The following is a 288,358-nucleotide window of genomic DNA, read 5'->3' on the forward strand; positions in this document are numbered from 1 at the left end:
GGTCCGGGAGGCGGCGGGAAGGAGGGAGGGTGAAGAAGTTTACATCCAGTTAAGTCCCTGTTACAGTTATTTCCCAGAGGTTGAGGGGAATTACTAAGTGAGTGATCTCTTGGGTCCCAGAGATCACGCTGGTGATGACTCCTGAATCTGCTGTTAGGAGGACCCCATCGCTTGCAAAGTGCATCGCGAGGAAAAAGATCCTACTGCATAGAAAGTTCGCGTCACCGGAGACAAAAAGATTTCCAGACCTGTAAATGTTAGGGGGAAATCGTGTGTGTTCGTTATAATAGAAGAAAAAACGGTATCGCCCAGTCCAGACTTCTCCTGGAGACGTGGGCCATCTCCGCAGAATCCTTTAAAACTTAAAAACAACAACAACAACACACTGCTCCCACAGCCTTGAGTTTCCGGGCCTGTAGGTCAAAACTCTCGCAATAAACTCGCGTTTGGCTTTGTTAAAACGGAACACTGCTCCTCCTCCTACACTTCGCTCAAACGCTGCGCTTTTATGTCTGTGATTCACGTTGTTTCACATCCCCCCCCACCCCCCCGCCCCACCGCTGTCTGACCAAAGGATCCTTTTACTGGACGTATTTATACTAGAAACAGGGTCAGTCAGATTTGCCCAAATGGATTCCGCTTTGTGTGCAAAAATTAGACATGGTCTTTGAATCATCTCTTTTCCTTTTGTGCCCCTACGAAAACATAAGCAAGTTCTGTCTGAAAACAAGCAAATTCTGTCATTTCGTCCCTCAAATTTTAAACCATCTCCCACTCTATTGGTGCCACTCAATCCTGTCCACTCTCTTGCTTGGATTTTGACATAGTCCTTCACTGATTAGGTGGCTTCCACGTTGCTACCTCCACCTCCCACTAGTCACACAGCAGCCAAGGTAATCTATTTGGGAGTTGTTTGTTTTCATTTACTCTTGCTTAAAACTCTCCAATAGCTCTATGCTCAAGAGCTTCTCCTACCCCAGTACCATCACTATTCCCTTTCCATTCTTTTTCAGTAATTCACTTATTCATTCAAAAATATTTGTCGCAAACCTCCTCTCTTCCAGTCACTAACAGCTGCTATCTTCAAGCTTACGTTCTAGTTGAGACAGTGAACAAGTGGATACACTATACGATGAATAGCTATAAAAGTAAAGCAGATTAAAGCAGATGGGAAGTACCAGTAGGATGGATGGTGTTTTATTTTACATATTGATACTTAAGGAAGATCTTGTTAATAAGGTAACATTTGAAAAGAGATCCTAAGTATTATTAAATGAGAGCAGAGGAGAAAGTGGATATATTCTAAGAATTCTGTGGAGTTTTGAATGTGAGTTATGATGATTTGGGGGTTTTCATTCAATGTGTTAGTTGCTCAGTCATGTCCGACTCCTTGCAACCCCATGGGGTGGAGCCCTCCAGGCTCTTCTGTCTGTGGAATTCTCCCGGGAAGAATACTGGAGTGGGTTGCCATTCCTTTCTCCAGGGGGTCTTCCCAACCCAGGGATTGAACGGGGTCTCCTGCTTAGATCTGAGCCACCAGGGAAGCCCCAATAAACAGCCATTTACTGAGATGAGGAAAAGCCCTTGGGCGTTGAGGAGGAGTATTTGTTTTGGGGAGGGACAAGGAGTGGTGGGTAAGAAGATCAGTCATTTCATTGAGGCCTGTTAGGTTTATGTGTGTGTGCTCAGTCAGTCATGTCCAACTTGCGATCTGCATTGCAGGCAGATTCTCTACCACCTGAGCCACTAGGGAAGCCCAGTGAGATTCCTGTTAACTCCAAATGGAGATTCAGACTAGGCAATTGGATGTGAAAGTCACATTCAGGAGAAGCTCTAGCTCACGATATAGATGTGGGAATTGTCAATGTATAAGAAGGCTTCTCTGATGGCTCAGATGGTAAAGAATCTGCCCGCAATGCAGGAGATCCACGTTCAATCCCTGGGTCAGGAACACCCCCTGAAGAAGGGAATGGCAATCCAGTAGATGGTGTTGAAAGCCCTTCGCCTGAAGGACGTCATTCAGTTCAGTTCAGTCGCTCAGTCATGTCCGACTCTTTGCCACCCCATGGACTGAAGTACACCAGGCCTCCCTGTCCATCGCCAACTCCTGGAGTTAACTCAAACACATGTCCATTGCATTGGTGATGCCATCCAACTATCTCATCCTCTGTCGTCCCCTTCTCCTCCCACCTTCAATCTTTCCCAGCATCGGTCTTTTCCAATGAGTCAGCTCTTTGCATCAGGTGGCCAAAGTATTGGAGTTTCAGCTTCTCAATCAGTCCTTCCAATGAACACCCAGGACTGATCTCTTTTAGGATGGACTGGTTGGATCTCCTTGCAGTCCAAGGGACTCTCAAGATTCTTCTCCAACACCACAGTTCAAAAGCATCAGTTCTTTGGTGCTCAGCTTTCCTATAGTCTAGTTCTCACATCCATACATGACTACTGGAAAAACCATAGCTTTGACTACACGGACCTTTGTCAGCAAAGTAATGTCTCTGCTTTTTAGTATGCTGTCTAGGTTGAAGGGCCTCACCAGCAGAGTGAATATAAATAGAGGTGAGGAGAGAGTCAAGACTGTACACTGGATCTCACCAGCGGTTAGAGGTTCAGGAGAGGAAGCAGAAGCAGCAAAGGAGATGAGCCAGTGGGTTTGGCAGATATGTGGGAGCTTTAGAAGTTCTTACTCCTTTGAGATATCAGTGAAATCAGGAGTAGAATCCACAGTGAGTGTGGAAGAGGACAGTTGTCAGTTTCAGAGAGCAGAATGGGAGCTATTCATATGGGAAAATGGGGGATGAATGTGGTAGGGTTGCCAGGCAGAGGCGAGGAGGACCCATTGACATTAGTGGCCATGAAGTCAGAGTGAGACCAGCCAGGATTATATTTTTTCTGCAGCCATATTCAGCTACTAGGAGTAGGTGTAGAGGTGGTGAAGATTTGGATTTAACCAGGTTGGCTTTTTGTCAGACAAGTATAAATAGAGAAGAGAAAGGTGAGTTGAAGATGTGGGTGGGACAATGAACGTAATGATGGAGCAGAGAATCAGAGCTGAGCAGGGAGAAAAGAAACAACAGAGGGGTGAGACGTACTGAAAATGGGCAGGATGAAGAAGGAAGGTCTTTATTTCCTTTGCTGCATTTATCACTGCCTGAAAATTTTAGTTCCTTACTGTCTGTCTTCCCCACTAAAATGTAAGCTCCTTGTGGCTGCAGGGACTTTGTCTTGTTCATCACAGTATTCTTGGCACCTGAAGTAGGCCCTGACACCTAAGTAATCAATAGGGATTTAAAAAAAAAAAAAAAATAGGGATTTGCCAAATGCGTAGACATGGAAACAACCTTTTATTGTGAAGATTCGGAGCTTTTTTTTGTTTATTGTGATGAGATGACATTAGGATAAGATAGGTTCTTTTGGTAAAAGTTTACTCAACAGCAGTTAAACAATTTAAAGTTTAACAATGGAAAGTTTGTTTCTCACTCTATAAAGCTCTTGGTCAGTTCAGGCAATTCCGTGGGGCTTTCTTTCCTGTGGTTTAGTGACTGCTCTAAGCTCCTTTAGGTCTTGAAGTCTCATCATCTCCATATGAGTCCTTAGTGTTCACAGTGTTAGGGGAACAGAACAGGACAAGAACTTGTACCTGTTCTTCCAGGGTTCTGCTCATTGGCTATTGGCCAGATGGGTCATACCACCCCACCTAACTGCAAAGAATCTAGGCAACCTGGGGCCACGTATGAAGTAACTGGTGACATTGCTGTATCCGCAGAAAGAGACTCATAATTACAACCAAATAAGGTCATCCTGGAATTTGAAGTCAAGTGGGCCTTAGAAAGCATCACTACGAACAAAGCTAGTAGAGGTGATGGAATTCCAGTTGAGCTATTTCAAATCCTGAAAGATGATGCTGTGAAAGTGTTCCACTCAATATGCCAGCAAATTGGGAAAATTCAGCAGTGGCCACAGGACTGGAAAAGGTCAGTTTTCATTCCAATCCCAAAGAAAGGCAATGCCAAAGAATGCCCAAACTACCTCACAATTGCACTCATCTCACACGCTAGTAAAGTAATGCTCAAAATTCTCCAAGCCAGGCTTCAGCAATACGTGAACGGTGAACTTCCAGATGTTCAAGCTGGTTTTAAAAAAGGCAGAGGAAACAGAGATCAAATTGCCAATATCCGCTGGATCATCAAAAAAGCAAGAGAGTTCCAGAAAAACATCTATTTCTGCTTTATTGACTATGCCAAAGCCTTTGACTGTGTGGATCACAATAAACTGTGGACAATTCTGAAAGAGATGGGCATACCAGACCACCTGACCTGCCTCTTGAGAAATCTGTATGCAGGTCAGGAAGCAACAGTTAGAACTGGACATGGAACAACAGACTGGTTCCAAATAGGAAAAGGAGTACGTCAAGGCTGTATATTGTCACCCTGCTTATTTAACTTCTATGCAGAGTACATCATGAGAAACGCTGGGCTGGAAGAAGTACAAGCTGGAATCAAGATTGCCAGGAGAAATATCAATAACCTCAGATATGCAGATGACACCACCCTTATGGCAGAAAGTGAAGAGGAACTAAAAAGCCTCTTGATGAAAGTGAAAGTGGAGAGTGAAAAAGTTGGCTTAAAGCTCAACATTCAGAAAACGAAGATCATGGCATCTGGTCCCATCACTTCATGGGAAATAGATGGGGAAACAGTGGAACTGTCAGACTTTATTTTTTTGGGCTCCAAAATCACTGCAGATGGTGACTGCAGCCATGAAATTAAAAGACACTTACTCCTTGGAAGGAAAGCTATGACCAACCTAGATAGCATATTCAAAAGCAGAGACATTACTTTGCCAACAAAGGTTCGTCTAGTCAAGGCTATGGTTTTTCCAGTGGTCATGTATGGATGTGAGAGTTGGACTGTGAAGAAGGCTGAGCGCCGAAGAATTGATGCTTTTGAACTGTGGTGTTGGAGAAGACTCTTGAGAGTCCCCTGGACTGCAAGGAGATCCAACCACTCCATTCTGAAGGACATCAGCCCTGGGATTTCTTTAGAAGGAATGATGCTAAAGCTGAAACTCCAGTACTTTGGCCAGCTCATGCGAAGAGTTGACTCCTTGGAAAAGACTCTGATGCTGGGAGGGATTGAGGGCAGGAAGAGAAGGGGACGACAGAGGATGAGATGGCTGGATGGCATCACTGACTCGATGGACTTGAGTCTGAGTGAACTCCGGGAGTTGGTGATGGACAGGGAGGCCTGGTGTGCTGCGATTCATGGGGTCGCAAAGAGTTGGACACGACTGAGCGACTGAACTGAACTGAACTAAAGGTACCATTGAGATCAGTGGGGGAATGTGCTTGAAGATATTTGTCGGTTTTATTTTAGAAACATTAAAAATCCTGATTCTTAAGTTTTTTGTTTCATTTGTGCCTTGAGGAGTTTTTACATCTACTGCACACAGATATCTTATCTTTCTTCTGCACACATCTAGCTCTTACACACACATATCTCTCTTTCTCAGACTACAGGTTTCAGGGGCAGAGCCCACGTCCATGCTACTTATTATTCTCTTCCAGTATTTGGCACAATGCCTGACACAAAATACTTTTAAGATATGTGTTTAATTGAAATGCATCCCCTTTGGGTTCTAAGACAGTGGCATGAGGCTGTTGTCTGGATGCTATTTAAAGACCTTCCAGCAATATCAGCTCCGTAAATGACCGTGGCTTATTCATGACCGATGACCAGATTCTCATATTAACCCGGTCATAAACATAAATATAGTGACACATTTGGCTCTTCTAAAAACAAGATATCATACTCTATCTTGGTAGAGTTAGCCAAAGTCCACAGGTTAGTAATTTGAGATTAGAAAAATATGTGAATGCAATGATATCCAGTTGGTTGATAGACTGAATATTCTAGCTCTGACAATAGCCAGAGAAGACTATTCATAGTAAATGGTAGGAAATGGGAGAGAAATGGTGAGACAAGAAAAGTTAGAGAACAAAGAATAAGTGGTTACCAAGTTTTGGCCCTAGAATCTAATTTTGCTCTATATTTAGCAAATATCATTTGTAACACATTTATTAATATATCATTATCAATTGTTTCACGGTACGAGACCAAGGAAATAGGGATGATAGAGCTTTGATATTACTTCCTTTGTTTGCTGTAAAATAAAGAGATCATCTCTGTTGAGAGGGGTTTTTCTGCTTATGAACTATCATTCAATGTTTAGATTATATTTAATGACATTGCTGTTGGCAGAATCATAGAGGCAGAAAAATGTTTTCCACTGCAAGTTGGCTAGAAATCCTCAGTATTGTCACAAGATTGTCAAAATGGAGTGTCCTCTTAGAAAATAAATGTGTAACTCTAAAATATTTCTATCTAGTACTCCCTGGCGGTCCAGTGGTTAGGCTCCATGCTCTCAGTGCTGAGGGCTTAGATTCAATCCCAGGTTAGGGAACTAAAATCCTGCAAGCTGCAGGCCCTTCCTTCCCCCCTCCCCTCCCCACAAATTCTATTTTGAATCTATAGACTTTTATAAATAAAACATTTCCTTTTTCAAATTACTCATTTAAAGGAATTAGAGAAGGTTTGAGTGGGTATCTTCCCCATAGGCAGCTTGGGTTTAAAAAATGAAATTTAGAATAAACAGATGTTTGCATATTAGTAAAAGTGTTTTTTTTTTTTTTTTTTAAGATGTTCCTGCTGCTGCTGTTGCTAAGTTGCTTCAGTCGTGTCCGACTCTGTGAGACCCCATAGACAGCAGCCCACCAGGCTCCCCCGTCCCTGGGATTCTCCAGGCAAGAACACTGGAGTGGGTTGCCATTTCCTTCTCCAATGCACGAAAGTAAACTGAAAGTGAAGTCGCTCAGTCGTGTCCGACTCTTCGCGACCCCATGGGCTGCAGCCCACCAGGCTCCTCCGTCCATGTTACCTCCTAATAATATTTTTTTTGGAAAAAATAAACTTGTTTTGTCTCTTTCCCCTTCCCATCTCAATCTAATACAGTGAATCTTAAGTGGGGGACAGGGTATCATACCCTGAGGGGACATTTGGCAATATGGAGACATTTTTTGGTCACACGTAGAGGGGGGATGCTACTGGCATCTAGTGGGTAGAGGCTCCAGTGCTGTTTAAACATCCTTTAATGCACAAGACAGGCCACATAACAAAGGATTATTTGGTTCGAAACATCAGTAGTGCTGAGAGGACTTCCCCGGTGGTCCATTGGCTAACATTCTGGGGCTTCCGGTGCAGGGGGTCCAGGTTCAATCCCTGGTCAGGGAACTAGATCCTACATGCTGTAACTCAAAAAAGAAAAAAAAAATCCCACATTCTGAAACTAAGACCTGATGCAGTCAAAAAACAAAAAGAGTGGTGCTGACATTAAGAAATCCTAACCTAATGCAACGTATAATATTTTGTTATCCTAGCACTCCAGTTAAATTGCTCTCATAAAGACCAATAATGATCTCAGAATAGATAACTGAAAGACTCCTTTAGAAACTCTTATATTTTTATTATACCTTTTTCTTGGAGAAGGAAATGGCAAGCCACTCCTGTATTCTTGGCCTGGGGAATTCCATGCACAGAGGAGCCTGGTGGGCTACAGTCCATGGGGTTGCAGAGTCAGACACGACTGAGTGACTAACACACACACATACTTTTTATTGTTGTTTAATCACTAAGTTGTGTCCGACTCTTTTATGACCCCAGGGACTATAGCCTACCAGGCTCCTCTGTCTATGGGATTTCCCAGGCAAGAATACTGGAGTGGATTGCCATTTCCTTTTCCAGGGGTGTTTCCTGACCCAGGGATCAAAGCCATGTCCCTGCATTGGCAGGCGGTTTGTTGTTGTTGTTGTTTTTTACCAGTGAGTCACCAGGGAGGCCCTACTCCTGTATTTTTACTTTGTTTCTATGCAGCATTTGGTACTGTTTAGCATTCCTTCTTTCAAAAGCTTTTTCTCTTGACTTGCATGACCTTGCTTTCTCTTGAGTCTCCTCCTTTGCTGGCTATCTTGCATCTGTTATCCTCTTGAAAGTTGCTGTTCTTCAGGGATCCCCATAGGCCCCTTGGTTCGTTCCTTACACATGATTTTCCTGGGTAATTTCATCCACACCCATGGTATCAAAGATGTCTAGATTAATAAAGTCCAAATCAACATATTTAATAATTTACTTGCTCTTTGAGCATCATACTCTTATAATCACCTATTAGATTTCTTCACATAATATCTCATTAATATCTGAAATTCAACATAGTAAAGCTAAACCCATTCTCTAGCATACCTCTCCTCTTTTTATTTTTATTTATTTATTTTTGGCCATGCTTTGAAGCTTTTGGGATCGTAGTTCCTGACCAGGGATTGAACCTGGGCCATGGCAGTGAAAGTGCTGAGTCCTAATCACTGGACCACCAGGGAATTTCCTCCCCTCTTTTTATTAGATTTATTTACTTACTTATTTATGAAGTAGAAAAGAACAGCTTTATTACTTTGCCAGGCAAAGAGGACCACAGCAGGCTACGCCCTCAAAACTGTGTCCTGACCTGGAAGGGGCAGAGAGGAGTTTTATCGTCATGGGTTCAAAGGGGAAGATGTGATCAGTTTGTGGGCATTCTTCTGATTGCTTGGTGATGTGGCAGTTGTGAGTCAGCCTCATCAAGCTGGTTCCAGCCAGTCTGGGGTCTGTCTCCCTGCTTGTGGGCAGCAGACAGTTCACTTCTCCCACCTGGGGTAGTTTCAGCATCTGTCAAACCTCAGGGAGAGACAGGAAGACCTTGCAGAAGGGTTTTAGGCCCAGAACTGTAGAGCCTTCCTGTGACATGGTCACATGGGATTTTAGAAATTGCCCCTCCGGGAGATCCAAGGTGTGTGCAGGCAGTCAAGGTCAGGTCTCAGACTTGAAGAAAAAAAAAGAAGGGAAGGAAAGAGATTCCTGATTGTATTCAATTCCCATTTCAGATGGTTGAGGAAGCCTGTCTGTATCTATATGTTTGGCTTCCAGGTGATAGCCCAGTTACCTCTCAAACAATGTCCTCCCCTCTCCCCTACCGAAGTTATGTTGAGTGCATTTCTATTACCTGCAACCATAGACTCCTGAGTCATACAATCCACTGACTATGAATTCAAGGATAAGGCTCTTGCCTTGGACTTCTTTGTAGATTCAGCTCTTACCCCAGTATCAAAGTAGATTGTACCATGTAGATACAAAATAGACACTGGATACAAAAATATCTGTGAGTCAATTAATGAAGCAAAAAGGAAAGGGAGAAAGGAAAAAAGAGAAGTGAAGAGGTGGTTAAAATTAAGAGGAGAGGAGAAATAGAAAAGAAAAAATATGAAGGAAAATTGAGGATGTGCTCAGTCATGCCCGACTCTCAGCGGGCCAGGTTTCTCTGTCTGTGGAATTTTCCAGGCAAGAATACTAGAACGGGTTACCATTTCCTCCTTCATGGGATCTTCCTGACCCTAACCCAGGGATCAAACCTGCATCTCTTGCGTCTCCTGCATTGGAGGCAGATTCTTTACCATCTGAGCCACCAAGGAAGCCTGTATGAGCTAGAGTTGTGTATAAATAAAGTGTTTTGTTAAAAAAAAAAAGCCAAAAACCCAAACATACCATTTTCTCTCTCTCATTTCTATTTACCTCTATTGTGTCTCAGTTGTTGACAATCACCGACTCTCCCGCCTCTGACCCTCCCATCGTCTCTCTATGAGCTTGTTGTGGGGTGGATTTCCGAAAGGCGTGAGGATCCACACTCTGGTTTCTGCCTGGACAATCCCATGGACAGAGGAGCCTGGTGGGCTGCAGGCCACGGGGTCACAAAGAGTCCCACAGGACTGGGAGACTAACTCAACCACACATTTATTGACCAGGTGCCCTTTCTAAAGCTCTTCTCCCTGTTTTCTCTCATTCCTATCTTTCTTGTCCTCTTTATTTTTTTTCCTGCCTGCAGCAAGTAGTCTTTCTTAAGCAAAAATCTAATCTTGTCATTATCTTTCCAATGCCTCGCTATTGTTTGTGGAATAAAGTTCGACTTTCAAGCATGGCCTAGAAGATTCTGCATGATCTGCTAACCTTTCTAGCTGTCTATCCATTCTTCCTCCTAAACACTCCCACTCCTGCCCCTAGGAAACAATCTTCCAGCCAAAATCAATGAGCTTCTTTAAATTCTCTGAATTACTAAATTTTTCTTATTTTGGTTTTCTCTCCACGCTTACCACCATCCCCCTTAACCCCACAAACTCTTTCTCCTCTGCCTCCCCTGGGCTCTCTGAGTGCCATCTCTGAGTGCCTCTCTGAGTGCCATCCTCCATCAGAGGATGGTCTATTTGTTTATTTCTTTATTTGACTGCACCGGATCTTAGTTGTGGCAAGCAAACTCTTTGTTGCGGCATGTGGGAATCTAGTTCCCTGACCGGAGTCCACCCCACCCAGCCCCCGAGTTGGGAGCAGGGAGTCTTAGCCCCTGGGGCACCAGGGAAGTCCCAGAGCATCTACTTTCAAACATGTCTGCTAGGGTATCCCTCTATGCAGCTTGCTGAGATAAAGGATGTTGTCTTTTTTGTTACCTCTTCTATAAACCTCCTCTCCCCCTCTTCCTCTGTTACCTAAGGGGATCCTTTCATTTGCAGCAACCTGTTTAAAGAGTTTATTTTCTGACACTGGCCTCCTGTACCATAGATAACTGACAATGCTAGTAAGTATCCTTTTTTTTTTCTTCAGCCCTTAGATTAGAAAGCTATCTGATAAATTTAGAAAAGACAGGATTCGCTTAGAGTCTATTTAGTAGGTATTTGCATTTTCCAGAGCTCTGCTATGAACTGGTTGCTTCTCAAATTATTGGGTTGGCCCAAAAGTTCATTTGGGTTTTTCTACAAATGTTGCAGAAAATCTTCCTGCAAATGATCTTCCTGACTCAGGGATCGAACCTGTGTTTCCTGCATTGCAGGCAGATTCTTTACCATCTGAGCCACCAGGGTCCTTATAAATGAATCCTACTACCCTTAAATTATGGGCTTCCCTAGTGGCTGACCGGTAAAGAACTCTACATTGCAGGAAACGCAGGTTCTATCCCTGGGTCAGGAAGATCCCCTGGAGAAGGATATGATAACCCACTCCAGTATTCATGCCTGGAAAATCCCATAGACAGAGGAGCCTGTAGGGTTACAGACCATGGGGGCACAAGAATCAGACATAACTTAGGGACTAAACCACCCAGATAACCACGATGGTGTGATCACTCACCTAGAGCCAGACATCCTGGAATGTGAAGTCAAGTGAGCCTTAGAAAGCATCACTATGAACAAAGCTAGTGGAGGTGATGGAATTCCAGTTGAGCTACTTCAAATCCTGAAAGATGATGCTGTGAAAGTGCTCCACTCAATATGCCAGCAAATTTGGAAAACTCAGCAGTGGCCACAGGACTGGAAAAGGTCAGTTTTCATTCCAATCCCAAAGAAAGGCAATGCCAAAGAATGCCCAAACTACCACACAATTGCACTCATCTCACATGCGAGTAAAGTAATGCTCAAAATTCTCCAAGCCAGACTTCAGCAATACGTGAACCGTGAACTTCCAGATGTTCAAGCTGGTTTTAGAAAAAGCAGAGGAACCAGAGATCAAATTGCCAATATCCGCTGGATCATCGAAAAAGCAAGAGAGTTCCAGAAAAAATCTATTTCTGCTTTATTGACTATGCCAAAGCCTTTGACTGTGTGGATCACAATAAACTGTGAAAAATTCTGAAAGAGATGAGCATACCAGACCACCTGACCTGCCTCTTGAGAAACCTATATGCAGGTCAGGAAGCAACAGTTAGAACTGGACATGGAACAACAGACTGGTTCCAAATAGGAAAAAGAGTACGCAAAGGCTGTATATTGTCACCCTGCTTATTTAACTTATATGCAGAGTACATCATGAGAAATGCTGGGCTGGAGGAAGCACAAGCTGGAATCAAGATTGCCGGGAGAAATATCAATAACCTCAGATATGCAGATGACACCACCCTTATGCCAGAAAGTGAAGAAGAACTAACCTCTTGATGAAAGTGAAAGAAGAGAGTGAAAAAGTTGGCTTAAAGCTCAACATTCAGAAAACGAAAATTATGGCATCTGGTCCCATCACTTCATGGCAGATAGATGGGGAAACAGTGAAAACAGTGGCTAACTTTATTTTGGGGGGCTCCAAAATCACTGCAGATGGTGATTGCAGCCATGAAATTAAAAGATGCTTACTCCATGGAAGGAAAGTTATGACCAACCTAGATAGCATATTCAAAAGCAGAGACATTACTATGCCAAGAAAGGTCTGTCTAGTCAAGGCTATGGTTTTTCCAGTAGTCATGTATGGATGTGAGAGTTGGACTATAAAGAAAGCTGAGCGCCGAAGAATTGATGCTTTGAACTGTAGTGTTGGAGAAGACTCTTGCAAGTTCATTGGACTGCAAGGAAATCCAACCAGTCCATCCTAAAGGAGATTAGTCCTGGATGTTCACTGGAAGGACTGATGTTGAGGCTGAAACTCCAATATTTTGGCCACCTCATGCAAAGAGCTGACTCATTGGAAAAGACCCTGATGCTGGGAAAGATTGAGGGCAGGAGGAGAAGGGGACGACAGAGGATGAGATGGTTGGATGGCATCATCGACTCAATGGACATGGGTTTGGGTGGACTCCAGGAGTTGGTGATGGACAGGGAAGCCTGGCGTGCTGCAGTTCATGGGGTCACAAAGAGTCGGACACGACTGAGTGACTGAATTGACTGAAACCACCAATCACCATCACTATTAAATTACAATCTAACTATGAATAATGCTACACTCTAACCTACTCCATATGCATATATTGACACGTAAATGAACAAATAAATGCCATTTAACAACTCACCACTGAGAGGATGAGATAGCTGGTTGGCATCACGGATGCACTTGACATGAACTTGGGCAAACTTGGGGAGATGATGAGAGACAGAGAGCCCTGGCTGCTGCAGTCCATGGGTTCACAGAAAGTCCGACTCAAATGGGCCACTAAACAACAACTCACCTTCTATATTCCCTGTAGGGATATGTCACTCGGAGAGCTTTCCTGTTAGTGATACAGCGATGTTTCACAACCCCTTTCCATCACTCTCATCTTTCATAGTATTGCTCAGTATGCTCTGCTTTTTGCTAGTTCATTTGCCAACTAGATTTCTCTTTGAATACATACAGCTGCTCCTCCCCAGAACTTCAGGACTGCATCACTCATGAGAACGGAGACCCCAGGCACACTCAGTACCCAAAGCCAAGTGAAATTAATTGCCCTTGCCCTGACTTGGGGTCCTGATAGGTGGTTCAGTTCAGTTCAGTTCAGTTCAGTCACTCAGTTGTGTCTGACTCTTTGTGACCCCATGAATTGCAGCACGCCAGGCCTCCCTGTCCATCACCAACTCCCAGAGTTCACTCAAACTCACGTCCATCAAGTCAGTGATGCCATCCAGCCATCTCATCCTCTGGCGTCCCCTTCTCCTCCTGCCCCCAATCCCTCCCAGCATCAGAGTCTTTTCCAATGAGTCAACTCTTCGCATGAGGTGGCCAAAGTACTGGGTTTCAGTTTTAGCATCATTCCTTCCAAAGAACACCCAGGACTGATCTCCGCTAAAATGGAGTGGTTGGATCTCCTTGCAGTCCAAGGGACTCTCAAGAGTCTTCTCCTACACCACGGTTCAAAGGCATCAATTCTTCAGCACACAGCTTTCTTCACAGTCCAACTCTCACATCCATACATGACTACTGGAAAAACCATAGCCTTGACTAGACAGACCTTTGTTGGCAAAGTAATGTCTCTGCTTTTGAATATGCTATCTAGGTTGGTCATAACTTTCCTTCCAAGGAGTAAGCATCTTTTAATTTCATGGCTGCAATCACCATCTGCAGTGATTTTGGAGCCCCCCAAAATAAAGTTAGCCACTGTTTTCACTGTTTCCCCATCTATCTGCCATGAAGTGATGGGACCAGATGCCATGATCTTCGTTTTCTGAATGTTGAGCTTTAAGCCAACTTTTTCACTCTCTTCTTTCACTTTCATCAAGAGGCCTTTTAGTTCCTCTTCACTTTCTGGCATAAGGGTGGTGTCATCTGCATATCTGAGGTTATTGATATTTCTCCCGGCAATCTTGATTCCAGCTTGTGCTTCTTCCAGTCCAGCGTTTCTCATGATGTACTCTGCATATCAGTTTAATAAGCAGGGTGACAATATACAGCCTTGACGTACTCCTTTTCCTATTTGGAACCAGTCTGTTGTTCCATGTCCAGTTCTAACTGTTGCTCCCTGACCTGCATACAAGTTTCTCAAGAGGCAGGTCAGGTGGTCTGGTATGCTCATCTCTTTCAGAATTTTCCACAGTTTATTGTGATCCACACAGTCAAAGGCTTTGGCATAGTCAGTAAAGCAGAAATAGATGTTTTTCTGGAACTCTCTTGCTTTTTCGATGATCCAGCAGATATTGGCAATTTGATCTCTGGTTCCTCTGCCTTTTCTAAAACCAGCTTGAACATCTGGAAGTTCACGGTTCACGTATTGCTGAAGTCTGGCTTGGAGAATTTTGAGCATTACTAGCGTGTGAGATGAGTGCAATTGTGTGGTAGTTTGGGCATTCTTTGGTATTGCCTTTCTTTGGGATTGGAATGAAAACTGACCTTTTCCAGTCCTATGGCCACTGCTGAGTTTTCCAAATTTGCTGGCATATTGAGTGGAGCACTTTCACAGCATCATCTTTCAGGATTTGAAGTAGCTCAACTGGAATTCCATCACCTCCACTAGCTTTGTTCGTAGTGATACTTTCTAAGGCCCACTTGACTTCACATTCCAGGATGTCTGGCTCTAGGTCAGTGATCACACCATCATGGTTATCTTGGTCATGAAGATCTTTTTGGTACAGTTCTTCTGTGTATTCTTGCCACCTCTTCTTAATATCTTCTGCTTCTGTTAGGTCCATACCATTTCTGTCCTTTATCGAGCCAATCTTTGCATGAAATGTTCCCTTGGTGTCTCTAATTTTCTTGAAGAGATCTCTAGTCTTTCCCATTTTGTTGTTTTCCTCTATTTCTTTGCATTGATCGCTGAGGAAGGCTTTCTTATCTCTTCTTGCTATTCTTTGGAACACTGCATTCAGATGTTTTTATCTTTCCTTTTCTCGTTTGCTTTTCGCTTCTCTTCTTTTCACAGCTATTTGTAAGGCCTCCTCAGACAGCCATTTTGCTTTTTTGCATTTCTTTTCCAGGGGGATGGTCTTGATCCGTGTGTCCTGTACAATGTCACAAACCTCTGTCCATAGTTCATCAGGCACTCTATCTATCAGATTTAGTCCCTTAAATCTATTTCTCACTTCCACTGTATAATCATAAGGGATTTGATTTAGGTCATACCTGAATGGTCTAGTGGTTTTCCCCACTTTCTTCAATTTAAATCTGAATTTGGCAATAAGGAGTTAATGACCTGAGCCACAGTCAGCTCCCGGTCTTGTTTTTTCTGGCTGTATAGGGCTTCTCCATCTTTGGCTGCAAAGAATATAATCAATCTGATTTCGGTGTTGACCATCTGGTGATGTCCATGTGTAGAGTCTTCTCTTGTGTTGTTGGAAGAGGGTGTTTGCTATGACCAGTGTGTTCTCTTGGCAAAACTCTATTAGCCTTTGCCCTGCTTCATTCCATATTCCAAGGCCAAATTTGCCTGTTACTCCAGGTGTTTCTTGACTTCCTACTTTTTCATTCCAGTCCCCTATAATGAAAAGGACATCTCTTTTGGGTGTTCTAAAAGGTCTTGTAGGTCTTCATAGAACCGTTCGACTTCAGCTTCTTCAGCGTTACTGGTTGGGGCACATACTTGGATTACTGTGATACTGAATGGTTTGCCTTGGAAATGAACGGAGATCATTCTGTTGTTTTTGAGACTGCATCCAAGTACTGCATTTCGGACTCTTTTGTTGACCATTTTGGCTACTCCATTTCTTCTAAGGGATTCCTGCCCGCAGTAGTAGATATAACGCTCATCTGAGTTAAATTCACCCATTCCAGTCCATTTTAGTTCACTGCCTAGAATGTAGATGTTCACTCTTGCCATTTCCTGTTTGACCACTTTCAATTTGCCTTGATTCATGGATCTGACACTCCAGGTTCCTATGCAATATTGCTCTTTACAGCATTGGACCTTGCTTCTATCACCAGTCACATCCACAGCTGGGTATTGTTTTTGCTTTGGCTCCATCCCTTCATTCTTTCTGGAGTTATTTCTCCACTGATCTCCAGTAGCGTATTGGGCACCTACGGACCTGGGGAGTTTCTCTTTCAGTATCCTATCATTTTGCCTTTTCATACTGTTCATGGGGTTCTCAAGGCAAGAATACTGAAGTGGTTTGCCATTCCCTTCTCCAGTGGACCACATTCTGTCAGACCTCTCCACCAAGACCACCGGTCTTGGGTGGCCCCACAGGGCATGGCTTAGTTTCATTGAGTTAGACAAGGCTGTGGTCCTAGTGTGATTAGATTGTCTAGTTTTCTGTGAGTATGGTTTCAGTGTGTCTGCCCTCTGATGCCCTCTCGCAACACCTACCGTCTTACTTGGGTTTCTCTTACCTTGGACAATAGGTGGTAGGTATTGACAATACTAGCAAAAGAACTCTGTCCCGATTTGCACAGCTGAACGTATCCTTCTCGGGGCCAATCGAAAGTCCTGGCAACCTAAGTGTAACTAGTGGGGACGTCTACATTTTTAAAACAATGAAATGGAAAGAGCTATTGTGGAAAAATTTGACTGGCAGGAGATTCTCAGAGCACAATCAACATCAACTGTCGAGAGATGCCGAACAAATGACGACGGAGGCAGGGGATGAATGGAAGTGATTCCTGCTTTGAACCTCAGAGGGTAGCTCAAAGATTTTAAAAGGTTTTTTTTTTTCTGAAATCGCCCAGCCTCAGAATTTCAAGGATCGCGTTCGCTGCCTGCTTCCTAAAGAGAGCTCGTTTCTCGGGGAGGTGTGTGCGTGCACGCGCGGGGGAGGCAAGGCTCGGGAGAGGGGCCCCAGCTCTCCGGAATAAACAGCAGGGGGAGAAGGGGAGCGCGCCGAGGCGGGCGGGAGGGGTTGGGGAGGCAGCTTCGGGGGCAAGGGCCGGGGGAGGGGCCTCGAGCCGCGCGCAGGGGCTGGTAGCCTGGAGATCCGAGCGCCTCCGGTACCTGGAGCTACTGCCTGGGGAAGCTGACAGCGGACCTCCGCGGGCCTGCGCCCGCGCCCTGCCCCTCCTAGTCTCCGCGCCCGGGGCGCCGACCTCACGCGCACGGTAAGGAGGGGCGCGGGGTGCTGCCCTCGCCCCGGGCCAGGTGCCTCCTCGGCCTCCCCAGGCTGTCACCCGCTACTGCCTCCCTCGCCCCCTCCCCGGCCCCGTAGGCGCTGGGCTGAGCCTCGGGCGGTCGGCCCGCTGGGACTCGGACCCTCGCGGACCCCCGCCTCCTCTCCGCCCTCACCCCTCTCTTTTCCGCCCTTTCTCCCCAGGCAGCTCAGAAACACCGCGCCCCCGGCCCCGGGAGAGAGGGGCGGCGGGGGAGGGGGGTGTCGTCCACCCTGCCCAGGTGTGCGTCGCAAGCAGCGGCGCACCGATTTTCCCCGGAGTCTAGTCATTGCCAGGCTGAGATCACAACTCTTCTCCTTCCAACACATACCCTCCCCCACTTTTGTTACTGTCCTGACTTTGGGAGGATATAACCCCTGGTCAAGGTAGCTGTCTTATCTTTTGTATCTGCACCAGACAGGGATAGAGATGCCTTGGTTTTATTTTTGTTTTTCCTGAAAATGAAACACTGTGATAAGTTTACAGGGTGTTCTTGGTGATTGCGGCGCTAGAACTTCATCATAGTTTAAAGTAATAGCTCCTACTTGGATGCTGAGAGCCTGATTAAGAAATGGCAAGGTGTGTGCGTGTGCGAGCAGTCTTCCGTGTATTGAAAAAAAAGAACTCCAGGTGATTGCGATGCGCGGTCTCTCGTAATTACCTGAAAATATCTATCAGGTCCTTATGAGAAGGAGAGTGGGCACCCAGCTGTTGGTAGACAGCTGAAAATCGTAGAGTGAACAGGGAGTTTAAACGGAGTGAAAGCTGGTTCCCTTCAAACTGATGAGTTTGGTGCGTGTCATTGGTTTTAAGACGGCAATTTTGGGAAGAGAGCGTAAACAGTTCTTCTGAAATCCAGATATAGGTTGGAGAGAAATACTGCACTTCTAAGAGCCCTTGTTAAAGAGTTAGCTTTTACACATCAACTTTTAAAATGTAAGAACTGCTTCACAAGTACTCTGGCTGTTAAAGAGGACTGAGGCCTATTCTCCTGGCAATCAGAAACGCTTCCTTCATTGTGCTTGCCCTGGCTGACTTTTAGTTACCACTGGCATTTTTCCTTGTTGGTTGTTTTAAGGCTAAAGACCCAAATGAACTGTTATCTCTAGGAACTAAAAGAGGAATTATCATATAAATTGCTTTAGGTCTTGTTTACATTCCTCAGTATTTGAACCAAGCTCTTCTACCCTGACTTGGTTAAGAGTGTAAATTGTATTTGAGTTTGCATAAGTACTGTTTATCCATCTCAAACTGTGTCATTGATGTTCACCTGCTGCTTTTCATGTATATGTATACCTGAACCATTCCAAGTACCTAACAAGTACCTCTGAGTGTAACTGCTAGGGAAAATAAAGATTTGCATTTGTCTTTTGGAAATTTGAGGTGAAGGACTAATTTTTTTCAAACACCACAAAGTAGGTATAATGGTAAATCATACAACATTTTATGAAATAAGATGCTTGTTATGAAACAGGAATAGTATCTGATACTTGCTTTCAAGGATATTAAGGACAAGTAGGCGACTGTCTGTAAAGCATTTTGAACTTTCAGAGTCACTGTCTAGGTATTGAGCCAATGGGATTGCTTTCCTGGCAAACTTTTTCTCCTTTCTAAAATTAACTTTCCCCTAGGAAAAATAGTGCAGATACACACAATTTAGCCAACCGAGTCCAGAAAATACTGTGTTTGAGTTTTAACAGTGACCTTAATTCCTTCCTGCATATCTCGTGTTTGCAGCTTATGACACAAAATATGCAGAAATATTCATTACCCACTGACATTCTCAAAGCATTGGCTTCATGAGGGGAGTTGTGGACAGAGTACAACATTGTGTTATAAAATCTGTTGGCTTGGGGAAAGCTATTATTATTTTCCTAAGGTTTTTGTGTATTTGTGTGTACACTGGGTCTGGGACTTACATAATTATGTATATATATGTAACACATGTTTTTAATAGGAATGAAAACCCACAATATTTTTCTTTGTGGCAGAGCACTGTAAGCATTAGGTTTTGATTACTTTTTCATGCCAATTTTAATATGACAGAACTAAAAACTTCAAGGAAATAATTCCAGAAAGAGCTATTTGGAACTGAAGGCTTTTTAATGAAAGATGTTTGAAGCCCTTAGTCTATGCGCTTAGCATCCGCTGAGCAATTCTTTGTGAGCAAGTAAGGGTGGTAGATCCAATTCTGGCAACCTCAGACACCGGATGATTAGACCCTGTCACTCTTCTCCAGGCCTTTAATTTAGTCTGTAACTTGATGCTTCACTGACCCCACACTCTCCCTGCCACGCTAGCTCATAGAGGAATTGTTGGCACTCTGGGTTGAATTTTTTCCCCTCCCATCAATTACAACGTTTGCATTGGTTGCAGAATGCAGTTACATTTTTAGCTCAGTATTCTAAGAAATACCTTTAGCCACAGAGAGAGTAGGCTTAGGGCAGCCTTGCTCACAAATTGCCTTATTTAATCATGCTATGTTAATTTAATTTCTATGATTCACCTACATAGAAATAATTGAGTCATACAGCATTAAAATTGGAAGACACTTTCGAAGCCATCTAGATTCTAATAATGTCTTCCTACAAATGAATATTGATGCCGTTGTAGCCATAATCCAAACTTGGAGGATAGACTTTACGTTTCATATTCTTTTCATAGGCATTCAATTTTATATTCTTTCCAGTTCTTGTAGTACTGAGGACTTTGCTCATTTGAAATGAATTTCTTTACAAGTTCAATGATACAGGAATAGCAGTAAATAAGTTGCAAATCTCTGATTTTCAACGAAACTCAAAATGTGACCTTAAGGGCAATGTAGGTTGTTTACAAAGCCAATGAATTATTGTAAACTAGCATCCTGTGTTTTGCATTGCTTTGGATGTGGTCTATTTCAACTGACTGACAGAAGAAAAGGAGTATCCTAAGCAAGATGAGGGTAAAGAAAGAAAAGTAAAGTGGTGAGGTATGTGAAGAACATAAATTACTAAGTCAGCAAATCATTCAGAAATGATTGGCCTTCAGACCCCTCCTCGAGATTTTATTCTGAAATAGTAGAGACAATCACTGGAGTTTCCAGTCCTCAAAATCCTACTTAAGTAAGACTTGGTTTTTGGAAGTTCTACTTCTTGATGTTTCTGCCTTTCAGGATCTTCTGTCTTAAAAGATCTATCTTCCCAAGTTCCTATGGTTGAAGATTTCCAAAAGAATTTATCCTGATACATAGGCACTGAAAGGACTGGATCCAATGTTAAGAAACCGTATAGATTCTAGGGGAGTACTCTTGCTAGTGTTACAACTCTCTACCATTTATTTATTGAGGTATTTTATATACATTAAAAAGTATCTTTATAGCCCTAATGGATAGACGTTATCATCCGTTTTATATAGATCTGTGACTCAGAAGTTAAGCCTCTTGGGCATACTCATATACCCCTTCCAACACCCCACACTGCTTCTCTATGAGTACAAGCTGTTGATTGAATCTGTAGATGATAGCATGCTAATTTGGGGATATCTGGCAAATTTCCTAATTCTGCAAAGACCTTATAAAGGCTTCTCTTGTCCTTATATTTCAGGGTAAGTGTGTTCAATGTGTGGAACTCAACATTCTTAGATAGATTTAATGACTAAAGACAATTACTACATTGAAAATATGTGTTCCAAAGTAGCATTAATCCTTAACAATCAGGGTGCTTTTAAAAATATACTTTATAATTTCATGACATTTGGTGATTTACATCTATAGTGTGACTATTTGCTACATTCTCCATTGCTCCCTATAAGTGATTCTCTGTTACATTGAATCATTCATTTCCTTCAAAGTTTTTAGAAATTCTGTCTCCTTGTGTTGTCCTGCCAGAGCAATTATAAATTAAAATGTGTATTCCTTTATTAAACTGTCTTTTATTATAAATTAAAATTATAAATTAAAATGTGTATTCCTTTATTAAACTGTCTTTTAAGTCTCCTTTATACTATAGTTGTTGTTGTTCAGTCGCCAAGTCATGTCCATCTCTGTGACTCCATGAGCATGCCAGGCTTTTCTGTCCTTCTCTGTCTCCCAGAGTTTGCTCAAACTCACGTCCATTGAGTTGGTGATGCCTTATTTAGCAGTAAGTTTTAACGTTCAGTTCAGTTCAGTTGCTCAGTCGTGTCCGACTCTTTGCGACCCTATGAAATGCAGCATGCCAGGCCTCCCTGTCCATCACCAACTCCCGGAGTCCACCCAAACCCATGTCCATTGTGTCAGTGATGCCATCCAACCATCTCATCCTCCGTCGTCCCCTTCTCCTGCCCTCAATCTTTCCCAGCATCAGGGTCTTTTCAAATCAGTCAGCTCTCCCCATCAGGTGGCCAAAGTATTGGAGTTTCAGCTTCAACATCAGTCCCTCCAATGAACACCCAGGACTGATTTCCTTTAGGATGGACTGGTTGGATTACCTTGCAGTCCAAGGGACTCTCAAGTTTTAACGTTGGTCTCACAAGTTTGTTTTAGTCAACTTCTTTTGACTTTGTTGTTTATTCTGTCTGATCAACAGTAAACCGTACGTAAAGAGGGGACGAGTTATCTCAAAGTTTAATCTTTAAGGGTAAAAGCTGCTAGTCCAGGAGAGACTCTTTATACCTGTGGAATTCATCCTTTTCTTCAGTGTCCCCAAAGGCAGACATTATTCTCTGCATTTAGCTGGTTCTTAAAAACATCTTTGTACACAGAACTTTGTAAACAGAGGCTCCACTGCTACGCCTGGTACGTATTCAGTTCAGTTCAGTTGCTCTGTCGTGTCCAACTCTTTGTGACCCCATGGACTGCAGCATGCCAGGCTTCCCTGTCCTTCACCAACTCCTGGAGCTTGCTCTGACTCATGTCCAGCAGTCAGTGATGCCATCCAACCATCTCGTCCTGTCATCCCCTTCTTTTCCTGCTTTTAATCTTTCCCAACATCAGGGTCTTTTCCAATGAATCAGTTCTTCACATCAGGTGGCCAAAGTATTGGAGTTTCAGCTTCAGCATCAGTCTTTCCAATGAATATTCAGGACTGATTTCCTTTAAGGGGCTTTGATTGACTGGTTTGATCTCATTGTTGTCAAAGGGACTCTTAAGAATCTTCTCCAACACCACAGTTCAAAAGCATCAATTCTTTGGCGCTCAGCTTTCTCTATGGTCCAACTCTCACATCCATACGTGACTACTGGAAAAACCATGGTTTTGACCAGACGGATCTTTGTTGGTATGGTAATGTCTCTACTTTTTAATCTCCTGTCTAGCTTTGTCATAGTTTTTCTTCCAGGGAGCAAGCGTCTTTTAATTTCATGGCCACAGTCACCATCTGCAGTGATTTTGGAGGCCAAGAAAATAAAGTCTCTCACTGTTTCCATTGTTACCCATCTATTGGCCTTGAAGTGATGGGACCAGATGCCATGATCTTAGTTTTTTGAATGTTGAGTTTTAAGCCAGCTTTTCCTAGTATATACAGCGACTGTCTTGTTCATACAGCTCAGGTTCTAGATCTGCAAATTGGGACTGTTGCTGCCAGAAACTCATGTAGCCCTGGTTCTCATTTCTGCCCCCTCTTGGAAAGTGCAGAAGTACCTCAGGAAATTTTGCTTTAAATCTTTCAGCGAGGTCCTGTAACTTCATGCTTCTTTCCCATAGTATTTAGTGAGTCCAGACTTTTTCCCTTTTTAAAATAGTACTCTCCATTAGCATACTCGAGCAACTTATCACTATTGAAATGTTTCTTGGGAAACCACGTGAGCAGAAAAAGGTAAGAGTATTTGGAATAGCGTATGTGAATTTGTATATAAATATATTTCAGTTTATAAGTAGGCTTATAAAAGAGGTAATCCTTAGTTTCCTTAGTGTTGTCCAAGACCAAGATGTAAAATTAGTCAACAGTCTGATGTGTTCCTGAAACCTGTCTATTTTCAGTTGTATACCTTATTTTATCCTTTGGAATCAGAGGACCATGGCCTTTGGATTCGGAAGGTTGTGGCTTATTAGTATTCCTTAATACGAATCATGCAGCTTTTGCAAATTAGTTTTCTTAGCCTCATCTCCCTCATCTGGAAAAGGTGATAGTCACACCCAAGAGTGGTACGGATCACACAAGGTGATTATAGAGGAGTTGTCAGAACACATGTCATGGTAGAAGGTGTGGGTGAGGTAAACCAAGAGAGTGGAGCAAAGAGAACCTTCAGCAGCGAAACTCAGAGAACATAGGAAGCCAGTCAACAAGAGGAGCCTGAGGAAAGGTGGACAGAACAGAGGACAAAGATCAGGACAGCGTGAAATCAGAGAATCAAAGGGAACGGTGAAATTCAAGATGGACTCTCATTAGCATCACGAAGACAAAGAAGGTACCATTGGGTTTGGCAGTTGGGTCAGCGTGACCTCAGCCGTGGGCAGCTTCCCGTTGTGAGATACAGACAAAAGGAAGTGGAATGATGAATGAGCATCGGGAAGACAGGAAAGTACAAACAGCCAATAGAAAAATGTTTCTCCCTTAGGTGGAAGGAGAGAGAGAGAGGTCAGTCGTCAAGCAGATACTCAAGATTTGGGTACTGGGTTTGGACTTGAGGGAGTAGCAAAAATCCTACCCCAGAATTTTAGGGACTGAATGTTTGCCAATTTTAAATCTTTTTCTAGTAAGGACATTAAAAACACTACCATCTCATCTTATTTCAGAAAAGAAAATATCAACATTAGGGAGTTAAGTAAATTTAGCTTTATGAACAAGTCAGCTTCTTAAATAGTAGTTTTTCTTCTCTTGTTCAAGATTTATCAGTACTTTCAAGTTTCCATCTCTTCTTTAGAGATCTGGCCTCACTAATTGCCTTTTCTCTCAAATATTTTCAATCTCTTCTTCTCGACTGATTCTTTTTCGTTAACATATACACATATTCCACTCTCTTATCTTAAAAAAAAAAAGGTCCCTATTAACTCTTATGAAAATTAAACAGTGTCAGGAAAGAAGGGATGCTTTATATGTGGCAGTAATAAAACTTGATTACTGATTGGACTTGGCAGATGAGAGAAAGGGAAGAATCTAAGATAGCTCCCCGATGACTATGCCACTTGGTATCATGGATGAGGAGCCAGGCTGGGAGAATAGAAGATCCTGGGTTCAGTCCGGCTACATAGATTGCGAACTCTGACTGTATCTTTGACTCTTTCTCCAGTGTGCTTCTAACTAGGGCCCCACCTCACCTGTCTCAGTCATTGTCATTTCATCCTTCATGGTTGGTGCTTAAACCTCGGTTTCTAGAATTATTTAACTCTTGAAAGTTCAAACCCTGCTTGTAGGTGTTGGTGAGCCAACAGCATACATGTTTTCTACTTGGGGAAAAAAAAATAGAAACGGAGCACTTGAGAGAAATATGAGTACACGTGGAACCTGTTGATAGTTCTCAGTTTTAGCTGTGTGTGGCTCAAGACAAGAGAGGCCTCATTCCAAAGTTAGATGTAAGACCACAGTGCCCATGTGGGAAAGGAAGTACAGGAGAACCAGTTCAAATTGTTCATGATTAGCTTGTTGGCCACTTCCAGGTAATAAAACATGGTTCGAGAGGCCAAGGAAATAATTATTAGAAGGTTTTTAGAGAGCTGGTGGTGTAGTCGAGTCCCCCATCCTGGCCACCAACAGAACGGTGTGAGGTACCTACCCCTCAGCTCACATCTAGTGAAAGGGTTTTCTACAGATCATTTGGAGTGTTTAATGTGTATCCCTTCAGAAGGAGAGGTGTAGAGATTCAGGCCTGAGAAATCTGAAGGATGAGGGACTGGCTAGTTAGCTCCTCTGATGATGGAGTGAAAGAGATGTCACTTCATCACTCCTTAGTTTGATCAGGCACAGAGCGCATGGGTTGTTACCTAAAGAACAGAGGTAGGTCATCACTCTAGAGCGTGAGCTAGCTGGAGTCCTCAGGTCATGTGGAAGAGGGCCCTTGGACCCCAGCTGGGTAAACTGAGGAGGGGGTTGTAAGTAACCATCTGCAAAAACGGATCCGTAGGTGAGAGATCCCCGGTGATGAGGAGATTCAAGGTTTTCAGTCGCTCTAACTGCCATTATTTTCATCAGCATCCCACTCGTGGCTCAACAGAAAAAGTAAGCTTTTTAAGTGTCCATCAGGAGATGAATGGATAAAGAAATTGTGAAATATATAATGGAATATTCCCCAGCCATAAAAAAGAATGAAATAATGCCATTTGCACCAACATAGATGGACCTAGAGATGACTATTACCGAGTGAAGTAAGTCAGGCAGAGAGAAAGCCAAATATCATGTGATATCACTTATACATGGAATATAAAAAATAGTATAAATGAGCTTATTTACAAAACAGAAACAGACTCTAGACATAGAAAAACTTATGGTTATCGAAGGAAAAGTGAGGTGGGAGATAAATGAGCAGTATAAGGATTAACAGATACATACTACTAAATAAAGAGATAACAAGGATTTACTGTATAACATAGGGAACTATATTCAATATCATGTAATAGCCTACAATGGAAAACAATTGAAAAAAAATATATATATATTTGTATATTTGAATCACTTTGCTATACACCTGGACCTAAAGCAATATTGAAAATCAGCTGTACTTCAATTGAAAAAAAAGTAAGCTTTAAACACCCACTACGCTCACAGATCACCAGCATCAGATCTAATGATCTAATTAGTCTGTATTAGTCAAGGAAGAATTTTCTGTCTCATTTTCCCCCTACCTCATCCCACTTTTGTATCAGAAAGTGGGGCAACCTCAATTAGCAATCTGGCCAGAGAGAGAAAGAGTCTTTGTCTTCCTTTCCCAGTACACCTGGGAAGTCTTCAGTGGGTCATACCTAGTTGCAGGAGGGAGCCTTGTCACTTCACGTGAAGCTGGAAGAGTTTGAAGTGCTGTATTCCATTAGAAACATTACAGAACTGTGATTTTCTTGGATCTAGAGTGAATTGAAAAGACTTCATTATTTGAGTGATTAGAAGTCATGACAACTGGCTTCAAATTTCATCCAAGGACAAAAGAAAAACCCTACATAATAAAATTAAAGAGGCAGTGGAGGAAACAGTCATTTTCTGATTCTATCCCACGAGTCTTGCTGGTTCATTTTAGGAGTCACACATACAAAACTATTTATAGTTTTTCAATGATACATAATTGGCAAAACGATAGGAGGGAAAGGCAGATACAGTTATCATAGGAATCAAATTTATCAGGGAAATGTCACAATAACTGTTTTCATTTCTTAAAATGATGCTACGAGAATTTTAATTGATCAATTAAGGTACACATTTGGTAATTTTAAGATGAGGTTTGCAATCTGTTCCACAGCTGGGGAAATGATCTGAGATAGGGCTTTTGTGTAATAAGCAACATGAGACATTTCCCACCTTCTGTTTCTAGAGAATCATAGAAGCAATAAACAGCTAAGATGAATTGTTCACCATTTGTATTCTGCCACTGATCAATTTTTTAAAAGTGTATGTGTTCCTGTAAAACGATAAAGAGGATATTCACAAGCCAATAAACTCTAAAATAAACAAGAATGCTAATGGATGCCTCTTTTCAGCTTTTGGGAATTTTAAACTGTTAGCTTCCATATAAATCTTTGCAGCATTTGCAGTGTTATTCAAAGACTTTTATGGTAAAGGAGTGACAAGGGGACAATCTAAATAATATTTTTATTAATGCGTTCCTAGAGTTGAAAAGTGAAAGTGAAGTCACTCAGTCATGTCTGACTCTTTGCGAGTTGAAAAGACAACTTGAAAAATACATTTGAGTCACAGAGAGTATTTACATTGACAGCAAGTGTGGTTTATACCCTAGAAATGGTATCCAGCGGTAGTATATTAGACGGACTAATATATTAGGAAGAGAGGTGATTACTTCGTATGGGGGCGTGAGTCAGTCTTCAGTAGAGGAAGTCCTGTACACTTAAGACCCTGACGACAATGCCGTGCTGTTCTAGTACAGTTCCCTTAGCGCAGTGGTTAAAAGCAAAAGTGCTAAAAGGGATGTGCCCTGGGGCGTATCGTGAAATATTGCTTTTTCCCTGTAGAAGGCAAAGTTCCAAGATGTCTCCGAAGATTCTCCCCCCTGGTGTTCAGTTCTGTTCAGTCGCTCAGTCGTGTCCAACTCTTTGCGACCCCGTGAATCGCAGCACGCCAGGCCTCCCTGGCCATCACCAACTCCCGGAGTTCAATCAGACTCACGTCCATCGAGTCAGTGATGCTATGCAGCCGTCTCATCCTCTGTCGTCCCCTTCTCCTCTTGCCCCCAATCCCTCCCAGCATAAGGGTCTTTTCCAATGAGTCAACTCTTCGCATGAGGTGGCCAAAGTACTGGAGTTTCAGCTTTAGCATCATTCCTTCCAAAGAAATCCCAGGGCTGATCTCCTTCAGAATGGACTGGCTGGAACTCCTTGCAGTCCAAGGAACTCTCAAGAGTGTTCTCCAACACCACAGTTTAAAAGCATCAATTCTTCGGCGCTCAGCCTTCTTCACAGTCCAACTCTCACATCCATACATGACCACAGGAAAAACCATAGCCTTGACTAGATGGACCTTTGTTGGCAAAGTAATGTCTCTGCTTTTGAATATGCTATCTAGGTTGGTCATAACTTTTCTTCCAAGGAGTAAGCGTCTTTTAATTTAATGGCTGCAGTCACCATCTGCTGTGATTTTGGAGCCCCCAAAAATAAAGTCTGACACTGTTTCCACTGTTTCCCCATCTATTTCCCATGAACTGATGGGACCAGGTGCCATAATCTTCATTTTCTGAATGTTGAGCTTTAAGCCAACTTTTTCACTCTCCACTTTCACCTTCATCAAGAGGCTTTTTAGTTCCTCTTCACTTTCTGCCATGAGGGTGGTGTCATCTGCATATCTGAGGTTATTAATATATCTCCCAGCAATCTTGATTCCAGCTTGTGCTTCTTCCAGCCCAGCTAAGTGTGGCTCTGTTAAAATGGTCTACTTTTTTTCTTTTTCCATTCAAGATATTTTCAATTCTAGATCTCTGTGTGGTTCTTCTTGAAATTTTGTTTTGTACTACTGTCCTTTTGAGCATGCTAAGCCATTTTCAGTCATGCCTGACTCTTTGTGACCCCGTGGACTGTAGCCTGTCCGGCTCCTCTGTCCATGGGATTCTCCAGGCAAGAATACTGAACTGGGTTGCCATGCCCTCCTCTAGGGGATCTTCCTGACCCAGGGAGAGGATGGAATTTTTCTTGTCCTTCTACCCTCCTGACTTTATATAAGCCTCACCTGGTAGGTAAATTCTACACTCAAAGGTAAATATCCTATTCTCATATTCCTACTAGGTCTTTGATTTCTAATCACTGTTGTGGGTTTTGAGTTTCTTTTTTGTTTCTGGGAGACTTCCTCTTCTTGCTTTCTGCCCAGCTATGCACTTAAAATAGTTCATTATATTTATCCAGAGCTTCTGTGTGTTAGCAGAGAAGGTGATGGGATAGGGTGACAGGGGTGTGAGGGAGTGGACTTTCCAAGTCGGCTCAGCATGCCTTATTGACTAGAAGTCTTTCACTTCATTTTGTGATCTATCCCCCTCCACATTCCATTTTACTTTTTATTGGAATTATATTGAATTATATAAAAATTAATGTGGAGAGAATTTATATATTTACAACATTGAGTCCTTCCACCTGTGAATCTGGTATATATCCCACCCTTCATTTGAAATTTCTCCTTAATGTCCTACTGAAACTGCAATTAAAAATCAGTACTGGGGACTCCCCTGGTGGGATCCAGACTCCAAGCACCCAATGCTGGGGGCCCGTGTTTGATCCCTGGTCAGCTAACTAGATCCCACATGTGGCAGCTAAGACCCAGTGCAGCCAAAACTAAAACTAAATACTAAAAAAACTTAAAAAAAAATCGGTACCGTATTCTTCTTGCGAAATTTAGCTCTAGGTTTTATGCTTTATTCTTAGGTATTATTCCTGGCTTGTTGAATAACCATGAGCAAATTATCTAATCATAATAGTGTTAATTTGGTGGAACTAATTACTATTATTTAACTCAATTGCTTAGTGAATATAAAGTGACAAACTTACTGGAATAATTCAGGTTAACATTTTCATTTATGAGTTTACTCTTACTATAGTTCAGAAGTCTAAAATACGCATTTATCAAAATGACTCAAATGCATAAAGTATGCAAAAGCATAGAGCTTTTTGAAACATGGGTAAAAATAGAAACTACTAACAGTAGTAAATAAATTGATATGTATATTTTTTTTTCTTGTTTAATATTATCTTTTTTTTTTTACTTGATGCATGTCAGAATCAGGATTTGAAATGATAACTTGAAAGAGGGGAATTGTGGAATCTGTGGCTAGACTGGGGAGCTCAGATTTAGGCAACAGGCATTGAGTGAGCTCCGTCTTCATTGCTAGGATATGGCAGAAGTCAGCCCAGACACAACAGAAATGTTACGTTCCTAAAGGGGCCTTCAGTGGAAACTCTGAAACCACACCCTCTCTTGGCAGTGAAAAAAACTGTCTACCCTGGTTTCATGTACCCACAGTTTTGAAGGATTTTGCAAAATTTATCATTTCTTTTAATTAAAAAAATAGATGTCTGCCACCATATGTCAGGGGATACAGGAATCTAGTGGAACATCCCCAAGTCAACCAAGTGTAAATGGGCAAATCTTATAATATGTTAGGAATTTCTGGGCTGCAATATTCTCCATGCTGCAATATTCTCTTTAGTTATTCTGTTATGCTTAGATAGCACCCTATATTAAAATTTGCTCATTTTAGAAAATTGTACCTTTGCTGTTCATTTTCATTATTTTTTCATGTTATTGGAAAAATAAAAATATAAAGCCTAATCCATGCTTTTTAAACTATGATTCCACCCAGAACTGTTCTGAGAACACATTAGGGAGGTTATGGGAAATAAAAAGCCTCATTATATGATTTACTAAAGTGAAATCCATATATGAAAACAAATGGGATATGCATTATTAACATTGGAATCTGTATATGGTGTTATGGTTACAAATCAATTTATTTGTCAAGTATGTATACCTTCTTCACATGCAGCTGGTTGGTTTTGTTTTTACCATCTCCCTTAAAATATGGAGATGAAAGAAAATGAGAGTGAAAACAAGTCAAATTTGTTGTATCTGAGAAGTCTAGTGAAAGGCTGATCAGAGTTGCTATATAACAACCTCCCTTGTGGCTCAGCTGGTAAAGAATCCGCCCACAATGCGGGAAACCTGGGTTCAATCCCTGGGTTGGAAAGATCCCCTGGAGAAGAAAATGGCCACCCACTCCAGTATTCTTGCCTGGAAAACCCATGGACAGAGGAGCCTGGAGGGCTACGAACCATAGGGTCACAGGAATCAGACAGAACTTAGTGACTAAACCACCAGTACTTTATCTTTAAGTAAAAATGTGAGTAAAAAATCTTTAAGTAATGAAAGTGAAAGTGAGGTCGCTCAGTCATGTCCGACTCTTTGTGACCCCATAGACTGTAGCCTACCAGGCTCCTCCATCCATGGGATTTTCCAGGCAAGAATACTGGAGTGGGTTGCCATTTCCTTCTCCAGGAGATCTTCCCAACCCATGGATTGAACCTGGGTCTCCCACATTGTAGGCAGATGCTTTACCGTCTGAGCCACCAGGCAGATCTCTGTTTTATAATGAGAGAAGCCTTAATAGAGATAAGGAAAAGGCTTATCTTGATAAACAAGGAGGCAGAAGCAGAAGGGAATATGATCTGTTTGGAAGTAATATTTACCCAGCACCTATGCCCTGTGGGCTTCTCTGGTGGCTCAGATGATTAAAGAATCCGCCTGCAATGCAGGAGACCTGGGTTCAGTCCCTGAGTTGGGAGGATCCCCTGGAGAAGGGAGCAGCTACCCACTCCAGTATTCTGGCCTGGAGAATTCCATGGACAGAGGAGCTTGGCAGGCTATATAGTCCATGGAGTCGCAAAGAGTTGTACATGACTGATCCACTTTCACACACACACACACACACACACACAGCTCTGTATGAGGCACTGTGCAGTGACAAAGTGAAGTCGCTCAGTCGTGTCCAACTCTTTGCGATCCTGTGGACTGTAGCCCTCCAGGCTCCTCTGTCCATGGGATTCTCCAGGCAAGAATACTGGAGTGGGTTGCCATTTCCTTCTCCAGGGGATCTTTCCAGCCCAGGGATCGAACCCAGGTCTCCCGCATTGCAGGCAGACGCTTTAACCTCTGAGCCACAAAACTGAGACTCAAAAAAGGCTTAAGAGCAGTAACTAGTGCACGTTTACTTACTTGGCTACTAACAAAGGAGTGAAAATTTGAACTTGGGCCAAAGCCCACGCCCTTTCTCTATCCAAGACTATGTGTGAATTGAAAATCTAACAGTGAAACCTTTTCAACAACTGAACCACGAGTGGAAGCCAGGTGCCTCCCTTCTTTCACTACAATCTCACTGTGTAATCAACAAATCATTATTGCCTGCAGAGCCTTATTGATTCAACTCTGTAGAACTCCTTTCTCATTGGCTCCATTGATTGATGTAGCACCTAGGGCTGGAAAGAACTTCAGGGATTTAGAATTTACAGACTTAAGATGTAGATCAGAATCCTTTTCTGCAAGGTTTTCAAAAACAGACACGTCACCTTCTGATTAAGTAGGTCTGAGGTGTGGATGGATGTGTGCGTGTTTGGAACTGTTTCAGAGGTAATCTCATGCACTCCTCTGGTGAAGAATCATTTCTCTTGTCTAACTCCTTAATTGTGTGGATGAAAGAGTTTCCTTGGAAGGAAGAAAAATGCTTCTAATTTAAGATTGCCTTGGTTAACATTGGCAGTTTGAAAGTTAAGCCTTAATGAGTCTGTTTCTCCAGTTTTGGGCTCACATTTCACTACCATCAACTTGCAATTTAGTTTCTGACTTAATGACTTGGGGCTTTAGGTAGATCTTTATTTTCAAAACAAATCTCTGTTTTTCTGTAATGTAGTTGAATGAACAATGCTCTGTACTGTTATTTTGGGTTCAGAAATTGGGAGAAGCTTTTTAATGATAATAATTCAAGTTAGTTGCAAACAGCTGCAGCAGAGGGGGAGCGGACAGAGCTGCCGGGTCCAGTGTGCTGGCAGCCACACTGAAGTTTGAACAGTGCAAATGGGACCAAGGTTTAATTCTAGGCAGGAAAATAGTTTTTTAAACTTCTAAGTTGATTTTACATGTGTTGCGTATATATCTGAAGCGATGAACAACAGCGTGTATAGTTTATGACTTAACTTCACCTCCCAATATGATTGTCTTTAATGACTTTAAAGCATGAGTTCACAAATTCTGAGGTTTATGCAAATATAAGTTACCTTTTTTCAGATGAGTAAAGCAGGCTCCTGGAGACAACTGGAAAGCAAGAGGGTCTTTTTCTTCCCATGGAGGATTGTATTATCTGTGGAAGAGAATAGTGCACTGCTTTCGAATTGCAGTGCTGAAGAAGACTCTTGAGAGTCCCTTGGACTGCCAGGAGTTCAAACCAGTCAATCCTAAAAGAAATCAATCCTGAATATTCATTGGAAGGACTGATGCTGAAGCTCCGGTACTTTGGCCATCTGATGTGAAGAGCCAACTCATTGGAAAAGCCCCTGATGCTGGGAAAGATTGAGGGCAAAAGGAGAAGGGGGTGGCAGATAATGAGATGGTTAGATAGCATCACCAACTCAATGGACATGAATTTAAGCAAACCCTGGGAGATACTGGAGGATAGGGAGAGTTGAATACAACTTAGCTACTGAACAATAACAACAAATAGTGAACAGTTAATTTTAAGCTTAGTTGAGATCATCCACTGTAGTTGATGAAAAGCTAACTAAGCTTCTTTTTTTCATTCACTAGGCCCCAAACTTAACTTCTGTAACAACACTGATCGAGATATTTAATAACAAAGTATTTTGGGTTTAAGTGACTTGCTTTATAACCTACCTTTTATTAAAACAGATGCACTTTTTTTCATTTAAAAAATTTTATTGAAGTATAGTTGATTTACACTGTATTTAATTTCCGCTGTACAGCAAAGTGACTCAGTTATACATGCATTCTTTTTTCATATTCTTTCCATTATGATTTATCATAGGATATTGAATATAATTCCCTCTTATACAGTAGAACCTTGCTGTTTATCCACCCTATATGTAATAGTTTGCAAAAACAGATTCAGTTTTTAAAGGGAGTTCTATGTCTAAATTCACATTTTCCTTTCTCTAAGAGGAACCTCTACTGTTCTTTCCATAATATGTAAGGTAAATTTTTTTCCTGTTAAGAGTATTCTTAATGATCAGAAGTAAATATGAGTGTCCATATTTCTTCAGCTGCTTGAAGAGAATGACCTTGATTCAAGTGAAATGTCCTGAACTGACCCCTGTAAGAAAAAGTATAATGCTACATAATACCTTGTAGAACTTAGAATTCTTTCAACACTGTAAGAAAAGGGACACATAGCAGCAGAGAGAAATACAGAACAAAAAGATTGTATACCTAAACGTAGCAGTGAAGTGTAGTCATGTACAGAATGAACAGAAAACTTTTGCTTTGGTTAGAGCAAATTTTCCTAGCTGTGGCATAGGATTCTTTGGAGCAAGCCCTTTGCAAGCTGCATGCCGTAATTCCTTGAGCAAACAGAATTTCCTCTTACGTGGCTACTTGGAAAAAGCAAAACAAAGCAAACAACACAACAAAAGAACCCCCAAACCAATAGTCAAGTATTCACCATTTGTGTATGAAGTAACGGAGAAGGCAATGGCACCCCACTCCAGCACTCTTGCCTGGAGAATCCATGGACAGAGGAGCCTGGTGGGCTGCAGTCCATGGGGTCTCGAAGAGTCGGACACAACTGAGTGACTTCACTTTCACTTTTCTCTTTCATGCATTGGAGAAGGAAATGGCAACCCACTCCAGTATTCTTGCCTGGAGAATCCCAGGGATGGCGGAGCCCGGTGGGCTGCCGTCTATGGGGTCGCAGAGTTGGACACGACTGAAACAACTTAGCATTAGCATATGAAGTAAAGGCTTCTATATTTGAATATTACATTTTCAAAAGAATATATCTTGATTTTAGCATGGCCAATGCAACTCGTGACCATTAGTTATCTAGTGATTGAATAAAGGTTTTTGCTGAAGGTGCTTGATTCTTGGTGGCATTCTTTTTAGCTAGCTTCTGCTTGTGATGAAAAAACCAACAACTAGGTACTTAATAAACGTGAGTATTCAATCAGAGAAGGTCAATATCCAGTTATTCATGTTTCAGAAGTAACGGTGTGTTGTGGTAATGCTGTTCTTCAAATATTTCTGGTTTTCTGCCTTCAGTATTGCATTTTCTGACTCCTGTGTGGTTGGATGGGATCATGTGACCAGTTTGATGATGTGTTAGTGGAATTGTGTGTCACTTTTGAGGGGTGATGCTTAACCCACAGTAAGAGACCCCTTGGAATCTAGCTACTCCATTGGCCTGAAAGAGAATGATGGACAGCGCCCCCTGCTGAGCCTGAGTGAGAAAACCCTGTTTAGGTCACTAAGGAAGAAAATGCTTTCAATTTAGTCTGTGGGTTTAAAGGGAAATAATGTAGGCAACACATTTGACAATTTAGAGCAAAAAGAATAATAAGATTTTCTTTTCTTTTTTTTTGCTTTTTTTTTTCTTTTTGCTTTTTTTTTTTCTTTTTCTTTTGCTTTTTTTTTGCCTTTTTTTTTGGATGGGAGGAAGTGGACATGTTTCTGCATCATTATCTTTCTCCTTATTTATTTCTGGCTGTACTGGGTCTTCGTGGCTGCATGAGCTTTTCTCTCGTTGGGCTGTGCGGGCTTCTCGGTGTGGTGATTTCTCTTGTTGCGGGGCACACGCTCCAGGGCGTGTGGGCTTGCCGTGGTTGTGGCTCCCCAGCTCTAGAGCGCAGGCCGAGTAGTTGTGGTGCGCAGGCTCAGTTGTTCTGCAGCATGTGGGATCTTTCCAGATCAGGGTTCCAACTCCGCTCTCCAGCCTTGGCAGGTGGGCTCTTTACCACTGAGCCACAGGGAAGCCCCCCTGTATCATTATTTTGATCTTCCCCTTTGGTTATTTTTTATCACCTATGGTAGCAAACTAGGTCCCCTGGTGGCTCAGACGGTAAAGCGTCTGTCTATCAATGTGGGAGACCTGGGTTCGATTCCTGGGTCAGGAAGATTCCCTGGAGAAGGAAATGGCAACCCGTTCCAGTATTCTTGCCCTAGAAAATCCTATGGACGGAGGAGCCTGGTGCAGGCTACTACTGTCCATGGGGTCGCAAGGAGTCAGACACGACTGAGCGATTTCACTTCAGGTTCACTTCAGCAAACTATATCTGGAGTGACTGCTGCAGCCAATCTCAAAATTTTTTGAACTACTATTTTAAATCACTAGTAAGACCCAGTCAACTAAGAGTCGAGGGCTCTGGGTCCTACTTTTCATGTTGCCACTGCATGACTTCCATCCTATCTGGGTCTTACAACCATATCTATAAATAGGTGTTGAAACAAATTGTCTTGAATATCTTTCTAGCACTGTTGATCTGTAATTCCAGGAAATCAGAGTAACATGCCGCTAGCTATTTTGGGTTAGGGATCTTAGACACAACTTTAAAATATAAGAACCAAGTTTAAGTATATCTTGGTCTAACAATTCAAGGAATAAATGATCCTTAAATCATCCTAGACTTTTTCCCAGAACATGATATACTATGCTTTCAGAGTTCTTTTGTAAGTGCTATCCATGATTTTAAAAGTATTTATTTGACCAGGTTTTTCTGATGAGTAAATATATCTTGCATTTACTTAAGAACTTTTTCTTTGGCATTCACAAAATTTCCCAAGGATGTGGTGGAATTATGTCTCTTTTGTTCAACTTGTTTCCTTTTTACTCTTTGGCTCAGCTGGTAAACAATCTGCCTGCAATGCGGGATTCTTGGGTTCGATCCCTGGGTTGGGAAGATCCCCTGGAGAAGGGAAAGGCTACCCACTCCAGTATTCTGGCCTGGAGAATTCCATGGACTGTATAGGCCATGGGATCACAAAGAGTTGGACACGACTGAGCGACTTTCCCTTCACTTTCTATTTTTAAAAAGAGATGTGGATGCCAAAATCTTTCACTTTTACTCAAGATTGTGTGCTTAGTTGCTCAGTCGTGTACAACTCTTTGTGACTCCATGAACTGTAGCCCACCAGGCTCCTCTGTCTATGGGGATTCTTCAGGCAAGAATACTAGAGTTTGTTGCCATGCCCTCCTCCACGGGTCTTCCCAATCCAGGGATCGAACCCAGGTCTCCCACATTGCAGGTGGATTCTTTACTATCTGAGCTACCAGGGAAGGCCAAGATTCAGTTCAGTTCAGTTCAGTTGCTCAGTCGTGTCCAACTTTTTTGCAACCCCATGAATCGCAGCATGCCAGGCCTCCCTGTCCATCACCAACTCCAGGAGTTCACCCAGACTCACGTCCATCGAGTCAGTGATGCCATGCAGCCATCTCATCCTCTGTCGTCCCCTTCTCCTCCTGCCCCCAATCCCTCCCAGCATCAGAGTCTTTTCCAATGAGTCAACTCTTCGCATGAGCTGGCCAAAGTACTGGAAGTTTCAGCTTTAGCATCATTCCTTCCAAAGAAATCCCAGGGCTGATCTCCTTCAGAATGGACTGGTTGGATCTCCTTGCAGTCCAAGGGACTCTCAAGAGTCTTCTCCAACACCACAGTTCAAAAGCATCAATTCTTCGGCGCTCAGCCTTCTTCACAGTCCAACTCTCACATCCATACATGACCACAGGAAAAACCATAGCCTTGACTAGACAGATCTTTGTTGGCAAAGTAATGTCTCTGCTTTTGAATATGCTATCTAGGTTGGTCATAACTTTTCTTCCAAGGAGTAAGCGTCTTTTAATTTCATGGCTACAGTCACCATCTGCCGTGATTTTGGAGCCCCCAAAAATAAAGTCTGATACAGTTTCCACTGTTTCCCCATCTATTTCCCATGAAGTGATGGGACCGGATGCCATGATCTTCGTTTTCTGAATGTTGAGCTTTAAGCCAACTTTTTCACTCTCCACTTTCACTTTCATCAAGAGGCTTTTGAGTTCCACTTCACTTTCTGCCATAAGGGTGGTGTCATCTGCATATCTGAGGTTATTGGTATTTCTTCCGGCAATCTTGATTCCAGCTGTGTTTCTTCCAGTCCAGTGTTTCTCATGATGTACTCTGCATATCAGTTAAATAAGCGGGGTGACAATATACAGCCTTGACGTACTCCTTTTCCTATTTGGAACCAGTCTGTTGTTCCATGTCCAGTTCTAACTGTTGCTTCCTGACCTGCATACAGATTTCTCAAGAGGCAGGTCAGGTGCTCTGGTATGCCTATCTCTTGAAGAATTGTCCACAGTTTATTGTGATCCACACAGTCAAAGGCTTTGGCGTAGTCAATAAAGCAGAAATAGATATTTTTCTGGAACTCTCTTGCTTTTCCCATGATTAGGCCAAGATTAGTCAACTTTAAATTTACTTTATTCCTCTTGAGTTCTAGTGTTAGTCACTCAGTCGTGTCTGGCTCTTTGTGACCCCATGGACTGTAGCCCACCAGGCTCCTCTATCCATAGAATTCTCCAGGCAAGAATACTGGAGTGAGTAGCCATTCCCTTCTCCAGGAGATCTTCCTGGGATTGTACCTGGTCTCCCACTTTGCAGGCAGATTCTTTACTGACTGAGTCATGACCCTGGGAATTGGCAGGCTCCCTTTTGATGAAGGTATCAATACAACAGTAGCAACATTTAAAGTTCAACTATCAGATCTTCAAAATACTTTGCCATCAGTTTGGCTGAAAGGATCAAGTGACAAAGCTTTTAGGATCAATTGTCATGTGCCTTAATGGTCGAGTCAATGTCACAGGTTTCTTGCTCTGGCTATTGACTGACTTTTCTCAGAGCCCAGAGTAAGCACACTACAGAACCATGAAGCCACAGACCCTGGCCGAAGGCACACCTAAGTTATATTAATATCATTGGCATCCTCGTTGGTAAGGGGACTAAGTGATCTATGAAACCATAATTCAGTTGTGTGCTTTTATGTAAACAATCCAGTTTTCTTGCTTGGGAAACCCATGGACAGAGGAGCCTGGTGGGCTTCGGCACATAGGGGTACAAAGAGTCAGACACGACAGCAACTAAGCCACAGAGAACAGACGGTGTTCTGGATCGTTCAGTTTGTACTCTTCTTTCTTTTTTTTTAATATTGCGGTTTCATATAATTGGTATTACAGCATAATATTTTTTATTAGGGAGCTATTAATGGTGGAGAAAGTTACTCATAATGATTGTCACTCTTGTTGTTTGTAAAATACACTTCTGAGAATCAAAAACTGCCTGAAAATATAAGCCTACTGAATTGCACAGATTCAAAGGCAAATAAAATGCTCTTTATGTAATAACACTAAATTTTTGGGAAAGCAGAGTGTGACATTTGGACAACTGTTACTTATTTTGTATTCCTAAAACATTATTTTCATTATCTGCTTTCAACCGAATCTTAAATACAAAGACAGTTTCAGTGCATTTACCCAAAGAAAGAAAAATAACTAAACATGATACAGACATTACTCAGTCACAGGAATTCTTATTGAGCTTAAAGTCCCTTGTACAAAAGCACCATTCAGTGCTTTAAAGAGCTTGAAAAGAGTGATCTTAGTGGTACAGTCTTATCACCTCCAACTCTTCATCTTACCTGGTCTTAAACATTGGCTGCTTACAATGGAGAGCAGTGTTAGAAAAAGGGATTCAGTGCCTACAGATTCACTTACCCCTGAGGAATGCTGAAGCCCCCAAGGCCGAGGTAATGCACTGGAAGCTTTCTGTGTATGTGTGAGCCACAGTCATGGGGTCTCTCCATAGGTATGAGAGGTATGTGGAGTGAGGTATTTACTGACTCCTTTCTGCCCCCAGCACTTAACTGAGCTAAGCCAGAATCCACATGTCACAACTTGGGTGGCTTAATTGGTGAGGACTGCAAACGGGATGGAATGCAGTTGACACTGAGGCCATCCTGAATGTGTTCAGATTTGATGGTGTGAGAGAGATGTGCATTTTGGCATTTCGTGTGATTATTTTCAGTGGAACACTTGTTATTTTAGACATTCTCTCTTAGCCTTCTACAAACAAGTAGTGTTGTTTGCTTGATTATAGCCGTTTCTCCAAGTTCAATGGGTGTTATTAAGCAAACCCTAATAAATATATGACTCTGGACCTTCAGTTAATAGACCCATAAGATTTCTGGGCTTCCCAGCTAGTGCAGTGGTAAAGAATCTGCCTGCCAATGCAGGAGATGCAAGAGACGCAGGTTCGATCCCTGGTTGGGAAGATTCCCTGGAGGAGGAAATGGCAATCCACTCCAGTCTTCTTGCCTGGAAAATTCCATCGGCAGAGGAGCCTGGCAGGCTACAGTCCATGGTGCTGCAAAGAGTCATACTCAACTGAGCGACTGAGCACGCACAAGATTTCTCTTATCTTAGCAACTGTTCACAGAGGGGATGAGCTGTATTGTTAGGGTACTTAGTATCTGAGGTAAGTATAGATTTTTTTGCATTCACACTTGAGAGCTTTTGCAACATACTTAAATAACTGTACCTACATGCCCTAAGGGATTATTGACAATAGTGGGTTTGATATTTGGGGGGAAAAAAAAGTTGGAACTCATCAAAGTAAAAGCAAATTGAAGAGCAGGCAAGCCATAATTCTTGCATAAATGTTCTGTTTACCAATCTCTGTTGGACTCTGAGAGCAAGAGTGAGCCATGTCTCCTGGGTGAGCATTGGGTCCACAGTTTGCATCAGCTGCTGTTGCTAAGTGTCAGCTATGCGGGGCCCCTGACCCCTTTCCACTTTCAGAACAAGAATAGAACTAGTTGAAGCATGAGGATGCAGTACATTCCAAAATATATTTACTCCAGAGCAGTAATCTCTTCCACATCCTGCAAAGCAACCAAGGATTCTTTTTTTTTAATCATTTAGAAGCTTTTTGATATTGGGTTTGAAACTCTAAGCCTTAAATGTGCCCCCCCCAAATATAATACAGATAATCCAGTTTGTATATAGCTCAGATCTTTTCATAATGAACTCATGAAACCATGCATGTGCTTTCACTCTGTTGGAATTGTGCTGTGTTCATTTTTACCCCAAACAACCAGCTTTAGAGAAGGTCTTCTGACAGTGGTTATTTGTGTTGATTGAATCTGCGTCCATATCCAGCTTTAGGTCAAATCATAAGCTTGGTAAAGTTTGCATATTTATCTTCGTTTTCTTTAAGTTTTCTCTCCTGCTCAGAAGCCCTCACCCTCATTCCAGTAAAATCCCAGTATTGGACAAAGTCCCTCTCTAAGTACAGTTTAAAAAAAAAAATCTGATCTTCAGAAGGAATGTAAAACCAAAACACAAAGGTACAATTAATCAAAAATAATGACCAGAAATAGGAAACCTCTAACTTTAATGCCTCCAAACTAGCTTCATCTAAAACAATAGGGACATTTTCATAGTTCATGCTGTACAGGGAGCCAGAAGTCCTGGGTCCAAGCCTGGCTTAGTCCTGCTCTTAGCAATTCATCATTCTCAGCTTCAGTTTATATCTTGTACCTGGGGGCTGCAGTGATTCTGCAAGGTGGTCTGTGCAGAACTGTTTGTAAAACGTGAAGCACTTTGCAAGTGTTCTTTTTTTAAAAAAAATTGCTTTAAAGTCCTGCAAGGAACTATCAAAGTAGGAAGTCAGAAGTCTTAATCTTTGGGACTTGGAAAAGTCTTCTAATCAGGCTGGGCCTGTTTCCTCACTACGAAACCCTAGAGGTTGAACCAGAATATCTGTAAAGTGCTTTTCAACCCCAGGGCATTTTAGAATTCCATGAAATAAGATGCTGCCAGCTAGTACCGGGATCACAGAGATGGCATGAGTTTGAACAAAACTCATGGAGTTGGAGGAATAAAGGAGATGACGCTTATGGGGGAATTGGCCTTCATCCTCCCTGAGGTGTGCAGAGGCTACAGATGGGGGCTGTATGGCAGGAGCCGTAGGAAGTGGGGGCATTAATTTGGATGGCCTCACAGGTTTGGGGTGAAGATTACAGGGAGCAGACACTTAGGGAGCTGAGCGATTAGAATGATTAGACTTTTGCGGGTAGTGTTGCCAGGTGGGTAGGGTCTAAGGCTGCAGGAATTTTGGTATCGGCAAGGGCCAGGGTGGAAGTGGCAGGATGCGTCACTACACCCACTGTCTTCCTAACAACCTGTCTCCCCTGTACCATCCCCTGGGTAGTGGGAAAGATCAACTCAGAGGACCTCTCTTTCCTGCTTAAGATCCTTTAATGGCTTTCATTATGTTGAGATTAAAATGTGAATTCCTTAAGTGGCCTTTCAGATGCCTGAATGAATCCACCTCCAGTCCACTCTGCCTCTTTTTGAATTCCAGCCACGCTGGCTAGTTTGCAGTCATCAGGGTTTTCCTGCATCAGAGTATTATCATGTGCTGTCTCCCCACCATTCTTCTCGGGTTAGCTTTGATTTTTTGGGAGCTTAGCTAAAGTATTTCTTCAGACAGACTTCCTCTGACCACTCTACGCATATAGCAATCTCTGCCCCTGTCTGAGCCCTGTACTGGTTTCCTTACCCACCACAGCCTGTAGTTATTATACCCTTGCAAGATGTCCAACTAAAGAATTCTTTGTCGAATGAATGAATGAATGAGAAGCTCAGATTCTTTTCTTCCCTTTTCTCTCTTCTCTTCCTGTATCTTTATTTATTTTGTCTTTCCCTCATTTTTTTTCAAGGGCTTCCCAGGTAGCGCTAGTGGTAAAGAACCCACCTGCTAATGCAGGAGACCTAAGAGACGTGGGTTCGATCCCTGGGTTGGGAAGATCTCTTGGAGAAGGAAATGGCAACCCACTCCAGTATTCTTGCCTGGCAAATTCCATGGACAGAGGGGTCTGGCAGGCTACAGTCCTGCCAGGGGTCGCAAAAAGTCAGACATGACTGAAGTGACTGAGCACAGCACAAAATCTACTTTTCAGTTTTAAATAGCAGTTGAGATCAATATTTTTCTTTTCACAATTTAAAAACCAAGTTCCTTTCCTCTTCAAAGGCCTTCAGTTAATTGGGTCTATGCATCCTTCCCAGGAGCCTTTGCCTCCCATTGACCTTGGTGCTGTTCTTTTCTGTTTCAAGGAGTCAGGCTGATCCTGCCTTTTTCAGGCGTAATCCGGTGGCATTTATCTTTGGTTAAAAAAAAAGAAACTGTTATTCTTGTCTTTAGCTGCCAGCATTGCAGACTGGGCATTTCAGTGCCTTGGATGGTGTATTTGGAGAAGCTAACAGCTGCCTGTGCTATTTCCAATACTTTTAAAGCTCCACCCAGAATGTGACAAAGGGAATGTTTGTCATTTTTCAGAGTTGGGGTATAGTTGTAAAATTGGTGAGTGATAAGCAGAGGTGAAAACTAGGTGCGAAATTCTTCAACAGATTGTAGGCTTGCCATCTGATATCTGGAGAAAACTGCATTCCTTTGAGCAGCTCTCAGAACCTCATCTGCTAGAACTTGGGGGCAGCCATAGATGTGGAGGGCTTTGGAGACTCAAGGAGCATCAGTCTGTTTCCAAAACAGAGCAAATTCCCCTCTCTCTGCCATGTACATGTGGCGAAACCAGTGCCACGTGTTCTGTGTAGCACTCCTGTTCTCTTAATATCCAGTGTTCATGTATACATAGGGCTTCCCTGGTGGTTCAGTGATAAAGAATCCACCTGCAATCAAGAGATGGGGGTTCTCTTAATATCCAGTGTTCATGTATACATAGGGCTTCCCTGGTGGTTCAGTGATAAAGAATCCACCTCTAATCAAGAGATGGGTGTTCTCTTAATATCCAGTGTTCATGTATACATAGGGCTTCCCTGGTGGTTCAGTGATAAAGAATCCACCTGCAATCAAGAGATGGGGGTTCGATCCATGGCTCAGGAAGATCCTCTGGAGAAGGAAATGGCAACCCACTCCAGTATTCTTGCTGGGAAATTGCCTGGACAGAGGAGCGTGGTGAGCTACAGTCCACAGAGTCAGGAAGAGTCAGTTAGGACTTAGTGACTAAACAAGAACAGTGTGTATACAAAGTACTGTTGCAACATAACATGTTGGAGAACAGCACTGTTGCATAGTCTGTAAATTACCACAAATGAAAACACAAATGAAAACCTTGATTTTCCTCTTTAAAAAGGAGAATATTTGTATCGATTAGGGGGCTTGGAATTCACAGTTGAGTCCTGTTTCTGTTCACCTCCAGCTCAATCCATGAATGATTCACTGACATTGTTTTGGGATCTGATTGAACTCAGAAATCCTCGTTATATTTTGGTAGGGCCAATTTCATGGATTTTCTCAAAATATTTTGCAACCCAAAGCCCAATCGAAGTATAAATCCTTGTTTCTGTTCTTTCTGTACAATATTAAATCGTTTGATACTCTAGACATTTTTTGTTTGTTGTTTAAATTTAGAACTATTTTCCTTGGCTATAATTACTTAAGAAAACTATCACCGCTAGGTTTTGACTGTTTGTTTTGGGAGCGGGCAGGCAGTTAGCATTTTAGTATTTGCATAATTACTTGATGTAAGAATGTATATTACCCCTGGAAGTGTGTAGCAGGTACTGTGGGTGACCTGCCCATATCCTTTGTCATCTCATTGGCTTCAGAGTTCCAACCGTGAATTAACACCAACCCCCAGAAGGCTCTTAATCTGTGGTTGATGGGAGTTAGGGTGTAATTACTCCATCTCCTTTACCAAGGCTTGTTTGTCTCAAAGTTTCCTGGTGGATTTAAGTCCTAGTGATGGCTTAACAACACAGCCTTCATTAGTTATCCTTCCTTTCCTGCTATTCCCCCCTTAATAAACTGTTTGCAATCAAATCTTTGTCTCAAATCAAATCAAATCCTAGATTTGGAGGATAAGTAAGTGTTAGTCGCTCACTCGTGCCCGACTCTTTGCGACCCCATGGACTGCAGCCCACCAGGCTCCTCTGTCCATGAGATTTTTCCAGGCAAGGATACTGGAGTGGATTGCCACTTCCTTCTCCAGGGGATCTTCCCAACCCAGGGATCGAACCCGGGTCTCCTGCACTGCAGGCAGATTCTATACAGACTGAGCTACAGTACCTAATCTAAAACCTCTTACCTTCAGGCAACATTTTCATCTGTTATCCCAGGGATATAAAAACACTCCTGGCTTAATCCATTTTAACAGGTACTTGATATATTTTCATTAGCATGTATTGTTAATCGTCTACTCAGTACTGTCTTTTTTATTTTTCTTTTTTTTTAAAAAGGGAAAGCTTTTCAGCATCTAAAACATGATTGAAACAAGGAAAATATAATACAATAAGAGCATCGGAAAACTAAGTACCTAGGTTAAGCACCATCATATGTTAAAGAGTTCACAGTCTCAATGGTGACATTTTTTTTTTTTTTAGTTCTTCCCTCCAATCTTAAGACCTTTTGAATTTTTAATTATTATTATTTTTTTGGCTGTGCCATGCAGCATGTGGGATTCCAGTTCCCTGATCAAGGATGGAACTTTTGCCCTCTGCATTGAGTGTACAGTCTTAACCTCTGGACCCCCAGGGAAGTCCTGAATGGTGATACTTTAAGACAGAACAGAATATGCATCAAGTGTTAAATTTAGTGACTAAACTTATCAGTATACTTTTATTGTTGCTTTTCATAGCATCTTCTATCTTGTAGAATAGCCAGAGACTTATAAAGAATTTGTAATTTTTTGTAAAGGTAAGGTTAGAGGTCAAAAGCATGTAATTCCCATCAGTGTAAGAGCTCTTCATTATGGGCTGCCCCTTAAGTGGTGTGAACTCTTCATGATGGTCTGCCCCTTAAGCTTCTAGGATGCCACTGAATGCAAAAATAAAAGATTTTGCAGAACTGGCAATGATACATGCAAAAGGCACCTGCTCCTTGAAAGACAGGAGGTAAGTGTAACTAGAGGCAGTCAGTCGCTTAGCTTCACAGCTATAGTTTAGCTTCCTAATTGTGCCGGCTGTCCTGAAAGTGTGTATAGCCCTGGCCACGTGGGTAATGGGGTCAGAGGTCATGATGGAACCAGATTCAAGATTACTAACTGCAGGGTTCAGTCTGTGTTGCGTTGATGTGTATCCTGAGATGTAAGGAGAGGGGCAGCAGAATGTGGTGATCAGGGAGTCCAGGCCAAGATGGGGGAAATCTTGGGTGCAGAGTCTCACTGCTACTTCCTGTCCCCAGTAAAACAAAGATAATTTTGACCCTTCACGGTGTTTGTAGAGATTAAATTGATAAAGTGATTCAAGCACAATGCCTGATAAGTAGTAAGATCTTGATAAATGTTGTTGTTTTGTTGCTAAGTCATGTCCAACTCTTTGTGATCCCCATGGACTGCAGCGTGCCAGGCTTCTCTGTCCTTCACCATCTCCCAGAGTTTGCTCAAACTCATGTCCATTGAATTGGTGATGCTTTCTAACCATCTCATCTTCTGTTGCCTTCTTCTCCTCTTGCCCTCAATCTTTCCCATCCTCAGGGTCTTTTCCAATGAGTGAGCTCTTCGCATCAGGTGGCCAAAGTATTGGAGCTTCAGCTTCAGTATCAGTCCTTCCAATGAGTATTCAGGGTTGACTGGTAGCTTCTACTAGGGTGGTTTATTGTCCAAACCAGCACACTTTCAAAAAGGAAAAAGGGTACTAAGATGAGATATATTATATATATATTTTACATAATTGTATATTGATTGAAAAACTGGTTTTATTTTAAGGATAGGCCCACAGAATAGTTCTATTTAAACATGTTAGAAGATGAAATTCTTTCCAAAAAATAAAAATTTGTGTACATTAATGCAAAAAAACCCACAAAGCTTATAATATCTTATTTGAACAGTATGTATCTTTTTGAAATATTTTTTTCATTTTCTTCAGATATATGCTCAGGAGTGGGATAGCTGGAACATATAGTAGTTCTATTTTTAGTTTTTTGAGTAACTTCTGTGCTGTTTTCCATAGTGGCTGCATCAGTTTTACACTCCCATCAACTCCCACCAATGTGCAAGGGTTCCCCTTTCTCCACGTCTTTGGCAGCATTTGTTATTTGTGGTCTTTTGATGATGGCCGTTTTGAAGTGATACTCTGTGAAGTGATACTGCACTGCGGTTTTTATTTGCGCTTATCTGATGATTCGTGATGTTGAGCATCTTTTCACGTACTTATTAGCCATCTATGTCGTCTTTGGAAAAACGTCTGTTCAGGTCTTCTGCTCATTTTCATATCAAGGTTTTTTGTTTTTTTTTTGATATTGAGTTGTATGAGCTTTTTATATATTTTGGATGTTAACGCCTTATCAGTCATTTGCAAATATTTTCTCCCATTTAGTAGACTGTATTTTTGTTTTGTTGATGATTTCCTTGGCTGTGCCAAAGCTTTTAAGTTTAATTAGGTGCCATTTGTTTCCCTTTTGCAAGTTTTGTTTTCAAAAATTGTAATTCTCCAAAAGCCTAAAAAGCTGAAGGTTTTTGGTGTTCCCTGAATTCTTGATTAAAACTTTAATCGATATTGAACAAAATGCTCCCCAAATCGAGAGGACTCATTTACAGAAAAGTTCAATATAACACGTAGGACACAGATTGACTTCTAAGTAGTTTCAGTTGATGACGGGAAGCAAAGAGAAAAGTCTGGTACTGCCGTGCTGAAGTGTTTCTTTTTTTTTAATTCAACATCAGCTTTATTACAAAAGTTTTGTAATTTAATTACTTGACATATTCAAATTTTGTAAATTTGACATGTTAGTTTCCATTTCAATTGGTAAAATAATGCAACTTCTTTGGATGAAATTATTACTTTTTTAAAAAATTATTACTTTTATACATACACTCTAGCTAATTCCAGTTATTTTTCTGCTCCATATCTTTATTTTATTTTAATTTTTTTGATTTCCAAATCTTTTTAAAATTTTTATTTATTTATTATTATTATTATTATTTTTTACTTTATAATATTGTATTGGTTTTGCCATACATCAACATGCATCCGCCATGGGTATACACGTGTTCCCCATCCTGAACCCCCTCCCCACTTCCCTCCCCATACCATCCCTCTGGGTCATCCCAGTGCACCAGCCCCAAGCTTCCTGTATCCTGCATCGAACCTGGACTGGTGATTCGTTTCTTATATGATATTATACAATATCTTAATTTTAAATTAGATATCTTAATTTAGTGAAATGTTTTTGCTATGGACACCATAGTCCACCAAAATTATATTATCAAAGTATAATATGTTTTGATTAAAAAACAAGTACTTTTAATGTTGAATTTTTTTATATTTTAATTTTTATTTATCTATTTATTTATAGACCTGAAAGCATGACCAGCTATATTTAGCCAATGAAGTTTAGTGTAAAATAAGAGTATATTTTTGCTGACATGTATTATTTACAAATCTCTAATGTTCTTCTAGGTTTTGTTTACAAACCTGAGTTGTTGAGTTTTTAAACTAAATTTACAAGAAGATTCTCAGTAATGTCAGATGTTTCATCTTAAACAGGCTAAGTTTCCAAAAGCTTTGATTCCATGAATTAGATTAAAAAAAAAATTAAATGCTTGTTGGAATTAACCCATCTTTCTAAATGAAGCCTTGATGATACCGAGATAAAATTAGCAAAATTGAACTGTTTATAAAATTCTTCTGCTTTCATTTATCAACACATTATGGCTTTTGCTTTCCTTTTTGTGCATGAATACAAAAATTTGAAATAAAAAATTGGCAAAGTCAATTCGAAAAGCAATCACTGGATCTAAAAGTTATGTAAGCACCTTCTACAGCTGCATGTGATAAATCAAACTACAAGTACAGGGTTCTCAAAACAGCTACTAATTTTTGATGTCTGTTATAATGCTTCTTCAGCAGGTTTGTGTTTTGGGGTTTTCACTCGATTATTGTTATCGCTTTCTCCTTCATGGCTCTGGGATGTGGCAAATGATGACATTTTGTGCAATTTCACACTCATTGTTCACTTACTTGAGAGTTGAACATTCAGCACTTTTACTGTTTTACTAAATATAAACTTCTATTTTTTGAGCTCATGGCTGTTAAAGGGCTTTTTCACAAAATAAAAAGGCAATGCCAAACAGAAACATAAGTAATAGTTGTAGAGATATATCATACAAGAAACGAGTACAGGGAACTCTATCTAATCTCCTGGGATAAACCATAATGGAAAAGAATATGAAAAGAGAATGTATCTGTGTGTATAACTGAGTCACTTTGTGTAGCAGCAATTAACACAGCATTGCAAACCGCTATACTTCAATAAAAAAACTTAAAAAAAAAAGACCAATTCCATGTTGGTTACATGCTCTAACGCAGCTTGTTCAGTCTCTTTTCCGCTGCAAATATTTCACATACCCCTTCCCCATAATTTCCCACCTTCCCATTGACCCCACCAGCTGTGCTTTGGCAGTTTTGTGGGTCCCAGCATGGGCCTGGCACACCTAACTTGTACACCCACAGGGCACAGCATGGCAGTTATCAGTGTTCTCCCACCACCACCAGAGGCTGGAGGGTCTAGCTGACCCTGGCAGCTCCTGTTTGAGTACATTTTCTTTTGTGAGCAAATAAATGCCCTGGTGCCCTGAAAGGGAGATGTTAGTTCCATAGTGTTTGGCAAGGGTTCGGGAGGTTTGGGTCATCTCTGAGCACCTTGGAGATTTAAGCAGCTCTGTTCGCTGCTTGTCTTAGCTCGAGTTGCTACTAAGTAGCATAAATTGGGTGGCTTAAACAACAGAAATGTATTTCTCACAATTGTGGAGGCTGGGAAGTCCATCAAGGTGCCAGCAGAGTGTCTGGTGGGTGCCTGCTTCTTGGTTTGCTGATGGTCATCTTGTTAGTTCCTCAATGTTTGCAATGAGAGACACACAGAGACAGATAGACTGGCGCTTTTCTCATGAAGGCACGGTTTCCATTATGAGGGCCCCACCCCTGTGACCCCATCTAAACCTAATTACCTCCCACTGGGAACTGGGGCTTCAGCCTGTGGACGTTTGGAGGTGCGCACCGTTCAGTTCACGGCGTGCTTGGCATGCCTTGTGCTCTGCTCCTGGACAGGCCCATGGAAGGAGCAAAGAAACACAAAGTGGAGGGCTACTAAATCAATTACGTTTGATTTTAATGCGATTATTAATGTAATTCTATTACTAGTAGTAATTCATTAAAGTGAAATTGACCAGGCAAATGTTAAGCCTAATAAGATGGCAGGGTAGTAAGACTAAAGCAAGACTGTCCAGGGCAAAAAGTCCTAGCCATTTATCACTAGGAAGGATGGAGCCTTATCTTAAAAGAAGTTTTTACATAGGAACACTAGAGGGCGCCCTAGACTGTAATTAAGAATCATGCTTCTCTACACAAGGAAATACTGTACCAGCTTGATGATACAAAGTTTAATAGTGAATGTTTATAAAAATGTGGGTGAATCCGTATCAGTTGATTTTCAGTGTTCTAAGGGCATGATCAAATTCAACACAAATGTTTTGGAGTGTGTGTGTGTATGTCCATGCTGGAGGATATAATAATCCTATTTTATTTCATTATTTTTTTTATTGAAGTATAATTATTTTATAAGGATAATCTTATTTTTATTTTACTTCAGAATGTTTTTTTTTTTTTTTTTTCTAAATCTTCAGGAGTGCCTGCCTTAAGGTGAGATAAAGATTGGGGTGTAACCTGTCCTCAGTACCTGGGGTTTTGTTTTTTCTTGGTGGAGGGATAGGGTGAGGGAGGGCTGTAGAGCCCATTAAAACAACTATAGCGTTGTCCTTCTTTAGCGATAAACCTAATGATATTGTTATTTATTTATTTTTGGCTGCGCCCCGCGGCATGTGGGATCTTAGTTCCCCGGCTAGGGAATCAAACCAGTGCCCTGCAGTGGAAGTCCTAACCACCAGACCTCCAGGAAAGTCCTCGATGATATTGTTTTAAATACATGTGGCACCACTGTTCTTATATGTGTTAAGACTTCCCTGATGACTCAGATGGTAAAGCATCTGCCCGCAATGCAGGAGACCTGGGTTTGATCCCTGGGTCAGGAAGATCCTCTGGAGAAGGAAATGGCAATCCACTCCAGTACTCTTGCCTGGAAAATTCCATGAATGGAGGAGCCTGGTGGGCTACTGTCCATGGGGTCACAAAGAGTCAGACACGACTGAGCGACTTCACTTTTATGGGTGGATTATTAGGCAAGGACTCCAGTCTTCAGGGCAGCGGTATCAGCAGTGGGGAAAACATCGATTCTTCATCTAGTCTGGAGGCCCTGCTCTGTCTCTGGCTCTGTGACTGTGGAAGATCTTATCTTTCTGAGCCTCTCTCTCAGTAAAGGGGTGGCTTGAACTAAATGACTCAGTTGTCTTTTTCAAGTCTAAAATTCTCTCACTCTGACTTTCACGCCCAACATTGGCTAGTCTTAAATTTACGTTCACAAATCCGTGCCCTGTTTAGAAATTAGTTTCAGCTCACATCATAAAATTCCATGACACTGGGAAAACTTGATTCAGGAGAAAGTGGAGAGGTGGTGGTTCCCTGTTTTGGGGCCCTGATCAAGTTCTTTACAATGGCTTATTTTACCCTAGAAACAGATAGGTCTTTGTCACCTGCTAGAAAATACTCACATAAGCACTGCTCCCCAACCTCAGACTTCCCTGGAAGCAATAATGATGGTCAGATGTTTATATTCATTGAGTTTGCTGCTAGGATTCAGTCTAGATAAACAGTAAGAGCCCAAAAAACTCACTGGAGATTTTCATTTAAGTCCAATTAGTTTATTTCTGAGGTTATGAAAACACCTGGAATGAGTGTTTGCCAGACAGATACAAGCCCTCTCTGCCTTCAGATATTTGAGACAAGACAATTTAGGGATCTGGCGTTTGACTAAATATTGTTGCTGCACAGTTTTGATCTCCAAGAATTCTCTGACATTCCTAACTGAGTTCTGCTTCTAAAATAAACACGTTGAATGGGGTACCCTTGACATGGAAAAATGAAATGTTTGCAACATTCATCTCTGTTGGAAGGAGAATGATTTGGTTGGTGGAGTTATATGACTCCTGTCCTATAGAGACATAAAAAGTGACGCTTCGCACATTTCTCATTGGTAACATTTTCAGTAATCTTGTGTGTGTGTGTGTGCATGTCTGTGTGTGTGTGTGTTTGCGTGCCTTGTGTCAGCAGTGTCTCTGTGAGATCATGCTTCATGTTGACAGTCACATACATGCAGTAACTCCTGCCTGCTAACTCTTTTCAGATCTTGGAAGTTTTTGACACTTTGTAGTTCTCCATCTGTGATGGTGAAATCAAAATGAAGGTGATCCCAAGGGCAACTTTGATCTCTTGGCAGTTTCTTCGTGACTCCTAACGTCTGAGCTGCGCCTTGGGAGCAGCAGGCAGAGTAGGAGAGGGGGGGCCCTGAGGCTGAACTGGAGAGGAGGGGACCCTGAGGCTGAACTGGAGAGGAGGGAAGGCAGGGGTTGGGATGCGTCTCACGCTGGTGTTTTGGCCACTATAGAACAAGTGATGAAAAACGGTCGAGAAAATTAGAAAATGTAAATTCATCCTCTCGTACCCCATTCCTCTACTTTTGTGGGGCAAAAGTGTCGAACACTGGGAATAAAAAATGTCCCAGGTCAGCAATGAGCAAGGAATTGATGATGATGAACTGACTCAGATAAAATGAGAACAGCAACTTACCTTTATGCTTGGCTGTTTCCTTGCCATTTCCAGCGGCCTGTGAGGGGTGTGATTTATCACTGTTCACCCCATCTGTCCCTCAATTCCTTGTCTCCAAAACACAGGGACTAAGAGAGTAACTTGATTTCACAGTGAAAGAGTTGGGGGTGAGTGTTGAGGTAGGGAGACACGTGTTACTTATTCGCACTTGAATGTTAATTCATGTCACCCTCTGGTTCTCCAGCACCCTCAACAGAATTAAGCAAATAGGACTTACGGAATTGGAGTCAAGGGTGGGGTAAGTTCTGGAGTACAGGTACGGCAGCCTTATTCAGACACCCACAAGGCCCCAGGCATGTGCGGCGAAGGGAGGAGAGAAGAGGGAGCTGGGGTTATGAGGAGGTGGTGGGATGAGCCAGCCCTGCTCTCGGTGGTCTTCACCAGCACCAGTCAGGACACCTCCTTGCTCACTGTCATTTAAAGCATCTCAGGTGGCTAGCCTACCTGGAGTCTTGCAATGGTGTGGGGAGAACTGCATTAAAAAAAATAATAATTTGTACTTATTTCTGGCTGTGTTGAGTCTTCGTTGCTGCATGAGCTTTTATCTAGTTGCAATGAGTAGGGGACACTCTTGTGTTGCATGGGCTTCTCATTGCGGTGGCTTCTCTTGTTGCAGAGCACAGGCTCTAGAACGTTCGGGCTTCAGAAGTTGTGGCGAGTGTGCTCAGGAGTTGTGGCTCCCGGGCTCTAGAGCCACAGGATCAATAGTTGTGGCACACGGGCTCAATTACTCTGTGGCCTGTGGGAGCCTCCCGGACCAGGGATCGAACCCATGTCTCCTGCGTTGGCAGGCAGGTTCTTAACCACGGAACCACCAGGGAAGCCCTAGGAGAGCTGGATTTTGCAGCCTCCTTCCTTCCTTCTTTGCAGATTCTCTGGGGATAGAGACGTGGAAGAAGTTTCCAAGGCTGCCTCTGGGTCAAGCCGTGCAAAACAGAAGCTCTTTGTGGACATGGTTTCTGTTCTGCTCAGCCGTCCTCACACGTTCACTTCGAGCTCTGAGCTTCTCTGGCCGTGATTCTGAAGAACCTTCCACGTAGGTTTCCATACTCACAGCCCCTGTCAAAGCAGGGGGGGGGCTCTTTCCACCTCACTGCTCTGCTCTCTTGGCTTTTTCACACTGGACTGGTGGTGAAAAGGCAGTCAGCCTTGGCTGTAGTTTGCGTGGGGTGGGGACAGGAAGGAGGTTTCTGGGTCTGTGTTGCTGACCTAATTCCACATTATGTTTTCATTGAATGAGTTGATTATTTTTATATCACTTACTGGTAAGTGAATGACCTGCACTCCTTTCAATTTTTCCATGTCCCAACTTCCAGTTCCTGACCACATTTTATACGCACTTGAAAATCCCCTTCTTAGGCTCTTTTCTTGTAAGCCCGTAGGCACGATGTTGCCTGCTTATTGTTGAAACAGCACCTTTGCTGCCAGTATTATAAAACCTTCATCTTACACGTAATTTGTACGAGGAATAAGTTAATATTTATTGTCAAGGCTTTAAAGCAGCTGTGTTCATTATGCTGCATTTTAATATTTAATGGACCAATGGAATCTTTTCACTTTAATCACCTTCCTTGAAGTGATTAATATGCATCACTTAATCCGGCTTTCTTTCACCAACTCTGAAAACTGGTTCCTTGTTAAACAAGTTAGTTATTTCTTCCCTAAAGTTATATTCACTGTGTACTTTTTGTGTTTGACATAGCTTTTTATGTTTTAAGTTCAATGAAAAACATGAAAAAAAAAGTCGTTTTAAGAGTGTATGTTCTCTTTGTATTTTGAAACTGGGATGCTTCTGTTAATTTTCTCTTTGTATTTTGAAACTGGGATGCTTCTGTTAATTTGATGTTAGGCTGAGCATCAGAGAGACTTTCCAAGTTCAAGTTCAAACTCACAAGCATCATGGCTTTCTTTTTTTAAAACTTGCTCACTTATACCCCATTTCTGCTGGTATGACATAATAAAAAGGCTCATTTTTTGAGTGTAAATTTGATTTTTGTATCCCTTCCCTGCTTTTCAGTAAACTTTGAGATTCTTTTCGGTCCTAAACTTTAAGTGAGAATAATAATTCCATGAAGTGTGGCTTTTAAAAATGTTTAATAGACAAGACATTATTGTTTAAAAGTTAATTGTAAAAATTAAAAACATTAAAAAATTATTATTATGGCAGCATTAATTTCCTCCTGTTACATGTATTGTTAGTGTGATTGATTTACCTGTGTGAGACCTAGGTTAAAAATAAATAAGTGCATTTAGTAAAACTTTGAAAACAATTCCCCATCACCCACAGAAATAATCCATTTGTTTTACAAGAAGTGATAAAATGTATATTTTGTAAGAAATAGAATTTTAAGTTTAATTTAATATCAGGTATTTTTTTGTGTGTACTAAATATGCAATATAGTATTTGTGTTTCCTGTTGCACAAAGTAAAAAAAAGTAGTGGAGAAAGCAGAAAAAAAGCTTCTGGGTCTCTGCCCTTTGTTCTGAATGTATATTCCTTTATTGTAGATGTATTAACTGAGTAGATTACTCTAATTACATAGTTCATGTTTGTGGCAGCCTCGACTAATTCAGTTTAAAATCAGATTAAAACAAAACTTTCTTCTTCTTGTGTGTCCAAACCCATAATTTAGACTGTTCTGAACTTTTAAAAGAATGCTTAGCCAGTTTTTTCCTCCAACCACAATTTGAGATAATTTCCTTAAAAAGCAAGAAAATTGTGCCGCATTCAAAGATCCTAGATTTAGCTGTTTAGGGATTGTTTCTGTTGATGGGGAGAGATTAAGTAGACCACCAAAGCGCTATAAGTAATAGCAAGCCCAGGACTGGGAAGCCCGGGGGTGAGTCTTGATTAACTCAGAGGAAGTACTGGCAAAGTCAAATTCTCCATCTTTGACCTTAGCAATTCAGTGGGTCTTTGTTTTTTATGGACTTTGTCCCCTCCCCCATTTCTTTCTCATTTTTAATTCATACAAGCATTTAACAGTTTTGATAGTATTTGGATGCCCTCTGAGCTTAGAAAGACATTTTCTTTGGGTTCAGTCCATTGAGTCCATTTAGGTCTGTTGTGTTTTCGTACTGTGTTCATCAGAAAAACCTTAAGTGGAAGGAAGCACACAGAGATGTTAAATTATCTCAAGTTCCTTCTTGAGTCATGTCAGCTGCAGGGGTTTCTCTTCCTTTTGCTACTTAGAGAATTGGGACTTTGGAAGTAGGGATCCCCCTGGCCACAAAACCTCCACTGTTCCTCCAGTCCTGCAAAATATCTTCTCACTTCCCCATGTAACTTCGCCACTTGCTTTGTGATTTGGTCAATGCTGAAAGGAGGGCTTTGCCTTACGCAGTTGTTTCCTGGGTTAAAGGTACTCATGGATAAGGTAATTTGACAAAACATTCACTGGTACTGATGTTATATATCGGAGGGACTCTCCCTGCCTCCTGCCTGATAAAGCACTGTCTGTCTTTTCAGTTCAGCTCTGTAACCATGTTGTATTTTAGCCTACACATGACGTGTTTTCTTGAATTTGAGTAACATTTTTAAAATTAACATTTATTTTAAAAGTTGTTTTAAAATTAAAGAAGGAAAAAAAAAGAATCAATATCACATCAATGATTTAGTAGTTTCCCCAAACTCTAACTTCTTTAGACATTTCATTTTTGTTAAAATTTCTTATTCAATTATGGTAATATTATTCATCATGTATATAGATAATTCACATCCATTGATCATATATATAGAGAGACCGGTGTGTAGATCTGTTTTTCCCCTTTTATTCTAAAAAATATATTAAAGTAATGAAGGGGGTATTTGATTCATTACTTTTCCTCCTTTTTTGAATGAAAATTTCTTTTTTCTATTCTTTATTTTTTATTGACATAGTTATATGTATGTATTGAGTTCAATAAAATAAAAGTCCCTGCCAAAGCCCCTTTTCTGGCCACTGTTTTCTAATTATGACTAAAAAGATAACTTGATTGTATAGAGAAGGGTGATGTTAGATTTATTTCAGGTCATATTTGTTAGGCATGACATTATTTCTTGGATAATTACCACGTTATTATTATTTTTTAACCTTTTCTGATAACTTTCCTTGTATTTCATGTTTAGTAAAACAAACAAACATATCTTGCTCACTTTTATATAATTACGTGTCCCTGAAAAACCTATATATAATCAGAATCTTTGGAAAACAGATAATTAAAAGATATTCTTTGGAACATAAAAGTTGTCCACTTTCTTTTCAGAATGCTTAAATCCCATTTATCTTTTTATTCTATTAAAAGAAAACGTAGAAAGCACCCCTAAAGAAATATTCTGTGTCCTGAGCAGAGACGATAGATGCTCTTCCAACTCACTCTACTCCTTGCTCTGATTAAGGGGGGCATAGCTTCTTTCAGCCCTGTAATGATTTTGTTCCATCCTCACAGATCCTCCTTGGACCTTAAAACTCTTATTTCTTACAACTCTGAAGTTGCAGGTCAACTTCTTTACCAGCTAGAACCAAAACAGCAAAAGGCTCCCTGCCAAAGACAGTTCCTGAACTCCTCAGGCCAAAGATGAAGACATTTCTGGTTTTCCTGCTGTAGCCTTAGGACACAGTAGATGGAAATCGTGCCTGGGAAGAGGCACGTAGTATGTGCTTGATTATATTGGCTGCATAGATGGACTCTGCAGCCTCAGTACTAATCCTGAATGTTCCTGAATGTTCTTTAACTCATCCTGTGGAACAGCATCGTCAAGTTCTTGAGTTTCTTCCTGTCCACAGGCTTCTGTATATTTACTTGTGAATTTTCCCAAATGTGTTTTCCAAAAGAGCTCTATTAACAGAGTGGCTGGGACAGAACTTCTTTGTAACTTAATCTGTTAGTTCAAAATACGAAAAATGTATACGGTGGGGTCGGGGTGGCTCGCTGCCTGGATAGCACTGTCATGCTATCAGAGGTCAGTGAGCTCCCCGCCCCATCCTTTTATTTTTTCTGCTTTGTTGGGCACAGATGAATGCTCCCTATTCTTTGGTCTCTCCCTGCAGAGTCAACTTTATTTTGTTTCGTAAAAAAATTATTTCTGGCTGTGCTGGGTCTTCACTGCTGCACTCAGGCTTTCTCTCGTTGCGGCAAGAGGGGTACTCTGCAGTGGTGGTGCGTGGGCTTCTCACTGTGGTGGTCTCTCTTGTTGCGGAGCACAGGCGCTGGGGTGTGCAGGCTTCATAGCTGTGGCCCGTGGGCTCAGTAGTTTTAGATCCTGGGCTCTGGAGAGCCTGGAACTTAGTTGCCTCGTGGTACGTGGGATCTTCTCGGACCACGAGTTTAACCTGTGTCCCCTGCATCAGCAGGCAGATTGTTAACCACTGGACCACCAGGGAAGCCCTCTGCGTTCTTTTAGATGACAGTAACTGTTAATCTGGGATGCTCATCTGAGTGAATATGTTAGCTAAAGAGTGTGTCATTCTCTCGGATAAGCAAGACATTTCTTGAAGATGTTTAAGGAGACCAAACACTGGTCCAAATTTAAGGCTAGCAGGGGGAGAAGTCACATGGAGAAGGAATTCTGGCCTCAGCATTAGACAGACCAGGGTATAAATCTTGGTTCCTTGACCTCTTAGCTTGGTGCATGTGTGCTAACTTGCTTCAGTTGTGTCCGACTCTTTGTGACCTTACGGACCATAGCCCGCCAGGCTCCTTTGTCCATTGGATTCTCTAGGCAAGAATACTGGAACGGGTTGCCATCCCCTACTTCAGGGGATCTTCCCAACCCAGGGATTGAACCTGAGCCGTAATCTTGTATCTCCTGCATTGACAGGCAGATTCTTTACCACTAGCACCATCTACTACTACTACTACTAAGTCGCTTCAGTCGTGTCCGACTCTGTGTGACCCCATAGACGACAGCCCACCAGGTTCGCCCATCCCTAGGATTCTCCAGGCAAGAGTACTGGAGTGGGTTGCCATTTCCTTCTCCAATGCATGAAAGTGAAAAGTGAAAGGAAGTCGTTCAGTTGTGTCTGACTCTTAGCAACCCCATGGACTGCAGCCCACCAGGCTCCTCCGTCCATGGGATTTTCCAGGCAAGGGTACTGGAGTGGGGTGCCATTGCCTTCTCCAAGCACCATCTGGGAAGCCCCAAAACCTGCCTTCTATGAGGCTCAAACTCAGGACCTTCAGATTATAAGAAGCACTGCCCACTGTGCTAAGAAGGTTTAGTGATCTGGAGCAAATGACTGACCTCTCTGAATCTTAGTTTTCTCATCTCCAAAATGAGGATGATATTTCCAATTGGCAGGGTTGTTGTTTGAATTAGGTAGGATAACAGATGGTAGAATACTTAGCACCTAGTAAGCTGTATTAATTAGCAGGTGTAACTGTAATATTTAGGGCCATCTTAAGGCTTCTCTGAAGCCTTCTCCTATGTCTGAGCTTCTGCCTGGGTAGCTGATATAAAGCTCTGGTTTCCCTTGGCATTACTAGGTAAACTCTTTTTAATAGTAAATGGTACCCAAACACTTGGAAACTATGAGTCTGGATGTTAGCTTATTATTTGCTTCGTGTAGGTTGTTTTATTATTCTTAAATCATCTCCCTTTGAATTTATTGGCGTCTCTTCCAGCATACATGATGCTGATGACTGAATAATTTGAAGGTTATAAGAATGATGCTGTCGGGTGGAGGCAAAAACGTCTCTCCAAAAAAAGGTCAACGTTTGCCTCTTAAAGTTGAGGGTGGTTTTACATATAATTGCAATAAAGTTAAGAAAATATTTCTCAGGTGAATATCTTATATTTATTTATACGGGGTCTTGGGACTACCTCGAGAGAGGCGCACAGTAGCGACCTGAATCTGTGCTACAATGATCAGCTTCAGGATTTTCAATGTGAAAGGGAGAAAAAGGCTGTAACTCTCTCTTATATGAAAAACCCCTATTGAACTAATAAGGAGCTTTAGAAGGCTCTGATAAAAGATCCTGAGAAGGTGATCAAGCTGTTTATTTAACCCATTCATCCAGTGTGTTGAAATCCTTTGGGCTAGGGAGGAAAATTATTTTTTTTTCCCTAAAAAAAGTAATTTCCACATTACATGAAACACTTACACCCTGGTGTCTATTTTTAACGCATGACTATGAGAACTGGGAAAGCCATTTAATTTGCCAATGTGTCAGTTTCTTTCTCTATAAAATGAGAGTTGGACTGGCTGCTCAGACCTCTTCTGTTCTCACAGGCTCTGATTTGTAATGCAAATTATAAGGATTGAAGGACTGTTGAACATCTGTCAGACATTCCCAACCCTTTCATTGAAAGTTGACTGGCCTCCAGAAGATTGTATACTTTCAATATTCCAAGGAAAGAAGTCATTGTAACTTTTATAAAAGACAAAAAGAGGCGGCAAGAGAATTTTGACTTTGCAGTGTTTTTTTTCCCGTCTCTTATCAACCAGCTAGTCACTGCTGCTTCTTTGATGTTAAATAGATGCTTGTTTCCATTGAATTTTCTGGGTGACTTGTCAGGTTGGTTGTGCTTTACTCTGATGGAACATGTGATGTTAAAAACTTTTCTCCCCCTCTCTGGAAATTCTTAAACTGGCAGCCATACCACAGTTTTTTCTGTAGATTTTGTTACAGATTTGCTTCATAAAGCTTAAAAATGCAAAGTTTAAGAAACATGGTATTAATTTAAGTGATATTTTAAGTTCATACTTTCTATTAAATTTGATTTTCTATTCTGTTTTTTAAATTTCACTTAATTTTCACTAGCTATTTTGGTGAGAACTTTGAGAGAAACATCTGTTACGTTGCTCCTTCTTAGAGTTTACATTTTGTTAGGATATACTCTGCATTTACTGAGTGCTTTGCTTGTAAACTCATTTGATCTTCTTCAACCAATGTAAGTCTTATGAGACGTTAATAAAGTTAACCAACCAATTATCAACTTTTTTTGTGTGTGTAAATTAGGAAATTTAGGGAGATTAAATATCTTGCTGGCCATGCTGGCATGGAAATCTGTAGTCTGAACTCAATCTCCATGGCTTTTCCACTTCACCAGCTCAGCTGAAATGAGCAAGCTTGATGTAACACATGTTTGAAAGGTTTTCAGAAGACCCCTGAAGAATGAATTTGCAAAGGCAGACTTTTACTTGCTGTGACACTTTGGACTAAAGAATTTTCTCTCTCTTAAAATATGCTATGTTGGTCACTCCTCATCCTTTCCTGAAGCTGGCCCTGTAAAATAGATGCGTTTTTCAATTTAAGAGTTTCAGAGTGTTCACCTTAGGAGGATTCCATAGGCCAGAGTCCATTCGTTCATTCAATAATTCAATGAGGGTCCGCTCTTCCAGGGCCTGAGGAAGCAGCAGTGATTTGCAGAGTCAGAAATTCCATGACGCTGTCATTCTAGGAGCCTGCAGTGGGGAGACAGACAGTAAAACAAATAAGTAAAAACATTGTGTGTCATTGCGTGGGGGTATGTGCTATGAAGAAAAATAAAGGAATTGTTGTTGTTTAGAAGAGGATGATTGAGAAGATGATGTTTAAGTGTGGACGGGAAGGAGGCAGGCGAGGGTGGAGCCTCTGGATAAATGGGAGATGAAGCCTCCTGGTGGGGAAGCAGCAAGTGCAGAAGCCCTAAGGTGAACACGCTCCTGCATGGTCAACGAAACCTTGCAAGTGGAGAAAAAGAACCAATACAATGATTATTTTAGGAACTTCACCATGTAGTAAACAGGTACATGAATGGCCCTTTGTGTGATTATAAGATTTTATCAGGCTTTTAGTGTTAAATAAGGAAAATGACATGCTTCCCAGGTGGCTCAATGGTTAAGAATCCACCTGCCAATGCAGGAGATGTGGGTTCCATCCATTGGTCGGGAAGATCCCTTGGAGAAGGAAATGGCAGCCCACTCCAGTATTCTTTCCTGGAAAACTCCATGGAGAGAAGAGCCTGGTGGGCTGCAGTCCATGCAGTCTTGAAGAGTTGGACATGGCTTAGTGACTAAACAACAATGAAAATGACAGCCACCCCTCACCTCTTTACATAAAGGGTGGCATCATTGCTGAGTTTCTCGATTCTTATAGCAATTTCAGCTTTCACAAAACCTTTTGGGAGTATATTATTTTTCTGAATAGGATGTATGTATATTCCTAAAGCATAAAGTCCCAGAGATACATAAGGGTGTGTAAGCTAAAATGATCCCTTCTGTATCACAGATACCCAGTTCTTCTCCTGGGAGGCGGGACCGTCACAGTTTTCTGGGCCTAGAGACAATCTAGGCCCATAGTTGCAAGCATAGCCGAGGTTGGGGGCACCAGCTCTGGAGCCAGACTGCATCAATTTTAGCCCTGGTATTGGTCCTCACTGGCCAGTGTGACTTGGGCCCGTAGCTAAGTGTCCAGCTGCCTCCACTCCCTCATCTGTAGAGTGGAGAGAATAGTCATAGGGTTGTTGTGAGAATTAAATGAGATTCTGTGTTTACATAACAAATATAGAAAATATTATGTACCTATAAAGAATTAAGCACGGTTTCTAGCAAAGAGTAAATACTCAATAAATGTTAGCTATCATCAGATAATCTTATAGCAATCCTGTCCTATTATGCAGATGAGGAAAATATGAATCATAGAAAGGTCAAGAAGTTTCCTGGGAAGCCTGGCCAGTAGGTGAAGGCACAGTGATACTCAGTCAGAATTCTAATACTATGGTCCAGGGTTTCCCAGATGAGAGTCATTGAGATGGCTCTTTTACGGGTCTTCTTTTCCACCAAATGATGTGTTAAATGCCAGACAAACGTCAGTGTAGAAAGACTTGTAGGTGTTGGCTGAGAGCCTAATCAAATCCATTTCTTTAATTTTTAAAAATAGTTTGCACCGAGGATATTTCACAAATGCATAATGTTTTGGTTTTTTATGTTGAGCGACTTCTGTTCTTCCAACCAGTGTTTACTGAGTGTGTATTATGTTCTGTGCAGTGTATTAGGCCCAGCGAGTGAAAAAACTAGACGAAGGCTCTGCCTTGTAATGGTTACAACTGAATGCGCAACAGACAGGGGGCTCTGTAAAATACAGGGTCATTTGCTCTCAAGGGGATTTGTCCAGTTTGGGGAAAGGTTGATTTCCTTAAGCCAACAGGTGTTTCCAAAACTTTTTTTTTTTTTTTTGAGAATTCATCAGGTTTGCTGTTTATGGATGTACGTCAAATACTTCTTACTTGTTTTTTATTTGTCATGCCTAGGACGTAATAAATATTCAGTAAGGCTGCTTGCTTTGAAGGTTCAGTGAGCTGCAGGAGGTATTGTATTGTTTGCCAATGGAGAAATCATTAACAATGTAGCACATAAAGGAAATGATGACTTTATAATGTACAAAGGAAAGACAATAGGTATGGATTTGAACAGAATGTGTTAAAGGTGGGACATGGGAGTGCTGGCTGCCTTGAAACAATGGTCAATTCTAAACGCTGTCAGCTATTATTTCTTGGATGGAAGAAGTGAAAGAAGCTTCAAGCATGAATTCTAGTTTGCCTGATTTATATGGTCCACTCAGTCCTACATGCCCAGGAGGAATAAAACACATAGAGGAAGGTTTGAAAATAATAAACTCTTAAATCAGCCTTTTTTTTTTTTTTTCCTTTTGCCCTCCTCCCTTCTCCCCTTTGTGGGGTAATGCTTGTTTTGCAAATTTGCTAATAAATTGTGGTAGGAGCTCAATAAAGAAAGGAATGAAATATAGAATGATTTGAAATATTTGCTTAATATTTATTGCCTTCAGTGAAAAATGATTGCATCTGTTTCCTCTTGATGACTGGCCCTTCTTTTAGACTTGATTGTACTTTGCTTCCTTATATATTTGCCTCACTCCTCAGATTCTGTCCCTCTCGTGCAACTAACTTACCTGCTCTTGGTCTTGGATGGGACCACAACTCTCAAGGAAATCTTAGCATTTCCGCCCCTGCTTCAGGTCAGGATGAGGTTCACCTGCAAACTGCCTACCTTTCAGTTCCAGCTAATGCCTCTGGTGCAGAGTGGCCCACAGCCCATGTGAAAAGACCATAGTCTAGGATCAGAGCTGTTACTTTTATAAAAAATTAATGAATTAACAAATGTTTGGCTGTTCTGGTCTTTGTTGCTCTGCGTGGGCTTCCTTTAGTTGTGGTGAGAGAGGGTTAGAGAATTGTTACATTTTTTTGAGTCTATTTGTTTTTAAGGATAATTACAATATTGTGTTGGTTTCTGCCACACATCAACATGGCTGAGCCATAGGTATCCGAATGTCCCCCTTCTTGAGCCTCCCTCCCCCCGCCCACCCCATCCCAACCCCTCTAGGTTGTCACAGAGCCTGGCTTGGGTTCCCTGATTCATGACAGCTGTTACTCTTGAGTGATTATCCTGAAATAAGAAATTTTTCTTTCCTTTAGCCAGCTAGCCTAGACCTTCCCTTTCCAAACTGTCCAGAACTCATCTGTGTATCTAGTCCCTGCTTTCTTTTCAACCTTTAGTGGTTAGCTGTTCAGTGGAGAGCCCCAGTTCTGCTAGGGCCTCCTTGTGTGCGCCTGCTGCTGCTACTGCTGCTAAGTCGCTTCAGTCGTGTCCAACTCTGTGCGACCCCATAGACGGCAGCCCACCAGGCTCCCCCGTCCCTGCGATTCTCCAGGCAAGAACACTGGAGTGGGTTGCCATTTCCTTCTCCAATGCATGAAAGTGAAAAGTGAAAGTGAAGTCGCTCAGTCATGTCCGACTCCTAGCGACCCCATGGACTGCAGCCCACCAGGCTCCTCCGTCCATGGGATTTTCCAGACAAGAGTACTGGAGTGGGTTGCCATTGCCTTCTCCATTGTGTGCGCCAGGACCTAGCAAATAGCACTGACCTCCGGAACCCTGGGGCCCCACAGATTTCCATGTGGCTCTTCTTAAACAGGTGTGTTCCTTGGGATTGGCAGGGTGGGGTGTCCCTAAACAGAGGTAGGAAAAAGGTGGCTTTTAGCAGTCACTCATCACTGTTTCCATAAAGACACAGGCAGTCTCTCGGCCTCTTGCTGAAAGTTGAGATGCCTTGGCATTGGGTTTGCAGCTCCTTTCTCCCTCCCACTACTCAGGGAGAAACAGGAAGCAGGACAAAAGGAATTCCTCTTGTGTTGCCCTGCAGGAAGTGGAGACATCAGTTTATCTTTCAAGGTAGCTTGTGTCATGTCATCCCTCAAGGGGATGTGTGCATGGGCACTCAGTCGTGTCTGACTCTGTGTGAGCCCACAGGCTGTAGCCTGCCAGGCTCCTTGTCCATGGGATTTCCCAGCCAAGAACACTGGAGCAGGTTACCATTTCCTTCTCCAGGGGATCTCCCCAAACCAGGGGTTGAACCCGTAAACTGTTGCGTCTCCTGCATTGGCGGGGGGGTTCTACATGGTGGACCTCTGCCATTTATCCTGACTTGTTAAGATTCATTATGAGAAGCATTGCGTCTGCATGAAACTCCTGTCCCTTCCCGAGATCTCAGGAAGCCCCATCCTCTCTCCGAGTCAGAGATCTCCACGGCTCCGCCTCGTTGAAGAATCTGTCCACAGTCAACCCCAGTGCCTCTCCATGCAGCCTCCTCTTGCCCCAACACGCTAAACCCACAACTGGCTAATTCTTCAGTATCCCGCCTGCCAAGTCTACTTGGAAGGTTTCTTTGACTGCTTTGTTTTATTATTATTATTATTTTTGCATAATGCTCTACAACTGTTAACCCTTCCCATCACTGATTAAGGCAGGAGAGTGTGTCCGTGACAATAGGGACTCTATCTGACTCTTGGATTAGATGAAATAATATACATAAACTTCTAGCCCAGTACTTGGGACACATAAACATTAGCTTCGTTGAGCCTTTCTGTGTTCTCTCTGGCAGCAAGCGGTTACGCAGGCAGGCTCTTCAGCTTTTGTTTGGTGAGCCCTGTTACAGGCTGATGTTGGTCCGTCCCCCTAGGTTTGGGTTCAGAGTCATCCTCTACCTGTGACTGTGGGTAACAGGCAATTTGTTCAGCCTCTCTGCCTCAGTTTCCTTATTGGTAGAGGTAGCACTAAGAAGGTTCCTATTGGTAACGTAGTTGTGAAGATTAAACTAGTGAATATACTAATTACTAATATACTAAGGTTAATATACTAAGGTGCAGATAAGACCTTGCGCACAGTGCTCAGTGAGTGGGAGAGATGATTTGTTCTATCAGAAACAGAAGTGAGTCTTCAGCAGTCACGGCCACACAAAGCAGTGATTCTCGTTGCTAGGTAGCATAAAGTAAGGTGCGTTCCCTCTCTCTCTGGGAAAACACAGGCTAGATTGGAGTTGATTGTACGGAATGGGGTTCCAAAACTGAAGTCAAAAGTCCTATTGGACCAGCCTTGCTGGGAAGGGGAGTTTGTGATTCACCTAAGCAAGATAGGCACATTTCTCAAATCCCATTGTAAGAATCCCCTGGGGCACCTGTGTGACTGGTAGATTCTAGGGCTGTGCCCCAGACAGACCTAGTGAATCAGAATCTTCAGGGAGGGCCTTGGAATCTGATGTCTAACAACCCAGACAAATAGTACCACCTGGAAACACCAAACATTCAATTCCCTGGGAGCCTTGAAAGAACACTGATGCCTGGGTCTCATGCACTGGGCATTCCGATTTGATTGCTTTGGGGTCTTGGTGGACTGTGTGCAGGCATTGAGAACTTTTTTTTTTTTTTAAAGCTGATTACAGAAATCAAATGTGTGCCAGAGTTGAAAACCACTAAAATAGAGAGTGAAAATTCAGACTTAAGTCAGTATTTCTCGGAATCAACTGGGGAGGGGGGAGTGGTATTTAAAATATAGATTTCTAAGCTCCAGCCTGCTGTATCTGACTTTCTGGTAGCAGGGGATGGGCTGGGCTGAGGGTGGATTAGAGAGAGTGAGACCCTGGGAACAGACGTTCCAGATGATTCTTCTGCATGCTGGATTTTGAGAACTACCCACCACGTGGTGTTTTCCCTTAGTAGGCATGAGTGGAAACAGCTGAATGACTGAAATGGAATCATTATTTCCTCTTCTGCTAAACCAGTCTGTTAGAAAAATATACTTCTTCATGTCCTGTTCGTAAATTCATTATTTGCTCTCTCTTGATTGGTACTGAGTTTCCAGAGAGTTGTCTCCTTTTTAATATGCTTTGATTTGACCTGGCAGAACTTTGTGGAGTTATTCTTGGGTTTTTGCAGGTCCACATGTACAGAAATGGGCAGACAATAAGACTGGGGGAAAGTGCTGTAGGATGCATTCAATCCAGCTGAGCAGGTTGTGGTTCAGCGTGGGTGTCTGTGTCCCCAGGGCTGTTAAACCCAAGGTCTGAGAAAGCTGGAGCTGACAAGGAGAAAGTAGAAGCTCACAAGATGAGAAGTTTTGCGGAGCTGTTCTGAAGACTACTGCTCTCAGATGGCGACCTTGCCCTCAGGGCTGGAGTCTTGTGTGCTTTTTGCTCAGCTCTACATTCCCTCCGCTGACGTGTGTCGCACTCAACGGGGCTCCATAAATAGTTTAGAAATGAGAATCTTTTCTACTGTGGCAACAGTGTAAGAGCAGTGTTTCATCTTCTCCATTAAGACATAGGGAGGGACTTCCCTGGCGGTCAGGTGGTTAAGAGTCCACCTTCTAATGCAGGGGATGTGAGTTCGATCCCTGATTGGGGGACTAAGATCCCACACGCCTCAGAGCAACTTAAGAGCCCGCACACTGCAACGAAGAGTGCAGCCAAAAAAAAAAAAAAAAAACTAAGGGAAACAACAATTTATTTAGAGAGCCCATCTAGGAAATTTATATGCACTAGGTCAGTGCAGAGATTTACCAGGTCCCCTTGGAGTGAATGAGTCCTCAGTCTGCAAAACCAGGTCATAAACTAACTGAAGGTGTTTTATTTGCACACGAAGAATCTGTTCCTCCCACTGGAGGTGGGAGGAGATTAAGTGTGGAAGCATAGGTAGGAAGAATCTCTGCCGGTTGGCAATCCCATATGAGCCTCATCCAGAGCAAAGGATACCACAATCGCTGAGAGCTCGTAGTAGTGGGTTTCTGTCTCTGCTCTGGAGATGGCTACATCAGGAAACCAAAGCCTGCTGGCATTAACAGTTAAGTGGTCAACCTCTCTCATGATCTACTTGATATTCAGCTCATCAATAAACTTGACACTTTGGTTTCTCTTGTAGCTTGCTCAGACCCTTGCTGTTCAAAGTGTGGTCCATGGACCAGCTGCATGGGCATCACCTGGGAGCTTGTTAGAAATGCAGACTCTCAGGCCCCACCCTGCCCAGCCCTGTGCGTTGGGTTTGCCTGACAGTGTGGCATTCTTTTTCCTCTGTATTATTCTCATGGATATTTAGTTAGTATGAGTCATTATCCGTGGATTTGATTAATCTCAAGATACCAGCGAGTAGTTTGCTGAGCCCGTCAGGCTGAGGGCTGACCCTGGGCAGAGATGAATTCACCAAGGGAATGTCACTGAATGGGTGGCCAGTTGGCTTTCTTCAGGTGACTCCCTTTGTGTTATGGGCTGCCTTTGAATTTCAGCACTGACACCTGTTACCCGTTGCCTTAGATAACTGTATGGTGTGTATACTACAATGAGCTTGCCTCCTTTCCCGCTCATAAGCATATTTCTCCCATCCACTTGGACTGCAGCAGTTTCTGAGATTCTTTGCAGGAGTGAAGAAGGGAGCCTTACCTGTAGGGCACATTTGTCAGTAGATTATCATCATCATTTTAAAATGAATCAAAGTTCATACTTTATTCTGACTTCCTTAGTTTCTATCCTATGCCCTCTTTGTCTGCTCCAAGGTCTCATGGACGATCAGATCAGATCAGTTGCTCAGTCGTGTCCGACTCTTTGCGACCCCATGAATCGCAGCACACCAGGCCTCCCTGTCCATCACCAACTCCCGGAGTTCACTGAGACTCACGTCCATCAAGTCAGTGATGCCATCCAGCCATCTCATCCTCTGTCGTCCCCTTCTCCTCCTGCCCCCAATCCCTCCCAGCATCAGAGTCTTTTCCAATGAGTCAACTCTTTGCATGAGGTGGCCAAAGTACTGGAGTTTCAGCTTTAGCATCATTCCTTCCAAAGAAATCCCAGGACGGATCTCCTTCAGAATGGACTGGTTGGATCTCCTTGCAGTCCAAGGAACTCTCAAGAGTCTTCTCCAACACCACAGTTCAAAAGCATCAATTCTTTGGCAGTCAGCCTTCTTCACAGTCCAACTCTCACATCCATACATGACCACAGGAAAAACCATAGCCTTGACTAGATGACCTTTGTTGGCAAAGTAATGTCTCTGCTTTTGAATATGCTATCTAGGTTGGTCATAACTTTCCTTCCAAGGAGTAAGTGTCTTTTAATTTCATGGCTGCAGTCACCATCTGTAGTGATTTTGGAGCCCAGAAAAATAAAGTCTGATACTGTTTCCGCTGTTTCCCCATCTATTTCCCATGAAGTGATGGGACCGGATGCCATGATCTTCGTTTTCTGAATGTTGAGCTTTAAGCCAACTTTTTCACTCTCCACTTTCACTTTCATCAAGAGGCCTTTTAGTTCCTCTTCACTTTCTGGCATAAGGGTGGTGTCATCTGCATATCTGAGGTTATTGATATTTCTCCCAGCAATCTTGATTCCAGTTTGTGTTTCTTCCAGTCCAGCATTTCTCATGATGTACTCTGCATAGAAGTTAAATAAACAGGGTGACAATATACAGCCTTGACAAACTCCTTTTCCTATTTGAAACCAGTCTGTTGTTCCATGTCCAGTTCTAACTGTTGCTTCCTGACCTGCATACAAATTTCTCAAGAGGCAGATCAGGTGGTCTGGTATTCCCATCTCTTTCAGAATTTTCCACAGTTTATTGTGATCCACTCAGTCAAAGGCTTTGGCATAGTCAATAAAGCAGAAATAGATGTTTTTCTGGAACTCTCTCGCTTTTTTGATGATCCAGCGGATGTTGGCAATTTGATCTCTGTTTCCTCTGCCTTATCTAAAACCAGCTTGAACATCAGGAAGTTCACGGTTCACATATTGCTGAAGCCTGGCTTGGAGAATTTTGAGCATTACTTTACTAGCGTGTGAGATGAGTGCAGTCGTGCGGTAGTTTGAGCATTCTTTGGCATTGCCTTTCTCTGGGATTGGAATGAAAACTGACCTTTTCCAGTCCTGTGGCCACTGCTGAGTTTTCCAAATTTGCTGGCATATTGAGTGGAGCACTTTCACAGCATCATCTTTCAGGATTTGAAGTAGCTCAACTGGAATTCCATCACCTCCACTAGCTTTGTTCGTAGTGATGCTTTCTAAGGCTCACTTGACTTCACATTCCAGAATGTCTGGCTCTAGGTCAGTGATCCCACATACAATTTAGTCGTCATCTCTTCTCAGGCTCCTCTTGGCTATGTTTCTGAGACTTTCCTTGTTTTTGAGGAGTATTGCCAGACATAGGCTAAACATATCTGGTCATACACACTTAATCCCTCAACTGGGATTTAGGATTTCTCTGATGCTCTTCTTAGCGATTAGGCTGGGGTTATCCGTCTAGTCAAGGCTATGGTTTTTCCAGTGGTCATGTATGGATGTGAGAGTTAGACTGTGAAGAAAGCTGAGCGCTGAAGAATTGATGCTTTTGAACTGTGGTGTTGGAGAAGACTCTTGAGAGTTCCTTGGATTGCAAGGAGATCCAACCAGTCCATGCTGAAGGAGATCTGTCCTGGGATTTCTTTGGAAGGAATGATGCTAAAGCTGAAACTCCAATACTTTGGCCACCTCATGCGAAGAGTTGACTCATTGGAAAGGACTGATGCTGGGAGGGATTGGGGCCAGGAGGAGAAGGGGACGACAGAGGATGAGATGGCTGGATGGAATCACTGACTCGATGGACGTGAGTCTGAGTGAATTCCGGGAGTTGGTAACGGACAGGGAGGCCTGGCATGCTGCAATTCATGGGGTCTCAAAGAGTCAGACACAACTGAGCTACTGAACTGAACTGAACTGAACTGATGGGTTTTCAGGAGGATGACCACAGAAATAAAGTGTCCTTGTGTCAAGGGTATATACTGTCAATACGACTTGCCACCACTGTTGATGTTGGCTTTGATCACCTGACTGAGTTGGTGTTTGTCAGGATTATTCACTTCATTTTGGCCAGCGCACCGTAAGGCATGTTGAATCTAAGTTCTCTCACCAGGGATTGGACCTGTGCCCCCTGCACTGGAAGCTTAGAGTCAACCTCTGGATCACCAGGGAAGTCCCAACAGTGATTTCTTGACATCCTACATGTCTAACGTCCTACTAATCCTCCAGTCCTGCCAATTCTGTGTCTTACATAATGTAAGAAATGCTTACTTTTCTCCAGGCCCCTTGCTATCACCAGCATCATTTCTCACCTGGACTACTGAAACATATTCTTACTGAGAGGCACCTGCATTAAATTTTGCTTCTGTTCAGTCTATTTCTATGCCGCAGCCAGGGTGATACAAAAAAAAAAAAAAAAATTTCTGCTAATGTCAAGTTGCTTTAAAAAGCTTCCCATGGTCTTTTAGTTAAACTTTTAAACTTACAGATTTCTTCTCCATTGTCTGGTCTACCTCTTCAACCTAATCTCAGAGCAATCTTCTTCACCTTCTTTATAATCCAGCCGTATTGAATTCTGTAAGTCCTTCAAATACACCATGCTTTCCCTTCACCATGAAGGAACCTGTGGTAGATGATAGATTAAAAATAATTTTAAATTTAAACCATTTTTAGATTCTCTTCATATGCGCTCAGTAGCTTCAGCCTTGTCTGACTTTTTATGACCCCATGGAGCATAGCCTGTCAGGCTCCTCTGTCCATGGGATTTTTCAGGCAAGAATACTGGAGTGGGTTGCCATGTCCTCCTGCAGGGGAATCTTTCCTACCCAGGGATCGAACTCACATCTCCTGCATTGAAGGTGGATTCTTTACCTGCTGAGCAATCAGGGAAGCTCTACTTTTTGGGCTTCCTAGATGATGCGGTGGTAAAGAATCCACCTGCCAATGCAGGAGATGCAAGAGATGTGGGTTCAATCCCTGGGTTAGGAAGATCTCCTGGAGAAGGAAATGGCAACCCACTCCAGTATTTTTGCCTGGAAATTCCCATGGACAGAGGAGCCTGGTGGACTACAGTCCATGAGGTCACAAAGAGTTGGATATGACCGAGCAACTGAGCACACAGACCGTACTCGGCGTATACTAGAGAAGCTCAGTAAAGAAACTTGAGTTGACAGGAATTCCTGGTGGTCCAGTGTTTAGGACAGGACAGAGGTCTCAGGTTTGCTCCCTGGTTGGGGAACTAAGATCCACAAGCTGCTTGGTGGGCCAAAAAAAGAAAAGAAACTTGGGTTGGATTGAGTTGTTTTGTCAAGCAAAGAATTTAAGAAAAGTATCTTTCTGTGTCTGTAATTCTGGTTTTTTATATAACCCTCCTATCTCCATATCCATGGCCATACCACTACTGCCGTCATGACTGCTGCTCCAGTGCATTCTCCTGGAAGTTATCATTTAGTCTGTGCTGTCCACAGGCTCTGTGTATGATTTTCTGATTTTCACAGAAACTGTGCATGACAGTTATCTGAGACCAAGCCTCAGAGAGGCTAGGAAACTTCCTCTAGATGAGATACCTAATATTCAGTGGAGCTAAGATTTGGATTCAGCATTGACAGGTTCAAAAGTCTATTTTTTTTTCATGGTATGTTGATTTACTTTATGGTAATGTGGTTTAACCGAGGTGTTTCTGATTTCAAATAACTGAAATAAATTTGGGCTAGCTTTAACAGGAAAGAATTATTATAAGGACAAGGCATGTCTTAAGAAACAAAGATAGGAATGCAGCCGGCTTCTGGAAGAAACTGGAACTGAGAACTGGAGAATCACCATTTTCTTTCCCTGGCTCTTTTCTTACCTCCTCTCTTGCACCCTGCTTTATTGCTTCCTCTCTAGTTTGTTCTGTTGTTTGTATACATGATGGAATATGGCTACCATACAGTTTCAGCCAAACAGAGAGATGTCTGTCCCTAAATCCAAATTCCACATTCCTGATAGAGAAAATCTGGTTGGCTCTGCTTCAGACATCCATCCATCTGGGTCCAATCAGCTTTTAGCTAAAGGAGGCAGAATTACATCAACCACACCTGGCTGCCATGGGGTTTGGAGACACCATCCTTTGCTGGTAGGAATGTCTGACTCTGGTCTTTTTCTCACTCACATTGTTTGACTACAACTGATTCTGGGTACTCTAATTGTTACATGGGAAAGTCTAAAGGTTCCCCTTCAGCTTCGACCCATGATTATAGCTCTTTGAAGAGAAATTAGGACTAGAGTAGGCTTGGCCAGTATGTTGTCATATCAGTGATCATCATGTTTTGAGGTACATCATCATTGTCCCCTAATCTTGTTCTTTCCAGCTCAATTGGCTCTACACAGACAGACGCACATGCGCACAGACACACACACGCACACACACTCTTACATTGGAGTATGTTTACAGTTTCTGCTCAGAAGAAACGACATGCCTCCTTGGAACTCAACTTCTGCCTTAAGCTGCAGTGGCAACAATTCCACTGACTCTTTGCCAGTGTAAAACGAGTAAAACTATCTTCCAACCTATTGTCTTTACTGTCTCTTTATGATAATGCTGAGTGTCCTTTCCCCTGTAGTCACTAATTATCAGGAAGTGAGTTCCACTTCTCTCACTGAGCACAGTGTAAATTCACCTGGGATTCTTAGGGCACCAATGGTCACCGACTCTTTTCTCACTTGGAGCAGCTCCTAAGGAAAGAGGTCAAATCTCAGCACCCAGTTATGCATGTGTATACCTTCTATATATTCTTCTGTAGCTGTAAAGAACAACTCAGGGGGAAACATTGATTGTTACATTTTTTTGGTAGGTGGCCCAAACTTAATGAATATTAAGTGTTCCAAAAATTTCTTTGCAGATCAGTGGTTTAGAATTTGGAACTCACTTTACTATGGAAACAATAATACACTTGCTAGTTTCGCTCTCTAGCCAAAATATAAATGATCATTTGGTCTACAACACAGCTGAAATGGTTTCCTTGCCCTTCAAGTGAGAGTCTGGACTCTTCTGTGTCTAAAGCTCTGAAATCACTAGCTTCCTGAATACCAATTCCCCTGCATTTCTCTAGTTTGATTCTCTGTGGACCTCCCTTTTTTTTCTCAGTCTAAAGAAGAAGGGAGAAACCGAGGAGGGGTACAGGTGAATGATAGGTGTGGGCTCTAGGTATTGAAGGATGCCAGGGGTACTAGATGGCACAAAAGGAAGGGGAGGGTGGAAATGAGTGACTTTGATGTCCTTTGTGACTCTCATAAGAAAGATCGGAAAGTAGGGGGTGGGGTGGTGGAGGAGTAGAAGGAGAAGGATAACTGCACCATTTGATAAATAGGTGTTGTCATTAGTCAATGCCTGTGTGTAAAATATTTATTAGCTATTTCTTGTCATATGCAGTTGTTCTTTGCCTTCAATTAGCCTGCAGTAAATTAAGAATGAATTTTACAGTATCCCCCACTGGTTTAGCTGAATTCCTGAACCCTCCTCCAGCCAGGTAGCGAAAGGTATGCACTGGCCTCTAATGGCATGGCCATGTTAGGTCAGCACTGTGTCTTCATGGCGCTCCTGCATAGGTGGCTTTAACAGATGATTTCATTCTCTTTTTTGGCTTGGACCTAGACAGCTTTACATTCTCAGCAAAACAGATGGACAACAAGGGTGAAACAGGATCTCGTACTAAAATAGTCTTTTGAGTCATCCTCTTTTGACTGTTCACTCTTCCAGGAAACTTGCCCCTTCCTTCTTGCAGAAGGCTACTGCTGAGAAGTAATGCACTCCGTTTCTGAACTTTCTTTTCAGTGTAACGTTTTCTATTTTTTTTCTTGGTCGAGATGGAGCTTTTGCTAAGCTAGAAGTATTGTCTAATTTGTTTTGGCATAACACCTGGATTTTTGCCCGAGGTAAAGATTTAAAAATAGAATTAAACATTTTATGTCAACCTTCCATTTTTGTCCTCTTTCCAAAAAAGATTCCAATTTGAGAACAAGGGGAGCTTGATTTCACATACAAGTTTATTTTGGGAAGCAAGGGTTAGATCACTTGACGAGGTTATTAGGTTCTAGTTCTTGTTGTGACAGTAACTGCCTCTTGGACCCCAGGAGAGTCTGCTCATTTTTCAGTGCTCAGTTTTTTCATCTGTAAAAGGGGAATGATACTATTTCACCTGAAAGGTGGTTGTGTGTATTCAATGAGAGGATATTTGTGAAGGCACTCAGATGAAGTCACATTGCTGTAGTAACCTAGGTTTTGATTAGTTCTTAGAGGTTAGAACTATCTTCCTCTATAATGAAATAGTTTATAATATATTGTAGCAAGGATTCATTTGTTTAAAGATTTATTTGTTCTTAAACTAGGATATTGTGCTCAATGCCTTTCATTCAGTCCTTGCAGAAAAGAGGAAGTAATGTACACGCCATTGTCATTTCATCTTTTGTTTGGTTTTCTGTTCATTCATTCATTCATTTATCCTGAGGTATAATTGACATATCACATTATATTGGTTCCAGGCATACAACATAATAATTAAATTTTTTTTTTTATTGTTGACCATTTGATCTTTCTTGAATGCAGTGTGAAATCAAGGATAGCATGATTCAGGGCATGATGTGGCTCACATTGACTCTGCTTCTTTGGGGCATTTATTGCTACCATGTTTTCTTATAATAAGCAGGCATAAGCTGATGTCAGAGGAACATCTGGAGCCATCTAAATTGTTAAACTGAAACAGTCAGCATGAACAGGCAGGCGGCCACCCAAGTCTACCATGTTCTTTTGAGGATGATGGTATCTGATTTCTGTTTCCTCATTTCCATTTTGGTAGCTAGAGGTAAGTACTGCAGATGCTATATTGTCCAAGATCCTCTAGGAGTATGTATAAAAACTGCAGGTTAAAAAGTTTGGAAGTTTTTTTTTAGAACTTAAGTAACAATGTCATTACACTGGTCACTCTGAAAAGTTTTGCCTCTGTTGATCAAAGAGCATACAGTTTTTTAGATTGATGATTCTCCAAACCGAGGGGTGTGTGTGTGCATTAGGTCATGGAAAGGAAACCGATTCTTGACCAGGGCCCCCTAATCCCAATAGAATGGTCTAGGAGCCTTGCACCCACGCTTGCACCATTTGTCTTGTTTCATTCTCATCCTGACAAGGAAAGGTGAGTGAGTCTCCCCTGCTTACCCCATTTCTCAGTTTGCTGTGTTAACGTCTCACACGATGGAACGGTTTCTTTATTCACTAATGCCTATCAGAGCAGTTATATACACCCTTTTATTGACATATAAACACTACTATGTCTAAAACAGGAAACTAATGAGAACTACTGTATAGCACAGGGAACGCTACTCAATGATCTGTGATCTGTGATGACCTGAATGAGAAGGAAATCTAAGAAAGAGTGGATATATGTTTATATACTAGGGGATGTAGCTCAGTGCTAGAGCGCATGCTTTGCATGCATGAGGTCCCAGGTTCGATCCTTGGCATCTCCACATGGTTCCGTTTTGGCTTCCCTGGTGCCTCAGAGAGTAAAAAATCTGCCTGCAGTGCAAGAGACCTGGGTTTGATCCCTGGGTTGGAAAGATCCCCTGGAGAAGGGAATGGCTACCCACTCCAGTATTCTTGCCTGGAGAAGCCCATGGACAGAGGAGACTGGTGGGCTACAGTTCATGGAGTCGCAAAGAGTTGGGTACAACTGAAGTGACTTAGCACACACACATGTAACTGATTCACTTTGCTGTACAATTGAAACTCACACAGCATCGTAAAGCAACTGTACTCTAAATACTTTTATTTTTAGATAAAATTTGAAAGTTTTAACATATCACTAAAAAGCCTTTTTGAGTTTAAGAAAGCCCTGGACATTAACAACAATTAGGAGTAAAATTAGGGTTGACTTTCTGTGATTATCTTTTGCTTTTATAATAGCTTGAACAAGTTTTGTAAGTGAGTCATTTTCGGTTTATTAATCAAATGCCTCTGCTGGAGCAATTTTCTGCCATCAACAAAGCTTATCTGTTGTCCATCTTTCTACACGTACTCACGCAATTTCTTTTCCCCAACCTCCTCCCTGTTGGATTCTCACACTTCTATCCACTCGGTTCCTCCTCTGCTACAGGGTGGGGCTCACACAGCTGCCTTCCTGGATCCGGCTGGCACTGCTCTCACCTGCATAGATGTCTGTCTTTTCTTACACCACCTGAAGGCTTATTTACCTTTGTAGTCCCCGCACTTAATAAATAACCTGGTCAATAATAGCAGCTTAATAAATATTTACTGAATAAAAGAATGAGTGTTATAATAGAGCAAGATCCTCGTACTAAGGGAGGAAGACCAGAGGAGGCCATCTATCAAGATGCGGGAGAAGGTAGATAGAGGGAGGGAGTCCCAGAAAAGGGACACCTTGGGTGACATTTTGGTAAATGAGGAGTTCTTCATCAGGTGAAAGAGGCGGGGAAGAATTGCCTGGGCTTGGGAAATTCCGTGTGCCTGAAAATAGCTTAGCATGGCTGGAATTTAGATGCAAAGTGAAGTGGGCAGAAGATGAGTCTAAAAGGGTAGATAGGTTGCATGTTACTTTGAACTTTGTGCCAATTTCAATTGTTTAGGTTATTAACCAGAATTACCTCTGTGATCCGCTGGGTCATTCGGTTAATACCAGCTGGGATTAGATCTCATGAGGTCATTTGATTAGATGACTTATTATTTAATTAATTTTTGCACAACAATTCTCTGAAGGTAAATGGATGGGCATATCTGTCCGTGTTTAAGACAAAAGTTTGCTGAAATCACAAACTGAAATCTTAGAAGTATTAGGGGACTCTTCTCAACTTAGAGGTAAAAATATTGGAGTCTTTAAATGGACTATGTCATGAGAGAACTTTGTAGCTGAATTTATATTTTAATGAGTCTTTCCTGTATATCCATTACCAATCATTTAAAAATGCAGGTACATAAGATTATTTTCTGAAATAAGATTATTTTCTATAGTGATGACTTTTGTGAAGGTTCAAAGAGATAAAGTATACAAAATGCTTAGTACCAAGTACCTTGCCTGGTACACAGTAGATGCTCAATACTATAATCTATTCCTTCCTCAAACACACCAGGCCTGAGGGAGTTTTCACTTTACCTTTATGAACTTTCAGGAGAAACTTTTAATACAACAGCCTGCCTGCAAGTGTATCTTTGCTGAAATATCAGCTGGTTCTTTTGTAAAAGTTTGGAATTTCTTTGGTGTTTTTAAACAAGATTTCCTCTCTTAAATGTGCTCATTGTTTGTGTCTTAGATTGCCAAGATTTGATTTGAGTACAGAGTCTTCAAAGCGTTGGTGGGACTAAATATTTTAGCAGATGCTTGCATTTGAAATACTTCTAACCCCTTTCATGTCCAGGTTTCAGTGAATCACGCCGAGGCACTCTTGACGTGCAAGACAAATGTGTTTCTCTTGGATTTGAAGCACAGAGGGTTTGCCTGATGCTTATGAATGTTTACTAATGCAGAGGAGAAATTGAGATGCCAGGTTGGAAAAATAAAAACTTGAATGAGGTGCTTGCTGGGCACCATTCAGGAGTATTGTATGTCTTTGGTTTTTTTTTTTTTTTTTTTGATTAAATTCCAAGCTGGCACAATCCATCTGTCTGTTAAAAATAATTAGTTGCCTTGTTTTCTACTTAGAGATGTAACAGTTCCAGATTTGCAAGTGAGAATTCTTTTGCAACATGAGCCATTGTCTGGGGGTTAGATTTTAGGTGAGCAGTGCAGGTTACCCAGTCACATCACCAAGTAAGTCCTCTTTCAGGGAGCATTTCTTTGGAGACGTGCAATTTTCCAAACGCCAATGACTAGAAATAGAATTATTAAATTGGCCTAAAGCAAAGTAAAACTAGAAAAATATCAAAAGTAGAGTTTTTTTAGATCACATTCCTTAATCATAAGCCAATTAAATTAGAAATTAATAATAAAAATATGATGCCCTCCCACCCCCAAACCGCTGGGAAACTAAGAAACTCTTCCAAATAAACCTTTGATAAAAGAATAAAGAGAAAGCAATAAAAAATTGCACTTATCCAAATTTTTAGGGCATAGCATATACCCAAAACTTTACTCAAAGGAGAACTTATTAAAGAACTGATAAAGTTTTAAAAGTTGGAATTAATGTAATGAAGAAAAAACAGAGAAAAAGGCTAAATAAGATTTTAAAAGCTGGAAAAAATATACACAGTTAGGAATGAGGAAACAGACACAACCACATAAAGCAGGGACTTTGGAGAAATTATAAGAATTATACATGAAGACTATGCACAAAACTATAGAAACAAATCAAAAATATTGAAGAAATGGACACTTTTATAAGTAAAACATAAAAGATCAATATTGACTCATGTAGAAATTTTAAACAGATAATTAGTATAGAATTTCCAGTTTGTGCTGGTGGTTGTTTTCCATTTGGCATTGGTTCTGGACTTTAAGGAAATATTATTTTTAAATACACTAAAATAAGATGAGAGGATGAGATGGTTCGATAGCATCACTGACTCAGATGAGAGGATGAGATGGTTCGATAGCATCACCGACTCAATGGACATGAATTTGAACAAACTCCAGGAGATAGAGGAGGACAGAGAAGTCTGATGTTTTTCAGTCCGTGGAGTTTCAAAGAGTTGGACATGACTTAGTGACTGAACAACAACAAAATAAAACGAGGTAGAAGTCTTCCTCCTTATAACTTGAGGATTTACTATGGTCTCCTCGCATAGTATGTGAGAGGTATGTGTTGAAAAGAGTGTTTGCACTTTAACACATGTTTAAATGTGAAAGATGGTGCATATAACCCTGTCTTCCCCACCAATTCTCTCCAAATCCAAGTTAACTTATGCCTCTCTCTGGAGAACAGTGTTCAGAGCTCTCACTGAGAAAATGAAATACATTCCAGCATTGGTGGCTGAGGACAACGAACTCAGTCCAGTCTTCAGGGAGTGGGAGAACTTGGTGCTGCTCACCCTGTCAGCTCCTTAGTGGACTACTTGTGCCAAGACCCCCACTGTGGCCTATGAAAAGCATGAAGCTGCCAGGCTGACTGCTGGTGAGGCGGGTGGCAAGTGTAGCAAGCTTGACTGCTCCTGATACGGTAGTTTTGTCACTTGCAGGGTGCAAATCTATAGCTATTTATTTTATTGTTGACAACTTTAACATTTATTGTGGGACAATCCCCTTTGGCAGAAAATGAGCTAAAGGAATGCAAAGTTTAATGAAAACTTAAGTAGCAAATTTGTTTCTTTTATTTTTTTCAATTTATTATTACTTATAAACTTTAAATTTTATATTGGAGTATGCTGCTGCTGCTGCTGAGTCGCTTCAGTCGTGTCCGACTCTGTGCGACCCCATAGACGGCAGCCCACCCGTCCCTGGGATTTTCCAGGCAAGAACACTGGAGTGGGTTGCCATTTCCTTCTCCAATGCATGAAAGTGAAAAGTGAAAGTGAAGTCGCTCAGTCGTGTCCGACCCTCAGCGACCCCATGGACTGCAGCCCACCAGGCTTCTCCGTCCATGGGATTTTCTAGGCAAGAGTACTAGAGTAGGGTGCCATTGCCTTCTCTGATATTGGAGTATAGCCGATTAATAATGTTATGATAGTTTAAGTGTACAGCATAGCAACTCAGCCATACATATACATGTATCCACTCTGCCCCAAACTCCCCTCTCATCCAGGCTGCCATATAACTTAGAGCAGCGTTCCCTGTGCTATACAGTAGGTTTTTGTTGGTTATCCATTTAAAATATAGCAGTGTGTACATATCTGTCCCAAAGTCCCTAATATCCTTTCCCCGTTCCTTTGCCCCAGTAACCATAAGTTTGTTCTCTAAATCTGTGAGTCTGTTTCTCCTTTGTAAATAGGAGATTCATATCATATAAAATTCATTTGTATGACATTTTTAGATCCCACCACATATAAATGGTCATCATACGATATTTATCTTTCTCGGTCTGACTGACTTTAGTGTGATCATCTCTAGATCCATCCATGCTGCTGCAAATGGCATGATTTCATTCTTCTTTATGGTTGAGTACTATTCCACTGTATATGCATACCACATCCTCTTTATCCATTCATCTGTCCATGAACATTTAGGCTGCTTCTGTGTCCTCACTATTGTAAATAGTGTTGCAGTGAACACTGGGGTATATCTATCTTTTTGAATTGTGATTATCTCTGGATATATGCCTAGGAGTGGCATTGCTGGATGATTTGGTAGTTCTGTTTTTAGTTTTTAAGCTGCTTCCATATTATTCTCCATAGTGGTTGTACCAGTTTACATTCCTACAAACACTGTAGGAGGGTTCCCTTTTCTCCACACCCTCTCTACCGGTTACTATTTGTATACTTTTTGATGATGGTCTAGTCAGGTTTTTCTTATTGCAGCCCAGCTGATTTTGAGATGCTCTTGTATGTATGAAACCGAACCAAGATGACATGTCTCCAACTTTTTGAAAACTTTTGTTATCAAGGCAGACATAACTGGGTAATCATTTCTGGGTCATATTTTGACTTTCCATTTATCAATAGTTTGACCACCATGTCACCCTGAATGAATCTCTGGCATAGTTTTTTTTTTTTTTTTAATATTTTGTAATGTTCTTAGCCTTATTTCATATTGTGTCTTATTCTTAGTTCTTATATTCAGTACTGTCAATAAATGTTGAAAGATGAGCCCTGTTAGATCCAGCAGAAAAATGTGAATGAAATGGTAGGTCTTTGGAAATGACAAGTAACCAAACTCTCAGTGGCAGAATACCATGACCTTTGCATTAAATTTTTCTCATGGAGAGAGAATGACACCTCTTGCAGTAGTTGGTTTCCCAATACTTGTGTTCTTTCATCTGATTTATTAAAACTGAACAAATCATTAACAAAATTTTTAAAAAAGTTTTAATCTAGGCATATACCCTGAGGAAACCAAAATTGAAAAAGACATGTATCCCATTGTTCATTGCAGAACTGTTAACAACAGCTAGAACATGGAAGCAACCTAGATGTCTATCACAGAGAATGAATAAAGAAGTAGTGATACATATCCACAATGGAATATTACTCAGCCATAAAAGGAACACCTTTGAGTCAGTTCTGATGAGGTGGATGAACCTAGAACCTATCATACAGAGTGAAGTGAGTCAGAGAAAGATAAATATAGTATTTTAATGCATATATACAGAATCTAGAAAAATGGTACTGAAGAATCTATTTACAGCAGCAGTGGAGAAACAGACATAGAGGATAGACTTATGGACATGGGGAGAGGGAGCAGAGGGTGAGATGGATGGAGAGAGAAACGTGAAAACTTATATTACTGTACGTAAAATAGGTAGCCGACGGGAATTTGCTGCATAGTTCAGGAAACTCCAATGGGGCACTTTATCAATCTAGAGGGTGGGATGGGGTGGGAGATGGGAGGGAGGTTCAAAAGGGAGGGGATATATGAATACCTATAGCTGATTCATGTTGAGGTTTGACAGGAAACAACAAAATTCTGCAAAACAATTATCCTTCAATAAAAAAACAGAAAAAAAGTTTAAATGCAGCATGTAATCAGGATGTCAAGACTAATGGCTGTTACTAACAGAGTAAAGCAGGTGAAAAGAGTAATTTCAATAGCATCAGAATGAATCTAATTTTTCTTTAATTTTCTAAAAAGAAAATCCATTTGTTGATTTCCTTATTATATAGGACTACAGTGTATGTTTTATGTGTGTATATATATATAGTGTTACATATTATATAATATGTTTTATATTATATAAGTATCTTATATATATCTAGTAATCTAATATGTATATTTCTCTCTCTATATATATTCTTTTGGCTAAGTATGCTTTAGATTTATTTTGGTCTTGCTTGTACATGACTTTAGGTATGTTACAAGTTAATACAATGCCTACAGTTTGGATTACTTACCATTAATGTCAAGATTTTGTTTGCCTGGGGTCACAAAGAGTCAGACATGACCTAGCAACTGGAGAACAATAACAAAGGAAAGTCTGTAATTCAGATTAGGAAATTCTCTCTTGTGGCGAAGGTCAACATGACTGCAAACTCTGGTGAACAATTTATAGTATTATGTTTATCATTGTTCAGAAAGATAAAAAGTATTTTTGTAGATTGCAGTGACTGGATTTTACTTCTCAGTCTGAGATCTCACATGTTACATCTACTTTTTGTAGTCTAAAATAAGCAGTTCCTTCTTAGGTTTATATGAGGACTCTTCTTTTACCTACCTTATAAATACTAGTGTTTCTATGGGTTCTCTTATTTGAATTTTTTCTTTTTTTCTCTCCTTTCTCCCTGCTTCTAAGATTAATAACACTTAACAACACTGAGCGCGTTCCTGTTGTGTATCAGGGCAGGGCCATGCTGTACAGCTGAGCAGGTTGTGTACTGCACAGATCCAGGAAGTGACATTCACTGCCCCACCTTCAAGACTCATGTAATGCCATCAGACACTGTGCTAGCTACTTTACAAACCTCTCACTGAGCCTCACCACAACCTGTGGGATGAGTATCATCATTCCTCTCTTATGCATGAATGAACTGAGTTTTGAATATGTTAAATAACTTGTTTGAGGGCTTCCCTGATAGCTCAGTGGGTAAAGAATCCACCTGTAATGCAGGAGACCCCGGTTCGATTCCTGGGTCGGGAAGATCTGCTGGAGAAGGGATAGGCTATGCATTCCAGTATTCTTGGGCTTCCCTTGTGTGGCTCAGCTGGTAAAGAATCTGCCTGCAATGTGAAAACCTGGGTTGGGAAGATCCCCTGGAGAAGAGAAAGGCTATTCACTCCAGCATTCTGGCCTGGAGAATTCCATGGACTGTATAGTCCATGGGGTTGCAAAGAGTCGGACATGACAGAGTTTTGAATATGTTTAAACAGTTTGTTTAAGGTTATGTAATAACGAGTGGGTGATAGTTTGTGTATGTGTGGAAAGTCCCTTTGTCGCTCTACAGCATGCTACCTTTTGTGGGTGATCTCAGCTCTTGTTAATCTCATCCGTGGTCACCACCTAAATGATGGTAATTCCTAAAAGACACTCCACTCTGGATCTCTGTTGATGGCTTACTGGACAAGTCTTCCATATGTCCTAGAGACACCTCAGATTCTACAGGTTTTAAATCATTTTCCTTAATGATGGCTTAAGGAAAGCCATCCTTTATGGCTGCTTTATTCTTACTCTCAGTTAGTGGTACTGGCAACCTGGGCTCTTCTTTCTCCCTCATCCCCTACATCCAATCAGGGATCAGGTCCCATTCAGTTCTGTTTCTGAGATCTCCCTCCATTTGTTCCTTTCTTTACCCTGCCATTTGCCGCTACATTAGTTCAAACCCTCACTCTAATTCTGCCCTCATCTGCTGTCTGAATTATGAAAAGCATCACCCGAAGTCTGACAACTGTAAGCATTTACACTGGCTCATGCCTCTGACTGGTTCATCTTTTCCCACCTTCTCCACTTGGCTACTTGAAGTGTCAGCTTTAATTCATGTTCTCAGGGAAATCTCCCTCGATTCTTTTCACCAGCCCCTTTCCTTTAGTTCATGTCTTCACTGTGCTTCCAAAGCACATCATGTTTAAGTCTCTCATATCATGTACACACACACCATAGTACCCTGATAATTGATTTGCTTGTCTGACTCCTTCCCTGGATTGAAAGCTCTTTGAGGACAGGGCCCATGTCCAACTTGTGTCTGTCCTCCTAGCATCTAGCAGCTTGTCTGGGAGGAGATCAATACATGCTTGAGAGGCTGGGGCACACTGTGGATTCATGAGGCGTTCTGAAAGAGTTTTGATTACTGTAACTTTGTCATATGGTTTGGAATCAGGAGATGTGATTTCCCCAGCTTTGTTCTTTCACAAAATTGCTTTGGCTATCTGGGATCTTTTGTAGTCCCATGCAAATTTTGGGATTGTTTGTCCTATTTCTATGAAAAAATGCCATTGAAATTTTGATAGGATTGCATTGAATTTGTAGACTGCTTTGGGTAGGATGGACATCCTAACAATATTAATTCTTCTAGTCCATGAGCATGGAATGTCTTTCTACTTATTTTTGTCTTCTTCAATTTCTTTTATCAGTGTCTTGTGGTTTCAGTATATAGATCTTTCACCTCCTTGGTTACATTTGTTCTTAGATATTTTATTCCAGATCTGAAAGAGTTGTTCACATAATACTATAGTGTTCTACATGTTCATTTAGTCCTATTAAAAGTTGAATGCAGATTTTATAAACTTGAAAATAATCAATGCTGATATTATTTAATTACACAATATATTTTTTCTTTCCATCTGCCACTTGCAGCAGCAGATAGCATGATTATTGCTTAACCCATGTTTTCATTCATATTAGCAGCAGCTTCATCCCTTATTCTGTTGACAAGAGATTACAGCTTAATTGCCTGGTAACTGAAAAAGTGGATTCTGTATTGAACTTTGGTTTAAGGCACCAAAGTTTTGTACTGGCATTGATGAATAAAGTAACCTCTTAAAAGGTTCTTTGTTTATCTTTCCTGATTCCTGTCCATCAGTAATGTTCACTACACCAAGAAAATACCTTGAGATTGATTATCTCAGAACCTATGATAGGCAAATCTGAGTTTTGATTACTATAACTTTGTAATATAGTTTGAAATCAGGAGATGTGATTTCCTCCAGCTTAGCTCTTTCACAAAATTGCTTTGGCTATCTGGGGTCTGCTAAAGCATTTACACTGGTAAATGCAAAATTTGAAGTTAGACACCTGTGGGGCAGTTTTCATTAACAAATACCTTTTTCATCTAACACAGATTTAGGTCTCATTCCAGCTTTGCCCATACCTGGTTGAAGTTGACCCCTTAAATCTCCCTGGACATTAGTTTCCTCATCTTTAAAGCTAAATGCCTGGGCTAAACTAGCTAGAAGGACTTTTCAAGCTCAAATATCCTTCAGTTCTATTTTTTGGGACTCTGTTGTATGTTCTCTTACTGTAATCTTATCTCCCTTGTCCTCCTTCCCTTCCTCCCCCACTAGAAGATTGGTCCTCCTCCCAACTGAGCGACTGAGCACACACACACACACCCCTACAAGTACTTGAAAATCATTTCCAAAAATACTGGTCATAACCTGTCATTTAGAACTCTGATAATGGCTTAAGTGGAAGTCCATGAAAAGAGATGTTTATCAACCTTGAAAACCTGTTTTTATTAAAAAAAAATCTGCTTTTGTGAAACTAGCTTTTTCAAATGAATTATCCTTTAAATCAAGAGTTTTCTATTACATACCGTACTGTACTGGGTTGAATAGTATCCTCTAAAATTCTTTTCATTACCTAAGAATGTGACTTTGTTTAAAAATAGGGTCGTCATTTGTAATCAAATGAAGATGAGGTCATACTGGATTATGACAGGCCCTAGATCCCATGACTAGTGTCTTTATAAGAAAAAATATAAGAGAGATGTGGACAAAGAGACATGCAAGGGAAAAAGCCATGTGATGATGGAGGCATCAGTGAACCGATGCAGCCACAAGCTTAAGACCAAAGACCGCTAGCAACTGTCAGAGGCTAGGAGAAAGACACAGAGGTTTTTCCTCACAGCCACCAGAAGCAACCAACCCTGCTGACACCCTGATTTTGGACTTCTGGGCTCAAGAACTGTAGGAGAATGATTTTCCGTCGTTTTCAGTCACTCAAACAAAAACAAAACTAGTCCTCCTGTCTGTCCTGCCATCATACACAGAGATACACTGTGTTCTTCCGCACTTGGCTTTGACCTCAAGGTTTTCTTCAACATGAGAGCCCAGAGGCAGTTTGCTTGTGTCCTTTGGCACCGTGCCGACTGCTGATCCTTCACTGGCAGGCTCAGTATTCCTTCCACAAAGGGCTGCGAGTCCCTTCCTTTTAGGAAGCACATTCCTGACTGTGGTTGCAAAAGTCGAGTGAGGGTGCCGAGTGAGCACAGAAAGGTTCCCCTGTCTGGGCAGGGACATTTCTAAACTGCGACGTTCGACAAAGTTGGGACTGTGATGGTGACCCGTGGGGGTGTGGGGAGTGAGTCGGTAGGTAACCTGTTAAAGACGTCGCACAAACTAAGTGTCTGAGGTTTTGGAGTGAAGAAGACCTCATAAGACCTCCCCCTGCCCCCCCCCCCCCCGCCCGCAACACACACCACCCCCGCAGCTTCTGGATTACTCTGTTACACTGTCTTTAGCTGGAGTACTACCTGTTAGGTTACTAAGCAGTCCCTACGTAATTTGTTGGCAAAGCACTTCCGGCAAAATCAGTTTTTTTCCTAAAAGTGTGCCTGTGTTACAGGAGGTCCATGAAGACTGTCCTGATTTGATTTGCCTACGTTCTAATTTTATCATTAGATGCTAAAGGACAAATCAGGTACGCGATGTTTTTAGATGAGACGTGCGTGGGGACTGGCTCTACAGAAGCAAGTGTTCTGGCAGGGTGGGAAGGCAGGTCTGGGTCGTTAGAAACAAGAGACTGGGAGGGCTGGGAGGGAAGGGAAAGACAGGTGTCCCTGGAGGACGCGTGCAGAGGAGAAGCAGCAAGTTCTGAAAGCCAGTTAGGTGAAGAAGTGTCCTGGTCTGGGAGGAAGGAAGGATACCAGGGGCTGATGATGCTGATCGTCCTGCCCTGGCTGTCTGCAGCAGGCATCCCAGGAGGACAAGAGAGAGGTCTTGCTAAGCGGAGCGAGCGCAGGAGGGCCGGACTGCTGGGGCGCGCGGGCCGCCGGGTTCGGACAGGGTTAAGACCATCACCTGCAGCTGAAGTGCGACCCAGATGGGAAGTAGGAAGTGCGCGCCTGAGCTTCCTGTATAAATAAACGCACGGCTCTCGTCCCTGCTGCTGCTGCTGCTGCGCCGGTGCTGCGCCCCGCGCTCTGAGAGGTTCCCCGGGCAGCGCAGCTGCACCCCGAGGCAGGAGGCGGTTCGAGGGACTCCTCCTCCCTCTCCGGCCGGATCGGTCTGGAAGCCCGAGCCCTGTTGCAATCCTGCAGAGCGCAAAGCTGTCAGCCGCAGAGCAGGGCGGAAGACGGAGGGCATGGAACAGCCGTTCCTCCCGGGGTGCGAGCGGCCCCGGCTGGCGGTGCGCGCGAGGGAGGCTGCTGAGAAGCCCGGCGTCGGCCGGGAGGAACGGAGCTCTCCGGCCAGGTAGGTTTAGGCAGCTTTTAAAGTGCTGCGGGCATTGCAAGACAGCGGTGGGTTGGACTAAGAAAAGAAAAAGGGACGGGAGACTCACTCTGATATCTGGGTTGTTTAGCTTTATTTTCTGCCTCTCGTACTGAAACTATGCAGAATCGGATTCATTCTGAATGCCTGAAACACCTGTGAACTTTACAATAATAGCTCTCCGTTTACAGGCAAAAAGGAACGAGCTTAATTTATTGTAAAACTAGTCTCTGCAGAATGTATTGTAAAATTCAAGATCAGAGCAGACCTCCCAGTGTCTACAGCTGGAGACCAGAGTAGGCAGAATCTCAAATACTTACCTTCTGCTGTTTGGGAATGCATGCCAGTAGGTTGATATACCTACATATGGATAAGATGTTATCCGTGGGATCTTGGTCCTACGTTCTGCTGGTTATTTTGTTGTGTAATTGCTGATAAAACAGGGTGAAACTTTGATCTTCCACTGCTGTTCTCAAGTTGAAGTTAAAATGAAACTGATCCCTCTATCAGTGCAGAAAAGATATCTTTAGCTGACCCCTTCCAGGGTACCTTTTGTTTTTCTTACAAGGAGTTTCAGAGATTCTGTTGTCAGTCCACTCTTGAATGTACTTCTCACATTTAGATTTCTCAGAAATGATTTCCCCTTTCTGGCAATATGTTCTCTCTTCATGCTTGCACAACAGTCTCACTTTTTTCTTACTTTCTGTTGCATGTATCATATCGAAATATTAGCTAAGGCTGGCAGTAAGGCTGGCAGTGTTCTTCTGATTTGGCATTTCTGGAGGTTTATTTGAATGTTGCCAGATGTGAATTAAAGAACAATGTATCTAACATTTCTGAAGCAGCCAATTGAGGGTGTCTAGGCCCAAAGCAAAATAAATGAACCTTGCCATGACTCAGTTTTTAGGGCGCGGATAAAGAGGCAAAAGGAACCCCAGCCAGTCTTCAGTGAGTTGCTGGCTAAAGTATCGGAGTACTGCAGCTTTCACTGAGATGAGCCTCTTGGCCCCCAGTCCCTTTTACATCTAATCCCTCGGTTGGTCCCTCCTTTTCCTTCCTCTGTCCTCCCTTTTCAGCCCTAGTCCTTTTCATGGGTAGCAGTCCCTTGGGTATTTCTAAAGGTATCTTGAGGAGGAGAGAGAAGGAGAAGAAAAAATATCTATAACCATCCACAAGGCCACGTGGAGAGAATTGTATTAGGAACTCCAAGGCCACATTTTCATAAAACTCCTGCCTTCCTTTTGCATGCCTGTGACTGGGATTTTATTCTTTGTGATGGGCATAAAGTTAGAAAAGTGGGAAAGAAAATAAATTGTTCCAAAAGGAGCCTCTAATTGGAACTGTCTTGATGAGTAAACAAATTCAAGGTATAGAAAATGTAAAAAGATGTCCTGTAGCAAAATTGAATTGCTTGGCTTTTTAAAATTATAAACAAATAGACAAAAAAAGTCCCTCAACCAACCCCCTCCCCACCCCCCAAACCAATCACCCCAGATAACTTGCTTCTACAGTACTGTGCTGGACATGAGGTTTGAGTGTGGTCAAACACTGTCCATTTACCCAGAGTTTTACAAATATTTACAGTCATCTATGCCAAATATCTTTGTGCTGAGCCCCAAAGAACATTCTCAGCATTCAAAAGCCCCATTCTCATGAATGGTTTCAGTTCATTGGCAATTTAAAGGCATCCAGGCTTCCAAACTAGGTCAGCTTAAGAGATGTCTTTTTTTAAACATAATAATTAGTTTTTGGGTCTCCCAGATTATGATCCAGGTTTTCAGAGCCAAACCCTGCAGCAGAGAGGAAAGTATGCTCTATCAGGAAGAAAAGAAGCTTATTTTAGCTGTATAGTAAGACCACCGAGGTTTCTGGAAGCTGTCTTTTGTCTTCCATAATACAAATACTTTTAATCTGATAAATTTATATTTATATTTAAATTTTCCCTTTTGAAAAGTTGTTTCAGAGTGGCTCAGATGGTAAAGAATCTACGTGCAATGCAGGAGACCCACGTTCGATCCCTGGGTCAGGAAGATCCCCTGGAGAAGGGAATGGCAACTCATTCCAGTATACTTGCCTGGAGAATCCCATGGACAGAGAAGCCTGGTGGGCTACAGTCTATGGGGTTGCAAAGAGTCAGACCCGACTGAGCCACTAACACACTTCCAGGAACATTGTTAAGGACACCAGACTCATTCCTCTGTACTGTCTGCACTAGTCTTGGCTTCTGCGTTTCTCCTGGATTGACTTATGATTCTACTTTCTTGTTGAGTGAAGTTCTTAGTGTTTGAAATCTCTAGTTTGAGGTAGAGGTCAGGAGTCATGCGGAACCCAGATGTTGCTGGAGGAACAAAGTCCATACGGTTTGGGGACTAAACCTATTTTGTGCAGCTGATTGCTTTGGAGATGGGAACTAGGCCAAGCTGAGCTTGGGGAGTCGGTATTGGTAGCCGCTGCTCCTGAGTACTGAGACTCTTTTTCAGGGATGCCTGTCTTGACTTACTGAAGCACCTTTGGTACAACAGATTATCAGTATTTTTTAGCTTTTGAATTGCTGGAAGTGACTACAGAGGAGAATCAGGCCCTGAATATGTTCTCTCCTCCATGTACAGTAGAGAAGTTATCTTCTGTGGTATTGAGGAACTGGAGGCTGAGGCCAATAAAGATGCATATGACGTAGCCTCTGTCCTGAAGGAATTTGCGTAGGCTTGGGAGTGACTTTGGACCAGAATGGTAATTTTTAATTCATGTTGTTTTACCTGAGAGTGAAAAATACTTTGAAGTTTGTCATCTCAATGATGTCTTGTCTTTTTGACGTTTCCCTGATGTCACCTGAGTGTTAAGTAATTGGAAGAGGCATAGGCCCACCTAAGTTAATTTATTTAATTATTTCAAGTTTTAATTTGTTTTGTCACCTTTAGGTCTATGTGGGAGGTCTTGTACTAATGTTTTGTTTCTGTTATCATTGGGATTTATTATTTACTTGGTCTATGAGTACTTCTAAGCCTAATGCATTGTGCTAGAGTAGTTATTAAAACATGGGAAGCTGTAAAAGAGAGTGAAAGTGGTCAATACTTTTGCAGCATGGAGTGAGAAAGTTCTCATCTGTGACTGAATCCCTTCCTGAGATGGAAAGCACAACGATCTAAGTAAAATATACTTCTCTTATTCACAGCCGGGCATATTTCTGGTTGTATGGCTTGTGGTATCAAAGAACATGCTTTGAAAGCTGTGTCTCATTGGTTTCTCATTCCTCTGCAGTCACGAGTTTGAGTCTCAGACCTTCAGTCAACTGGTTCTTTGTTTTTCTTGGGAAGGTAGAACAAGACCATCTCCTTTCTTTTTTTCCTGGACTTGTGGCTGAAGCTGTAAACCCTGAGTATGATTATATGAACCTCTCTGATGACAACCTTCTCAACTAGTTTACTGGTAATAAGTGGGGACTATGTTTAATCACCTTTACATCCACATTCCGTGCGTGGAATTTGATTCTTTGTGGGTTGACCTTATTTCCTGCATTTTGTATTTTCCTGCATTTTATTCCTTGAGAAATTGATTTGGCAGAGACATACAAAAATACATACCCCTGCACCTCACATAGTGTGAGATGGAGGAGTTATTTCCCCTAACTAGTTTTAAATTTGTATCTATAAAATGTCTCTATAAAACTTTTAATTTTCACAGGAGAGGGTAATATTTATACAACCTTTTATGCATTTGAAGAAAACATTTTGGTTTAGATATTCATTCTTTAGTAACTGTAGTTTCCTGGTAATGTCATGACCCAGGAAATCAGCCCGTCTCTTGCTCCATGGGGCTTCTGAAATAACACTTCTCCTTGATCTGTTAATTACATCACTGTCTGACCTGTCTGTAAGTGGCATTCCTTCCTGCTTCTGAGCTTTGTTGTTATACCAAGCAGGGGGAAGAAAATTATTCAACAGGGCTGGGTGAATAATTGTGGGAGGCCAGGGAACCACTGATTAAAAAAGAGGTGGGCAGGGCACAGTGGTGGGGTCGAGGAGGGACCTATGATGATGAATGTAAAATTACAATGTCAAGAATATCATTGAGCTCTTATTCTCATTTTCATTTCTACCTTCTTTGAAAGTTTTGTTAGGAAATCTGGAAATGGATTTCCACCTCTTGGGCCTTACCTTATAGTGGTGATGAGAACAGAGAAAGAAGGCAAGAAAAAAATAAATTTGCTTTTCAGAAGGGTAGGCATTTTGCAAATGTTAAAACTTGACCTCCCAGAAGTCCCCTACTCCAGAAGGTTTAGAGTAAGCTTATCACAGTATCATGTACTTTGTTGGTCATGACCTCATATCTCTTTCCATATAGTTCTCCTATATATCATGCCTGTAGCAAAATGTAAAAATTAGATCTGATTACTGTCACCTTAAAAAAATGGTAACCGAGGTGATGGAAGTGTTAACCAGCCTTACTGTGGTAATCATTTTGCAAAACATATCTATAGCAAATCATTGGGTTTTATACCTTAAAGTTACACATTTTTTTTCTTAATGATATCTCAATACAGTTAGGAAAACAGACCTTATTAAAATAATGTACTTCATGTGTTACATAATTTCAGATAGCAAAGAGACTACATAGAAAACAGTTTTTGATAATATTTACGTTTCCTTCCTAAGGATGTATCTGTCCTTTTCAGCCACAAAAAAAAATTAATAGAGATATATTTGTATATTAGTTCCATTTTTAGAGAAAAACCAGGTCTCCCAGTTAGAGTTATCATCTTATTACCATCCTGGAACCTGTTGAGATGAAGATGTTAAAACTGAAGAATTTTAAACTGAATATTTTTTCGTTTCTTGATTTCCCCTGAAGGATGCTATGAAACGGTAGGGGAAAAAAGCAGAAGTCCCTTTCCTATCACAGTGATAAACTGTTTTGCAGCAATGCCACCATCTCACAAAGCCTGAGTAGGTTACGTGTGGTCTCTAAGAATTAAGCATTTCTTGGGTTTGTTTACACAGTCAGTCCTTCATACTGGTGGGTCCTGCACTGTGGTTGGTGGAACCTGCAGATGTGGAGACACGGGCGTGGAGGGCCAGTGGTACCAGGCCTTTTCATATAAGGAAATTTGGTATCCCCTGGCAGATACCAAAATTCTTGGATTCCAGGGGTCCTGGAACCAATCCCCATAGCTACCTAGGGATCTCATACCACAGAATAGTTTCTAATCTGTGCTGTTGTTTTCAACTAATGATTAAAATATCTTATGTGTGATGTGTGTGGTGCTCAGTGACGAAGCTGTGTCCAGCTCTTTGTTACCCCATGCACTGAAGGCCGCCAGGCTCCTCTGTCCATGGGATTTTCCTGGCAAGAATACTAGAATGGGTTGCCATTTCCTTCTCCAGGGGATCTTCCTGACTCAGGGATTGAATCCATGTCTCCTGCCTTGGCAGGCGGATTCTTTACCACTGAGCCACCTGGGAAGCCCTGTTAAAGTATCTGATATGTGATGTATCTACTTAATGGTCTTGAGCATTATCCTTTTGAAAAACAGATATAAAATATACTTGAGGAATTGCATTTTTGTGATTACTAGTGAGGCTGACTGTCTTCCCATTTATTCTTGTCCTCTCAAGGCATGTATTAGAACTATTTTTCTGATATTACTGGTTGTACACTGATTCATCTAGTCCCTGAATGGCCAGAGAGTGGGTCAAAGATGCGAGAAAGGAGGAGAGTCACAAGACTCGTCAGTATGGAGATCCACATAAATCCTTGCCCCACTTACTGCCAGTATCGATAGCCCTTGCTACTCTACCAGCCTGCTGGTCTACCTTCCATTCCAGACTGTATTTAGGGTAGAACTTCAGCAATTGGCCAGTGGCTGACGATAGTCAGCACTTTATTAGATTCAGTTAGTACCATTTGAGTCACTAACAGCTTTTGTTGAGAACATGAACCAGCAGTGAAATTAATCATTGCATTGGATAGAAATGCCAAGGTCAACACAATACTAATTTTCAGATTGTGTTGAGCTGGTTGCCTGACATGTCAGTCTTGGTTGATATCGGGAGGGCTTTCCTAACAAGGTAGAAATGGGACCATTGGATTATTGTTTCTTCCTGCTGTGCTAGAGTATTGGCTTCCTCAGAATCTCTCTCCATTATACAGGCAGCACTTCAGCCCTACCTTCCCCAACACCTCCCCTTTCTGAAAATGCTTCCTTTTGTTAGCTCCCTCTCACTGTCAAGCATTCATATCTTTTATGAAAGCTTTTTCAGGGACGACTCAGTATCTTTGACTGGCACATAAACATTTTGACAGCTCTCATGTGTCTCGTCTTCTGTTTAGTCTTAGACTTCTTACCATGGCCTGGAATTAAGACCCTTCACTATAGATCAACTGGATTTTTACATAAGCTAACATTTCTATTACATCAGTAATATCCAGCCCTTTGGTTGTGTTAGCTTTCTTTTTCTCTTTGTCCCTTTAATCTTGTGCTTTACCAGTTTATCCGAGTCTTACAGTCTTTGCAGATGGTGGAAGAATTCCTAAATAGCCAGATGAGTCTCCTAGTAAAACAGTATCCTCTCCAATCACATTATCTTTTTGTGTAGAGGAATAACAGCTATGATTTTGGGTAGTGAAACAGACATAAACTACATTAGTTAAAAATACTTCGAAAGTTGGCTGTCTCACCCACTGCATTTTTTGGAGCAGATTGCTTTTTCAGGCGGCCAGCAGAATATGAAAATTCCTTATACATCCTGAGCTTTCCAGCACAGTTTCTGAAGTATTCCTTTCTTTGGCAATTCTAATGAAAACACAGGAGGGAAAAAGTGACTTTCCTGTTCTTTCCTATCAAAAGGTAGTTACTTCTCATATAATGAACACTTTGTAGTGCAGGAGACACTCAGAGAGTAGCTAGAACTGCTGATCCCCTTTTCCTGGCTTTTTAGTGCAAAATCAGATGTTTTAGAGCCCCGGTGGCTCAGATGGTAAAGACTCTCCCCTCAATGCAGGACCCAGGTTCGATCCCTGGGTCAGGAAGATCCCTTGGAGGAGGAAATGACAACGTGCTCCAGTATTCTTGCCTGGAGAGAGCCTGGGCAATTCACAGTCCATGGGTTCACCAAGAGTCGGCCATGACCGAGCGACTAACACTTTCCTTCCTTGCACTAATCTGTTGCGCTGTGTGGTTACTTACAGTTAAGCAGGTAGACATCTACAGTCTGGGTGAAGCCTGCCCTCCCGGTGCACCCGCAGCCTTGCCACCAACTTCAGAACATTCGAACGTGAAGTCAGCTTGTCAGGTTTTTCTTTTTTCCGTCATGACTCTTACGTTCTCTACCAAAATTCTTTTCTCACTGGGTTCTTAGCATCCAAGAAGAAGCTTAGTCACACTTGTATGTAATAACTGTAAAAGTAATTATAATTGTTACTGTTTTAAATCAAGCTGGAGGATGGAATGTTCAAGTCACTTGCTTGGGTAAAATGTGAAGTATGAGGCAAAACAAGTCGAGCAAGACAGTGAGAGTGAGTCATGGGCGCTCTGGAAGGAAGACTCCTGGAAACCTGGAGGGGAGCGTGTGTGTTGTCAGTGTGCCTACGAGGATGCTCCCTGAGAGGGTCCGTCAGCCTCTGGCCGTCCCCTCTGTGCCTCATGCCGTGCCTTGTTCGGTTGCTAAGGCACGTCTGACTCTTCGCGACCCCATGGACTGTAGCACGCCAGGCTTCTGGGAGTGAGTTCTGCCGCTGGTGGTTTTAGGTTATGGAGACCAGTGAATCTTTTTTTGTTGTTACCTTTTTATTTTGTCTTGGGGTATAGCCGATTAACAACCAATGTGTGATAGTTTCAGATGAACAGCAAAGTGACTCAGCCGTACATAGACATGTATCCTTTCTCCCCCCAAATCCCCTCCCATCCAGGCTGCCACATAACATGGAGCAGAGTTCCCTGTGCTATACAGGAGGTCCTTGTTGGTTATCCATTTTAAATGCAGCAGTGTGTACATGTCCGTCCCAAACTCCCTGATTATCCCTTCCTCCATCCTTCCCCCTGGCAACCATAAGTTTGTTCTCTATGTGGAGACCAGTGAATCTTATTAAGACGTAGGTGAAGAAACAATAGAACATCTTGGAGTTATTCACAGACATCTCAAGTGTAGGGGAGATTCATTTAGAGGACTTTGGGATTCTCCTGATTATTGCTTAAGAGCTCAATTTCTAATGAGTCAATGGTGAAAAGATTTCTTGCTGGATATTCGTTTTCTATGGAGTGCAACTATGAGTCATTCATTTCTCAAACATTCATTACCAGTTTTGCCCAGAGTGAAAACCAAGAGGCAGGCTTTTGAACCATGCCTGGTGAAGCCTTCAGCTTCAGTGATGGTGCCTGGAAGACTGCTGAGGAAAAGGTCAAGGGCGCCTGGCTGGGATCTTCCTGGTACTGCTTCCATGGGCACTAGTCTATAATTTCTCTTTTATCCAGTGGCAGAGTACTTAAGATTTTGTTTTTATAAAATTCCATTGCTTTAAAACTATTTGAAAACCATCACTTTGGGGAACTGGGGTTATTGTACACAGAAAAATAAATCACTTCTTCTTTGATGAATTGCTTTGAATTGTTCACATCTCAAAGAGATGAAATATGTGCCTTCTTTCCTGTCTCAGTCACAAGTTCTGCCTTGGTTGGAATGCTTGGAATTTTTTGTTTTTTATAACAAAATAAGTCTCTGCTTTGTAAGAAGTTTTTATGTTATACAAAACTTTATATATATATATACACACACATACAATACATATACTTTAAATTTATATATATTAAATTTTAAGGCACTTTATTGAGGTAAGATTGACAGACCAAAAACTACATAGTTAATGTACATAGTGGAGAACTAAATAACTAAATATACACCTATGGAACTGCATGATGCCTATGGTTAACAACTGAATTGCATATTGAAAAATTTGCCAAGGATAGATATTATGTTAACTCCTCTTAATCACAGACACGGAGCAGACACACAAACACAACAATAATAAATAAAGGGTACAGGAGGAAACTTTTGGAGATGTTAGATTTTTTCTATTTTTACAACTTTGATTCCATAGCCCATAGACATGTTACTCACAAACTATGGAGTAAAACCTTATGTATATGGCAAGAGACAAGATTAAATTTCAGATGGCTTTGATTTCACACACCTTCCCACCCTGCCTTAAAAGAAGACTGTTTTGAAGACATAACCTTCTAAGAGGTATCCCATTATGTCTTCGTTTTTCGAGTACATTGGCCTGTTCAATGTCTCCTTCTAAAAAATAGTATAGTTTGAGACTGTGAGAAATGAATGACTTTCTTGAAGAACACCTAGCTCTCTTGTTAGGTTTGGAGCAACAGGATTTATCTATTCTCAACAGCTTCCTCTGAACGGGCTGTTGGTGTAGTTGACATTTGTGGTGTGGGATGTTTCTGGCCTGTGTCACTTCCCATCTTCCGTACTCAGGAAGCATTTGCTGGCTGCATTTCTTCTTGCTGTGTGACTTGGGATTTCTCTTTTTGAGGGGAAAAATAATTCAGAATATGTTGTATGAGCAGTGTTGGGAAAAGATGGATGAGAATACGTTGTTGGTAAGATGATGTGTGTTATCAACGAGGAAGTCTTGAGAAGAAAGCAGATAGTAGCTGTGTAAGCATAAACTGGGGACAGGAAAGAAGTAAATCATTCACCTTTACCTGTAACTGACCCTAAAGAGGTTTTTTTGGGTTTTTTTAACTCAAAAATCCTGAATTTGATGTGCAGGTTGTTTTGAATTTAATTTGCTCTTGAATAATAGGTCACCAATAGTTGATTGAATAAGAGCATGGTGTCTTGAACCATATTGGCCTTTTCCCAAGAAATACCTATCATATTGGAAGCCAATCATTGATTAGCTTCTTTTTTAATTTCTTTTTAATCAGATCTTTTACTGCTTCTCAAGGAACGGGTGATAAACCTTAAACACTTCAGGTCACTAGAGTTAGAAACTGCTGACTCTGATATGACACTAAGAAAGTTAATGCAATTAGATCTCATAGATTTTCTATCTAATCCAGTCTGTTTTTCACTCTCTTATTTTAGTACTTTCGTACTAATATAATGAAACTTAAGCCACTGTGAGGCTGTGTAACAAGTGCTGAATATGTAAAATAATTTTTTTTTGCCTGAAAATTGGGAGGAAGAGAGTCTGAATCTTCTGGAAGGAGAGGATATAATTATTTTTGTGGCCAAATTTATCAGAATTGCCCATACTCGTTTAAGGAGGAGGGTTTGGCAACCCACCCAGTCTTCTTGCCTGGAGAATCCCCATGGACAGAGGAGCCTGGCGAGCTACAGTCCATTGGGTCGCAAAGAGTCAGATGTGACTGATTGACTAAGCACAGATACTCTTTTAAAATAGTAAGAACTTAAAGATTTTGCTTTTATTTAATCAGAAGATATTATGAATAAAAATAAAGATATTATGAATATCTTTATATGATATTTTAATGATTTTATCTTTATATGATATTTTAATGATTTTATCTTTATATGATTTTTATATGAATAAAAATAAAGATATTGTGAATAAAAATCTAATGGAAGGGCTTCCATTATAATTTTTGTTTTTTGGTGTAGAAATATCCTTTCCTATAGTCATGCTACTTGTACAGACAGATTTTATTCTTGTACAATTTCAGTGATCTAATGATAGCTGTAGTCATGGAATTCAGGTCTCCTTCCATCTTTTTTCCCCTCTCACTCTCCCCTTCTTATAGCCCTCTCTCCTTGCTCCATCTCTGCACATAATATCCGTCTGTGAGGCAGTTCTGGTGTAATGGGAGAGCACTGGACTTGGCCTCTAAAGATAGAAGTTTGAGTTTTGCTGTGTTGTGAATAAACTCTGAGAACTTTGGCAGATTGTGCAGCTTCTCAGGACCTCAATTCATCTGTAAAGTGAAGGAAATGATCATTGCGGTTGTAAAAGATTAAGTAAAGCGATGCATGTGAAGGAACACAACACTGATACCATGTTGAAAAAAATTTTTATTGGGATAGAATATGCAAAACAAAATTTACCATTTCAACCGTTTAACGTATAATTCAGTGACATTATAATCACAACATTCAAAAGGTTGTGCAACCATCATACTTTCTATTCCCAGAACTTTTTCATCATTCCAGAAACTCTGCGCTCATTAAGTCATGACTCTCCATTTGCCCTTCCTCCAGCTCTTGGTAATCACCTTTCTACTTTCTGTCTCTGTGAAGTTGGCTGTTCTAGGTACCTCATATAAATGGAATCATATTTGCCCTTTTGTGTCTGACCTATTTCCCTTAGCATAATGTCTATAAAGTTCATCCCCGCTGTAGCATGTGTCAGATTATCATTCCTTCTTCAGGCTAAATAGTATCCCATTGTATGCTTATAACACATTTTGTTCATTCATTGATTGATTCATTGATGGACATTTGGATTGTTTCTTTCTACCTTTTGACTATTGTGAATAATGCTACTATGAATATGGGTGTGCAAGCATCTGTTTGAGTCCCTGCTTTCAATTCTTTTGGGTGTTCACCCAGAAGTGAAATTGCTGGATCGTATGGCAATTACGTGTTTAACTTTTTGAGTGATGTTCTAAGTGTTTTTTGAGTCTGTTAAATTGATCATAGCAATGCCATTCCAAAATGGTGTGTCTGTTCATAGTATTTTAATTTCCATAGGTCACTTGAGTGAGTCAGGACAGTGAGGTCACCTTACATTTCGGAACTCCAGGGATAGCTTGCCAAGGTGGCTAGCTCTCTAGCCCATGGTTCTCAGAAATGCACTCGCTGTAGCCTTAGATCACTGAGGGGGAGGATTTGCTGCGTCCTGATGTTGATTAAACAATAGCTATATCAATGGATGTTTTCTGCCTTGGGCCTTTCCGTAGGGATTGAGGAGACTGAAGGAGGCTGAGGACAAGCTGATGGGCTCAGTGGGTAGGCTCCACTGTCTGACCATGACGGCCGCTGAAAATCCCACGCCTGGAGACCTGGCCCTGGCACCCCTTGTTACTTGCAAACTCTGCCTGTGTGAGCAGTCTCTGGACAAGATGACCACGCTCCAGGAATGCCGATGCATCTTTTGCACAGCTGTAAGTTTTTCTTGATGCTTTCATCATGAACAAATATGAAGGGAAAAATTGTAAAAGTATAGGAGATATTTCTGTGGCTCAGGAGAAGCCAAACTACCCTATGATCCTGCTTGGGAGAGCGATTCCATGTTTGGATAAGATTCCAAATACTGTTTTGAATGCTAAATCTGATAGTTGCTGGGGTTTAAACAGGCAAAGTGTAACATGTGTATGAAATTTAATTATTGGTTGCATAAGCTGTGCCTTTCTATTCTTAACGCTTTAGCTAAGGAACAAAATAGAGACATTTTTAACTTGCCTTAGTTAACTACCATCTGTAAGAAGCTCATCAGGTGTTTTGAATGATGGAGAAATCAGGTAGCAATTTGCTGAATTTTCTTTCATCTCTGTGCTCATCTCCTACAAAGCGCATGGTATGCAACTGTTTTACTTTGTCAAATCTCCTTTTTAATTTTTTTTTCTATTTTCATAATATTCTGAATGCTGCTTATTCCTCATAATAGATATCACCCTATAGATCTTCAGGGGTGGGCTTGTCTCTTTTAGTTTGACACTTTGGTATCCGTGCCGGTGACCTTGATGGCATGTACGCCTGAAGGTTGATTGGTTAAAGAATGTGCTAAGTTGCTTCAGTTGTGTGTCTGACTCTTTGCGACCCTATGGACACAGTGGTTAAAGAATAAAGATAGGAAACAGACTGATGGGTTCCATGGGATTACTAGAAGTATGAACCAGGTGATCTTGTTCAGATTTTCATTTATTCAAGCATTTTTTGAGCTCTTACTGTGTGCTAGTGAGAGCTCCCCACAGAAAAGATGTGCACATGGAAGGAACTGCCAGGAGTTTGGTGGAATCTGGGTGGCTCGACGCGCTGTACCGCAGGAGAGCCTCACCTGCTTTAGGAGTGGGAGTGGGCTTCCTGACGGCCGTGCTGTCTGCCCTGAGGCTGTAAACAAGAGCCTGTAAGCTGATGCCCTTGGGCTGCACCTGGCTTCAACACATTTCTGTTTGTGTCTCCCATTGGGAAATTTCAAATAACGATAAATTTTTCATAAAAAAATGAAAACGTAGTAAGATAAAGCTTCTCTGGGCCTGTATTCATAGACCCAGAACTGAATGATCTTTCCTCTCTTTATGGCACTCACCTCCCTCCTGTGTGTTTGGATCAGCTACCCTTTTTCCTCCCCTTGGAAAACATGATATCACATTTTATTATTGCTACAGCTGAATCAGCTACCCTTTTAAACTAAGGATGGATTAAGAGTCAACTAGGAAGAGTGCTGGGCAACTCAGCATGGTGGAGCGAGGGCCTGATGCCTAAATTACAATAATCACCGTTTAGCTTTGCTTTGGGAAGGGACCTTGTATGGTCCAATGGCTAATTTATTATACAGTAAATGTAATAATCACCAGACAAATGTGGGTTTAATAGCCCTGACTTGTGAGGGAAATCGACCAGTTTAGTTACAGTAGTCACTGCTCAAATCAAGGGGAGTGAGAAGAAAGGAATTATTTAGGAAGTTCTAGAATCATTTATAAAAAGGCATTTTACTAAGCATACTTTAAAAAATAGTTAAGGTGAAATAAATTTTACTCCATCTCTTTTTTTTCTTAATTTATTCAACTAACGTGACACATTTTCCAGCTAGTTTATATCAGTTTTCTTAAATTCTTTTGGACTGAAGATTAGAGTAGAGAGAAAGCTTGGAATAATTCTTAGGTAAAAAAAGGAAAGTGAGTAAAATCCTTTCCTTTTGTTTTGAACTGTAGCATCCAAAGATGGCAAAGAATAGTATCATTTATCCCTTCGTTCAACAGATATCTAGGTATCTAGTAAGCAGCATCTTTGTTCTGGGAATTGTTCTAGGCAGTAGGATGTAGCAGAAAACAAAACCCAGCTGAGTTCTTTGCACTTAGGATCTTATCTTCTATCAAAAGAGTTACATGATAAATAGTAACTTTATAGAGTGGTGGGAAATAGGGGCTTAGAAAAAAAGAGCGGGAGGTTAGGGGTGTGGGGCCAGGCTGTTCAGTGATAATTGGGTAGACGGAGGAGGTGGTGGGAAATAGGGGCTTAGAAAAAAAAGAGCAGGAGGTTAGGGGTGTGGGGCCAGGGTGTTCAGTGATAATTGGGTAGACGGGAGGAGGCTTCAGTAAGTGTGTATGTGTGTGTATTCTTTACTCAACATTGATGCACAAATTTGAAAAAAATTTCCCTCACAAGTCAAGGGTATTAAACCCACAGTTGTCTGGTGATTGGGCTTCCCTTGTGGCTCAGCTGGTAAAGAATCTGCCTGCAATGTGGGAGACCTGAGTTCCATCCCTGGGTTGGGGAGATCCCCTGGCAAAGGGAAAGGCTACCCACTCCAGTATTCTGGCCTGGAGAATTCCATGGACTGTATAGTCCATGGAGTTGCAAAGAGTCAGACACAACTGAGTGAATTTCACTTGTAAAACTTGTTGTTTGGTGATTATTACATTTATTGTATAATAAATATTAACCATTAATATTAAATATTAATCGGACCATACAAGGCCTCCCAAAGCAAAAATGTGATTATTGTAATTTAGGCATCAGGCTCTCCTTCTACCATGCCGAGATGCCCAACTTAGTTTAAGTAGATGCTCAACTCTTCCTGGAGAAGGCAATGGCAACCCACTCCAGTACTCTTGCCTGGAAAATCCCCTGGACAGAGGAGCCTGGTAGGCTGCAGTCCATGGGGTCACTGCGAGTCAACTGAGCGGCTTCGCTTTCACTTTTCACTTTCATGTATTGGAGAAGGAAATGGCACCCCACTCCAATGTTCTTGCCTGGAGCATCCCAGGGACGGGAGAGCCTGGTGGGCTGCCGTCTGTGGGGTTGCATAGAGTCAGACACGACTGAAGCGGCTTAGCAGCAGCAGCAGCAACTCTTCTAGTTGACTCTTAATCCATCCTTAGTTTAAACGGGTGTTTGTCCTGGTGCTTCCTCATCTTGTCAGCGTGAGTTGCTTTACAGGAAGTGAGGAAATGGCCTTGTCATCACAGGGCAGCTTCAGTTTCCTTTGGTCTTGCTTTGTTTCAGAGTGTTGTGCTTCAAAACTATTTTCTTTGACTTTCTCACATTGGTTTCAGACCCTTGCTAATCCTTGAAACAAATGAGTCAGAAGCAATGTTTGGTTAAAGCCAGAATGGAAATTTTTGTCTGAAGGTTACTGATGTTTAAAAGCAGGGTATGAGATTCACTTTTTCAGAGATCTCATAGAGCAGAAGTCAAATGTGTGCATCAGTGTTGGGCAAAGAGTACACACACACAAGCAAAGGCCGTATTTCATATTCACGAGGAACTGATGCCTCTGTATTATTGTTTCTGTAGATCTAAGTTCCCAGTTAAAGACCGCACAAATAGTTCTTATTTCTCCTTTAGCAGTTTGGGAGTAGGGGTTAATACAATTAGATTATTCTGTCATCTCTATCCATACGTCCCCATTGTTGGGGAGTATGCAAAAGTAGAAGGTCAGATGGCTTGGTATTTTTGTATTGTTCTGACTTGGGAACTCTATATAGCTATAATTATGAACCTTCCCTGGCTTCCCAATGTGATTGATCAAAATAGTAAGCTCTATTGGGCTTCTCTGGTGGATCAGGGGTAAAGAATCCACCTATAATGTAGGAGATGTGACTTTGATCCCTGGGTCAAGAAGATCCCGTGGAGAAGGAAATGGCAACCCACTCTGGTAGTCTTGCCTGAGAGATCCCACGGACAGAGGAGCCTGCTGGGTTGCAGTTCATGGGGTCGCAAAAGAGTCAGGCGTGACTGAGTGCCCACAGCCATCACCGTGTGTCTGATGACATTAGTGTCTATAAATTTGCAGTTCATACCTGAAGTACTTCACCTGAAATACCATTGTAACTGTTTTGTTGGAGCTCTTATCTCTTTCTTCATTTTAAAAACTGGTTAAAACATGTGTCTAAGGGTTACTGATGTGAAAAACCAGTTAAAAATACTAGTTTAAAATGTGTCTGATCCTGCCGGATTTTGATTTGCATTCAAATTAAAGATATTAAATGTGTTTTGTGTTTTCAAGGCTGAAAAGAAACCTGTGACATCTTAAAATAAGCCATATACTCCTAATTCCCAATTTTAGTGTGATTGGATGCCGTTTTCCCAGTTATTGGCTGGGAAAGCCCTCTTGTGCATACCGTGTATTTAAAATGGTCTTGCTAAGAGAGTTCCCTCTTCCCCCTCTCTAGAGAGGAATGTCTACATGTAATGGTTCTCCTGCTAGATATAGTGCTGTATTTTCATCATTTCAGTGAACTTTTCTCCATTCTATCCTTGTCTTGTTTCCCCTAAGAAACAGTATGATCCGTGTGCTTGGGGAGAGCAGAGTGGACAGAGATGAGGTGTCTGACTTGCCCATTGGCTGTTAGCCAGCTCAGATCTGGCCTGTAAGTAGCTGCTCCCCAACCTACGTGTGTTCTGTGAACCTCCAGCTCTGTGAAAGGGATGATCCTTGCATAAAGTGTTTCAGAGTCAAGTTAGCTTGGAATCAGATATATTTTACATTCCTCTCTTGGAGGCTTGCAATGCATGTTTGCATTTTAGAGACTCTATGAAACCTTGTGGTTAGAAAGAAAGCAAAGGGACATAGTTGAACTTCTCCTGATGAAGTATTTCTGTTCTGTTAATGCTACCCCCCCTTTTTTTTTTTTTAAGTGGAATACTATTAATTTCCCTACAACCAGTGCATGGAAGAATATTGCTTTAACTTATTCCATGGAGGTAGTTCTTGATTTAATGACATCCAGAGAAAGGAATGTGATAGATGTTGCTTCAAATAATCCTTTGATATATCTAGTTTCTTGTTAAAAGGAAGCTTTACCATGTTCTGTTTGGGAAGATAGTTTCTGTTAGACTTTTTGCTCAGATTTAGCATAGAGAAGAAAATATTGTATAAAGGAAGGAAAGCTAAATAATCAGGACAAAAATGGGTGGGGCTCTCACTGGCCTGATTGAGGTCATGAATCATTAGGTGTATCATGGAGCCAAAGAGGTTGATGCTGTGGGGTTACAGAGAGAGGTGTTGCAAGATTACTTGTTCTTTTTTTTCCCTTAAAATTTTGTTTTTAATTTACTTATTTTTAATTGAAGGATAATTGCTTTACAGTATTGTGTTGGTTTCTACCAAGCATCAACAAGGATTGCTTGTTTTTGAACTTAAAGAACAAAATCTCAGGGATGTTAGTCTACTAACTGATAATATGGAACAAGTCTCTCTCTCTCTCTCTCCCCCTCCCCGTGGATTTTAATAATGCAACTTTCCTAGCTTTTGCAACACACTCTTTCAGATAATACCACACAGTTATAATTCAAGTGAAAGGAAAAAAATTTCATAAAAATCGGTTATCAAAGGAGGGAAAATTTGTGGGTTGCTCCCTTGTGAGCAATATTTGCCTCTCTGATTTATTTTGCAAGCTATTTCTGTCAGCCATGAATTAAAGAATAATGAAAACACAGTTGTTGCTTGTTTTTATAACCTAGATAATTTCACCTGAAAAGAGTTGGTATGTTGGCATGGCCTATTTACCATTCAGATTAAAGACAGGATGTGCCGAGCAAAAAGAAAATAAAGTCCAGCCATATTCTTGCCTTTTTTCCATTACATTTTGTTGGCCCTAAGTAGTTAGAGCTCCTTTTACTATTCATTTCTCAGAGCCAAATGGATTTTCCAGTGTTTAAAAAAGTGAGAGGAAATATAAAGCTTTTTAGACCAAGCCCTTCTTTTCCTTGGGGCCTGCTGGGTGACCTTTAAGCAAAGCCCACATATGGCCTGGGAGACACCGACAGTTTGGAAAATTTGCTGTGTGTGTGCATGCATGTGTGTGTATGTTTCTGAGTACATACACACACACACATGTGCACCCACATCGACTGTGTACTGTGTGTAGGGCTTCCCAGTGGGGCTAGTGGTAAAGAACCTGCCTGCCAGTGCAGGAGATGCAAGAGACATGGGTTCAATCCCTGGGTCGGGAAGATCCCCTGGAGGAGGGCGTGGCAATCCACTCCAGTATTCTTGCCTGGAGAATCCCCATGGACAGAGGAGTCTGGTGGGTTATACTCCATAGGGTTGCAAAGAGTCAGACATGACTGAAGCTACTTAGCACCTTCAAATGAAGCAAAAAACGAATAATGGTTCTTTCCTGGATTCAAACCGATACCTGCATAAAGAGAAGGGAAGGTCATTTTTCTATTCCCACCTCCATTCCTCCCTTCCAGTGTCACATGCATGGTGATTAAAGTGCAGATACAGAGCCAGGAAGACCCAGGCTCGTTTGTTCAGGCTTTGCTGTTTACTGGTATATGACTTTAGGCAAATTTTTGGCTTCTATAAAACTTAGTTTTTCACCTATAGCACGGAAGGAGGGATAGTGGATGGTAGTACCTATCTTAGAGTGTTATAGGCAGCATCCAAGGAGAATCCCGGGGACTTCCCTGGTGGTCCAGTGGTTAAGACTTCACCTTCCGATGCAGGAAATGTGGGTTCAGTCCCTGGCTGGGGAGCTGAGATCCAACATGCCTCGTGGCCAAAAAAAACCAAAACATAAAACAAAAGCAATATTGTAACAAATTCGATAAAGACTTTTAAAGAGCAAATAGCACAGTCCCAAGCCCCTGGTAAATTAACATTATTATTCCTCTGTTTCCTAAATTCTGTCAGGATGCTGAGCTGTTCTGTTTTTCACTAATGTTTTAGAGGAAGGAATCCTGTAAAGACTTGACTTGCTTCCTCATTAGCCTTTTATCAAGAGGTGGGTATATAGGTGATTCCAACTCACGGCTATTCTGCAACACCCACAAACTAGAGGCTAGGATTGAGAAAGAGAAGTTTCTCTTTTGGGTTTGTCCAAAGAGTGGCTCCTGGCTGGATGTTTCAACTGAAGACCTCCAAGTAGGACTTAGACAAGAAACAAAGACCCAGTACAACTTGGAAAGTGAAAACAAGAATGCATTTCTGGTGGATGCAGATGATTGACATGGAAGAGTGTCTCAAACTATGAATACTGTTAAGAGCTGCTAACTCCCAATAAGAATATCATAATTGCGTTACTTATTGTCTTGATATATTTACTATCATTTTAAGCATCTTTTATTGTGAATCTGTGAAACTGCTGGAAATAACGAGGCGTCGTACTCCAGCAGTGTTTTAGAACAATTTTCCTTCCCCTCTTCTGGCTTTCCCAGGTGGTGCTAGTGGTAAAGAACCCACCTGCCAAGGCAGGAGAAGGTAAGAGATGTGAGTTTGATCCCTGGGTTGGGAAGATCCCTTGGAGGAGGGCATGGCAACCCACTCCAGTATTCCTGCCTGGAGAATCCCATGGACAGGCAGGAGATTTAAGAGACACCCCATGGCAGGAGATATAAGAGACACAGTTTCAATCCCTGGGTCAGGAAGATCCTCTGGAGGAGGGTATGGCAACTCACTCCAGTATTCTTGCCTGGAGAATCCCATGGACAGAGGAGCCTGGCAGGCTACAGTCCATAGGGTTGCACAGAGTCAGACACGACTGAAGTGACTTAGTATGACTCTTCTGGTCATACAACCTGCCAGCCTTTCCTGATGCTTTAAAAATCTCCAGCTCTCTGGATTCCCTTGTCTTCTTCTAGAATTAAGTAGGCAGAAGTAAATTCTGCCAGGTCAGCACCCTCTCTTGCTCTGGCTCTGTTGGTTTCTGGTATTAAAATATATGGACTTGGCAACTTGGTTTTATGTTCTCCCTTAATTTTATTAGCTTGGATGATTGACAGTGAGTTGGTGAATTTGTCTTTCTTTGTTTGCAAATGACTTCAATATACTTGCTGCTTATGTTTGTTTAGAGTTTTAATGATAGAACTATGATGACTTTTGTGTCTGTCGGGTAAGCTGCTGGTTTAAAAGCACAAATTTTGGTATTCTGCTTTTCTACTGACAACTGAGCAACTGCAGGTCAGATAGCATCTGAGAATTAAGAGCAAAGTGTAGCAGCCTGAGAAATGGATTAGAGATGACGCAAGGGGGAGGTGGCTTTCTGGACCTATGATCTCATCCATTGCCTAATGGTTACCACATCCTTATTCAAGGAGACTGGTAAAATGTGGTCGGAGGAAAGAGCAGCAAATAGAACCTTATTCGTAAGTCCCTAATGATGGTGTCTTGGCATCACAGTCCTGGAATTGGAAGTCACCTTAGACCCAGTCCCCTACCCTTCTGATGAAAGAAGTTCTTTTCCTGAATGCCAGAAAATGGCTTGACATTTAGGAGACTAGATGTCAAATCTGGTTGTCTGGGCTTCATTTATTCAACACAGGTTTATTGTGCCATGCATCATTCTAATGGTGAAGATTCCGTAGTGAATAATCAGATTAGGGTCTGGTTTTTCAGAGAGGTCACATGTCAGAGAAAGACACAGACAAAAACAAGTTAGTCAGAAGTCAGATGATAATATGGGCTCCCAAGACAGAGCAGGGGGAGGAGGATAGGAAAGTGAAAGGGGAGGGCATTTCTATCTTATCTTAGGTGGTCAGGAAAGTCTCACTGATAATGTGTTACAGTCAGTGTTCTGTATTCTGCAGATGCAAAATGCAGAACACTGACTATAACAGTGGGTATAATATACCCACTGTACACTATAAGGTATGTACACTATACCCACAGTGGGTACAGTGGGTCAACGGTACTATGCTGTATTATATAAGGGACTCAAGCGTCTACGAATTTTGTCATCTGCCGGGGGTCCTGAAACTAACCCACCCCATGGCGGCAGAGGGATGACTGTACGTAAGCAAAGACCTGGAGAACGTGGAAACTACTGAGTCTACCAATTCAGATGCTAATCTCATCTGGAAACACCCTCACAGACACACCTAGAAACAATGTTTAACCAAAACCCAGGTATCCTGTGGCTGAGTCAAGTTACACATAAAATTAACTGTCACAGTTACCCTGCCAGCTGCACAGAAGATGAAGTGGGTTGCCATTTCCTTCTTCAGGGGATTTTCCTGAACCAGGGGTGGAACCCAAGTCTCTTGCCTCTCCTGCATTGGCAGGCGGATTCTTTACCACCGCACCACCTAGGAAGCCCACAGGGCCAGGGTGAAAGCATGTGAACTGGTTAGACGGCTTCCCTGGTGGTTCAGAAGGTAGAGAATCTGCCTACAACGCAGGAGACCTGGGCTCAATCCCTGGGTCAGGAAGATCCCCTGGAGGAGGAAATGGCAACCCACTACAGTATTTTTGCCTGGAGAATCCCATGGACAGAGGGGCCTGGCGGGCTACAGTCCACAGGGTCGCTAAGTTGGACACGACTGAGCGACTAACACTTTCATGATAATCCAGGTCAGAAATGATAGTGGATTGGACCAGCAGGTGCTAGCCATTTATGTCTTCGGGTAGTCTGAGTCTGCATTTTCTTTTATATACTTTAGGGAAAATAATAAATCTATAACCTTTAAGGTTGGAGAGAAGAGTGCAGTAGGTAATCTGGATAAAGCACATAGTACAGTACCTGGAATACAGCAGGCGTGTGAAGTTCTACTGCCTTTGGTATAATCATGTAGATTTTGCTTGAAAACATCAGGATTGAGACAAACAATAACACTGGCTATTCAGTGATTCGAAATTCTAATTCTAAACTATATTTTTCTTCTGCATTGAGTTGAAGCCTGTTTCTATATAAATTATTGGAGAAGGAAATGGCAACCCACTCCAGTATTCTTGCCTGGGAAATCCCATGGACAGAGGAACCTGGTTTGGCCTACAGTCCATGGGGTTGCAAAGAGTTGGACATGATTGAGCATGCACGACTGGCTCTTTACAAATTCTATTAGTATGAGTTCTGTTCTTTAGAATAAAATTGGTTGAAATCTCATTTTTTTCCTACTCACTGGCCCTATGTTATTTGAATGAAGGTTATCTTTCTGTTAGAGGACAAGAACAAGGTTACTCATTAAAAACTCACCCACAGTGCTCTGCCCAATGTGGGAATATTAATCAATTTGTTCCCCCCTCCTCTGCTTCGGTTGACACAATTCTTTTGGAGCAAGCTTTATTTGCACAACATTCTTGACTTTGATCATTGGTTGAACAAGTACTTCAGGCTTTTCTGCTTTCTCTTAGAAAAAACCATGTGGTGTCAGGGTAGAGTAGGTGTCAGGTAGAACGAGATTTAATTTCTTTTTCACAGAGAAGGTTATGAAAAGATGGCATATTTTCATTTGCCCCACCTGGACTTGAAGTTCACCGAGGGCTGAAATGCAGGAAAGCAACCCAGTATCATTAATCATCATTGTTATTGTCATAATAGCAGCAGTAGCAAGCGTTTATCCAACTTAGGGCGAGGCGTCATTCCAAGTACTTTCACTTTTCCTCTTTATAATTAATGACCCAAATCGGTCATGAAAAATATCCCCATTTTAAAGCACGTGAAGTATATAACACCATAGTTGCCTGTTTGTGAGTGTAACTGTTTTGGGGGAGGGAGGGATTTGTGTGTTCATGTTTTGAGCCCCACTCAGCCATGCCAAGCAAATCATTCACCTAACTGCCCATCTCTAAAAGTACTAGGATGAGGAGGGGCATCTGTGCCAGCTCCAGGTGGTATTCCAGTTAACTTCAAGTACTTCCTCAACATTTGCAGTAATTGCAGGATGACATGTGGAAGATTTTTGTTCCTTGTTTATTCCTATAGAAATAGGAAGCCAACAGGCAAATGAAGGCCCCCAGCAGAAGCGTGAGAAGAAGAAGTTGTTTGGCTGACTTCTCTCTTCTCTTCACTTGTCAATTCAGAATGGCTTTCAGTCTTAGACTGAGACCTCAGCCCAATGCAGAGATTGTGGTGATCAGCTTTCTATATGCTGATGGGGGTAGAGAATTTAATTACTAGAAATACGGTGACATTGTCTTCTCTCCTATTCCATATTCGTTTTCTCCTTTTTAAATTAAAGACTCATTTCCAATCTTAAATGTTAACATGTACTGGCTTTAAAACAGAAAATCTTTCGAAGTATTGATGATATGAACGATCCACCTGTGCCCTCTTCTAGACTCCTTCTCTGTGCTAATATATAGAAATACATAAGTGTTAGTCATCAGTCTTGTCCAACGCTTTGTGACCCCATGAACTGTAGCCCTCCACGCTTCTCTGTCTATGGGATTCTCCAAGCAAGAATACTGGAGTGGATTGCCATTCCCTTCTCCAGAGGATCTTCCCAACCCAGGGATAGAATCTGGGTCTCCTGCATTGCTGGCAGACTCTTTACTGTTTGAGCTACAGGGAAGTCCTTATAGAAATACATGGATGGATATATATTCATAGACATCACTTAATAGAGAAATGGTATCTGTAACTTTTTAAAAAATAAATTTAACCTAGTGTTTTGTGGACATGTTTCAATGTAAGAATATAAACATCTCCCTTCATTTTTAAGTATTGCATTATGTTCTATGGTGTGCTATATCAAAATTTTATCTAACTAGGCCCCTACTAATGATGGGCCAGTTTTTGCTCTTAATAAATGAACTTTTTTGTACTTACATAAATATGAAAATATAGCTAAGATGAATTTCTAGAAGTAGAATTGCCGAATCAAAAGGAATGTGCATTTTAAAGCGTCATGTGTTGCCACATTGCCTTTCCAGAGTGTTATGCCCGTTTACAGTCCCACCAATGGTGTAGAAAAAACCCTTTCTTTGATATCCTGGGTATTTTTTTGGAAATTTTCATCTTCTCTAATCTGATGTGAAAAAAACATGTTTCATTGTTTAATCTTGGCTTCCCTTTTTAAAGGAGGAAGTTAATTACAGCCAAACAAACTCATTTCATAAATCTATCTCTCAAAAAATATACGACTTGTCCAATTCCAGGACAGTTTCAGCTGATTTTACACGTTGGTGTTCATGGTACTATCAGGTTAGAAAAATGGGCCTTGTCTGGAAAAGTATACACATAGGAGGCATGAATGAATGAAAATGTAACACAGTAGTGGTCCTAAGGTGATGAAAGATGTGATATCTCACATACACACGCACACAAACTCTATGTTCAGTGACAAGACGTTACTAAGTAGGAAAAGGAACAAAACAGTTCAGACAAGTGACAGCTGAAACTGTTGTGACCTCTAAAACACCATTTTCTGAAAATTTAGGTTAATAAGAGATTGGTTAGAATGTGGATTTCAGATATGCATCAGGCCTCTTGGAATCAGGCTAGTCAGTGCCCTGTTTTGTGGAAATAGATAGCTCTATGTTAACTGAAAGCCTCGATGGTTTTGAGTCATTTCCCATCCCCAGTAAGGAGATCCTTTTGGTTCACCTCTTCTGGAAAGCACATGTGTTGTTAGCCACATAAATGTAGGATTTTAACTCAATCTTTTTGGCCCTCTATTTCCCTTTAAAAAAGAAATGAAGGAAGGACAAGCAGGAACATGTGGATACCTACTAGGTAATGTGTGTGTGTGTGTGTGTGCTCGGTCATATCTGACTCTTTGTGACCCCATGGACTCGCCAGACTCCTCTGTCCTGGAATTTTCCCGGCAAGAGTACTAAAGTGGGTTGCCATGCCCTCCTCCAGGGGATCTTCCCCACCCAGGAAGACACATCTACATCTCTTGCGTCTCCTGCATGGTCAGGCGGATTCTTTACCACTACGCCACCTGGAAAGCCCAGGTAATATGTGTATTGCAAGAGAACTATTTCCCCCCATTTCCTCTTACCCTGCAGTTTACAGATCAAGAAACCAGTGCAGAATTAAGCTGCTTGCCCCAGATCCATGCTCTTCGTTCCTGATTCATAGGGTATCTTGGATGAGACAAGAAACAATCTGTGAAAATATATAACATACTGCTAGCACATTGTATGTACTCTCTAAATTTTATTTGTTAGCATGAATGATGGATGAGGCCCGTATTAGGTTTTTATGATCCTAAAAGTTTGTAAAACTGGACAATATCTTTATAATGCAAAATGTTTTAAAAAAACAGCTTTTTTACATAAACCTTTTTTACATAAAAGGTTTTTTTTTTAATTTTTTTAAAACTTTTTTTACATAAAAGGTTATTTTAAAGAAGATGTAAGTAGCAAATGACTTAAAAAAATCCAAGGGGTCCCAGAGACCAGAGAGGACATGCATAATCTGAATATACTGGTGGCCATAGCCCCAGGTTGAAGGGATTGAGGGATGCTATAAACTTTCAACTCTGTAACCTCAGGCAAGTTATTTGAGGAAACTACGGGCTTAGAGTTTAAGAGCTCTGGTTTACAAACACCTGGAAGCTTCAAGTGTACTTAGTATATATTCAGATGCTGAAACTGAGTTCAAGCCCAGACTACTTAGTTCAAAAATGGGTGTTCTTTCACCTTCCTCCTGCATCTTGCTTGTGGAGTTACTAGTGTTCCCTAGAGGATGTTGAAACCCACTCTAGTTCTCTTGCCTGAAAAATCCCATGGGCGGAGGAGCCTGGTAGGCTGCAGTCCATGGGGTCACTAAGAGTCAGACATGACTGAGCGACTTCACTTTCACTTTTCACTTTCGTGCATTGCAGAAGGAAGTGGCAACCCACTCCAGTGTTCTTGCCTGGAAAATCCCAGGAATGGGGGAGCCTGGTGGGCTGCCGTCTACGGGGTCGCACGGAGTCGGACATGACTGGAGCGACTTAGCAGCAGCAGCAGCAACAGAGGATTTAGTCTTCTAGTTGTTTCCAAGTGATTCCTGGGTGCTGAGGGTGATTAATGAATGAGGGACTAAAGCAAAGAGATCTTTCCTGCAACTGGGAAAAAATTTTATAGCTGTAATATTTGCTTTCCTGGTACTGTGTGAAATACAGATCATTTTTAATATGGAATGGTGTCTAGTCTTTAAAAAATTTTATGGTTTATGGGATTGATAATCTTCAGAGGAAACAATAGGAGTATTTTTAGTTTGTTAAAGGTTCTAGTATTTTCTCATGCTTTCATTCTAATAACATGGAAATCATGGTGAGATTGGGGGGAATGCAAGCAAGGACAGTGTCTCCATCAGGCTTTGGTTTAAATCTCAATTCCTATATTTACCAGTCATGGGAACATGGGAGGGTAAGTTACCGAACTGCTTTGTGTGAAGTGGGAATAATACCGTCTCAGAATTGCTGTGAAGATTAAATAAGATAATTTTTAGACGCACACCACAGCTATCACAGGAACTTGACAAATACTCTCACTCCCATCATCATCTCCTCCTTTCTCCTGCCTCTCGTGTAATGAATATTTCAGTTCTAGGCCACTGGTCCTCAGACTAGCAGCAGCAGCAGCAGCAGCAGCTGTGAACCTGTTAGAATGATAAATTCTTGAGCCCCCACCTTAGACTTAACTGAATCAGAAACTCTGAGGGTGGGGCCCAGCGAGCTGTTTCATTTCCTTCTCCAGCAGGTTCTGATGCCCTGGTCCAGGGTATTTTGCAGAGCACTCTGGGTGAAGCACATGTGAGTCGCTCCCTATCTCATGCTATGAAATAATATGCTCCCTCTGGCTCTTTTGTGACCACTGACAGACATTTCTGAAATAACTAGTTATGTGGCTTTGATTTGTGATCTTTGCTTTGATAGTCTGATTTGCTAGAATATGGTGCTAACTAAGATCATTTGGAAAGAGGCAGTTTAAGGATAGTAACTAGGTTAGAATTTAACAAGAGAGTCAAAGCAGTCTTAGCTATGTAGGCCTATGGATTTACTAAGAGAAAGAAAAGGAAGACTGGTTCAAATTATAGCAATTAAAAAAAAAGCACATGAAACCCTACTGGTTCTAGATACTTGCTGTTTAGGAAATATTCAAAGAGATTCACATTTTTGCAGAATAAAGTCTTGGAAAATTATAAGGTGAGAAGAGTTGCAATTTTGTTACCATCTAATTTATATGTAGCTGGGCATTCTGATTTTGCTATGGATAATTGGCTAAGATCATTTCAAGTTAATTTTGAATAAAACAAGATTGCTTATCTTCAGTCTAGCCACTGTGGGTCTTTGTCCAACTTTTACAGAGTTCACGTTTCGTAAATCTGATAAATTCTCCTTCTAGCCAAGGAGGAAGTTTGCCTAAGGCAACTAAGTAGGTCTATTACTAAACCGAGGATTGTTGTTCAGTCAGTCGGTCATGACCGACTCTTTGTGACCCCATGAACTGCAGCACGCCAGGCTTCTCTGTCCTTCACCATCTCTCAGAGCTTGCTCAAACTCATGTCCATTGAGTCGGTGATGCCATCCAATCATCTCATCCTCTGGCGTCCCCTTCTCCTTCTGCCTTCAATCTTTCCCAGAATCTGGGTCTTTTCCAATGAGTCAGCTCTTTGTATCAGGTGGCCAAAGTATTGGAGCTTCAGCTTCAGCATCAGCCTTTCCAATGAATATTCAGGACTGATTTCCTTTAGGACAGACTGATTTGATCACCTTGCTGCCCAAGGAACTCTCAAGAGTCTTCTCCAGCATCATAGTTCAAAAGTGAGGATACTTAGTTCCTAACCATCACTCCGTGTAGAGAAAGAGTATCCTCTCGAGGAAGTTAACAGCATCACTGCTGTTCAACTTCTGGGTCATTGATGTGAGTTATTCATGCTGGCTTTATAGATTATATCCTGTAGGAAAAAAACATAGTTGACAATAAATTAGCTTCATTTTCTCATTTATCCAGTGTAAATATTCTTTTTAAAAACTTCAAAATTTAGATAATTGTTCATTGATGTTATACCCATTAATCTTAATTAATAAGACTTAATTTTGCTATAGACTATTCAAACACTGATTTAAATACTAATACAGATATTGGAGTCTTATATAAAATATAACACACATAATTCCTGCTTTAAGGAACATTAAAATCTGAGATTTAGTGAATGGCAATTTTCTTTTTAGTTTAAAAAATTGTACATGTTTGTTATGAAATTTTTCAAACATGCAACAAAGATGAAAGAATTTTAACAGTGAGTATCTATATTCCCACCACCTCTCAGATTCTAACATTAGCTTTTTACTCTCCTTGCTCTGTCACATGTCTGGGTGTCCATTGATCCTTTTATGCTTTGTATGGTGTAGTGTTAATATACTGAATGCTCTAGTAGAATGTAAGCACTGCATTCTCCAGTTGTTTACTTGGGTTGGTTGAATGGTTGTGTTTATGCAGATAATTTGCACAGCCTTACATCGTGGCTAAAGGAGCTTCTCGACCCTTTAATAATTGGGGATTTTTTTCCTTTCTGTGTTCCTGAGACCGCGTGTGCATTCTGAGAGAGTCAGAGCTGCTTGAGAGTTCAAACTGGGACTCTACAGGGGCACAGGCCGAGGAGGAAGAAAGTGATAAATGAGTTCAGTGGAGTCTACCCATGTTTCATCTGGGATGTGCTTATATTCTCACTGCCTGTCCTGGCCCTGTTGTCTGGGGCCTTGCGGCCAGCTGAGGGCTGGCAGTTCTGAGGGCTAATGGTTCTTTGGAGGAAATGGAAGGATGCAAACTCGGCAAGCTTTCTTTTTTTTTTTTTCCTCCTGGAACCGTTGGTTGCTTTTCTGAGTGAACTGTGTCATAAGGTAGCTGGCACAAATAGATCTCCTTGGAACGAGTATCAGAACTGGGGCCTCCCTCTGTTCAATAAGGCAGCGCACGTGAGACGAAAGGGAAGACTTCAGAAAGGTCAACTGAAGAGCTACTGAATCACTCCTGTTGAAGCAGGTCTTTACGCTCCTGGCGCCTGCTCCCTGCTCTGACTGAGACCTTCTTCCAGTTTAGCGGATTTACGTGGCTTCGCCGTGAGGACTAGACAGGACTGCGGCATTTCCAATGGATTTCTCTTCAGAGCTATTACTGTCACTAATTTCTTAATTTAGATGTTTCATGATCACTTGAGATAAAGATAGAAGCGTTTGATCACTCTTGCCTGGTGGGAACTGGAGGTGCTTTTGACTGGGGCCCAGATTTAATCTCCCATATTGAATGACCGTTCTCAGACATACAGGGTGGATCTTAGTACCCTTTTCCAGAAAAAGGAACAGCACTGTTTTAGGGTAAAATATTTCAAGATACTTTAAATTTTCATAGGTATTTAAAATTTGCATATGCAATTTCCCCTTTAAACTTCCTTTATTGTTTCTTCTGGGACTAGCTGATGCATGCTTGGGTGCTAAGTTGCTTCAGTCTTGTCCAACTCTTTGTGACCCTGTGGTCTGAATAGCCTGCCAGGCTCCTCTGTCCATAGGATTCTCCAGGCAGGAGTCCTGGAATGGGTTGCTATGCTCTTCTTCAGGGGATCTTCCCAACCCGGGGATCGAGCCTGGGTCTTTTATGTCCCTTGCACTGGCAGTCAGGTTCTTTACCACTGGCACCACCTGGGAAGCCCCTTTCTTTATAAAGATGTTGATTAGAAAGGAGCCTTCCTTCTTGTAGAGATCATGCCTCTGAATTTTCCAAATGGTGTAAAAGCAATAACGAGAGGTATGTTTTCCTTCATTAGACTCGAGGGCATAGATGGTATTGAACATAGCGGTTCTGACTTGGTTGCACACTGGAATCATTCTGAGAGTTTAAAATAACTGATGCAACACATGTATACCTGTGGCGGATTCATTTTGATATTTGGCAAAACTAATACAAGTATGTAAAGTTTAAAAATAAAATAAAATTAGAAAAAAAAAAAACTGATGCTAGTTCAGCAAGGTTTCAGAATGGAAAATACAAAAATCCACTGTATTTCTATACACTGGCAAAGAATAATATGATAATGGCATGAAGACAACATTTCTACTTAAAATGAAAAGGAATAACATATTAATCCTTGGAAATAAATTTAACAAAAGAAGTACAAAGCTTATACTCTGAAACTACAAAATGTTGTTGAAAGAAATTAAAAAAGACTAAATAGATACCCCATGTTCATAGATTAGAAGATTTACTATTGTTAAAAATGGCAGTATCCCCAAATGGATCTACAGAGTCAACACAGTTCCTATCGAAGTTTCAACTCTCTTCTTGGCAGAAATTGATGCAGTGATCTTAAAATGCATATGGAAATTTGATGGACCTAAAATGGTCAAAATAATTTTGAAAAAGACGCATAGAGTTGGGAGAACTCACTTCCTGCTTCCAAACTTACTGCAGTGCTATAGTAATCAAAACTGTGTGATACCATCAAAAGGACAGACAGACAGACCAATAGAATAGAACTGAAAGTCCAGAAGTAAATTCATGTATTGTCAGTTGCTTTTAATCAAGGGTGCCAAGGCAATTCAAAGGGGACAGAATAGTTTTTCAACAAATGGTAGACAACTGGATATCCATTTGCAAAAGAGTGAAGATGGACTGCTTCTTCACAGTTGAAAACAGTAACTCAAAATGGATTATAGACCTAATTTAAGAGCTAAAACCAAAAAACTTAGAAGAAAATATAGAAAATAGAAAAATTTAATGACTTTGACTTAGGCAAAGGATGAACAAAAAAAAAAAAAAGTAGACTATCAAAATTAAATACCTTTATACTTCAGTGGACACCATCCACTTTTCACAGCAAGTGAAAAGATAACCTTCAGAATGCAAGAAAGCATTTGCAAGTCATATCTGATAAGGGGTATATGTAGAATAAAGAACTCTTAAAACTCAATAAAAACACAAAAATGGGCACGGGATCTGAATAGACAGTTCTCCAGAGAAGATGTCCAAATTACCAATAAGCGCATGAAGAAGTCCTCAAAATCATTTGCCATCCGGGAAATGCAAATCAAAACCACAGTGAGATACCTCTTTACACAGGTTAGAATAGCTAGGATAAAAAAGACAAAAACAAATTCTGGTGAGGATTTGAAGAAAATTGGACCCTCCTACTGCTGGTAGGAATGTAAAATGATGCAACTGCTTTGGAAAATAATCTAGCAGTTCTTCAAAAGACAAGCATAGAGTTATTCAATAGCATATCCCACATCTACTCCTAAGTGTATACTTAAAAGAAATGAAAACGTGTATCTGCTATTGAAAGAAGCCAGTCACAAAGGACCACATATTGTGTGATTCCACTTGTGTGAAATATCCAGAACAGGCAGATCCACAGAGAGAGCAGATAGACTGGTAGTTGCCTAAAGCCGGGATGGGAAGTTTTGGGGGGAGAATGGAGAGTGACTACTAATTGGCTTGGGGTTTCTTTTGGGATTATGAAATGTTCTAAAATCAATATGTTAGTTGTACAACTCTGTGATTATAGTAAAAGTCCAACTGACTAAAAGCCATTAAATGGGCAAATTATATGGCATGTGAGTTATAGCTCAATAAAAACATATGCACATATAAAACATATATATACATATGTATATGTATAATACATGAACTTGGGCAAACTCCAAAAGATGGTGAGGGACAGAGAGGCCTGGCCTGCTGCAGTCCATGGGGTTGCAAAGAGTCAGACACGACTGGGCAACAAAAAACACCAACAATATATGTATAATACACACACGAACATATTTTTGTTGAGGTTGCTTTAGTCGCTAAGTCGTATCTGACTCTTTGTGACCCAATGGACTGTAGCCTGCCAGACTCCTCTGTCCATGGGATTCTCTAGGCAAGAATACTGGAGAGGGTTGCCATTTCCTTCTCCAGGGGATCTTCCCGACCCAAGGTTTGAGCCCACATCTCTTGCATTGAAAGGCAGGTTTTTCACCACTGAACCACCAGGGAAGCCCATGTACGTATTTATATACATGTATATGCATATAAGGAATGACAGGAATGAACATGGCAGTATAAAGCCAGCAAGAGGAGTAAGGGAAAGCTATTTTCTTTACTGTTTCGTTATTATTATTTTTGTAATTAAAATGTTTTTAGACATGTTTAACTGCTGAAGGAGAACTCAGGGAACAATTCAAGATGCAAGAAAGAAAACAGATGATGGAGAGGGTAAATTTCCTGAAAGGCAGCAGGGAATGGAAACTAGAAAATAGTAGAGTTGGCCCTGGAAGGTGGAAGTGGCTCATATGTGTCAAAGGAGAAAACCCAAAGATTGCAGGAGAATGGGCTTACATTTCAGTGATGGGAGCTGACTTCTGCTGCAAAGCTGCTAGATTCTGGCTTCCAGCTCCTACAGAGGTTTAACTGTCTACCATGTCCCAGATGCTTTTGATGGGTATTTCCAGAGGATATGAAGACATAAGATATGATCCAGACCTTGACGCAGACGTTGCCTTGGGAGACGCAAGTTCACAGTCTCCTGCAATGCAGGGTGATACAGCTTTTCATGTACAACATGCTTCAGTTGTTAGCATCTGGTATTACCTAAGGTGTTGATGGGATTATTGGCCAGTAGGGAGGAAAATCCAAGTCTTTCAGAGAATTGAGGGAGAGGAGGCAGTCGTATAGTCTATAAAATTCTCTTTGTAGGGCCTGTTGTTCTGATATGTCCTCAAGGGAAAATGCCATGCCCCCAGCCCTACTGTTTGCTACCTTCTGATGAATTTATGTGGATTCCTTTGAAGGGGAAAATAATTTGAACCCCAATACTGAGATATTTTAAAATTTAAATAAAATAAAAAATTTTATTTTAGTCTCCCTTAAACTGATACAAACATATCAGTTTAAGCACATTTAGACTTGTATCTCTTAAGAACATCAGAGTAAATGCATAAGCTGAATATTAATTAAAATTGTTTTTGTTCAGTCACTAAGTCATATCTGACTTATTGTGACCCCATGGACTGCAACACATCAGGTTTCCCTGTCTTTTCCTATCTTCACTTATAGACCAGTGAAATTTAAGTTAACATTAACTTAACATTAATGTGAAGGATGGTGTTTAGTTTCCACTAAATCACTTTTAACATTTAGGCTCTGAGTTTAGTGTGTTCCAGTTAACAAGTAGCAATTCAGTAATCTTGCCACCTTTCTGTGCTGGAATCTTGATTTGTACAGCTTACACTTGGCCCAGACACCTCCTCCATAGTTTTATTTTATCTGCCTCTGACAGCGAAAGTATGCCTACTTGGAAAAACAGAACCGCAGTGCAAACACAAGTGTGAGCATTGAGATTGAGGAAAAATGGGTGTTCTCTTTTATTCATATCATTAAATAAACATAAAACGGGGTGGGGGGGACTCTTGGCATGGAGAACTAAGCTCCCAGGAATGCAGCTTTGCACCCGGTTTGAAACGTACTATGTTAGCTAGGCACCAAGGTCTGTGAGAGCGGACAAGCTGGGTGTTGTATCAAGTTGGGGTCCAAGACAAGGCTTTCTCGTATCAGAGATGCTTAAGGATGAGAAATGTAAAACTCAGGTCTCTTTTTAACATTAGTTACGGCTTATTGTTTGACTGGGTTTTCTTATCAGTCCTCTGATGTTGTGGTTGGCAAAGAGGTATGAAGGGGATCCCTGTCACTAGGAATATAATATCTGCGAAAAGCCAAGGTTTCTGAAAGGGTTTTTATAAGAAAAAAATTTTAGGATCACGCTATACCAGGAAACGACTTACTGCTTAGCTATGACTTATTGATTTATTTGAATGTTTTTGGACCATTATATGTGTCCAAGCCAGGATGTCCTGGGTGTGTTAAGAGACTTTTGAATTCGGAAAGATACCATCTTGAGTTTACTAACAATTTAAGTTAATAGCATCTAACAAAGAAAGCTTTATTCTCAGATCCTGTGCAGACATCGTAGTCTGAACCAAAGTAAGCAGAATCCTGGCTTCAGTAAGAGCTGTTATTTACAACACATTTGAGACATTGTGATGTAATTGTGTCCTGAGGCTGAGAAGCGTTAGTCTCCATTTTATTAAATATCCATTTTAGTGTACAGCCTTGTACCAGCAAAGATAAAAAGCAAAACAGATACTTACTCAAGGCCAGTCTAGATTTTGGCCTTAAAGACTTTCCCCTTATCACCTCCTTTCCCAGCCATCGCTGAGCAAGGGATGGGAAACCCTAGGTCAATACGTCACCAGTTCAGCTTCAAGCCATGTGGGCTGCCAGCTCTCCTTTGCCTTCAGAACCCCAGCCCCTGCATCTAGAGGTGTCCAGGGTCCTGGTGGTCAATTTAAACTTTCAATTAATGGCTCGTCTTACCCCTTTTCTCGCAACCAAACCTATTATCCTCTTACCTCCCCTGCCCATCCTCTTGGAGTCGCATCTCTCTTTTTTAAAAAAATCAATTTATCTATTTATTTTTGACTGTGCTGGGTCTTCATTGATAGCCTTCACTAGTTACGGCTAGCAGGGGCTGCTCTCCAGTTGCAGAGCTCGGGCTTCTCACTGCGGTTGCTTCTCTTTTTGCACAGCATGGGCTCTAGAACACAGGCTGGGTAGTTGTGGCCCACAAGCTTCGTTGCCCTGCAGCACGTGAGATCTTCCCAGACCAGGGATCGAACCTGTGTCCCCAGCTTTGGCAGGCAAATTCTTAACTGCTGGACCACCAGGGAAGTCTGGGGGTTGCATGCCTTCTGAGACTTTGATTTCTGCGTGCCTGCCTAGAGTTTAGAGACATCTATTCCATTGTCTTCTTTACATTTGCTGCCTCTCTCAGTTTTCATGTATTTTTTTCTCATGGAGGACTCTCCACTTCCCTGAGAGTAGGTTAGGCAGGTGGTACTGTCCCATTTTATAATTGTGAGTGCTGCAGTGAGAGAGGTTAATGACTTGCCCAAAATGCAGAGGAGACTTTAGAGCTGGTACTTCAGTCTTAAAAATTCAAATTCAATTCCATCAACCAAATTCATGGTCGTGCTTTTTTTCTTAGAAGAAAAATCTTTAAGGTACAACCTAGTGACACAGAACAATTGTACAGTGTATGTGTGTATGTATATATTATACATACACACACACACATGCATACTGTAATTCTGGTGGTGGATACATAGCTTTGTCTGAATGTTGTAGCTCTTATGCCATGTCTACCTGATAGATGAGAATACCTCATGAAGAATGCCCTTTGATAAATTGGAAAATAGCATCCTTGAAAGGGACCTAGAAGAAACCCCTTTATGGAAAGACTACATAATTCGTAGACTTTCAGGGTTGAAACAGACAGGTCATCTGGCTCAACAGATATTTGATGGTTAAATCCTTGATTAAATCTCATCTGAGTCCTTGAGTGCTGTGGAATGATTTTGAGGAACAATCCTTATTGTTACACATGCTCTTAACGGCCTGAAAATGCTTCTATGTTCTATCAAACTAAGTGAAACATTGATGCTTTCAAAGGAGAAATCGTTTCTTTCTTGTGTCATCAAGATTTTTGAAAAGTTCAATTTTTGAAACATTTTCACTTAGGATATATTAGCTCTTATGAAAATTGCCTATTTAGACTTCTGTTTAATGCCAATGTTTAATGGCATGTGATTTTTTTAAATGTGACTAAATAATAATATTTTCTTTTTTCCGTTTTTCTGTTTTTATTTACAAACTCGATTCCATTTCTCCCAGAATTGTTAACCATTTTACGTAGGTATGGTTTGTGTAACATGCACAGGGGTTCATGTGATTGCTTTTGGTTCTTTTGTGCTTTAGCCAGAGGTAGTAAAGAAGAGAGGGAGGGTTTGAGATTAAATTTTAGTGAAAGCTAATGTAAGACATATCATGAACCTAAGGTCCTTGAAAATTCAGTAGAGCTGGTTGTTTCCCTCTCTGCCTTCAGTAGAAACACCCTTAGTGATGGAGTGTTGTGTGCCTGTGCTGTAGCATCACTTTGCAATTTGCACTTACAAAGTTCTATCTTGAACCACTATTTCTCATAATTTTTTTTAAAGGGATCGTATACTTACAGCCTGTAGTCAGTGTACACAGTTCTAACTTCTCTCCTCGAAGCATGGGTCAGAGAATTTTTTTTAAAGGGATCGTATACTTACAGCCTGTAGTCAGTGTACACAGTTCTAACTTCTCTCCTCGAAGCATGGGTCAGAGAATATCATGGCCAGGAGAGACTTCATGGGAAGCTTCAAAATTCATTGGTTTGTATATTGTGGTTGCAGCCTTCCTACCTTAGCAAATAGAGCATCCATTATAAAGTCTTGGGATAGCTTAGATTTCAGTTTTACAAATTTACAATAAAAGTTGAAATGAGTTTTTTTTTTTGCTTTTAAAGATACACATAGTCTCTTCAGTTCCTATTTTCAGTCTTGTCTATAGATGCAAATAGTTCAACAGAGAGAATTGAATAGAGGTGTGTGTTCTGTTGTAAATGTCTGCTCTGTTTATGGAACTTCTCTACCACAAGTGGTTTAACTGTTTCCTGAAGGGAGCAGAGAAATAATAATCTCACAAGACTAAAAGATTAACATTTCTCCACAAAGTTACTGGAAGTCTGAGACTAGGTGACTGAGTGAGTGAAAGTTGCTCAGTCATGTCCGGCTCTTTGCGACTCCATGGACTACATAGTCCATGGAATTCTCCAGGCCCGAATACTGGAGTGAGTAGCCGTTCCCTTCTCCAGGGAATCTTCCCAACCCAGGGATCGAACCCAGGTCTCCACATTGCAAGTGGATTCTTTACCAGCTGAGCCACCAGGGAAGCCCAAGAGTACTGGAGTGGGTAGCCTATCTCATCTCCATTGGATCTTCCCAACCCAGAAATCGAACTGGGATCTCCTTCATTGCAGGTGGATTCTTTACAGCTGAGACCAAGACCACGTGAAATGCAGTAAAAATGTGACTAAATATTCTGCAGTTTGCGTATTTCCAAAGGGCTTCCATGTACAAAATTCTGGGTTTGTGTGTATGAGTGTTTTAAACCCTGGGAAGTAGCCATAATAGGTATTATTATCCCCATTTTAAAAATGAAGGGAGTGTCAGAATTTGAGAGAGTAGCATAAAAACATATACATTACCATATGTAAAATATGTAACACGTAACAGATGTGAAATAGCAGTGGGAAGTTGCTGTATGTCGCAGAGGGCTCGAAGGGGTGCTCTGTGACAACCTCGAGGGGTGAGATGAGATGGGGGGTGGGAGGGGAGGTTCATGATAGAAGTGACATGTATATACCTGTGTCTGATTTTTGCTGATGTATGGCAGAAACACTATTGTAAAGCAATTATCTTCCAATTAAACATTTTTTTGTACATGAAGGGAGGCCAGTCTGGGTCATGGTTTAGGTAATGTTCCCATTGTCAGCTGATAGCGTGGCACGGAGGCTAGAGCCCAGGAATTAGGATTTGACGCTCATTGTACCATTCACTTTGTTTTTCTCAGATGTCTTCCCCTTAAGCCTAGAGACCATACATTTTCACTTTCTAGTTCAATTTCAAGTGGCGGCTGGGATCTAGTGGCAGCTGGAAGGTCGAGAGGCCCTCAGAAGCAGAGCTGGGTGGATAAGACTTTGCATCATTTACTCACGTGTCCCTTAGTGTGATGTTATTTCTCTTGAGCCACTTGTATACTCCCTCTTGAGTTTTGCCTGTGCATTGAAATTCTTCCTCATGTTTTCTTGCTACTGCTTTCTTGATCTATTCTTCCTCATACTGGAGCCCATATTTGGCTCAGTAACCCCAAGACCAAGTGAATGTTCACTCTTCTCTTGGGCAAAAAAATGAAAATGAAAATATTATATCGATTATGGTCGATTGTAGGGGAAGAGTGACTTAAGAGGACTCTGCTCTCAGATATTGTCTATTTTCCAATTCATACTAAATCATCTTTTATTCCCCGGTTCATACTAAATCATATGCATTTCCCCATTGTCTTTAAACGTCATTTGAAAGTACTTTTCTTGATTCCTTAGCATTCAGTTGCTTGAATTTAGCATAATTTACTGATGAGTTTTTCTATTTTGGATAATGAGGCTATTTTCTAGTTTCCTCTGTGATAAAAATGATTGACTCCTTGGAGAAGGGAATTTTTAAATATTTAGAGAGTAAAAAATTTGGTTTAAATGGTTTGCCTTAGTCATTAATTCGTTAGTACATTGTAGCAGTAATTTCAACAGATAAATATTAATACATGATTATTTTTCTGAAATAGTAAAGTTGTGATAGTTTTAGATTCAGATGGGGAAAACGCATAAAGATGGTCAATGAAAGGAAAAGACTTCACAATTATGTCATTAGGATTTATTTACTAGTTACGCTTTTACTAGTGACATGTTTGTCCTTCATGTTGTATTACTTCTCTCTGAGTTTCTTATTTCCTATGTAATTTTTTTTTTCTCAGATTCTACTCAAACCCCCTCCATTTTAGCATCTGCCAAGGCCCACAGTTCTTGGAGGGTCTCATTTGAGGGTCTCAATTTGAGGGTCTCAAATTGTCTTTAACATTTCCTTTTCCAGGTGTATTTGCTTCTGAGAGTATTTGTGGATAAGCCAGTGCCTTAATCTTATTTTAATTCTATTTGGTGAGCTTGACATGAATTCTACTTCTGGGCAAATTTTGAGAGAGAGGACCACTGGGTAAAAATGGAGATAGGAAATTATATGAGTTTTTTTTCTTTTTGAAGTACAGAGAAGGCCTTTGCCATTAATGCAAGAGAGTGTTTCTCCTTTTCCCAGTCTATGGTGAATAAAATGTGTGAGCATACAGGAATTTGACTTGTTACCTTGGATAAACTCAATATTCTTAGGATGAAGTCATACATAATTAATTACCTGTCTCTGCGTTCTTTCCAGAGTGATGGCACTTAGTATTCACACTCATGATAACTTTGGTTTCCTGAGTGCAGGAGCCCCAGGACTGCCAATTAAGGAAGAAGAGGCAGTGGCAGTTATATAACCTTGGGGCTTCTGTAATGTGGTGGGTAATTGTCTTTTTTCTTCTTAACTTCCAGTGTCTGAAACAGTACATGCAGCTGGCAATCCGAGAAGGATGTGGGTCTCCCATCACTTGCCCGGACATGGTGTGCCTAAACCATGGGACCTTGCAGGAAGCTGAGGTATGGATGGGTGCTCTGATCTTCCCCTTTTCCCTGTTGACATGATTTCCTGGGATCTTGGCTCTTTATGTACGTCTCTACCAGGGAGTCCAGAAACAAAATACAGGGGTTAACTTTTTAAAGGAGTACTTTATTGTTACATACCTTGGATTCTTTATGGAGGCTGTTAAAGCTGTTATTTACTTTGGTTCTATTTATAAATGCCCCCTGAGTGTTGAAGAAGTTCTAGAATAGGCCAAGGGGCTAGGTGAGCTTTGGAGGCTGAATAGTCAGTGGCCTGGGGATTTTTTAATACTTCAAAGATAAACAGATGACTGAAAGATAAACAGATGACTGATTAGCCTGGGTTGGAGCTTTGGAGGCTGAAAGATATTTTTAAATTCAAAGATAAACAGATGACTGATTCTGTTAAAGATAACGTAGCCTGATTCTGCAGAGGTAGCCTGGGTTGGACCATTTCTAAAGAGCAGAGAAAGGCCTTTCTTTCAGTGTTTACCAGGCATAGAAATGTATTTTTTGAGTGAGTTCTTCTCACTGTGACATGTCTCTTTGTTTTTTCAATCCCCATTTAATAGCTTGCCCTTAAATCAGCTTTTAACTTTCAGGTTCTGCTCATTTCAAATCTTGTATGCCTTCATGTAGTTGCTTTCTTAGCCAGTATACTATCTAATACTTTCAATAGATTTATAAAACTGAAGCTCAGAGTGTCTAAATAACTTGCTTATTTAGTTATGCAAGGGTTTCTTTTGCATATCTAAAAGGCAAAAGAGTTAGAATTCCAATCCAGTCCTTTCTGACAGATTGCATGGCTTTAAAAGTAGAACTTGGTGGATGAACAGAGTGCAGAGTAAAGGTCTTGATAATTGAAAGTCCAGTAGAGTGCATGTGTGTGTGTAGGTATATATGTACATGTCTGTATGCCTGTGTCTGTACGAAGGTGTGTGTATCCATGTATATACACATGTGCTTTATATATATACAGATGTTCTTTTATACATTTATATCTTTTGTAAGTAAAGCAGTCAGAAAGATGGTATAGACCATTTTTAACCAGTCTGCATCTGGGTGCCCTGTGTTTAGCTTATGAAATACCAAGTAAGTGATACAAGTGAGTGTGAAGTCATTTGAGGGGAAGAATAAAAGGAATGCATATTGGTTTAGAAGTTGTTCATTTTAGGAAAGTCACGAAATAAATGGAATTTTTAAAACAAAGAGGTAGTATTGATTGGGTGAATCCTGTGGTGAAAAATATTAACTTTTGTGTGAAAAATGGGTAGAAGAAAATTAAAAGGGGGAAAGATTTGGTTATCTACCATGAATACTATTGATCTGTGCAACTTGGAAATGGTTTTTAAAAATGAGACCCAGGTTTGCAGGAGCATCTTTCTAGACATGACCATTCCAGGGAACATGCTTCCTTTTTGACTTGCTTCTGTGAGGTCTGACCAGTCAACAGATGTTTATTGAGTGTACAGAGTGCGAGGCTCTTTCCCGGTCAAGATAGAGAGGTGAATAAGATAGTCCCAGTACTGTTCTCCTGGAGCTTCTGACTTCGAAGAGAGACATTCAACAGATAATGAGCCATATAATTAATTATAAGAGCAAAAGGTGTGAGATGGAGCAGGCAGCAGGAGTTATGTCTGCCATGGAATCTTATTTAATGCTTGTGTGTGAAAGCTATTAAAACATAAATGAAGTGACCTTTCTAAACAAGCCTTTGAAATTAATTACAATCTCTTTTCTAGATAAGCCTACATGTGGCTATTTGCCACTAATTAAAATTAAAATTAGAAATTCATTCCTGTGATTGCACTGATCACAATTTAAGTACTCAGTCGCCACATGTGGCTAGTGGCTACCAGGTTGGACAGCACAGAATGGACCATTTCCCTCTTGGCAGAAAGCTCATGACATAGCGGCGTTCTAGACTTTATTTATTTATTTTTCTCTAGACTTTAAATGAATGGTAACCATTAGCCATTGGGCCTTTGGATATCAAATGTTCTGGCTAATGTGTATAGACAAGTGACAGGCCATGGTTTGTCCTAAAAATCTCCAGAACAGAGTCTCACTTTTCTGATTTTCTTAGTACAGACATGCTCTGGTCATCTTCCCCTGTAGTTCTTTTCTCCTTCTTAATCTTGACTTTTCCCGCTATTCACATTCTCATTCACACTTCCCTAGTTCTGATTCCATTTACCCAGCTCTACTTTAAAAACAGTTTTACTTTTAGGCTGCATTAAAAGCAAATAAACCCATAATGGCTCTTAAAAATGACAAAAGGATATCTGAAAAACAGAACAAAAACATACTCCAACCTAAACTATGGTATTTCTTATATTCTCCAAAGTCTGTTTCCCATTAGATGAGTAAGAGACACTCTGGGGCATTGAAGGACCATTTCTGTACTCATAGGTCATGCTAAGAGCCTGCCTGAAGATGGGCATGAATTGCAGTAGTCAACTGTTCTTAACCAACTTGCCACTATTTTTTTTCCCCCAGAATAAAAAACAAATGCAGTGCTGGTGATTGTCTCTCATTTTTGAGTTGAGAAATGATGCGATTATAACGGAGTTATTGGTGGCTTCATCAGTTTATATGGGGTGACTCTTTTCAAAGCAAATACCTCACACACATGAACTTGGGCTACACCGTCTCCCTTTCTGACTTGCTTGACATCATACTTTGCTCATATACAGTTGTTATTATAATACATAGTTCTTAATCTGTATATTATTGAGTCTATCACAGTGGTACATCCAGATTATGCTTCTCTGGATTCTGTCTCTGTGACTACTTTTCCTATCATTAAAACACACACACACACTTATTTTTATAGGTAACACATAAATATACTTTGCTTGTTAAGAATAATTCTGGTTAAGGCTGAGGTTCCCTTTGTGATGCTCTGTTTGTATTACAATACATGATCCTTCACTGTTCATTTTCTTATAAAATGCATGGAAGTATAAAATTTTTCCTCCTTAAAGGACACCAGGAATTTAAGTTCTTTCCTCTGAACGCTTTCCTATGTAGGTCTAGCTCACAGAGTTGACTCTGCTTCATATTTGTGTCTCCTGCAAGCTTTAATGCTTCCAAATTGGCTCAGCTGTGGCTCTTTGCCTTCACTTCAATTTATCAGGAGTAGCTTCATCAGCAAAGGATTCAATGCCCAATCCAAAACCTGTTTGCTTATGTAAGACACAGTGGAAAAGGCAGCTCCCCTTCAATGTCATGGAAGCTGGTGGGAGTAGTGACTGGAGAACTTGTGTCCTAGAGGGGCACCCACTGGGAGCCAGGGAAAAGGAAAACTCTCCTCTCTTGTGTCATCTGGTCCTTCCAGCTGTTGCTCAGCAGTGTTTGATCCAGGAATCTTGTCCAACATGGAATTATGAAAGGGCAGGACACAGATGGTTGGTTCTGATAGCATTACTTTAGGCACAGCCTTTGCTTGAAGTTAGTAGCCCTGTTAAAAGGCGGTGACTCACTGAAGCAGTTTCCTTACCGTGTTAGGGCAGTAACATAACCATCACTTACAGGGGAACATGAACCATGTGTCTGGACCATGTCAGATGTGAGCAGCAAGCACATAAATGCCTACCATCACAGGACCTGAGAAGTGGGACTTTCTCCTGTGGCCAGCTGGTGGTGGATGGCTGGGACCAGCTTCTCACCTACCCATCCTCCTTCCAAGTCCGAGGCCACTGGAACAACCCGCCTTTGCTGCTGGTGCTACAGCGTGCACCAGAGGGCGAATGGATGCGACTGTTCTTGTCAAGAACAGGGGAAGGGATTTAGGGTGGGATGCTGGAAAGACTGGGATGGGGGGTGTGGGGGGGGTGCCAAGAAATTTAAAGCTGCGTTTGCAAAATAAACACAGTTTTTACTCATGAAAGTGAAAGTGTTAGTCGCTCAGTCATGTCTGACTCTTTGTGACCCCATGAACTATAGTCCGTCAGGCTCCTCTGTCTATGGAATTCTCCAGGCAAGAATAGTGTAGTGGGTTGCCATTCCCTTTTCCAAAGTATCTTCTTGACCCAGGGTTTGAACTTGGGTCTCCTGCTTTATAGGTGGATTCTTTACCATCTGAGCCACCAGGGAAGCCCCTTAGTTTTTCCTCATATCACATGTTTATTTAGGGTAGTTTTGGTAAGTGAAGTGAAAGTCGCTGAGTTGTGTCCAAGTCTTTGTGACCCCGTGGGCTATACAGTTCATGGAATTCTCCAGGCCGGAATAGCTACCCAGGAGTGGGTAGCTGTTCCCTTCTCCAGGGGATTTTGCCAACCCAGGGATCGAACCTAGGTCTCCCACATTGCAGGTGGATGCTTTACCAGCTGAGCCACCAGGGAAGCCCAAGAATACTGGAGTGGGTAGCCTATCCCTTCTCCAGCGGATCTTCCTGACCCAGGAATCTAACCGGGTTCTCCTGCATTGCAGTCGGATTCTTTACCAGCTAAGCTAGGCTGCTGGAATTATAAGAGATCCCGTAGTTCCCCCAATCACCCTTTAGCACTGTCTCCACTTGCCCTCTAAGTAATTAATTAATTAGTTAGACTGCGCCAGATCTTGGTGTGGCATCTAGAATCTTTTAATTGTAGCATGTGGGCTCTATTTCCCTGACTCAGGATCGAGCCCAGCCCCCCTTCGCTGGGAGCACAGAGTCTTAGCTGCTAGACCACCAGGGAAGTCTCACCATCTTTTTATTTAACTCTATTTTTCCTCCTGTTATCAAGAGTATGACGCTGGGGCAAATGGCCATATTGCTGCTCCTGCGGTTTTAGGGTCTGAATGGGAAGGGACTGAATGTGTCTGTAACAGTCTTTGGCTGTAATATGTGTCGGCTGAAAAAGAGTAAAACTTTGGGGCAGCACGGGATAAAGAAATCTGCCATGCTGGAGTCAGTAGACACTTTTGAGATTCCAAGCTGACTTTTGTTTTAGAACATATTTAAGGCTTTGTGTTAAAACTGCATGTGAGTGGAGAGTGAGGTTTCTAAGCTTCTTCTTTAACTGAAGGCAAATAAAAGAAGACTCAGCAGTGGTGGAGGGAATGTATCACATGGATGGTTGTGCACGTGGGAACATCCCTTTTACCCATCAGTGGGCTGAGGGCAGGAGGCAGGGCATGACATGGGAAGATGTCCTGAGGCCTTGTTGTTGTTTAGTCTCTAACTTGTGTCCGACTCCTTGCAACACCATGGGCTGTGGCCCACCAGGCTCCCCTGTCCATGGAATTTCCCAGGCAAGGATACTGACCTAGGCATTGGACCTGTGTCTCCTGCACTGGCAGATGGATTCTTTACCACTGAGCCACCAGGGAAGCCCAAGGTATCTGTAGAACAGGTGAAAAAAGAAGACCAAAAGCAGCCCTTTTCTGAGAGATTCCTGGTCCTGGAATGCCAGGTCTCCTCCACCTTTCAGTTCCCCAGTGAGCCCTGCCTTCTGGCTCTAAGACAATGATGCCCTCTTGTTTTCTCAGCTATGATTTGATAGCTGGTTTGAGCTTGGTTTCCCTGGTGGTTCAGTGTAAAGAACCCACCTGCCAATGCAGGAGATGCAGATTTGATCCCCGAGTCGGAAGATCCCCTGGAGAAAGAAATGGCCACCCACTCCGGTATTCTTGCCTGGAAAATCCCATGGACAGAGGAGCCTGGTGTGACACAGTCGATGGGGTCGCAAAGGAATTGAACATGACTTAGTGACGAAACAGCAACAGCAATGAGCTTAGTTTACTACAGTCAGATGAATGGGCAAATGTACCGGTTCTTATTTTCTGGGTTGTGATAGGAAACATTCTCAGTTTCTGTGTTAGTGTGATAGGGCATTTATCACAAGGCCAGTACTATTTCTCTTGTATTTTTTTGCAAGTCACGTGTATGTGTGTGTTAGTTGCTCAGTCGTGTCCAACTCTTGGCAACCCCATGGATTGTAGCTCATAAGGCTCCCCTGTCCCTGGAATTCTCCAGGCAAGAATACTGGAGTGGTTTGCCATTCCTTTCTCCAGGGAAGCTTCCCAACCCTGGGATCGAACCCAGGTCTCCCACATTGTGGGCAGATTCTTTACCCTCTGAGCATAGCTCTTCAAAAATTGCCAAAACCTTAACATGCTGTCATGATCAATTCCATGGTCAGTTCCGTCTCTAGATATACTGATCTTTTGTATTCTGTGTTCAGCCTGTTCCTTTAATTTTTAAAAGCAACATATAAAACTCCTAGAGGAGAACATTGGCAAAACACTCTCTGACATACATCACAGCAGGATCCTCTATGACCCACCTCCCAGAATATTGGAAATAAAAGCAAAAATTAACAAATGGGACCTAATTAACCTTAAAAGCTTCTGCACATCGAAGGAAACTATCAGCAAGGTGAAAAGACAGCCTTCAGAATGGGAGAAAATAATCGCAAATGAAACAACTGACAAACAACTAATCTCAAAAATATACAAGCAACTCCTACAGCTCAACTCCAGAAAAATAAATGATCCAATCAAAAAATGGGCCAAAGAACTAAATAGACATTTCTCCAAAGAAGACATACAGATGGCTAACAAACACATGAAAAGATGCTCAACATCACTCATTATCAGAGAAATGCAAATCAAGACCACTATGAGGTACCATTTCACACTAGTCAGAATGGCTGTGATCCAAAAGTCTACAAATAATAAATGCTGGAGAGGGTGTGGAGAAAAGGGAACCCTCTTACACTGTTGGTGGGAATGCAACCTAATACAGCCACTATGGAGAACAGTGTGGAGATTCCTTAAAAAACTGGAAATAGAACTGCCTTATGATCCAGCAATCCCACTGCTGGGCATACACACTGAGGAAACCAGAGGGGAAAGAGATACGTGTACCCCAATGTTCATCGCAGCACTGTTTATAATAGCCAGGACATGGAAGCAACCTAGATGTCCATCAGCAGATGAATGGATAAGAAAGCTTTGGTACATATACACAATGGAGTATTACTCAGCCATTAAAAAGAATTCATTTGAATCAGTTCTAATGAGGTGGATGAAACTGGAGCCTATTATACAGAGTAAAGTAAGCCAGAAGGAAAAACACCAATATAGTATACTAACGCATATATATGGAATTTAGAAAGATGATAACAATAACCCTGTGTACGAGACAGCAAAAGAGACACTGATGTATAGAACAGTCTTATGGACTCTGTGGGAGAGGGAGAGGGTGGGAAGATTTGGGAGAATGGCATTGAAACATGTATACTATCATGTATGAAACGAGATGCCAATCCAGGTTCGATGCACGATCCTGGATGCTTGGGGCTAGTGCACTGGGACGACCCAGAGGGATGGTATGGGGAGGGAGGAGGGAGGGGGAACACATGTATACCTGTGATGGATTCATTTTGATATTTGGCAAAACTAATACAATTATGTAAAGTTTAAAAATAAAATAAAATTAAAAAAAATAAATAAAAAAATAAAAGCAACAGTACCAGAAGTGTGCTTTAAAGGGTCAAATCTAAGTAAGGTCTGGCCTTTTTTTTCCCCCCCTTCTGTCTTGCCTTTCCAGACCTTGATGGTAGTACATATGTGAAAGCCAGTCCCCAGCTTTTGTGTTTGAACCATTTCACTTTTCCAACTAAAAGACAGTACATATTGTAGGTATCATTATAATGAGAACACATTGCACTCTTAGCAGAAACACTTCTCTGGCTAGCAATCCTGTCTGCCCTCTCTTTTTCTTTAGTCTTTGTAAGGTTTGTGTCAATGTAGGTGGTGATGCTTGCTCAAATATTATGGGATGGGCATAGTTCGTAATGGTACACAAGGCTATGTCTTTTATTTCTGCCATTTGTGGGTGTTAGATCTATCCAGTTAACTTGTATGTATAATAGTTAGAGCACCCCACATATACATATATTCTGAATTCCCTGCTTATGCTCTGCTGTAGGTGGAGGGGATTGGAAAAGTGAAGACTTTCAGCAGAGTAGGAACTGAGGATTTAATAAGTATCCCCAGGCTTATTTTTAACAACAACAACAAAGACAGTGATTCAGGGCTACAGGTAATCAGTAGGTTTTTGCTGTTAATATTCTGGTATTATTGTTTTTGTTCTATTAAAATGAAACTGAATTTGCCTTTTCTTTGAATTAAAATTTTTTTTCTTTTTGGAAGGAATTTCTATAGTGATGAGGAGAAAACGTGGTCTTTCATTCTTGGATAGGAGGAGAGATAAATTTTTGTTTAACAGGTGAAAGTGAGTGAGTGAAGTCGCTCAGTCGTGTCCAACTCTTTGCGACCCCATGGACAGTAGCCAATCAGGCTCCTCCATCCATGGGATTTTCCAGGCAAGAATACTGGAGTGGCTTGTCATTTATTAGTACAAATTCCAAAGGAGAAATAATTAAAAATCACTTTCAGTCAAGTGCAGAATTTTTTTAGTAGTTGGTTTGAGGGGAATGTTCTCTCAGTATTTGAGAGGATACTTAGAAATTTTTGTTTCTGTTGCATGAATATGAGTCCAGTTAGTAGATTAGAACTCATTGAATAAAATAAGTACCATTAGTTCATACTGATCTAAATAAATAAATGAACAAACAAATACATGAGGGATAAGGGACAACCTTTCCTTATAATAGAATTATAATTTATAAATACAGAATGAATGATAAAAATCAAAAATCATTATTAAACGCCACAATAATAATTATAGGCAAGAATTATTTATTTTAAAGTCTTACAGAATTTGTTACAATATTGCTTCTGTTTTATGTTCTGGGTTTTTGGCTGTGAGGCGTGTGGAATCTTAGCTTCCTGACCAGGGATTGAAGCTGCACCCGCCACATTGGAAGCCAAGTCTAAACCCCTGGACCACAAGGGAAGTCCCTAGGCAAGAATTATTGATAAATACAAAAATTAGTAGGAAAACCTATAATGAGAAATGGGATATTTGTAGACTCAAAATATCTCCCTACAAAATACTTGGTGGTTACAAAAAATACAGAAATCCGACAAATCACCTTGCTGTGCTATGCTCAGTCATGTTCAATTCTCTGTGACACTATGGACTGTAGCCCGCCAGGCTCCTTTGTCCATGGAATTCTTCAGGCAAGAATGCTGGAGTGGGTTACCATTTCCTACTCCAGGGTATCCTGACCCAGGGATCGAACCTGGGTCTCCTGCATTACAGGCAGTTTCTTTGCAGTCTAAGCCACCTTGCTGCTGCTGCTGCTAAGTCGCTTCAGTTGTGTCCGACTCTGTGCGAGCCCATAGACAGCAGCCCACCAGGCTCCCCCATCCCGGGGATTCTCCAGGCAAGAATACTGGAGTGGGTTGCCATTTCCTTCTCCAATGCATGAAAGTGAAAAGTGAAAGTGAAGTCGCTCAGTCTTGTCCGACTTATCGACCCCACGGACTGCAGCCTACCAGGCTCCTCCATCCATGGGATTTTCCAGGCAAGAGTACTGGAGTGGGGTGCCATTGCCTTCTCCACTGAGCCACCTTAACCAAATTAAAAAGTTAATATTGACAGTAATGAGACAGGTTGTCCTCATGTATCTCCTGATGGCCCGACATCACTTCTGTGATATTCTTGCTAAAAATGCACAACCTCAGCGTAATCATGAGAAAGAATCAGACAAATCCATGCTGGAGAATATTGTACACAATAAGTGGCCTGAACCCTTCAAACATGTCAAGGTCATGAAAGCCAAAAACATATGGAGAAACCACCATAGATTGGAGAAGGTTAAGGAGGCATGGCAACTAAATGATAGGTGGTATCCTGAATTGGATCTTGGACTGAGAAAAAAGAGATTACTGGGACAATTTGTAAAGTTTGAATATGGCCCTCAGATTATTTTATATCAATGTAAATTTCATTATTTTAATAATTAACTGTGGTTATGTAACTAAGGTGTTCCTGTTAGGAGAAATTGAGGGGAATGACATTTAGGAACCCTATACAAGTTTTTGCAACTTTTTGTAAGTCTAAAGTTATTTTGAAATAAAAAGGTTAAAAAGGAATGTCCTGATATGTCTTTGAATGATTTGGAATTGCTTTGTTCACAGGAAGAGGATAATTGAATACATAACATACCTCATTATAATCTTTTCCATTATTCTCTAGGATTTCTGTTTTGCAATCAATTTTAGTGTCCTTGTGATTTATTTCTTTTTTTAAGCAGTAGTTCCTTAACCTTTAGCCTGATTGAACCTTCAGTAATCATCCTAAACATTTATTTCAATTTTATAATTGTAAAAGACCTTGAGCAGTAGTGACTTTGCTTCAGATTGCAGTGGAACCAGAAATTTAATACTCTGAATCATCTTTTTTTTTTTTTAAACTAAAGTTTATACATACAAAGTTAAGTAAGTCGGAAAGAGAAAAGCAAATACTGTATATTAATGCATGTATGTGGAGTCTAGAAAAATGAGATAGGTGGTCTTATTTGCAAGGCAGAAATAGAGACAGATGTAGAGAACAAACGTATGGGTACCATGGGGGAAGAGGAGGTGAGATGAATTGGGAGAGTGACATATATACTCTGTTGATATTATGCATAAAATAGATAACTAATGAGAACCTGCTGGGTAGCACAGTGAACTCTGCTCAGTGCTCTGTGTTGCTCTAAATGAGATGGAGATCCAAAAAGGCGGGGGGGGGGCGGGTGGTGGTATATGTAAATGTACAGCTGACTCACTTTGCTGTACAGCAGAAACTAACACAACATTGTAAAGCAAGTATACTCTGATAAAAATTAATTTAAAAAGAAAACCAGAAAATGTCAAAGTATATAAAAACATTTCAGAAAATTAGCTCTAATCTGTGAAATCTAACAGACGATAAGATCAAGGAATAGATCTTTTTTTTAACTTATGTGTACATTATTACCTCCTGAGTAATTTAAGTTCCTTGAAGGCAGCTTCTGTATCTCCTTCTTTTGTATCCCAAGCTTCCAGCCAACACTTTACCCATAATAGACTCTAAATGAGTATATAGAGAAGATGTAAGTCCAGGAGGGAGGCTCTGGAGAAGAGAGTGGTGTGTTTTGTGTTAACTTGATTCCAAAAGGATCAAACAGAGTGAGAAATGATGGAACTAACTCTTTGTGATCACAGATTTCAACAGAAAAATTGATTTACTGTGTTAAGGCCTAATTCCATACAAAATTTTGATCTAGAAAACAATAAAATAGGAGCTACAAAGTAGAGGAAGGGACAAAAAAAGCTAGAGACCTCTGACTTCCCTGTTGGCAGTAATGTGTGCTCAGATGAAATTTATCTTTCTAATATAAAATTAAACTTTCATCGCTACCATTGTTGACTTTTTTTACTGAATTAATTTCTGTCATTTTTCTCATTAGAATTTCATCTCTGTCTGAAACATTATCTCATCTCTTGTTTGCTTTGTCTTCCATCAACTCTGTTGGACTTAGCTGTTGTATAAATTGCTTGTTATTGATCAGAATTTTTAGGGGTTGACTTCAGGGGTTTGAAGGTCTTCATCAGTTCAGAATCTGTTTTAGGCGGTAGTGGGGCTTCCCTGGTGGCTCGGTTGGTAAAGAATTGCCTGCAGTGTGGGATACCTGAGTTTAATCCCTGGACTGGGAAGATCCCTTGGAGAAGGGAAGCCTACCCACTCCAGTATTCTGGCCTGGAGAATTCCAAGGACTGTATAATCCATGGGGTCGCAAAGAGTCAGACACGATTGAGCAACTTTCACTTTCACAGGCGGAGTACAAGACTGTCATATAGAATCAAAGACCTTAAGTGGGTTTTGGTAGGGGGTTGTTAAAAATAGGTTTCTAAAATATCACTGAGGTCTCTTGGGTCCAGATGACGTTATTCCCCAAGTACCCTTGGCCCTCAAATTAATGTACAATTAGATTATTTGTCCTCCACCTGCAGTGAATCAGTGACTAAGTCAAGAATTTTACTGATTTCTTAATGTCTCTCTTCACAAGCCTGTACGTTCTGTTTCCAACTCTGCATTTTATTTGAGACGCCTTTGTCTTTCAGGAAAGAGGTCCAGATAGTATTATAACAGATGAGACAATACTGACTTTCAGTATGATAAAAGCCTAACTGAATTTTAAAAAAAATTAGGGTAAAACCAATATCACATAAAATTAACCATAATCAAGCTGCTGCTGCTGCTAAGTCGCTTCAGTCGTGTCCGACTCTGTGCGACCCCATAGACGGCAGCCCAACAGGCTCCCCCGTCCCTGGGATTCTCCAGCCAAGAACGCTGGAGTGGGTTGCCATTTCCTTCTCCAGTGCATGAAAGTCAGAAGTGAAAGTGAAGTTGCTCAGTTGTGTCCGACTCTTAGCGACCCCATGGACTGTAGCCCACCAGGCTCCTCCATCCATGGGATTTTCCAGGCAAGAGTACTGGAGTGGGGTGCCATTGCCTTCTACATAATCAAGCTAATGAGCTTTTATTTAAGGTGCCAGATTGAAAATGCAACGTTTTCCCCCTCCCCATTGGAAAAAAATGTTATAATTAAGTTTATGTTTTACCCGATTTTAGTTGGTACATAGAAGGCTGACGGAGAAGGCAATGGCACCCCACTCCAGTACTCTTGCCTGGAAAATCCCATGGATGGAGGAGCCTGGTAGGCTGCAGTCCATGGGGTCGCTAGGAGTTGGACAAGACTGAGTGACTTCACTTTCACTTTTCACTTTCATGCATTGGAGAAGGAAATGGCAACCCACTCCAGTGTTCTTGCCTGGAGAATCCCAGGGACAGGGGAGCCTGGTGGGCTGCCATCTTATGGGGTCGCACAGAGTCAGACACGACTGAAGTGACTTAGTAGTAGAAGGCTGAACTTGCCTATTTTGTTGTTCTTCATACATTTTAGCTAACTTAGCTTGATTCATTTACAGAATAAACAAATCGATTTTTTTTGTAAGGAGGAGAATTAGATTTTCATTATCTTTTAAAATGTATCATGGTTGTTAAATACCATGTTAGATACCTTATTTTTATTTTATTTTTTATTTTTTTTTAATTTTATTTTATTTTTAAACTTTACGTAATTGTATTAGTTTTGCCAAACATCAAAATGAATCCATCACAGGTATACATGTGCTCCCCCTCCTGAATATACCTTATTTTTAAACTCAGGTTTTCTCAAAGCAGACTGCCATTAGTTGCAAGAGCTTTTATCTAGATAGATTTTATAGCAAAAGTATGTCATGTTTTACAGTTGCAATTTCCAAGGCTAAGGCTATGTGCTTTATCAACTTGATGAATGTCTGAAAACCTAAAGTCCTTTGATTTTTCTCAGTTGTAAGTCTTTTAAGCAATGTCAATATATTTATATGTTGACGTCAGTGGAATTATTATTTTTAGAATGCCAGTTTAAGAGCAGTTTGCTTTTCCTGCATCTGCCTTTGAAATGCAATTTAAAATGATTAATCTGAAATGTCATTTAGTTAGATATGAATCACTGTTATTTATTAGTGCCATCTGAAATGGAAATAGGCGCTTAGCCACAAGAAATATCTTTAGGCATGTCTTCTCTGCCAGGGCATGGATGACAATGAATGATCACCAGAGGCCCGTGAAGTGATGTTCGTCAAAAGAAATGGTGTTTCTATTGCTTAGAAAGTACTATTCCCTAGCTGATGAATGAAGTTATGTTATTCCTGAGGCAGTATCTGCCTGATCTTAAAGTTTTAAAGCTAGAATTATAATCTTTTTTTCTTTTTTCATAGAAACCCCAGCTACTTCCTGCATTTGAATCATCAGGCTTTATTTAAAGAATGGTGCTCAGTAGGTTAAGATGAAAATCTTTTAAAAATGTATTAAGTGAAGACAGAAAAGGAGCATTGTTTCTATATGTGCACAGATAATTTGCAAAGTCCAAACGTTTGGTTGTCTAGTCTTGTTTGTTGTTGTTTAGCCCCTAAGTTGTGTCTGACTCTTTTGCCACCCCATGGACTGTAGCCCACCAGGCTCCTTGGTCCCTGGGGATTTCTCAGGCAAGACTACTGGAGTGGGTTGCCAATTCCCACTAGTCTCGATTCTGATAAAAGAACGGAAGATGATCACTGAGTTCTGTCACTGATGCCTTGAGCAGGGAATCCTAACCATGGCTGAGGATTGGGGATGACTTGGGAACTGCTGCTTCTGTTTAACTGCATGAACAGTATAAGGAAAATGAAATTTGCAGATAGCTGGTATAGAGAAGATACAGTAAACCAGATAAGAAAAAGGGATTGTAAAAAGACGGGTAACTTGGGGCTCCCTGATGAAAGTAAGGAAAGAAGTGACATCTCATCTTTTGAATATCTCTGGTTTCAGATTGCCTGTTTGGTACCTGTGGATCAGTTTCAGCTTTATCAGCGGTTAAAATTTGAACGAGGTATGTACATGCTCTTCTTTTCATCCTGATGGTGGATGTGGTTTTACGTGTGTCCTCTTTACACTAACCTGTGTGTAAGATTAAGGCAGCTGTGAGCTGTCAGCAAAGCCACAGGGTACTCAGAAAAAGGCAAACTGTAATTGCAACATAAAATTTTAACTTTCTCAACCACAGCCAGAAAAAAATGCAGACTAGCAGGAAATGGAACTTTGCTTATGTTGCTTGTTGTATAGTTTTAATTGGGCTTATGTGAGAGAAATTCTGCAAAAGTTAAATACTTTCGCAATAATAGTATGACAAATAGAAGTGAAGTGAAAGTCACTCAGTCGTGTCCGACTCTTTGCAACCCCATGGTTGATACAGTCCCTGGAATTCCCCAGGCCAGAATACTGGAGTGAGTAGCCTTTCCCTTCTCCAGGGGATCTTCCCAACCCAGGGATCAAACCCAGGTCTCCTGCATTGCAGGCGGATTCTTTACCAACTGAGCCACAAGGGAAGCCCATGACAAATAGAAAGTGACCCTCAAAATGAGTTTTACCACCACTTTCCCTAATCCACCCAAACATTTTCACTGCTCATTGTGATATCCACTGCCCTTCTGATTATACTTGTAATCATAGCCAGTGACTGAGTATATCATTCTAATGCTATTTGCAATTGCGTGCTAAGTCAGTTCAGTCGGGTCCGACTCTTTTGCGGCCCTATGGACTAGAGCCGCCAGGCTCCTCTGTCTATGGGGATTCTCCAGGCAAGGATACTGGAGTGGGTTGCCTTGCCCTCCTCCAGGGGATCTTCTTAACCCAGGGATTGAACCCATGTTTCTTATTGTCCCCTGCACTGGCAGGCAGGTTCTTTACCACCAGTACTGCCTGAGGAGCCCTGCTATTTACAATGTATTGGACTAATTTTCTTTCTGATCTTAGACTTGGGGTAATTTATATAGCTTTTCTATTTGTATTACCTTTTTATCTGTAGGAATCATTTTTTGGGGGGGGTGGTGGTGTGTTTTTCCATATCTGAGAAGTAGGAGAAGATTGTTTTCCCTGGGACTCACAGGACCTGTGTAATCTCATCAATTATGTAAAATAAACTCTAACATGAACATCCAGTTTTCCTGATTGCTAGCTTTTGAATCTGGATTAATAAAGTCCAGAGGTAAGACAGTAAGGAAAGAAGTGAACTATTTTTTTTTAATGTGCCAGTAAATTTGGTGAACACAATTTATCTCATTTAATTTTTGCAATTACCCTGATGGAAAATTGTTACATGAAAACAGAAAGAGCATAAAGGGGGTAAGGATAGGAACATTTGCAGGAGAATCACAGGATGGCATTCACTGCCTTTGACCAATGTTTGGTTCAATCTCATAGGCTTATTTTTCTCAGCAAGCCAAAAGCAGATTCATCTTTCATGGGTACGTCATTTAACGAAATGTGTAAGACTGGTATATTAAGGTGGAATTTAATTATTAAACAATTCTTGGGCTGCATTGCTTTGTGTTGCACTTTTGCCCTCTTTTGTATGCTCATGTTCAGTCGTGTCTGACTCTTTGTGACCCTGTGGACTCTATAGCCCACCAGGCTCCTCTGTCCATGGGATTTCCCAGGCAAGAATACTGGAGGGGGTTGCCCCACTTTCTCCTCCAGGGGATCTTCCTAACCCAGGGATCGAACCTGCATCTTCTGCATTGACAGGTTGATTCTTTACCATTGAGCCAGTAAAGAACATAATTTATGAAGCAACAGAGTGGGGAGTGTTTTCAGTTCAAGTGAGACTATTCCATCATAAAAATTTACATGCTAAAGCAAAATGCTGTCCTTATTCCCAGAGGCAATAACAAGGGATGTTTTATAGGATATTTGCTAATCTAATTGTTATAAAATTCTGAAAGAGATGGGAATACCAGACCACCTGACCTGCCTCTTGAGAAACCTATATGCAGGTCAGGAAGCAACAGTTAGAATTGGACATGGAATGACAGACTGGTTCCAAATCAGGAAAGGAGTACGTCAAGGCTGTATATTGTCACCCTGATTATTTAACCTATATGCAGAGTACATCATGAGAAACGCTGGGCTGGAAGAAGCACAAGCTGGAATCAAGATTGCCGGGAGAAATATCAATAACCTCAGATATGCAGATGACACCACCCTTAGGGCAGAAAGTGAAGAGGAACTAAAAAGCCTCTTGATGCAAGTGAAAGAGGAGAGTGAAAAAGTTGTCTTAAAGCTCAACATTCAGAAAACGAAGATCATGGCATCTGGTCCCATCACTTCATGGAAAATAGATGGGGAAACAATGGAAACAGCTTCAGACTATTTTTTTGGGCTCCAAAATCACTGCAGATGGTGATTGCAGCCATGAAATTAAAAGATGCTTACTCCTTGAAAGGAAAGTTATGACCAACCTAGATAGCATATTGAAAAGCAGAGACATTACTTTGCCAACAAAGGTCTGTCTAGTCAAGGCTATGGTTTTTCCTGTGGTCATGTATGGATGTGAGAGTTGGACTATAAAGAAAGCTTAGCGCCGAAGAATTGATGCTTTTGAACTGTGGTGTTGGAGAAGACTCTTGAGAGTCCCTTGGACTGCAAGGAGATCCAACCAGTCCATTCTAAAGGAGATCAGTCCTGGGTGTTCATTGGAAGGACTGATGCTAAAGCTGAAACTCCATTACTTTGGCCACCTCATGCAAAGAGTTGACTCATTGGAAAAGACCCTGATGCTGGGAGGGATTAGGGGCAGGAGGAGAAGGGGACGACAGAGGATGAGATGGGTGGATGGCATCACCGACTAGATGGACATGAGTTTGAGTGAACTCCAGGAGTTGGTGATGGACAGGGAGGCCTGGTGAGCTGCGATTCATGGGGTCGCAAAGAGTCGGTCACGACTTAGCGACTGAACTGAATTGATATAAAAACTTTGCAGTCTCAAAACAACTTATAGGAAGATGCAAATAGGATATTGTGGAACATGCTGTCAGAACCAGCAGAATCAGATGAACTTTAGGTTTAATGGATAAAGATATAGAATGATACACTGTCTATACTGTCCTGTGTGGATTCCGAGCTAACCAGAGGAATTAATGATGGGATAGTTTATATATCAGCCCTCCCTAATCCATCCACATGGGCTGGTTAGATTGAGCATTGCAGCATCACATGCTGATTAATGGTGTCAAACATCTGCTCTGACATTGTCTCACTTTATCCCAATATCCTCCACTACATAAATACATTACTGCTGGAATAAAGGCATTCACCTCGTGGATGGATGTGGCTGGTAGCCAGTGCCATGATTGGAGGGCTCTTACCTAGAGAAAGTCTAAGGAGGTAGGTTGCATTTTCAGACTTCTTAAATGGTGAGACCCGTCAGTCTCACCAGTCCCATTCAGTGATCAGGGCTCAGCCTGTCTGTAGGATTCCCTTGTTCCCGATGTACCTCTCCTCCTCCATGACCGTCACCTCTCCCCCTACCCACTTCCCCATCAGTCAGTAGCAGGCCTTATTCCTCATTGTTTACAAACATTGTTTTAGATAAAATGTCTTTTTTTGTGATTTATTAGACAAATTCTAATAGTACCAGGCATTAAAGCTTTCTGTAAGTCGGTTCTTACGGATGAATATAAATTTTTAGTGCATTCTAAAAATAGTGTGAATGCTGGCTCCACCCCTTACTAGACTGTGTAACCTTGATTTCTGTACCTCATTTTTTTTAATCTATAAAATGGGATAATAATGGTCCCCATACCATGGGTTTGAGATGAGGATTAAATGAATTAAGAAAATTGGAGGGATTGAGACTTGCCTGGGACCATACAGGTGTGTCTCAGCTTCCTCGTCTATAAAATTTTTTGAATTGGGTAATTAAAAAAAGTTTTTTATTTTATTTTTTGGCTGTGTGGCATGTGGGCTCTTAGATCCTGGACCAGGGATAAACCCATGTCCCCTGCTTTGGAAGCATGGAGCCTAAACCACTGGACTACTAGAGAAGTCCCTATACTTTTTATTGGAGTTAAAAACATCATTAAATTTACCATTTCACCCATTTTAGGTGTGTAATTCAATGGCATTAAGAATATTTACAATGTTGTACAGCCATCACCACCATCCACTTGCAAAACTTTGATCATCCCAGGCAGAAGAAACCCTGTAATATCTAAACAGTAACTTCCTTCCCCACTTCTCCCAGCCCCTGATAACCTCTAATCTACTTTCCGTTCTGTGAATTTGCCCAGTCTAGATACTTTGTGTAAGTGGGATCACACAATATTTTCCTTTTGTGTCTGGCTTATCTCCATCCACGTTGTAGCATGTATCAGAACTTCATGTCTTTTTATGGTTGAATAATGTCCCATTGTGTATACCTACCACTTTTTGTGTATCTCTTCATCTGTTGATGGACACTTGGGTTGTTTCTACTTTTTGGCTGTTGTGAATCATGCTGCGTGAACATTGGAGCACAAATACCTGTTCAAGCCCCTGCTTTCCATTCTTATGGGTATATGGCTAGCAGTGGAATTGCCAGGTCATAGGGCAAGTTAGGAACTGCCAAACTGTAAAACTCTGTAGTTTAATTAGACATTTATTAACATTAAATTAACTGGTGGAAAGTAAAACTCATTGGCTGGACTCTTGAGACAGAATTGGAGAGATTGTTTTTACTCTGAAAAAAATGTAGAATCAGATTAGAGACATCTTTATCTTAGTAAGAAAAATTATCATCTGTTTTGTCCAATTTTTATTGACTGCCAATGCAAAGAATTGACTCATTGGAAAAGACCCTGATGCTGGGGAAGATTGAAGGCAGGAGAAGGGGACAACAGAGGATGAGATGGTTGGATGGCATCACTGACTCGATGGACATGAGTTTGAACAAATTCTGGGAGTTGGTGATGGACAGGGAGGCCTGTTGTGCTGCATTCCTTGGGGTCTCAAAAAGTCGGACATGACTGAACAACTGAACTAACTGACCAAGTTCTTTTTTTAGTTTTAACTTGTCATCCAGTATTTTAATTTTCTTTTACCTTATGTTACATATATGATTAGCTTGTCTTTTGTGTCTTTGTTGTCACGTGCGTCTTTGTGGGGGAAATCTTTTGAATAGGAATGGTCCCTAGTCGTCACTTTTTCCACAAAGCAGAGAAACGTCACTTGGCATTGATGGATTATTCTGTGGATCCGCTTTCCATCCATCTGTGATTTTTCCATTGGCTACTTCTGTGTTTCTGGGTTTTCTTTTCTGTGTCTGTCTTCCAATATTAACAAAGAAAAGGGAACACTAAGTTTGGCATGTGTTAGTGATTATTGCTTTACTTTCTACTGGTTCTCAAAGCATATGTCTGATTAAACTAGAATTTTGTTTGTCTCTTGTTTCCATAACTTACTTTTTCAAGTTAGTTTTTTTTTGAAAGCTGGGTTAAGATTATCCATCTCTAGTCCTTAAGCATTTTTTTCCCCCTAATTTTTGTGACCCTTTTTACTTACTGTAATTGCTAGTTGCTTCAATTTCTTGGTAGGTGAATGTGTCTATTCTTGATATTTGCATTATCATAGACTGGTTACAGGGGGTTTCCCTGTTGACTCAATGGTAAAGAATCTGCCTGCCAATACAGGAGACATGGGTTCCATCCCTGGGTCAGGTAGATCCCCTGGAGAAGTAAATGGCAACCCACTCCAGCATTCTTGCCTGGGAAATCCCATGGACGGAGGAGCCCGGCAGGATACACAGTCCATGGGGTGCCAAAGAGTCGGACATGAATTAACTTAGCCACTGAACAACAACAAAGAGTGGTTACAAACTCTTACAAATGGTTTAAGTGCCATTGTTCTCCGTCTTTTTTTTTTTTTTTTTTGAAAAAATATGGTACCTACAGTTTTTGGGTTTTTTTTTGAGACTATTTTAAATTTTGTTTTAAAACTTTACAAATTTGTATTAGTTTTGCCAAATATCGAAATGAATCCACCACAGGTATACATGTGTTCCCCATCCTGAACCCTCCTCCCTCCCCATACCATCCCTCTGGGTCGTCCCAGTGCACCAGCCCCAAGCATCCAGTATTGTGCATCGAACCTGGACTGGCAACTCGTTTCATACATGATATTATACATGTTTCAATGCCATTCTCCCAAAACTTCCCACCCTCTCCCTCTCCAACAGAGTCCATAAGACTGTTCTATACATCAGTGTCTCTTTTGCTGTCTCGTACATAGGGTTATTGTTACCATCTTTCTAAATTCCATATATATGCGTTAGTATACTGTATTGCTGTTTTTCTTTCTGGCTTACTTCACTCTGTATAATAGGCTCCAGTTTCATCCACCTCATTAGAACTGATTCAAATGTATTCTTTTTAATGGCTGAGTAATACTCCATTGTGTATATGTACCACAGCTTTCTTATCCATTCATCTGCTGATGGACATCTAGGTTGCTTCCATGTCCTGGCTATTATAAACAGTGCTGCAGTGAACATTGGGGTACACGTGTCTCTTTCCCTTCTGGTTTCCTCAGTGTGTATGCCCAGCAGTGGGATTGCTGGATCATAAGGCAGTTCTATTTCCAGTTTTTTAAGGAATCTCCACACTGTTCTCCATAGTGGCTGTACTAGTTTGCATTCCCACCAACAGTGTAAGAGGGTTCCCTTTTCTCCACACCCTCTCCAGCATTTATTGCTTGTAGACTTTTGGATCACAGCCATTCTGACTGGTGTGAAATGGTACCTCATAGAGGTTTTGATTTGCATTTCTCTGATAATGAGTGATGTTGAGCATCTTTTCATGTGTCTGTTAGCCATCTGTATGTCTTCTTTGGAGAAATGTCTATTTAGTTCTTTGGCCCACTTTTTGGTTGGGTCATTTATTTTTCTGGAGTTGAGCTGTAGGAGTTGCTTGTATATTTTTGAGATTAGTTGTTTGTCAGTTGCTTCATTTGCTATTATTTTCTCCCATTCTGAAGGCTGTCTTTTCACCTTTCTAATAGTTTCCTTTGTTGTGCAGAAGCTTTTAAGTTTAATTATGTCCCATTTGTTTAATTTTTGCTTTTATTTCCAATATTCTGGGAGGTGGGTCATAGAGGATCCTGCTGTGATGTATGTCAGAGAGTGTTTTGCCTATGTTCTCCTCTAGGAGTTTTATAGTTTCTGGTCTTATGTTTAGATCTTTAATCCATTTTGAGTTTATTTTTGTGTATGGTGTTAGAAAGTGTTCTAGTTTCATTCTTTTACAAGTGGTTGACCAGATTTCCCAGCACCACTTGTTAAAGAGATTGTCTTTAATCCATTGTATATTCTTGCCTCCTTTGTCAAAGATAAGGTGTCCATATGTGCATGGATTTATCTCTGGGCTTTCTATTTTGTTCCATTGATCTATATTTCTGTCTTTGTGCCAGTACCATACTGTCTTGATAACTATGGCTTTGTAGTAGAGCCTGAAGTCAGGTAGGTTGATTCCTCCAGTTCCATTCTTTCTCAAGATAGCTTTGGCTATTCGAGGTTTTTTGTATTTCCATACAAATTGTGAAATTATTTGTTCTAGCTCTGTGAAGAATACAGTTGGTAGGTTGATAGGGATTGCATTGAATCTATAAATTGCTTTGGGTAGTATACTCATTTTCACTATATTGATTCTTCCAATCCATGAACATGGTATATTTCTCCATCTATTAGTGTCCTCTTTGATTTCTTTCACCAGTGTTTTATAGTTTTCTATATATAGGTCTTTAGTTTCTTTAGGTAGATCTATTCCTAAGTACTTTATTCTTTTCGTTGCAATGGTGAATGGAATTGTTTCCTTAATTTCTCTTTCTGTTTTCTCATTATTAGTGTATAGGAATGCAAGGGATTTCTGTGTGTTGATTTTATATCCTGCAACTTTACTATAGTCATTGATTAGTTCTAGTAATTTTCTGGTGGAGTCTTTAGGGTTTTCTATGTAGAGGATCATGTCATCTGCAAATAGTAAGAGTTTTACTTCTTCTTTTCCAATTTGGATTCCTTTTATTTCTTTTTCTGCTCTGATTGCTGTGGCCAAAACTTCCAAAACTATGTTGAATAGTAATGGTGAAAGTGGGCACCCTTGTCTTGTTCCTGACTTTAGAGGAAATGCTTTCAATTTTTCACCATTGAGGATAATGTTTGCTGTGGGTTTGTCATATATAGCTTTTATTATGTTGAGGTATGTTGCTTCTATTCCTGCTTTCTGGAGAGTTTTTATCATAAATGGATGTTGAATTTTGTCAAAGGCTTTCTCTGCATCTATTGAGATAATCATATGGTTTTTATTTTTCAATTTGTTAATGTGGTGTATTACATTGATTGATTTGCAGATATTGAAGAATACTTGCATCCCTGGGATAAAGCCCACTTGGTCATGGTGTATGATCTTTTTAATGTGTTGTTGGATTCTGATTGCTAGAATTTTGTTAAGGATTTTTGCGTCCATGTTCATCAATGATATTGGCCTGTGGTTTTCTTTTTTTGTGGGATCTTTGTCAGGGTTTGGTATTAGGGTGATGGTGGCCTCATAGAATGAGTTTGGAAGTTTAGCTTCCTCTGCAATTTTCTGGAAGAGTTTGAGCAGGATAGGTGTTAGTTCTTCTCTAAATTTTTGGTAGAATTCAGCTGTGAAGCCGTCTGGACCTGGGCTTTTGTTTGCTGGAAGATTTTTGATTACAGTTTCAATTTCCATGCTTGTGATGGGTCTGTTAAGATTTTCTATTTCTTCCTGGTCCAGTTTTGGAAAGTTGTACTTTTCTAAGAATTTGTCCATTTCTTCCACGTTGTCCATTTTATTGGCATATAATTGTTGATAGTAGTCTCTTATGATCCTTTGTATTTCTGTGTTGTCTGTTGTGATCTCTCCATTTTCATTTCTAATTTTATTGATTTGATTTTTCTCCCTTTGTTTCTTGATGAGTCTGGCTAATGGTTTGTCAATTTTATGTATCCTTTCAAAGAACCAGCTTTTGGCTTTGTTGATTTTTGCTATGGTCTCTTTTTTTTTCTTTTGCATTTATTTCTGCTCTAATTTTTAAGATTTCTTTCCTTCTACTAACCCTGGGGTTCTTCATTTCTTCCTTTTTTAGTTGCTTTAGGTGTAGAGTTAGGTTATTTATTTTTTTTTTTTTTCTTGTTTCTTGAGGTATGCCTGTATTGCTATGAACTTTCCCCTTAGGACTGCTTTTACAGTGTCCCACAGGTTTTGGGTTGTTGTGTTTTCATTTTCATTCGTTTCTATGCAAATTTTGATTTCTTTTATGATTTCTTCTGTGATTTGTTGGTTATTCAGCAGCGTGTTGTTCAGCCTCCATATGTTGGAATTTTTAATAGTTTTTCTCCTGTAATTGAGATCTAATCTTACTGCATTGTGGTCAGAAAAGATGCTTGGAATTATTTCTATTTTTTTGAATTTAGCAAGGCTAGATTTATGGCCCAGGATGTGATCTATCCTGGAGAAGGTTCCATGTGTGCCTGAGAAAAAGGTGAAATTCATTGTTTTGGGATGAAATGTCCTATAGATATCAATTAGGTCTAACTGGTCTATTGTATCATTTAAAGTTTGTGTTTCCTTGTTAATTTTCTGTTTAGTTGGTCTATCCATAGGTGTGAGTGGGGTATTAAAGTCTCCCACTATTATTGTGTTATTGTTAATTTCTCCTTTCATACTTGTTAGCATTTGTCTTACATATTGTGGTGCTCCCGTGTTGGGTGCATATATATTTATAATTGTTATATCTTCTTCTTGGATTGATCCTTTGATCATTATGTAGTGACCATCTTTGTCTCTTTTCACAGCCTTTGTTTTAAAGTCTATTTTATCTGATATGAGTATTGCTACTCCTGCTTTCTTTTGGTCCCTATTTGCATGGAAAATCTTTTTCCAGCCCTTCACTTTCAGTCTGTATGTGTCCCCTGTTTTGAGGTGGGTTTCTTGTAGACAACATATGTAGGGGTCTTGTTTTTGTATCCATTCAGCCCGTCTTTGTCTTTTGGTTGGGGCATTCAACCCATTTACGTTTAAGGTAATTACTGCTAAGTATGATCCCGTTGCCATTTACTTTATTGTTTTGGGTTTGAATTTATACACCATTTTTGTGTTTCCTGTCTAGAGAATATATCCTTTAGTATTTGTTGGAGAGCTGGTTTGGTGGTGCAGAATTCTCTCAGCTTTTGCTTATCTGAAAAGCTTTTGATTTCTCCTTCATACTTGAATGAGATCCTTGCTGGGTACAATAATCTGGGCTGTAGGTTATTTTCTTTCATCACTTTAAGTATGTCTTGCCATTCCCTCCTGGCTTGAAGAGTTTCTATTGAAAGATCAGCTGTTATCCTTATGGGAATTGCCTTGTGTGTTATTTGTTGTTTTTCCCTTGCTGCTTTTAATATTTGTTCTTTGTGTTTGATCTTTGTTAATTTGATTAATATGTGTCTTGGGGTGTTTCTCCTTGGGTTTATCCTGTTTGGGACTCTCTGGGTTTCTTGGACTTGGGTGATTAATTCCTTCCCCATTTTAGGGAAGTTTTCAACAATTATCTCCTCAAGTATTTTCTCATGGTCTTTCTTTTTGTCTTCTTCTTCTGGGACCCCTGTGACTCGAATGTTGTAGCATTTAATATTGTCCTGGAGGTCTCTGAGATTGTCCTCATTTCTTTTAATTCGTTTTTCTTTTATCCTCTCTGATTCATTTATTTCTACCATTCTATCTTCTAATTCACTAATCCTATCTTCTCCCTCTGTTATTCTACTATTTATTGCCTCCAGAGTGTTTTTAATTTCACTTATTGCATTATTCATTATATATTGACTCTCTTTTATTTCTTCTAGGTCCTTGTTAAACCTTTCTTGCATCTTCTCAATACTTGTCTCCAGGCTATTTATCTGTGATTCCATTTTGATTTCAAGATTTTGGATCAATTTCACTATCATTATTCGGAATTCTTTATCAGGTAGATTCCCTATCTCTTCCTCTTTTGTTTGGTTTGGTGGGCATTTATCCTGTTCCTTTATCTGCTGGGTGTTCCTCTGTCTCTTCATCTTGTTTAAATTGCTGATTTTGGTGTGTCCTTTCTGTATTCTGGCAGTTTGTGGAGTTCTCTATTGTGGCGTTTCCTCGCTGTGTGTGGGTTTGTACAGGTGGCTTGTCAAGGTTTCCTGGTTAGGGAAGCTTGTGTCAGTGTTCTGGTGGGTGGAGCTGTATTTCTTCTCTCTGGAGTGCAATGAAGTGTCCAGTAATGAGTTATGAGATGTCTGTGGTTTTGGGGTGACTTTGGGCAGCCTGTATCTTGAAGCTCAGGGCTGTGTTCCTTTGTTGCTGGAGAATTCGCTTGGTATGTCTTGCCCTGGAACTTGTTGGCCCTTGTGTGGTGCTTGGTTTCAGTGTAGGTATGGAGGCATTTGATGAGCTCCTGTCAATTAATGTTCCTTGGTGTCAGGAGTTCCCTGGAGTCAGGGTTTGGACTTAAGCCTCCTACTTCCAGTTATTGGTCTTATTTTTACAGTAGTTTCAAAACTTCTTCTATACAGCACCACTGATAAAACATCTACATTAAAGATGAAAAGTTTCATCTACGTTAAAGATGAAAAGTTTCTCTCTGGGTGAGGATCACCCAGAGAGCTTCACAGTGTTACATGGAGAAGAGAAGAGGGAGGAGGGAGCTAGAGGTGACCCAAATGAGATGAGGTGGAATCAATAGAGGAGAGAGTGGGCTAGCCAGTAATCACTTCCTTATGTGCACTCCACAACTGGACTACTCAGAGATGTTCACGGAGTTATATAGAGAAGAGAAGAAGGAGGAAGGAGACAGAGGTGGCCAGAAGGATAAAAGGGGGGAATGAAAAGGAGGGAGACAGATCCAGCCAGTAATCAGTTCCCTAAGTGTTCTCCACCGTCTGGAACACACAGAAATTCACAGAGTTGGGTAGAGTAGAGAGGGGTTAGGGAGGAGACACAGGCGACCTGGTGGAGAAAAAGGAGAGTCCAAAGGGAGAGAGAGCAGTCAAGCCAGTAATCTCACTCCCTAGTGAAAAATGGGTACTGAAGATTGGGTTCTTAAAGGTACAAAATTGGTAACAAATACATAAAAGCAAAAATTAAAAATCTAGAGTAGAGTTTGGAATTTCAAAAATACGATGTTAAAGAAAAGAAGAAGGAAAAGAGAGAAAACGAACAAACAAAAACAAACAAACAAGGTCGCAAAAATTATAAAGAAAATATAGGTACAAAATTGATAACTAATACCAAAAAGCAAAAGTTAAAAATCTAGAGTAGAGTTTGGAATTTCAGAAATACAATGTTAAAAAAAAGAAGAAGAAAAAGAGAGAAAAACAAACAAACAAACAAAAACAAAGTCGCAAAAATTATAAAGAAAATACAGGTACAAAATTGATATCAAATACCAAAAAGCTAAATTTAAAAATCTAGAGTAGAGTTTGGAATTTCAAGAATACAATGTTAAAGAAAAGAAGAAGAAAAAAAAAAAAAACAAGGTCAAAAATTATAAAAGATATATATATGAAGTTTGCTGAAGAAAAAAAAATAGGGTCTGTTTTTTTTGCAAAGTAATAGGTTATAAAAGTGAAAATTAAAGGAATAATAGAGGACTTAAATTTTTTTTTAAAAGATTAAAAAAAAAAGAAAGAAAGAATGATCGTAAAAATAGTAAAAATATATCTAGGACTTTCTCTGGTTTTGTTGTGAGTATTGTGGGTTCAGTTCATTTTTGGCTAGTTCCTTGGTCCAACTTACATTTCTCAAGATCTATAGGCCCCTTCCTATGTAGTCGGTAGTAACCACAGGGTTTAACCTATTGCCTGTAGCTTACAAGGCAGTTCCCTCTGTTATAGCTTCTTCTGTTTGCTGGTCTCTTCAGTGTCTGGTTTCCGCCCTGACACAAAGGGGACGGTGGAGGACACTTTTTTTTTTTTAAGGCTCACTTGTTCAGTCTCGCTGTGGGGAGGGAGGGAGGGATGCTGCAAACAAATAACACTGGTGTGCGCTTGCAGTGCCTCAGCCACACTGGGTCTGCCCCCGCTCACGGCGCGTGTAGCCTCCCTGCCCACACTGCTCGGGCTCTAGGTTGCTCCACTGGGAACCATCTGTGGCCGGCCCTGGGCTGCTTGCACCTCCCGGGTCCAAGCCGCTTAGGTTCAGGCACTCGGGTAGTCCTCAGAGGCGCAGACTCGGTTGGGCCTGCGTTTTGTGCCCTTCCCAGGTCCGAGCAGCTCAGGTGATGAGGTGTTTGGCGAGCGCGATTGCTGCGACTTATCGCCTCCCCGCTGCTCGGTTATCTAGGTGTACAACCTGCGCACCTTCTCAGGCAGATGTTGACCGTCCAGACCCCCAAGAAGTTTTAGTTAGCAAAGAAGCCTGCCTACAGTTTTATAGATAATGTCTCTCTGGGGCTGCGATTGCCCCCTTCCAGTTCTGGCTGCCTGTCACCGGAGAGGGAAGGTCTGCAGCTAGCTATCTCTGTTCAGTCCTTTGTTCCGTGCGCAGGCCTGGCGGTGTCTTAGGTTAGGGCTGGCTTTTCGCGTGGTAGATATCCCACATTCTGGTTTGCTAGCCCAAATTATTTCGCTCAGATAGCGCTCAGGGTATTCAGGCCAGCTCCTTACTCTAAGCAATGCAGCCCGCGCCACACCTCCCTGCCCAGCCCCTGCTTGCTAATGGTGTGTGTAGGCGTCTGCGCTGCTTCTCTGCTGGGGGAGTTACCCTAGGGCTCGCAATCTGTGGGTTTTAATTGTTTGTTTATTTTTTCTCCCTGTTATGTTGCCCTCTGTGCTTCCAAAGCTCGGCACAGATTCGGCAGTGAGAAGGTTTCATGGTGTTTGGAAACTTCTCTCTTTTTAAGACTCCCTTCCCAGGGTGGAACTCCGTCCCTCCCTCTTTTGTCTCTTTTTTTTGTCTTTTATATTTTTTCCTACCTCCTTTCGAAGACTTGGGTTGCTTTTCTGGGTGCCTGATGTCCTCTGCTGGCATTCAGAAGTTGTTTTGTGGAATTTACTCGGTGTTTAAATGCTCTTTTGATGAATTTGTGGGGGAGAAAGTGTTCTCCCCGTCCTACTTCTCTGCCATCTTGGCTCCTCCCCTTCTGTTTTCCGTCTTAAAAAAGTGAATACAGTAGGAATTTATTTTCCTGTTATCTGTTAATCCTCCTGCATTCACTCGTGTATTCAGTGTGTTCTTATTTATGTACTGAGCATCTGTGTGTGCCAGGTACAACTCTAAATGTGGTTTCAAGCTATGGTTCCATCTTTCTTTGAAAGTTCTTTTGTTATCAGCTTTTCCCCCAAGCCTCCTTTCATTTTTGAGCCCTAACCTTTATGAGATGGCTCTTCGAATTTCATCTCACTCTTGTGTTTGTCCTTGGTAAAATGTTTCTATGCCATCTTTTCTAATTATTAAAGTCTCTTCTCACCAGAGCGCCCTGCGTCACTATTTGGTTTCTTTTAGCGTTTTTGGTTGAAGACTGGGTGATACTGAATGACTTAATCATCAGTTCAGTTTTATGTTTTTAACACCTCCTATCTCTCATTAGTCACCTTCCTTTTCATAGTTTCTGATCACAAGCACATCCTTATCATCTCTCTCTTTGTGTGTTTTCTTTCTAAGTCTGATTTTCTGGTATTTCATGGTAAATGTATGACTAAGTCTTGGGTTTCCTTCCCAAGCTATCTTATGCTTTTACATGGTAACCCTTTCTCCTCAGCTTACCCTCCTGTTCTTTTTTGTTGATCAGTTTTAAACCTAAAACAGTCTCTAGATGTTTTCAGCTCTCCTCTGAAGAGCTAAAGTGTCTGTAAGAAAAGATATTTATGAGTAGGTTGGGTGAAATTTCTAAAGGAACCTGAATAAGAGGCACAGTGTTCATTGGTATTTGCCTCGTCCTATCTGTCCATCCATTTCCACTCCTATAAGATGAGGATAGTAATGGAATGATTGTCCCAGAGCTGCTGCAGAGAATGCATGAGTTAACACTGTGTATGTCACAGGGTGCTTTTGATATATTATCACTGCCTTTATTGTTATTCTTCATTACTGTTACTGCCACCTCCAAATCTTGGCCCCAGTTTTTTCTGAACTAAACTAAGAAAGCATCTTCCGGAATCCAGATCATACCTTGGATTGGGTACACAATTATATCACTTTGTTTTCATCTTAATTCAAATCTTTTCCCGTGTGTTTGCATCCTTATTTGTCCCAGTTTCTATAGCATTGTATAGAAGCTTGACAATCAAGGCAAATTCCTTACCCCACCTATCATAGCGGTTTCCTTCACACAGTATATTCTTACTGAAAGCATGAATTCACCTCCAAGGAGATCGTGACTTGCTGAGATGGAGCATTTGAAGTTGTTGCTTCAAAGATAAAAGTGATGGAGAGATTGAAATCTGTTTAATAGCATGAGTTTGTTTTTACATAAATAATTACATTCTTGGAGTAAAAAAGGCCTGATCCTATCATATACTCACTAACCACGTGTTATGCAAACTTCTAATTTCTGTTGGTCTCAGTTTAACAGCTTTAGACTCAGTTAAGTCACTCAGTCATGTCCGACTCTTTGGGACCCCATGAATCACAGCCCACCAGGCCTCCCTGTCCATCACCAACTCCCGGAGTTCACCCAGACTCACATCCATCAAGTCAGTGATGCCATCCAGCCATCTCATCCTCTGTCGTCCCCTTCTCCTCCTGCCCCCAATCCCTCCCAGCATCAGAGTCTTTTCCAATGAGTCAACTCTTCGCATGAGCTGGCCAAAGTACTGGAGTTTCAGCTTTAGCAGCATTCCTTCCAAAGAAATCCCAGGGCTTATCTCCTTCAGAATGGACTGGTTGGATCTCCTTGCAGTCCAAGGGACTCTCAAGAGTCTTCTCCAACACCACAGTTCAAAAGCATCAATTCTTCGGTGCTCAGCCTTCTTCACAGTCCAACTCTCACATCCATACATGACCACAGGAAAAACCATAGCCTTGACTGGATGGACCTTTGTTGGCAAAGTGATGTCTCTGCTTTTGAATATGCTATCTAGGTTGGTCATAACTTTCCTTCCAAGGAGTAAGCGTCTTTTAATTTCATGGCTGCAGTCACCATCTGCAGTGATTTTGGAGCCCAGAAAAATAAAGTCTGACACTGTTTCCCCATCTATTTCCCATGAAGTGATGGGACCAGATGCCATGATCTTCGTTTTCTGAATGTTGAGCTTTAAGCCAACTTTTTCACTCTCCACTTTCACCTTCATCAAGAGGCTTTTGAGTTCCTTTTCACTTTCTGCCATAAGGGTGGTGTCATCTGCATATCTGAGGTTATTGATATTTCTCCCGGCAATCTTGACTCCAGCTTGTGTTTCTTCCAGTCCAGCGTTTCTCATGATGTACTCTGCATATAAGTTAAATAAGCAGGGTGACAATATACAGCCTTAACATACTCCTTTTCCTATTTGGAACCAGTCTGTTGTTCCATGTCCAATTCTAACTGTTGCTTCCTGACCTGCATACAAATTTCTCAAGAGGCAGATCAGGTGGTCTGATATTCCCATCTCTTTCAGAATTTTCCACAGTTTATTGTGATCCACACAAAGGCTTTGGCATAGTCAATAAAGCAGAAATAGATGTTTTTCTGGAACTCACTTGGTTTTTCCATGATCCAGCGGATGTTGGCAATTTGATCTCTGGTTCCTCTGCCTTTTCTAAAACCAGCTTGAACATCAGGAAGTTCATGGTTCACATATTGCTGAAGCCTGGCTTGGAGAATTTTGAGCATTACTTAATAGCGTGTGAGATGAGCACAATTGTGCAGTAGTTTGAGCATTCTTTGGCATTGCCTTTCTCTGGGATTGGAATGAAAACTGACCTTTTCCAGTCCTGTGGCCACTGCTGAGTTTTCCAAATTTGCTGGCATATTGAGTGGAGCACTTTCACAGCATCATCTTTCAGGATTTGGAATAGTTCAACTGGAATTCCATCACCTCCACTAGCTTTGTTCGTAGTGATGCTTTCTAAATCCCACTTGACTTCACATTCCAGGATGTCTGGCTCTAGGTCAGTGATCACACCATTGTGATTATCTGGGTCGTGAAGATCTTTTTTGTACAGTTCTTCTGTGTATTCTTGCCATCTCTTCTTAATATCTTCTGCTTCTGTTAGGTCCATATCATTTCTGTCCTTTATCGAGCCCATCTTTGCATGAAATGTTCCCTTGGTATCTCTAATTTTTTTGAAGAGATCTCTAGTCTTTCCCATTCTGTTGTTTTCCTCTATTTCTTTGCATTGATCGCTGAAGAAGGCTTTCTTATCTCTTCTTGCTATTCTTTGGAACTCTGCATTCACATGCTTATATCTTTCCTTTTCTCCTTTGCTTTTCGCTTCTCTTCTTTTCACAGCTATTTGTAAGGCCTCCCCAGACAGCTATTTTGCTTTTTTGCATTTCTTTTCCAGGGGGATGGTCTTGATCCGTGTCTCCTGTACAATGTCATGAACCTCATTCCATGGTTCATCAGGCACTCTATCTAACAGATCTAGTCCCTTAAATCTATTTCTCACTTCCACTGTATAATCATAAGGGATTTGATTTAGGTCATACCTGAATGGTCTAGTGGTTTTCCCTGCTTTCTTCAATTTAAGTCTGAATTTGGCAATAAGGAGTTCATGATCTGAGCCACAGTCAGCTCCTCGTCTTGTTTTTGCTGACTGTATAGAGCTTCTCCATCTTTGGCTGCAAAGAATATAATCAATCTGATTTTGGTGTTGACCATCTGGTGATGTCCATGTGTCGAGTCTTCTCTTGTGTTGTTGGAAGAGGGTGTTTGTTATGACCAATGAAAAGTTGTTTCCAAGTTTGAAATTCTGTTTTTCTCATCAGCTATCTTGAAAACAACTCTTCTGCTGTTGGCCACCTCTGTTTGGGTATATTTACTGTGGCAGATGTTAATTCCAATCAGTTTAATTTAATTGCATTTTAACTATCTGCAGAAGACCTTTGTTCTTTGCGATAGCAGAAAGCAAATTAATTTTGGCATAATTAAAAATGCAGTGGGTCATAAAAGTTAAAACAGTTTGATTTATCTCAGCTGATAATTAAATTAGCTTGAGTGCATAGTGTTTCCCACAATAATAAAATTTCATACCATCTCTTTTTCGGCACAGCCTCACGGTAGAAGACGGCAGAAAAACCACTCGTGTCATCTGAGAAAATATATAACCAAATGAAAAGCAAGCTTCACATATCTAGTTCTAGGTGGGAAACCCAAGGGTCCAAAATTTAGTTTTTGAAAACTAAAAACAATTCCTGGGGTCAGACGTGGTCTTTAGGTTTCATGGCAGTTTTATTTTCTTGGAATGCTTTTATGTCCTAATAATTGTCAGAGTACAGAAGTACAAAATAGTTTTAAATAGCATCTCCTGCCTTGTGTAATTTACATGAACAAGCAGAATCTGAAGATCAAATAGTCCTGAGGCTTTACTTCAGTAATCAATTCTAATTTTCATAAGTAAATTCCAGTTCGTCTATGACTTCATCTGTCTCTGCTGTGAGTCTGCTACTATCAATCACTTTTAAATCATGTTCGTATTAACGTGTTGCAGGCACTATTCTCTTTTTCTAGATTTCTGAGCTTTGGCTCATCTCAAAGCTACAGAAAGCTTTCATTACTGTTGATACAGAAGAAATTAGTTGAATATGCATAAGTTCCTTTTTTTTTTTTTTTTCTATCTTTGGAATAGAAATTGGAAGGAGGAAGAAACTGAACCTTAAATGTTTTGGATAATGTGCATTTTGTTTATCTGCATAATAACTGTGTTTCCTGAGCCAAAAGCCAGGAGGTAGAACTGCATTCATAGTAGTAGTAATAAAAAGTGTTTTAGAAAGTCCTGCATTAGCCCTGGGGGCTCTCCTTCCCTTCGGACTCCCCTCAGATAATTGGTGTGGAGGAGAAAGGAGAAGATGGTGTTTGCTCACGTGGCAGTGCTTTGGCCACCACCTGCTGTCCATTAATCTGTTCCTTTTTGGCTTGGGTTCTGGGAAGTCCTGTTAGCTGCCAGGGCTGCCAATGTCTGATGCTTCTTCAGCGTTTTTCTCTTTTCTACCAGCCTGGCTTCTCGGGCCTATTTGAACCACAAGGTATATGAAGCAAAATGAAGCTCGTATTGGAATTATAATAATTTAGAAAAAAAGCAAAACAGCCCTTTTAGTTTCTACTGACTTTTCTCTATCGGAGCTGCTCTTCTGGGAGCCCGGCTGAAGGACCATCTGAAGGACAGGTGCCGTGTTGCAGTCAGGTACCCTTTCAGTGTAACCTGGCCAGACTGGCACATGCAGATCCCCGTCCCATTGTGGGATGCTCTTCTCCAAGAGACTCAGAGGTGCCCTAGACAAATGTCTCTCTCTGGAGAGTTGTGTCTTTCCTCTGGAAATAGCTCAATGCAGGGCTGAGCAGTATAGAGCCTTAACACTGGCAGTTGTGTACTGCCATAGTGTCGCTGTTTCCTGCGGCTCCGACTCTCCCCTTCCTTCTTTCTTTAGAGACGTTTTTCCTTTTTTTTGATGTGGACATTTTTAAAGTCTTTTTTATTGAATTTGTTACAATACTGTTTCTTTTTTATGTTTGGGTTTTTTTTTGGCCACAAGGCATGTAGGATCTTAGCTCCCCCATTAGGGATCGAACCCACACCCCCTGCATTGGAAGGCGAAGTCTTAACCACTGGACCGCCATGGAAGTACCTTCTCTTGCTTTTTTGTGTTGGACTGTGTGTTGTAGCTGCACTGTATACTGAGGCCCTTTTGTTAATAGGAGTTCGTTAAATCTTTAATTGCTCCTCTATTTATTGTTTCTGCTTCTGTCATGCCACCCAGATACCTGACATAGTAAGTTGGTAGAAACAAGTCAGAACATCTGCCAAATAATTTTAATTGATTAGAGTTTTGAAGACAAGTTGCCCAGTTGAACATTTTAAGGTGATCAATCAGTTCAGTTCAGTTGCTCATTCGTGTCTGACTCTTTGCGACCCCATGACCTGCAGCACACCAGGCCTCCCTGTCCATCACCAACTCCCAGAGTTCACTCAAACTCACGTCCATCGAGTTGGTGATGCCATCCAACCATCTCATCCTCTGTTGTCCCCTTCTCCTCCTGCCCTCAATCTTTCCTAGCATCAGAGTCTTTTCAAATGAGTCAGCTCTTCACATGAGGTGGCCAAAGTATTGGAGTTTCAGCTTCAACATCAGTCCTTCCAATGAACACCCAGGACTGATCTCCTTTAGGATGGACTGGCTGGATCTCCTTGGAGTCCAAGGGACTCTCAAGACTCTTCTCCAACACCACCGTTCAAAAGCATCAATTCTTCGGTGCTCAGCTTTCTTTATAGTCCAACTCTCACATCCATTCATGACCACTGGAAAAACCACAGCCTTGACTAAATGGACCTTTGTTGACAAAGTAGTGTCTCTGCTGTTTAATATTCTGTCTAGGTTGGTCATAACTTTCCTTCCAAGGAGAAAGCGTCTTTTAATTCCATGGCTGCAATCACCATCTGCAGTGATTTTGGAGCCCAGAAAAATAGTCACCACTGTTTCCACTGTTTCCCCATCTATTTGCCATGAAGTGATGGGACCAGATGCCATGATCTTAGTTTTCTGAATGTTGAGCTTTAAGCCAATTTTTTCACTCTCCTCTTTCACTTTCATCAAGAGGCTCTTTAGTTCTTCTTCACTTTCTGCCATAAGGGTGGTGTCATCTGCATATCTGAGGTTGTTGATATTTCTCCCGGCAATCTTGATTCTAGCTTGTGCTTCCTCCAGCCCAGCGTTTCTCATGATGTACTGTGCATATAAGTTAAATAAGCAGGGTGACAATATACAGCCTTGACATACTCTTTTTCCTCTTTGGAACCAATTTGTTGTTCCATGTCAAGTTCTAACTAGGGATGCTCTAAACTTTATGAAAGTGAAAGTATTAGTCACTCAGTTGTGTTCGACTCTTGGTGATCCCATGGACTGTAGCCCACCACGCTCCTCTGTCCATGGAATTCTCCAGGCAAGAATACTGGAGTGGGTAGCCATTTCTCCTCCAGGGGATCTTTGCAACCCAGGGATCTAACCTGGGTCTCCTGCATCACAGGCAGTCTTTACTGTCTGAGTCACCAGGGAAGCCTCGTAAACTTTTAATATGTCTTAATTTTCCTTTCCTTTCCCTCCTTTGTTATCAAACTTTTGAAAGACCTGTGATTTAGAATGGTAAGTAGATATTTAATGTGGGAATCCTTAGTGCTAAGTTACATATCAGACTTCATTTCTTTGGGCTTTGTGTTTGTGAAGCAGTGAAGAGTTTGGAGAAAAAAAATACAAATGATGTGGAAATCAAAGTTCAAGATCTTGGAGCCATATATGTATCAGTATCCCCTTGACTTTCTGATCAGCCTGTCCCCAAATTTTAGGGATCTTAGAGGGGTTCATCCCTCTTAGAGTCTGAAGATGTGTTAATCTTAGGGTTCTTCTTTTTTCTGATTTCACCTGACTCATCATTCTCTAACTCCTGCCCTCCAGAATTATTGGATAAGAAGATATGTTTAAGGATGTTCTTTTTGAATGAAAACCTGTAATAAGCATAGGTCCAATTGTTGCATTTTCTGGAGGAAATATTATTGGAGACAGTGTTTCCTAGAGGATTTCAGTCTTTTTCCCTCCATACTGAATTTGTAAGACTATTACCTTAAACATTAAGCTCCTACTTAATACCTTCATTTCATTTTTGCACCACTCTTTGGATTTGTTTGCGTTCCACATGGAAATTCCAAGAATCACAAGCCTTAAGTGATTTGAAACTAGAATCCCACCAGTTCAAAATTTGCAAAATGCGTTAGTTCAGAGAAAAACGGGCTCCTCTGCTTCTTACATCATTTTCCACATGATATTTTCCACCAAAAGTTTATGTTATGTGACAAGAATATGGACTGTTATTGACTGGAAAATGGAAGGTGGAACAAGATTTGTAAACACTCACACAGGAAGACAGTTGTCCACCCACAAACCTTACTTTCTTTTCAGCATGCCACATGGGTCTAGCCAGTGTAGTGTGTGATGGTCATTTTATGGCCTGTGAAGTCCCTACCCTCTGTTTCTAGAATGTGTGGATCTTTTACAACCTGTACAACCTCAGTAGCACATTCCTAGGGTAGCAGAATATCCAAATTGACAGCTAATCTGACTTCTTGGCTGAGCCACACCAGACACTGTTTCATCACTAAACTGTTTGTTTCTTCTTTAATTTCTCTCTGAACAACAGAAGAAGCCTCACTATCTCTCAGTGCCTGAAAGGACAAAATCTTTTATGAACTTTTTTTCTTTTGCTTTCGTTGGTTCCTCATGTCCTTATTTTTCTCCAAGACAGTACCCAAAATAATTGAAGAAGAGACTTGAGATATTTGCCTGTTTAGAGTGCTGAACTGTTAGAAATATTCCAAAAAAATTGTGTATTTTGATTACTGAGAAGGCTCCTTCTCTTGCTCAAAAGGGCAATGATGACCTATTCCATGAGCACCTACTTTGAGAAGTAGGGCAGGGCTGGCTGACCTAGCTCCACTGTGCAGGTCTGGATCCACTCTAAACTTTAAATATGGTGCTTAGTCACTCAGTCGTGTCTGACTCTTCGAGACCCCATGGACTGAGGCCTACCAGGCTCCTCTGTCCATGGGATTTTTTCAGGCAAGAATACTAGAGTGGATTGCCATTTCCTCCTCCAAACTTTAAATGTAATATGTCCTAATTTTCCCTTTCTTTCCCTCCTTTATCATCACACTTTTAAATGACCTGTGATGTAGAATGGTACTGGATCCACTGTGAAGACCTCTGATAGAAATCATTGCCCTTGTTGGTACTGAGCATCTATGAATGTTGACCCATAAAAAAGAATAAACAGAAGGCAGAAAGGAAAGCTCAGGCTTGGATGGAAGATAGACAGACCGTTGTGTTTTCTTTCTTTCCTCTTTAGAAGTCCACCTGGACCCCTGCAGAACGTGGTGTCCCGTGGCAGACTGTCAGACAGTGTGCCCCGTCACAACAAGTGACCCAGGACAGCCCGTGCTGGTGGAGTGCCCTTCCTGCCACCTGAAGTTCTGCTCGTGCTGCAAGGATGCTTGGCATGCAGAAGTCTCCTGCAGGGACAGTCAGCCCGGCATCCTGCCAACAGAGCATGGGTAAGGAAGGAAACTTGATCTTTGGGATCATTCACCCGTGTTCTTAGAAATCTGTTGCTTGGAGAAAGAGCCATATTGTGATGAAATGTCTAGGTGAGTTCTTTACCTGCAAGGCTTTCCTGAGAAGTATCTCAGAATGGGTATGTTATTAACTAAGAATCACCAAATCAGCGTCTAAATGGATTTTAGTTAATTACCCTCGAATAACTTTCCAGGTACGCTAGAGGTAGTCTTAGGAGAAGGCAATGGCACCCCACTCCAGTACTCTTGCCTGGAAAATCCCAGGAGCGGAGGAGCCTGGTAGGTCGCAGTCCATGGGGTCACTAAGAGTCGGACACGACTGAGCGACTTCACTTTCACCTTTCACTTTCATGCATTGGAGAAGGAAATGGCAACCCACTCCAGTGTTCTTGACTGGAGAATCCCAGGGACGGGGCAGCCTGGTGGGCTGCCGTCTATGGGGTCGCACAGAGTTGGACACGACTGAAGCGACTTAGCAGCAGCAGCAGAGGTAGTCTCTCTGAGTTTTGATTTCTCTTTAGGTAGGAGGCTGTGGTCCTCTGGTTCTCTGTATGTAGGAAGTCATAGCTTTTGTCCACAGCCATTTGCTTAGGTACCATGACTGCCTACAATTGACACACATCATTCTTGCTTGTGAAGAGGTGCGGAAATGATTTTCTTAGCTGACTCAATTGCCGGTGCGTGGGGTGTGCCAGTCATATTAAAAGAAACAGCAATAGAAACAACAGCCCTTCAGGGTAGTATGCTGCTAAAATTCATGCTTACTAGAGGAAAAGAACTTATCTTTTGATATTTTATGCTCTGAAAAAAAACAATAATGAGGTTGAGAATTTGCTATGATGAGAAGCAATTCACTCTGTACCATGCAGGACAGAGGGTATTTATGGCAGCGGCAGGGCCCAGAGTGAGCGAACTTTGTGTTTGATCCCTTGATTTGCTTGAGGCTACGGCTGTTTTGCATCAGCAAGAACAGAAATAACAGTGTTGGCTAGTTGGCTTAATCACTCTGCATCCTTGAAGTATGGAGGGCCATTCTCCAGGAACAGAAATGCTACTTGGTGTGATGCTGTGCTTAAGTTGCCGACCAAATACATCAAGAGGAGAAAAAGAGCTAGCACATGTGGCAGGCATGTGCCCACTTAACCAGTACCAGGCACATTTTCACTGCCACCCAGCAAGGTCTCCAGGAATCACAGGACAATGTGAAGATCCCAGAGGAGAGACAGAGTTCTGACATTGCCGCTGGTATCTTTGTGACTTTATGCAAGTCACTCAGCCTCTATGAGTCTGAAAGTAAAAAAGTGAAAGCCACTCAGTCGTGTCCGACTCTTTGAGACCCCATGGACTATACAGTCCATGGAATTCTCCAGGCCAGAATACTGGAGTGGGTAGCTGTTCCCTTCTCCAGGGGATCTTCTCAACCCAGGGATTGAAGTCTAGTGCTCTATTAAAAAAAAAAAAAAGAAATGGGAGGAATGAAAATGGCGGCTGTCCCACTGCGTTATAGGGTTATTATGAGCATGGAATCCAATCATAAGTTTGACCACACTTTGTGAACCTGATGTCTTCATGTGCTGAGTCGTGGTTTTGATGAATAGTAGCTAAAATGCAATCCAGACCTGGCTCACACAGGCCGCCCACCACCTCAGTTGTACTTATTTTCTCTGCCCCTTGAGCCTGTAAGCTTTGCTGGCCTGTTCATCTATCCGAAGCAGGTCTTTTCAATGATATTGGGCATTTATTTGAAAGTATTGACGATTGACTCCCTCCCATCCCCATCCGTTTGTTTATTTGCACAGATCGTTGTATAGATGATCTCTGCCCCTGTTGGATCCTGAGCTGGTTTTTCCACCGCGTGGCAGACTTCTTGTACTTTTTAGTCAGACAGCGTGTGCTCAGAGAATGAAAGACTAATTTGGCAAAACAATGGATTAATCAGCTATGGAAAATACAATTATGTAATTCACTCAAAGCTAAAGATAAATAAATTAAGCTTCTTTGTTTTGCGTTATCTGAACAAGGAGTAATCTGCACTGCGCCTGTTTTTACCCCCACCCTGTTCCTGGGACATGAAGTTAAGTACAGCCAGCAACGAGTTCCCTCCCTACCTATCAGGAGCCCTGAGAATTCAGTGGATGACCACAGAGTTCAGCTGTTTAATTATATTCAGCCCACTTTACCCGTAGCTCTGGTTGGTGTACATCTTGTCCTAGATTTTTAAAATCACTCAGCATTCTTGATCCTTACACTATAATTTCTCCTTCATTTCTTTCTAGAACCCTCTTTGGGACGGAGGCAGAAGCCCCTATTAAGCAGTGCCCAGTGTGCCGGGTTTATATCGAGCGCAACGAAGGCTGTGCTCAGATGATGTGTAAAAACTGCAAACACACGTTTTGCTGGTACTGCCTTCAGAACCTGGACGTAAGTGCAGCCCAGAAGAGTCTCCCCGTGTATCCTCCTCCATCCTGTGTCTATGCGACAGCCCATATCTGATGGACTTTCCTTTTAAAACATTGAACCTGTTTTGTTTTGTTTTTCCTGCCAAAGAAAGTTATTTTTCCTTAATGAAACATCCTGAGCCTGCTTCTTCACATACCTCTCTCTGATTACTTTAAGTGTGTCGTCCTACCTTTAAAGGCAAGCTTTTGTTTTAGGGACATTTCCAGCTTTGGGGGCATTGTCTCATTCTGTTGTTTAAAGAACTATGAGCATGGTCGTTTGATTTTGCTCTTGTAATGAGTTACCACAGACTTGTGGCCTAAAGCAACACTGATGTGTTATCATTAGTTCTGTCCATCGGTCGTCTGACATGGGTCTCCCTGGATTAAAGTCAAGTTGTCTTGGGACTGTGTTCTTTCTGGTGACTCTTGGAGAGGATCTATTTCTTTGCCTATTTTAGCTTCTAGAGGCTGCCTACATTCCTTGGCTATGGCCCCTTTTTCCATCTTTAGAGGCGACAGCATCACATCTTTCTGAGCCTTCTTCCATAGTCTTAGCTTCCAGAGCCATTCCCTCTGACTGAGGGAAAAAACGTCTGAGAAAATGTCTCTGCCTTTAAGGACCCATGTAATTAGATTGTGCCCTTCTGGATAATAAGGGCTAATCCCCACCCCACCCCAGCCCGTCTCAAGGTCTTTAATCACACTTGCAAAATCCCTTCGGCCATGTAAGGTAACACATTCACATGTTTTGGGGAATAGATCATTGGCATCTTTAGGGGAGATCCTCTGAGTAGGAAATGGTAACCCACTCCAATGTTCTTGCCTGGAAAATTCCATGGACAGAAGAGCCTGGCGGGCTACAGCGCATAGGGTTGCAAAGAACATGACTGAGCACAGCACAGCACATCTTTAGGGGATCAGTTATTCTGCCTGTCACAATCAGATTGCTTTTTTCTTCTTTAATTTAAGGAGAAAAGCCATTTAAATGGGTGGCGTCTCTTAATTACTATTTCGTTCATGAGCGTGACAGCAAGATTGTTACTGCTCTCCCAGGGTTCCCTTCCCACATAAGGGATCTGGTCTAATTGTTCTTTCCCCCTGCTATTTGTGAGGTATGTCTTTTCAAGTTCGGGTGCAGTTCCATTCAGTCCAGTGCTGAGGCTAATGGTAACCTCATTTAAAAGGTAATATGAAGAATTGGTGAGAATTCTATTGTTTTCAATTCTAGTGTTTTACAGTTTGCAGCGACATATTCCCTTTAGATATTCCCTATTTTGGCAGTTTGTTTATAGTTATTCCCTGTTTTGGCAATTCGGACCTTTAAAATATGTTTGTATCAGTGTAAGCCCTCAGTCACGGTTGGATGGGTGGCTATTCTTTTTGCAATTTTTTTGTTTTAATTGCTTGAAAGTGAAAGTTTCTCAGTTGTGTCCGACTGTTTGTGCCCCATGGACTATACAGTCCATGGAATTCTCCAGGCCAGAATATTGGAGTGGGTAGCCTTTCCCCTCTCCAGGGGATCTTTCCAACCCAGGGATCGAACCCAGGTCTCCTGCATTGCAGGCGGATTCTTTACCAGCTGAGCCACAAGGGAAGCCCTTTAATTGCTTTGTTTGCTTCAGTTTGTATCGGTCTTTAGCATTATACACACTCAGTGAATGCAGTTAACATGGCTGCGTGCTGGCCACCACATGCCTGGTTTTTAACTAAAAATTAGATAAGTTATTTAGGCTGACATCTATGAGTAAGAATCTTAATCAGCTTGATGTCAGGGTTTCAGGAAGGCATATGCATTGGGGAGAAGAAATTTGACCTTTTAGACTCTAGAATCTCCATGACTCAGGTTGACAGACAGGTGTTCATTCTGTTAAAATATGTGATTTGTTATAACCCCTTGAATTACAATTAAGTTTGAATTATAATAATGTTTGATATTTGAGATGTCTCCTAATTCCAAATGAATGATACTCTGGATGAGGGTATGACTCATGATTATGTACCCCTCATGCTTTACAAATGAAACAAATCCAGTTTTTTCCCCTTCAGGTTTAACCAGCTTGTTAATAGGATTCACATCCACAGAGGTTGAGCCCATGAGGTTCTCTTTAGGAGGCAAGAGCCTAGGGGAATAAATATGTGTGCCAGATCGCTGCATCCTTCGGCTGAAATGTGTTCTGGGTGTGGTGTTGCAAAGAACACAGTGTTGTCGCTTGAACTGTTCTGGTTCTCGAGGTGAAATGGTACAGACATGAGATTGCTAGGTACGCGGCATCTTCTGGTCATTGTGTTTTGAGGCCTCATTTTCCTGGATTTTGGCCAGGGACCGTTGGCTTATGGGTCACGATGTGTTTCTGTAGCCAAGTGTTCCATGTCAGATGATGGTGTTGGTCTTTATTTATAGGGAAGTTTTAGTGTCGGTCTAGATGAAGGGGGATTGTCCACAAGCCAAGCCTGAGACCAACACCAAAAAGAGTGATTTTGAGTTTTGCTCTGGGGAGTTGGGTTTGTTCCTGCCTTGATTCTCATCTCCACTGTTTCAGAGGATGAGATAGTCTTCATCCTCTGCTTTGGGATCCTCAGAGACTTGTCCCCTTGGGTTCTATCTTCTCTCTCCTATGACTTCAGCTTCCATTCCCTGCTCTCTAACCTACCCATGGATTCAGTTATGTCCCATTTAACAACAAGTAACACTTTTCTCAAGGCTGCAGCTTTGCCTTGCTGCCATTCTGTTTCTCTCCTTCCTTTAGAAGCCAAGCCTCTAGCTGTTGACACTCCAGTCATTGCAGTGACTCAGATAGCCAGACCCTGACTGTGTTCTCTCAAGGCTTTGAGTGATTCCTTCTGAGTAAAATCCAATGGATACTTTAGTCCTCCCCTTTCCTAGATTCTCTGCTGCCTTTGACATCTTGATCACCTCCATTCCAGTGAGACCATCTCCTCTGATTTCCTTTCTGGCTGCTGCTCAATTTCCTTTCCAGGTTCTTCTTTGGTCTACTCTTTTGTTTTCTCCCAAATTTGTGTAGAATAGTCACTTTATTAGTCAAAGTTATCCAGAGAGACAGACCCAATAGAATAGATAGGTGGGTAGATAGATTGATTCTTGGGGATTTAGCATAAGGTATTTTTTCACATGGTATTGGAGGCTGAGAAGTCCCATGAGCAGCTGTCTGTGAGCTGGTCGGCCCAGGAAAACCAGCAGTGTCCTTCAAAGCTCAGGGAGCCAGAGAACAATGTTGTATATTCCAGTTCAAGTCTGAATGCCTGAGAAACAGAAGTGCCAAGGGCAAGAGAAGATTCCAGCTGAAGTGGTCAGGGAGACAGGTATTCCCCTTGGCCTGCTCTTAAATATGTGTGTTCTATACCCTCTCCCTGGGTGTAATCTCATCTACTTCTCTGGATTCTTTGGCCCAAGGACACTGTTTCCCAAGTCTTCTTCCCAGAATCCAGATATGTATAATCAGCTGCCTTTTGAACAGCACTGCTTGTACGTCTCAAGTTCAACACGTCCAAACTGTGGCCATCATCTTCCCAACAGAATCCTTCTCTATGTTGTCCCTTCCCTCAACAAAGTCCCTGCCTCCTACCCAGTGCTTCTCCCTCATCTGGGGTTTCTTCTCCCTGGTTCCCCATCCCGTTAGTTACCTACATAATTCTGCATGACTGTATTTACCTCTTGTCTGTCTCAGCCACTGGCGTGTTATCTCAGCTGGTTTACAACAGAGCCTTTTAGCTATCTCCTTCAAGATTCTTTCATTCCATACTGCACTTCTACTAGAGTTACCTTTCAAAGATAATCAGTCAGGTCGTTAATCTTCTTTAGAATCAATAAAGAGTCTCAGGGACTATAATCTGTTTTCACGCAATGATTTATAAAACTACTATCATCTAAGAATTGTCACTCGGGAGTTCTTAGAGGCCATCGTTAATTTTATCCACTGAGGTGATCTGATGGGGTTAGTACCCGTCTCTTGATTCAAAAACTGTGTGTTTACCAAAACCTCTCTCTTTGTTTTTCAGAATGACATTTTCCTCAGACACTATGACAGAGGACCGTGTAGGAATAAGCTTGGCCACTCAAGAGCCTCAGTGATGTGGAACCGAACACAGGTACCCCGACCTTAGGAGGAGCATAAGAGAAGCCAGGCTTTGAATGGGTTGAAAAGCCCACCTACTCAGTTTCCCCGCCTCTATTCCCTTCTTACTCATCCCAGCCTGAGAGGTTCTGGGAAACTTCTGGGCGTGAAGTTAATCCAGAAGCCCAGTCTCCTAGAGAAGTGGAGAGTCAGGGTGACAGAGCAGACAAGAATCAGACTGGCCAAAAAGTTCGTTCAGGTTTTTCTGTAATACCTTATGGAAAACACTCCAGCAGAATAAAGACAAAGCCGAATGCTCGTTGCTCCTGAAAAAAACTGGTAGAGTGAATTCCCTAGAGCCCTTTGGGGCATATTTGCTATGGAAGGCAGAAGTCTTAAAATCCCATGAGCTGTGTTGGGGCGTGGAAGCCTCTGTACATACCGTTGTGTGCTTACGTGGCAGGCTCAAAGGGAGTCCTGAGATTTATTTTTAAGAGTTTTTCATGTTCCTTTTGAGGAAGTTGGTGTTCATAGCCTAGTAGCCATTATTAACATCCCTCTGAGGATGTTACCGTTTCCTCTGAGACTGCTGAGAAACAAGTAGAGAGGCAGCCAAGACCGACAGTTCGTGATCCCACTGAGCTTGCGCCAGAGCCTGAGTGAGCATTTGGTTTGTCCTTGGTGTCTCCCTGCTTTATCTCCAGTTTAGACCATTGCCGGGCACTGGATGGAAGCTCTCATATTTGTAACTGCGTCATGTGCCTGAGACGGTGTCTTAGTTCGAGCCGCTGTGACAAATGACCATAGAATGGAAGACTCAGACCGCATATTTATTTCTCACGGTTCTGAAGACTGAAAGTCTGAGACTCAGGTGCCAGTGTTGTTGAGTTCTGATGAGGACACCCTTTGTGGCTTATAGATGGCATTCTTCTCACTGTGTCCTCACATGGCAGAGAGTAGAGAAGAAACCAGCTCTCTTGTGTGGCTTCTTATAAGGGTGCTAATCCCATCATGAGGACTCCACCCTCATGGCCTAATTACTTACCAAGGTTCCCATTTCCACACATCGTCCTCCACTTAGGGATTAGAGTTTCAATCTATGAAATTTTAGCAGGGGGCAAGAGCAGTCCACAGCTGATGGTGGGAGTATATACATAGAAAGACTGACGTGCTGAATAGGCTTTTCTTCTACATTTCCAGGTGGTTGGGATTCTCGTGGGGTTGGGCATCATCGCCTTGGTGACTTCGCCCTTGCTGCTTCTGGCTTCCCCGTGCATCATCTGCTGTGTCTGCAAGTCCTGCCGGGGCAAGAAGAAAAAGCATGACCCGTCCACAACCTAAAGAGCTCAGTTCGTGTCCGTGTGCCGCAGGTGTCTGGGTTATACAAGACTGCAGTGCTAAAACCCCACTTAATGAACTCACCTTCTCCTCCCTGCCAAACTTTGGAAGTGCCTCTGTGTCCAGACTTTGAACTTGCCTGCCCACCTTTGGCATCCATAAAGGCCAAGCGCTTTTGTGTGTGTTCCTGTGTAAAGAGAGCCCAGGTTCAACAGTCCAGACTGTGTCTGTGGAGTGTGTTGAGAAGCTCTGGGTTGATGAAGAGAAACTAACACATCATCGTGTTATCATTCAAAGGCTTCCCCAGTGGACTGTTCAACTTCCCACCAAATCCATGAAGCCTGAATGAACACTTGGTATAGTAAATGCACTGCCAACCATCACGACACACACTCTCACTGAGAAGCCAGAGTCTGTCCTGGGTTGATTTGACCATCACAAGAAGCATAAGGAAAACCTCCTGTAGGAGGGGAAGAATAAGACTGTTTAAGGGGAAATTCTTGTAAGAATTGTTATTCTCATGGGAATTATAAGAGGGCTGCTTATCTTGGGAGTTGATATGGTGGTTCTGCCGGTTACTGGGCGTGCTGATTTTGCCAGTAAGTTGGCAGAAACACAATAGGTTTCTCCTGTGATCTCAGCTTCAAGCCAGAGAGACTGCTATGCCAAGGGAGTTGGCCCTTCCCAGAAAAAGGGCTGCATGCAGCAGGTGAAACCGTCTGGTCTAATTTAGCATCTGTCCCTTGGGTGATCAACTTTGCCTCCAGCCAGTAGTGGTGGTCTGCAGGATTGTTTAATATGAAGTTTGGGTAAAGTGGCAGGGATTCAGAATCGTCATCGTAGGTATCAGGGACCTTTCTTGAGCTCTCTGTTCATGTGCCCAACAGATTTAGAATTGGACCTACAAGTACCCACCAAGAGTGAATATTAAAGTCATAGATATATCCAGAATCTATGTAACTTGCCGCTTAACTAAAGTTTGAATCCATTGGGCATGAATGGATATCTCCAATAGTACACACAAAATACGTGTTTACTTGAAACCCATTCTGTCTTCTGGGGCTAATATGGTTTATTATAAATCAACCTAATTTTTTTTGCATATTATATATGTCAGTTTTGGTTACAAGTGCATTAAGTTACCCAAAGGTTTCGACTCATAACTCTTAAAGCAGTACTCAGTGTGATGCCCTGTCAGTTTTGTAAAACACAGATCGATAATCAAATTATTTATTTATTTTCGAACACAGTTCAGAGCAGGCCTCTTCCCAGCAAAGTTTTGCTCTTTCAGCATCTGTTCGGGTGATCTTGAGTACCTTTTGTATGTACAGGGCAGTGATATAACAACAAAAAATACCTGAGAAACAAAATGTCCATGCTTTCTGTATCTTTAACACTTTGTGTTTGTATCACCTCATGGTGGCTTATTTTTCCTGTTGTACCATCCAGTCAGATTTTGAATAAACGAGTTTTGAAAAGACAGTACCTTTTACTATAATTGCCATTAGCAAAGTAGCCTGGTACTTCATGAGAACGGTATTAACTATTAGTGGACGGCTCTTTCTGAAGCTCGGAGTACCACATCAGGACCTAGGATATTTTCTGAGGTCACTGGACAACTAGACTATTGTATTGCTGCTATCCCTGACCTGTTATTACAGAATGATGCTTTGCCTATGTAATGGATTATATTCTAAGTGGGGATGTGTATATTAAGGAACTTTAATTCACAAGTACATATTGATATCCAGTGTATGTAAAATACATCTGTTGGTTGTGTACATTTTTATTTACAGTTTGTATAGAACATAGATGAGAACTCTGGGAAAAATTTTGAATGGCAACCCACCCCAAACTATTTTTAATCATTCATTAGAGATTTCTCAATAGTGTCTTTATTTTCCTTTGAAACTATAAATACGTCAGAAAAAAAAATCAGTATCTTCTTCTATCACTGTTTTGTGCTAGTATAAATATAAATGGACACAGATTTGAATACTTTTCTTTGTCTTACACTGCCTCATTATAGAACAGGGCATTTACAGCTGCTCAGGGGATCACAGGGACTCAACTGAAATTGAAATTTTGTATCAAGAATGTCCGTCATGGCAATGTACTCCCCCACATTAATATACTCTCCAAGCTTGGATCCATGAAGAATCTTTAAACAGGGGCTGATTTCACGTAACCTAAAGTGCTACATTATCAGAAGCAGAGCTCTGGAATTTGAAGAAAAGGAGGAAGAAAGCATTAATGCTCTTTCCTTGGCAAATTGAAGGAATATGTCTTCTCACAGAAATACTATGAAAGAATTAGCTTACTTTTTTGTGGGGAGTGGGGAGTGTTTGTCCAATAGATTTGAAATAACTGGATTTAAGTTTTTAAATGTTGAAAAGTGCCTGAAAATTGGTTGATTTCTTAAATCGCTCAACAGTTTGGGTTGTGTGAGACTGTTGGAATCAACAGGAACGGGTTGGTTGGTTAACCCAAATATATCTCTGGTGCATCAGAGGGCAAGCTGCAAGCCAGTCTAGAGATTGTGTTTATAATGGGGAAAGCTGACAACTTTGATAACAGACTGATGCTTTCGTTTTGTATAACTGGCCAGAGAAAGGGTTGAACCTTGTCTCCTTCCTGTTTGTCAGCTCTGTTCTTTGCTAGTGATCTCTGTCTGTCCTAGGAAGAAATATGGGTCTATTTAATGATATTTGGATGTCGTGGCAAAAATCTGTGTTTGGGGTATTGTAGTCCACTTGAAACAGAAATTCAAAAAATCCTTCACCGCATTGTCATCTGGAAGGAATAACTCAGCATCCAGGTGAGGTGGGGAGGTGAAGAAGAAAACCATATGGAAGCAAATTTTGGAAACTTAGGCATCCTGTGTTCATGCCGTGAATGTTTACTCCTGACTTGAAACCTCTAGTTTGAAAGAGGCCTTTGAAAAAACAAACAACTCACAGTATAAATTTTCTTGTAGCTGGCATCACAAAAATCCTTACCTATTCAGGTTTGAAAATCTGTGTTGGTTTGAATGTTAATCACTGTTTCTTAGAACCCCAAAATGTCTCTTAAAAACTATGTAGAATCTAAATGTGTATTACTTTAGCCTTCCCTACACAGTGCTTCTAAAAAACTGTCTGTTCATGAATGGATACCTTCATGTATATAGAATATGTGTATATGTGTGGTTTGAAAGAGTTTCAGAATGCCTTAGATGAATGACATTTTATAAAACTGTTACAGTGGCTATCTATAGGCTATTACATCTCTGTTGATTCATGATCCAGAAAGTTTTGTTCTGTATTTAAGAAATTGCTGTTGTGTTATATTTTTCCAAGTATTTGAAAGGAAAACACCTGGCCTCTCTGGCCCCAATAAATGTGGAGCAGGAAATCAAGTGTGTTATTTTTTGTTATGGTGTGTAGTTCTAGACACATTCAGTTTTATCGTGAAGGCGCCAACCGGGTCACTATTAAATCTCAAGTTTGGAATTCAAAAACAGTAACTTCTGTAATATCGTATGTGGAAGTAACTCTTGTTACCTTGTTTCTTAAAAGAAGTAAGAGCAAGTGTGATGCCTTCACTCATTGAAGACTTTTTTTTTATTTTATTGGAGGAAAATTGCTTTACAATATTGTGTTGGCCTCTGCCATAGTGAAAGTGAAAGTCACTCAGTCATGTCCGACTCTTTGTGACCCCATGGACTGTGTCCATGGAATTCTCCAGGCCAGAATACTGGAGTGGGTAGCCTTTCCCTTCTCTAGGGGATCTTCCCAACCCAGGGATTGAACCTAGGTCTCCCACATTGCGGGTGGATTCTTTACCAGCTGAGCCACAAGGGAAGCCCGAGAATAATGGAGTGGGTAGCCTATCCCTTCTTCAGGGGATCTTCCCGACCCAGGAATCAACCCAGGGTCTCCTGCATTGGAGGCAGATTCTTTACTGACTGAGCTATGAGGGAGGCCTCTGCCGTACATCAGCATAAATCAGTATACATATGTCCCCTCCCTCCTTCCTGAACCCCCCTCCCATCTCCTACCCCATCCCACTCCTCTAGGTTGTCACACAGCTCTGGATGGAGCTTCCTGTGTCACAGCAAATTCCCACTAGCTAGCTGTTTTAAATATAGTAATGTATATGTTTCCATACTTCTCTCAGTTCATTCCACTCTCTCCTTCCCTCACTGTGTTCACGAGTCTGTTTTCTATGTCTGCGATTCCTGCTGCAGACTTTCTTGTTGTGTATGTGATATTCCACACTGCCAATACACAGGCACTGATTACTATCCAGAAAAAAAACAAAATAATTTAGATCTTTGATGATCCTGATAAAAAATGCTGCCAGGCAGCAGAGCTATTAGTTCTGTTAAATTTGTGCTGGGCTCTGTGCACTTTTTCTAACCTTCTAAAAGTCTGTTAGAATGTGTTTCCTTGTTATAATTTTTTAAAGAAAGGGTTTACACGTGGAGGGTTAACTTCAGGTCATTTCCATTTGATTAGTATTCAAGGCAGGACTAGCCTGAAGTTGAGTGCCAGAAGTTGGTTAACAACTAGAACTTGTGTCTCTGCAAAACTGGAAGCTCACATTCCTACACTGGTGTTGATGCCTTTTTTTAATTTAATTTTATTTTATTTTTAAAATTTACAATACTTTTTATTGAATGTTATTTGCTTCTTATACAATATCTAAGTTGGTAAAGGATCCATCTGCCAATGCAGGAGATGGCAAGAGACATGGGTTCAATTCCTGTCTTGGGAAGATCCCCTGAGTCGGAAAGAGGAGTCTGGTGGGCTATAGTCCATAGGGTCACAAAGAATCGGACATGACTGAGTGACTGAGCACATACACACACACACACACACACACACACACACAATACCTGAGTACAGAGGTTTATAATTGATTTATAATTCAAATTTCATTTTCTAAACATTCAGCTTGGAGGAAATCAATAAGATCACTTAAAAACACTTTTGGGTTATGATTTCTTAATTTGCTTAATCGTCTCCTAAAATGTGAACATTATTTCGTTTTCAAAGTGTGCTTATTATTTGCTGAACTTGAATTTGCATTCCCAAAGAATTATTGGATGAACTCTTTTTTTTACAGCAGTGATTTTAATTAATCCCCTAACCAGCAAATTCATTGCAATGTAAATTATGAATCGAGTGAATTAGGAGGAGAATTATAATTAGGTTTTCCTGTAATTCAATTATTTTCATTTGTTAGATAATCTAGTTTTTTAGACCCTAAAGATAGCATCCAGTTCTACATTATGAGAAAAAAATTAATTTCTTTGAATAATTTAATAGCAATTAAGTACAGTTTACTTATATATTTTTTCATATGCTTTCTAAAGAATTTTTGAGAACAGTGTTATGAAATAAATGGAGCAGATATTGGATCTACTTCATAGAGAAAGCAATGGTTTTGTGTACATGTCCTGCCAGGGGTCATACTATTGATAAGTGGCAGTTAGAAAAAGAATGCCATGGAGCTCCCTGGTGGTCTAGTGGTTAGGATCCTGGGCTTTCAATGCTGTAGTCTGGGTTCGATCCCTGGTTGGGGAACTGAGATCCTGTAAGTAGTATGACAAAAAAAAAAAAAAAAAAGAATGGCAGACTCCTTGGAAGTATGTTAATGTTCCTTCATCAGTTGGTAATTCTGAGCTTGCATTTACTCTGAAGTCTGTGAGTCCCAAGAGAATGTCCTCCTCTTCCAATTATCTGTATCAGTGGAATTTACTATTAAAGAGAATTTATTAGAGTTTGTGTTTTGGTGTGTCTGACAGCATACCTAGGGCAAAGGGCCACCCCTGAGATCAACCTGTCACTGCTTGGGGTTCAGTGAGAGGAGAAGAGCAGGAGACAGGAGGCGAATGGTGATTCCTTAGAGAAAGAGTGCAATGGCATGTATCTGACTTGCTAATACGGGAACCAGAACTATATAGCTGGGTCCATGTGCGTATTCCAAAAGCCGAAGTGTTTACCTCTTCCCCACAAATACGAGGTACATTGTCATCAGTTCCTTTTAATGTTTACAGTCAAGACTCAAAAGTGATTAAGGCAGATCCAGATCTTTCCCTCTTAACATTATTAACTTGTACTCTAAAGTGGATTTGTAGCCTATCGTTAAATAAATCAATCGATGGGCAGTTTCAAAAGCAAGAAAAGGAGGGCTAAAGAAATTAATGAATTTCAGAGCTATATAAAGAAGTGCTTTGAATTTCACTTTCTGCATAAAGTTTGTCTTTCAGTTTTGTCAATTTTCCTTTTTTATGTGTATTAAAACTAGGATTCAGGCTTTTGATGAGAAGCAGATTAAGTCTGTGGAGAAGGCAATGGCAACCCACTCCAGCACTCTTGCCTGGAGAATCGTAGGGACCGTAGAGCCTGGTGGGCTGCCGTCTATGCGGTCGCACAGAGTCAGACACAACTGAAGCGACTTAGCAGCAGCAGCAGCAGCAGATTAAGTCTGATGTTAGCCATTTTATCTTGTGGTTCCCTAGTGACCTGGCATGATGTAAGGGGATATATTTTCTTTTGAGGGGAGTGGATGGGTGGTTGACATTTACGCTATTGAACGTATTTAAATAAAATGAACATGAAGATTTTCTCGAGGTGAGTTTTAAGACTTTTGATTATTCATCGGCCCTGGCTGAATTTTTTTGAAGTCAAGCCAGTTTGTTTAAATAAAAGCAAACAGGTCCAGAAATCCACACACTGCCCCACATGGTGTGTTCCAAATTCCAGCCTGGTCCTAGGACTTATGCACCACAAGGGCACGTGAACAAAGTTGGGAGAGTGTTGATCGATCTGTGTCACCCTGGGCATAGAACCCGAAGGCAACATCATCTGACCTCCCTGCCCTCTGCCAGTCCTGGCAGTGTGGGGCTGGGAGGGGGAGCGGGCAGACACCTGCCTTGTCATAAGTGGCTTCAGTTCCAATCTGGCTTTGCTCTTCACCGGTGGTGTGATGTGGGGCCAACCGCTTATCACATGGTGTCATTTCATCCGTCTTAGCTCAGGCTTCATTTCATCCGTCTTAGCTCAGGCTTCGGAGGATAGGTTGAGATCACGAATGTCAAAGTGCATCTAAGTGTTCTTTGATAGGAAGGGAAGGGGAGGGAGCCGGTGTACAGGGTGTTCTGTGGCTCTGAGTTTGAGTGACGAGTTTGCTGCCAGACACTTTCCAAATAAGAAAAGAACTGGGATGCTGCTGCTAAGTCGCTTCAGTCACATCGACTCTGCGGCCCCATAGACCGTAGCCTGCCAGGCTCCTCTGTCCATGGGATTCTCCAAGCAAGCATACCGAAGTGGGTTGCCTTGCCCTCCTCCAGGGGACCGTCCCAACCCAGAGATCGAAACTGCATCTCTTATGTCTCCTGCATTGGCAGGCAAGGTTCTTTACTACTAGTACCACCATGTTCCAAAGGAGAAAAGAAAACTGGGAGGGGGTTCCCCAAAATACATTTCAAGCTCGTGAATGTGTGTTAGGGAGGAATGACTTCCTCAGGAAATAAGTTATCTTTTTAGATTCAAAAAAATTCCTTCACATTGCTTATTCACGAATAGTTCACAAGCATTTGGCTGATTTTGTGCTCAATTAGAATGGGGGATTTAGAAAAATGCAGAGTGCACATCTGTACAATGAATCTTTTTCTCGGGTGTAGTTTATGGTAAAAAACTTGCATTTACAACATGCCTCATGGTGGGCAAAGTACTTTCAAACACATTTCCCTTGACTCTTCATGCTATTCTAGGAAGTAAATATTACTATGCCCCTCCTCCGATTTAGAGATGGGAGCAGAGACTCAGGGGCTAGGCAACATGGCATAAGCTCATGAAGTGTGTTGGCGGCAAAACTAGAATTTGAATCCACACCTTGCATGAGCCAGCCCAGGGCCTCTTAGCATTATTTTAATTTTTAAAGTCGTGACTTAAAGCCACACATCCATTAATCTCAGTTTCTGTACATCAGAAATCTGGCATGATGTAGTTGGATCTCTGCTCCGGCTCTCGCTGGGCTTCAAGAACAAGGTGTTGGCCCGGGAGTGTTTTCATCTGGGGCTCAGGGTTCTCTTCCAAGCTCACTGGTTGTTGGCAGAATCCAGTTCCTTCTCACAGCTTCCATGTGGTGCCCTCTGTCTTCAAGCCGTGTCGAGTCCTTCCCATAATTCAGATCTCTTTGACATCTTCTTCAGCTGCATCTTTCTGACTTCCATACTTTTAATTAAGTGGTCAATAGGAACGCAAATTTGTCAGTTTCAGTAGGAAATTTAACTTTTTGCTGTTGTTTCCCTGTCCCGTGAAACTAAGCAGTTTGCGGATATGATAGCATCAGCTGGAAGAAACCACAAACTCAGGGAAAAGTTAAGAGCAATATCTATCTTCCTGAAGGGGAACTGTTGCTCTGAAGTTTCAGTTAAGCCTGGCCATGGTCAAGGCGTTAATTGTAACCTCGCTTCTGGCTGGTGTCCTGGGAACGTCTGCTTGGTTTTTACAGGAAGCAGATTTTTTCACATGGGCTTAGAAGAAAACCTGATCTCATCTTTCTAAACAAATCTTCAGAAGGTTCATTACTGGACTGGATCTTGTGTTGGATTCAGGAAGGACAACTCCTTTCAATAGTTGGCTTGAAGTACAGGAGGGTGATTCCACCCAAGTCAGACGTATAAAGACTGGATTTCAGTTAACCAGTTGCTGAAGTCAGGGTCACCACCTCTTCCCTTTTCCCACACCAATACAGGGATACAGATACTGACCAGATGCTTTAGATGTTTTAAAGTAGAAAAAAAATTTCAGATGTGATTTTCTGATATGCTATTCAAATGCCATCTGCAGATAAATGGAAGAGATTAAAGAGTTTTAAGTTATAAATGAGGGGTCACAAGAGTATGATGTAGGATCAAGTTTTGGGTCGGTACAATAGAGTCACTCAAAAAATGTCTCCTCTGGGAATCAACCTACCTGACTTCAGGCTCTACTACAAAGCCACAGTCATCAAGACAGTATGGTACTGGCACAAAGACAGAAATATAGATCAATGGAACAAAATAGAAAGCCCAGAGATAAATCCACACACATATGGACACCTTATCTTTGACAAAGGAGGCAAGAATATACAATGGATTAAAGACAATCTCTTTAACAAGTGGTGCTGGGAAATCTGGTCAACCACTTGTAAAAGAATGAAACTAGAACACTTTCTAACACCATACACAAAAATAAACTCAAAATGGATTAAAGATCTAAATGTAAGACCAGAAACTATAAAACTCCTAGAGGAGAACATAGGTAAAACACTCTCCAACATACATCACAGCAGGATCCTCTATGACCCACCTCCCAGAATATTGGAAATAAAAGCAAAAATAAACAAATGGGACCTAATTAAACTTAAAAGCTTCTGCACAACAAAGGAAACTATTAGCAAGGTGAAAAGACAGCCTTCAGAATGGGAGAAAATAATAGCAAATGAAACAACTGACAAACAACTAATCTCAAAAATATACAAGCAACTCCTATAGCTCAACTCCAGAAAAATAAATGACCCAATCAAAAAATGGGCCAAAGAACTAAATAGACATTTCTCCAAAGAAGACATACAGATGGCTAACAAATACATGAAAAGATGCTCAACATCACTCATTATCAGAGAAATGCAAATCAAAACCTCTATGAGGTACCATTTCATGCCAGTCAGAATGGCTGCGATCCAAAAGTCTACAAGCAATAAATGCTGGAGAGGGTGTGGAGAAAAGGGAACCCTCTTACATTTGCATTTGGTGGGAATGCAAACTAGTACAGCCACTATGGAGAACAGTGTGGAGATTCCTTAAAAAACTGGAAATAGAACTGCCTTATGATCCAGCAATCCCACTGCTGGGCATACACACTGAGGAAACCAGAAGGGAAAGAGACACGTGTATCCCAATGTTCATCGCAGCACTGTTTATAATAGCCAGGACATGGAAGCAACCTAGATGTCCATCAGCAGATGAATGGATAAGAAAGCCATGGTACATATACACAATGGAGTATTACTCAGCCATTAAAAAGAATACATTTGAATCAGTTCTAATGAGGTGGATGAAACTGGAGCCTATTATACAGAGTGAAGTAAGCCAGAAAGAAAAATACCAATACAGTATACTAACACATATATATGGAATTTAGAAAGATGGTAACAATAACCCTGTGTACGAGACAGCAAAAGAGACACTGATGTATAGAACAGTCTTATGGACTCTGTTGCAGAGGGAGAGGGTGGGAAGATTTGGGAGAATGGCACTGAAACATGTATACTATCATGTATGAAACGAGTCACCAGTCCAGGTTCGATGCACGATACTGGATGCTTGGGGCTGGTGCACTGGGATGACCCAGAGGGATGGTATGGGGAGGGAGGAGGGAGGAGGGTTCAGGATGGGGAACACATGTATACCTGTGGCGGATTCATTTTGATATTTGGCAAGACCAATACAATATTGTAAAGTTTCAAAAATAAAATTAAAAAAAAAATGTCTCCTCTGTAAAGAAAAAAATTCTCTGGGAATAAAACAAGAATCGTCATTTTTCCAACTGGAAATGGAAGACTAGAGGGAGGTATGAGAACTCTACCAGCCCTTCCAGCTTCAGACAATTTACAATTTTTCTTGGCCTCAGTTTCCTCATCTAGAAAACTGGAAGCCATTGCTTTCTAGGTCCAATTCAAATCTAATCTTCTGTGTTAAGATGGAAAAGGTCACCAGCACTCACTGTGAGTCTCACACACATGAACTGTTGTTGTTCAGTCGCTAAGTCGTGCCCGACTCTCTGTGACCCCATGGACTTTAGCACCTCAGGCTTCCTTGTCCTTCACTGTCTTCCGGAGTTTGCTCAAACTCATGTCCATTGAATCGGTGATGCCCTCCAACCATCTCATCCTCTGTCACCCTCTTCTCCTTCAGTCTTTCCCAGCATCAGAGTCTTTTCCAATGAGTCAACTCCTTGCATCAGGTGGCCGAAGTATTGGAGCTTCAGCTTTAGCCTAAGTCCTTCCAATGAATATTCAGGACTGATTTCCCTTAGGATTGACTGGTTTGATCATGCTGTCACAGGGACTCTCAAGAGTCTTCTCCAGCACCACAATTTGAAAGCATCAATTCTTCAGTGCTCAGGTTTCTTTAGGTCCAAAAGGGAAATTCTCCTTATTAGACAAGGAACTGGTAATTGCTGGAAGAACTTTCCAGGCACAAAATTATAGATGATTCCAGAAGCATGTGAAATACATTACAAGTTTATTTAAAATAAGCAGATTCAAAGAACAATGGTTGAGCTTCATAGGTTTGTTTACAGTTCTTGATGGCAACAAAAGTTGTTTGCAGAATTTTCAGGCATGTGTTTCCTCTAGTACTTATATTAAAACCATCAGAACCTTAATATTCTGATTTTAAGCCCACAATAGGCTATTTATTCTGAGTGTGTCAGTCAGTCTGAGAATTCTTTGCACCATGCAGTTGCTTGGTATTGATTAATTTTTCTCTATGTTTCCTGTACACATGGCACATTCTGTAAACTGAATTAAATTTAAGGTACATATGTATACATGTTAATAGATGGTATAGAGAATAGTAGACTGTCTATCTACCTATCTATGTATCCGTTGTGTGTGTGTGTGTGTGTGTGTGTGTGAGTGAATGAGTAGTAGATAGACAAGTGGATGAATGGGCACACCCACTTAGGAACAAAGAAATTTTTATTCAGACTTAAATAATAAATTTTGTTTTCAAAAGTAGAACACAAAACCACTTCTGGTTTTCAAAAATAGTAAATTAAAAAGCAAAAGTTAGGGAGTTTCCTGGCCGTCCGGTGGTTAGGATTTAGTGCTTTCACAGTTGTGCTTCCGGGTTCAGTCCCTGGCTGGGGAATTAAGATCCTGCAAGCTGCACGGTGTGGTCAAAAAATAATAATATTAAAAAAAATAAACAGCAAAAGTTAAATCAGTGTTCAAAAAGTGCTTTAACATTTTAGTTTTTAAATAAAATGTGTTTATTTTTCCAAGTTTTACTTGAAACCACAGTAAGGTGTTCTTATAGACGATTACTCCCATTTGTCACAAAATGTTTCCATTTAGGGCTTTTAATATTTGAGATTTAATTTTGAGAATGGTCACACTATAACTCATTTCTAATACTTAAATCTGATGTCAAAATATATTATAACCAAGCAACTAAAATAAAGATTTGAAAAAATCTTCAGGCTTAGTTTCTATTATCCCATTTTAATGAAAACAAAAATGTGTGTTGATTGCATCTTAAAAATGATAGGGGAAAAAAGAGAAATGATTGTATTGTTTCCTTATTACTCGTTCATAATCTACAGGGTATTTCTCAAATATTTCCATGTAAACATCCTCAACTGATATAAGAACATGAACTCACCCCTGGAAGGAAAAGAATGACCAGGAATCATTGTCCAAAGTGAACCACTGAGGACTAGAAACTTTTTGACATCTCCTGTGTCACTTTTTATTTTTATCATTCATATCAAAATCTACTCCATATTATTTGATTTCATTTTGAAGATGACATCATAAATTATCTAAGTGAAAGTCTCTTCTTAAAAAAAAAACCTTTATCTTGTTTCCTCCAGGACCTCTCAGGATACCCTTAGGGTACATCTAAGCCAGTTTGAGAAGGATGGCACATTGAAGAAAGCAAGTCTATTAGGTTACCATTCTCCTTACAAAACATGTGTCCTGTGTACAAACCAATGTGACCATCAGTTTCTTAAAGTGACTTAGATTAGGAGAAAGAACATGTATCAAAAGATGAACTACCATATCTGCTCATGCCTGATAGATGCCAGCTCAGAGGCGGAGATATGTGTGAGGAGTGTGTAGGGGAGGACAGGCATTGTTGAAACTTTTTGGTTAGGGCTTTATAACCACAGTCCTGGATCCAGGCTGTGAAAGGTTGTCAGGACTGTGATTGCAAAGGAGGAGACAAGGGCATTCACAGAGAGGGGACATGATGAGAGCAAGGCGGCTTGGAGAGTGATAACAAGCCTGATTAAATGGAAATAATGCACTTGTAGAGAGCCAGAATATGACGAGGAGAAAAGGACTTTGGGTGCCAGGCTCAGGAGTTGGTGGGTTCTTATTACAGCAGGGAGCTGAGTAACAGTTCTGCGCTTGAGGGATTGATATGTGCAAAGGTACACTTTAGCAGGTTCATCTGACAGCACTGTGTGGTATTACAAGGGAGAAAGCTAGAAATAGCATCACCAGTTAGGAGGATGGGCTTGCATGGTGGCTGTGCTGGTAAAGAATCTGCCTGCAATGCTCAGTCCCTGGGTTGGGAAGATGCCCTGGAGAAGGGAATGGCAATCCACTCCAGTATTCTTGCCTGAAGAATTCCATGGACAGGAATGGAATTCTCTCCAGAGGAGCCTGGTGGACTACAGTCCATGGGGTCGAAAAGAGTCAAACATGACTGATTTACTAAAGACCTGGTCCAGAGTAGTGTCTGCAGAGAAGGGAATAAAAAAAACAAAGAAAAAGCAAATGAAGAAGATGTTATATATATAATTCAATGGCATTTTGTTATATATGAAAGAAAGTGAAAGTGAAGTCGCTCAGTCACGTCCGATTCTTTGCCACCCCGTGGACTGTAGCCCATCAGGCTCCTCTGTCCATGGGATTCTCCAGGCAAGAATACTGGAGTGGGTTGCCATTTCCTTCTCCTGGAGATCTTCCTGACCCAGGGATTGAACCTGGGTTACCCGCATTGTAGCCAGATGCTTTACCGTCTGAGCCACCAGGGAAGTAATATATATATATGTGTGTGTTATATATGCATATATAATTCAGTAGCATTTTGGTGGTTCTATCACCTACAGAATAAATGCTTTTAAAAAGTATTAAACTATTATTTTCTTACTTGAACATGATTACTGTATTGAATCTTAAAGCCTCCGTACAAAATGGTATCAGTTTTACCTAGAGTCAGTTTAGAAAAGCTTATGTTAATGTGAGGCTTAATCATAGGACTTACCCTTAAGTCCTTTTTGGAACAAAGCAGAGAATAAATAAAATTACTCACAGCGCATGATCAAAGAACCAGGCTGAATGCAGAACAATTGTGTGGGAGACATATTTCTACTTCGTTTTGTAACTTTAGGTAATTCACGAGAAAGTAGAGGGCACAGGAGCATTTCTTACATTAATGAATTCGTTAGTGTTTAAGAAACGCTTTCAACCCGGTTGCCTTTTCCATTTTTTAGGGAAAGCTCCAAGTGCTGAAGTACACAACCAGCTTGACAAAGACCGGAAATGGGACTGAGTTCTGAAAGTCCTTTGAGGAAGTTAATTGACTATGCTGTTTTCATTTACTTGGAAAGGAATTCCCTGTGAAAGTGCAGTGAGGTGTGTCTTTCCCCTTTCTTAGCTGCCACTCAGTCTGCTAATAAGATAAACTGATGTAATCTTGTGTTTTACACTTTAGTATTTATTGTATGCAAAGAACTAAAGCTTGTAGCAATACCACTTACCTCGGTGATTCTATTTTACGAAGGATGACTAACCCATTCTTTTCAGAATAGTTTTTTGCCCTTTGCCCAGGGAAATAATTTGCTGTCTGTACATTGGACAGGGTAGCTGTTGAAGCCCTGATAATTACAGCTGAACACAGACACTAGGAAGGAGAGAGGAGGAACACAGCATTCTGGCCAGCATGGCTTTTGTTAATCAATACCCAGTATTATGGAGAAGGTAATGGCACCCTACTCCAGTACTCTTGCCTGGAAAATCCCATGGATGGAGGAGCCTGGTGGGCTGCAGTCCATGGGGTCGCTAAGAGTCAGACACGACTGAGTGACTTCACTTTCACTTTCCACTTTCATGCATTGGAGAAGGAAATGGCAACCCACTCCAGTGTTCTTGCCTGGAGAATCCCAGGGACAGGGGAGCCTGGTGGGCTGCCATCTATGGGGTTGCATAGAGTCGGACACGACTGAAGCAACTTAGCAGCAACTTAGCAGTAGCACCCAGTATTATAGAGGAAATAAAAAGGGATAGCTGCATATAATGATCAGAGACTAACTAGGTCTTCCCTATAACAAATAGCTTGGTAAAGAATCTGCCTGCAATGCAGGAGACCTGGCTTCAATCCCTGGGTTGGGAAGATCCCCTTGAGGAGGAAATGGCCACCCATGCCAGTATTCTTGCCTGGGAAACTCCATGGACAGAGGAGCCTGGCCAGCTAAATAAAGTCCATGGTTCACAAAGAGTCAGAGATGACTGAACATGCAATCTTAGCTTGGGGAGCTAGAGGTCCTTGTAGGAATAGGCAATTTGCTATGATTGTCGTAAATTAGAAGTAATGACAGACTTATAGTGGTAAACTATCATTTAGTAATGGTTTTATTTTTCTGTTTAATAGATTTAATAGGTTAATATTTAATCTAGAAAGTATATAACTCAAGAGGGTCCTGAGAAGTCCTCACGAAGTCTGTCAGTACTGAAATTGTAGGTAAAATTGTGTCGTGTATATATTTTTTTCTGGAAAGAGGTTTACATAATTTTTAGGAGGCTGTGACACTAAAAAGATTAACAGTGTTAAATGGGAACATTTAATGATATCGTTTACATTCTGGTGGATAGGTATTTCTGCATAATGCTGGAATTCTTTAGTTGCTAAGTTGTGACTGACTCTTTGCGATCCCATGGACAGAAGCCTGACAGGTTTCTCTGTCCATGGAATTTTCCAGGCAAGAATACTGAAGTGGGTTGCCATTTCCTTCTCGAGGGGATCTTTCTGACCCAGGAGTCAAACCTGCATCTCCTGCATTGACAGGCAGATTCTTTACCACTGAGTCACCAGGGAAGCCTGATGCTGGAATTCTTTTGCTGATTTTTAGTAAAAGGAGAAATTTTGTTTTCTCCTACAAATGATGGGTTTAAGAGTATTTTTAGGTGTAGTTGACATTTCTGAGCTTGACACTGAGGCATACTTCTTACTGAAAAGCCTAAGTCACTCATTATATGGAAGCCCAGAAGAGAATATTAATTAATTTCCAGCATACATGGTGGCGGACTGAACATAATAAGCTGGTCTCTCCTTCTGACCACCCAAGTGGCTGGCTCTTCTGAATGCTTTTTCTTGTACCTCCGTGTTTTGGGTCCAAATAAGCTAAACCAGGGTCTTCTGGAGGTTTTTCTCTAAATAAGTTAATGTGCATTTACCTGTCCTGAAACAAAACCCACAGACCTGCCTATCTAATTTTGGCAATCAAAGCCCCATGGCCAGTAACAAGTTTGTCTCTACTTTGATCTGTGATGTTGACACTGTGTTTTGGCTGCTCGAAAGCAGACTGCCAATTAGGTCCCAGTGTGTGAGACAGCCTTGGAGTGGGTGCTCGTGGCCAAGTTTCCATTAGTGGTTACTACTGATTGATGCCTCAGCATTCCTTTCATTTAGAAATAGAAACCTACTCTCATTTTTAATTTGGGGGTTGGGAGAGGAGGTAATAGTGGGGTTGTTGGGGTGAGGGGAATTCCCAGAACACAATTAAATCTCCTTCTATCACTTTGCTTTTAACTTTGGTTTTGCTTTTAGCACAGGAAAGACTCACTATAGTAGGAGACTGTGATCCTGTTGTTTAGATTAGGGTATGCTTTTTATTTTCTCAGGTATAGACAATTGAAAGGAAGAGGAAAGAAAGCCACCTTCATTGGAAAACAGCTCTGTGCCTACAACCGTTTATTTTCATGTGTGACCACACAAGTATTCTCTAACAACTCTAGAAAATAGGAGTTAGTCTCTGCATACTCCTGAGGCCATCACTGTTCAGAGAAGAAGAATTCATTTTTCTATACTGCGTACATTGTAAATGCCAAAACAAGTTCACACAAGTATCTGTTGGAGTCAGTAGTCTGTGCCATTTCTATTCCAGTGTATGACAATGTGAGCTGATTAAGGGGTTAATCCCTCTAGCATCTGAAAAGAACTTAGGAAAAGCCTCTAATGCATAATGAAAATGGAGATATTTAGGCTAGAAGCTTGCCTATGGGTCATCATAGACCAATATAGAAAGAATGAAACTAGGAACCTAGTTTCTAGATTTCAGCTTTGGTATTCATTCTTAAGGAGTTTCCCAGGTGGCTGTAGTGGTAAAGAACCTGTCTATTGATGCAGGAGACATAAGAGATGTGGGTTCAATCCCTGGGTTGTGAAGATCCCTGGGAGGAGGGCATGGCAACCCACTCCAGTATTCTTGCCTGGAGAATCCCGTGGACTGAGGAGCCTGGCGGGCTATGGTCCATGGGGTTGCAAAAGAGTTGGACATGACTGAGCCACTTAGCATGCAGGCATTCATACTTAGAAATGGACTGGGATTTACTTTTCTTTTCTAGTCCTGGGCTTTAGTTTCTTGAAATCGGATTATTGTTCTGAGAAGTAAACTACATCCGGGTGAAAGGATGGAGGAGGAAAAACCCAACCTCTCTTCTTTGTCCGTGAGTCATATTGTCTGCGCTTGGTTTTTCATTGACACCAGCTGGGATGGGTTTTGGCCCATCTCTCAAGGAGGCTCCGAATGATGATTCACAGGGTCTGTATCTCATTTGCGGTACCAGTTAATTCTGGAAACTCCAAATGCATTCAACTGAATGTATGTTTAAAAACTTTTATTTTCCTTTTTCCTCCATTTTTTGGGGGAGAAGTGTAATTTCATATTCAGGACTGTGTTATGCAGAAGTTGGTGGAGAATACTTCACTATGGCTCTTCAGAAAAGAGAGGTTTATTGTAACCAGAACTTTTAGCTGTGGTGAATAGCCTTAAGCAGAGATTGGCACACTTTTTCTGTCAAGTGCCAGATAGTAAATATTTAGGCTTTGCAGGCCATATGGTCTCCATGGCAACTTTTCAAGTCTGCTGTTGTATTGTGAAAGTAACCATAGACATTATGCAAATACACGGGTACAGCTGTGTTCCAATAAAACTTTATTTACACAAACAGCAGGAGGGGCCGGATTTGAAATGTGAATTGTAGTTTGCCAAACCCTAGCCTAAAGGACATCCCAGGTTTTTCTATGTATATAATACCTACTTCCAAGCAAACAGTAAGTACTCAATAACATTTTTTTTTTGATGACTAAATGTATATATGAAGGAACAGAAGAACTCTTTCACTGTGGTCTGAATTCATGTGTTGAAATTCATATATTGGAAACAGTGCCCACTGTGATGGTATTTGGAAGGTGATTAGGTCACGAGGGTGGCGTCCTCATGAATGGGATTGTTGTTGTTCAGTTGCTCAGTTGTCTCTGACTCTTTGTGGCCCCATGGATTGCAGCACTCCAGGCTGCCCTGTCCTTCATTATCTCCTGGAGTTTGTGCAAACTCATGTCCATTGAGTCGATGATACCATCTAACCATCTCATCCTCTGTCGCCCCCTTCTCCTTTTGCCTTCAATCTTTCTCAGCAACAGGGTCTTTTCTAATGAGTCAGCTCTTTGCATCAGATGGCCAAAGTACTGGAGCTTCAGCTTCAGCATCAGTCTTTCCAGTGAATATTCAGGATTGATTTCCTTTACGATTGATTGGTTTGATCTCCTTGCTGTCCAAAGGACTCACAAGAATTTTCTCCAACACCGCAGTTCAAAAGCATCAATTCTTCAACACAGCCTTCTTTATGGTCCAACTCTCACACCCATACATGACTATTGGAAAAAGCATAGCTTTGACTATATAGACCTGTGTCAGCAAAGTGATGTTTCTGCTTTTTAATATGCTGTCTAGGTTTGTCATAGCTTATCTTACAAGGAGCAAGTGTCTTTTAATTTCATGGCTGCAGTCACCATCTGCAGTGATTTTGGAGCTCAAGAAAATATTAATGCTCTTATAAAAGGGACCTCAGAGAGTTAGCTTGACCTTCCACCATGTGAGGACACAGCTAGAAGCCTGCAGTCTGCAACCTAGAAGACAGCTTTCATAAGAATTTTATTATGTTGGCACCTGATATAGGACCTCCAGCCTCAGGAAAGATGAGAAATAAATTTCTGTTGTTTATAAGTCACCCAATATATGGTATTTTATTATAGCAGCCGGAACAGACTAAAACATCTTCTGAGGCTTTATTACTATCAATTGTGCTTTTAATTAAGGAAGGAGTTGGTAGGAATGGACTCAATTTATAGATAGAAGAATAAGGCAAGGAAAATTAGGGGGTCCTAGGCACACATCACCCTCCCTCCCCCCCCACACACACATTTTAAGCTATTGGGATTAAAGTTTATTTTGGCAGAGAGTGTTAAACCAGGGATAGAACCCAGGCCCATGACAGTGGAAGCACTGAGTCTTAACCACTAGGCCGTCAGGGAATTCCATGCAATTTTTAAATTTAGAATTCAAGCTTCTTGACTCTATTCAATGCTGCATTTACTGAACTCCCTTGGTTTCGTATTATTTTATCATTTATTCTAAGGAAAGCTGCTTATTTCAAAGAGAATACTATTCATTTCTACTGTATCAGATGAGATTCTCTGCATTGTAAGAGATGGAAGACCCAATTCAAACAGCCTTAAACAATACTGATTTGTTTTATTTGTGGGGAGTTTATAGGCTGATGAACTTCCAAAGTCCTGATATGAAGCAGGCTCCAAACAGGCTTGACTCAGTCACTCAAGCTACCAAGGACCCAGTTTCTCTTTGCCTCTGTTCTACCCGCCACCTGATTATGTTCACTCTTAGATTCTACCCTGTGGGGTATCCCTTAAGGTTTTCTTGTTTGGGGACAGTGGAGTGGGCAAAACGGACTTTTCACACTTCTGCTAATCTTGACCAGTTAAGGAAACAACAGAGATAAGAATGAACTGACATGTGTTCTAGTCTGGTCATGGGGAGCAGAATAGAATTAGAAGAATTAATGGAATATTAGGTGATCTTGAGAACTGGGAACAAACCAGAGAGTAGACGCATTCCAGAGAAAAGAGCATCTCTGGAGATCTACAAGAGCCTGTCAGGAATGCTGAGCCCAAAGCCATCTAGAATCACTAGAGTCTAGGGAGGTGTTGGTATATAAGGTTGGATGAACAGGTAGGGAAGGATGAAATCCTGAAGCCACCTGAGTCAGCTTTTATCTCCGTGATGGACGGGTATTGCTGAAGAATTTTGAGCAAGGGAGTGATGGAATTGGACTTAAACATTAGAAAAATTATTCTGACACCTTTGTGGAAGGAGGTTCACGGAGAGGCAGGAAGGAAAGCAACGAACCTAATACTATCAGCTGCATATTTGTACATAAGCTCAGTTGCTCAGTCGTGTCCAACTCTTTTCGACCCTATGGACTGTAGTCTGCCAGGCTCCTCTCTCCAAGGGATTTTCCAGGCAAGAACACTGGAATGGATTGCCATATAGCTTACCAACAACAGGATGGAGAAGAGAGGAAGAGGAAAAGAGCCATTTAGATAGAGAAAATACTAAATATAAGGAAAAGTGAAGCAATCAGAATGACTTCTGGGCTTCTATTTCAATAGTTGGGCTCATGGTGGGGCCAAAAACTTTGACAGATGTGAATAAACATATCCCTGTGCCTTTGTTTTTGAGGACAAATATGTGGGGGTCTGGACTGTTTTGTGTATTTTTTCAGATATATTGGTTGAGAAGAGCCCTAACAGAGGTGACAACCCCCAGACAGTTGCGCAAGTCTGGGTGGGCTCTCTGTGAAGACCTGTAACTAGTTTAAAGCCTCGGTTTCTACCTCCTTCTAGAAGTGCAGAGTGCTGGCTAAACTGAATTCAGCTGAGCCACTTTTGCTGGGCTACTCAGCCTCTACAAATATGCATGGTGGAATCTTTGTGGAGGGAAACTGGCCTGTCTGTCTAATCTCCTCGGGCTGCTCTTGCTAATGGAACAAATTCTAACCGTCAAAGCCACCTGGCTCTGAAAAGGGGGGAAAAAAGCCTTTCTTTGGCTTTTGTAAAGAGCCGGGCAAGAGGATTCACTATATGCAAATGCCTTAGGCATCCTGGTGGGGAGGGCTGGGAGGGGGGTGGTCCTAAGCCCTGTGTCCATCTGTGACTCAGCCTGGCCCCACAAAGCACTCTCCAAACCTGCAAGGGAAAAAAGCGAGCTGAAAGGAGCCTTGTCATTGTTCTGGCCGTGGGAACATATGTCAGAAACAATGTTCCAGCCCCTGCAAAAAGGTTCCCAGCGTTGCTTTCCCGGCAACATCATGCGTTATGTTGGTGACAGTAGCAGCTGCAGGGCCAGCCTGTGAGTGACCAGAGGCAGGGTTGGAAGCATGGAGAAATTTGTGCAGGCAGTCACCATTCTGTAGGATACCCTCCCTTTCCTCAGGGTCTCTTAGCTCAGCCTGCCTTCAAGGACCTGAATGTTAGGAATGTGGGTGGGAGGCAAATTGAATACGTAATTTAATCAAGACTGGGGCTTAGGTTAGACAATGCTTAGAGATTATGGTAAAAAAGGATTCTAAATTGAAATGCAGTGTCATTCTCATTAGTGATCCAGGAGGCCTTTGAAAACTCCAGTAGGAGTGAGCTGCTTTTCAGGTAAAACCAGTTTCTCAATCACAGTTGAAGAGGCAGTGTGAGCGGAGCTGGGGCAGACAGAGAGCCAGGAACACAGCTATGAATGCTATGGAAGGAAGCCTCTTTGCTTGCTCTCTGGCTTCCTTTCCTCTCTGGCCCTTCTGTTTCTTTCCTGTTTCAAATACTCTCTCCTGATATTATTGAGAAGAAGGAAGTCCCAGGGACTTGGTTTTAGGCCACAGTGAACAACTGAAATGGTAACAGAACTGTCGTCGAGCCAGTTCAACAGCCTGCGTTTGTTAGGGGAAGCACACTGACCGAAACCGCCCACCCTGGCCAGGCACCACAGTAAACATTTGCATGAGTTGTTTTATGACAGGAGGTCCTGGTAAGGAACACGGAACTAATAAGCCATGCAACTGGAAGAAGTTTGGGCAAGGTCAAAAAGAGACACCACAAGTCTGACCACCTCCCAGAATCCTCCTCACTGGCATCCATCTTGGCTGAACAGGGCATGCAGCACCAGGAAGGACTCTGAGTCAGAATGATTGGCTAAAGACAACCCGGAAACTAAGCCCATTACCATAAAACCAGAGACTGCCAAGAGCAGTTCTCCTGGGTTGCCTTACCCTACTGCTCTTTGGCCGGGAGACCTTTCCTGAGCCCTTTCCCAATAAAATCTCTTCCTTTGTTAGCACATGTCTCCTTGGACTACTCATTTCCGAGTGTTAGACAAGAGCCCAGTTTCGGGCTCTGGAAGGGGTCCCCCTTCCTGCAACGCACTGAAAGTACGTGATGAGTCCAGGCTTGAGTGATGTGAGTGGAGCTCACGGGAGGGGCGATAACACGTGACACACAGTCCACGAGGGAGCGCAGGCACCTTCTCAGGCAGTTGTAACACACACCCCAGTGTAGAAAGGGATCTGCGGAAGGCATAAACCAGAGAGCAGGCAGCGCACAGACAAGTCTAGAAGTATTCTGACAAGAGACCTTGGGAGATTTCAGGAAAGAACTGACATGGGGAGAGAAGGGCAAGGGAAAGACAGTGACTGGGCGCTTGCGTGCTTAGTTGCTCAGTCGTGTCTGACTCTCCGTGACCCTGTGCGCTGTCGACAACAAGGCTCCTCTGTCCATGGAATTTTTTTAGGCAAGACTACTACCGGAGTGGGTTGCCATTTCCTCCTCCAGGGGATCTTCCTGACCCTGGGATCAACCCCGTGTCTCCTGTATTAGAAGGCGGGTTCTTCACCCACTGAGCCATCAGGGAAGCCTATGACTGTGAGAAGAGACAGTGTTGTTTGCTGAGGAGGAACTGGAAGTTTCTGAAAGGACATATAGCTGGAAAATAGGAAAACTCTTCTCAGGATGGGTGACACCATAGGAGGCTGCCTGTGATGAACTTGCTTCCCTCAGGGTGTTGGACTTTGGGACAGTTAATCTCTCACAGAGAAAGTGAACACCTGACAGAGAGTCTGGAACAGGTTAAACATCCGTGGATTCTCACTGGGAGAGTTTCCAAAAGAATGGATGAGAACAAAGGCCTCTGACCTTTCAGAGTTAAATGCCTAAGCCAGAAAAGGAGATGAGTAGTTTTTCCTGTGGGGAAGGCAATGGCACCCCACTCCAGTACTCTTGCCTTGCCTGGAAAATCCCATGGATGGCGGAGCCTGGTAGGCTGCAGTCCATGGGGTCGCTAAGAGTCAGACACGACTGAGCGACTTCACTTTCACTTTTCACTTTCATGCATTGGAGAAGGAAATGACAACCCATTTCAGTATTCTTGCCTGGAGAATCCCAGGGACGGGGGAGCCTGGTGGGCTGCCGTCTATGGGGTTGCGCAGAGTCGGACATGACTGAAGCGACTTAGCAGCAGCAGTAGCAGCAGTTTTTCCTGAGTTAATATTTATTGAGAGTCCTTCCTAGGCGTTGTGGAAACCACCTGATTAGGAGGAATGTGAAATCAAATGGAGGAGATACGGAAGTTGTTTTTATTGCTTAGAATACGAAACTCATATTTTTCAGAGCCCCTGAAGGCACTGAAGCTATTCATCTAACAAAGCATTTCTCTTACGCCTCTACTCCATGCAAGCCAAGACAAATAGCAGTCCTCCTGGAGGTCTTGTTTCATATATTCTTTGAGACACATGTTTCCAAACACTTGAGTGAATTGGACGTTCTTATACATTTGCCTGTCTTTGAGTCAGTGACTGCTTCTGAAGATGACTTGGTTGGAGTGTTAGGTGGGATTTTTCAGGGTCGACAGAGGCCCTCCTAGAAAAGTGGGAAAATGCAGAGGTGATCCCTAATGCCCTACAGGAGAGGTGGCGTGGGGTGGGAGGTGTGGACAGGGCAGGTAGGAAGTCACATGTATTGAATATCTTTGTAGGTACTTGGGGAGGTAACTTGCAGGCAATATATTCATTACTTTTCGAGTCTCTTGAGTGAAATAGCAGGTGTCCCTATAGAATGGTGAGTAACTTCCCTGGTGGCTCAGATGGCAAAGAATATGTCTACAATGCAGGAGTTCTGGGTTCCATCCATGGGTTGGAAAGTTCCCCTGGAGAAGGGAATGGCAATCCACCCCAGTATTCTTGCCTGGAGAATTCCACGGACACAGGAGCCTGGCAGGCTCCCTGGCACAGTCCATGGGATCACAGAGTCAGACATGACTGAGTGACTAACAATCACTATCAATCACTATTGAGTGATGAAGAAAGACTCTGAGAAGTTAAGTAACTGCCTAAGGCCTATGTATTGGGCAGTGAAGCAGCCATGATTCATGGGCCAGAATCTAGGACTTACACCAACCTGCCTAGGCTGCTCCCAGGGCAAGTACTGCTCAATCAGAAAACAAACAGTACTATTCTTTTATTAAACTAATACCAGGAAAAAACAGTGTGCAAACTACTACTCCACCAGCAAACTTCCTACAGCTAGGACCAAACTTTCAAACTATTTTTTGTCTAACACTACACTAAGAAATATGCTTGACAAGAAGACCCAGTACAGCTTCATATACATAAAATGTCAGAAGTTTTATGAAGCAGTTCTTACTTTCTGACTGTGAGATGCTCTGTTTTCTATTGAAGTAATCTTTTCTATTCGTTTAATTTTTTTAAATGCTAAACTTTGGACTTAGGAATTTTGACAACCTCTTTCCTGTTTTACATATCCCCCTCTAGCTAAAAATATGATGTTATCATTTTATGATTTACTCTTGCCCTGAAGGTTGTCTGGTTCTATTGTTGGTAACAGAAATAGGTAAAACTATTTACCTGTCTCCAAAAGCCTTCTACTCCTGTAGGGTTACGCCCCAGGCTTCTGCTTCTCCAGCCTTCCTAGGAATGGAGGGCTCTCAATCTCAGCCTTCAATCAAGGGGGAGTTTTGCGTATGAGGAAGCTGATCATGTTTGCTTTTAAAAATAATTTTCCATGTCCAGGTCACACATAGAGATTCTCTTTTATGTCTCCTACCTCTGAGTATATAGAACTTTTAAAGCATCACACTTTTACTTTCTTTCTTTATTTTATAAACATTTATTTATTTGGCTGTGTTGGGTTTTAGTTGTGGCACGTGGGATCTTTGAGATTGCGGCATGCAGGATCTTTTTAAAAGTTGTGGCATGCAAACTCGTAGCTGTGGCATGTGGAATCTATTTCCTGGCCAGGGATCGAACCTGGGCCCCCTGCACTGGGAGCACAGTCTTAGCCACTGGACCACCAGGGAAGTCCCAACACACTTTTAATCTCGGAAATTTTGCCTGAGAGGATTGGAGAGAGAGAGATGATACTTAGTGAGGTGGATTTTACGATTCCATTCACCCTGACAGGAGAGGCTCTGATCTCAGAATCATGTTTGCCAGTTTTAGGGGAAGAAACCTGTACAAATAAATCTTTCTGAAGGCACTTTGCATGCTATGAAGTGCCAGACAAATATGAGCAATTGTTGCTATTAGGTGTGATGCTGAGTAAGGGCAAAGCACTTTATCCTGTCGGTAAAAGATGACAGGCCTTTTCTTGACACAGGCCAAGCCTGTAACAAATTATTGCTCTTCATCTGGCCGCAAAAACTGTTGCTCTTACACAGATGTAAAGACAGACTTTTGGACTGTGTCAGAGAATAGCATTGAAACATGTATATTACCATATGAAAAACAGATAACCAGTACATGAAACAGGGCACCCAAAGCCAGTGCTCTGGGACAACCCAGAGGGATAGAGGTGTGGAGGGAGGTGAGAGGAGGGTTCAGGATGGGGGGACACATATGCACCCGTGACTGATTCATGTTGATGTATGGCAAAAACCATCACAATATTGTAATTATCCTCCAATTAAAATAAATAAATTAAAAAATATTGCTCTTTATTTGACCAATAAATCCAATACGTACTGATTCTTTATTATATATTAAGTATTGTGCAGGGCTTTGTGGGGGCTGAAAGCAAATGAGATGTAGTCTCTGCACTTTAGGTGCTGATAACTGATCTTCAGGGAGAAAAGAAATCTACGATACAAAGCAAAAAATGTTTAAAATCATCAGGGTGTATAACACAGTGCTGAACAGCATGCTATAGAAAAGCCAAATGGTCAGATTCAGTTAGAGAACCCAGACCTGCCTCCTGGTCTGTGAAGGAACCTCTGTGTTGGAGATTAAACATAGGAATGTGGAGACAACAGAGGTCTGTTTATCTGGAAAGCTCTGCTCAGTAACCTGCAACCCTTGGGATTCATTTGACCTGGTTTGTGGTGTCAATTCAACGTGGGCTTCAAGAATCCCATAAGCTATGTCATACACTAAAAAGCCCAGGCATTGGTATTTTAAAAATATCCTCAGTTGATTCCTAATATTCAGGTAGGTTTGAGAGTAATAGATTAGATGGTTCTTTTTAGATAGGTAGTATTGAAATATTTGCTCATTTCTACTCTGATTTTAATTATACAGATAAAAAGTGATCTTCAGGGGTTATTATCAGCAACAATAATTCTTAAAATGGGTTTATAAAAGCATTGAACACTTAAAAAAATGGAACATTTGTATCCCAAACTGCACCATATTTAATTGCACAGTTACTAAGCGATAGCTGTTTGGTGCAGGGTGACATGGATGTCATTCAACCTGGATTCTAGTTATGACTCAAAGCAGCACACAGTACTTGAAATTTAATCTCCTTATCTGTGAAATAGGGCTCCTAATAACATCTGCCCAATCTATCTCAGTAGAGAAGGCAATGGCAACCCACTCCAGTATTCTTGCCTGGAAAATTCCATGGACAGAGGAGCCTGGCAGACTACAGTCCATGGGGTCGAAAAGAGTTGGACACGACTGAGCGACTAAACCACCACCAATATACCTCAGGGGCTTCCCTGGTGGCTCAGTGGGTAAAGATGAAATGCATGAGGTACAAGAGACACTGGTTCTGAGCCCTGGGTTGGGAAGATCCCCTGGAGGAGGGCATGGCAACCCACTCCAGTATTCTTGCCTGGAGAATCCCATGGACAGAGGAGCCTGGTGGGCTACAGTCCATGGGGTCGCAAAGAGACCGACATGACTAAACACACAGGCAGGCAGGCAATCTACCCCACAAATTAGGAATGAAGCAAGACAGTAATAGATGCAAAAGTTTTTGATAACGGTAGAAGGTTTTACAGAAGTATAGGGCATTGTTATTTTCTTTTCCTTTGTAGTCATGTTTAGTAACACACTTGAAGGATTGCGTGTCAATTTCCAATCAGTGGCAGGTGGAACCCGCGGAGAGGGAAACTGAGGAGGTGGAAACTGGTGAGGCAGGAACCTGTTTGTAAGGGACTTGTGCATTCACGGAGTTTGGTATCTGTGTGTCCTGGCACCAAGCTCCAGGAGGATTGCAAGGGCGGACTCTATGTGAGTCTCTGTGCATGGATACTCAGAAGTATACATAAATACATGTATACCTGTATACACAGGTATGTAAATATGTGTACACGCGTATACACAGGGATGTATGCAAATGTACATATACATATACATTTCAAAGGCATCTATCTGGGCCTTTGGAAGCAAAGCTATGCCAGGGCAGCAGTATGATTCATGGAAAAAGATCACTAAAGCACAGTTGTCCCTGGGCAGCAGTGACCACAGCCTCTACTTTGCACTGACAGGGCTCTGGTCTGTTCTTAAAAAAAAAAAAATTATTTATTTGGCTGTGCTGGGTCTTAGCTGCCACATAAGGAAACTTTAGTGGCAGCGTGTGGTGATCAAGCTTAGATCTCCTGCACTGGGAGTGTGGCCTTTTAGCCACTGGACCACCAGGGAAGTCCCTGGATGTGTTCTTAATGGAATAAGCTTCAGGTCTTGGGTTTTTTTTTTTTTTCTTTTTTTGCATTTGGATAACTTGTTTGGAAGTTATCTTTAGGTGTGTGATATAGTAGGGGAGGGGAATTTGGGGAGTGAGTTGCCCTAGAGACGAGAGGAAGGGAGAAGGCATTTCCCAGCTCTCAGATGAAGGCATTTTCCGTGGATATGGTAGAGAGTTTTAAGAGGGGCCACTGACAGGACTGCACCCTCAGAAATGGCTGGCCCTTCTTAATAACTCTCTCCAATCCCTACTCCCGTTTAAAACCTCCTTCTCCGCGTGGAAACACTCAGGACTGGAAGGTGTTCAGGCGCTTCATTCCCGTTTTAGGGCAGAGGATCCCTCCCCAGGCCTTGGACTCTCCCCAGCGGGGACGGAGTGCCAGCTCTTACAAAGGCTTCGCTGTGTGGTGTCCCGACGGGCTGGCCCAGGACCTGGCATGGCAGCGCTGTTGTAGGCCAAAGAGGAAGCCCAAGTAGGAATGGCCTAATGGGAGGAAAGGGTGTTGGTGGGCGTATGGTTAAATCATAGTAGGGGGTGTCAGTGAAAACCCAAAGAGTATGTGGCAGTGGAAGGAGGATGTCTTTTACGACAGCGTGGGGTGCCCTTACGTGAGCTGCCCTCAGCGAGGGCTAAGAACTCTGGAACCAAGAACTTGGTTTTACTGCCCCAATCTGTTGCTTTCTAGAAGTCTTCTTTCTTCCTCCATCTCATGGTCTTTCAAGGTATCTAAGGTCCAAGGTTGAGTCTGGGTATGGAAATGGTACTCTGGGTCCTGTTGGGCTCAGGGTGGGATTTGTCCTGAAGTGTGTTAAGGGGATTGGGAGCAGAGATAGTACTTCTGTCTTTGGTCTCCTTCCCCCACCCCCCAGTGATACTGAGGCCACCAGCACTGGCTGTAGATACGATTTGCCTTTGGTTCCCACAGGAAGAATGAGGGCCTGGAGGTGTAGGTGTGGGGCCTTGGGGCATTTCCATGGCAGTGTCATTCTGGTCTTCAGATTCTTCTTCCATAGTTTGCAGAACAATTCTTGGGTAGCTGGGAGCCAGGGGTCGGCATTTGCTTCTGAATCCTGCTGCCAGTTAGTCCTGTTGTTAGGGGAAGCACACTGACTGGAACCGCCCACCCTGGCCAGGCACCATAGTACTCATTTGCATGAGCTGTTTTATGACAAGAGATTCTGGTAAGGAAAGTGAAAGTGAAAGTGAAGTCCCTCAGTCATGTCTGACTCTTTTCGACCCCGTGGAGTGTAGCCCACCAGACTCCTCCATCCATGGGATTCTCCAGGCAAGAATACTGGAGTGGGTTGCCATTTCAGGAAGAGGGAACTAATAAGCCTCCACCAACCAGAAGAGTTCAGGAAAGGTCAAAAGGAGACACCACAGGTCCGACCACCTCCCAGAATCCTTCTCTCTGGCATCCATCTTGGCTGAACAAGGTGAGCACCACCAGGAAGGACTCTGAGTCAGAACGATTGGCTAAAGACAACCCGGAAACTAATCCCATCACCGTAAAACCCCAAGACTGCAAGCCATGTGACAGAGCTGTTCCCCTGGGTTCCCTTCCCCTACTGCTCTCCACCTGGGTGCCCTTTCCCAATAAAATCTCTTGCTTTGTCAGCAGATGTGTCTCCTTAGACAATTCATTTCCAAGTGTTAGACAAGAGCCCAGTTTTGGGCCCTGGAATGGGTCCCCTTTCCTGCAATACTGTGACCTCAGGTAATTCACTGTATCTCATTTTTCTCCCTTTATCTGTCAGATGGGAACACTTTTTAATTGTAAATTAGTATAAAGAGTTGTAGTTCTAGTACTTACATGGTGATTAGCTTGATTTCTGTTGAGCATGTATATTTAGGGAGGGAGGAAGATGTCAACATTGAGTTTAGTGTCAGAAAGAAAGCTGCTCTAAAGTTAAAAGTGTGATTGCTAGGGGGTATAAAGGAAAGGAAAGCAGAGAGTGTAATCGGTCGCATAGACCAGAGAGAAAAAGTTGGAGGGTGGAGGGCAGAAGGAGAAAAAGCTGGCTGGGTCTTCTGTTAAAAGCTGTGAGATATGACTTTTCTGGTATGAAGAGATGGTAACAAATTCTCTCCACAATGCCTCACATTCAACTGGTTAGAGATTTATTCCTTTGGATGAAACGCTGTCTTTATAAAATATAGATGTGTCTGGAATGAGTAACATGTTAAGCTATTTATTCCTTTTTTTCTGTTCATTTTCCAACCTGACAGGGACAACCTGTGTAAAAGTGATGGTATAGGATTATCTGTGAAGGAGAAGTTAAATCAGGGTGTGGAGGAGGAGGAAGACTTTAGAGACTTCACATGCTTCACCGTTTTGTTTTAGGACTGAGGTTCACTTGCAGTTTGCTGAGACGATAGGGAATGAGCGTGCGGAGCCTTCTGCCTGGGACTGCAATTGAGTTCAGGGGTGATGCTTTTACCAGAGAGTGAGGAGAACAAATCTCTGGTGTCTAGAAACTGAATAACACTTCTGTTCCCTCACTGTGTGCTGTGAGTGTGCTGGCCAAGCTCAATGGAAACACTGCATTCCCGGGCAGAGCTCCTTATGCCTTCTGCCGAGAAACTGCTTCTCCCGCCACAGCCTACGTTGCCTCAGGACCAGCTCTGATCTTAGGGGGAAATGCGTGCAAGTTGCAATTAACAGATAACCCAGCACAGTCCACAGAAGCCTGTTGAATCCATTACGGCGGCTGGTTCTCACACATTCCTCTCCGGGAGCTAGATGAGATTCTGGACCTAATTAGTATTTGAAGAAGTGAGAACTCGGGAGTTGCTGGGGAAATCGTGAAGTTGCCTTGAAGTCACATGGCTGACCCCTCGCAGCTAAATCAGAGTGTTGAGGTGCTTCGTTGGTTAGAATATCAGTGAATTTTTGTTTCTTTAGCTGCTCTCTGAGGAAAATGATACCTAAGAGGGCAGATTTGAGGCACTGTGTGTGAAACGCCCAGATGCTTTGATGAGAAAGGAGACTTCATAAGCCAAGGATGCTTGTACGGTTTTCTGGTGCCATCTAGTGTCTCCCTGGAGGAATGGCAGAGGCGTGACCCGGTCATGAAAGGACCCTGGTGGCAGCAAAGTGAGTCTTTGAGGTGCCAGAGTTGAGTTTCTCCTAAACTGGGCTCTGTGGGTCATTGTGTTTATTTCTAGAGGTTTGAGAGAATTGTTTTATTTAAAACCCGCCTTCTTCCAGAGGTGCTTCTTTGGGATTGGGAGGAAAGATCCGATGAACAAATTCATGGCATGTTATAGTATTCATTTTACCCAGGGATCGTTGCATATCAAAAGGGCTACAGAGAAAGAACAATAATTTATCCCAAGAAAGGGACACTTTTAATAGACGCTGTATCCCTTGAGGGTAAGGACCAATTTGGTTATGTCTATACCACCAGCCTAGCAAACACTGGCCACATAATAGGTACTAGTGAGTATATGATTTCCCCACAGTAGCGTCTGGATGAGCAAGATGTGCACCCTGCTTGCTAGAGGTATTCTCAGATAATTAGTGAATTATGGGATTCTTTGCTTATTTGTACAGAGGCAAGTAGCCTGAGTGGGCTTGCCTGGTGGATCAGACCATAAAGAATCTGCCTGCAATACAGGAGACTTGACTTCGATCCCTCAGTTGGGAAGATTCCCCTGGAGAAGGAAATGGCTACCCTCTACAGTATTCTTGCCTGGAGAATCCCATGCACAGAGGAGCCTGGCGGGCTACACAGTCCATGGGGTCGAAAAGAGTCAGACACGACTGAACAACTAACACACACTCGCCGGTATCCTAAGTGTGGGGGCCTATAACTTTGAGGCAAATATCAACTTGGTTCTTTTCTAGAAACAGTGTTGAATTTTTATTTTAAAGGATAGTTAAAGTATATGAAAAGAAAAGAGCGTTTAAGGCATAAAACAGAGAGAATGTAAGAAATTCATTTTTAAGCCCTATCCCTAAAACTGGAATTAGCGTTAGAGTCAGGGGCCCTAGTTGAGGGATAGAGCAGGCTTGGGCCTTAATTTTAGAATGGTTTCCACTGAGGCAGAGCTTTCTGAGACACAACTCTTGCCTCTTAAGAGTGAGCTTCAGAAAAGATACTTGGAAAAAATACGTCTGACCCTTGAACACTGGTTTGAACCATGCAGGTCCACTTTTATGTGGAGTTTTTTAATTGCAAATACTACAGTACTACCAGAGAAGGCAATGGCACCCCACTCCAGTACTCTTGCCTTGAAAATCCCATGGATGGAGGAGCCTGGTAGGCTGCAGTCCATGGGGTCGCTAAGAGTCGGACACGACTAAGCAACTTCACTTTCACTTTTCACTTTCATGCATTGGAGAAGGAAATGGCAACCCACTCCAGTGTTCTTGCCTGGAGAATCCCAGGGATTCGGGAGCCTGGTGGGCTGCCATCTATGGGGTCGCACAGAGTCGGACACGACTGAATCGACTTAGCAGCAGCAGCGGCAGCAACAGTACTACAGGATCCCAGGTTGGTTGCATCTGCAGATGCAGAACCATGGTTCCAGAGGAACTGAATGTGCAGAGGGTTGGTTATACTAAGTTACACTCGAGTTTTCTGCTGTGCACAGGGTTGGTGCCTCTGACTTTCTTGCATGTTCTGAGTCAACTGTAGTTTGCTCTTTAGACTTTTTTATTTTTTCTCTTTAGACATTTTAGACATTTTGATCTTGGTGACCCTATGTGTAAGGCATCACTAAACATCTGCAGCCCTAGAGTTCACCTGGCTACTTACGGTAGGGTGGTGGGGTGTGCAGCTGTGTCTGCTGATGTTCAATCTAACATCCACATAGGAAGGTACCAGCTTTGAGCCTTTCTGTCAGGACGTGGGAGTCAATCGAAGGAGGCAGAGTGGTCTAAAGTGAGAGTGATGATACTTACCTTTCATTTCTACTTCCTTTTTATGTTTGCTTGATGTGCATGAAAATGTATGTGAGTCAGAATGTGCTTTTACATGTGACTGTTTAAAGGAAATTGGTTAGTTCTTTTGAAAAACAAAGAATCATTTTACAAAGAAAATAATCACACAGTTCAACTTGATAATTTATGAGTTGGCCAAAATACGTTCCTTAAGGGTCTCTCTTGTTAAATACATGTTCCGTGTTTAAAGTATTACAGAGATTCATTTAGTCCTTGAACAAAAAAATGGATTAGCTTGTAGATATTTGAGTCAAAAATGCATGTCCCTTTATTAAAAAAGTATAAATCATGAATAAACTTTCAGATCAACCCTCCAAAAGCTATTAAAGCCATGCTGCTGCTACTAAGTCACTTCAGTGGTGTCCGACTCTGTGCGACCCCATAGATGGCAGCCCACCAGGCTCCCCCGTCCCTGGGATTCTCCAGGCAAGAACACTGGAGTGGGTTGCCAGTTCCTTCTCCAATGCATGAAAGTGAAAAGTGAAAGTGAAGTTGCTCAGTCGTGTCCTACTCTTAGCGACCCCATAGACTGCAGCCTACCAGGCTCCTCTGTCCATGGGATTTTCAAGGCAAGAGTACCGGAGTGGGGTGCCATTGCCTTCTCCGATTAAAGCCATGAGGTAGGTTAAATAATAAAATTTGTAACTGAAGCAAGTAAAGTGAATACAGCTAGAATAGTCAACGTTATAAAGGAGATGATAGATTCATTAGAAGTATATTTTTAGTTACTGTTAAGATGTTTGAGCAAGTGTAGTGTTAGAGAAACATGAAGAAGTAAAGTACTTTTGTATTGGGATGTTGGTGGCGCTGATTCGTGTACCTAAGTCTATACATGGGTAGTTTTCTTGTGTTTGTATAGATCTGTACTAGATTTTACTTCTCAAAGTTGGCCATTTTTTTCCACTCAGAATTAAAACAGAGTAAAAAGAACAAAGATTTTTCTGGACTTAGTGGGAAAGATCTAGAAAATAAAGGTGCTTGAAGAACAGAGTTGAAAAAACTGTATGGGTGTGAGAAAGAGATGTCTTGAAGTTAGCAAGTGGCCTGTAAGTAGAGGAATTAAGAGATCAGCTCATGAGAGTTTGTACAACTTCCCTGATTCTCAGAGGAAGTAAATCTATGTCTGTTAGTTTCCATGTTGACTGACAGTTATGTATGCTAACAGGAAAATAGTATTTTTCATGTTTAATGACTTTTGAAGATCATTTGCAAAGTTGTTCTTTTCACATAGCAACATGATCCAGTGGTTTGGGGAAGGAATTTCAATTCAGGAATTTTCTTTAAAATTGAAATCTAACCCCGCTCCCTAGTCCCCTTTAGCATTGCTGTTTTGATGCCTAGAGCAGTAAAGAGCCTAGCCTGGAATCCCATGGCAACCAAGTCTTTCACAAGTATCCAGCTGTCTTTCTGTCTCCCTGTGTGTCAGACAGGCAGGCAGCTGTGAGTCATCACATTTACATAGAGGTCATTTAGGAGATAATCTTTATGCAAATAAAAAATGAGTTTGAGTGGTTTTTGATTTTATTTTTTCACTTCGGCGTGGTAGAGAAAGCTCCATCAAGTAAAGCACTGGGTCCTTAAAGTGTGGCCTAGGACCAGCGCCGTCTACATGATGCACTTGGGAACTTGTTGGAACTGCAGTTCTCAGGCTTCACCCCAGACCTACTGAATCAGTCCTCTGCGTGTAGGACTCTGTTTTAATGAGTGGTGGTGGGGTGGGGAAACCCCACCTTTTAGTGAGGTGGGGAAACCTAAGGACGTAGGTAAGGGAGAGAAACCAGTTCAGGCCAACTCCTTCCAAAATACTGTTATTATTATATGGCTGGAGGAAGTTTGAAAGGAACATGAAAGGCGATCTCCCTCAAGGTTAGGAAGTAAACCAAACACAGATCGAGGGAGAGTGGAAAGGGATGGGAGAGTACCACTGATTTTCTCTTGGGTTTGAAGCTGAAAGGTTGATCAGGTCTACAGTCCCTTATCCAAAATTCTAATTCTCAAAACTCTGAAAAGTAAGTACTTTACTGTAAGTTTGGCGCCAAAATTCGCTGGCAGCAAAACCCGTCTGGAAGTTATTTATGAAGTTATTTATGATCGTTATGTTTATCCCACTTAGATTGAATATTTGTGTTTTGCTTTGATAATATTTGATAAAATATTAGTATATTTGGTTATGAGATAAGTCCCCAGATCCTATTGGAGGTCTTAGTAATTCACCATATTTGCTTTCTAAGCTCCAAAAAAATTCTCCATTCTAAAGCATATCTGCCTCAAAGATTTAGAAGAGGGATTGTGGCTCTGTATCGACCAGAACCTCTGGTCACTTCTCACAGCCAGTCAACTGAGCCGACTCCTTTTTCTCTCTTCCTCCTGTTTCCTACAGTGACTCAGCTTTCTGAAGGAGAGGGACCCTCCAAGCCAAGGACTTGACAGCCTTTCACACTTAAATGTGTTTGTCTGAAAATGGTGATTCTGTGCTTCTTGTCTGATGGGGACTAAATGTGATACCTTACACGAAGCTTTCAGGAGAGTCTTGTGCCGAGTATGTATTTAACAATACTTCCTTTCATTGGTTGTGATATTTCCAACCGTGCTAGAAGAAATACGATCTGTCAGGAGGTTTCTAGAAAGGATTTATGCTTTGGGCTGGGGACTGGACAAGGTGATGGCTCAGCCTCTTATGAATTCTAAGTCTGTGGCTTTGGGTAATTATCTGAGTGGAGGCTAATCTTTTTTTTAGCCGGAGCAAAGGTCACTCTTTGTTTTGGTCTGAGGAGGGTATATTTCCTTAGGAACATACACAGGTAGTTTTGCAACACGGCACTGCATGGTTAGGTATGAATTCTGGAGCTAGATGACTTAGCTTCAGATTTTGGCCTTACCACACATTGGCTGTCATATTGGATAGTTATGTAACCATCCTCTGCCTTAAATTCTTCATCTGTAAAATGCTGTATGACACAGGGAGCTCAACCCAGTGCTCTGTGACAACCTAGAGGGCTGGGATGGGGTGGGGAGTAGGGGGCAGGAGGGAGGTCCAAGAGGCAGGAGACTTACGTGTACTCATGGCTGATCCACATTGTTGTACAGCAGAAACCAACACAATGTTAAAGCAATTATTCTCTATTTAAAAATAAATAAAAAGGGGATAATATAAAAGGGGATAGGTCTGTGCTCAGTTTTTCTTAGATACTTGGTTGGGCAAGCATGTGGCCTTGTCATGTTGCAATTGTCACGTGACTGCCCATCTATTTATTTAATCTCTTGGACAGTGAAGCAGGATGGTGCCAATGGGGTTGTGAATGAATGCACTGAGAGCTGGACGGTAGAGCCAGATCACGTGGTAACTCAAGTTAGCTTTTGCAGAATTGATGCTTTTGGACTGTGGTGTTGGAGAAGACTCTTTAGAGTCCCTTGGACTGCAAGGAGATCCAACCAATCCATCCTAAAGGAAATCAGTCCTGAGTGTTCATTGGAAGGACTGATGTTAAAGCTGAAGCTCTAATACTTTGGCCACATGATGCAAAGAGCTGACTCATTTGAAGAGACTCTGATGCTGGGAAAGATTGAAGGCAGGAGGAGAAGGGGACGACAGAGGATGAGATGGTTGGATGGCATCACCAACTCAATGCACATGAGTTTAAGTAAACTCCAGGAGTCGGTGATGCACAGGGAGGCCTGGCGTGTTGTGGTCCATGGGGTTGCAAAGAGTTGGACACGATTAAGCGACTGAACTGAACTGAACTGAACTGAAGGCAATTATTCAAAACAGTGCTAGGTCTCCATGCCACCTGGCAGGATCTCTCCCTGGACAGAACACCGTTGTCACCAGCCTGAGTGCCTCTCCTATCAGAAACTGGGGAGACCTGCGAATTCTCCCTTCGCTAGCATCACCTCACCTTGATGTTCACTGTTAACATTGGCTGAAAATGTATTCTTTGAGCTTTGCAGTAAACCGAGATCTTGAAGTCTCAGGATGCTCAATTCTGCCAGGCCTCTGATGCATTCATTTATAAGGCCACCTTAGTTTTAGGCCATTCTGGAATAACATTTCTTGTTTCTCTGACCACCCTTTGCTCAGGCTTCTGAAAGGAAGGTGAATAGCTGACTTGGGAGTGTAAGTCTAGCGTCATGTACAGCCCAATGAGTAGAGTTATTATGCCTCCAAGATGAGAATCTGACTTCACTCTTTTCCTGCCTGTCTTATAATTCTGCAGGAAGGGCAAAAGGGGTTGGCACTGACTGACTTTCCCCACGAGGTAAGCACACTGAACAGAACCTGCTTCAGTAAATTCACCATTGGGCCCAGCTTCTTTGCCAGTACCTGACAGGGTGTAAGAGGGCAAGCTTGCATTTCAAAGAGCAGATGCAAGAAGGGAGTCCAGATTTGGCCTTAGAGATGTGCTCCTATTTTGTGTTTTAAAAGATTAATTATCAGTCATTAATGAAGCTGATACACTGTCATTTGGTCTGGTGAACTTTGTGAACATTCTGGTGGATAAGATTTGTGAGGAGTGGGAGTGAGGTAGGGTGATCCCAGCCATCCTGAGTGGTTCAGAATCTGAAACTCTGTATATCAGGGTCGAGGGGATGCAGAGGTGGGAAGCACACGTTTCCCTTCCTGTAAGGTGTCTCTTTTTCCTGTGGTATGTCTGTGGTCTGTGGCAAGTCCTGGAGCCAGAACTCTCTTCTGAGGCAAAGTGATGTAGAGTCTTTGAGTGTGTGCTGTGTCTGCGGGCAACTCTGGGCTAATGAAAGCATTAAAAAAAAAAAAAAAGGGCAGCAATGTCTCCACAGGGTGATATTATTCCAAGAGCTTAACAAAGATTTCCAGTACACCCCAGAGCTGTGGAGCAGCCGCGCACTGTCTGCTTGCTTCTAGAACCTGCCTGTTGCTTCTGTCAAGGTCACACTGTCCTTGCCACCCCTCAGTGCCCATCAAAACGGTGCACAGATAATAAAGACCGCAGCCGCTTGACTAATGTCCCCTGTACCCTGGATTTTTTTTTGTTTGCCTAAACTGCAAGAGGCTGCTTTGATTTTCTCTGGTGCATGAAATAACACCCACTCCCTGCTTATTAGAAGCAGGCAAAGATTTGTGGTAGATGATATCAAAGCTGAATTGAGAGCATTATTACAAAAAATTAATTATTCTCTAAGCTCTCCTTCATTCCCTTTTCTCTAGACTAGCGTGGTTTCTTCTGAAATCTTTCTGTAGAGCCATGTCATTGTTCATGCACAACTTCCCTCTTTGTATTCAGCTCTGATCAGACATTTGATACTTAACAAGGTTTAGAGTACATATAAGATCTTTTTAATTAGTCTTTTCCTTAAATATTAAAAATATTTATAATGAAAGGATTATATGATCACTGTAGAAACCTCAGAATATAACTAAAATATGAGAAAGAAAAGCATCCAGAACCCCAACATCCATAGATCCCTATGAAAGGGAGCAAAAATTAAGATCTAAGTAACAGGAGAGATAAACCATTGTTCATAAGAAAATTGGTTTCTCTCTTTTGGGTTTATTTTCTTACTTTAGTATTTTCCCTAGAAAGCTGTTCTAAATCTTAGATCATAAATTCACATGTGTTTCTATTAGGTCTCCCGAATATAGTTTTTACACTTAGCATTTTAATCTATCCAAAATATACATTTTGTACATTGGGAGGTAGTGATTTATTTTCCTGCTAAAATAGTTGACTTGCTATTTTTAGCACCACTTATAAAATAATACTTTCTTTCACCCCGTGATGAGTGATGCCACCTTTATCATATACCAAGTCCTTTTTTAGATAGGTATGCCTTAGACTTCATTTCTAGAGTATTTGGTTCCACTATCAATTCTTCCACGTGTACCATATTCCATTACTGTGGTGTCAGCACATGTCTTATTATCTGGTAGTGCAAGCTCACTTCATTACTTGTGTAATAACCTGTATTAGTAGCTGCTGAAGCTCTGGCTGACTCATGGGATTGTATGATTTTGTGATGTCATCTGAAGATATTAATGTTAAAGAGTTTACTTTTTTCAAAACGAACTTTGCTTTTTACTATAATGTATCACAAGTGTGTTATAAAAATTTGGATGATTCAGGCAAACACAAAGGAAAAAAAATCACCCCAATCCTATTACCAGACAGAGTCCTTTAAATATTCGAACCACAGCTCTCTGGCTGGTAAAACAGTCACATTTAGGTGAGTCACTCCTGTTCATTTTTAAATTTCACGTTCTGTTCAAGCTCTCTTCCTTTATCATTCTACCCCCGTGCTTCTTGCAGAAATCTAGACTCTTTCTTGTCATTTGCCTTCTTCCTGGCACTCATGCTCTCTGAGAATCCTCTACTTAAGGGCTTTTTCTTGGTAGCACAAGCTCTTCCCTTGGCTTGGGCCTGGGTGAACCATGCCCTTTCTTTTTTCTTTTTTTTTTTAAGTGGAGGAGGAAGTAGCTTTTTAAAAACAACTAAGTATTGAATTTTCTCAAAAGGTAATCTCCAGCTTCCTTGCAGCCTTCCTGTTACGTGGACCAGGAGGAGGAGCAGCTTTGAATGTTGAGGTGGGGATGTCAGTGCTGCTTGTGCTAAACTGGTCCCTTTCAGGAGGTACCTCGTGGAAGTGGCTGGCTACAAGGCCACGTGAGCACTTAGGATGTTCTCTACGTAGAGACTCGTTCTCAGCTATGACTCAGCTAGTCACCAGTTCTGTCACTTCCAGCACCTAGCCTTGAAAATTCAAACTAATGAAGAAAATCAGTAAAAATACAGGAAAAACTAGGGACAGGTGAGTACACAAAATGTGTGCTATTAGTTCTTTGAAATTCCTGGGGATAACTCAATTCACATAATTGGCTGTGTGTTTTCTGGCTATAGTAGGAAAAAACCATCACTCATAACAATTTTACTCGTATATCTTTAAGGAAAAAAAAGTCATTGCTGAGAAGTAAAACTTTTCCTGGTACTGAGATAAACTGCTCCCTTGGCTCTGATAGAGAGAACCCTATTTTCTGCAGCGAACAATATCCTCAAAGTTAATGTGTAACTTTTTTCTTTCCATAATGTGAGTCAACGGGGTAAATGTAAAATGAGGTATGATTAAAGCAGTTCTTTGGTGGGAAGGAAGCAGACAACTGTGTCCAGATTAAGTAAACTGCATTTTGACAAAATACATTGATGTGAGCGTAGATTTTTTTTTTTTTAATGTTTTATTACGGTATAATTGACAAAAAGGAATTATATATATTTAAGGTGAACAACTTGATGTTTTGATATATGTATACATTGTCAAGTGATCCCCACAATGAAACTAATTAATACATCCATCACATCACATAGTTATCATTTTCTTCATCTTTTTTCTCTTTCTCTTTTTTTTGGGGGAGGGGTATTTGTGGTAAGAATACATAAAATCTACTTACTGTCTTAGCAAATTTCAACTATATAATCTGGTATTGTTAACGTCAACAAATTTCAATTACACATGATATTGTTAACTTTAGTCATCATGCTGTACATTGGATCTCTGATATTACTCATCTTACATAACTGAAACTTTGCACGCTTTGACCAACATCTCCCCATTTCCACCCACCCCAACCCTGCTCCCAACTTCTGGCAACTATCATTCTACTCCATGCTTCTACGAGTTTGACTGTTTCAGGTTTTGCATATAAGTGGGATCAACCATCTGAGCATACATCTTATATCTATAGGAAAATAGAGACTGCCTGACAGTCCTTTATAAATTAAATCTCTCAAGTAGGTTTTGACAAAATTCAGTGTCAGTGAATGCAACATTATCCTTTCAGTAACTGCTGAAGCACAGGTAAGTCATGTTGCTGGGCAAGTGCAGACCAATGCACTTAAGAGCTAAGCAGGGAGTGTAAGTTTGGCAGTTTGTGTAAGTTGAGGAGCCCAGTAGGATACACGCCACATGGAAAGCTCCCTGTTTCCATTTGTAATTGGGTGGAGACCAGGCATGATCAAGACTCTTCTTGAATAATAGCTTTAGTTTTGCTCTGACACACAGACAAATGGGCAAAGGTGGCCTTTAATTTCCACTCCGAGGAAAATGGCCTCATCTGGAGGTCAGGAGCCAATCCCCACAAGCACTGTCTGCAGATGAAAAACTGTGTATTTGTATGTGTATGTGCTGTTAGTTTTCATTCATTCAGTAATATTTATGGAGTACCATCTATGCTTTTGGCAACATTCTCTTAAAGTGTGTCAAATATTTTTAAATAAATGGACATCCAGAGCAGAACTCTTACTCATGGGAGATGTGCAAAACTGTATTTTGATGTTTAGCAAGTTCTCACGCTTTAAAAATTCGGGAAACATTGCCAAAGGCAATTTCAGCCCGCTGGTCCTTAGATGTTATAAAGCATTTGCTTTGACAATTAAAAAAATCTTAGTAAAATTCCCATGATAATAGAGCATGTACTGAAACTTCTCAGTCAAGTCGGTTGCCTTCGTGAGACCTGAAAGGTTGGTGACGGGCACCACTTCTGTCCCGGCTTCCTTAGGGCTCAACTGAATGTTTTCCTTGGTGGACATTGCTGTTCATGTTTTACTCTGTTAACCAAGGGCGCTTAAATTTGAAAATGAGTAGGAAAACCTCCTGGGATTTGTCCTACAAACTGCCAAGTAGCTTTTTCTTTCTGCTCTCTGCCCTTGACTTCTTGGTTTCTCTTTCTCTCTTTTCCTGGAAGGAAAAGAAAGAATTCTTTGGTTGTAGGTGTGCCAATAAATGTCCTTAACTTGGCTTGCCCTCAGCAATGAACCCAAGGAATTTTGCTGCATTATTCTGGGTTGAGTTAATGGGTGCCATCAATTTTTCTTTTTCTTTTTAAATGATATTTTGTACTCTTAAAGCATTTTTTGGTCTCTGTATGCAGGGAGAAAGCACCTCTAGAAGTGCTGTGTTGGCCTGAAGATGCCCTTCCTCCTTCCCACCCTCTCCCTTCTCTCCTCCTCTGCTCTCTTCCCCCTTTTACTGCTCTCCTCACCCCTGCACGCTCCTTCTTTCCTTCTTCAGCCCGTCCCCCTTCTCTTTTCCTCCTCTTCTGATTCCCTATTACTTTCACAAAAGCTATAGCCATGGTCCAGTCGTTATTATTTTGGTAGATTCTCTGTGCTTCCCACGGGCTGCAGGATTACTTCTGAATTGCAACATGACATAAGTCCTACTATTTTTAACATCCTAAATGGTTCTACAATCCATCCACCTTTCTCAAGTCCACAGTCATCTATTTAGCTCAAGCCACCCTTGTCTCTAGCCTACAGAAGATTACCTTTCATAAAAGCATCAATTCTTCGGTGCTCAGCTTTCTTTATAGTCCAACTCTTACATCCAAGCATGACTACTGGGAAAACCATAGCTTTGACTAGACAGACCTTTGTTGGCAATGTAATGTCTCTGCTTTTTAATATGCTGTCTCGGTTGGTCATAGCTTTTCTTCCAAGGAGCAAGCGTCTTTTTCTTTTAAAGCTGAGTGGTGAAGAATTGATGCTTTTGAACTGTGGTGTTGGAGAAGACTCTTGAGAGTCCCTTGGACTGCAAGGAGAGCCAACCAGTCCATCCTAAAGGAAATCAGTCCTGAATATACATTGGAAGGACTGATGTTGAAGCTGAAACTCTAATACTTTGGCCACCTGATGCGAAGAATTGACTCATTTGCAAAGACCCTGATGCTGGGAAAGATTGAAAGTGAGAGAAGGGGACAACAGAGGATCAGATGGTTGGATGGCATCACTGACTTGATGGATGTGAGTTTGAGTAAGCTCTGGGTGTTGATGATGGACAGGGAGGCCTGGCGTGCTGCAGTCCATGGGGTTGCAAAGAGTCGCACATGATTGAGCAACTGAATTGAACTGAACATGCATAATGCTACATTATATATTTTTATTTTTGTTTTATTTAATGAACTCTATACAATACTATGACCAACCTAGATAGCATATTCAAAAGCAGAGACATTACTTTGCCAACAAAGGTTCATCTAGTCAAGGCTATGGTTTTTCCTGTGGTCATGTATGTATGTGAGAGTTGGACTGTGAAGAAGGCTGAGCACCAAAGAATTGATGCTTTTGAACTGTGGTGTTGGAGAAGACTCTTGAGAGTCCCTTGGACTGCAAGGAGATCCAACCAGTCCATTCTAAAGGAGATCAGCCCTGGGTGTTCTTTGGAAGGGATGATACTAAAGCTGAAACTCCAGTACTTTGGCCACCTCATGCGAAGAGTTGACTCATTGGAAAAGACTCTGATGCTGGGAGGGATTGGGGGCAGGAGGAGAAGGGGACAACAGAGGATGAGATGGCTGGATGGCATCACCGACTTGATGGACATGAGTTTGAGTGAACTCTGGGAGTTGGTGATGGACAGGGAGGCCTGAGATTCATGGGGTCCCAAAGAGTCGGACACGACTGAGCGACTGAACTGAACTGAACTGATACAATACTATGTTTAATCTGTTTTAATTATTTACAAACATTAACTTATTTAATAAATAATATAGAAAGTGAAAGTCCTTCTTATTATAGTACCATTCTGCAGATGATCATGATCAGTCATTTGAGAGATTTTTTGATACCTTCTTTTCTTTTTCTTGAATGTATAATCATGTTTTATGTTATTGTTGCCATAATTGCTATCCTTATTTGTATTACAGTGAAATAACATTCTTTTGCAATTTCCTTTTTTACTTAGCTGTATCTCTTGAGCATCTTTTTATGTGAGCACATTATTTATATATCATTGTGTTCAATGGTTGTATAGTTTTCCTTTGTGTAAATAAACCATGATTTATTTAGTCATATTGGTATTGAAGGAAATTTGTGCTGTTGACACCTTTTTACTTATAAACTTTGCATTGTATGGGAGTGCCTTCTAAGGCTAAACTCCTAAGAGTAGAAATGCTGGCTCAACATATTTTCAAATTATTCTCCACTAGGGAGACCTGGGTTCGATCCCTGCATTGGGAAGATCTCCTGGAGAAGGGAAAGGCTACCCACTCCAGTATTCTGGCCTAGAGAATTCCGTGGACTTCTCCATGGGGTTGCAAAGACTGGGACACAACTGAGCAACTTTCACTTTCACCTTTTCACACATCTCCTCTAGCAGTGTATTAGTGTACCTGTATGCTCACACCCATGTTTATACGGATATTATAAATTAAAAAAAACCCCAAACAGATAGGCAAAAATAATAAAAGAAAAATTGCATGTGACTAAGGTATTAAAGATGAAGAAAGAAAAGGAAGAATTAAAGGATAATAATGACAACTGATAGAGAAAAAAAATCCACATAGAAGCCTGAGTGATTGAAGGAATAGAGAATTTTAAGTGTCTGTGTTTAGAGGACTTGAAGTTCAGCTGCTCTTTGCAACTATACACGTGAAGGTCTGCATTTTTCCTATGTTACCTTTTACAGCGTGAGGTCTACCCCAGAGAACGTAAGCTGCTGTGCCCAGCACAATACTGGTATATAGTTGGTGTCAATGAATATATATTTCTCTTTTTATTTGCTGGGAGTCCCCCTGGTAAAGGGAGAGAATGGATGATAGACCTACTACAAACCATCTGCTTTTCAGCATCATAGAGTTTCAAAAATGAAAGATTAATCGTGGTAATTTATGTGGTGATTCCTATAGGAAAGTGCCTTGTGTGCAATTTATCAATGTATTGACTCTCAGTAGCAAAGTCTTGCTTGTGTGCCTGAGTAATGTATATATAGACAGATAATTATGACTTGCCACAATAACTGCTGTAATAGGACATGAACATTTTGGTTGATCTGTAACTGATAAAACTATCCAAATCTCAGTCCACTCTTCCATGCTCCTAATAAAAATAACATTTAAAAATATCAATAGGGATGTTGAAATGGGTAAGGATTCATGTTCTATAGTATACTGGGTATCCTACATATACACAGTCAATTTTTTTATCTCCCGCATTTATCTGTCAGGGTTTTAGTTTCCTCCCTTTTTAACTGATTCCAAGCCAGAGAGCCTCGATAACGTAAGTCGTTTGAAAATGCTCCATTTGGTAGATGTACTGGTTAGCGATGAACAGCTGTCTCCTAAGGTGTTTAGAACGATGAGGATCCTTATCATGCCTGTCTTTCGCTTTAGACTGTTCACGTCACTGCTTTGATCAATCAATCCGTGGTCCATGTGGAAGGTAGCTGTTGTCTGTCCTACCTTGTGAGGGAGCTTAGCTAATCAGCCCTTATTAATTAGTCACTAATCTGTGTTGTGTAGCAACAACTGTTTTCACTAAGTGGTGGCAGCATTAATTGATGGAGGACAATGAGCCCCTCCCTAATTACAAAGAAACCCTGCTCCTTACCTGTGATCCCTAATAGATGAAGGGCCACCAAGGGACGCCTGGGACGGGCAGAGGATGGCAGAGTCTAATTTGTTTTCTAACCTGCTTCTAAGGAGTTGTTTAATTAATACGAGATCAGCATGTTTAAAGGCTTGAACAGGTGCAAACACACACTTGTAACCAGCTGTGTAATTGACCGCGGAGGAACAAGCCAGAGCTAAGGATACAAAACTCACTAATCACCTGCTCACCTCCTACCTGTGGCTGTTAAGACGTCTCTTCTTTTTAGTTCGGGACTCTCTGAATCTGTCTGGAAGGCCATATTGTATTGGGAGGAGTTTAAATTACAAGTCTTCGATCAAAAACTTGTAAACTGGTTCATCTCTGTTCATTACTGACCATCAACATTGCTGTTTTTTCCTCTTGTTTGCTTTTGGAGTCTTCCTAAAAATCTGAGGTTCCTATGGATTTTGGGTATGATTCTGGGTAAATAGGTCTCCAGGTTCAAACCTCAGAGTCAAAGAATTCTAGAGTTCTAGCAGTCTGGAGGAGCAGCTAGCTAGTCCAGGGATTAGCTAACTGCAGAACAGAGCCAGTCCAGCCTGTGACTTGTTTTTGTAAATAAAGCTTTATTGGAACACAGGCACACTCACCTGTGCACGTATCATTCATGCTGCTTTAGTGCTACAACAGCGGACTTCAGGAGCTGTTTCAGAGGCCATACGCTTCCCGTGTGGCTCAGTGGTAAATAATCTGCCTGCCAAGCAGAAGACTCAGGTTTTTTGATACCTGGGTTGGGGAAGATCCCCTGGAGAAAGAAAGGGCAACCCATTCCAGTATGCTTGCCTGGAAAGCCCCATGGACAGAGGAGCCTGGTGGCTTACAGTCCGTGGAGTTGCACGGAGTTGGACACGACTTAGCAACTAAACATCTGCAGCTGCAGAGGTCATATAATTCACAAAGCTGAAATTGTTTACTACTTGGTCCTTTATAGAAAAGGTTTGCTGACTTTTGAGATCAAGGTTTCAATCCATGCTATGTTCTCAAGCTTTTACTGTAAAGTTCAAGTCGTTTTCAAAAAAGGTGTTAGATATCAGATGGGGTTGGGCAACACTCAGTTTCTTTTTTTTTTTTAATTAATTTTTATTGGAGTAGAGTTGATTTTAAATCTCACTTCAAATCAAATCAGAACCAAAATAACAAACACTTACTGGGTAATTGCCATGTGTAGTATTCTGATTGTGTACATCCTTCAAGTCATGGCTGACCATACCACCTCAGGGAACTCCTCTTCCTGCACCCTGCAAACAATAGAAACTCAAGAGTCTCACAACACAGTTTAGGACTTAAATATGTACTGCCCTTTATTGATCACCACTGTTTCTAATGAAGTAGAAGTGTTGTCTCAACTGAATTATAAGCCCCTTGAGCATAGGAACCAGTTTTTAAAAAATTATGTATTCTTCACAGTGCTTCTCCTTTCTGTTACCCAGAAAGGAGAATGTGGCAATTAAAAAACTTACAGGATTGAATATTAAGTATAGAGGAAACCTAAGAATGCTTTTAGGCAGATGGATAAGACACTAGTAGAGATGAACAGATTGAAGGACTGTGTGAGAAGGTATAATGTAATGAAAAGAATATTTATGACACATTGTTCCAGAGGCTGGTGAAATTGACTCAGAAGCCCAGGAACAGGGGGCAGGCTTATTAAGGAGCAAAGAGAGGTTGCAGATGAAGAGCAAACAGGCAGGGATAAGAAAGTCCCTCATCATTTATTTCCCTGGGAAAATCCAAAAGAAGCAATAAGGAAGGAAGGGGACTGAATGGGAAGAAATGGAGAGAACGAGTCTTTTGTAATCTCACTCACTCCACTCTCTCTCGCTTTTTCTTCACCTCTCAACACTCCAGAGAGTTAAAACTCAAGTGCAAGCTGTTCCCTCTTCTTTGCAATTAACACCTACCTCTCTTTGTCCACCTCTTCTTACTACTTTTCTTGGCAATCCAGAGCTCTAAGTAGGTAGGTCTTTCTTAGTGAGGCATCTTTCTTTTTAGATTTAGACATATTCTTGGAATTATGGGGAAAAAGAAATGGTAACACAGGGGAATATGGGGAAGAGGAAGAAACCCACAGTTAATAATCACTTTTTGGGGGCCATCTGCTCGGATCTTTATCTAAAATGTTTCATTTAATCACAGTCATCCTCCTTAAAGATTTTAAATGTCTGTGTAAAGTCTCAAAGGCATTAACTAGCAGAGCTATTGCACAAACTCTGGTCTCCAGAAGCCAGAACTCAGGCTGGGCTTTTACATCACATTGCCATTCAACAGAGCGTCCTGTCTCCTAATTATGAAAGATTTGTTTTCTTATGTGTTCTGGTATTTAATACATAGGTATTTTCATCACTTGATGATATCTTGCCAAGATCTAGTATGTTTTAAATATGGTTAGTTACACAAGTGGTTAGTTACATAAGCTGTAGCTTATGGTGAAAACCACTGAAAAGTACTCATGAGCAAAACGAAGAAAATAAAAGATCATCCACCATCCGATGTGCCATGATTTTTAAAATCACAAAGATGTAAAACAGGCTTCCCAGGTGGTTCAATGGTAAAGACTCTGCCCGCCAAGTAGGAGACATGGGTATGACCCCTGGGTCGGGAAGATCCCCTGGAGAAGGAATGGCAACCCACTCTAGTGTTCTTGCCTGGAGAATCCCATGGACAGAGGAGCCTGGTGGGATACAGTCCACGGGGTCACAAAGAGTCAGACACAACTGAGCGACTGAACAACAGCAACAAAAGATTTAAAACAATCCCTCTTTCATTGCGAAATATTTTGAATAAGAATATAAGCTTAAATCCTCACTCAGAGATGTACATGGACATGGACTAATGAATCAATGGCCTAGAATTTCATCCCTTGACCAAAGTATTAGTTTTAGGCCTTCTTGTTGTGAGGTCTGTGTTTTGTTTTCTTTTCTTCCCTAATGAGCGATTGAACCAAAGGATCAGGTTTAATTATAACTCGAATCCCTTTCTGTGTGTACATCGCTGCAGACCTAATTGTAGGCTGGCATCCCTGTGGCGGCCTGAGTGGTCATTAGCTTGCTGATAACGGACCGCTCTTGTTAACAGGGCCTCATTAACCATTGTTTTTTCAGCAAAATAGTCGTAACGGTTTGAACTTGTGATTGAGGACGCACTGGGCTCATGGTGCTAAGGGAAACTTGTTAGATAGCTAGAACCAAGGACTTTCGGCTCCAATAAGCGATGCTCTCCAGGGAAGACCTGGCTGTGGCCTGCAATGCCAGGCATGTGATGTAACGGGAGGAACCCTGACCAGAGAGTGATCGGGCCAGTGTTTTAGTTTAAGCTCTGCAGCAGATTTTGGGCTAATCATTTTGCTTTCTCTTCTTCAACTTTTGCATCTGAAAATGAGAAGGTTCTATTCAATGATTAGTGAGATAACTTTTGCAAATAAAAATAATTTTGCATGATGCTTATGCAGTTTTTTTCTTGTGTGTGTATCCATGATTTTATCTTCTTAGGTTACACACTAGAGGGCAGTGGTACATTAATATTATAAACTGTGGAGGTGCTTAGTACTGCACTCAGCTGAAATTCAGAGATGTTTGGGTCAGTAAGGGAATTCATATACTTATATACTCATATAAAATATAGGAAGTCGTTTTGTAGTTTCTCCAGTTGATGCTCATCTTGTCCTTTTTAACTGTTTGCAGTGTTGGGAATCTTGCTACTTCACAAGTCAGCTTTTTCTCTTGTTCTATTAGAGTTATTTCTTTAATCAGAGAAAAATCCACCTACCTACAGCTTCAACCAACTGGTCCCATGGCAAGACAGGAAACTCTGTTGCTTATTTCTTGGCACTCCAGATATTTCCTAGACTCATACTACTGAATCGGAGAAGGCAATGGCACCCCACTCCAGTACTCTTGCCTGGAAAATCCCATGGACAGAGGAGCCTGGTAGGCTGCAGTCCATGGGGTCGCTAAGAGTCAGACTCGGCTGGGTGACTTCACTTTCACTTTTCAGTTTCATGCATTGGAGAAGGAAATGGCAACGCACTCCAGTGTTCTTGCCTGGAGAATCCCAGGGATGGGGGAGCCTGGTGGGCTGCCGTCTATGGGGTTGCACAGAGTCAGACATGACTAAAGTGACTTAGCAGCAGCAGCAGCAGCAGCATACTACTGAATAGTGCAATTACCATTTGTTGATAATTGAATACTCTAAATTTATGATCTAGTATGTGTTAGATGGGCTTCCCAGGTGGCTGAGTGATAAAGATTCCACCTGCCAAGCAGGAGACGTGGGTTTGATCCCTGGGTGGGGAAGATACCCTGGAGAAGGAAATGGCAACTCACTCCAGTATTCTTGCCTGGGAAGTCCCATGGACAGGGGAGCCTGGCGGGCTACAATCTATGGGGCCACAAAAGAGTTGGACACAACTTAGTGACTAAAAGGCAGCAGTGTGTCAGGCACTGTGCCAGGCATCTTATTTGCATAATTTTATCGTGAAAATAAACTGCGAGGGAGATTTCATCTTTATTTATTTTTATTTTATAGAAGCTCAGACCAAAATCATACAACCAATAATAAGTGAAAATGGGACTTGAACCTGGGTCTATTTAATTAAAATTCTTACCCCTGGCTACAGCATATCATCTCCTTTTATAGATGTGACAATCAAGACCCAGAGAGACTAAGCAACTTGTCCCAGGTCACACTGCAGGATAGAAAAAGAGTAAGAACTAGATTCTAGATCTTTGAGGTACACATTTAGTTTTTCTTTACCTTACAGTATAGTACATTCAAGACCACTGCCATTACTTCCCAGGTCCTCTCCTCTATATATGAATTGTTCCCTTTTCTCATCATTGTTATTCTGATGGTTTCCTTGCTATACTCTCATGTCCTCTGAGCATACTCTTAATTAGCTGCATCCTTTCTAAATTATAAAACTCAGAATTGAAAACAGTATTCCGTCTAAATAGCACAGAAAGCACTGGGACTATACTTCCTGTCATTTGGACTTAATTTTCCAATTCACATCTCCTAAGGTTACATTAGCATTTTAGTATACTGTTGGCTTATTTCAAGCATAAGGTCAACAATACCCTTTGTTCCTTTTCATTTTAATTTTTATGAAATGTAAGAACAAGACAAAATGATCCTGTCACATTCTTATTGATAGGAAAAAATCCTCCAAATCTGATGAGGAGTCCTTCTGAGTCAATAATAAACTATGGAAAAATCTTTTCTTAAGATAATCAAAAGGTGTGAATGTGAAGATATTCCAGTTTCTGGGATCGTGACTGGATTCATGTTGTATGTCCATGTCCATGGTTTTTTTTGCTTCTTTTTGCTTTTCTTCTCTCTCCTCTTTTTTGGTAGAAATGCATACTGACTCCATGCGGTGCACTTTTCTGTTTTTTTCTCTTTTGCCATAGTACCACCTTGACATCTTTGTAAGAAATGCTGCCTGAGATGTGCTGTTGATCAGGGAGCCCTGCCTTTTTCTAGCTAAGAGATGGGTGTGTGAAGCCATGCTGTCTGTTCTAGGACTAGGAATCTTGATTTGAGTGGTAGAGGATAGAAAACATGGAGACTTGATCCCTCCTGATGACAGTAGCGTCCCCTGCTCAGTTGGCCTATTAGATCCTGCTGTCCTTACTCTTCAAAATTTGCTTTGAAATTTTCTGTGAGCCACTTCCTGTATCTTTCCAATAGTACGTATGTGTACATGTACATATATACATATGTATTGGGCTTCCCTAGTGGCTCAGACAGTAAAGAATCTGCCTGCAATGCAGGAAACCTGGGTTCGATCCCTGGGTTAGAAGATCCCCTGGAGGAGGGCATGGCAACCCACTCCAGTATTCCTGCCTGGAGAATCCCATCGACAGAGGAGCCTGGTGGGCTATAGTTCATGGGGTCACAAAGAGTCAAACACGACTGAGCGACCGAGGACGCCCACACCTAGTCTTCAGCCTTTCCCTTCTCCAAAGGATCTTCCCAACCCAGGGATCGAGCCTAGGTCTCCCACATTGCAGGCAGATTCTTTACTAATTGAGCCACCAGGGAAGACCCCTAGTATTCAAGACCTAATAATCTGAATGCAACTTTCTCTTTCATTTCCTGATACTTCTCTTTGTCAGGCTGTAACACTCTTCTTGTCTTCCCCTCATCTCTATTTATTAATGATCAACCCATTCTCATGGGCTCTGAGGAAATGATATCCACTTCATGAAGCTCTTTGCCTGATATTCCCAGTTGTAGTTGGGAGCTTGCCTTCTTTTATTCTTTTACAGCATTCACAGGTTTATGTCTTGAAGCATTAGCACAGTTATCGTGTCTCATCTATTGAATTTGACAAGCTCCAAAGCAAGGAATGACGGAGAAGGCAATGCAACCCACTCCAGCGTTCTTGCCTGGAGAATCCCAGGGACGGGGGAGCCTGGTGGGAGGCTGTCTATGGGGTCGCACAGAGTCAGACACGACTGAAGTGACTTAGCAGCAACAAAGCAAGGAATGAGCCCCTCAATCTCTATCACATGCTTTCCACGTGGAAGTTCTTTGACACTCATCAGTATATACTTACATAGAGATTTTGGGAGGTGAGGATGTAGAAGATAAATGTTATTATGAAACACTTGTAGAATTTCCCTGAGATCACATTTCTGTGTGGCAAAAATCATAACATTTCCTACTTTCATTAATACAAATGAAATATTTCACAAAATATATAATAAGCAATTAAGAAAGACCCCAAGTTAACTTATCATGCCACAGGATTTCGACTGAACAGTGATTTTTGTCTCATCTTGATTATTGCCAAGGTTTATTAATTAAGTATTATGGCTACTTTATATACCAAATTATATAGATAACAATCTGTTATAGAAGTACTCCCTACATTTGCCAATTTGTAAATAATAAAATGTCTGGTTTGATGTAGATAGATGGATATAGTAAGACAGCATGAACATGAAACACTTTCTCATGTATTTATAGGCATTATCTGTATAAATAATCTCATCAAATAAAGTTAGAAAATTCTAGATTAAATTTTATTGAACTTCAGGATTCCTCAGAGTCTATTGTGTAGTAGTGTATTTTAGGAATCTTTAAAAGGGAGCATAAAATATTCAGCATTTTTTCCAAATTCTTTTTATGCTTCAATTATTTTATTTTAATTTGCAGAGCAGCTCACATTAATAACTTCCCTTGCATTATTATTTGGGAACCCACTCACAAAACCCCTGTTCAAATAATTTGGAAAAGTGGCAGTTGCCATTCCAATGGCCTGAATTAAATGTGAAACTGATCAACACTAAACATTAGATATCTTATGCTGCTGCTGCTGCTGCTAAGTCGCTTCAGTCGTGTCTGACTCTGTGCGACCCCATAGACGGCAGCCCACCAGGCTCCCCCGTCCCTGGGATTCTCCAGGCAAGAACACTGGAGTGGGTTGCCATTTCCTCCTCCAATGCATGAAAGTGAAAAGTGAAAGTGAAGTCGCTCAGTCGTGTCCGACTCTTAGCGACCCCATGGACTGAAGCCCACCAGGCTCCTCCATCCATGGGATTTTCCAGACAAGAGTACTGGAGTGGGGTGCCATTGCCTTCTCCATAGATATCTTATACTTTCACCCAATAATGAAAGCAACACTCATGGTGACAACTTCAAGTTTGCGTATAGTAGATTTGTAATTTCTGATTCCTCCAAGTTACTGAGTAAGAGTTTTCTTTAGGATGGAGCAGGGAAGTTGATGGACAAAAGACCCAACTGATCACTTGGCTGTGGTTAGCACTTGGTGTCCAAGGATTCAGGTCAACCCTCATTGCCTGAGCAGGACCTAGACCCTTGATGGCGCTCCAGTGGGACATTTCCTTTTACAGATCTTTCTGGAATATAATGTGTTCAGATGTGTGGTAGCAATTTAAATCCCACTATTTAGATTACTGGTAATTGCAAGAGGTCATATCAAGGAGATGGAAAACCAAATATTTCTCTGCCATGCAGGTTAGTTTATGAGGCCAAGAGTATGCTGTGCCTGACATTGAATTCCTTTGGGGAATGGGGATGGTGGGAATGTGGCTGTGTGAATTGGCATTAAAAGACATACATGTCCCTAACTAGCCCTTTTTAATTTATTTTTTACTGGTTTTCTGGATGATTATCAATTCTACACCTCATCTCATTCCATCTATTTTCTGACTGTCAATGAGAAGAGAAATGCTTTTACATACTTGTTGAAACTTGGATTAAAAGGGCAGCAGCGGAGTCAAAACTCTTTGATGTCTTTACTTTCAGTCAGTCTCCTTGGCAGCATATTCTGTATTTCATTAAAGTCTTTCCTCTTTTCATTCCATCAGGACCCATGTAGATGTTGACTTGCTTCCAGTTTGGATCTGGGGAATTTGTTTTTTTACTGTTGTCTTAAAATAAAATGCAGTGTGGTCAGATAGTTTTGAAGGATTTGTTGTCTGAATATCCAAGGAATGATAAAATATCTTTCTAAGAATGTTGATTCTTACTTTTGCTTTTTATTAGCTATATACCCTTATTATCTTCTTCCCTGGTGGCTCAGAGATTAAAGCGTCTGCCTGGAATGTGGGAGACCAGGGTTTGATCCCTGGGTTGGGAAGATCCCCTGGAGAAGGAAATGACAACCCACTCCAGTACTCTTGCCTGGAGAATACCATGGAGGGAGGAGCCTGGTAGGCTACAGTCCACAGGGTCACAGAGTCAGACACAACTGAGCGACTTCACTCACCCTTATTATCAGTCTTGTACTTTGCTCGACTCAGAGTTTTCTTTCATTTTTTTTTGTTATTTATTTATTTTTTTGACCGTGCTGCCCGGGATGTTGGATCTTAATTACCCGACCAGGTATCGAACCACAGCCCCTTGCAGTGGAAGCATGAAGTCTTAGCCACTGGGCCAGGAGAGAGTCCCAGAGGTTTCTTTCTGAATGTTACAATCAATGTCCAGATGATTACAGGGATGCATCCATTTCCCTTAATCACTGGGGTAACAGGCATTTACTAAATTCTTCAGATCATTTCTTCTGATTTAGGTATGAGGTCCTCTTTCATATATGTTCTGTTTTTATCTATTGTTGAATCATACTGTCTTTGTCATCATTTAGTTGCTAAGTTGTGTCTGATTTTCTTGCGACCTCATGGACTGTAACTTGCCAGGCTCCTCTGTCCATGGGATTTTCCAGGCAAGAATACTGGAGTGGGTTGCCATTCCCTTCTCCATGGGATCTTCCTAACTCAGGGATCAAATTCGTGTCTTCTGCTTGGCAGGTGGATTCTTTCACACTGAGCCACCAGGGAAGCCCACATACTATATTACTGGTGGGTTTTTGAAGCTACAGGGATTAAATGTCTAGAGTGGGCACTTTGTTCCAGTTTGATGGAAGAAGACCAAACGTTCCTGAACTCTACTTGTAAATCAATGACCCACCCTCAGTCTGGGTTTTAAAATTGCCCAGGCAGAAATGATAAGAATCCGTCAGATGCTCATTTTCATATAAGATTTTTATAAGGTTCAAATGACTTATTTAATATCAATATATCTGAGGATCTCATGGACTTTCCTCTCAATGTTCTTCGTGTCATTTGGCCAGCCTAAATTTCTTGGTCCCTTCCTTGGGGTGCCCAACTTTGCAACCTAACAGCTAACTCCGGAGCAGACCTACCTTCCCCTCTATTCCTGGCAGTGATAAAATCATCATTCTTAACTGCTGTAGTAAAGGAGGGTCAAGGAAGCCCTGGAGAAAAACTCCTACCTGGGGACACCAGAGGCTCCTTTCTTGCTTCAGTGTTACTCTCCAACATTCCTGTGTAAGAGTAAGAAATGGGTTAACTCTACTCTACTTCTGTCTGTACCTCCCTTTAGAACCAAAAAGAAAGATGAAAGTACTCCAGAGAAGCTACATTCCCTTGTACCTGCAGGTGTTGGTTTTTTGATCCTGATGAGTTTTGCATCTTTCCCCTGAAAGCCTTCCTCTTGCTTGGTTTTCCTCCAGATTATCACCAGGGTTCTCCCGAAAGAGAAGGTGACGTGACACAGAGCCCTTCCCGAGAAAGATGTATTCCTCAGAGAGGAAAGCACAGGAGAGCGGTCGTGGAGAATGTCTGGGGGCAGTTCACGGTCCAGGGAAGGTGCTTTAAGCCTCAAATCAGCTGAGGGGTGAGGTGCTCTCTAGAAACTTGGGTCTGGACCACCCATCTTAGATGTTCCCCTCTGCTGATGTCTCGGGCTACAAGAAGGAAACCCTCTTCTTGTGGCCGAAAACCATGGTAAAGAAAACCAGCCTCATGGGGTGGGCGGGGGGAGAAATGGGAGGAATGTCCCTGGCCAGGAGGCCGGAGGTGCCCCAGGAAGCCGCTTCCTCTGAATAGTTAAATGGCTGCCTCTCAACTTGCACAATGTCACATTGAATTTGAAACAGGGAACTTTTTATATATTTTCCCCTGATTGTGCTGGCACCTGGCAGATGCCTATTTACCACAGGCATCAATACACATAGTAATCAAAGGAAATCAGAGGCACAGATTAGCAACAGCTGCAAGCCATTAGTGACAGACACGGGAAAGCACAATTCTGCACCCAACTTTGAAATAACCAATATGAGTATTTCAGAGCATGAGGGTTACCGCAGGGCACTCGCTAACATGAGAGCAGCCAAACAATAGCTGGGCTTGTCTCTCTCGAGAGCCCTCTTCCCCACGGCAGCACCATACTCTCTATTAGAAACCAATCAATCACACAATATCGGTCCTTTGAGCATCAGCCCTTTCAGAGCCTGCGTGTCCATCTTCTGATCAAAGGTTGCTTCAGCCGAGAAATCACCCTCTGGCTTGTGGGAAAACTTGTTATCTTCTATCATAATTTTAGTGGTGGGAGCTTGCGTGTCTTCCTGAGGAATTAATTATATCATTGACCTAGTTGGAAAGGGCCATACAGAGGAAAACAGACATTCCCCTTCCCCATTTAATTTCATTTTTTCCACATTTCTGTTTGAAAATCAGCTCTGATTGATAGCCATTCTCTTGGTAGTTACACATTTTCACTGGCAGCGCTAACCTTAGCCTACTCCAGAAAATACTATTCAGTTTTTAGCTTTTCCTAATAAATTCATTCAGTGCCTCGGTGGAATGCAAGTTGGTCATTTAAAAATTTCTAACTGTTGCCTGATATGTCCCCAAACAAATTTAGACAGCATGGGTTTCTATTTTAGGCCATCTCTGGAAATGCAGATTTACTGTACAAATGGGTAATGGCCTAGAGATAAACAGACGCAGTAAGTTGCTGTCTGATTAGCAGGACTGGGCAAAATTTAGTATCATATATATATTGCAATAATTGGACCATAGGACCATAGGATGTAGATTCAATTGGTCTTATCACTACTTGTGATCTCTTTTCTCTTTACTTGATATTAAGGTTGGATTATTATTACTTTTTTTTTTTCTGTTTTAGAAAATTCTCTTTCCCCCACTCTCCCTTCCCAAAAATATCTTCTGAAGGTTTTCCTAAAAATTCTTTTAATAATAAGTAACTTGTTCTGGAGATTAGGATAAGAAAGGGAGAACAATTCTGCCTTTCATTTACTTCAGAGCCAACCATTAAGCATCAGCTCTTTAACAGCAAGCAATATGCTGATATTTCAGAAGAAAACTTGCAGGGAACACAGATTCCATAAGGCCCATGGAACATCATAGGCATTCAGATGAATGTTACCATCTTACGTGTTGTTTTTTAAACTTCTGGAGGAGAGAAATTATTTTACACTTGATTAAGTATCATAGGAGGTGTGACTTCTTGGGGTCATTTTGTAGAGAAGCAAAGACTTCCCTGGTGTCTCAGTTGTTAAAGAGTCCGCCCACAATGCAGGAGACCTGGGTTCAATCCCTGGGTTGGGACGATCCCCTGGAGAAGGAAATGGCCACCCACTCCAGTATTCTTGCCTGGAGAATTCCATGGACAGAGGAACCTGGTGGGCTACAGTCCATGGGATCACAAAGACTTGGACATGACTAAGTGACTAACTTTCCCTTTCCTTTTCAAAGACATGGTATTAATCCATAATTTTATTATTTACTAATTAATTCAGCACCGATTAATTCAGTGTTTATGCCTACTACATCTCAGGAAATCTCAGACATTGCAGATACAGCAGCAAAGTTAGCAAATGACCTGTCACAGTGTACTTGATTGATGATAAGGATATAGGCAGCTTACGCTTGAGGTGGCAGCTTGACTACAATTTTTCACTGTATACAGCTTCTTTTTCCTTCCTCTCATCCTCCATTTTTCCCTCTCTTTCCTCCCCTCTCCTTCCCCTGCCCACATTCCCTTTCCTTCACTTTCCTATACCCATGCTTTAAGATTTAGGCATTAGAGGGACTAAGCATTGCTTGTTACACAGAATTATTTAATAAAATAAAATACACATTTTGAAAATTAATCTGTACAAGTCAGGGTGAAGCAGCTATAACAAAGGAAGCCCCAAATTTCAGTGGCTTAACCCAATAGAAGTTAATTTCCTGCCCATGTAACAATCTAAAGAGGGTGTTCCTAGTTGGTGAGAGGCTTTCCTCCATGTAGCAACTCAGAAACTTAGGTTCCTTCCATCCTGTGACCCTGCCAAGCCTTTGAGTCTTTTGCATGAAGCTGATATAAAGGGAAACAGAGAGTTAAGAAGGCACAGCCAGTTCTTAACCAATTTGGCCTGAAAATAGCAAATGTCGCTTCTGATCCCTTACCATGGGGAGAGCTGACTAGATGGCCCCACCTAGATGCAAGGGGGCTTGTGAGATTATTAGTCCTGGGCTGCATGGTTACTCTGATGTGACCAGTTTTATTCCAAAAAAGTGGGAGAATAGGTATGCGTAGACACAGTTATATGTCAGGCACCATGCTAATTTCTGAAAATGAACAATGGATAAGTCATTTTCTTTTAGGGTGGTGAGGGCCACATAGATCCTCAACTAACCAAACATGATATCCAAGTACTAAATAAAGTCATTCGTGAGCACAGATGCAGGGGAAAATACCACGTTGTAGAATGGATCCAGTAAGCAGAGCCTTAAAGGGCTTCAGCTAGCAGACAAGAGGAAGGAGCCGAGAAGATGCCCCCTGTGTCCAGTCGTGAGCTGCTCGATGTGTCAGTGTTCAAGAATGTGGGGGTAACTAGGCCAGATCAGAGAGGGCCTTGTGGGCTGTGCCTTCTACATAAGTAACTAGAGTGTGAATGTGAATATAATCTGAGGCTTCAGACATAGGTCCTTCGATCCCGCTCCTTTCTGAAGCCCATGTTTCTTGGATATGTCATTACGTATGTGAAAGGAAACTGATTTTTAAATCTTGAGGTGTCATAGGGGACTTTTTAAGATGACAGGTGTTTAGTTTCTTATAAAGGAAACCATATCCTTGGCAGCCTTGTTCCTTACTGGGTAGGAATGTGTCACCTTACAAAGGAGATGCATTAAAAATGTATGAATTCCCCCATCTGATTTCAAGGTTGATATTTCGTCGCACATTTAAGGCCCCTTCCCTTTCTCTTAATACTAGTAGTAGCGAGTGTGCTTTCTTTTAATGCCGGAGCGAGCTTGGAGTTCCAGGTACCAAAAGAGGCTGCGGTTGTCTCAGCTATACTAGGGGGAGAGCACTTTGTTCTGTGCTGACTAAACTTGGCCGAGGGGACATGCCGAAGAGTAGGGTCACCATGGGAACAGTATGGGAGGCCAGCTGCAGGACACCCACATTGCTCTTGCCCAAAGTTTTCATAACTAGAATCAAGATTTTGATGTCCCTGTGTTCCTTATCATATAATACTTATGTAAGTGTATCTATCATATAGCACTGTTAATTTCATAATGAATATGGCTTTCCTTTTCTGGTAAATAGCCTAAAGCTAGTTAGCAACTATGACCACCCTTTTCTATGCTCACTTATATTTGAAGAGAGACTGGCATAGTGAAACGTGGGGTTGGCCGATAAGTTTGTTCAGGTTTTCCCCTAACATCTTATGGAAAACCCCAAATGACTTTTTTGGCCAACCCAATATATTTATAAGTTTTGTTTTTAATCTAATGAGTACTTATTGATATCTATTAAAGGTCAGGTCTCTGTCTGGGCCTTGGAGTAGAGAGGAGGGAGCCAGAAACATGGGTGAACTTGGTTTCTGTCTACATCTGGTAGAGAAGATGCAGCTGTATATAAATCTCTCTGATACCGCACAAATATGAACAGTTCCATAAGGAAGAAGTGGACAGTAGGGAGAAAGACTGCTACTGGAGGAAGTCAGGGAAGGCTGAATAGCGCTTGAAGCTCAGAGAAGTTACCAGAGATTTGTCCAGGGTTACATAGCCAATTGATGCCTGAAATAGAAGGCGTTCAGATCTCTCGAGGCAGGGCTCCTGGCTCTCTGCGGGATGCCAGGTCTCAGAGACGACCTGAGGCCAAAGGCAGAGGACATGAGCTCTCGGCTTTGCATGTACGACAGCGCCTGTCTCCAGTGGAGAGTCAGCCAGTTGTGAACACGTTAGTGTTCTATCAGGAAAAAAAGTGGCCCCACAACCCAACTACCACCAACAACCTGAAGCTTTGACTCCTGGTTTTATTTTTCTCTCCTGTAAGAGTAAGTCCGATTACCCTCATTGCTTTGAGTGTCAGGAAAAAAAAAAAAAAAAGAGTTCCATGGGTTAGAAGGACTGCTTATAAAACATAAAGATAAATGATGACTATCAGAAAAAAGTTTTTGAGAGGATGAAGAGACAGAATTTACTATAGCTTGAAATGGCTAAGTGTTGTCCAATTGCCATTTTTTTTCTTTTTACCGTAAAATACATAATAGAGAACGCTAGAAGATTTCCTTTTTAGAACTTGGTAAAAATTATAGCAGATGAACATTAGGCAAAATCAAAGGGGAATTTTGCTCACATATGAAAGTTTATAAGAAATCTAGTTGAGTCTGGTTCCAGTATTTGCTGAAGTTTGTGGTTGTATCAACAAAGATGGGTTAAAGTAAGCATATTTTAGATCCTAAAGAGAGCAGTCTCATAGTCTGGAATAGAGAGTAGCTTTAAAATGTTTTAAAATGGGTTTCCTTTTCTTTCCTTCCAGCTGTGCCTAGTGCTGGGGAAGATAAACTGGCATGTTCTTTGTTACATAGCAACATACCCACTCAGGGGAGTGGGGCACATTAGAGTTTCAGAATCTTAAGTCCTTTCAAACAGTTGATACTGGAGTTGGGGAAAATAAATTGGGAGAAGCCAAGTAACCATTCAGTATGGCCCTCTAACACCTGAATCATTTTAGCAACGTTCTTCAAAATAGAGCCGATGGTCTCATTGATAACACTGACCCAATGACATAGATGAGCAGTTCAAACACCCTTCCTAGCATTTGCCTCTCATCTTTTGACCTGTCTTGACCGCTGCTATTTCTCTCATTTTCCAGTGGCTATACTTTGAATCATATGGAGAAGGACTTTATTATCCAGGTGAATGTCTTAGCTTTACTTCTGTACCTCGTTGATTTTACTTACTCTCTATTCTGATCAGAATTGTCTTTAAGTATTTAATTCGTCTCCTGAGCACTTGGGACCAAAGACCATTTTGTAACCCAGTATTCCTTTGCTGTCCCTCTATTTTCTCTTTGAAGTAAATTCAAGGAGAAATGCATTCCTTGATGATGTAAAGACTGCTGGGAATTTTGATCTTCTCTTTATAAAATGCTCTGAAAATTTTATGCTTAATAACTACTGTAAAGTTTTTATAATCCAAATCTAATATTGATTTTTTTCTGAAAATGTTTTATATCTTTCTTCTCTTCTGTGGTTTAGATTAGGGGCATTTTGTAAAAACATTAATTTTCCAAATCCACTTCATCCTCTCCTGGTCCTAAAAGAACAAAACTTATATTTTGAAGACAAAGGATTTGTAAATAGCCTTAATATTAGGAAGACATTGACATTAACAAAAATGTTAACATAACATATGGAGAAGGCAATGGCACCCCACTCCAGTACTCATGCCTGGAAAATCCCATGGACGGTGGAGCCTGGTAGGCTGCAGTCCATGGGGTCGCTAAGAGTCAGACTCGACCAAGCAACTTCCCTTTCACTTTTCACTTTCATACATTGGATAAAGAAATGGCAATCCACTCCAGTGTTCTTGCCTGGAGAATCCCAGGGACAGGGGAGCCTGGTGGGCTTCCATCTATGGGGTCGCACAGAGTCGGACACGACTGAAGTGACTTAGCAGCAGCAGCAGCAACATAACGTAGTGTTTAAGGCTTCTTCCCAGTGCTCCACTATCTCCCCTCTGTGGGACAAGGACCTTGATAGGTGTACCTCAGTCCACAGTGTTCACAGGAAGCCTGGTATGGGACAGATATTTAGAAACAGTTATTACATATGGCTAAAATATGTTTTCTTGGGGTGCCACTTCACCCTGGTCAGAAGGACCATCATTAAAAAGTCCACAAATAACAAATGCTGGAGAGGGTGTGGAATAAAGGGACTGCCCCTGCCTCCCCCCCACCCCCTACCCCCACCTCCCCCCAGGCACTGTTGAGGGGAATGTAAATTTGTGTCCATTTCAACATCCCAGCTCAGGAAGTGTGGGGGGTGGGGCGGAGGGAGGTGGGGACTTACAATCAGATTCATTAACCCATTGTTTTTCAACAATGTGTGGTGTCTATGCTTAAAGTTATCAAATTTTCTAATTTGAAATGACTCACTGAAAACTTCCTTGCAAATCATCTATTTTGTAACTCATAGTGTTTCTCGTTTATATTAATGTATATAAGTAATCACTGAAATATTATCCTACTATGCTTGTAAAAGGAAGAATATTTAGGGCATATTCTTCTCACATATAGATTACATTAGTACAAGAGGGAGCATCATAACTCATTACTTTGTTCTTAGAGAGAAGTTAGTGCTTGTTACATACAATGTACCGTTATTAGGAAGAGGCTGGAGAGAGAAGATGAGGAGGTGCGTCACTGTCTTCAAAAATATCTTGAGGCTTATTCTGTGCTGGTTTGGTTCCTTCATTCTCTACAAATGCCAGATAATTCAGGGTGTACAGCTTTATGCAGAAAAATTAGTCAGATGAAGACTTTGATTTTAGACCTGTAATACCAAGATGACGTAAAAACACAGCTTTGTATTCTAATGTTGGAAATAACTGTTGCTTATGTAATATTGATTTTACTTCACTCCTCATTTTTCGAATTAAAAAACAATTCCCAAATGTATTATGCAGGACATTATGAGATTAAAAAAAAATACTCTGTGAAAAAGAAAAAAAAAGCTCTTTGAAGTCAAGAGAGTCTGGGTTAAATGTGGTTAACCAGGTTTCTTTAGTAAGATACTAAAGCCTACATTACTGGGGGCTTCTCAGAGCTACTGTTAGAACAAGCTTGTGTGCGTGCTCACTCTCTCAGAGCATCTAGTTGTGGAATACCCAGCAGCGTCTCCTGTTCTGCAGATCAGAAAATGTCCTGCTGTATCATTGGAAGGACTGATGCTGAAGCTGAAACTCCAATAGTTTGGCCACTTCATGCAAAGAGTTGACTCATTGGAAAAGACCCTGATGCTGGGAGGGATTGGGGGCAGGAGGAGAAGGGGACCACAGAGGATGAGATGGCTGGATGGCATCACTGACTCGATGAACGTGAGTCTGAGTGAACTCTGGGAGATGGTGACGGACAGGGAGGCCTGGCGTGCTGCGATTCATGGGGTCGCAAAGAGTCAGACACGACTGAGCGACTGAACTAGACTGATTTTGTGCAAATTCCAGGGAAGGTGAAAGAAGTGAAAGTTGCCATTCCATTCTGCTAAGGGAGATGGAAAGTGAAGTGAGACTGGTTAGGTTCCCCTCCTTACATTCCGGTAGAACCCTCCCATGAGAAACTAGGTCTCTGGCAGCCAGCCCTCAGGTAAAGAAACAGAGTTCCCTGAGCCCATGTGGTGCGCAGTGGACAAACCCAGTGAATCTCCTTCCTGCACCTCGGGCCTTTGGGGTGAGGGTTCTGCAGGAAGGATGTTCTTCACAGGCAAGCATTGGGCCAAGGGTCTTAGATGTGTGGAGCCTGTGGTGGGCTAGCTTCCTCCCCAGCAAGAGCTGCGTCTATCCTGAACCTCTCAGTGTGACCTTACTCTGCCAGATTATGCTTCCTCTTGTGAGATATATAAAGGTTTTACATATTCAGTGATGGGTAGGAGTAGAATATCATTCAAGACTAAGATTTCTTTTCACCCAAGGCTGTCAGGTTTGTGTTAGGATAAGTCCATAGGATGTAAAACATTACTACTTTAGAGATTATAATGCCCTGCTGAATAAGGACTAATTGGGGAAAAAAAGCCCCTATTGGTACTGGGGACCCTTTACATCCCTATGTGATTAGATATATGTCTTGTTTCTGACTCCTTCTGAGACTTGAAAGAGGATTAGATCACCCACCCCCAACTGGTCATTTCTCTCTGTAGATGGGAGAATCAGAGCTAATTGATACTTTTTTATGTTTAATTACACTTAATTTCTTCTGACTGGCTGCCCTGAAACTAAGAAGAGGAAAACAGTGTTCTACACGCAAATCTTCTACCATAAACATTTCTTAACCTCATTTACTTCAGAATTGGTTCAAATACAGAGTCCCTAAGATAAAAGCTATTCAGAATGGTTTCTTATCTGTATCTGATCCTGTTTTTGAGTCCTTCCTTCTTGGAACCATCTCTGTGATTTCTGTCATGGGAATTTGCTCAGTCCTTTCTTCTCTAACATTGATCTCTTCTGTATTCACTATAATAATTTTCCAGTCCTTTTGTTAGTTTGCTTAAATTAATTCAAAAACCTTAGGTCCCCTTCTCCTTTGAACCACCAGGCAGAGGGCTCTGGTCACAGTGTTCTTCTCAATGGCTTTGATGGCATCACCCCGCCTTCAAAACTCTAGTAACTTTCTGCTTACTTCTGGGTAAAATTCCTGGCTTGGTCCCAACTCACTGTTCCCTATTTTCTGCTATTCCTTGTACCTGTCCAGCTGTTTTATGTGCTCTCTCCTCAGTGTCCTGTGTTTTCCCCATTTGGAACATCCAACTGCACCTCCTTGTCCTTCTGAATTCTGCCCATCTCTCAAGAAGCAGAGCCCTTCTCTCCTGCTCTGGAAGGCCTTCCTGATGGCTTCAGCCGGATGACATCTTTCCCTCCTTTAACTTCCCATGAATTTACTGTCAATTGCACTGATCTGGCAATTAAGGGAGTCAGCCAAGGGCATTGGAAGGATAGAAATCTCTTGTGTATCTAATCCTATCTTGGTATATGTTCCAAAGACAATCCAAAATAATGCAGAAGGGGTTCCAGCCTCCCCCGTACTCACCAGAACTCTTAGACCCTTGTTTTGACCTATGCCCCTTCTTTCCTGGTGAGCTCCTCTTTGGGACTTTCCTCTTTTGCCAGTGGACCTTGGGTAAGAGCCTTTCTGGTCCTTGCTGACAGATGTCCTAATTCTGAATTTCAGGCACTTTGAGTTTTCCTTCTTCAGAAGACCTGTAGTGTCTGCAAATTGTCTCACTGCTCATCAGCTCTCATCCAGAGCTCAGCAGTCAAAGGGAGACATCTTCAGTGTCTGCGTGTGGTACCTGTGTCCTTTACATCCTTTTCTCTGAGCACAGGGGTGCCTATTACCCTTACAGGTTGAAGTTCAAGGCAGAAGCAATTTCAGTTTCTTTTTAGGTTATTCTAAAAGCAATTGTTTTCTAAAAGCAATTATTATCATTATTTTTTGCTCCAGGGGACTTGCTACTTCCACCCCTGAACTTAATAACAGAGGCTCACGTGGTTTCAGGTATCTCTTCAGTGCAATCCTTTTCATACATCGTGACTTACTTCATTATATTGTAAGCTTCATGAAAGCTGCTTCTTGTGTTTCAGTTGATTGTTGTTTAGTCGCTAAGTCCTGTCTGACTCTTTGCGACCCCATGGACTATAGCCCAGTAGGCTCCTCTGTCCATGATATTTCCCAGGCAAGAATATGGGCGTGAATTGCCGTTTCCTTTTTTCAGGGTATCTTCCTGACCCAGAGGTTGAACCCACATCTCCTGCATTGGCAGGCAGATTCTTTACCACTGAGCACCAGAGAAGCCCATGTTTCAGATTGAGTGAGTTGGTTGCTCAGTCATGTCTCAGTGTTTGAGACCCATGGACTATATGCGGCCCGCCAGGCTCCACTGTCCATGGAATTCTCCAGGCAAGAATATTGGAGTGGGTAGCCATTCCCTTCTTCAAGGGATCTTCCTGACCCAGGGATTGAACTGGATCTCCTGCATTATAGGCAGATTCTTTACCATCAAAGCCACCAGGGAAGCCCCTTTGCTCATCTATAAAATTGAGGGCTAGATTAATTATTTTAAAGATCTCATTTTAGTTGTGTGATTCCTGTGGAAGATATAATAAATATTAGAAATAGGCTAGCAAATGCTTTTATTCCCTTAAATGTTGTATCCATTCTGTTTGGCATCTACCTTTTATTTATACATAGCGCTTTCCACTTTGCTCACATGCATTACATTATTTGATCCTCATATCTACGTTGTAAAGTGTCAGAGTAAATATTAGCTGCCTCTTACATGTGAGAAGGCATGTTGGGACCTGTTGAAGTTAAATGGTAAGTCTCTAAGTTCCTGGAGGAGGCCCTGGGTCTGGTGCCCTTGGCCCACTAACCCCTTAATCAAGATGCTACATGATTTTCTTTTCATCCCCTGCCCTGCAACTACTAACTCTTCTTTCATGAAACATCTTTATTTTCTCTTATTCTCAACCATCTGCACTTAAGGGTAGAGGGCTAGAGAAACCATCACAGATTCAAATGCCTAAAAAGACCAGGCAGGATAAGTTGGTGACACAGGGTCAGAATCCTATAATTGGGAAGGGCTGGGGGTGAGGGGCAAGGGGGGCGGGGACTGTGGCAAACTGAAGAACACATGTCATTTCTTATCCCTATTCAGCCTTAGCACTTTATTGCTTTTCAGGAATGCTGGCCCAGGGCTGCGAAATTTTCAGCTTTTCAAGGAATGCTAGAAACATACATTTTAAAAGCAAATATGCATTTTAAGATGCTCAAAATAAGTGAAAAAATACTCCGCTATGAAGCCAAAACACACAGGTATAGGTGGTCTTGTTCCCATATATCCTCAGGTTAGGGACTTCTGGTTTGGAGGTATGAGCCATGTTTGCCTAACTCTGTCAACTCTCTCCCCTTGTTCACCTGCCCGCCCCCAGTCCTATGAAGTGATTTGGTAAGTTTTGCTACTTTTATTGAAAGTTTGGTATAAGTAACATCAATAAGAATAGCAGCCAATTGTTGGAGGTCTGCTGTGTTCCGGGGAGTATGTGTAGGTGCTTAACACACAGCATCACTAGTTCTCTTAGCCATTTCATGAGATATCTATCCTTAAGCTTATTTTATAGGCTAGGGAGCTGGGGCCCCGAGTTGACCTACTTTGCTAAGACCACATGGTCAGGAAGTAGTGGAACCAGGATTAAACCCAGGATTCTGGCCTCAAAGTATGTTCTTGCTCTTTATTTCTTATACCATATTACCAGCATCCTCAGAGAAAAGAGAGAAAAGGTGGAATGAAAACATGGGATACTTCCCCTCTTATGAAAGAAGTCAAAAGTGGTCTCTTTGTATGGAGTACTTAGACACACATAATCCTCTTTTTTTTTTTTTCCTAGTGGAAGAGTTATGCTTTCTTTGTGAGCATGGGGAGGAAGGGGAGAGAAAAGGAGATTGCTCACGGTAGGATGAGATCCTTCTTTCTTTTAAAAACTCGAAACCAGAAGCAGGCTCCTGACCTACTAGCGTTTGGCTTTTGTTTTCAGATTGTTGTCTGCTTTGATCATAATGTCCCGTGAGATGGCCACGAGCTTGCTACTGCTATCTTCTACTTCTGTTTCAAAACAGCAAAGTTCTGGGGGGAAAAAAAGCTCTTTTGTTTAGGGTCTGAAGTCAAGTCCAAATATAACAAGATCCCAATAACTTCCCCCACCCCCTAGGGTTTAAAACCAAATTCCCTCTGCCCAGATGGCTTCTACAGAAAGACAGAGCATTCCCCCACTGCTTCCTCTTTTTGTGTGCTGCCCACTGATTACAGCTAATGACTCCCAGCTGTACTGCTTCCGAAGACTAGGGGAAGATGAATCTTTGAGAAATAATTTAATAACAAGACTCCACCAGGGATAGGTGGGGCTGATGTCAATCCTGTTGGAGTGCAGCCTCATTCAGAGTCTAGCTGGATGGTGTGATTCGAAGAGAGGAGAGTTGCATTTTGAAGCCCCCTCGGTGTTCTCCATACAAATCTGATTGACTCTTTCCTAACATTGGTTGAAAAAAAATTTCATCTCCAAATACTACAAAAAAAAAAAAAAAAAAAAGGAGCTATGTATAATATTTATTTCTTGAACTCCAATTCAGAGAATTTGAGGAAATGTCATTTAAGGCTATGACTATCCAAATGAGATAAACTTTAGGATCAGTCTCCTTGGAGGATTTTCTAGTATGTTTGTTGTTGTTCAGTTACTAAGTCGTGTCCTACTGTTTGTGACCCCATGGGCTGCAGCACACCAGGCTTCCCTGTCCTTTACTATCTCCTGGGGTTTGCTCAAACTCATGTCCATTGAGTTGGAGATGCCAACAGGTTTATATCATAGAAATAATTTGATGTCTATAAAATTTTAAAACTTGGCACCTTGGAGTTTCCCTTGTGTTTCTGATATAGCAGATTCTTTGAAAGATTGACTTTAAATGGTATGACCCTCGGGAGAAAAACAATAATCAAAGCTTGAAAGAAAGTGCAAGTAGCTCAGTCGTGTCTGACTCTTTGCGACCCCATGGGCTATATGGTCCATGAAATTCTCCAGGCCAGAATACTGGAGTGTGTAGCCTTTCTCTTCTCCAGGGGATCAAATCCAGGTCTCCCACGTTGCAGGTGGATTCTTTACCAGCTGAGCCACAAGGGAAGCCCAAGAATACTGGAGTGGATAGCCTATCCCTTCTCCAGCAGATCTTCCTGACCCAGGAATCTAACCAGGGTCTCCTGCATTGCAGGCGGATTCTTTACCAAGTGAGCCATCAGGGAAGCCCAATCAAAAGTTACCAGTTCTGAAAACTACTGATAACGGACTCGCACAGATTGGTTAGCCTTGTCTTCTTTTCCCCACCCTCTTCCTCTTCTTCTTCCATTTCCTCCTTCACTTTGTCTTTCTTATTTTTCTTCCTTTTTTTAATAACAAAAATAAAAGTCTGAATTGCTGGGTTGGTGAATGGGGGTGGAGGGAGGAGGAATTTAAAAATCTTACTTACCTAAAATTTGATGGTTTTCTCAAGCCCTTTACAAGAAGTATTTGATAGTATTTGGAATCCCTTGTCCCTCATGGAGTCTTCCCCCAGAACTGCAGACAAGATTTTTTTTTCCATATGCCCACATCCAACATCTTCTGCAAACTAAGCCAGGGCTGAGGTTGGATATACTAAACCACTCATTGGTTTACTTCATGTTCTTTCAGAACTGGCTGGAGAAATCACATTCTTGAGAAGCTGATTACTATGATGTCTCGTTCTATAAAGATTTGCTTATGGATCATCGTATCTTCCTAGGAGATAATGTGGCTCACTGGAAAGAGCACAAGCTCTTGAGTGAGAGATAAATGTGAAATTTCACGTGCTCCTTGCTTAACCTTTCTGAGCTTTGCTTTACTCATCTGTAAGATGGAACTTGCAGGGTTGCTGTGAAGAGTAGTATCATGTCTGGATAGTGCTAAGATGCTCTGTAGACCTCTTGTTAAATACTTTATGGTCTTTATTAATATATTCACTAGTCACGATATGTTGGGTTGGCTGAAAAGTTTGTTCCGATTTTTATGTACCATCTTACAGAAACACCCAAATGAACTTTAATGGTTAACCCAGTATTATACACTTATATATTTATACATAAATATATATATGTGTATGAAATCAAGCAAGGAAAGCTTTCATAGTGCTGTCAACTGGCTCAAAGGAAAAAGAGATGGCATAATGTGGATTTCTGTTAAAAGGTGCTTACAATTTTAATCTTATTTTCATCTTGTTTTAATTTTCAGAGTAATCATGAGAGGTAGATACCATTAAACTCATTTAAATACAGGAAATTAAGTCCAGAAAGCATTAAGTCCCTTCCAAGAATAGTGTTTTTGGAGAATTTTCCATCATGGTTACTTTATACAAATTTGAAAGCTTGATATTCAGGCATTTCTGTTTTGGCTTTGAAGTAGTGGATCTTCTGAAAGGTTGTCTTCAAGTCCTTGTTCCATTCAGGATTCCTTTCTATTCGAGAATACACTCAAACACGCGTAGTATATCCCAGGGCAGCAGAGTCAATGGAATAGACTTGCTGTGCTTTATGGATACTACTGAGCATTAAGCCCTGACAGTGCTGAGAAGATTTTCAGCTTGATTCAAGGGCTGGCTCTCTTGGGAATAAGTTCAATAAGAGTAAAAGATAACTTACCATGAGAAACTTACTGAAGATTCTGACTTCAATGGAATCTCTTTTTTTCTAAATATATATAAAATCCAGAGAAAAAATATTGCACAGTATTACGAATGAGTACTATTTTTACCAGTTTACTCAAGGGGCAGATAAGGAGCTTAGTACTGGAGTAGCTTCCTCTCTCCCTACCCCCTCCTCCCTCCTCCCTTATTTCTGTCTTTCTTGACCTTTCCTCTCCCCTTCGCTGCCCCCTTATTCTCCTCTCTTCCTTTTCACCGTCCCTCCCTCCCCTCTTTTTTGTTTGGCTTCAGCTGCATGCTTCACACACGTATATCACCTCTTTTTTCTATAATCAAGCCCCACTTCCTGATTATAGAGAGAGGCGTGTAATGTAGATTAGGACAGTCACATTCTCTCAACCAGGAATTTGAATATAGACTGTCAATGCCGGAAACAAAGAACAGCTAGAGCTGGGTCATGAGATGGCTGGACCTTAGTGGGCCGTCCACGGAGGGGCTCCTGCTGCTCACCCACGGGGTGCTAGTGGTTATTGCCCTTCCTAAGGCCTGATTGTTTACCACTCTTTCATAATTTGCTGAGTTATCTCAGTATCTTTCCAGTACATTGTTTTGCTTAAATTAGTCAAGTTAACATTGCTTAAAACAAGTCCTACATAGTAGGTATTATACTTCCCATTTTACAGATGAGAAGCTGAAGCTTTATGAGGATAAATAATTTGCTCAAGATTATACTGTTATGAGGAGACAAAGCTGGTGTTCAAATTCAGTTCTTCCTGTCCGAAAGGCTGATATTATATATACTATGCTTTAATGGCTTAAAATGGGAAAAAAAAAAAAAAAAAAAACAACAGCTGGAAAAAATATTTACAGTGTTTGAGACACTTCACAAACCTTAACAGCTTTAAGATAAAAAGAGTTTTTAAGAATCAATGAAGAAAAATTTAACATACTAATAGAAAAACTTGGAAAGAACATGAATACCTGCTTCTCAAAGAATTAATAATGTATCATTCATGTAGAAAATGTTTAACCTTATCAATAATGCAGAGGATGCCAATTAAAACAATGGCATACCTGTTTAAATCTTATTGATTAAAAATTATAAAACTAAGTTTTGGCAAAATTTTGGTGAAAACCTTTCTCTTGTTATTGATCAAAGTGAAAATCTATGCAAACTTGGGAGAAAAAAATTTGTTCAAATGCATTTAGAATCCCAACTTTATTCAGAACCTTTTCATTTAGACATTTATTCTATGGAAATAATCAAGGATATACTGAAAGATTTAGGAACTAGAACATTTATCATAATGCAAAAGCAAGAAGCAAACTAAATGTTTAGGATATGGTACTAAGTTTTAAAAAAACAGGAGGTTCAAATATGCCTTTGCTCAAGAATTTAGTGAGTATGTACAATTCCCCAGGAATGCCACAGTAGCAGTCCAGCAAAGCAAGAGATTATGGAAAATGACATCTCATCCATAATGTTAGGAATTATTCAAAACTCAGGGAAATATTACCACTCCTCTTCACAGGAATAAAGGTTGGGAAACTGACGTCCAGAGAGGTCAGAGGAGACAGATTTCTGGCCCTTTGGACTCTCATCTCCCAGGACTATGTGGCTCAGTGGTCTTTATAGATCCTTGTGCCCGGTGTTCACTTCCAAAACCTTCAGTTCCTCTAAGAACTGAAATGCTGCTGCTGCTGCTGCTGCTAAGTTGCTTCAGTCGTTTCTGACTCTGTGCAACACCATAGACGGAAGCCCACCAGGCTCCTCTGTCCCTGGGATTCTCCAGGCAAGAACACTGGAGTGGGTTGCCATTTCCTTCTCCAATGCATGAAAGTGAAAAGTGAAAGTGAAGCCATTCAGTCATGTCCGACTCTCAAGAACTGAAGTGGTCTTGGGTAAAACCCTTCCACTCTCTGGATACTGGTTTTCTTCATCTGTGAACCATAGTGCCAGGCACACTCTACTTAATAAATATTCATTGAATGGAAAAAAGGCGACTTCTTTCTCTCTCTTGTGACTCCCATTATGTGCACTGGGATGCTCGAAGGTGTCCCACAGGTCTTTGAGGAGCTTAATTTCCCTTTGCCTCCTCCAGCGGCTGCTAGGCTGCTGGTTTCCACTGTGATTGCAGGTTGCCGGCTTTCAAAGTTACCATGGAGGTGGGGAGGGGGTGATGGGAAAAAAAAATGCTGCAGAGTTCACTATTCTTATGAAGAGACATCTGTTTTTTTTTTTTTTTGAATATGCACTCCCTGGATTGCTGAAAGCCTTTGGTTAATTTCTAGAGTTCTGAAAAATTTGATTCTATTTTGCCAGTAATCTTGTTGTATTCACAGAGAGAGAATTTTCAGTGGTCAACTCTTTTCATGACATCACCCCTTGATCCATAACCCTTTTACCTGAAAATCTAAATCAAATAATAACAGATAAGATGAAGTCCTGGAAATTTTAAAATACTTTTTTCATACTATGCCAAAAAATTAATGTTAGCTTTGCTACACAGGGGAAAAAACATTTTCCAACATAAAAAATAAATAACAATAACACATTATGTGGTTGGAATCTCAGCCTATCATGAAAAATAAAGCCAGTAGTGACAGGCCACTTGTTGATACACTGAGAAAGATCCCAAGGAAATTCAATTAATGAACTTTATCATTTAAAAAGATCTTCCCGGTGTCTCAGTGGTAAAGAATCTGCCTGTAGTGTAGGAGATGGGGGTTTGATTCCTGGGTCACAAAGATCCCCTGGAGAAGGAAATGGCAGCCCACTCCAGTATTCTTGCCTGGAGAATCCCATGGACAGATGAGCCTGGTGGGCTACAGTCCATGGGGTCACAAAAGAGTCAGACATGATTTAGTGATTAAACAGCAGCAACAATCATTTAAAGAGTTGGTAGAGGATGATCATTCAAGAAAAGAGAATGAAGTGTATTGAGTAGAAAATCAAGTTAGAAGAGTGTTAAGTCAGATAGCAAAGAAGCTGTTTTGGTCAGAAGGAGTGAAGAACAGTGTTGCGTGTTTTCAGATGTCAAGCAAAAATTGACTCCATTGAATTTGATAGCATGGAAGTCATTGATCACCTTATACAATTCTTTGGATGGAATTAAATGGCTCAAATGAAACAGAAACCTGACTGGAGTACATAAGGAATTTTAGGATATGAAGATAGAGGAACTTTGACACTTGGGAAGTTTTCCATGAAGGGAGGAGAGAATAATAGTGTTTAGTGAGAATGAGGAAAAAGTATATGGGAAAGTTTGAAAACCTGGGTCTACTTGAACTTGCTTGAATCTAATAGAAAGGGATCGATAGAAAAGATTCACCCTACAAAAGATAGTCACTTAATAACGCAAGGTTCTTGACCAGATCAGAAAGAATAGAATCTGGAATGCAGAGGGAAGAATTGGCCTTGATTAGAGGAAGGAAATGGCAACCCACTCCAGTGTTCTTGCCTGGAGAATCCCAGGGATGGGGGAGCCTGGTGGGCTGCTGTCTATGGGGTCACACAGAGTCGGACACGACTGAAGCGACTTAGCAACAGCAGCAGCAGCAGAGGAATGAAAGATGGGTATGCATGTGGTTGGTGTCTTTGGGCAGCAGAGAGAGTTCCTGTCTGATGGTTTCTGTTTTCTCCAAGATTTCTCTCTAGATTATCACAATGTTTAGATCTAATGCTTAAAGAACTTATCCTCTAGTTTGCATTCAGGTTTACCTATGTAAACAATTTGAAAACTAATTAAGAGGCTTCCCTGGTGGCTCAGATAGTGAAGTGTCTACCTGCAGTGCGGGAGACCCGGGTTCGATCCCTGGGTCCGATCCCTGGGTCGGGAACTTCCCCTGGAGAAGGAAATGGCAACCCACTCCAGTATCCTTGCCTGGAAGATTCCGTGGACAGAGGAGCCTGGAAGGCTACAGTCCATGGCATTGCAAAGAGTCGGACATGGCTGACCGACTTCACTTTCACTTTCATATTATATGAACCATTGGAATAATTTTCAGAGAAAGAAGAGGTCAGTATGCAGTAGGTAGTTACTCAAAAGAGTAGCTAGAGAAAGACTAGTGGAATCCAAATGCACTGATATCTGGAGATAAAGGGTTAATATATTCTTATGGAGTAACTCACTGGACTAGCTGGAAATTAATGGAATTAAGATATACGGCATTGTAGGGAGGTTTCTGGTCAAGGCTGTATATGTCCCTCCAATCATTTAGTTTCCTGCATGGTGCAGTTTTCTCCTATGAGCTAAAGGCTTGCAACCCAAAATTTCTTTCAATTCGTGATGGCTCTATGCAGAAGCCAAGGTTAGACATGCAAGGCCTTTGCTCCTAACAGGGTCTCTACGAGGGTTGATTGAAGAGGAACGTGATTCCGATGATGTCATCCTAACCACCTGAGTCTTCAGATGTATTATGTTTGTAATTTGGGAAGGGGCTAGAAGCTAACACTTTAAAAGCTTGGAACTTATCTAATTTTAATAGCTTTTCTGTGACATGAAGAATCAGACTTTCTCTTTTGCAAACCATTTTCTAAGAATTAGACCTGATACTTCTGCTCCCTCTGGTAGACCAGTTAGCCTGCCACTCTCTCTCTTTTTTTAACCTAAATTTGATTTTTGAGAGATTTAATCTCATTCCCTACCACAACATTATTTTTCATAACAGCAGGAAGAAATCTGATAAACTATTCTAGTTTCTTACATTTGTGAATTTAATTCCCACCTCGTCAAAATGGGCTTCTGTCAGGGGATGAAACCAGATGCACCAAGTTGTTCAAGTCTTAAATGTCTCTCTAGCTTGTTGAAGCAATCGCATTAAAAATCTTGATAAATATGGTTGCTGACTTTCTTGCTCCCTCTGTGTTCCTGCTGCAGTTACACTATTTACACTTGAGCTTTTGCCGCATCTGGTTAGAATTCAATGACTGCCCTCCACAGACCCCTCTTTTAAGTTACTGTCTCCCTCAAGGTGTCTCTTCCATGCACTGAACTTACATTAATTTCTCCCTTTCACAAAAAAGAGGCAGAGTGGTATAGCAAGAAGGGTATGGACATTGGTCCCAGAGATGCCCAGGTTTGAATCCTAGCTCTGGCATTTGCTAGTTGAATGATACTGGATATTGTAACTTTCCTGACACTCAGTCTCATTACGCTTACCTTGAGAAGTTGTTCAGTTCAGTTCAGCTCAGCTGTGCAGTCTAGCACAGTCTTTTGCATATAGGAATGCTTATTCTGCCTATTCTTATACAGGTATTTATGAATTGGCTATAATAAAAAAACAGCAACTTTTTTTTTTTTTTAGATTACAAACCTGACTATATTTTTTAATTTAGTTATTTTTAATTGAAGAATAGTTGCTTTACTGTATTATGTTGGTTTCTGCCAAACATCAACATGAATCAGCCATAGGGATACCAATGTCCACTCGCTCCTGAACCTCCCTCTCACCTCCCTCCCTGTCCTACCCCTCTAGGTTGTTGCTGCTGCTGCGGCTAAGTCGCTTCAGTCGTGTCCGACTCTGTGAGACCCCATAGACGGCAGCCCACCAGGCTCCCCCGTCCCTGGGATTCTCCAGGCAAGAACACTGGAATGGGTTGCCATTTCCTTCTCCAATGCGTGAAAGTGAAAAGTGAGAGTGAAGTCATTCAGTCGTGTCCGACTCTTAGCGACCCCGTGGATGCAGCCCACCAGGCTCCTCCGTCCATGGGATTTTCCAGGCAAGAGTACTAGGTTGTTACAGAGCCCCCAGAAAACTAGCAAACTTTTATTCAAAGAGGGCTTATTCAAAACCTGCTTCTTTGTTCCACTACCCTCTCTTCAGGCTGTTATTTAACTCCCATTATTATTTTTTAGTTATCAATGTTTCTCAAGCTATTTTTATTATTATTTTGTCCACATAGCACTTGGTGCTTGTGCATTTGTACTTTGATGTGCCTTGGTGTGCTTTGTAATGTGTAGCACACACAGCCTGAGATTGATCTTGTTGGCTCATCATTCTGTATAGGGTATTGCCAACATGGTCTGCTTATTCTAAGCATCAAAGTCTTAACTGCAGAGCTCTCTTGGTTAAGAAATTCAATTCTATCAGAAGTGAGGCTCTTCAACTCTATGAAGACAATAGAAAATGTCTTCTGAGCTCCAAGGAAACATGAGAGAGGCTTAGTCTGAATTTTTTCACTTCTCCTCTCAGAAATTATGAATGAAAAAAATCCACAAACTCCATTTTATGACGTTTGTGGAGTGAACTTCAGTAGAACCTGGAGACCCAGAGATCTCTTAAAGTCTGAATAATGTATACATACTGCCAGGAACAACTGAGACCAATAGAAGCAGGCAAGAAGCTGCATGGTAAATGGTGATGCACAATGAGAAGGACAGTGAACAGGGCATGAGCTGCGCTGAATTTCAGAAACGACAGTAAGTGTTTACTTTCAGGTGTGGCGGGCCCATCCTGAATGCCAACTGCAGTGAGCAAGGATGAATTCAGGGTGACGAGTGGGTCCAAGTTTGCCTGGACCTTTCCTAGCTTTAGCCTTGAATGTGCCATCTCTTAGGAACCTCTTCAATCCTGGGCCAAAGCAAGATGTGTTCACCCTAATTCACCCTAGATGAGATGTGACAGGGTGTGGAACTGTGGGGAGATGGGAAGGGTCTGAGGCCACACAGGTGGCAGACTGCAGAGAGAAAAGTCAGAATGTGCCAACAAATGTGGAGTCCTACCTTAGAAAGTAAGAGGTATGTCCTGTGTGGCAGAGGCAGTGAAAAAGCCGGATGATCACATCAATAGAAACCATTCTAAACCTTAAAGACAAAGGGAGTGGGGTTAAATAATAACTGGCATTATTTTTAAAAGAAATAGTCTGTTGCAACAGACAGAAACAGAGAGAGCCCATGAGCTGTAAAGCTTGGCAGACTGGAACTCCTTAGTCCTTCCTTTCTATCCCTGGTAAGCTTTGCAAAAAGCCAGTCCAGGAAAATTAAACTCATTCAAATATGAGTAACAGCAAAAGGAGTTGGAAAAGCAGCTATTCAGAGATACTATCAAACTGTGGAAAAGAATAGGAAAATTTTCTTATAGACAATGAAATGCATCAGAGAAGTATTGCTAAGAAGCAGATAAAAATTCTAACTTAACATTACTTGATTATTTAACAAGTAATAGTGATGATTAATGAAGGTGTACAAGGCAGAAATACAAGAACTCAGGACTGGACAACAGGAAATGATGAAATAAGTAAAGGAAGAGGTGAAATGGCATTTGGCAGAAATCATGGAAGAAATGAAGGAAACAGGAAAAAGTTTTCTCAGAAGACTAAATTAGGACACAAGAGGAGCAGGCACCATTGAAAGCACAGAAGGAGACAAAGTATGTAGATATGGGAAGAGTCAATGAAACAAACAAGAAATACAGAGATAAATAGAATTAGAGACAAAACTATAGGAATAAAACACCAGCAAACTTACGCATATGGAGTCTCCCAAAAGGAAAACCAAAATAACAGAACAATATTTAAAAATACAGTTCAAGGAAACTTTTCTAAAAACAAAATAAGGCATGAATTGATATGTTTAAAGGGCTTCTGTATACCAGGGAAAATTGATCTAGTGATTAGAAGAAAGAAAGAATATTTTGGGCAAGCAGATAAAAGTATCAAGTCATTTATGGCAGAATGAAATTGGGTGGGCATCAGACTTTTTCTAAAGATATAAATTAATCCCAGAAGAGAGTGGAACAATTCTGTATACTCAAGAGAAGAAAGAATGGGCCAGAGACTTGTAGGACTGTAGCCATTTTAAGATGGTTAAATAATCAGGCAGCATAGAACTGTAGGACTCTACTAGCCAAGCTCTCTCTGAGAGCTTGAAATGAAATTTGAATTGTTTGCTTATTGATAGGGCCAAAATAGTATCTCCGAGTCTTCCTTACCAGTTCCCCAGGGACTCAAAAAGAATTTTCCAGAGATATTCTCTCAGTGCAACTACAATTCAACCAATATGCACTTGATAATGTTTTCCCTACAAAATTTGAGAAGTTTACATTTGCTTTATTGTTAATTTACTGTGAACATGTCATTACCACAAATATCACACTGTTCACCATTTTGTTTGAAAGAGAAAACCTCTGAGGATTAACCAAGGTCACAAATAATTGAGGGTTACCAAATCATTACTTACATAAGTAAAAGCGAGGCTGAGTTCACAAAAAGTAAGGAAACCAGGAAAGAACTGAAGAACGTTTGGACAGCCTATACATTGCATAATTTATCTCTTTTAGAGGGGACAGTTTTAGCATAATTCGGAGTGTTCATAACAATCCCTGTGCCTTGCTATGGACTGATGTTGAGACTAAAGATAAAAGAATAGTCTAATTTAACATGGAGAGCTATTCCACCTTGACATGTGATTTTATTAAGAAATGCCCCAGATCTAATATATACAGCTTTAATCACATAATACTTGGGGGGAATAAGATTGTGATGTAGTTGAAAGAGTACAAACTTTGGAACCGAGGAGCTGGGTCCCCACCTCACTGCAGTATATACTAACCATGCGACCAGAATATAACAATACCTTCTTTCTAGGATTGTTATTAAATATGAGGAATAGTGTGATAAACTATTTAGCAGAGTGCTGGGTCCTTCACAAGTACATGATGAATGGTAGCTATTCTTACTGTTTCATGGCAAGACATTTTATTAAGGTTAAACATCTCAGAGAAACAAAACATCCACAAATCTCAAACAGCCATCTGTTTTGAGCAACATTCCTGCTATGAAACTCTAGCTCACTGAAATGATTTGGATTCCCTCTAAAACTCACCATAATGAGATTTGGCCTGCACCAGAGAAAAGCCATTAATGACCTAATTGTCAGATCTAATGGCCTGTTTTCAGTCATGTTCTTATTTATTTCCTCTGTGGCATGAGATGCTATTGACTATTCTTATCTTCACTCATTCATTTGGGATTCCTCAACAACGCTTTCTGTTGGTTCATCTCTTGTTTCAAGCTCCTTTCTTGAATTAGAGTTTTGAAGGGGACTTTTCTCTGCTTCCTGATCTCATCTTCTGTGAGGATGTCCCTGAAGTTCACCAGGCAGACTCAACACAGCTCAGCCAGCCATTATTCAATAACTCGTGGGCACGCACCCATCTTCCAGGTGTTGGGGTCCCAGGGACAAAGAGATTGCAGTGATAGAAACTCTCAGTGCTCCTTGTATTGAATTCTTCTCCTTTCTGAACACATAGGAGGTGATGTCTTTCAGCTCTGCACAGGAGTTAGAACCAGGTGAATAGTTCTAATCCTGAGATGTGAATGCAGTTCATGGGGTGAGGCATTTAAGAGCCAGTACAGGTGCTGCTAGCAGTAAAGAACCTGCCTGCCAGTGCAGGAGACCAAAGAGATGCAGGTTTGATCCCTGGGTTGGGAAGATCCCCTGGAGGAGGTCATGACAACCCACTCCAGTATTCTTGCCTGGAGAATCCCATGGACAGGGGAACCTGGCAGGCTGCAGTCCATAGGGTTGTTCAGAGTCGGACGTGACTGAAGCAACTTAGCACAGCACACGTATTCCCAAGCACTGCTCAGACCAAGGGCAGCCAGAGAACTACCTATATCTTAAAATTCTCTTGAATATACACTCTTGAATTAACTCCTTTATTTGTCCTATTAATTTTATTTATTTCCATGTTTTTTTTCTACGTCCCTAACACCTCACAAATTTCTCTTCAGATAGAGCTGTAAGATTTCTCCCCTGCAAGATAGAACTAACTGGAAAACACGGCATCTCTAATTCATTTACACTTGATTTTTCTCATTACAATGCTATTATTATGAGGTTTGTTTCTGTTGCCAGAGAAAATGTTAGTTTAGCTCATTCTTTACCTCTCCTTGGCCAGAATCCTTCTGGCATTTTGTTAATTTGTTATTTTAAAGTTAAAAACATGTGAGTCATTTTGTAGTTATAACTTTTTCTGTTTATTCTCATTCTCTTTCTCTCTCCTCAAGGTAGGGCTGTCCTGTAGTTTTTCCTAAATTTGTTAACTTAACTTCTTGATGTTCCCCTCTTCTTGCATCCAGGTTTTCTTTCATATTTCTCCTCTGATCAACACTCGTCACTAGTGTGTAAGTTATGTGGGCGATGGGACACTTGAGATGAATGTGGACTATCTAGTATTATTTATTCAAGTGAACAAGAAATTAAAATATTATCCCGAACCAAGCATGGGCATAAAATACCATGGAAGTGGTAATGGAACTATAAATAATTTGGTACCGAGCAAGCAAACATAAAGACAGAGATTTCTTGATGTCTCATTCCTGGGTGTTGGGGCTAGTCTTGCTAAGTGTTGGCTGAGTTATAAGTTAGATTTGGATCCAAAGAGTTTTAAAGAGTTGGTACATGATGTTCATGTCCAAAGCAAACAAAGATTTCAAGAACTATCTAAGCTGAAGATGGTTAGAAGAAAGTCAAGATTCACCAGAAAGATTAATTATAAATACCAAACTCAAAAGGCCATAGTGGGATCCTGGTCTACATCCCAGAGCCAAAAATGCAGAGTCAGGAAAAAATGGCATCAGAGCAAAGTCAAGTGCAGATCGATTAAGGGGCTGAGGTCCAGAGAGAGACCTCTAAAACCTAGTGGGTTATTATTATTTTTCTTCATAAACTGATGGACTCAGAAAATGGGCTCACCATTTATACTGCCACCATAAACGGTGGGATTAGGTTGTGTTACAGGCCAAGGGCAGGGCACACATATGGGAGGCAAGGTTGGAAAGAGAGCTCCAGATCCCGTCATGGAGGACTGGCTAAGGGATTTATAACTTACAGGCCATACAGAGTCAATAGAGGATTTTAAACAGGAGTGATGAATGGTGAGGTCTGCATGACTGGGGACCTTCAAGCAACAGCGTGGAGATTGGACTGGTGGAGAATGAGATAGGAGGCCGCCAGATCCCTGGTTAAGGGGCCATTGTTCAGGTGAGAGGAGAGAAGGCAGATTAGGGAAGCATAGGACAATGAGCATCGGACATTTCCTTAAGGGTGGGTGAAGTTAGAGAGATGATGGAGTGAAAAGGGGGCTGAAGACCAATCCTCCAGTTTCAGGTTAAAGATGTGAAAGCAAACACCTGGAGGGAAGATGGGTGATGGCATCCTGGGCCAGCGTGCAGGGACTGGTCTTGAATAGCCAAGGAGGCTTTGGGTCCAGACAGGCCCAGATGGGAACAGAAATAGCTATAGATTATTTATTAGGTGTTGGGTCCAAAGGCTGAGAGAATTCACCTTCACACTTCCTGGTGGAGTAAGAGACATGGTTCGGAGGAGCAGAGGTCAGCCAACTTTTTTGAAAGGCCAGATGACCAGTGGTTCAGACTTTGCAGGCCGTGTGGTCTCTGCCACAGCTGCTCGGACCTGCCATTCTAGTGGGAAAGCAGCCACGGACGTTACCCTGCATGAATTCTGTGTTTCAGCAAAACTTTATTTACAAAAGAGGTGGTGGGCTGAATTTGGTCTGTGAGCCAAAGTTTGCCAACCGTTGTATTAGAAGGTTGAGGCCTGAAGTGAGTGTTGCGGGGGTTGGAATTGCCTTTGTGGGAAATGAGAGAGTGAGTGTTGGTCAGTGATGAGGGATAGCGTTGAGCTGAGGCTGAGGGTCCCACTGACATGAACAAGGATGTGTTCATTGGTTGCGGTCCTGTCTGCGTTGCTCTGTGAGCCTCTAGCAATTCTTTGTGAGCCCAGAGCCTTGCTTACACTTCTGGCAGATCACAGGTGTCCCTCCCCTGAGACTGTGGACGCTTTGAGGCCCAGGTTCTTACTTCATGTATTTTTGTAATAACTTGATTTCCCTCAGTTTCTAGCTAATCACCTTTTAGTGAAAAGCATCTGGTCCTCACCTCACTGCGACACAGGGCAGACCTTTGTCCAGACCTGAGCCGCAGCTGCCAGGCCCATCTCACTTCATGTTGGGTCCACCCAGCCCCGTCTCATCCTTTGAGGACTGGTGACTAATGCGGTGACTCTTAGCTGGTCAGAGAGGCTGAAGTCATGCAGCCATTATGGCTCCACACACATGCACCCACTGTTGTATCTGTTTTGCTCTCCCACCCCCATCTTCCTGTCTCTGGAACAAAAAATTTCTCTGACTTCACATGGCCAACACAGCTGTCCAACTGGCTGCAAACACAGAAGTGAATGAAGTCAGTGAAAGGATGAGTCACTGCACAACAGTGTTATTTACACTCGCCCCCGAGCCCCCCTCCCTTCCCCCTCCCACCCCGGAATGGGATTTACTGCTCAGGAAGGTGCCCTCTGCCACATCTCCAAGGGCAGTGTGCAAGGAAGAGCCTTTCAGGGGAGGAAGTCATTCCCTTGACTGAGTGGCTTAGTGATGCTTAAATGTTTTCTAGAAAAAGGACAAGCAAGATGCAATTCACAGCTCAAATCCATACAAGTTAGTTACATCTTCACAGTGTTTCCTGAGTCATGGCACAGAGAGAACCTATAACCAGGAAAGCTCGCAGGAACCAATGGTAATCTTATTCTCTGCTGCTGTTGTCGGTATCAGTTCATGAAACCTCAAGAAAATAAGCATCCTTGCAGGGCAGACGGTGCTGCCTGATAATCTAGATTGAGGTTGTTAATTTTTATCATCATCAGTTGTTTTATTGGGGGTCCATGTTGCCATGGATTATCTAAAAATAGTTAGCTAATGAGATCCTACAGTATAGCACAGGGAACTCCATTTGATGCTCTGTGGTGACTTAAATGGGAAGGAAGCCAAGGAAAAGGGAATATATTAATATGCATACATATGGCTGATCCACTTTACTGTACAGCAGACGCTAACCCAATGTTGGAAAGCAACAACAAAAAGCTATGCTGAGTAGTAATATCAATGATATTATTAATAAACAGTTAATTTTCTCACTGTGATTTCTTTTTCAGTTGTGAATTTTCCTATCTTAAGAGTAATGCTGTTCTGAAAGTGAGAAACTTAGACTGGTTGAAATTTGTCTTAGTTCTCACGTTGACTGTTTCCTGGTTTTCATTGCCTTCAGTCAACCAGCTGTAATCATTGCCCTTGCATCTCCCTCTTTCAAAGGTCTCTTTCCTCCTCCTTGTAATGGGTCTCCCCAGGGATTGCACTTGGATTCTCAGATTGAGGAGGGGAGAGAGAGAGAGAGAGCAGGACTGAAGCTAGAGGAGCAGCTGCTGGTCCATCCGCCTGCCAAGGCTTGGCAGCAGGTTCCTGGGGAAGCACTGGGCACCTGGTTCACACAAGACCAGCACAGCTGGTCCAGCTTTTGACTGGCAGAGCGTGGCTTCCTTCGTCACCGAGGTGACTGGCCCTGTGATCTTGCTACAGCCTGCTGAAACCGAGAGGGACACAGTGAAAGGAGCACACCTCAGTGGAGCAGGTGCAAGTCGCATTTCACTAATGAACAATGGGCACTTTGCACACAGGGCGGCTTTGATCAGAGAACTAAAAAGCCCTTCTGTTGGACAGGATGTTGGCTGAGGCAGGCAACAGTAAGAGGCATCGGGAAGGATCCTTTATCTAAGAAAGTCAGTGTAAGAGCAACCATCAAATCATACTTGCAGAGTCAAACACTCCCATTCTTAGAGATCTCCTTGGGATAAAGCAGTGCATTTGTGGAATTCTTTTAGTTCATTCTCTATCTGGACCATCCCCAAATGAATAAAACATTTCTTCTATATTAAACTTTAATCTGTCTTCTACCCATCAGTTTCAGTTCTGCCTTAAGGGCTTGTATATAAAACAGTTCCATTTGAGGAAGAGAGTATCCGTGTGAGAGCCTTCCATATATTTGAAGAGCACTCTTTGGTCTTCTGTGCGTGCATGCACAGTTGCTCAGTCGTGTCCAACTCTTTTTGACCCCACGGGCTGTAGCCCACCAGGCTCCTCTGTCCATGGGATTCTCCAGACAAGAATACTGGAGTGGGTTGCCATGCCCTCCTCCAGGGCATCTTCCTGACCCAGAGACTGAACCCATGTCTCCTGCATTACAGGCATATTCTTTACCTACTGAGTCACCTGCGAAGCCCCTTAGGTCTTCCAAAAAGTGTTAATAGGGCATTTTTAACTAAATAAAGATAAATTTATAAATAATAAATAAGATAAATTGCAATCTTCAGGTACTAAACGGCGCATTCCTCCTGCACAGTGACTTCAAAGGCTCTATGCAAATTTCTTATGTTTTCCTCTAAACAGTCAGCAGAATTGTACTGACTGTTTAGAGGAAGAGATAAGAATGGAAAAGACCATAGGGCTCATCTTTTCTAAGCTCTCGTTTCACAGATTGGGAAATGGAGGCTCACGGAGGTGAAGTCACACAGTAGTTCAGAGCTGAGATGAGAACCCAAGAACCCAAGAACCCAGAACAGGGCCAGCGCCTTTATGATGGCTAGCTGAAATGCAACGTCATTATCAGCAAACATATGGTGTAGAAGTGGTAATGGGCAATACAAGTGAATTTTTTGAAGGAAAAAAGAGGGGAAGTTGAGTGTCAAGGTTTCTGTGTTTGTGTGTGTGGGGTGGGGAGGAAGACAGGGAGAAGGAGAGGGAGAGAATATGAATCAACTGGAAGAAACTCTCCTCCCCTATCCCCCTCGCCCCGCCCATAAGAACTGGGTTTCTAGGCTGAGGATGCATTGCATTTGCCTCCCCTCTCTGTCTGTCCCCTGAAGTACCTGCAGTTCTCTTTCTACCACTATCAGGAAATCATTGCCCTCCGATGGCCTGCCATCTGTAGAGTTTTCACTTTTGCTAAGGGGTTTCCGGAGTACTCTACTCCCCAACAACCTTCTTTTCCCTAATAAATTATGTTTGAATTAGCAGATTGTGTTTTCCTTTTCTTGTTGTTGGAATTTGTTATTTTGAATGCGGTTGGCATTTGTTTCCATTAAAAAAAGTTTTGGAGACTATATCCTTCCCCTTGCTATTTTTAACACTTGAAAATACATAGTTGAGTCGATGGTGATGGTCCAGATTTGCTGCTTACTTCTGTTTTGATTTGAATTCTCCTGTTCATTCAAAATCTTCACTGTGGATTCCGGCCCTTTAAATCTGAAATGTTCTTGCTTTTGGCCTATTGGTGGGTCACAAGCATTGCTTTCCTAGACTCTGAGTTGATGAATGCTGATTCTTTTTCCTAAGATTTTCTCAGAAAGGTTGGGGGGGAATATGAGTTGGTGTTTAGACCTGTCTGTAGATTTCACTGTGCTTCTTAAAATTTCCATTTTATATTTCCTCTACTATTTAACATTTCCTTTTGCCTATGTCTTAAAATGTTTTATCTCTTTTATAATTCTTTTATTTAATTTCTCTTTGCTATGGTTGGAAAATTTGCACTGGGGCTTCAGTCTTTAGCCTGATATTTTACAATTTGTATTTTTCAATTGTTTTGCAATTTGTGTTTTGACTTTTGATGTAATCCCAAATTGCACAGATGCCTGTTCTTGTCCTCAGTATGCAGCTTTATAAACTATTTAGATTTTCTTATTTACTCATTTCTTCTTCATTTTCATCTGAGAGTTTTCAGGTTTGGGTGTATGAGCAGATGGTAGTCCTCCAAAGCCTTTCTCTTCCATTTTTGACTCACTGGTCAGTTTTTTGCTTGTTCTTCCTTCAACATAGCTCAGGTCTCCACTGCCAGAAAGTGTGGGGGACAACTGGAGAAGAATCTTGAAATCCATCACATAGTGAAAACAAAATTCAAGGAAGAACATATTTAATTTCTGTGGTGAAGTAGAGAGCAGGTGAAGATCTTTTTTGCTCACCCATTGAGGTCTAGTCTCATTTTGCACACAAGATTGTTCTCAGCCTGTAGGCTTTGGAATACTTCCTTAGAAATCCTGAAGCATTTTCTGTCTGTCTTTTTCCTCTGTTAATTGGAATGGGATCTATATTATATCTCCAATCAGCTTGAAATCCTTTCAAAAATAAAGACCATCTCCCATCTCCTCGGCCTCTGGTACAGCAGAGTCTAAACATAATTGGCTGTCAATGTATTTTTGCTGAACAACTAGGTAAGTATGTTTTTTTCTTAATTCCGTATATGGCAGGCATTCAGTAACTTTTGTTAACAGCTACTAATAACATATTTAAAAATCACTACCCAAACAACCCAATCAAAAAATGAGCAGAAGAGCTAAACAGACATTTCTCCAAAGAAGACATGCAGATGGCCAACAAGCACATGAAAAGATGCCCAACATCGCTCATTATTAGAAGAATGCAAATCAAAACTACAATGAAGTTAATTAACTTCTCACCTCACACTGGTCAGAAGGGTCATTATTAAAAAATCTGCAAATAATAAATGCTGGAGAGGATGTGGAGAAAAGGGAACCCTCTTGCTCTGTTGGTGGGAATGCAGTTGATACAGTCACTCTGGAGAATATAGTGGTTTAGTCACTAAGTTGTGCCTGTCTCTTGGAACTCCATGGACTGGAGTCCACCCGGCTTCTCTGTCCACGGGATTTTCCAGGCAAGAATACTGGAGTGGGTTGCCATTTCCTCCTCTAGGGGGTCTTCCCAATCCAGGGATCGAACCCATGTCTCCTGCGTCTCCAGCCTTGGCAGGCAGTTCTTCACCACTGAGCCACCTGGGAAACCCTGTTAACACATTAGTTACGTATTTGCTAACTAACACAGCTGGCTAAGATGAGTATTAGCTCTGAGACTGTGAAGGAGATAGGTGGGAAGTCATCTGTTAATTGAATCTGAGCAGAGTCATTTCACCTCTCACCTCGGTCCTCTACGTGGATCAGTAAACAAAGCAGCTCACAGCTGAGTCTTTATTTTACTTCATTCTGTGTTGATGCAAGAAAGATAGTGCTTTATTTCCTATCTTGATGGCAGATAGTTCAGGCTAACCCAGTATTATCCTTGGCATTATAATGATTACTTGAATATAAAATCATAATTAGTTGAATACTTTAACGAATGCTCCTGAGAAATAATTATGTGTTTCAAGGTAAAATCCAGGGGACAAAATTCAGTTCTTCTGAGCAATTCTGTTGAAAAGGTAATACTATCCTTGTGTGTAAGATGGTGGTGTAGCCATTCTTATCTCTCAGCATACCTGTCCTTCCTCAAGTATTTCTTTGATCAAAATCTGTCATCTTGGATCACCTGAAAATTAAATTGCAAATTATGTCAATAAAAATATCTGCAGAATTTGAGGTTGTAATAACAACGGAGAAATAATGAATGAATAGATTGAGTCCCTGGCACATCGTGGATGATCCAAGCTATGAGCATTATACGTGAATGTAGATGCTGACCACACCGAAAACAAAGACAAAAGCAGCCGTATGGGAACGTACTCGCAGATCAAATTTGTACCTCCATGGTAGAAAGAAATAAAAGTGACAAAATGCAGGAAATAATCGCCAGTTGATGCAGTCTGTCTCTCTGAAACTCAGAGAGGACCTTCCAGAACACCCGAGAGCCAACTGAACTTGATATGAACTTTAAGTAAGGAGCGGTCATGGCTGGAGCTGAATAAGTGACACAGTGGCATCAAAATCTTGTTCATGCTTATTGATAAGCCTTTTTTAAAAAATACATTTGGCTGTGGCAGGTCTTAGTTGGAGCATGTGGGCTTAGTTGCCCTGCAGCTTGTGAGATCTTAGTTCTCTGATCAGGGATCAAACCTGGGTCTCCTGCACTGGAAGGTGAATTCTTAACCACTGGACCACCAGGGAAGCCCCTCAATGAAGCTTTCACTCTTCTCTATACTAACTGTTTTATACCCTTAAGGTGTGGGAAAGTAGTTTTTTCAGGAAAAAGAGTGTTGAAAAGAAAACATTAAGGAGCCTCTTGATTTTCTCTTTGTTGAACTGTGCTCATATATTGCATCTAGGGTTTTTTCTTTGGTGGTGAAGGAGTTTATTTCTCTAATTAAGTCATTTAAATGATGAAGTAAAAATCAAACTTTTCTTCTTTTCTAGGAAAGGAATGAACCCCTCATTCCATTTGTTTGTTTGTTTGATTAGAGGAAGATGCTCTCATTATTTGTCAACTACTGGGTGTGTTCACTCAAAGTCTATCTACGTTACTAAACAACAAGCATCTTCATTATAATTGTAGAAGACTAGATAGAAAAATTGAGTCTTGACCTTATGCCCTAAGGGCCAATAAAGTTACAGCCAATTTAGACATAGTTCCGGAGTCAAAGATTCCCCATTTAAAATACCCACATCCTGTATTTGCTGTATGACTCAAGGAACTCAAACTGATGCTCTGTGACAACCTAGAGAGGAGGGATGGGGTGGGAGGTGGGAGAGAGGTTCAAGACGGAGGGGATGTATATATACCTATGACTGGTTCACGTTGATGTATGGCAGAAACGAGCACAATATTGTAAAAAAATTATCCTTCAACTAAAACTAAATAAAAGAAATCCAGTGGTAAACCATAATGGAAAAGACTATAAAAAAGAATGTGTGTGTGTGTGTGTGTAACTGAATCACTTTGCTGTACAGCAGAAAGTACAACATTGTAAATCAACTATACTTCAAAAAAAAAAAAAAATTCTCCCATTCTGTTCTTTAGAGTTCAGCTTGGTATGATTAGTGGAGTATCCTGCTTTATCTCCAGAGATAGAGACAAGGCTCTTAAGCAGCATTTGTTCTAATTGCCTTGTTTGTATCAATGTCCCCAGAACTTTAATTTAACTTTTCCTTTGTTCTGCCTCTTGCTCGCCAAATGATTTGAACTTTTGTTGCACATGGGCTCCTTTCTGGGTCTGGTCTTGCACTTCAACTTTGCTCTTAGGTATTTTCAGTCGTGGTTACAGAGCACCATAAAAATTGATTGAAAAAGTAAAAATTACTTTTAATTTTCACATTCCAGCATTCTATTTCAAGGGTGATGATGTTCCCTGTGTCTGCCTCTAGCAATCTCCTCTCTAAGTCTTTTCTCTGTGGTTAGCTCTACTTGAAGGTCTTCTTCCAGCTCAGCTTCTTTAAATTTTTAATGATTCTTCAATGTTCAGCTCACCCTCTCTATGAAATCCTTCTGGAATCTTGCAGCCTTTTCACTACTCCTCATGGCCATCGCCATATTATTTACCCTTACTGGGTCTTGCTGTTTACCTCCCAGTATTCCTAGGCTATAAGCATCTTAAGAGGCAGGACTTTGCTCCCTTGATCGTTTTCAACCAAAAGCTGTCTAACAGTTGTTAACTCAAAAAGTTTCATTGATGGAAAACACAAATATACCTTGGAATAAAATGATCGGTTTACTAGACTAAATGTTCCCCCCTATTTTTCAACTGGATTTTGAAATCATATAGTAACAACCAGCGGTATAATGCAAAATATCTCCCTATTCCCAGGACATGTTGTGTAAACCCGTCAAAATTGTCAATATAAAGAAGCACAAGTGTGTTTGTAGGTGTATGCCTGTCCTTGGTGGGAAATCTAAGTCCAAGTTTTGGCAAAGTGATTAAAAAAATAACAATAACCTCGGAGTGTGTGTGTGGCCTATTATTTTACACAATGTATTTTTGTGTCCTAGGAGAGGTTGTCTTGGTGTTCCCTGAAACCTGACACATATATCTCACCTCCCAGCTTGGCTTCGATTCAGATTCCCTAGAGTCACAGCCCTGGGCTTCCCTCGTAGCTCAGTCGGTAAAGAATCCACCTGCAATGAAGCAGACCAGGGTTCGATTCCTGGGTCGGGTAGATCCCCTGGAGAAGGAAATGGCAACCCACTCCAGTATTCTTGCCTGGAGAATCCCATGGACAGAGGAGCCTGGCGGGCTACAGTCCAGGGGTTTGTAAGAGTTGGACACGACTTAGTGACTAAAACCACCACCATAAAACCTCCATATAGCCCCGGCCCTCAAGTAATGACTCACCACCACTGTTCACTCTTGTTAGATCTTCTGGCGCCAGTGCATGCATTGTGACTTTTTTTTCAATCTCTAAAGAATACATGGTCGCATCAGAGAATAACTTTCTCCAGCTGTTTTCCCCTCAGTGCTAGTTCCAAAGTACGTTTATAGCTGAAGAAAATGGTTCTACACTCTCAGAGTTAAATTTAATTGGTGTCTCATGAAACTTTCAATGAAATTCTGCTTTTACTCTTTGGGAAATAAGAATCTTCCCGGTGCAAACTCTTCCATTTGATTTGTAAAACTTCAGCAGGCAATTTAGGTATGAAGAAACAAATTCTATTCAGAAAATCCACCCACTGCACATAATAAAGTTATTTATAACAAGAAGATTCAAAGAAACAAGGCACAAACCCTGCCCTCAAGGAATTCAAGGCATCAGTGGATATTAAAAAATTAAAGCATGTATTGAATCAAAAGGAGTATAATACAGGTATTTGATATGATAAAGGAAATGCAAAATGAAGCAGTTAGTCATCCCAGAAGAATGTTATCACAATTAGTGGGATCATGTGATAAACAAATTTGGAGATACCTTGATGAAAGTGAATATTTCTTTTGTGTGGGGATATCAGTAGTAGTTGGGTTTCCCTGGTGGCTCAGACGGTGAAGAATCTGCCTGTAATGTGGGAGACCTGGGTTCGATCCCTGGGTTGGGAAGATCCCCTGGAGGAGGGCATGGCAACCCAGTCCAGTATTCTTACCTGGAGAATCCCCATGGACAGATGAGCCCGGTGGGCTACACAGTTCATGGGCTCACAAAATGTTGGACACGATTGAGTGACTAAGCACAGCACACAGCACACATTGATAGTAGGTACATTATAGGTTTATTGTTCAAAATAAATGAGTTAATAGAGATAAGGCATTTGGAATACCGGCTGGCACAGGTTAAGCGGTCAGTATGTGTTAGTTATTTTCAATGATCATTTCTCATCTCTGTGAGCTATTGCAAACCTCTTTACAGATAGTTGCTATATTGCCACATTTCCCAAGCAGGGAGAAATACCTGGTTAATGGTCATTCCAAGGACATAAAATATGCTACAAAGAAGGATTATTGCCACCGACAGCTGTAGAGCTGTCAGAAGCAAGAACGAAAATTCTTAAGGCTTCATTATATGTTCACAATTTAAAGGAAGAAAAGTTTATCAAACATGTATTCTGCACACAACAAATGTCTGATGGGTTTTTCAGAGACTCACATAAATTAAGCAGATCTTGGATGATACACTGAACCCAAGCTGTTAATTCCCAGATCCCTGTATAAATTGTCATCTAACTTTGTGCCAAAATGAATAATAGAAGCCGAGTTTTCTGGATGACCAAAATCAGACCTAGGGAGCAAAGGAATGAACTGAGCATGTTAATTTATTGCTGCTGCTGCTGCTGCTAAGTCGCTTCAGTCGTGTCTGACTGTGCGACCCCATAGACGGCAGCCCACCAGGCTCCCCCGTCCCTGGGATTCTCCAGGCAAGAACACTGGAGTGGGTTGCCAGTTCCTTCTCCAATGCATGAAAGTGAAAAGTGAAAGTGAAGTCGCTCAGTCATGTGTGACTCTTCGGGACCCCATGGACTGCAGCCCACCAGGCTCCTCTGTCCATGGGATTTTCCAGGCAAGAGTACTGGGGTGGGGTGCCATCACCTTCTCGGTAATTTATTGCTAAGTCAACAAAATAGAACAAATTGATCACTTGTTTATTGTTTTGTTGGCAATAGATAATACAGGTTCAGCCACTCCACTCCGTTTATTTTTAGTTACACAGCATGGTCAAGTTGTTACATCAGGGAGAGCCTAACTGTGTGACCTTGAACCAGTTATTACCAGCACCAGGCATCAGTCCTACCCTCTCAAATTGGAGTGTATCTCTACTGTACCTTCCTGAAGCAAAAGATCCTGGCTCTAGAAGATAGAATTATCTATGGATACTGTAGAAAATGGTTTACCATTCATTTGAAATTTTCTATTTAAAGGAATAGTTTAAAGTATGTGTAACAAAGTGCAGAGCATTGCTCAATGTTGATTTGTCAAAAGATTACAATTTAGCTCTTGAAATAAACGTTTCCCAAAATAACAGCATTTGGGAAACTTAGAGCTCTGTTTTAGTCCTTTCACAGGAACTAAGAGGCCTTTCACATGATGAAGGCAGAATACTGAGTAATAGAAGAAACAAGAAGTCCTCAGTCTCCATTGCTCTGCCTGGGGACCCACTGGACTATTATTAGCATGGGATACAAAATAGATTTGGTAAACATTGGAGGAGTCTTGCCAAGCAGCAGTCTCAAAGACATATGGTCTTTTGTAACTGCCATGATCAGTATAAACAAGCAAGATGTTCTAATTAAGAAGTCTTTGTAAGGCGACTTGTTCTATAACTTAGCACTGGGGTTCTGAAACAGACAGTCAAAACTTTGGGGGTTGGGTACCCCTATTCCTGCTTCCATACAGGCTGAAACAGAGAGCTGCCATCTCTGCTTTGACCACTAGAGGGAGAGCGATTACACGGAATTACTCAGCTAAGAGGGCGGTTTCTCCAGCCACACGGTCACTTTTCCCTCCTCAAGCTCGTCTTGACAACAAATCAATCGATCACAGAGCCTGATTTTCTTTGGCTTTTTGAGAGAGTGGAAACGTAGGGGGATGTGTTTTATCGGTGCGTGCCAACTCCATCTTTCTTATTCAGTGGGGTTATGGTATGGATATTATTTTCTTATTTTTGCAAACCTCACTAATAAGCCTAATACAGATCTGGTTGGATGATGGAGGGAGTAAGTGGCCCTCCTTCTAATCTGCCCAGTTTTGTGCAGTGTGCATGGATTTTCCTTTTTAAGATGATCTCTTCTGAATTAAAGAATTGATTATAATGATTTCATGGGATAGATGTTGGACTAGAAGAACTTTGATAATGCTCCCAACCCTAATGTTCTATGATTCTGTATCTCCCCAACTGGAGCGTTAACTTCTTCAGGGTGAGGAACTATAGCTGAGACAGAGCATCTACTACCAAGGATGACCCCTTAACAGATGCTACCATAACAGTTCATGATTAAAGTAGTTGATAAAACCGGCTTATTTATATGATTATTTGCCATCTAGGAGCACTATAAAGAATGGGACATAGTTTTGACTCTCAAGGAATGTAACTGTATCTCCTTGATACAGATTTTTAAAACTCTGTTGAAGCTAGGATGGTAATGGTTAAACAAAAGGGTCAGAAATACTACTCCTTTGGTCCCCATTATAACCAGCTTCCCCAGCATACATACAAATCTAAGCCTGTCAGAGGTATACATATTCCACACAACACCGAGACACATTCAGATTCTCAGGCAAAAATCTTTACCAAGTGGCATTATGCGAGACAACAAGCGATTGTGTAAAGTTATTCTCATAAAGCTATGGTAAGCAGTACAATAAATTTTAAAAAGGAATGATTTATGATTCACTAGTGAGAGCAGTATTTACAGGTCGTTTTAACATTATGCAATTATAACATAAAACGTAGAAACTCAGGAAAAAAAGCTTAAAGATGATAATGATATTAGAAATCATTCTTCCTCTTTTTGTGTTGTTTTCAGAGAGAGGAAAAACTGATACCGAGGAATCACACAAGTGGTTATTGGTGACTGGTACCAGAACGTGGGTCTCTTGGCTCCAAGCCCATTCTGTTATATCCGGCAGTAGAAGTATCAGTGCAAGCTGTCCCTAGCATTTAGAAGTTGGTATTTCTACCAGATTGGGAAGCCAAACTGTGTAAAGACTTAGACTCTGGAAAGAAAGCTCAGTTGGAAAATATTCCTAAGCGAAAAATGAACCAAGTCACAAAAAGTAAGGCTTCCATAAAGAGAGTAATTTTAATAGGAAACAAAAAATGCCTAAAAATAAACTATGGAATGAGAAGACTTAGTTGTTACTCATTTAGCACTGTTACAAAGATAGAGACATTAAATAAATACATGTTTTATATCCTGCTTTGGATTGAGTCACAGAAGGAACTATGAATGAGGACATAAAGAGAGAATGGAGACTGCTTTGTGCTTCATTTGACACTGCCCCTTTAATATAAAGAATGCAAAAATATCAAAACCTACCATAATTATCTTAATACTAATAATAGAGTCGCTGGCTCTGTTTGGTGAGGCTACAAATTCAATTAATTCCAATGTTGGTTCCAATAAGCTCTTTATGAGTCTAAAGAGATTATTAACATGGCAAAATTTGAAAGATTGAATCACAATAACAATTTCTTGCAAGATTTTTGAAGCTTTTAGCAGGTTTGCTTTCATGGAAATAACACTCTATTAACCTGATGCAGTAGAAAGAGCAAGCTGGGAAGAAAGGGAGTGAGGGATGAAGTATAAAAGGTAGGGAGGGAAAGGCACGCGTCATTCTTGTTTACGCACCAAGGGAAAAGTCAACGCCCATGTCAATGTCAGGTTTGTTTCCCCTACCCCAAGGCTGAACAAGATTGAAAAAGGCTGTGGCCTCTTTTGGGTCCGCGTGTGCAACTGTAGATAAACTGGCTCCATCCGTCTGTACATATGGGCACCAAAGTTGGGCACAAGTCTTGAACTGGCACACGTAGTATTGGTGGTAACAGTGAGGAGCGGTTCCATAATCTGGCCCTAAAGAAAAGAGTGAGAATTATTATTGAACAAGGCCCTCCAAAAAAAAAAAAAAAAAATAGCAGCAAAGTCTCTACTGGTTTATTAATTGGTCAACTTAGGTCTAGATATTATAGGTATCATGGCATAATACTCCCACTTAGTTAGGAATCTGTACAGCCTTCAAGCCGGGGATAGCTAGAGGCAAGTCTCATCCTTAGCCTGAGTCTTTATACCTTTAAAAAAGCTTTTTAGATGTTCTTGCCTGTATTAAATGATTTGCTGCTTCTATTTCACAAGAAGCTATAGGAGCCAACACTTTTCCAGTGTTATGTTACATGGTGTAAGAGTTGTACCATCCTTGCTGTAAAAATGCACGCTGCAAGTCATATAGTCTTACTTGCCTCGCTCAGCTGTTGAAGATGTTTGTGTATCACACAGCACGCTAGGCTGGGACAGGTTCCTTCTTGTATGATTCTGAGCTGTTTCTTCAACCACCCGGTCCCAAGGACAGGGCTTACGCCTGCCTTACGCCCTGGCTGATTGATCACGTAGTGACAGGGTGACTGGCCAAATCTGTCTTTGCTGGACGTGATAACTGCCGAGGCTTCCCCACCAGGACTGCCCGTTTGCCACCTGTCCATTAGCTTCGCGGAGGCTGAGAGCCAGGTGCAGCCTGTGACATTTTGCTGTAGGGTGACTGCCCGTCCTGCTCTGCTGGCAACCCAGGAGGACTTTGTTCTGATGTGTAGATGCCTGGGGCTGCCAGCTCAACACCCTGGAAAGGGCTGGTCATTTCCTCCCCTAGTTGGGACAGGATGGCAGAGCCTGCAGGCAGAGAGCTATTAGCATGACCATTTGTTAAATACAATCAAACCCTTTCTTTGTGGTCTTTTCCTGTTTCTCTTCCCCAGGACTCATTTCTGTATCTATCAGGGATTAAAGTGGTGCCCGAGGCACTTCAAAGTCTAAAAGAAAGCTGGGGGTGGGGAGGGTTGCCCCACCCTCCACTCTGCCCGGAACTTGTGGGTTCACAGGCCTCACTCCCTTCTAGTCTGGCTTTCTTCCTGGAGGGAAGTATTCATAGGACTGGGTGGATTGGCTCAAGGGAATGAGGAAGCTTTTTTTTTTTTTTTTTTTTTTTTTTTAACATTGTCCTTAGGTTGAGTCATTGGCCAGAGCATGGGATTTAAAAATACCCTCTATCCCTAGAAACATAAAATTGTTCATTATGGTAAGTTTGGCTAACCAAGAGGAGAGAAAGTGGAAGTAGGGGTAATAAGAAGACTGAGTCTTAGGTCTTGAGCAGTGCAGTTAGATCTGCATGGTCTTACGGGCAGTGGGGCTTCTCCTGGCTTGCCTTAGCATGGCCAGATGTTATTGCTGCATTTTTTTCCTCACATTCTCTTGGAATGGGAGAAGCGAGAGGGCTGATTTTTCTCATTGCCAGGTGAGTCCCCTGTTTTTGTCAGGAGACATATGTGGGAGCATTTTTGGAATCTCCTGCTTATTATTGTTTCAAGACCCTAAAAGGAGAAGAGGGGAGAAATAAGAAAGCAAAATGAGAAGTGACTCTGGGCATCCCTAGAGGGGGCATTCCTCCACGCAGATGTCCCATGAACAGTGCCACCAGATCTTCTCCAGATCCTGACTTTGACAGGTCCTGGGGTTGAGGAGACACCAGGATCATGACTATCAGGTGTCCACTGGCCAGAAGAAACTGTGACACTGTGCAAGTAGTCAAGAGGGAGAGAATTAAAGCAAAAAGTGCTCAGGTAATCTCTGGAAGGAAATCAACCCTGAATATTCATTGGAAGGACTGATGCTGGAGCTGAAACTCTACTTTGGCCACCTGCTGCCAACAGCCAACTCACTGGAAAAGACCCTGATGCTGGGTAAGATTGAAGACAAATGGAGAAGTGGGTGAGAGGATGAGATGGTTAGATTGCATCACCAACTCAATGGACATGAGTTTGAGCAAACTCCGGGAGATAGTGAAGGACAGGGAAACCCGGTATGCTGCAGTCCTTGGGGTCAAAAAGAGTCGGACACAACTTATTACTCAACAACAACAATAAGAATCTCTGAAACCCACCTTCAACCAAAGAGTCACTGAGAATGAGTGACACCCCAGCACCTTTCCACTGGGTCTTGAGCTGAGGCTGCTCCCAGTGAATCAGGAAAACAAATAACCTTGGCTTTGGGGTAGAGGAGAATTTTGTCCACTTGGTCTCAGCCTAACTTATTGACTCCAGCAGCTGGAAGGACAGGGTAGGATCTGGGAGAGAGCAAGAATGCCAAGGAGGAAGGGATGCCAAGGAGATGTTTCTGGCGATGGAGCAGCTGGCATCCTGCTGTCACTGAGATTGGCCTGCCCAGGAGGATCCTAATTACGGCACAACTGTTGCCTCCATAATCACTGTGACAGGAGCTGTGTGGGCCAGAAGGAGATGTGAGATGGAGCTGGGTAATGCTGAAGAGGATGTTAGAATCACTGCTTCTTGCCCCAGCTTCAAACAAGAGGCTATTACTGCCAGCTGCCTGCTAAGGTTGAACCAGCTGCTGCCAAGAAAAGAGCCAGCCGCCTCTTCTGCCTCATCTCCAGGATGCACCAGCCGCAGTCTGCTGGTCTCTCTCTGCGTCATCCGGCTAGAGAGAGCGGACAGGCTGCCAGGTGGACCTTTAGGGTAGTTGTCTCTATGGAAGGCCAGCGGGAGAGTTTAAAAGTATGGCGAGGGATTCAGAGAGAATGGGGCTAGAAAACACACCTAGATTAAAAAACAGTGAAACCAGAACCTTCTGTGGAGGGACTTCCTTAGTGGTCCAGTGGTTAAGACTTCTTCTTGCAGGGGGTATGGGTTCGATCCCTGGTCAGGGAGCTAAGATTTCTCAGGCCTCATGGACAAAACCCCAAAACACATGAAACAGGAACAGTGTTGTAACAAATTCAATAAAGACTTTTAAAAATGGTCCATATTAAAAAAAAAAAAAACTAAAAAAAAAAGAGTTTTCTGTCAAATTATCCCCAAATCAAAGACAAGAGCTGTGAAATTTATCATTTAGGGATATTGGTTAGGTGATCTCTTCCATTCAAGTAATTAAGGGAAAATAAAGCCATTTCCCCCTTCCACAGCCCTTGTACTTTATGTCAGAGATTCTGTCCTGCTTCCTTCTGTGGATAAATGTGCAGGTTTAGGGGTGCACAGTCTCTTGAGCTTCCTAGGTGGCTCAGATGATAAAGAATTTGCTTGCAATGTAGGAGACACAGGTTTGATCCCTGGATCTGGAAGTCCCCTAGAGAAGGGGCTGGCAACCCACTCCAGTATTCTTGCCTGGAAAATTCCATGGACAGAGGGGTCTGGAGGGCTGCAGTCCGTGGGGTTGCAAAGAGTCAGACATGACTGAGCAAATAACACTTTCACTTTCACTCTCTTGGATGGTAGTATAAATAGTACCCGTTGAGGCCAACTTTCCAATGAAGTGTGAGAATTTATCTGGGAGTTGCAGTGTGTTTGCAGGGAAATCTAGAAATAAACCAGAGCTGCTAGAACCAAGGTGAGATGGGCATGAGAGTGGGGGAGGAATATATGCCTTGTCTTGATTTGTCCATGTGTTGCCCGGTTCAGGAAAATACCAAGACTAGCCATTTACAGGGACGTCTCTTGATGCCCAGTATCCTCTGTGAGTCTTTTGTGGAGTTTTCTGCCTTATGATACCAAGGAATCTCCTGGGAGAAGACAAGGCGTAATGGATTTGTTGTCAGATTTTGTTTCCCTTGGGAGACAGGTGGCTGGTTACAACATAGTACTAACTTTTGGAGAGTTGACTTTCCATGTTGACACTTGCAGTGGCTCACTGAGTGAGAAAACTTGTGGCATCTCAGAACTTAATGGCTTTTTATTCCGCTTTATTTTGTCATCCCCTTTTATTCAGCACTGCGTTGGCTTTATTGGCCCTTGGCTCCAATAAAACTGTGCATTACACAGTCCTAGCATTTCCTGTTAGGGCGTGCCTTTGGATTCCCACCTGTAAAGCCTTCAGTGCTGTGTGGTTTGTTCAGGATTCATCTCTAGGTTATGGGTCCTTTTCAGTTGCTTCACAAGAGAGCAGGACAGCGTTGAGAGTGGTAAGTTTGGGAGGCTGAGATGCTCACATCCTAGTGTGTTCTATAAAGAGCCACCGCAAAATAAACCTGGCTTTGGGGGCACAGACTTTCATCCCCTAGACTCTTCTGTTTATTCCCTCCAAATCTTTTTAGCTTGGTTTATGAGTCTGAATGTGATGCTAATAACCATTTCCCTGAAAAGCTTCTCTCACATGTGCCGTAAGAGATTGATGTTTCCCCCTGAACTCTTAGCTGATCCTTTTACAGAGAGCATTTGGGAAACAATATGACCTGAGTCTCTTTTCCACAGTTCTGGGGGTGAAATAGCAGTAAAAGCCCTGGGCTTTGAAGGTACCAGTAGCCCTAAGACAGAATTTAGGATTTTGACAGGATGGTGGAATTGGGATTTGAAAAAGGGTGGAAATACCATTTTGAGATACTATCAACACCATTTATATTTCCTGTATGTTCCAGCCTTAAAAGTCGCAAAGTCATTAGAATGGTACTGTGCTAGAGACACTGGGCTGATTTAACTGGAATATGTTAAACTGTGAGGCAGTTGACTTTTCCCTTAGATGATAAGCCAAACATAAAATCTCAGGAAGATGAGAATACCATGGATGCTGGCATTTTAATGAGTATAGTTTTGGAAACATAATTTGAATCATGCATTTGAGAGGCAAAGATTAATTAGTGGAGTAAATGACATCATATGTACATGTGTAGCTTACTGCTTGCTCCAGTGCATCATGAATCGGTTGGTATCTGTTCACACCTGGAACCACTTATGGCACTTTGAGTAGGCAGAATGGAAACCATGTATCCTGGACAGTCCACTGTTGACATACACCATTGGAAAATATGATGTCTTTCTTCTTCAAGATCTCAGTTCTCTCCATTCCCACCCTTGCAATACACGGTTTCAGTATTGGATAGCAGGGATGGGGTTGAGTGTAGAGGTGGATGCCTCCCTGTCTCCCGTCTTCACACATAGGCTGCTTTGATGCTAGCTCAGTTCTTTGTAACTTCAATACTCTGTTTCTCATCTAGGCTACAGAAATTTCTTAAGAAGTTACGTGATTCATGCAAAAGAACGAATTCGGTCCCTTACCCAACACCATGTACAAAAATTAACTCAAAATGAGTCACAGACCTAAATGTAAGATCCACAGCTGTAAAACTCTTGGAAGAAAAGACACAGAGCCAAAGTTTTAACTACATTGGGTTTGGCGATGATTTCTTGGATATGATGCCAAAGGCATAGGAAACAAAAGAAAATATAGACAAATTGGCCTTTATGGAAATTAAAATTTTGTGCATCAAAAGACAATGTCAGCAGTGTAACAAGGCAACCCAAAGAATGGGAGAGAATAATTGCAAATTGTACATCTAATAAGGAATTATTATCCAGAATATATAAAGAACTTCTGAAACTCAACAACAGCAACAAACAACCCAAGTATATACAATGGAGTATTACTCAGCCTGAAAAAAGAAGGAAACTCTGACATGTAGTACAACATGGATGAATCTTGAGGATATTATGCTAAGTGAAATAAGTTGGTCACTAAAAGTGACTGAATGGAACAGAACTGAAAAGACAAATACTGTAGGATTAGACATATATGAGGTATTTAGAATAGTCAGAATCATAGTGATGGAAAATAGAATAATGTTTGTGAGGGGCTGGGGGGAGGGAGAAATGGGGAAATTATTGTTTAATGAGTATAGACTTTCAGTTTTACAACATGAAAAGAGTTACGGAGATGGAGGGTGACAATGGTTGCACAACATTATGAATGTATTTAGTAGCACTGGAATGTATACTTAAAAATAGGTAAGATAATAAATTTTATGTTATGGCTATTTTACCACGTTAAAAAAATGGAAAAAAGTTATTGATTATTTAAATGTTGTCCTTTGTACTCTAATTTGCCTTGTATACACATTTTAAATATATACACACATTTTTATCATAGTTGATCAACCAGCTGATTTAATAAGGTGTTAACTTGGATTTTATAAAATCTGAGTGCTGAATAATATGTGAAGTTATGTAAATTAGTATATACAAATGATTTAATATATAGGCATTACAATTGTGTTGACAAATAGCAAATGCTCAATATGTAATATAAGGTACCAAGATCAGAAGACAAAACTATATTGTGGTGATCTCCTATCTGTAAAAATATGCAGAGAAAATAAACTTACAGGAAATATTGCAAAATGTTAACAGTGGTTATCTCTTGGCAGTGAGCTTGAAGGTAATTTTTTTTTCCTGTAGAACATTTTCTTCCTAAAGCCTAGTGTTTCTATAATCAGAAAAGATTTTATAATGAAGAATAGTCACAAAATCAGTATTTTTTCTTTAGATAATGCTAGGTATGTGTCTTCTTTACACCCAATCAAAGGGTGACTATACCTGAATAACATTTGAGAATCAGACTCCTGGTCAAGAATATGCAGCTATTATGAAACACATGGTTTCTAAAGATAAATGAGATCTGTCTTACAATATTTTGACTTCCAGTGCTTTGTGTAGGCACAAAATCCTCTGTGAATTGGAGGCCTGCCAGCTTGGGCAATACTGCTTAACAAATGAGGTTTATAAGCCTTTCTTCAGTTTGTATTGGTAGCATTTCCTTACTCAGATGTAAATACCACAGCTGGTGAAGTGGCAGTATTAATTATCCTTGGGAAGTAGGTTGAAGTGTATGAAAGAAGAATCACTAGAACTGTTACAGGCTTTGACTGCAGGTACAAAGCAGACAGAAAGGTAGGTAAGGCTTTTCCTCCATCCTTTGAGAAGACAGATAATATTAACTGTGGGATATGTATGCTACTGCTAAGTCACTTCAGTCGTGTCCGACTCTGTGAGACTCCATAGACGGCAGCCCACCAGGTTCCTCTGTCCCTGGGATTCTCCAGGCAAGAACACTGGAGTGGGTTGCCATTTCCTTCTCCAATGCGTGACAGTGAAAAGCGAAAGTAAAGTCGCTCAGTCGTGTCAGACCCTCAGCGACCCCATGGACTGCAGCCCTCCAGGCTCCTCCATCCATGAGATTTTCCAGGCAAGAGTACTGGAGTGGGGTGCCATTGCCTTCTCCATGGGATACGTGTAGAGGAGGAAAAAAGTCTTACTTTAAGAAATGACCACAGAGTTTCCTCTATGGGCAAGTTCCATTGTTTGGCTTGTTATCTGTGTTGACCGTTTTGACTTGGGAAAGAAGGCCCTCATGGCTCAGATGTTATGGATTAGAGTGGTCTTATATAAACAACTCTGAATGAGAAACGAACAGGGCATTTGGAGTCTAGGGGCAAGTGAAGTAAGTAGAGAAGAGGAGGAAGCTAAGTGTGTGAATGTGTGGTTAGAAATGGAGAGAGTCCTAACACAAGGCAGGGAGAATCCTGCAGCGATGGAGCGATGGTGGTGGATGAGAGCTACAGAACATGTCAGGAGAGGAACAGAAGCCTCTCTTCTGTTGATCCGTGTTGTTCAGTTGCTAAGTCCAACTCTTTGTGGTCCCATGGACAGCAGCACACCAGGCTCCCCTCTCCTTCACTATCTCCTGGAGTTTGCTCAGATTCATGGCCATTGGGCTGGTGATGTTATCTAACTATCTCATCTTCTGCTGCCCCCTTATGCTATTGCCTTCAATCTTCCCCAGCATCAGGGTCTTTTCCAATGAGCTGGCTCTTCACATCAGATGGCCAAAGTATTGGAGCTTCAGCTTCAGCATCAGTCCTTCCGGTGAATACTCAGGACTGATTTCCTTTAGGATTGACTGGTTTGATCTTGCAGTCCAAGGCATTCTCAAGTCTTCTCCAACACCACAGTTCAAAAGCTTCAATTCTTTGGTGTTCAGCCTTCTTTGTGGTCCAAATCTCTCATCCATACAATTGACTGCTGGAAAAACATTGCTTCGACTATATGGCTCTTTGTCGGCAAAGTGATGTCTCTGCTTTTTAATACACTGTAACCATCCCACATCCTTTGCCAGCAGTGACTTGCATTTTCAGTGAGGAATCTGCTACAGGGACTTCCCTAGTGGTCTGGTGGCTAAGACTAGCGCTCCCAATGCAGGGGGCCCAGGTTCAATTTCTGGTCAGGAAACTAGATCCCACAGGCCACAACTAACAGTTCGCGTGCTGCCACTAAGGATCCCGTGTGCCACAATTAATGCCTGGTATAGCCAAATAAGTATTTTTCTAAAAGATCTACTGCATCCTATGACCAGGTATGAATATTCTTTTTGGAAAATCAGGAAAAGGGGCTATGTTCCATAAATGGGCTGACATAAAGAGGAAAGGAGAAGAAGAGAGGAGAGAGACATTATGGCTTTAACAGAGAATTGGAATTGAAAATGTGAAGGAGAAACATGTCTCCCTAGAACCCCTGGAAATGCTAAGTGGCCTGCTGTGCTACCCATGATAGTTAGAATGAGATTCGAGATCACACTCTCAAAGGCAGGGTCACCCTAGTTGACATCTATGTTGCATTTGTACTTTTAGAGAGGCAAATGTTTGATAATTAACACTTTCAGATTGATGGATCAATTGATTTTAGCTAACCAAATGCCCGGCCCAGGAAAAACTCAGTCCAAAGTTTGGATTTTTCTCAGTTCACAGGTGTAGTCTTTCCCCGCTTGTTTCAAGTCATACGATTTGTAGTTGGGATTTGCAATTGTCAAATATCTGTTATCCTGCCAATATTAAAAAAGAAAAAAAAATCGGCACGGGAAGAAAATAACCATAAAGACATTTAATCAGTTACAAGAATGGGGTTTATTTCTCCCTACTGGGTCATGTTTTCCAAATAGTCTTCAGAGACTTTAAGCTGATTAATATTTGTCATGTCAAAACCACATAATTGCAATTCAGCCCATTAGTATGCCCATCATCTTACAGCATGGGACAGAGCAATCAATTATCACAAAAATTTCATTTGTTTACTACCCAGACAAAGAGAAGAGCAGGATTGGAAATTATGTCAATGCTGTTAGTAGTGATTTGGGGGGCTCTTATTTTCCCTTAGTAATTGAAGTGTTGGATCCAGGATATTTCTACTCGTGAGAGCCAAATCCATGAGTATTACACTGCAGCACGTCCCATCAGCTATTAATCAAGGTATTTAAAATTGAGGGTGAGAGGCCTCATTCTGGACAGTTCAGGTTCTTATTCATGAGTTCAGAGGATTTTCTTTTTTTAGATGCTTTTTTTTCCCCCTTTCCACTCTGTTTTTTATTAGATGATCTCATTTTATTGGGACCAACGAGGAAAAATGAGTACACAGGGATTATCTGTGCTTAAAAACACACATTTATGGAAGTGCAATTTCAGGTTGAAGTATTATTAGGCAAAGTAAATACGGCAGACTAAAAAAGCCATAGAAAGTAGGAGATTTGGCTTTTAGTTTATACTTTGTTTCTTGCAAGCTCTGGACAAGTCACTTACTTTTTCAATTCCTCATTAGCTAATTGTTGGATGAGGATAATGATACATGTCCTACCTGAAGACCAGGACTGAACTGAATGGTCATGTGTCTACCTGAGCCAGACAGCACTTTCCCTCCACGGTCCCTGGCTGCACTTGGTTTTCCTTCAAGGCATGAATCACTACATGACTTTTTACTACGGATATATTTTTCTTTTTATTTCCTGTTTATCCAAATAGAAAGTAAGCTCCATGAAAGCAGCCTTCTGTCTGTGTTATTACCAGTGCTAGGGCAGTGACTGGCACATGGTGTATGATCAAGCAGATTTGTTGAAAAATGAATCCTAGCTGTAAAACCTAGGATTATAAAATGGAATCTGATGCAGCATGGTGGCAACGCTTTGTTGTCAAGATGTCATGTTTCAAATCTCAGCCCCACCACTCTCTGGTCATATGACCTTGGGTTAGTTAATTCGCTTCTTAGGGCTTCAGTTGTATCTTTTGTCATGGGTAGAATGGGCCTAACTATAATACCTAACTCTGAGTTGCTGTGAGGATAAATAAAATAATTCATGTAAAGTAATCAGCAGCAGGTCTGAATTCATTGTCAGTTGTCACTATGAGTTTCTGGATTTATATAGCATGGATTTGCGTATCCAAGCTGAAATGAAAAAGTTAGGTGCTGCCACAATAAAGACTTAGAATGACAAAAGTTTATTGTTGTCTCATAATAAATGGTATCGACTGGGAATCTTAGTTTTGAGGTAAAGTTACATTACTGTATTTGCAGGTCGAATGAAGACTCTTACAGAATGACCTTTTGTCACTATCTTATTGCGTGGTTAGAGTGACAATCAGGACAAGCAGTGTGCCAGGTTGAAGTGGTTGATGAATTACTGGGTTGGCCGAAAAGTTTGTTCCATCTTTCTGTGTGATGTTATGGAAAAACCTGAACAAATCTTTTGGCCAACCCAATGCTTTGGAGCCCTTGTGTCATAAGGAGCCTGAAAAGGTTCACTGTCTGGGCAGCAATCATGGTGGTGATGTTGCTAAAAGAGGAAGAGTCAGCTGGTTGGCCACACCCACCACGCACTTCCTTCGGGAGTCCCACAACACCCTTATGCATTCGGTATGACTATCATTCCCATCTTACAGATGGGGCATCTGAAGCTTGAGCTGGTCAGATAACTCAGATTACAGATGGGCTCATGCAGCCGGTATGTCTGGAGGTGGAATTTTGACTCTATACACCCTTAACCAATTTATTATCAACACTATCCCAGCATTTTCCCAAGGACAACACTTGATCAGGGTCCTTTGATGACAAAGTCAGTGAAATCCCATAATTGATCAGAGGAATGGAGGGAGTTCGATGTCTCTTTTGTTTGACCTATAAATGACATACCCTGTGACCCTGGGCCTCTGCTTCTTGTTTTTATTTGATTATGTTTATATCTTGAAACCAATGAGTTTTCCTCGAAATTGTGATAAGAAATCTGAGGAAGTGGCAACCCTGCAGGAGAAAGGAAACCATGACAAGCTGACGGTGAGTGTGGAAATGAAAACACAGAGGTGTCCCTAAAGTCTAATTGCCAATGTTCTACTCCAGAGGGAAACTTTGATAGTAAGTGTTGAGAATTCAACACTCCTCATCGTTTCACATACTGGGCATACAGTTTGTGTGAGGATTACAACATGAATCTTCTTAGGTACCTCTGGTTTCTGACACGGCAGCAGCCTTTGAATCACTGAGTGTTTTTTCCCCTGCGGCTTAATCTCCAGTACAGCCAATTTAAGGACGGGAGGAGTTTTTACTTTATCTGTTCCAACCACACTCCCACTTTCTGCCTTCATACCAGGAAGATGCTTCAACTCTGTTGCTCGGTGCGGGCTTGCCGAAATGTGGGCACCGTTGGGTATGTGCATCTGGATATTTCTGAAGAGGCCGGAAACAATGGTGAAAAGTGTGGGAGGGGGAGGACCTGTATTGTGTAACAAACTGAAGGCACCAAGGAGGGTGCATTTGTTGTGAGTTAAAAGGTTTATACAAAGATTTTCTTAGTAATGTCTGAGATTTTAATAGGGTAATTAATCTTTCTAAGTGTTATGCCAGATTATGGGATCAGCTATTATCCCTGGCTGCAGAGTAATCCTTTGTGTGTTGCTATGAGCAGGACTAAGTGAAGAGAATACTCAGGTTGCCAAACAAAGATATGGCCACAGTTAGCTTGTTTGGGTTTTTAAATGCGTTTTCTGGTGCAGTTAAAAGAACCCTATTTCCATGGGACTATCATTGTCCTTTAATAGCCATTGAGTTGAGGGGAAAGGCAGATAAATAAATATACACGCTTTGTGTTTTCATTCCTTAACAACCAATTATTATTATTTTTAAAATAATGATGGGCATATTCATTGGAGACTGTAAGCCAGAAAATACAGAAAGAAAGAAAGAAAAAGACTTAGAGGAATAGGGCAAAAGTTCTCCATCTAAGTTCCAAAAGTTCTGCCTCTTTCTCTTTCCTTAATTGAATTTAGTGAAAATGGCCAAACAATCCAGCAAGCCAACAAAAATCCAAGGGGAAACAATAGCAGCTAATGAGACTTGGCTATAGCCTTTAATCAAGATTGATTATTTAATGTAGCTTATCAAAATATTGATTACCAATAGATGACTTTTTTCTTTGTTGTGCATCTATCTATCTGCTGCTGCTGCTGCTAAGTCACTTCAGTCATGTCCGACCCTGTGCGACCCCATAGACGGCAGCCCACCAGGCTCCCCCGTCCCTGGGATTCTCCAAGCAAGAACACTGGAGTGGGGGTTGCCATTTCCTTCTCCAATGCATGAAAGTGAAAAGTGAAAGTGAAGTCGCTCAGTCATGTCTGACTCTTTGCGACCCCATGGACTGCAGCCTACCAGGCTCGTCTGTCCATGGGATTTTCCAGGCAAGAGTGCTGGAGTGATCTACCTACCTATCTATATATGTTATGCGTATATGTGTGTGTATATATAAAATTCAGGACATTCTATACCATGTGTATTGAACCCTGAATGTATAGTGATGGAGTTGCACTTCAGCCAGTGGCCTTTGCTCTGGTTTGGCTTAAACATCCCCTTGGCTTTGACCAGGGTTCAGCTCTGGCTGTGTACATGAGGGAGTCTTTCAGGACTGTGTGTCTATTGGTCTGACAGTTGGCTGCAGTTACTGCTTATTTTCCCCAAACTGCTCCACTGTTCTGTTTACATGAACTTGTGTGATTCTCAGCTGCTAGTATCACCGCTCAGGTAAAAAATACTCTCTTTTGGGCTGCAACTCCTTCACTGCATGAGGCCACACTGTGTCAGCTGTGTTGACTCCACTGCTATGATTGGCTGCTCAGCATAGGAAGGGTCACTAGGTTTGTTCTTTCTTGAACAATGTCTGTATTTTGGCCTTAAATTCTACTCACCAGTGAGATCCACCAGAGGAGGTTGTTGGTGGGTGGTGGGGAAACATTCAGTAATTTATTTGCCTTTTATATAGAAATGATATGAGAATGATGACTTAGATAAGAGGTACCTAGTATTTCCTATGTATGGTGGAACAATGTGTTTTATGGAGAATTTTAAGGAGGAGGAAGAACTTGGACTGGGTAGTCTGGTGATCTTAAAGTCACCTCAGTGCTTTAGTTATAGTCAAATACTGGTTGTCCAAAAAGTTCACTCCAATTTTTCCGTAATATCTTACGGAAAACTCAAACGAACTTTTTGGCCAACCCAATATATAGCTATGTCTCTCTCTATCAAGATGTGGGTTTCCCAAGCAGCTCAGTGGTCAAGAACCCGCCTGCCAATGAATCAGCAGGCACAGGTTCCATTGCTGGGTCAAGAAGATGCCCTGGAGAAAGAAATGGCAACCCAGTCCAGTATTCTTGCCTAGAGAATCCCATGAACAGAGGAGCCTGGCCAGCAACAGTCCATGGGGTCACAAAGAGTCAGACATGACTGAGCAACTGAGCACACACGCTCTATCAAGACACTACACTTCCAGGACCTGAGCTGATGGGAAGGCCTCTGGAGAAGGGAGGCATGCTCACGAGAGTAAGATGATGGTCAGGATGCATGTCAGTCATCCTGCACACCACTAAAATGGTTCATGCAGCAGCTTAGGCTGGGGTGCACGCCAGGCTAGTATAGCTCCCATGTATTAGGTGATACTTGTCAGTAACCTTTCCAGATTGCTGCTACCACTGGAGGAAGTATTACAAGGACAGTCATGATATTATTCAACAAAGGTCAAATAAACCGTGCTCCCTAACCAAAGGGGGTTAAAATGCTCTTTTTGTTGTCACACCATACAGAATACTGGTCATGGGGGAGGAGGGATGGGTCAGGATGGTATTTGTAAAAAAAAGTAAGAGAGAGCACTACCGCATCATGCAGTCATTCCTGTTAATAAATAATGGCAGCAGTCAACATTTTGCACACCTTGTTCATTTTGCACAGCATATTGGAGGGAGAAACATCTCCTGGAGCAATCAATTTATAAAGAATCATGATTTAAAATGAGCACTCAGCCTTTCTGGATGAAAAGCTTGAGCGTTGGGGGCCACTCTTAGGGACAATCATATTGCAGAGATTCCAGAGCAAGATAGGGACAAGCAGAAGAGCCATCATGCTCTGGAAAGACTTGGGTTGGAGAAGAGAAGAGACTATTTGCTGGATGAGGAGGAACTGGTATTGAAGCAGGAAACACTGTGTAATCCCTGTTATGGGTTTATACAGGTGTGTGCTTGGGGAGGTCTTATTTCAGTGTGTGGGTTTTAACATATCCCCTTGTTGTCTTACTAAAACTCTCAGTGTTGTTGAATACCTGGTCTGGGTGGACTCTTTTTGACTCTTCCAGGCAAGATTCTGGGTCCCTCACTGGCCCAAACAAAGAAGTATAAGCTGCAATAGAAAGCTACCACGACAGGCGTGACTTTTGAGTGAGTGTGCGCCAACCCTTCCCAAGTGGACAGTCTCTATGACAAAGTAAATCCTCATCTATACTGCATTTGAAATATTGCCAAGGACACACTGACAATGTGGGAGGTTAAGAATCCTTTTATGGATTTTTTTTTTGGCATAGGTGAAGAGAAGATGGGGGCAGAATAAAGAGGGTGAGATTGGGAGAGAGGGTGGGCTCCATCCCCCTTGATGGAGAACTGGAGAGAGTACGGCTTCATTCTGCCACAATCGTTCCTCTTCTTGCCAACGATAAGGTCAAGTATCCATATGTTGGAATTCAAAGAATTAGAAAAAAATTTGCTCTGTAGGTTAATGGCCACTCCAATGCAGGTCACCAAGAATAATGAAAGTAAACAGTTTACCCAATGATGGGAAGAATGAATACCCTCTCATGTTAGTTAACGTAATTTCTCATGTCTCAGAAAATTTCCAGAATCACTTTATGGATGGCAGTATATTTATTTATCAACTCAGATTATGATAGTGCTAGAAATTTCTTCATTTCCAACGGAGGTAAATAATAATGCTATTTTACATGGAGGCTTTTTCTTTGTTTCCTTTCAAAGTTTTAAATTTATTTTAAAAGACAATGTATAGCCCTAGTAAAAAAAAATCAGAATATGCAGTAATACAAAGCATATTATCTAAAACCCCAGAATATATAAAAAAGTATATAGTAAAAAATTGTTAGAGTGGTTTTTATAAATATTCACTTTTTTGAGCATGGTTTTTGTGCCGCCGTCCTGCGTTTTAAAAAGATAAACAGAAGCTTCTCTTGTTTTGTTCTTCAGGCAGGGTATTAGACAAATTGATCTACTTAATAGGTTTGAAATTTTTTCTAATTTTGGAAAATGGTCCATCAGGTGAAGTTTTGGGAAAGTTATATATACAGTTTTAAAAATTGCCCTACTCTCTTTCTTGGGATTATTCATTTTGCTTTTATTGCTTTGGCTCCTAGTGGACACCATTGAGCTTTACACATATGTATTAGATGTGTATGTTTATGGTAATAGAGTGGCTACTCGTCCCATTTCCAACTCTCAGTTGGAGAGGATCACCTGGGGGATTCACGATGCTAAACAGGAACCTTCATTCCCACGCAGCTCTGGTGTTAAAAGTATCCCTTTTTGGAGCCGCCCTCAGCTTTCGGGTCTTTCTTCTTTTCCTGCTTCCCCCACTTCCATCCTGCCCTTTCCTTGCCCTCTTCCCCTCTCTCTTCTTTCCTCCCTCTCTTCCTTCTTTCTTTCTTGTGTCCTTTTTCCCCCTTTTTTTTTTTTTGCATAGAATTCTTTTTTTTTTAAAGATAGATAAGAACTCTGATTCTTAGAACAAGAAACACAATTTCAGTGCCAAGTGAGCTAATATCATTAAACACACACAATTAGCTAAGGTGCTGAGGAGGAATAATTTATAAATTATGAAATTACCAGGGAGTAATTTTATGAAGAGAAATAGCAATTTTATTATGCTGTCTGCATATGTCAATACAACATGCATAGACATGTGACTATTTTTATCCCCAAATGCCTACTAATATTGCAGGAAGAGACCTTGGATATCATTCAGTTTATCCACCTTATGCTATAGAAGGGGAAACTAAAGCCCAAGAAGTTAGACTTCTTGTCCAGGGTCACCAAGATACATTCGTCTGAGCTGTATTCACAACTCAGTCTTTGGACTTTTAAGCTTCCCCCATTATATCATAGGTTATGTATTTGTTTTGCAAGTGTTTTTCCCAACCTTATTTTGAAAAAAAAAATATATATATATATAAAATTGAAAGAATGGTAAATACTATATCACCATTATATTCTTTATCAGTTGTTAACATTTTGCCACATTTGTTTTTCTCCTTGTTTCTCTCTTTATCTTTCTCTCAGTTCAGTTCAGTTCAGTCATTCAGTTGTGTCCAACTCTTTGTGACCCCATGGATTGCAGCATGCCAGGCTTCCCTGGCTATCACCAACTCCCAGAGCTTGCTCAAATTCATGTCCATCGAGTTGGTGATGCCATCCAAACATCTCATTCTCTGTCATCCCCTTCCCCTTTTGCCTTCCATCTTTCCCAGCATCAGGGTCTTTTCAAATGAGTCAGTTCTTCACATCAGGTGGCCAAAATTTTGGAATTTCAGCTTCCACATCAGTCCTTCCAATGTATATTCAGGACTGATTTTCTTTAGGATGGACTGGTTGGATCTCTTTGCAGTCCAAGGGACTCTTAGGAGTCTTCTCTAACACCACAGTTCAAAACCATCAATTCTTCAGTGCTCAGCTTTCTTTATGGTCCAACTCTCACATCCATACATGACTACTGGAAAAACCACAGCTTTGACTTTACAGACCTTTGTTGACAAAGTAATGTCTCTGCTTTTTAATATGCTGTCTAGGTTTGTCATAGCTTTTCTTCCAAGGAGCAAGTGTCTTTTAAATTTCATGGCTGCAGTCATCATTGGCAGTGATTTTGGAGCCCAAGAAAATAAAGTTGCTGTTTCCATTGTTTCCCCATCTATTTGCCATGAAGTGATGGCACATATCTCTCTCTATGCATATTAAGATATGCATAGATGTATCTTTCTTTTTTACACTTCTTTTTCCTTTTTTCTGAACAGTTTGAAAGGAAGTTGCAAACATCACTCTTAAATAGCTCAGGATGTGTTTTGTAAGAACAAAGGCATTCTTCTACATAAGCATGATGTGAAAGTGAAAGTGCAAGTCGCTCAGTCGTGTCTGACTCTTTGCGACCGATGGAATATCCAGTCCATGAAATTCTCCAGGCCAGAATACTGGAGTGGGTAGCCTTTCCCTTCTCCAGGGGATCTTCCCAACCCAGGGATCAAACCCAGGTCTCCCGCATTGCAGGCAGATTTTTTATCAGCTGAGCCAGAAGGGAAGCCCAAGAATACTGGAGTGGGTAGCCTATCCCTTCTGCAGCAGATCTTCCCGAGCCAGGAATCGAACAGGGGTCTCCTGCATTGCAGGTGGATAAGAACAAAAAATTATCCCAGCTTATCATGGATACATAGGCTTCCCAAGTGGTGCTAGTGGTAAAGAAACTGCTTGCTAGTGCAGGAGACTTAAGAGAAGTGGGTTCAGTCCCTGGCTTGGTAAGAGTCTCTGGAGGAGAAAATGGCAACCCACTCCAGTATTCTTGCCTAAAGAATCCTATGGACAGAGGAGCCTGTTGGGTTACACTTTCATAAGGTCGCCAAGAGTCATACATGACTGAAGCGACTTAGCATGCACATATTCTATTGTAAGAAGCAGAGCAGAGCTGGAGATTGGGGGGCGGGGTGTTGGGGGGAGTAGTTCTCCAGGAGGAGGATCATGAAGGATTGGGCAGCGTCAGCAAAGGCACTAGAAATACTGACTTTGGCTCAGGCAGTTCACTGGTTTAAACTTCATCTTTTATTCTTCTTATTAAAAAACAAGCCAACAGTCACTTATCACTTAATTATTGGGAGATGAAATGAATAGGTTTTCTTTAACGTGTGATGATAAATTTTAGTTCTTTCTCCTAAGCTCAGTGTGGAAGCTTAAGGACTATGCTTCCCCTATATGCTCGGACTAATGGACTTTCCTGCACACTTTCATCTGAACTTCTCTGCTGTGCTCTTTGCTTTGTTTTCCTTATCCCACTGTCCATCAGTCACTTTGTCTTCAGCCCACCGATCAGTTCAGTGCAAATCTAGTATCTTTTGTCCTTGAATCTCGTTTTACTGCGTTGGTTTGTCGCCTCTCAGACAATTCTCAGGGAGGCACCCTCTCCATGAACTTGTCCATCTCTTCTCATATACACATGCCTTTTCTACCCTTTATCCTGTCTCTGCATATAGCATCTGGAAAATTGCCATTTCTAAAATTCTGATATCTGAGATTTAGTTTTCTCAGTCAGTGTAGTTTTGTTAATAAATATCATATGTTGGGTCATAGTACAATCTTAGTTTCTTCCTTTCTTCTATATAGGAATCATTTTTTTCCTCATCTTGTGCTATGTGTTTCTATAATCAGAGATACTGAACATCTCATGGCACTTTTTACTGGAGGAATGCTCCAGCAAGTCACGAATATAAGGCTCAAGTCAGAATGACTTTGCTCACTCCCACTAAGCCTAGAATGGTATTAGTTCTGAGGGTGTGATTTCATAAAAGGAATTCAATGTGTTAAGTGTATGTTGATGTTTCCTACATTCCCATGAATTCTGTGTTCAGGACCCACAGGAGTGCGTTTCAGAAGTGAAGGGGACTGCTTTACATATGGCAAATTATCTTCTCCTTCTATCTCTCATCCTTAACAAAACGGATCAGTCTTGCATGCTTAGGACTGTGCTATGAGCTGTCGGCTTTAACCATTAACTCATGACTGAAATCCTGTTAAGGGGCAGTTACAATGCCTTTAAGTATGGCTGAAAAGAACTTAACGGCAGAACACAATTCGGAAGATGCATTTTTGGGAGGTGTGGGTGGTGGAAAAAATGAGAGCTTTTCTTAAAGTTTTATAGATTATGACCTAATTTTACTGACCCACTATCTTCCTCTCTCTCATGTTATTCTGAAACTGTGATCACTTTCATCATTTTTCTTTACTATTTAACTGGCTCTTATAAAAAAATATGCCCAGATCCTGAGAGTTTTGGGAAAAAATAAAAAACAACAGACCTCCCAAACCTAGTTTTTAAAGTATACCTTTTGCTATTCTTTCGCTTGTAAAAATCATTCACACTCTTTGTAAGAAATTTAGCATCTAGTGTGTCACAACCATATTATATTTGGTGTATTTTCTTCAGTCTTCCCTTTCAATGAAGAGTTTTGCTGATTTGTATAGCATGGCTGTTATCATACAGGTTATGCACATTTTCTTTTTATTAAACCCCGAATTGTAACATAAGACTTTCTGTTGTATCAAATTCATAGTAATCATCATTTTAGAGACTACATGGTAACCTCGTCTATGTTCTTGATTATATATTAATAGGTAGTGTCTATTCTTAATCATGAATAAATATGCAATAAAAATCTTTGTGACTGAAGATTTTCCTGCATTCCAAAATATTTTCTTGGGATATTGTGAATATTGATATATAGCTTTGCAAAAGAGTAGTAGCAGGTTATATTTCTGTTATCAATATGTGTGATTATCCAGTGTATGTTTATGTAAATATGAGCGATAACTTTACTATCAGTACTGTGTGTTATACTGAAAAGAATACTTGGCTAATTTAATAGGCCGAGCTTGAAATCTTTATCTTAATGTATCATGGAATATTAAGAAAGTACAACCTTTCCCATGTTTTGTGATCCAGATGTAGTTCCTCTTTCATGAATTATCTATTCATTCCTGGTTACTTGCCTCTTACTTAACCTAGTTTTATCGGTTTTCTCTGTCAAGAAGAAAAACATTTAAACTGTAACGAGTGAAAATAACATGAGTAGAGGGGAACTGAAACTCAAAAAGGTGAGAAGTTCATACCTTCCTTCTTCAAATGAGTGAAACATAATTCTTTGGTAAAGTACTTTTCAAGAAAAAATTTGGAGATGCAATCATGGAAATAATATCGTTAATCTTTGAGGGATATGGTATTTCTAAAAATGACCAAAACTATAGGATCTAAGCAGAGAAGGCAATGGCACCCCACTCCAGTACTCTTGCCTGGAAAATCCCATGGACAGAGGAGCTTGGTGGGCTGCAGTCCATGGGGTTGCTAAGAGTCGGACATGACTGAATGACTTCATTTTCACTTTTCACTTTCATGCATTGGAGAAGGAAATGGCAACCCACTCCTGTGTTCTTGCCTGGAGAATCCCAGGGATGGGGGAGCCTGGTGGGCTGCCGTCTATGGGGTCGCACAGAGTCAGACACGACTGAAGTGACTTAGCAGCAGTAGCATCAGCATAGGATCTAAGCTTACTGTGCTGGTATTGTGACGGCACTCTGGCAAAATTCTAGATGAATTCTTTATGAGGACTCTTCACAAAAGAAGACACTGATTGGTTAAAACCAGAATGAGTTCGCAAACAGTAATTTATGTCAAAGTAACTATTTTTGCGTAGGTTATTAGATTCAAAGATGGAAAGATTTCTGTGAACATAGGCCATTTTATTTCCACAGGACATGGAAGTTTTCTATTCTTGTAGGCAAGACAGAGAAGTTTGGGCTGGGTGATAATCCTGTTAGGTGGATTAATAACTGGTTAAAGAGTTCACACAATAGGATACTGATTGATGGGAGCCTTGAGTTGTGTTCAGCAGGGCTCCAATATAAGCTATAAGTTAATAAACATTTTTCTAATTACTAGAATGAAGAGATCAAAGCCTTCTTATCAAATGTGTGTAGGTCCCAAACTGGGAACCTTAATGAATAGGCTAGATGAAGGGAATCGTTAAAAAAAAAAAAAAAACTTATTTAATGGAAATTATGGTAGTAGGACTATATGTAAAGTATAAAGAGCTTAGTTGAAATCAACAAATTGAGCAATTATAAGATGGGGAGTCTTCATGCAAGTAGAAGGATTGAGTGTCTCTATTGTCTGAGAGCTCTACCTAAGCAAAGACTATGCTATCCTTATTTGAGTCAGTCAGAGTTTTGTAGAAAAAATACACAGACACACACATTGTTTGGAGGATGGCTGACCAGTCTAAAATCAGTCAGGTTAGACATTCTGGCAAGAGTCGGTGTTGCAGTATTGAGTGTAAAGGCAGTCTGGAGTAAGCATTTCTCTCTTTTATGGAGACTTCTGTCTTTTCTTTAAGGCCTCCAACTGATTCGATGAGGCTCACCCACATTATGGAGGGTAATCTGCTTTACTCAAAGTCTACCCTTCATGGCAACATCTAGATTGGTGTTTAAACAGACAATTGGGTTTCATATTCTAGCCAAATTGACATAGAAAATTAACCATCACAATATTATTCATAAGTTATCAGATTCAGATGAGTTAACAGTGAACATCTCATAATTTGGGTTTAGCTCTGGGTAAGAGTTTATGAAGCTCATTCCCGCTGGAACAGGTCAAGCAGTGAGTTTGAGTTGGTGAAAAGATAGAAAGACATATCATTTAAAGAACAGCTGGAGGAACTGGAACTTAGCATATCTAATGTGATATGCTTAGAAAGAATAAAATCCAGATATTATCCTATATCCACATAAAATCCTATATTATTCAGAACTGGTGGCTGGAACTGACTTGCATGTACTAATGCAAAAAGTAGGATAGATTGATTTATGTAACTGAAAAGGCCAGGACTAGGCCTGGCATGAAGTTCAACTAATATCCAGATTTCAAATCATGTTATTTAGTCTCTTTCCTCTGTCTTTGACTCAGATTTGTTTTGCCTCCTCCTCAAGCAAAAAAATCTCTTCATGAGGTGGTGCCTGAAACTTTGAGTTTTCATTGTTCTAAAGCTAATAACCTGGGGCTTCCCTGGTGACCCAGTGGTTAAGACTTCACCTTTCAACATAGGGAGTACAAGTTAGATTCTTGATTGGGGAGTTAAGATTCCTCATGCCTCAGGGCCAAAAAAACTGAAACATAAAACAAAAACAATATTGTAACAAATTCAGAAGGACTTGAAAAATGATCTACATCAAAAGAAGTCTTTAAAAAAAGAAATAAAACTAATAATCCAGAGCAAAAAGAGAGCTTTTCTT

General features: G+C 41.4%; 1 protein-coding gene, 1 long non-coding RNA gene and 1 other non-coding gene across 4 annotated transcripts; 2 read left to right on the top strand and 1 right to left on the bottom strand.

Annotated features, from left to right (window-relative positions):
* The first annotated feature begins 17,187 nt into the window (after positions 1-17,187).
* RNF144B (ring finger protein 144B) lies at positions 17,188-175,289 on the top strand. 2 transcript variants are annotated; one of them, XM_070361049.1, is made up of 8 exons: positions 17,188-17,324; positions 99,434-99,637; positions 126,392-126,496; positions 140,781-140,841; positions 163,819-164,023; positions 166,321-166,465; positions 170,503-170,592; positions 171,759-175,289. In XM_070361049.1, exons 2-8 carry the CDS (start codon positions 99,470-99,472, stop codon positions 171,897-171,899), a joined length of 915 nt encoding a protein of 304 aa, XP_070217150.1. In that variant the 5' UTR covers positions 17,188-17,324; positions 99,434-99,469; the 3' UTR covers positions 171,900-175,289. The 2 variants fall into 2 exon arrangements, with proteins under 2 accessions (XP_070217150.1, XP_070217149.1); XM_070361048.1 differs by lacking the exon at positions 17,188-17,324 and adding an exon at positions 86,848-87,486.
* On the bottom strand, positions 59,745-87,959 carry LOC138984999 (uncharacterized). The gene is made up of 3 exons (XR_011462234.1): positions 87,825-87,959; positions 70,780-70,916; positions 59,745-60,609 (listed from the first exon to the last, which is right to left on the bottom strand). It is a non-coding gene; the product is annotated as an uncharacterized lncRNA (long non-coding RNA).
* TRNAA-UGC (transfer RNA alanine (anticodon UGC)) lies at positions 75,722-75,793 on the top strand. Its single transcript has one exon. It is a non-coding gene; the product is annotated as a tRNA-Ala (tRNA).
* Positions 175,290-288,358: the final 113,069 nt, after the last annotated feature.

This window comes from Bos mutus, chromosome 23, assembly GCF_027580195.1.
Source record: "Bos mutus isolate GX-2022 chromosome 23, NWIPB_WYAK_1.1, whole genome shotgun sequence".
NCBI classification, from domain to species: domain Eukaryota; kingdom Metazoa; phylum Chordata; class Mammalia; order Artiodactyla; family Bovidae; genus Bos; species Bos mutus.

What these genes read in the sequence shown, in the direction of transcription:
- RNF144B (XM_070361049.1), top strand. Translation starts at nt 99,470, where the DNA reads ATGGGCTCAGTGGGTAGGCTCCACTGTCTGACCATGACGGCCGCTGAA. An exon ending in GATGCATCTTTTGCACAGCT is followed by an intron (nt 99,638 to 126,391) that starts GTAAGTTTTTCT and finishes CTTAACTTCCAG; the next exon opens with TGTCTGAAACAGTACATGCA. An exon ending in GGACCTTGCAGGAAGCTGAG is followed by an intron (nt 126,497 to 140,780) that starts GTATGGATGGGT and finishes CTCTGGTTTCAG; the next exon opens with ATTGCCTGTTTGGTACCTGT.